This window comes from Mesoplodon densirostris, chromosome 2 (assembly GCF_025265405.1).
Source record: "Mesoplodon densirostris isolate mMesDen1 chromosome 2, mMesDen1 primary haplotype, whole genome shotgun sequence".
In the NCBI taxonomy this organism is placed as follows: Eukaryota; Metazoa; Chordata; class Mammalia; order Artiodactyla; family Ziphiidae; genus Mesoplodon; species Mesoplodon densirostris.
Genome location: NC_082662.1, coordinates 134,936,089 through 135,205,898, shown reverse-complemented (window position 1 = coordinate 135,205,898; position 269,810 = coordinate 134,936,089). Strand labels below are relative to the sequence as shown.

Sequence of the window (269,810 nt, the reverse complement as noted above, 5' to 3'; positions counted from 1 at the left end):
GCTTTGAAGTTTCATTAGGTCCCATGTGTTTATTTTTGTCTTTATTTCCATTTCTCTAGGAGGTGGGTCAAAAAGGATCTTGCTGTAATTTATGTCATAGAGTGTTCTGCCTATGTTTTCCTCTAGGAGTTTGATAGTGTCTGGCCTTACATTTAGGTCTTTAATCCATTTTGAGCTAATTTTTGTGTATGGTGTTAGGGAGTGATCTAATCTCATACTTTTACATGTCCCTGTCCAGTTTTCCCAGCACCACTTATTGAAGAGACTGTCCTTTCTCCACTGTACATTCCTGCCTCCTTTATCAAAGATAAGGTGACCATATGTCCGTGGGTTTATCTCTGGGCTTTCTATCCTGTTCCATTGATCTATCTTTCTGTTTTTGTGCCAGTACCATACTGTCTTGATTACTGTAGCTTTGTAGTATAGTCTGAAGTCAGGGAGCCTGAATCCACCAGCTCCATTTTTCGTTCTCAAGATTGCTTTGGCTATTCGGGGTCTTTTGTGTTTCCATACAAATTGTGAAATTTTTTGTTCTAGTTCTGTGAAAAATGCCATTGGTAGTTTGATAGGGATTGCATTGAATCTGTAGATTGCTTTGGGTAGTAGAGTCATTTTCACAATGTTGATTCTTCCAATCCAAGAACATGGTACATCTCTCCATCTATTTGTATCATCTTTAATTTCTTTCATCAGTGTCTTATAATTTTCTGCATACAGGTCTTTTGTCTCCTTAGGTAGGTTTATTCCTAGATATTTTATTCTTTTTGTTGCAATGGTAAATGGGAGTGTTTCCTTGATTTCACTTTCAGATTTTTCATCATTAGTATATAGGAATGCCAGAGATTTCTGTGCATTAATTTTGTATCCTGCAACTTTACCAAATTCATTGATTAGCTCTAGTAGTTTTCTGGTAGCATCTTTAGGATTCTCTATGTATAGTATCATGTCATCTGCAAACAGTGACAGCTTTACTTCTTCTTTTCCCATTTGGATTCCTTTTATTTCCTTTTCTTCTCTGATTGCTGTGGCTAAAACTTCCAAAACTAGGTTGAATAAGAGTGGTGAGAGTGGGCAACCTTGTCTTGTTCCTGATCTTAGTGGAAATGGTTTCAGTTTTTCACCATTGAGGACGATGCTGGCTGTGGGTTTGTCATATATGGCCTTTATTATGTTGAGGAAAGTTCCCTCTATGCCTACTTTCTGCAGGGTTTTTATCATAAATGGGTGTTGAATTTTGTCAAAAGCTTTCTCTGCATCTATTGAGATGATCATATGGTTTTTCTCCTTCAGTTTGTTAATATGGTGTATCACGTTGATTGATTTGCGTATATTGAAGAATCCTTGCATTCCTGGAATAAACCCCACTTGATCATGGTGTATGATCCTTTTAATGTGCTGTTGAATTCTGTTTGCTAGTATTTTGTTGAGGATTTTTGCATCTATGTTCATCAGTGATATTGGCCTGTAGTTTTCTTTCTTTGTGACATCCTTGTCTGGTTTTGGTATCAAGGTGATGGTGGCCTCGTAGAATGAGTTTGGGAGTGTTCCTCCCTCTGCTATATTTTGGAAGAGTTTGAGAAGGATAGGTGTTAGCTCTTCTCTAAATGCTTGATAGAATTCGCCTGTGAAGCCATCTGGTCCTGGGCTTTTGTTTGTTGGAAGATTTTTAATCACAGTTTCAATTTCAGTGCTTGTGATTGGTCTGTTCATATTTTCTATTTCTTCCTGATTCAGTCTTGGCAGGTTGTGCATTTCTAAGAATTTGTCCATTTCTTCCAGGTTGTCCATTTTATTGGCATAGAGTTGCTTATAGTAATCTCTCATGATCTTTTGTATTTCTGCAGTGTCAGTTGTTACTTCTCCTTTTTCATTTCTAATTCTATTGATTTGAGTCTTCTCCCTTTTTTTCTTGATGAGTCTGGCTAATGGTTTATCAATTTTGTTTATCTTCTCAAAGAACCAGCTTTTAGTTTTATTGATCTTTGCTATCGTTTCCTTCATTTCTTTTTCATTTATTTCTGATCTGATTTTTATGATTTCTTTCCTTCTGCTAACTTTGGGATGTTTTTGTTCTTCTTTCTCTAATTGCTTTAGGTGCAAGGTTAGGTTGTTTATTCGAGATATTTCCTGTTTCTTAAGGTGGGATTGTATTGCCATAAACTTCCCTCTTAGAACTGCTTTTGCTGCATCCCATAGGTGTTGGGTCGTCGTGTCTCCATTGTCATTTGTTTCTAGGTATTTTTTAATTTCCTCTTTGATTTCTTCAGTGACCACTTCGTTATTAAGTAGTGTATTGTTTAGCCTCCATGTGTTTGTATTTTTTACAGCTCTTTTCCTGTAATTGATATCTAGTCTCATAGCATTGTGGTCGGAAAAGATACTTGATACAATTTCAATTTTCTTAAATTTACCAAGGCTTGATTTGTGACCCAAGATATGATCTATCCTGGAGAATGTTCCATGAGCACTTGAGAAAAATGTGTATTCTGTTGTTTTTGGATGGAATGTCCTATAAATATCAATTAAGTCCATCTTGTTTAATGTATCATTTAAAGCTTGTGTTTCCTTATTTGTTTTCATTTTGGATGACCTGTCCATTGGTGAAAGTGGGGTGTTAAAGTCCCCTACTATGATTGTGTTACTGTCGATTTCTCCTTTTATGGCTGTTAGTATTTGCCTTATGTATTGAGGTGCTCCTATGTTGGGTGCATAAATATTTACAATTGTTATATCTTCTTCTTGGATCGATCCCTTGATCATTATGTAGTGTCCTTCTTTGTCTCTTCTAGTAGTCTTTATTTTAAAGTCTATTTTGTCTGATATGAGAATTGCTACTCCAGCTTTCTTTTGGTTTCCATTTGCATGGAATATCTTTTTCCATCCCCTTACTTTCAGTCTGTATGTGTCTCTAGGTCTGAAGTGGGTCTCTTGTAGACAGCATATATATGGGTCTTACTTTTTTATCCATTCAGCCAGTCTGTGTCTTTTGGTGGGAGCATTTAGTCCATTTACATTTAAGGTAATTATTGATATGTATGTTCCTATTCCCATTTTCTTAATTGTTTTTGGTTCGTTATTGTAGGTCTTTTCCTTCTGTTGTGTTTCTTGCCTAGAGAAGTTCCTTTAGCATTTGTTGTAAAGCTCGTTTGGTGGTGCTGAATTCTCTCAGCTTTTGCTTGTCTGTAAACGTTTTAATTTCTCCATCAAATCTGAATGAGATCCTTGCTGGGTAGAGTAATCTTGGTTGCAGGTTTTTCTCCTTCATCACTTTAATTATGTCCTGCCACTCCCTTCTGGCTTGTAGAGTTTCTGCTGAGAGATCAGCTGTTATCCTGATGGGGATTCCCTTGTGTGTTATTTGTTGTTTTTGCCTTGCTGCTTTTAATATGATTTCTTTGCGTTTAATTTTTGACAGTTTGATTAATATGTGTCTTGGTGTATTTCTCCTTGGATTTATTCTGTATGGGACTCTCTGTGCCTCCTGGACTTGATTAACTATTTCCTTTCCCATATTAGGGAAGTTTTCAACTATAATCTCTTCAAATATTTTCTCAGTCCCTTTCTTTTTCTCTTCTTCTTCTGGAACCCCTATAATTCGAATGTTGGTGCGTTTAATGTTGTCCCAGAGGTCTCTGAGACTGTCCTCTGTTCTTTTCATTCTTTTTTCTTTATTTTGCTCTGCAGCAGTTATTTCCACTATTTTGTCTTCCACCTCACTTATCCGTTCTTCTGCCTCAGTTATTCTGCTATTGATCCCATCTAGAGTATTTTTTATTTCATGTATTGTGTTTTTAATCGATGCTTGATTCATCTTTACTTCTTCTAGGTCCTTGTTAACTGTTTCTTGCATTTTGTCTATTCTATTTCCAAGATTTTGGATCATCTTTACCATCATTATTCTGAATTCTTTTTCAGGTAGACTGCCTATTACCTCTTCATTTGTTAGGTCTGGTGGGTTTTTATCTTGCTCCTTCTCCTGCTGTGTGTTTTTCTGTCTTCTCATTTTGCTTATGTTACTGTGTTTGGGGTCTCCTTTTTGCAGGCTGCAGGTTCATAGTTCCCGTTGTTTTTGGTGTCTGTCCCCAGCGGCTAAGGTTGGTTTAGTGGGTTGTGTAAGCTTCCTGGTGGAGGGGACTAGTGCCTGTGTTCTGGTGCATGAGGCTGGATCTTGTCTTTCTGGTGGGCAGGTCCACGTCTGGTGGTGTGTTTTGGGGTGTCTGCGGACTTTTTATGAGTTTAGGCCACCTCTCTGCTAATGGGTGGCGTTGTGTTCCTGTCTTGCTAGTTGTTTGGCATAGGGTGTCCAGCACTGTAGCTTGCTGGTCGTTGAGTGAAGCTGGGTGCTGGTGTTGAGATGGAGATCTCTGGAAGATTTTCGCCGTTTGATATTATGTGGAGCTGGGAGGTCTCTTGTGGACCAGTGTCCTGAAGTTGGCTCTCCCACCTCAGAGGCACAGCACTGACTCCTGGCTCCTCAATTTGGGATGATTTGTTGTCTATTCATGTATTCCACAGATGCAGGGTACATCAAGTTGATTGTGGAGCTTTAATCCGCTGCTTCTGAGGCTGCTGGGAGAGGTTTCCCTTTCTCTTCTTTGTTCTCACAGCTCCTGGGTCTCAGCTTTGGATTTGGCCCCGCCTCTGCGTGTAGGTCGCCGGAGGGCGTCTGTTCTTCGCTCAGACAGGATAGGGTTAAAGGAGCAGCCTCTTCGGGGGCTCTGGCTCACTCAGGCCCGGCGGGAGGGAGGGGCACGGAGTGCGGGGCGAGCCTGCAGCGGCAGAGGTCGGCGTGACGTTGCACCAGCCCGAGGCGCGCCGTGCGTTCTCTCAGGGAAGCCGCCCCTGGATCCCCGGACCCCGGCAGTGGCAGGCTGCACAGGCTCCCGGAAGGGCGGTGTGGACAGTGACCTGCGCTCGCACACAGGCTTCTTGGCGGCGGCAGCAGCAGCCCCAGCGTCCCACGCCCATCTCTGGGCTCTGCGCTTTCAGCCGCGACTCGCGCCCGTCTCTGGAGCTCCTTTATGCGGCGCTCTTAATCCCCTCTCCTCGCGCACCAGGAAACCAAGAGGGAAGAAAAAGTCTCCTGCCTCTTCGGCAGCTCCAGAGTTTTCCCGGACTCCCTCCCGGCTAGCTGTGGCACATTAGCCCCCTTCAGGCTGAGTTCTCGCCGCCAGCCCCAGTCCTCTCGCTGCGCTCTGACCGAAGCCCGAGCCTCAGCTCCAGCGCCGCCCACCCCGGCGGGGGAGCAGACAAGCCTCTCGGGCTGGTGAGTGCCGCTCGGCACCGCTCCTCTGTGCGGGAATCTCTCCGCTTTGCCCTACCCAGGTATGTGGGGAGTTTCTTGCCTTTTGGGAGGTCTGGGGTTTTCTGCCAGCGTTCAGTAGGTGTTCTGTAGGAGTTGTTCCACGTGTAGCTGTATTTCTGGTGTATCCGTGGGGAGGAAGGTGATCTCCGCGTCTTACTCTTGCGCCATCTTACCCGGAAGTCCAAATGAACTCTTGATATGGATCTGGATGGATTTCACCATGATTGTGAACCAGTGACTATTAGGAGCCTTTTATTCCAAACTTCTCTGTTTTGAATGGCAGTGTTTATTGCAGTTACCTTACAGCAGATAACTTGTATCTTTATTTCCCAAGTCTTCAGATTCATATGAACTGTATTTAAGGAATGGCACCCAGGTGCTTCATCCTGATTTGCACGATGAGATGCTGGACTTTGGGTCAGTGCTGAAATGGGATGAGACTTTTAGGAGCCTTGGGAGGGGGTAAGTGTATTTTGCATGTACAATGAATGTAAATAATGTGGCCAGAGGACAAACTATGGGAGATTGAAGATGGCTATGAATTCCTTGCTACTGCTTCCACTGAGAGGCGGAGTCTATTTCCTTCTTCTTGAATCTAGCCTGGTCTTAGAGACTCACTTGACCAATAGAAATTGGCGGAAGTGATGTTCTGGGACCTCCTGAGGCTAGGTCATAAGAAGACCTGCAGCTTCCTCCCAGGCCTCTTAATGACACTTATCTTAGGGCCCTGACTGTCACGTAAGAAGTCTGAAAACGCAGAGGCTGTCATGCTTTGAGGATGCTCAAGCTAGCCGTGTGGACAGGCTGTGCGCAGAGAGAGAGACAAGGGGTGGGGGAGGTTGTGGGAGCTCCCAACTTTGGGGTCATCCCAGCTAAGACCTTCAGACATCATGGAGCACAGATGAGCCATTCCCTCTGTGCCTTGTCCCAATTCCTGACCACAGACTTATGAGCAAGATAAATGATTTTTTCTTATAAGGCATTAAATTCAGGAGTTGTTTTTATTTAACAATAATTAAGACACCCCCCTTTGCTCTTAGGGATCCCACAGCCATTTCCTGTGATCCAGACTTGGTTTGGTCCTACCTCAGTTCATCAGAAATGTTGTTTTATTCTTAAGCCTCATTGGATGGCAGTTACATTCTTGCCGCTTCCCCTCTCAAGGGGACACCTCAGTCCATGTGTAAATCAATGGATGCAAAGCACTTCAGTGGAAGTTAAGCTGACTGAATCTACACTTTAGTACCTATGAAGTTGGCTCAGTTCCAAAAAGATTCTAGTAGTGACAAGGGTTAAAGAGAAGTTCCTGCCCAAATAAAATGTCCTGCTAGAAACAAACATATTTAATGAACACGTAACTGGACTGAAACATTTTGAAAACAATATTCAATGTATAACAAATATAGTTTAGTTCTACAATAAACATTAAAGCCAGGTAACATTTTCTAGACCTCCAGAGAATACACATTCATTCAAAGCCTGAAGATGCTTGAGAGTAAACTCTGCACCTGAAATTTTTCCAGGTGACATCAGGGTTTGGCCTCACGTTCAGGCTACTTCAGAAGAAACATTTAAAGTGTTTTCAGAGGAAGGAACCAGAAAGGGTAATTCTCCCAAGTTTAGAGGAACTGATGCATAGATCCAGTCAAGGGTTACTCCGTTGGCCCTAAATCTATTTGATCTTTGGGGTTGTCTCGGGATGCATCTATGAGGCCTGAAAATCTGTATTTTTAACACTTCTCCCTCCCCAGGTGATTCTCAAGCACATGGAAGTCTGAGATCCACTGATTTAAGAACTGTGATGCCTGAGGTTTTTTCCTATGCGCCCCCCCACCACCGTCTACCACTTAACCTCCCAAATGCCCTTTGAGACATTTCACTCTGTTGCTGTCAAAGAGAGACCCATTTAGAACAAAATCAAATGCAAGGAGAGAATCAGAAATACCTTTATTGGAAACAAAGTGATTAGATTTGTAGTGATAATGAGTAGGTAGATGACCATCCACTAATGGGTTTCAAGAAATAAAGACTAAAAAGCCTTGGATGATCCAAACGATTTTTCTTTCTTTTCTATGCCTCAAGTGCTAGGCATGTGTCTCTAGTTTCTAGTGCATTTGGCATTATTTCAGTGAGCATTTCATTTTCATACCATGACCCCCAATTTGACATCTTGAAATATAGCCCTGTAACTCACATATTATTTCACCCAAAGGTTTTTATGGATGATAACTTCTTCACTTAATATTAATATTGCTGCATTCAGAGCCCCAATCAATCCAATTTGGCAGGTATTTTATTTCAAAACTATCATATAGAGCAATTTCCCCTTCAAGAAATTTTACTCCGTTGCTGTCAAAGAGAGATCCATTTAGAACAAAATCAAAATCAAAATGAAGGAGAGAATCAGAAACAACTTTATTGGGAGCAAAATGATTGTGTTTGTAGTGGGAATGAGAAGGCAATGACAAACCTCCACTAATAGTTTTCAAGAAATACAGACTCAAAAACCTTGAATATACCTTGAATAATATGAATAACCAAATTCATTTTCACCTTTTAAGATTCCCTATAGCCTACCAGTACAGTGTTAAAGAAGGTTTATTATCTATCACCTATCATCTATCTATCTATCTCTATCTATCTATCTATCTTTAATAATGATTCAAAAGAACAAACTTTTACTTTAATTTTTTTAAAAAAAGAACATAAGTGGGACTTCCCTGGTGGTCCAGTGGCTAAGACTCCATGCTCCCAATGCAGGGGGCCCAGGTTCAATCCCTGGTCAGGGAACTAGGTCCCACATGCTGCAACTAAGAGTTCGCATGCGGCAACTAAAGATGCCATGTGCCACAACTAAAAAAAGATCCCTCATGCAGCAAGGAGGATCCCGCATACCGCAACAAAGATCCTGCGTGCCGCACTGCTGAATAAATAAATAAATATTTAAATATTTTAAAAAATAAAAAAGAACATAAGCAAGGAAGTTTCCTTTGCATTCAAAGGCTGACATTAAGATTTATGTAGTAAAATCAGTATTTATATATTAGTAATTAGTATGGCTAATGTTTAAGTTTACTTTTGGCTTATAGAACAATTCAATTAATTAATCAAAATACTACAATGACTCAAAATAAAATTGATCTGAATTATACTTTTAAACATCTTATTATCCTTTAAGAAGTATTTCAAGTCCCACAATCTCCATAAGGCTCTCTCCCCTTGTTCTCAATGACAAAGTAGAGTCAGTTGAAGAATCAAGATCATATGACTTGGAAAAATTAGGTTGATGCTTAAATCTAGGAGAGAAAGCTGAGGAGCTGTAGCAACCCTCCTAAAGATGGCTCACATAATGTAAATAGAAGAAAAATCTGTCAGTTTCTCTAAAGTCATGCTTAAACTATTTTCTAAAACAGTATTACCTCCTGAATCTATGACTATATTTGCAAATCTGATACTCTAAAGTTTGGATGTTTCCTTCCTTCTGCAATTAGAATAGAGCAACAGTAAATGGCAGTGAGGTCTTGGTAAGAGTTACATGGTCCCAAGTGAAGGCTGTCATTCCAAGCATGCTTATTTGATATGTAAAGATGCAAATTTTTCTTTTAAAATCTATTTTTAAAGAAATTTTTTGGAGCATAGTTGATTTACAATGTTGTGCTAGTTTCAGGTGTTTTTAAAGTTGAACTTGTAACTATTACTAACATGATTTAAACTGTTATACCTACACAGCAAGTATGTAGAGAAAGACACCCAAGTAAAACCTGCTAATTTTCACTAAAACATAACTTATTAATCACTTTTGAGTAAGAAACATTTTTTTATTACTCATTCTGCTTCTCTTACTTTTAAGTCAATAGTCCTATTCAGGGTGACTGCAATGATCCAGACTATCTGTAGCCACTCCAAGCATCTCTCTTCCTGTGCTTATTTTTCTTCTGTAGCCCTATGCCTATAGAATATTCTCCATGTGTTGAGTGTCTCAAATATAGCAGAAAGGATTATATATTAAATACTTCTCAGGGATTCCCTAAAAGTCTGCATCAGTTATGTCTTCCTTTGGATACAGAATTTAGCAAAAGATCCTACAACCAACTTTTAAAAAGCTACCTCTTGGAAGAATTAAGCATACAATTAGATTGTTACATACTCTTGGGCTATATTCACAGAAAGTATATATTAGTTGATTTTCTTCAGGGAAGTGTGTTAGTGGGAAAGAAAAATTAAGCATGCTAATAATTAACCATATCAAAGGTCTCATAAAATTATTCACGGGTTTTGGGGAGCTTGGGAAATTAACTAGTCTGCCCCTTGCCAGCAAAATTTAATTCTCTTCTTGATAGTGATAATCTAACCATTGTAATTGATAGTCGAAGTAGACAATGCATTCAATTACACATATAAACAATCTATTTTAAAGGGTTGAGTTAGAATTTGTTCAAACAGTTAGACTGTTCAAACAGTCTTTCCAATATCTTTGTTCAAAATATTTAAAAAACTCTTTGGGTATTTGAAAGCCTCCATGGTATTCTTCCCAATACCTCAGTTATAGTTCCTTGAAAATGGGTTTGATCTTCAGAAATATAAAAATATCATTTGGGACCCAGACTTGTGAATGAGATACAAGTTAAAACTGTAAGTTAAAGCTAAGTAATATCCCTCAACAGTAGTGTGGCAGATTTTTTTCCCCAAAGATGGCTGCCACCTCATATTATATCTCCCATATTCCCTCCATTCTCACCTGGATAGACCTGTGTAACTGTGTCAACCCACAGAGAATGGAGGAAGTGACACTATGTGGCTTCCGAGGCTAGGTCATACAAATGCCACACACTTCTGCCAGTTCTCTTGGGACACTAGTTCTTGAAACCCAGACACTATGGTGCTAGGAAACAAGAAGAATTCATGTGTAAGTGTCCTAGCTGACAGCTCATTATCGACTGAAAAGAAATTGAGGAAAATGTTATTGGGAATTGGGGAAAAAGACCTTTTTTTTATAGTAGTGGAGAGTTGTCCCCAAAGTCACCTGCAGTAATATGGAAAATAGGAAATGCACCCAATGCAATCAATAATCCAGTTAAGGAGATTTGCAGGCCAAGTGTGAAAGTGCCACTTGACCTCTCACTGGCTCTGGATTAGAAGAGAGATAAGAGAAAGAACAGTTAAACTTAGAAGAACCCAGGAATTGCTGGGTGCAAAAATTAAACTTTCTCATTTTCAGCCTCTCCAGATGGTAAATGACACTCAAATTAAGAAATGGCTTCTAGGAAAATCAGTGGTGCTGCAGAAAAATGTGGTCTAAATATGAAGCCAAGGACATGACTGGAAATTTCTTTGTTAAGATCTCAGAAAGACAAGATGGTGTTTTATGGACCTTTTCAAATGGACAAAAATTCCTTCTAAAGATCTTGAGGGTGTTGTCAAGTAGCAGCCCCACAGAGATTTCTAGGTAGAGAAGGGCTTTTCTTAAAAGCCCTTCTACATTTAATGGCAAAGAAAGGACTACTCAGAGGGCAGAACTCTTTTTGAACAGCAGGGTTTGGAGTGGCTATCCTCTGCCTGAACCATCATTGTATGGAGAGTCTATGTTGAGTATAAAACGTATTTCTCTAGTTCTTAGTTCTTCAGAACTCTATTCAAGGAGCTGAATTCAAGGAACTGCTCCCAAGGAGCCTCAACCACACTTAGACTCGAATGACATGACATAATGAGATCTTGGACGGTCAGTGAATACCATAATGGTTAGAGGCTTAGGGCTCTTGGGAGAGGGGTTGAATGTACTTTGTATGTGGGAGGGATGTGAACTCTTATGGCCAGAAGGGAGACTGTGGCAGATAGCATTATCCAAAGATGGCTATCATAATATGCTCTATCCCACACATCTTACAGTGTGACATTGACACTTATGAGTCATGAAGTCTATGTGCTATTCCATTGAACCTAGATAGAACTTTATGACTGTGATGGCCAACAGAGTATGAAGAAAGCTATGCTCTGTGATTTCTGAGACTAGGTCATAAAAATGCCACACTTCTGCCTTGTTCTCTTGGGATGCATGTTCTTGGAGCCCAGCTGCCAGGCTGTGAGGAAGCCAAGGCCCCAGCTCAGTTCCCAGCTAACAGCCAGCATCAACCATTAGGCATGTCAGTGAGTCTTCAGATGATTCCAGCCTCTAGCCCTCAAGTGACCTCCAGCCTTTGAGTCACCCCAGTTGACGCCATGTAGAACAGGGAGAAGATGTCCCTCCCATGCCACAGACAAAGTGCAGATTCATGAGTGAAATAAATGGCTGTCAGTTTTTTAAGCTACTTAGTTTGGAGTGGTTTGTTAGGTGGCCATAGGAAACTGGGACAGGGAGGATGGATAAACAGATTGTGGGCTATCCATACAATGGAACAGTATCCAGCCATAAAAAGGAACGAAGTGCTCATACATGCAACAACACAGGTGAATCTCAAAGCTCTTATGCTGAGCAAAAGAAGCTGGACGTGAAGAGTATATACTGCATGATTCCATTTATTTGAAATTCTAGAACAGGCGAAATTAACAAAAGATGAATTCACTAAATAGTGGTTGCTTTTAGGTGCAACTGACTAAGAAGGAATACAAGGGGACATTCTTAGTAGACGAAAATGGTTTATATCATGATAGAGGTGTAGGGTTCCAAAGGTGTATCCATTGTCAAAATTGTACAGCTAACATTGGTGTATTTCAATGTACGTGAAATTTACCTTAAAAACTAAAAAATTATAAATAAAAATTAAGTGAGAGTGGGAAGTGTGTCTGAAAATATAGATGCATTAAGAACAGCAAAATGTTGATAACTATTAAATCTGGGTGAGCAGTACATAAAAGTTCATTTTTTTCTATTCTGTTGAATTTGTTTATGTTTTAAATTTCCCATAATAAAACATTAAAAAAGAGGAAAAAAAGTTCTGATTTTTCTGAAAAATGAGACTTCACTATAAAAAAATGAAGTTTTTTTTCTTGTATACGGCCACTAGGGAGGCTCTGAAAATAATACCAAAAGAATATGTTTCTAAAATGTTTTGAATAAGCAGTATTATTTATTTAAAATTAATTTTTATTTTATATTGGAGTATAGTTGATTAATAATGTGTTAGTTTCAGGTGATTCAGTTATACATATACATGTATCTATTCTTTTCAAATTATTTTCCCATTTAGGTTATTATAGAATATTGAGCAGAGTTCCCTGTGCTATACAGTTGGTTCTTGTTGGTTATCTATTTTAAATATAGCAGTGTGTGCATGTCAGTCCTAAACTCCCAATCTATCCCTCCCCCCGACACTTCCCTCCCGGTAACCATAAGTTCTCTAAGTCTGTGAGTCTGTTTCTGTTTTGTAAATTAGTTCATTAGTATCATTTGTTTTTTAGATTCTGCATATAAGTGATCTCATATGATATTTGTCTTTCTCTGTCTGACTTACTTCACTTAGCGTGATAATCTCTAGGTCCATCCATGTTGCTGCTGATGGCATTATTTCATTCTTTCTAATGGCTGAGTAATATTCCATTTTATGTATGTACCACATCTTCTTTATCCATTCCTCTGTCAATGGACATTTAGGTTGCTTCCATGTCTTGGCTATTATAAACAGTGCTGCCAGAACATTGGGGTGCATGTATCCTTTTGAACCATGATTTTCTCTGGATATATGCCCAGGAGTGGGATTGCTGGATTATATGGTAGCTCTATTTTTAGTTTTTTAAGGTATCTCCATATTGTTCTCCATAGTGGCTGTACCAATTTACATTACCACCAACAGTGTAGGAGGGTTCCCTTTTCTCCACACCCTCCCTGGCATTTATTGTTTGTAGATTTTTTGATGATGGCCATTCAGACTGGTGTGAGGTGTGATATATCACTGTAGTTTTTTTTTTTTTTTTTTTTTTGCGGTACACGGGCCTCTCACTGCTGTGGCCCCTCCCGTTGTGGCGCACAGGCTCCGGACGCGCAGGCTCAGCGGCCATGGCTCACGGGCTCAGCCGCTCCGCGGCATGTGGGATCCTCCCGGACTGGGGCACGAACCCGTGTCCCCTGCATCGGCAGGCGGACTCTCAACCACTGCGCCACCAGGGAAGCCCCACTGTAGTTTTGATTTGCATTTCTCTTATAATTAGTGATGTTGAGCATCTTTTCATGTGCCTTTTGGCCATCTGTATGCCTTCTTTGGAGAAATGTCTATTTAGGCCTTCTGTCCATTTTTGGATTGGGTTGTTTGTCTTTTTGTTATTGAGCCACATGAGCTGTTTGTAAATTTTGGAGATAAATCCCTTGTCATTCGCATTATTTGCAAATATTTTCTCCCATTCTGTGGGTTGTCTTTTGGTTTTGTTTATGATTTCCTTTGCTGTGCAAAAGCTTTTGAGTTTGATTAAGTCCCGTTTGTTTATTTTTGTTTTTATTTCCAATACTCTAGGAGACAGATCAAAAAAGATATTAGTATGATTTATGTCAAAGAGTGTTCTGCCTATGTTTTCCTCTAAGAGTTTTATAGTGTCCAGTCTTACATTTAGGTCTTTAGTCAATTTTGAGTTTATTTTTGTGTATGGTGTTAAAGAAAGGGCAGTATTATTTAAATGTATAAGTAGCACACGATGTTTTAAGACTACCAAAGACAACGCTCAATGTAACATGTAAATACTTGTTTTAAAAATGTTTTATTACTTTATATGGTTCAACGTGTTACTTTAACCAGCTTATAAAATTTTCATTATTTAGTTAGTATTTACTGTCCTTCCACCTAACATCAGTTATGTCCATCCACCAGAAAACATCAGTTGTAGAAACTAGTTCCAAACAGAATAAAAAACACAAACAAAAGGAAACAAAAAACAAAGAAAAAGAACTAGTTCCTAATAATGATCTAAATGGCAGAGGGACAACAGCCACTTAAGTAAACATAACATTAATTATGGTTGCTCTTTACAATCTAGTGTGAATTTTTAGTTGTCATTTAATTTATTTGAAATCTCTTCTAATTATTTTATAATAATCCTTTTAGTGAACAGTAGGAGTGTTTGTTAGACACTATGCCATCTTCCCATTGGGTTTAGTGTTGCCTAAATGATTTTTTAAATGTTCACGTAACATATACTGCTTATACTATATACTATTGGCATATAACAAACCCCATTTATCCAGACTTCAAATAATTTGAAATTTGATGAACCACAAATTCATTTCTTCACCTCAGAGTTTTCTTTTTTTAATTTAAAAAATTATTTTTATTTTATTTATTTATTTTTGGTTGTGTTGGGTCTTTGCTGCTGCATGCAGGCTTTCTCTAGTTGTGGTGAGCGGGGGCTACTCTTCATTGCAGTGTGTGGTCTTCTCATTGCAGTGGCTTCTCTTGTTGTGCAGCGTGGGCTCTAGGCACATGGGCTTCGGTAGTTGCAGCACACAGGCTCAGCAGTTGTGGCTCACGGGCCTAGTTGCTCTGCGGCATGTGGGATCTTCCTGGACCAGGGCTTGAACCTGTGTCCCCTGCATTGGCAGGCGGATTCTTAACCACTGTGCCACCAGGGAAGCCCACCTCAGAGTTTTCTTCTGGGCTTTGGATCTGCACATGCAACAATCTGTTGGAAATCTTCTCTGGGTTATCCTCACAGGCATCTGAAACAAACTTACCTTCAGAGAGGCTCACCCTGTTAGTAGATAACAACATCCTCTATCCAACTGTCCAAACCAGAAATGGAGTATCTTCGCATACTTCTCCCCCTCTAATCCTCCACATCTAGTCACTCACCAAGGTCTGTTCTGTCTTTTTAAGTATTTTCTCTTTTTTCCCCCTGCTATTATCCTAGTTCAAGCTCCCAACATTTCTTACCTAGATTACTGCAATGACCTATTTATAGGAGGTTGTGCTTCTAGTTTTTCCCTTTGCTCAGACACATCCTCCAAATAGCTGCAAGAATGGTCTTAAGAATATGAAAATCTCATCGTGTTACTATCTAGCTTAACATTCTTCAGGGATTCTCTGTTGCCTATTGATAAATGAAACTCTTAGCAAGGCAAACACAGACCTCTATGGTCTAATCCTTGCCTGTCTCTCCATTTTCTTTCATCCTATCATCCTCACATGTTATGCTCCAGCCGTGATCAATGATGTATGGTACTCATAAAGAAGCACGCTGCCTCTGTCTCCATGCCTGTGTTCAATCTGCTACCTCTTCATCCCAATTCCCTAGAAAATATGTACTTCTCTTTTTAGATTGTACTCACGCGTTAGATCCTTGTTGAAATGCCCCCCTCCCCAGATCCCAAAGAAGAACCAACCATTATAGCATTTGTAAGCCTGGGTACCATTTATAGCCTTATAGCATTGCACTTTAATGATTTTTTGCCTTGTTTGGTTTTCAGGCCCAAGTAAAAGTGGCTTTTTTTGATGTTCTACTTTTATCAAATAATAAGAAAAAATGAATATCATAAAATCTACAGGATAGGTTCAGATTATAAATGGTTAAAGTCCTTTGACAAGTATGAATATTTCTACAAAGAAAATTTTACACACATTCAATCTCTCTCTCTGTCTCACACACTCACACATGTAGTCTGAAATCCTATCACTTGTAAATCTGGGATTCATAATAAATATTCTAGGGTTCTGTTTCTGATTCATTAAAAAATCTCCACTGAAGTTTAACATATTTTTGTTGCTTTCAAGTTCTCTGGATATCTATATGCATGTATGATATGCAATATATGGCAGCTTCCAGTTAACAAAATGTGAAAGTAATTTGGGTGAACATCTGCATTGCATAGTTTAAGAACAAATATAGCAAAATACTGCCTAGTAGTTAAAAATAATCTCAAAATTTTTGTTTTGTTTAAACAAAACTTTTGCTTAAAAAGTCTGTAAATAATTAAAATTGAATCCTCATATGTGATTCAAAAATAAAGAAAATGAGTGGTGTAAAATGTAGGGTCATAAAGTAAGCCCTTATCATGTTCTGACCCTTGATAGACAATTAAGTAGTGGTTTAGATTTCACAGATTAAGAGGATGTTAAGATAGTAGTTCAAAAAGATCTAGAGGATGGAAAAGCTGGAAAATAGAATTTATGGAAGGTATTAGTATTATTTAGAATAAAGATGGTCGATTTAATAATGCTTCTTAAGCATATGAAGTTACTATTCTAAAGCTCATGAGTTTCTTTTCATTAAGCATGAAAAGATGGAAATAAAGAAATAAAAGTACCTAAACAATAAGTAAGTGCTGGATAATCCCAGTCAAGCTGCTTAAAACTCATAACTCTGTGCTGAGTAAGTGTATGGTCAGGCCACTCAAGACGGCTGTTCTCTTGTTCTCTGTAACTCCCCTGCCCGACCAGTGCCTGTCTCACCTGTACCCTTCTCACATGACTCACATGACTGACCTTCCTACATACTTGCCCCTGCCCCAGCTAGTGACTGTTCTTATCAAAGGGGCGGTGAGGGGCATGCCCCTCTACTGGTTTCCTTAGTAACTAATGAGCCCACCTGATGCCAATGTCAATTCCCTTATAATCTCCCCCCCACTCATCTTCCCCCCACCCACTTCACCCCTCCCCCCACCCCGGGAGGAAAGACCGCCACCATGTCCTCCTGCCTGTCCTCAGAAGTGTAAGCTCCCCCATCCATTAAACCACTGATGTCTCTGTTGCTACTCTGGGCTCTTTCTTTGGTCTCAAAGCTGGGCAAGCACAGGCCTTATAGGCCTGTAGGGTGTAGCCCAACAGTAAGTCATATCTCCAAATGAGAAAATAAGCTCAAGTGGTTAAAAACCTTTCCAAGGACTTCTGGTTTCAGCTTTAACATATAGAGCTTGGAAATTGTCACTTATATCCTTAAAATAAGAAAAAGCTGAACAAAGTAAAAATCAACTACATTTCTTGATTTGGAAATTAAATAACATGCTTCTAAATAACACATACAACAAAGGAGATGTCTCAAGAGAAATTTTAAAAATATTTAAACTAAATGAAAATAAAAAATATAACTTATCAAAATTTGTGGAATACAGCAAAAGCAGTGCTTAAAGGAAAATTTACAGCTTTAAATGCATATATTAGAAAGGAAGAAAGTTCTAAAACCAATCATCTAAGTGGACCTTAGGAAACTAGACAAAAAAGACCAATTTAAAATTAAAGCAGGCAGAATAAAAGAAACAATAAAAATTGAGCTGAAACCTATGAAACTGAAAACAAGAAATCAACAGAGAAAATCAACAAAACCAGAAGATGGTCTCATAAAATGTTAATGAAGTTGATACACTTCTAGGCCAGGCTAGTACAGGAACAACAACAAAAAAGAAGACACAAATTACTAATACCAGAAATGAAAGAAGGGACATCCCTATAGATCCCATGCACATTAAATGGATAATAATGGAATATTATTAACAACTCTGTGTCCACAAATGTGATAATTTAGATGAAATGGGCAAATTCCTTGAAAGACACATAAAGTACCAAAACACACAAAAAGATGTGTGTTTCTGTGATGATCTGAATAGAGCTTACTCTGTTAAAAAATCAAAGCAGTAACTTACAACCTTCAAAAAAGAAAGCACCAGGCGCAGATGGTTTCACAGATGAACTTTAACAAACATTTATGAACCTGACATTACCCCAATACAAAAACCAGATAAGGACATTACAAAGAAGGAATCTACAGACCAATATTTGTTATAACATAGATGCAAAAATGCTCAACAAAATATTAGCAAATTGAATACAACAATATATAACAAGAATTATACACCATGCCCAAGTGATATTTGTTCTAGATATGCAAGGCTGGATCAACATTAGAAAATTAACCAATGTAATCCATTACTTAAACAGGCTAAAGAAGAATCATGTGATCAGTATCAATTAATGCAGAAAAAGCATTCGACAAAATTCAAACCTATTTATGATAAAAACTCTCAGCAAACTAGGGGCAAAGGAGAACTTCCTCAGATTGATAAAGAATATCTACAGAGGGGCTTCCCTGGTGGCACAGTGGTTGAGAGTCTGCCTGCCAATGCAGGGGACACGGGTTCGAGCCCTGGTCTGGGAGGATCCCACATGCTGCGGAGCAACTAAGCCCGTGCACCACACCGACTGAGCCTGCGCGTCTGGAGCCTGTGCTCCGCGACGGGAGAGGCCACCACAGTGAGAGGCCCGCGCACCACAATGAAGAGTGGTCCCCGCTCGCCACAACTAGAGAAAGCCCTCGCACAGAAACGAAGCCCCAACACAGCCAAAAATAAATAAATTAATTAAAAAGAAAAATCTTAAAAAAAAAAAAAAAAAAGAATATCTACAGAAACCCTACAGCCTAACATCCTTAATGGTGAGAGACCAGACAATGTCCCCCTAAGATTGAGAACAAGGCAATGGTGTCCTCTGTCACCACTCCTACTCAATATTTTACTGGAAGTCCCAGACAATATGTAAAGAAAAAGAAATAAGATACACACATTGGGAAGAAAGAAAGAAAACTGCCTTTGTTTGCAGATGACATGATGGTCTATGTAGAAAATCCCAAAGAATAAACAACAACAAAAACTTTTGAAACTACTAAGTGAGTATAGAAAGGTCACAGGACACAAGATTAATATACAAGTCAATTGCTTTCCAACATACGAATAATGAAAAACTGGAATTTGAAATTAAAAATACAATGCCGTTTATAATAGCACTAACAAGAAAAGAAGTATTAGGGACTTCCCTGGCAGTTCAGATGTTAAGAAGCCATGCTTCCAGTGCAGGGGGCAGGGGTTTGATCCCTGGTTGGGGAATTAAGATCCTGCATGTCGCATGGTGTGGCAAAAAAAAAAAAAAAAAAAAAAAAAAAAAAAAAAATTAGGTATAAGCCCACCAAAGTATGTACAGGAGCTGTATATGGAAAGTTATAAAGTTCTGATGAAAGAAATCATCTAAAGATGTAAATAAATGAAGAAATATTTTGTCTTCCTGAATTATAAGATTCAATATTATGAAGACGTCAATTTTTCCCAAGTTGATCTTAATATTCACCTCAATTCCAATCAAAATTGCAATGAACTATTTTGTAGATATCAATAAACTAACATTAAAGTTTATATTGAAAGGCAAAATACCTAGAATAACCAACACAGTACTAAAGAAGAACAAAGATAAGAGTACTCACAATACCCAATTATCAAGACTTATTACAAGTCTACACTAAGCAAGACAGCATGGTATTGGTGAAAGAATGGACACACAGATCAATGGAAAAGAACAGAGAGCCCAGAAATAGGCCCATACAAATACAGTCAACTCATCTTTGACAAAGGAGCAATAGGCCCATACAAATACAGTCAACTCATCTTTGACAAAGGAGCAAAGACAATTCAATGGAGAAAGGATAGACTTTTCCACAAATGGTGGTAGAATAATTGGACACCCAAATGCAAAAACAAACAAACAAAAAACACATATCATATACCTCTCAAATTTTTTTTACTCAAAATGCATCATAGATACAAATGTAAAATGCAAAACTATAAAACTTCTAAAAGAAAATCAAGAAGAAAATCAAGGTAACCATGGATTTGGCAAAAAGTTTTTAGATACAAAACTGAAAGCATAATCCATGAGGAAAAAAATAGATAAGTTTAACTTTTTAAAAATTAAATACTTCTTCTCTGTGAAAGACAATGTTAAGAGAATGAAAAGACATGCCACAGACTGGGAGAAAATATTTGCAAAACTTATAATCTGATAAAGGATCTGTATGCAAAATATACAAAGAACCCTTAAAATTCAGCATTAAGAAAACAAACCAACCAATTTAAAAATGGGCAAAGATCTGAACAGATACTTCATCAAAGAAAATGTACAGATGGAAACCATATACCCCATCTGTAGGGAATTGCAAATTAAAACCACAGTGAGATACCACTCCATACCTATTAGAATGACTAAAATCCAAAAAACTACCAATTGCTTGCAATGGAGTAGAGCAACAGGAACTTTCATTCATTGCTGGTGGGAATGCAAAATGCTACAGCCACTTTGGAAGACAGTTTGGCGGTTTCTTACAAAGCCAGACATAGTGTTAACATACAGTCCAGCAATTGTATGCTTAGATATTCACCCAGTTTTAGTTTGAAAATTTATGTCCACACAAAAACCTGCACATAAATGTTTGTAGCAGGCTTATTTAAAGTTGACAAAAACTGGAAGCAACCAAGATGTGTTTCAAAAGGTGAATGTATAAACAATAGTATACAATGAAATAATAGCCAATGATAAAAAAATACGAGCTATCAAGTCATGACAAGACATGGATGGTTTTTTAACGCATATTGCTAAGTGAAAGAGGCCAGTTTGAAGAGGATATATACAATATTATTTCAATTATATGACACTCTAAAAAGAGGCCCCCCCCAAAAATGATTGTAAAAAGATCAGTAATTGCTTGAGCTTGAAGGAGAGGGTTGAATAGTTAAACACAGAAATTGTGTTCATTTAGGGTGGTGAAACTATTCTCTATGGTACCATAATGGTGGATACATGACACTGCATTTATTAAAACCTGTAGAAGTTTCAAATACAAAGAATGAACCTTAATGTATGAAAATATTTAAAAATCATTTAGGAAGTCAAGGAACCCTAAGATGGAATGCAGGATGTAATAAAATGATCCAACTGTATTATGAATATATAAGACAATCTCACTGAAGGGAGTAGGGAAAGGTGCTCACCTAAGTAGCTTTGAAAATGGGAGGAATTTTTAAGAAAGAATAAAGGCAAAAGAAACCGTACTATTCCCTAGTTGATACAGTTGTTACTCATGGGGTATGGTTTAATGCTGTACATGTATACTGGAATTGAACAGATCCAGCAAAGGGATGGCGAATGCTCACTGCTGGAGTGGGATTTTACAGACAAGCAAGGAGAGGAGGCTAGAATGATCCATGTGGTAATGGGTTAAAGTTGAAGACAGTATGAACTCATGTTTAGATTAATATAGATACAGATTGTTAAATACACACATTTGTAGATATATGTATATGCAGGTTAGTATACACATTATATATTTCCTGTCAGCTTAGAGGGCCTGGAGCCAATGATACCCCAGTAGCAACAAGCATACCTAGTGCTCAGATATTGGTTTCTGATACCTTTCCCTAATAGCAGGAAAAGAGACTTCTTGGAGAAATGGCTGATTCTGGGACTGGGGCCAGAAATGTACAAGATGAGCTGAGCTTGGAGCATCTCTACAGTGCCAGAAAGTAAGGAAGTACTAGAAAGAAAGAGAGGACAAGAGGAAAGAAAGAATGAAAGAAAGAAAGGAAAGAAGGAAGGAAGGAAGGAAGGAAGGAAGGGAAGGGAAGCAAATAATGCACCTACAATGAAGGAGGTATGTCAAAAGGACACTGGAGCCAAATGAAGGAGTTCCCAATTGGCAAAGCTAGAACATTTTGAACAACAAAATAAATATAGTAGTATATACCCAAAGTATAAGATATCTATGAGTCTATACTGATATTAAATGATTGAATAAATGGGAGAAGAGAACAAATCTCCTGTGCAGAATTCCAAATAATTTATGTAGATACTCTGCCTTCAAGAAGGTGGAGCACAACTCCTTAAGTGTTGGTGCATAGTGACTTCCTTCCAAAGAGTACAGTATACAAAGGGAAAAAAGAATAACTTTACATTGGAGAATTACGTTGGAGAAATCTGACAAACACTACCTTGGCCAGGTGATCAAAAGTCAGCATCAACAGTGATAACGCATGTGGATAGTATGCACCCTTGATAAGATGCACTGAAAATGGCACTTTACTTCTGTGGTCTTCCTCCTGAAAGCCCATACCCTCAGTTCACTCGCGAGAAAAACATTCGACAAAGCCCAAACTGAGGGACATTCTACACAATACCTCACCAGTACTACCTGAAACTGTCAAGGTCATCGAAAACAAGGGAAGTCTGAGAAACTGACAGGATGAGTAAATGTAGTGTGGTGTCCTGGATCAGGAAAGGACATTAAGTGGAAACTAAGGAAATCTGATTAAATGATGAACTCCAGTTAACTGTAATGTATCAATATGGGTTCATTAATTGTAACAAATGTGCCACACTGATGTAAGATGTTAGTAATAAGGGAAACAGGGTGCAGGGTCTGTGGGAACTCTGTATTATCGTGTTATTCTTTTTCTGTAAATCTAAAACTGTTTTTTTTTTGGTTGTCTCTTTAATTTTTCTTTTTTTAATTTAATTTTTATTTTATATTGGATTATAGTTGATTTACAGTGTTGTGTTAGTTCCCGGTATGCAGCTAAGTGACTCAATTATACATATAGCCATTCTTTTTTCAGATTCTTTTCCCATATAGGTTATTACAGAATATTGAGTAGAGTTCCCTGTGCTATACAGTTGGTCCTTGTTGATTATCTATTTTATATATAGTGTTGTGTATATGTTAACCCCAAATTCCTTATTTATCCTCCCCATAAAACTGTCTTAAAATAAAGTTTATTTAAAATATTTATAAGCTTAGTATTAGCTTAATATTGCTTTCCCATTAACAATTATAACTATGTCAGAAATGGAATTTTTATCAACTAATGAACCAGAGATCACAGATGCCGTGGGGCTTCATAAATCAAATTTCATGGTTAGACAAGAAATTTTTCATTTCAGGTACTAGGAAATATTTCCAAAATGTATTTGTATATTTTTCTTGTTTTGGTAAATTTCACACATTAAATAGCACCTTTCTGGATAATTCTATTCAACCAAAATAATTACCAAAAAAAGAGACAAAAAACAAAAAAAGAAAACACCAGAGAATCCTCCCACCCATACTTCTCAAGATTTCAAACCTCAGTCAGAGGTTCATTAATATCAGTTATGCCCTAGACACTGTTCTAGGCACCGGGAATACAGTTATGAACCAAATGAATAAACAGTTTCTGTGCCCAGGGACTCACATTCTAGTGAGAGGATGTGTTGGCTCTTGACTCCTGTGACTTAATCACTCTACGGCTTTGCACGACACCCAAGACACATTTTAGTCTGTATCTTTTCCCTAAATTTCAGTCCTTCATTTCCAATTCATGGACATTTCCCACAAAATGTCATTTGAAAGTCAACATAGCTGAAACCAACCCTTATAAACCCAGCTTCTTTTCTGGACTCCTTTATTTGGTGGTCCCACTCCTCACTCACCTGATCCTCAAAAATCGCTCTATTTAATTCCATCCTCTCTCAAGCACTATCCCCATCACCACTTTCAATTAGTCATCAAGTCACAGAGACTTTTCCTTAAACAACAGTGTCTTACCAATTTTATTATTATTATTTTTTTGGCCACGCCCTGTGGCTTACAGGATCTTAGTTCCCCGACCGGGGATTGAACCCAGGCCCTAGGCAATGAAAGCACCGAGTCCTAACCACTGGACCGCCAGGGCATTCCCTCACCAATCTCATGTTTTAAAAAATATTTATTTAGTTATTTGGCTGCGCCAGGTCCTAGTTGCGGCACGCGGGATCCTTGTTGCGGCATGCAGGATCCTTAGCTGCTGCATGGGGTTTTTAGTTGTGGCATGCCAGGTCTTAGTTGAGGCATGCGGACTCTTAGTTGCAACATGTGAACTCTTAGTTGTGGGCACGCACGTGGGATCTAGTTCCCTGACCAGGGATCGAACCTGGGCCCCCTGCATTAGGAGCTCCGAGTCTTAACCACTGGACCACCAGGGAAGTCCCACCAACCTCATTGAAAAAAACATGTTTTTTTTTCAACCTCATTTTTAAAAAACATTCTCCACCCACCTAAGCTAAGCTGCTGGTATCACCTCATGTCTAGTTATTTAACATTTGTAAAACATCTGGATTCTAAGAATCGCTTCCTAACTGATCCCCTATTCGACAACAGTTCTTAAAACTCACTCATCTACTCTAAACCTTATCTCAAGTCCAGAAGTCTCTGAACTGGATTCAAGGTGTTTTTTTTGTTTGTCTGGTTGTTTTTAACAATCTGGCTCTCATCTCGTCCCTCATAATGTTTCCTGAGGTCCTTGCCTTAACTGTGCTGTGTTATCTGTTCCAGCTCGATTTCCTCCTCTCCCTCACCCTGTGGTCCTCCAATGTTCTTACTGCCTCAGTTCTGTCTCTAGGTTTGATGCCTAGGTTTTAGGCTTTCCACCCATCACCTCATCTCATCTCTTGGGTCACAGTTTAAACCCGCTTCTCTGGTCAAGCTGGAGAGACAAGTAATTTGAATCGCTCCAGTAGCCCTAAAACCTGTTCCTCAAAATAATCTCTTCAGGGAGTGCTGGCAGGCAGTGTTCCTGAGACCTACCTCATTCCTTGGTTTTGGCTCCTGAACAATCAGGTGTCAGACATGGTCCTTCCTCACATCGTATGGAAGTCTCGTCTTTTTGGCAATGGTGACATCCAGACAGAAGTTGCTAGCTTGGAACCCATGAGCTTACCTATTAGCGTAAGGTAGGTGCTGCAGGAACAAAATAGGCCTGAAATGTAATTGATATAACAGCTCACAAACACAGATGTTTATTTCTTGCTCATGTAACATGGGAAGATGGCTGCTAGGAAGACGATCTCCAAGCAGTGGTTCAAGAACCTAGGCTCCTTTCGTCCTGCTCTCCACCATCCCCTTGGGCACTCATAATCAGCTAATGGATAGGGAAAGAGAAGATGAAGGAGGCATTTGGCCTAGAAATGACATGTATACTTCCCCTCAAATTCCAGGTGGCTAGAACTCAGTCACATAGCCACAAACATTTGCAAGAGAGGCTGAAAATGTCGTGTAGTGTGTGTTGAGGAAGAGGAGAACAAAGAGTTTGTTAAATAGCTTACATTCTCCCTAAGGGAGACAGCCTCAAGTGCCACCCAGTTACTGCAGTCCTTTCAAAGTCCCATATCTCTGGGGATGCGCTCTCCTTCCCATCAAATCCAGGGATCTGGGAATTTAAAGACAAGTTACCTGCCCCCAACTTCCACCAAATATACAGTGTGGAGCTGGAAGTGGATAACTGCAATTAAAATTCTCATTTGAAAAGGAGAACAATGAGAAACATACAGCAGTCATTGATAAATAGCAGTGAAAACACCTACTTCCCTCCTAGTAGAGGAGTTTTGATTTGCTCTGGGCTTCTTCTCTAAGAGAAACTCCCTCATCCATAATTCTCAGTGGTTCCCCGCTTTGACTTCTGGGAAGGTTTTCCTTTTCCCTCTTATGCTATGGTTTCATTGGAAGTAGGCATTGAGAATTATTTCCTTCTTGGGGGTTATACAACTTTCATAGCTTGCTTCATGAGCATGCAAGTTTACCTTTTCTTTGAAATGAGGCATCGCTTTAAAAATTTTGAACTTTGCCACATGGTTGAGTCCTTTTGTTTTCTTGTGCAGATTTAATGGGTCTTTTTAACTCAAGACCCGTTTTAGTCTAATCTTAACATTTGGGGTTCAGAAGCAGCAGACTTTTCAAACCCCTAAGGGACTTTATCTCCGGGTCCTCTCCATTCCCTTCAGTCTCTGCTGGAAGACCATTTATTTATAGCCTGAGTTGACTGCTTTCTTGTAATACCTTTTAACAAAAAAAATCTCAAACACACTGTTACTCTGGCTTTTCTGTCCAATTCCCCTAAACTACAGGTTCAGCAGTCACACAGACCCCCTTCCAAGTAAAACTCATATTGCCACTGCATAATATGAATTACAGTTTTTCAGCCTGCTGTATCTATTTCCTCTCTGCTGGCTGCTTGGCTGCTAAATAAACCAATGAACCATATTGAAGGTTTTCATCCTCACAGAGCACCCACTGTAAGGTCCCAATATTTGTTTCAGTTTCAATTGTTTGCAGTAACAAATGAGCCTAAATGTGTATGGCTCAAATACAATAGAAGTTTTTCTTCTCATTTATGTTAACGTTCCAAGGGAAATATATCTGGTTGTCTCTTTTCTGTGATGTGACTCAGTGACCCAGGATCTTTCCAACTCATGGTTCTGCCATTCCCTCGGCTTTCATTTTCCTCCGCTTCCAGCCAGTGGAAAGGGAAAGAAGGCATGGAGAGCACAAAATTGTTTCTTAAAAAGCCTCCTCGAAATTGGTGCACATCACCTTCTGCTCATATTCCATTGGTTGAGCTCAGTCACACGGCCATACCTAATTTCAAGGGAGGCCAAGAAAAAGTAAGCTGGCCATATGACCAAGAAGAAGAGAAAACATGAATTTCGGTAGAGTGGGTATATTAAAAGTATTAAAAGTACTGTTTGGAAAGTTTCCCCTTAGATATATTTCCTTACGTCAACTGAGAATATGCTCTCATTTTTTTCCTTTTACTAATTGAGTTTGTGAGATCCTTCTAAAATTTGTTCCCATTTTTTGGCATTTACTTATGTAGAAGCCTTTAGTGTGTTATACTATTATTATTTTTTCTAATATATGCATTAATTTTTTTATTGGAGTAATATTGCTTTACAATGTTGTGCTAGTTTCTGCTGTACAATGAAGTGAATCAGCTGTATGCCTACATATATCCCCTCCCTTTGGGCCCCCCTCCTCCCCTCCTCCCCCCACATCTAGCACAGAGCACCAAGCTGAGCTCCCTGTGCTATAGAGCAGGTTCCCACTAGCTATCTATTTTACACATGGTGTGTTTATGTCAAACCTAATCTCCCTGTTCGTTCCACCCTCCCCTTCCTGCCGTGTCCACATGTCCGTTCTCCACCTCTACGTCTCTATTCCTGCCCTACAAATAGGTATATTTCATTATAAAGTACTATTCAAACAAAATACTTCACATATTTTACTGAGACCTTTTATTTTTGAATTGGAAATGACTTTATTTTCAAATGGGAAACATCATGGAATATTTTGATAATCTATGGAAAGAAAAAAATTGACTTAAATATTACTTGGTATATTGAAGATCAAAGGAGTTATAGTCAATTTACAATTAAAACTTAATCTTAAGTATGTAACATGGTATGATGAATAACTAAATCTCTCTGTAACAATAAAAAATGATAATTTATTGATTTGCTTGTTGTAATGCAGATGTGCCTATTTTCTGCTGGAATTTCATTTTATATCAATTGTAATTCTGTGAAAGACAAGCCATGACCCAGACGAATATGACTTTTTTTGCATAAGCAGGTCTATTATTTTTCCTTCTTCAACCTTAAATGTCTTAATAATGGAAGCCCAACATGGGGGAAGGGGGGAATGCAGCAGCACGTACTGGGAAGGGATACAAATTCTGTAAACTTAGTTGGAGATTAAATTATGAGTCCATTTATTTTAAGCAGAAGTGTTTCATGTTTTCTTTGTGTTTAAGTAACGATGACTCTTATAAAAAGAAAAAACCTAAACCAGACCAATTGGGCACTGGTGTTCTATTCTTTAAAAAATTAACTTAAAAGGCTTCTGGTTAGGTTATGGAACTAAGGATTCAAAGGCAATCAGAGGTTAATGTAGCAACTTTAATTTCTGTCAATTTTAGAGCACTAAAAGTTTAAACTCTTTTGAATATGGAAAATAGTACTTGTTAAGTCTGTTCTTATAAATCTTTGTTGCTGGAAATAAAATGGACAAGGGAATGAAATATGAAAAACATCTAAATTCAAGGTCTTTGGGAAACATACAATAACTACTTAATTAAAAAAGATTTAGGGGGCTTCCCTGGTGGCGCAGTGGTTGAGAGTCCGCCTGCCGATGCAGGGGACACAGGTTCGTGTCCCGGTCCGGGAAGATCCCACATGCCGTGGAGCGGCTGGGCCCGTGAGCCATGGTCGCTGAGCCTGCGCGTCCGGAGCCTGTGCTCCGCAACGGGAGGGGCCACAACAGTGGGAGGCCCGTGTACCGAAAAAAAAAAAAAAAAAGAATTAAAACTCAACAAACTAGTCTTGCCAAATAGAAAGTGATTTTGCTAAACAGAATGACAATACTCATATGAATTATGACAAGTTCACATTAAATGAAAGAGCAGGCTAGATAACAGTGTATATGTATGCATACTGCAGCTAAAGATACTATGATCACTTTAAAGCTACTTAGTTTTATTCCTGATTTGAAAACTTTAAAGGAGATTATTTTTAAATGTTTAAATTTGTTTGTAGTCTATTTTCTTTGCATGTCAGATTTGACTTAGAATTAAAGAAAATAATATGACCCAAACATTTTGATAGCAATATTTTATAGCACATTTAAATAAGATTCCTTTCGAACTCAAGATCTGAATAACATCTACATATATCCACTTGATATCTGCTTATGGAACTGACATTATTTTATTTTGTGTAACAGTCACAGTAACACTTATTTGTCAATAAGAATTCAGGCTGATTTTTGTGTATCATCATCAGAGAAGTCAGATGCTTACCCATTCCAAACGAGCACTAAAATGTAAAGAGATTTCTTATAGAAAGGTGAAGAAAAGTAACTTGTAACCCACACAAAAATTTATTCTCTGGAAAATTAAACTGCCATTAAAATCTCCTTGGATTAATAATTTTAACAGTTTTTACATTGTTTACACAGAGGTCAGCAATTTCTTTAAGTAATACAATTATACAAAAGGAAAAACGCACCGAGACAATCGGTGTATAGATAGTAGAAAAGTTGATATGAGAAAAAAATGCAACATACAGCACATTTTCAATTACATGAAAATGGTTAGATATATGCTCATTCTATAAAATGGGTTGTTTCATACACACATCTGTTTATATTTTTAATCAAAAATGCAAATTAATATGTGATAATAATACAACACTGTTGATAACCATACAGACGCTATATTAGTAAGGTCCATTAATGGTATAGAATCACTAGAAAATATTTGGAGACAATTTAAGACCAAAGGAAATGTTAATCAGCAGTGCATTTCTTCAGGTTGTTTATTAATAGAGTATTTTGCTCATAGAGCATTTAAACTTCATCACGCTGTTATATACACTATTAGAAAAATAAGTAAGAAAGCTCTGTAGAAACTATACTATTAAGCTTCTTGCCTCGAAAAGAAAGAAAGAAAGAAAGAGAAAAAAAGAAAGAGGAAGGAAGAAGGAAAGAAGAAAATAAGGGAATACTGAATAAAAGATTCCACTAATTGAGTTTTCCATAAAAATTACATTATTTTGACAAGTAAAACACAACGTAAGAGTACTGAGCAGTGATAACCATCATGAGTTTTAGAAAAAGAATAGATGCCAACATTTATCAAGACCCTTAAAGCCCATATAATAACTGTTTCTCATCAAGACTAATTGAACTGAAAAGTAATATTGATACATTTTCTTATTTCAAAATTCTAGTAAAAATCCAGCCAAAGTTTGGCTATCCCCTCTGTGACAGCTTTAAAGATTCCTCAAAATTGTTGCCACTATATTATTTTCACCACAAAAAGAAAACTCATCTCAATAAAATTATGTAGAAACATTATAAATTAATTTTGTAATGCAAGCTACTACTGGAAATTTTCTCTTAGTAAATTTAAAGTAATATTTATAATTGCAAAATACTGTTGGAAATGTCACCATTATTTCCTAGCTGTGTTTCAAATGACTGTTTAGATATACGTAAATACTAAGAGAGCCAATTTCTATGTAAAAGGTACCCTGGTCTCCCCTCACAAAACAAATGTGACATAATTATAGAATGTTGTAAATATTCTCAATATTTATGCAAACAGACTGCCCCAACAAAAACCCTCCCTGCCCAAAGTCTTCCAATGACACTATCTACTTCAGTTTTCCTTTTTAATTATGAAAGTGCCCAGTTAAGTCAACATTAACAATTTTAAAACCAGGAATTTAGAAAAGGGTTTCTCAAAAAGAATGTTCAAGCTAGAGGAGGAAGAGAGAAGACCAAAAGGATAGAATTTATGATATAATGACCTAAAATCTCATTTCCAAGAAGTTGGCTTCCACTCCATTACGACTGAAATCATATTGAGGTATTAACGGGGTCATCTTATACCAGAGTGCTAAGATATTGATCCTTTACACTTTAGGGGTCTTTTCTTCTACTGGTGCTTATGTATTACTTTCATCAACATTAATGGGGGTTATGAACAGGAATCACTGGTAAGGACCAACCCTGAGGGTATAAAATGTTTGGTTGTTACCAAAAATAATACCATCTGGAGGAGGTGAGCACACTCAGAAATTGACAAATAAAGTGCTGGCAAGAGGTTCACAGCCTTCAACCAGATGTAAAAGCCAAGAGAGACAATAATTCTCAGAGATAAGGGAAAAATCCCTATTTTCTCATTGAATACAATAGCCATATTTAATATTAACTGCTTAGATTTATGGAAATAAGCATTCTAGCAATACCTGAATATATAAACAAATTTCAGATAATTATTTTTTCAGTGTATAATAGAGTAGTATATTTCATCTGTTGGGTGTTCATTTTAATCACAAAAAGTGTCAGGTGAGAGATCACATGTGAAAGGAAGAAACAGAAAGGTGTTAGGTTTTTTCTTTTAAAAATAGTCTCGAATATTTAAAAGACAAACTCAAATATCAAACAGTCATCAGAATAATAAAAAAAGAGTGAAAAAGGACCCTGAAATAATAGGACAATTTGAGATGCAGACTGTCAAAATGACATTGAAATAACGTCAAACATCTTGCAAAACTACTGCCACATCAGTGACTTTGTTCTCATAATTATTTAGAAATTTTTATGTACTAGGGGGTTGAAATTCTACAATAAAATTATGCCATATTTTTGTTAGATTAATAATCAAATTTCCTTCTCTGCTCCCAACCCATATAGCATGATATTAGGGAACTTCACCCTATTCAAGATTAGGTGCACAGCAACAATAGCAACCATCACAAGAGATACAACAAACTTAATGACTAAAGAGGGTTATGCTTTGCTCTCTCTCTAGTCTCTGAGAAAACCTATCCAGTCCTCTCTACTATCCAGCACATGTGATTAAAATGAAAAAAGTCAGGGTATCACTTTTTGTTAGGAATTATGCAGCTGTGATGAACTCAGAAATCCAGTGTGAATGTACATGAATAGGACTGGGGAAAAAAGTCTGGGAGGAAGAAAGAAGGAACATTTTAAGCAAGATACATACTTGTCTATTAGGGAGAGAATAAAGCAAGATTCTTACATTCATTTTTGATAATGGACTAATAATTCAAGTTTATCAAACACTTTCACGTTAAGATTATGTTAGCCAGATTTCAAGCTATAACCGGACCAAACACAATGATACAGCAGCAGTCACAAAACAGCCTAATTCCACACCATATTATTTCAAAGTTCAAATAACCTAATTTTTCAGTGGGTTAATCACAGATATTTGTTGGGAAAAATACTTTCAAAATGTAAAATACACTCATGCAAAATATTACACCAGAGAAGGAGGTATGCCTACATTATAAATGAGGGAAAATAGGAACTCAGATGAACCTATATATGGCATTTATTTTTAGAGAACAAGGAGGACTTGAGGCTGCTGTATTAACTTGTTATTTGAAATAAAAGACCCTAAGAAAGAGCCAAGCAATCAAGGAAATACAGATCAGAGCAGAAGTGATAGAAACATTGCTATTTCTAGTGAAGAATCCAGGAATGAGTTCAGGAATGAGGTTCATCTGATGAGTGTAATGACAATGAAGCCATTCAGGATGATGATAAAAGACGAGAAAGCTTACTATACACAAGAATGAAAAATGCCACCACCTATGGCTGCCACTATACATACTTAAAGGTCAGCCTTATTTCATTTAGAATATTGACAGATGTACTAGGTAAACACCTTCCTCAGACTCTCTCTTTGCCTTGTGTCTATCATTGTAAGGACAGTTTGGAAGGAAATATTTGAAAATAATCCAAAGTAATTTTCAGGAATCATAAAACTAACATAATAGAATTTATTTATTATACCATGAAACACTTTGAAAAAGTTATCTTGAATGTGAATGCACGGGAACTCACAATTAAATATCACTTTTAATTTCTCATTAAATATCTTTCTCTTTAAGGCAGCACGCACACACACACACACACAAATCAACAGCACTAATCCTAGTCTTAATCTTGCTCTTCTTTATTACTATCACACTTCAAGAACTAATCTATGGTTAGACAGCTGCCAATAATTCTATATAATGAGCTCAATATTCTATACCAGTGCATCACAGACAGAATTTCCTGGGGAGCTTAATAAAATGTAGATTCTTGGGCTCCACTCCAGACCAAATGAAATAGAATCTCTGGAGGTAGGGATTTGGAATACAAATTAAGCTCTCAAAATAATTCTTAAACACACCATAGTTTGGGAACCCCTGTTTTAAATTTTGCCCTTGGGGAGAGTGAGTTCCTTGATGGGAGTCTAATCTGTATTTATCCTCTAAGACCCAACCCAGGGGTTATTTTCTCCAGGAAGACTTTTTTGAACTCCATGTTGTACTCCTGTGCTAAAGTTATATCATTCTGTGGCTATCCCCACCTTAGCATGCAAGCTCCATTAGGGCAAAGACTTTGTCTACCCAATTTGTTATCTCTGCATTTGTAGCACTTAGAAAAACACATGGTACATAGTAGGTACTAATGGAGACATAAATAAGTCCATGCATAAGATTCATAAATATTGAGACATATAACAGTATTATTGATTTCCTCCATAGGGAATTTAGTTTATTCAATATTTACAGTGTGCCTACTATGAACAAGGGGCACATAAAGATAACAAGACAGAGCATTAAGTACTATCAAGGGGAGAGACATATGTAATAAAATTAGCTGTAATCCAGTTAAACCCTAAGAAAGGGTAGAGAAGCAACTTAAATTGCAATCAGAGTGCAGAGGAAGACAAAAGTCTTTCCTTTCACCACTGGTGTTGGCAAGATATGTGCTCATGGACACAGGCTATCCACTTCGTAGGGTAGAAAGGGGATCATGTACAATTAAAATATTTTGGATTCCCAACAGTGGACAAGGAGCAGAACAAATTGATTAATACACTTTCAGAATATAAGTAAGTATAGGGTAAACTGGTAGAGTAAATTAATCCCCAAGTCTTTGAAAATATGTCATCTACAAAGTACCATTTGTGTCCCAAGAAGAAAAAAAAACCCTCTAATCTTCTTTTCTTCTTTGCCTTGTATTTCTTTTTCCCAAGTTCTGTTTTTTCCTTCTCTTTTTCTAGTTCTGCCATCCAATTAAAGTGGGTGGGGTTACTGATGAATATAATGTTGTCCTGTTTTTTCTTGCAACTAGTAAAGAGGGATGCAATTGCAATATGTATAATACAGGGTCTAGAGTAATTTATATGTGGGCTCTAATCCCAGTTCTATTATTTACGTACTGGATGACCTTAGGCAAGTCTGTTTAACCTCTATCCTGCAGTTTCTTCATCTATAAAATGTTGATAATATTACTTACCTCATACCACTGTTGTGAGAATCAAAATAATAAATTATTGTGCTAGATCTTACTAAATTATAGCAGTTACCATCATCATTATTAGACATTTTGGTGGATACAGATGATGTTTTAAAGTGAAGTTAAGAAAAATGCTCCATAGTATGTTTAACCTTGTGCTCAGTATTGAGTTTGGTTGGTGATGATGATACTGATGGCCACCTCCAGTGTAGGTCATGGGTGAACTGGGGACAGTAAAAAGGAAAAAAAAGGGAAAACTTCTGAATAATAGCTATCAATGAGAAAAATCTCTATGAGTAGACTACCTAGTCTATGTAGGCAAATGGCAATTTCATGGAAGTGAATTTGTGTTATCGTTATTAACAGCTGGATAGAGACCTTGAAAAATTTGTTGGTGACTACTGTTCTAGTTTCATCTAAAATTTACACTTTCAAATAGCCTATCTCTCAGTTCACTTGAAAAACTATGATATCATTTGATCTCTATCATCTTCATCTTAAAGAACACCCTCAGTTCTATGAACTCTTGCCCCACTGGTTCTACCTTCCTTTTGCAAGCATTGATTATGCTTCTGATTCACTAGGTAAGTGAAAATGATGATGGTATCAAGAAAATGATTTAACATATAGCCCTGGGCTTCTGAACTAGACTAGATGAAAGTGCCCTACCAGGCCCTACACTTAAACATGTATGTATTAATAAGGGTAGTTTAGATATTTTCTCACTGGTTTTTCTTTTTTAAAAATTATGATTCAGTTTATTATTTTTGTCACTAAATACAACATTACTGAGAACTCACTGAATGCACAGTAAGAAAATATGCAAAAAATTTCACACAAAATGCAAATAGTACAGAAGACATAAGATTATGGAAGAAAACTTCTTAAAGGTAAGAGGATATACTAAACAAATTCTTTTTTGATTTAAAATACACTTTGCTTCCTGGGCAGTAATAAACAACTACATGTTGCAGCTCATTTGGGAGACAAATGAAGCTTGTAATTCCATGCTCAGGAGCTCCCATGAATGCCAGTCAGTCGCTGTATTTGGACTATCTCATTTTATTATAAAACTTAGGGGATTTTAAGAGAACAATAAGAAAGTGGGTTGTCTTTCTCAAATTTCTCAGACAACACCTGCTGCCCACCAGTGGGCCCCTATTTGCTTTAATTGCTAAGATACAAGATTTTGCCTTTAAGCTTTCATGCAAATCCAAGCACACAAAAGAGCAGTAGTACCGTCTCGTACATTAGATTCAGTAGAGTGAGTGGGTCTCTTGAGCCCTATTTAATCTTTTTCTAAAATAACAGACAAATTTGGGGGAGTAATTACTCTAAGCTGTGTCAATCCAAAGGATAAAAAGATATATATTTTGCTGTGTGTGGAGGAGAATGGCAGCAAATAGCACCCAAAACCAAATATAACTTCTAGTAAACATACGGAGGAGAAAAATAATCCATAAACTTGATAAATGCTTTTCTATTTAGTTATCTGAGAAAGCCAGGGCACCTTCACCTATACAAATACATATATATATGTATATACACACACACACACATATACATATTGTATATATATGTTGTGTGTATAGGCATGTGTGTATGTGTATACAGATGCACATACATACACTTCATGTGAGGACTTGGCAGCTGGGGTGGAGGTAGGGTCTTTCTTGAAATATTTAAAAATTGTTGATTAAATTTTAGGCCATACCGGATTTGATATACTCAGACCAGATAAACCCCTAAGGATATATCCAAGCACACACACACAATTCTGGGCATAGTCTGAAGAAAGACAGATTTAACGAATAACATTTAGTTAGTGTTCTTTTCCTTGCTGTAGGAGGAAGCACCAAGCTGGTCTCATATGTATTTGATTAGGCTTTGTTACAGCTACAGGTAAGACTGGTAACTCTTTTTATTATTAGGACGATCCCAGTTGTTAGCAATGCAGTTAGTTGTTTCAAAACCAGAAAAGATACTTGCAGCATCAAATGCCTAAAACCAATTTCTCAGTAAAATCTACAGCCCCCTTCCAATCTCTTTCCATAACTGTTGCTAAAAATACTTTCATGAGATATTTTATCATTTGATTCATGTTTTTTTTTTTTTTTTTTTTCTTTTTGCGGTATGCGGGCCTCTCACTGTTGTGGCCTCTCCCGTTGCGGAGCACAGGCTCCGGATGCGCAGGCCCAGCGGCCATGGCTCACGGGCCCAGCCGCTCCGCGGCATATGGGATCCTCCCAGACCGGGGCACGAACCCGTATCCCCTGCATCGGCAGGCGGACTCTCAACCACTGCGCCACCAGGGAGGCCCTGATTCATGTTTTAACTTTATAACTTAACTCATTTATAAAACCCTGGAAAATGCTCATTAATGTAATAATAAAAGAATAGATTTTTCCCTTTAATGCAACTCTCTAACACACATTCTTAAACCCCATGTCACCTGATATAGCATTTGTATTTTATCATATAACTCATGTGTATGAATGCATAGAGCTGCCATTTTTTAAACTAAAAAATATTAGGAGTTCACTGTCCTTTTGGATTTCTTTTAAGGCCTTTCAGTACAGCCAAGCTGAAGTAATAATATCTATGCATGGTTTTGTTATTATGGTAATAACAAGTTCTAGCTTATAATAATACATAGTACTTAGTTGGGACTAGGAACAATGATATACCGCTTTTTAGTAATTGGTAAATAGTATGTTTCTAATTTAACTAGAAATTAGAAAGAGAAAAAAAATATTTTCATATATACAAAACATATTCTATTTAATAAAGTATATGCATAAAATTATATATTGGATAAGAAGCAAAATTAAAAAGAAAACAGCTTATAATATTCCTGGTAATCAGAGTTCCTAAATATAAAACAACAAATGCCTTGCCATTTAAAAAAATTAGCACATTATACAACTTTTACATACTTCAGAGGAAATAAAGATCTTGTGACACTGTTCTGAGGAATCTAATCTTCACATTTATAAAAATTGAAGGCCTAATTTTGCAAATACAACTTTCAAGCTGTATGAGCAAATTTAACTTACATGGAAGGCACAGGATGACATCACGCTGAAGAACGTACCTGTAAATTTCATAAAATCTAGTCACAAGTCACTAGAAACTTCTTAAGGAATCTCAGAACTGTTTTTAACATGATGTTCTGATTCACACTTAGAACTGGAGAGTCTTTAGATCACAAATACAAATTGAAGTAAGAGTGAAGAGAACTGTTTCTTATTTGAATGCTACCTGCTTTATGCAGTGTTGGTTACTAAATACTCAGAGCAGATGATTAAAATTTTCTTTAACTTGAATTGTTTTCGATTTTCAACAGCTTATTCACTGTATTTTTTTAGTTTGTAAAAAATGTATTTTCACATTATTACAATTTTAAAGAGTCAACCATTGAAAGAGATTTTAAAGTGAAGTCCTGCTCTATTAGCTTCCTACATTGGAATACAAGAATACAGGAAGTGCTTTCAACAGAAAGTTACATGGTCTACAGTACAACCTGTCTAGAAGACTTGCAAGGGACCAGTAGAATAACTTGGTCTCTTTGGATCAGGCAAAATCAGAGGCAATTGAAGAAGTGAGCTTTTCTTAAAATAACACATAAAAAACATTCCCTTATGAAAATGAATACTTGCTTGCACTTAGATTTAGTGCTATTGAGAAGAACCGAGGCACAACAAAACTAAGTGCACAAAGGGAAAATATCTGAAATAAAATGATTTTCAATGTGATTGAAACCTTTCACCATTAGATCTGACTGACAACGCTGGAGAACGACTTTCTCATATTAAAGAACATTACGAACACCAGGGATGAGCCAGTCAAAATACATCTTGTGTATAGTATGTAGGGTGACCTAAAAGAGTGCTGCAACTAAAAATTCTGATTTTCAAAATAATTTATAACTTTGATTTTTCATAAAATTATTGGCTCTTTTGCTAAAGTTAAATTAACTTCAAACCAAAAGGATGCTCTTAAAGCTCTGGAGGATTGTCAGTTTAAGAAAGATGAAAGTTTCTCATTTTCTCAAACAAGCTCTACTAGAGACACTTCTTTTCTTCATTTATGTCAGTATTAGATGTTCTTTCCACAGAATTTAAAGCATTTGGGTAGAATGTTAAAGATGATTCTTCAAAGAAAAGATCTTCCCATGGTGACTAGGTAAGAAGAGTAATGTTGTACTCAGAAATGATGCTGCCTTGAACTGCAATTGCTCATTAATCCTAGTCATCACGACTCTAGCAACGCGTGCCATCTACATACTTGCTGTCCTTTCGACTCTTTCATTTCAGTCCAGTGATTGAGTTCCTCTTCTCCAGAGCTGTTCAGACCTAAAGAAATCCAGCCTATCATCTCTTTTCTTTTCATGCTGCGTTTGTTATACACAGACAGTATGAGTGTCACATCAGAGAGTTGAAATAGGGCCACTTGAAAAACAAAAGTTTCCTTGTATACTGGATTTGGCTGCCCTCTGCGGATGGATGTCTTGCATTTGGACATCTCTTGACCCATGGAATTCAGTAGAGTTAATTTAACATATGTATCTATAGAAAAAAACAACATACCACAAATATCATTTGAAACAAACTCAAAACGTCTTTCTTGTAACACTTGCTGAGAAGATTAAGTGTTTATACTTTATAAGGATATGGTGTATACCATGTTTAGTAGAAATCCAATAATTCCATTTTGATTAAATGATAATAAAATGTGACAAGTACAGAGAATGCTATGTAGGCATAAAATCTTTTTGGGGTAATAATATCTTAACCTCACTATTTCTACATTATAGTTAGAATTTAAAGGTATACCTCATAATCCTTCCTCCACCCTCCCACCCCCATCCTTGACCTCCCACTACCCACCCTTCCCATCCCCACCCCCGTTTAGCTTCACTAAGCAGGACATCATAGCATTAATAAACACTTAGCAAGCTCAATTAGCCACAACACTGTAAAGCATTCCACTGTGCTTTCAGAGTGTAAGAATAAACAAACAAATAGAAATGAAGGCAAATGGTAAAGAGGAAAAGAGAAAGACAGGAATGCAAAGATGACATCAAAACAGCTTAGGATGAAATGTCAAAAAAATCTCTGCATGGATGTGGTTTTTAAATATATTTTTAAAACATTTAAGGGCCAAAATGAAGCCAAATGCACTAAGGGCTCAAAGTTTAGCAAATCAAGTAAAACTGTCTCCTGGTTTCATGCAAGAATACATTTAATGTGCTTTTTGGATAGTTAAATACTACAGGATTCCTTTTTGGCACAATTTAATGTGAAATTTTAGGTATGGTATCTTAACTATTTTCATGAATTATAAAAAAAAAATTGATGTGATGTTTAGTGTACCAAGTGAAACATAACAGTTCATTACCTGGTTACTTGGGAGATAAACCCTCTTTTCAAACAACTGTGTTTTCAAGTTCTTTAGACTCATGCAAATTATATTCAGCATGTAGATCCATCATGTGTACTTCATATCAAAATTTCAATTAATTTTAATGAAAATTGCAATATTTCTCATGAAATATCTATTTCTACTTATGAATCAAAATATAATGAATGAAAAAATAAACCTTTAGTTTAAAAAGTTTTGCTAGTTTTATAGATACTCTGAATACCATCATCCATAATCAGAGATAAATTCTAAGTTAGTTTTATTTAAAGTACCACAGATAATAAATGTGCATTTTTTTTGGAAATCAACATGGTGGACAGCTTCACTGCTGGCAAGTTTTAGGGTATTTTGTTTTTGCATGAAAAGACAACATCCAATTAGCCTCTACAGGAACTCACCTCGGATTATATAAACCTGTCCACCTATCAAGTGTTTTAGACAACAGAACAGTCCATCTGACAACAGGGGGTGGAAAGCAGTAAAAGAAATAATGACCAGATGTCAATTGTTGGGTGAAAGAGGGTCAAAGGTTAGAATTAAAGAGGAAACACTGTTCACTGGAGTGGAAGAACACAAAACTTTAGCATTTTAATTCAGGTAGAGGGTTGAAAAAAGGGTATGTTGGGTAAATTTCATGGAATGAGAATTTTTAAGGTCATTGTGTAATCTTAAACAAAAATTACACTGTTTTAAAGGGGGACACCTTTATAATGATATTTTCTTGGTCTAAAGCACATTGAACATAGAATCATGCAAATTATTGGACCATAAAAGACTGAATAAAAGTCATTAAAGGATCATTATTATTATTATTTTTCTAAATTTTTAAGTTTATCCATGCAATATTTAACATTTCAAACACTTTTTTTTTTACTCCCAATGTAATATAAAATTAAGTTATGCAAAATAAAATAGAACTACCAAAATTTTTGTTCTTGAATGTTACCTCTGTTCCCTTGGGATAAAAATTGAATTAGTCAGTCTATAACATAGTTCAAAGTTTAGAACCTAGGTATATATGAAGGGTCACAATCTTATATATAATAGACAAACTGATAAAACTGTCATATTTTACTTTGTAAATACTCTACTTCATATAATTAGTTTTAATGTTGACTTACATTTACCTACTAGTTACTTCCCAGCTAATACCATGAACTGTCCTACTACTGAAGATCTAATTCTAAAATAATGGAAATTGCTACAACCTATTCTTTAACCTGATAGATCTACTCTATGTTGTGGATGCAAAGTTCTCTTAACTTGTTTATTGTCCACCCCTACCTCCACCCACCCCCTGCTTCATTTTAGTTCTGATTAGTGTTTCTCTGTTTCTATCAGAGTGGGTTCAGCAGGGACAGAAAGGCAAATCTGTCATTTCATTCTGCTGCTTTCTAGCATTTCAAGTTAAAGATTTGTCAAAGAGTTAAACTATTAGCTAAAGCAGGAATTGCAAACTGACAGCTTGTGGCTAAATGTAACCCCAAATAATAGACCGTGTTCAAAAATTTTGAACCTGAATGTCTTAAGGCAGGGTGTGCACCCCTGCATTTATCAAAGGCCTCTCCATGCTCCTTCTCTTTCATCTACAAATTCTGCTCATTTAAGTTACTTCCCAGGCCATTTGAGTTTGCATTCCTAGTGTGGATTAATGAAGATAACCAAGTCACACTTCCAAAGCTCTTTACTCTAGTAATTGCTTTTTTCCACCCTCTGAATGTTTCCTTCTGAAAGGAAAAAGGGGACAATAATAATTCCATCCTTTTTATGTGCCTTTATCTGATTTGAGTATCACAGTTACCCTGTGAGAAACACAACCTTAATTTTACATATAAGGAAACAGCCTTAGGGAAGTTAGGTCACTGTCCAACGGTAGAAATAGAAATCTAATTTTGGCCTTCTGACGTTTAATGAAGGGACAGATACATTGCATGATGTATGTAAGAAGTGAGGTTTCCAGTACTACTGAGGGCACACTAAATATATTTTTATGACTTTTCACTTTGATTGAAAAAATAATTTTTAGGATATTTAGAAGTAAAGTTAATTCAAGGGTGGAAAAAAGTTTCCCCTCCAACAATTATTTGATACTTGGAGTGAAATATTGCTTCAAGCAAGTCTGTGAGAAATTGTTAAACAAATTTAAGATTGCCATTATTATTCAAGATTTTCTTTAAAATTTTGAGTTTAGGCCGTTATTAACAGCTTTAATTTTACAGAAATATAAAGAGGCTGCTACTTTCCCAGTTTATTTCTACAGATAACAATAAACAATTTTGGACGTATACTGCGTGACAATTTCTCTGTGCATAACCTATCCCCAGCCTCCTGAGCTGGGAGGGAGATAAGGAGAGAGGAGTGAGAGGCATATAGACAGGGCAGAGGTATCTATACCATCTAGCTTTCTTTTCCTAGCATCGAGCATAAATATCAAACTATTCCTTATTCTGTTTGTCCTGGTAAAAGCAAAGCACATTCCATTTAAGAAAAGATTCTGCTGGCAGTACTGATTTATAATTTTAAAGGAGGAAAAATGTGAAGAAACAGTTTTTTCTTAAATTGTTAAGGGAGAAAAGAAGGAAAAATATAGAAGTATACACATTAGTTCATAGTACTGCATGCAGACAGGAAACACGACATCGATCTTCAGTTAAAAACAACAGCTATAAGCATTCGTCATCATATTTGTGGAGTGTTACTACCTTTAAAAAAAAACCTGTAACTTTTTCTGGCATTAGAAGATAATGGCTATGATAGGGCTAATTCATTCTGCAGATGCTGAAAAAGTTAAAGTCTTGTCACCTTACAATTAATATTTTGAATTTCAGATCTGTCTACTTCCCCAATGGCTGGAAATAGAAAACATGAAACAGATTAGCTGATGATTAAACCATCATTGATTGGTTAAGACTAAATGATAGGACTGAAGCCCCTACACTGCGAGTCTCATAAGTACAGAAAGCACTAGAATTAAGAAAAATATTTTTCACTCACTGGGTGGTCTGTTTGCTGCCAAGTTTTTGAAGTGGCTGCCTTTTATCACTTCTGCTGATAGTCTTCCAGTTGTGGCATTATAAAGCAGGCCAATGAGAATTTCTGGAACTGAGCCATGTTCAAGAGACTGACAGGAGGATGTACTTTCACTACAGGAGACTTCTGACACGCTCATTTGGGAGTTACAGCCCTGCAATCAAAAATGAAATCTTTATAGTATTTTGTAAAAAAAGATATATTAATAGATACATTGGCAATGCCCTGTTTATTGGAATTAGGTAGATAAGTCATGATAAAAACAAGAGTTGTAAGCAAAATTCCCAAAACACTAGATTAGAAATGTTCTTAGCATATTTTAGTTCCTGGATCTCTTTTCATTATACAGCAGTCAAAGGAATGACCGGAGATGAGAAGGTCTCATAAATTCTTGCATGTTTGGATACAAATCAGAGAAGATAAATTTCTTAAACTCAAAGGTGTCAATGAACTCTTTCCTGAATGTAAAAAATTGTTTAAAAGATGTATTGACCTTAAAAGACCGACACAGATTCAGACTCAATTACATTAAATGTAAATGTCTTAACTGACCTTTAAAGACAAAGATCGGCAGACTTTGATTAAATAAACACAAAATCTGCTACTTATAAGTCAATATGTAAAACACTGATATACAGAAATTGAAAAAAAAAAGGGTGGGAAAATATTTACCATGCAAATAATAACCAAAAGAAAATCGGTGTAACTACATTAGTATCAGCCAAGGTTAGCTTTAAGGCAGTAACTATTACTAGAGATAAAGAGGTACACTCAATAATGAAAAAACTGCAAACTTACCAGGAAGATAAAGTAATTCCAAATTTGCATTATTTAATAACATGGGCTCAAAGAAGCAAAAAATTGCCAGAACTAGAAAGAGAAATAGGCAAATCCACAACCAGTGGGGTTGTCCACATACTCCTTTCAGTAACTGACCAAACAAGCAGGCAAATAAATACAGTAATGATGTAGAAGATTCGAATATCACAATAAGTAAAACTGACCTAATGGTAATATGCAGAACACTCCATCCAACAACTATAAAGCATACATTTTCTCAAGCATGCAGTGGATTTTTTACAAAAATATTTATTAACAAAGCAAACGGGGGCTTCCCTGGTGGCGCAGTGGTTGAGAGTCCGCCTGCCGTTGCAGGGGACACGGGTTCGTGCACCGGTCTGGGAAGATCCCACATGCCGCGGAGTGGCTGGGCCCGTGAGCCATGGCCACTGAGCCTGAGGGGCCACAACAGTGGGAGGCCCACGTACCGCGAAAAAAAAAAAAAAGCAAACGGGAACTTCCCTGGTGGCACAGTGGTTAAGAATCTGCCTGCCAATGCAGGGGACATAGGTTTGATCCCTGGTTTGGGAAGATCCCACATGCCACAGAGCAACTAAGCCTGTGAGCCACAACTACTGAAGCCCACGTGCCTAGAGCCCGTGCTCCACAACAAGAGGAGTGCACCGCAATGAAGAGTGGCCCCCACTCGCTGCAACTAGAGAAAGCCTGCGCGCAGCAACAAAGACCCAATGCAGCCAAAAACAAACAAACAAACAAATTAATTAATTAATTTAAAAAAGCAACCGAATTTCAAAAATGAATTTCAAATGATGGAAATCATTCAGAATGTTTTTTGAATCAGCTAGAAATCCAAACAAAGTTCTAGTGAAGAAAATTCCTATAAATTTGGAAACTAAGGATACAAATATAAATAATCAATGGGTAACTAAATGATAATGAAAACAAGTTATTTGAAAAGATTAATAAAAATAGATAAACGTTAGGCCAATTAAGAAAAAAAGAGACAAGGCACAAATGAAAACATATCAGGAATGAAAAAAGACACTACCACATATTCTATAGGCCATGAAAAGATTTTTTAAAAATGAGTAAGAACAGCTTTCTTCCAACAAATTTGAAATTTTGATGAAATGGACATACTCCTAGAATAGTACAACTAAGCAAAATGGACACAAGAAGAAATAGAATATCTGAACAGTCTTAATGAAGAAATTGAATTTGCAATTAAAAACCTTTCCAACACCAACAAAATAAAACTCAAAAACTTTAGCCGGATGGTTACAATAGTGAATTCTAATTAATAATATTAGTCTTATGCAAACTCTTTCAGATAACAGGAAAAGAGGAAACACTCCCCAGTTTCCTGTAAGAAACTAGCAAAACCTTAAAACCAAAACCTGACAAGGACATGATTAAAAAATTACAGGATTTTCTCATTCATAAACTTAGATTCAAAACTCTAAATAAACACTGAGCAAACCAAATCGAGCAACATATAACATCATACTTAATTTTTTGTAATGTTTCCCCTTTGAAATTGGGGATGTGACAATGATGTCAACTATTACCACTTCTAATCAGCATTGCACTGGAGATTCCAGCCAGTGAAGGTCCTAGCCTTATGAAAGGCAATAAAATGAAATAAAAAGTATAATGACTTGGACTGTCCTTATGTGCATACCATATAGTTATGCACATGTGAAATCTAATCAACTCCACAGAGGTATTACAGTTGCCTGCAAAGCTAAAATTTAAGAATCCATATATTGCTATATACCAGGAACAAATCTGAAAATAACATTTATTTCAAAATAACATTTATTACAACATAAAATATAAAATATCTAGGAATAAATGTACAAATGACATGCGAGGACTCTATACAGAAAACTATGACTATTATTGAGAGAAATTTAGAAGTGCTATATATACTATGTTAATGAATTATAAGGTTCAGTTTTGTAATACTGTCTCCAAATTGATGGATTAAATGCAATCATAAAGCTAGAAGGGAGTGGCAGGACATATTTAAAGTGATGAAGGAGAAAAACCTGCAACCAAGATTACTCTACCCAGCAAGGATCTCATTCAGATTTGATGGAGAAATTAAAACCTTTACAGATAAGCAAAAGCTGAGAGAGTTCAGCACCACCAAACCAGCTTTACAACAAATGCTAAAGGAACTTCTCTAGGCAAGAAACACAACAGAAGGAAAATACCTACAATAACGAACCCAAAACAATTAAGGAAATGGGAATAGGAACATACATATCGATAATTACCTTAAATGTAAATGGACTAAACGCTCCCACCAAAAGACACAGATTGGCTGAATGGATACAAAAACAAGACCCATATATATGCTGTCTACAAGAAACCCACTTCAGACCTAGAGGCACATACAGATTGAAAGTAAGGGGATGGAAAAAGATATTCCATGCACATGGAAATCAAAAGAAAGCTGGAGTAGCAATTCTTATATCAGACAAAATAGACTTTAAAATAAAGACTATTAGAAGAGACAAAGAAGGACACTACATAATGATCAAGGGATGGATCCAAGAAGAAAATATAACAATTGTAAGTATTTATGCACCCAACATAGGAGCACCTCAATACATAAGGCAAATACTAACAGCCATAAAAGGGGAAATCGACAGTAACACAATAAAAGTAGGGGACTTTAACACCCCACTTTCACCAATGGACAGATCATCCAAAATGAAAATAAATAAGGAAACACAAGCCTTAAATGATACATTAAACAAGATGGACTTCATTGATATTTATAGGACATTCCATCCAAAAACAACAGAATACACACTTTTTTCAAGTGCTCATGGAACATTCTCCAGAATAGATCATATCTTGGGTCACAAATCAAGCCTTGGTAAATTTAAGAAAATTGAAATTGTATCAAGTATCTTTTCCGACCACAATTCTATGAGACTAGACATCAATTACAGGAAAAGATCTGTAAAAAATACAAACACATGGAGGCTAAACAATACACTACTTAATAACGAAGTGATCACTGAAGAAATCAAAGAGGAAATAAAAAAATACCTAGAAACAAATGACAATGGAGACACGACGACCCAAAACCTATGGGACGCAGCAAAAGCAGTTCTAAGGGGGAAGTTTATAGCAATACAATCCCACCTTAAGAAACAGGAAACATCTCGAGTAAACAAACTGACCCTGCACCTAAAGCAATTAGATAAAGAAGAACAAAAAAACCCCAAAGTTAGCAGAAGGAAAGAAATCATAAAGATCAGATCAGAAATAAATGAAAAAGTAATGAAGGAAATGATAGGAAAGATCAATAAAACTAAAAGCTCGTTCTTTGAGAAGATAAACAAAATTGATAAACCATTAGCCAGACTCATCAAAAAAAAAAAGGGAGAAGACTCAAATCAATAGAATTAGAAATGAAAAAGGAGAAGTAACAACTGACACTGCAGAAATACAAAAGATCATGAGAGATTACTACAAGCAACTCTATGCCAATAAAATGGACAACCTGGAAGAAATGGACAAATTCTTAGAAATGCACAACCTGCCAAGACTGAATCAGGAAGAAATAGAAAATATGAAGAGACCAATCACAAGCACTGAAATTGAAACTGTGATTAAAAATCTTCCAACAAACAAAAGCCCAAGACCAGATGGCTTCACAGGTGAATTCTATCAAACATTTAGAGAAGAACTAACACCTATCCTTCTCAAACTCTTCCAAAATATAGCAGAGGGAGGAGCACTCCCAAACTCATTCTACAGACCACCATCACCTTGATACCAAAACCAGGCAAGGATGTCACAAAGAAAGAAAACTATAGGCCAATATCACTGATGAACATAGATGCAAAAATCCTCAACAAAATACTAGCAAACAGAATCCAACAGCACATTAAAAGGATCATACACCATGATCAAGTGGGGTTTATTCCAGGAATGCAAGGATTCTTCAATATACGCAAATCAATCAACGTGATACACCATATTAACAAACTGAAGGAGAAAAACCATATGATCATCTCAATAGATGCAGAGAAAGCTTTCGACAAAATTCAATACCCATTTACGATAAAAACCCTGCAGAAAGTAGGCATAGAGGGAACTTTCCTCAACATAATAAAGGCCATATATGACAAACCCACAGCCAACATCGTCCTCAGTGGTGAAAAACTGAAACTATTTCCACTAAGATCAGGAACAAGACAAGGCTGCCCACTCTCACCACTCTTATTCAACCTAGTTTTGGAAGTTTTAGCCACAGCAATCAGAGAAGAAAAGGAAATAAAAGGAATCTAAACTGGAAAAGAAGAAGTAAAGCTGTCACTGTTTGCAGATGCTGTGATACTATACATAGAGAATCCTAAAGATGCTACTAGAAAACTACTAGAGCTAATCAATGAATTCAGTAAAGTAGTAGGATACAAAATTAATGCACGGAAATCTCTGGCATTCCTGTACACTAATGATGAAAAATCTGAAAGTGAAATCAAGAAAACACTCCCATTTACCACTGCAACAAAAAGAATAAAATATCTAGGAATAAACCTACCAAAGGAGACAAAAGACCTGTATGCAGAAAATTATAAGACACTGATGAAAGAAATTAAAGATGATACAAATAGATGGAGAGATGTACCATGTTCCTGGATTGGAAGAATCAATATTGTGAAAATGACTCTACTACCCAAAGCAATCTACAGATTCAATGCAATCCCTATCAAACTACCACTGGCATTTTTCACAGAACTAGAACAAAAAATTTCAAAATTTGTTTGGAAAAACAAAAGACCCCGAATAGCCAAAGCAATCTTGAGAATGAAAAATGGAGCTGGAGGAATCAGGCTCCCTGACTTCAGACTAAACTACAAAGCTACAGTAATCAAGACAGTGTGGTACTGGCACAAAAACAGAAAGATAGATCAATGGAACAGGATAGAAAGCCCAGAGATAAACCCACGCACATATGGTCAACTTATCTTTGATAAAGGAGGCAGGAATGTACAGTGGAGAAAGGACAGTCTCTTCAATAAGTGGTGCTGGGAAAACTGGACGGGGACATGTAAAAGTATGAGATTAGATCATTCCCTAACACCATACACAAAAATAAGCTCAAAATGGATTAAAGACCTAAATGTAAGGCCAGAAACTATCAAACTCTTAGAGGAAAACATAGGCAGAACACTCTATGACATAAATCACAGCAAGATCCTTTTGGACCCACCTCCTAGAGAAATGGAAATAAAAACAAAGATAAACAAATGGGACCTAATGAAACTTCAAAGCTTTTGCACAGCAAAGGAAACCATAAAGAAGACCAAAAGACAACCCTCAGAATGGGAGAAAATATTTGCAAATGAAGCAACTGACAAAGGATTAATCTCCAAAATTTATAAGCAGCTCATGCAGCTCAATAGCAAAAAACCAAACAACCCAATCCAAAAATGGGCAGAAGACTTAAACAGGCATTTCTCCAAAGAAGATATACAGACTGCCATCAAACACATGAAAGAATGCTCAACATCATTAATCATTAGAGAAATGCAAATCAAAACTACAATGAGATATCATCTCACATCAGTCAGAATGGCCATCATCAAGAAATCTACAAACAATAAATGCTGGAGAGGGTGTGGAGAAAAGGGAACACTCTTGCACTGCTGGTGGGAATGTGAATTGGTACAGCCACTATGGAGAACAGTATGGAGGTTCCTTAAAAAACTACAAATAGAACTACCATATGACCCAGCAATCCCACTACCAGGCATATACCCTGAGAAAACCATAATTCAAAAAGAGACATGTACCAAAATGTTCATTGCAGCTCTATTCACAATAGCCCGGAGATGGAAACAACCTAAGTGTCCATCATCGGATGAATGGATAAAGAAGATGTGGCACATATATACAATGGAATATTACTCAGCCATAAAAAGAAATGAAACTGAGCTATTTGTAATGAGGTGGGTAGACCTAGAGTCTGTCATACAGAGTGAAGTAAGTCAGAAAGAGAAAGACAAATACCATATGCTAACACATATATATGGAATTTAAGAAAAAAAATGTCATGAAGAACCTAGGGGTAAAACAGGAATAAAGACACAGACCTACTTGAGAATGGACTTGAGGATATGGGGAGGGGAAAGGGTAAGCTGTGACAAAGCGAGAGAGAGGCATGGACATATATACACTACCAAACGTAAGGTAGATAGATAGTGGGAAGCAGCCGCATAGCACAGGGAGATCAGCTCGGTGCTTGGTGACCACCTGGAGGGGTGGGATAGGGAGGGTGGGAGGGAGGGAGACGCAAGAGGGAAAGGATGTGGGAACAGATGTATATGTATGACTGATTCACTTTGTTATAAAGCAGAAACTAATAAAAAAATGCAATCATAATCAAGATCTCAACAGGTTTCTTTGTGGAACTTAACAAGCTAATTCTTAAAATGTATGTGGTATATATATACAATGAAATATCATTTAGTCTTAAAAAAGAAGGAAATCTGCCATATGTGAGAACATGGATGAACCTGGAGGACATTATGCTAAGTGAAACAAGTCAGTCACAGACAAATACTGTGTGGTTCCATTTATATGCGATATCTAAAATAGTCAGTCATAGGAGCAGAGAGTAGAATGGGGGTTGCTAGGGGCTGGAGGAGGGGGAAATGGAGAGTTGCTGTTCAATGGGTATAAAGTTTCAGTTCTGCAAGATGATTAAGTTCCAGAGATCTGCTGTACAACATTATATCTACAGTCAACAACATTGTATACTTAAAATTTGTTAAAGGGTAGATATCATGTTAAATGTTCTTACCAGAATAAAAATAATAAAATAAATTACAAGATAGGGGGCTCTGCTCTACTGAGTATCAAAATTTATAATAAAGGTACATTATTTAAGACAACGTGATAAAACAATATCTAAGAGACTGTTAAATAGAAAGTCCACTAATTAATCCATGCATAATAGACACTTAATTTACAACAAAAGTGGAACATCTCTGAAACACATATACTTCACAATTAGCTCAAATCCCAAATATGTAAAGAATACCTATAAATCAATAAGAAAAAGACAACACAATATAAAAACACTTGACAGATACTTGAATCAGCACTTTCACAAAAGAATGGTCAATAAATATGTGAAATGATGTTCAACTTCATTACTAATCAAGGAAAAGGAAATTAAAACCATGAGCTAACACTACACAACAAATAGCTGAGCTAAAACAATAATGTGGTGAGGACACTTAGAAATGGGAAGTCTCATATTCCAATGGTTATAGTGTAAAGTGATATGTTTTTTTTAAATGTTAAAAATACACATACCTTAATACCTGTCAATTCCATATATATACATCTCGATCAGAAATATGTGCAATGTTTACTAAGAGACATACGAAAGTACGTCCATAGTAGCATTATTTATAATGACCCCAAAGAGTGGAATAGATAAACAATTTGTGGTGACTTCATATAATTCAGCAACTATACTGTACATACAGTATATATACACTATACAGCAATGAAACTAATTATAACTACATTTACAAACATGATTTTGAGTGTAAAATGCTGAACCTAAAAGGATATTTAGCTGTATGGTTCCATTTATGTAAATTTCAACAACAAAAAACCAAAACAAAAACCAAATAAAGACCAGGCAAAACTAAACCATAGTATTTCAGATGCATGAATAGGTGGTAAAACTATAAAGAGAGCAAGAAAGTGATTAATTTAAAAGTCAAAATTGTGGTTAACTCTAGGGGTGGGGAGAGAAGAAATAGTGATTAGGAAGGACATGGGGGCTTCTGAGGGGTACTGGTAATGTTTTATTTCTTGACCTGGATGGTAGTCAGATGGGTTGTACATTTCTGCCTTTTACACTTTTCTACTATGTGCTTGTTTTCACCGGAAAAAAGGTTTAATGAAAGAATTACATGATACAAGGATACAACATATACAAATAAACAATAATAAAAATGTTTAGGACTTTCTTTGAACATTCCTAAAGGGATTCACTCCATGAGTTAAAAAAAAAGACTATAATACTATTTTCTATAACAAGTTTTTAGATTTAAAAATTACAGATTTAGATTTTTAGATTAAAAAAATCTAAAAATGTCTTATACAAGTCTTCAAGTTTGAATCTAGGTTGGCCTATACGAGTAATCAAGGAGAATTAATACATACTTGGTGACTGAATTAGTTCATGGGACTAATATTCAGAGGGATAAAAATCTCATATTTTCAAATCTAACTCTAAACCATAGAGGAGAAAACCAAAAGGAAGATAAATCTTATATTCCTAAATCATGGGTACACAAAACACAGTTTGGTATGTTTTCATGACAGTTGGAGGAGAAAACATAATTTTAGTAAGTTTCAATTAGGATATATCATCACTTATGAAAATAGTGTCAAAAACATGCTCAAGCACATTTGGTGCATTTGCTACATTAGGCTATTATACTAGCAGCATCTGTTAGAATACTGTGAAATACATTTTTCATAGTATAGCATTTTTCATATTAACCTACTGTCAGATAATAAGATGTGAATCTAATATTTTCTTATCAACACAGAGGTCATATTGCCAAGTTTGCGCAACAAAGTGATGTCCTGAGAAAGTCTTGGGAAAGGTCTTTCTTGCTCCTGAGAAAAACAGCTAACTTATCTCCCTGCTTTACTACTGCAAAAACGTTCTTGTCTCTAAGCCCAACAAAAAAAAGCAAGAGTGATAAGATTCTTGGTGATCATATTCTATTTTAGTAAGCCCAGCTGAAATACAGTAGTATTTAACAGAAAAACCAAAAACCAAAAACCAAAAAACTATTGTCTGAAGAGTTCATTCTGCATTTATACCTTAGAAAAAGTGTGCTAATCTCATGGTCTTTCTATTGCTATCAGTGTAACTGCCTATCCAGGATTGGTATAGGTGTGGCAATCCAAGGGGATCACTGATTACAACAAAAGCAGTACAGAATAACTATATAAATAGAGCAAGTGCAGTAAAGACAAATTAAATACAGATACTATATACTCAAGTGGCATCTTTCCTCCAACTATTCCTCAGGGCATGCTGCTCCATTCAGTGTGTATTCAGGAATCTCTACCTACTCTCACTGCAGACCCCATCATTAATTTATAATTGAGGCTTCCCTAGGTGGCAGTAACTGCAGGTGATTAACCCAAAGTCAAACAAATCCCAGTCATAATTGGGTCTACTTAAAGGAATCATCCCATAGGCTCCCTAAAGTAAAAGTATAACTTCCTGCCATCTAACATAATACTTTATTTCTTTTTTAATACTTCTTCTCTTTCCTCCTGAGTCCTCTGCCCTAGGGTGAAGGATTATAAGCAATTTTGTAAAAGTAGAAAAAAAATTATTTAATTTTTCAGAAAAGTGAATAAACTCTATATAATGTTTACCATAAGCAGAATTAGTACTTATGGCAGCCATTACATGTCTTTAATGGTGCTAATAGGTTAAAATCAGGTAGGAACTTGTAAATATGGAGAGAAAAAAGTAAGATTGAAAATACAACAGAACTCCTATTAAGTAAACGTATGGGGCTTTTTATTAAGACTAAACTGACTCCACCTTACTTGTAACCACTTCTACTCAGTACTTTTAAGGTAAAACTGCTGAACTCTACAATGATAATTATTATGAATTTGAATATTTTCTGTTGAATTTATTTTTCACTGTGGCTAGAAGAAATTTTCTGCTTTTTAAGGTAATTTGACCCAAAATGCTTCCATTATACTTTCCTGGAAATGGAGCGATGAGGGCACTGAAGTGTAACCAGAGGGCAGCCACCTGCTGCAAACCAGGTGAGCTGCATCTCCAATAGCGGTGCTCGCTCCTCGGGGGCCCTTCCCTAGCCCCAAGGCACTGAGTGCCTATCAGACAAGGTAAAGAGGAGATAACCAGCGGCAATTTCAGGAAGGAGAAAGCAAGAACAGCATAGCTGCTCCAAATCTTACCCCACTTCCACTTCCACGCCCTCCCCAATCCAGTGTAAAGGAGAGACATTCTGTATTTTGGTAGGGGTAAAAACACACCCATTGACTCTAAGGATAACTTACTGGGATGAGCAGTGGATGGGTGGACAGTTTAAATTTCAGAGTGGTGTTGGAATCAGGATGCTTTTGGTTGCAAGTGACAGACAATGGCTACTGGCGGGGGAAGAAGTGGCCCTCCCAGGAAGGGTCTGCCCCAAAGCAACAGGGTACAGAGGCCATCAAGAGCTCCCAACCAAAAACACAGGAGGGACAGAAACAGAAAGCATCCAAAAGGACAGAGAGCCGGATGGCAGCAGCAAGCCCTCCTGCCATCTATGGGCCCCTGCACTTCCACTAGGATTCAGCCTGCAGAACATCAGTCTGTCTCCCTCCCTCCAGGGAAGCCTGGTGCTGAGAAGCTTCAGGCACTTAACCACCAAACCGCTACCAAATTTAACTGGCTTAAAAGACACAAGGGAATTTACTGGCTTCTGTACTATAACAGTTAATACAAGGGTAGCTTCAGGTGCTCACCGATCCAGGCTTCAACCCATGTCACTAGGAAACAGTTCTCCTCCATTCCTTGGGCTTGTTTCCCAAATTTGGCTTTATCCTCAGGTAGACTCTTCGCTCCAAGTTGCCAAAGTTTTCAGTGGCTCTGAGTGTTGTGGAAAAGAGGAAGACAGCATCCTGATTGCTCTCACCAAAACCCTAGAACTCACACTAGTTAAGGCCCGTGAGATCTAATTCTGGGCTTTGGAATGAAGTCACTTCACCCAAAGTACAGGAGCAAGTTGGTCTCCCAAGCAAAATCTGGATACTGTGGCCACAGAAGACATGGATGCTAGGCAGAAAAAACAGATGTCTACTACAGAGCCTATTCAACTGACTTGTTTGCCCTGCTTTTTTTCCCCTTGGCCTTCAGTAAGGACTATCAGCCCTGCTACTGAGGGGTTGCACCAACTGTGACTACTTCCTTCTGTCTCTTTGCTGGGTCTGGTCTGAAGGCCTTAGCCTTGCAAGAACCAAGGAAAAGGAAAAGATGGTTCAGCGAAAGGGAATGTTACTACACTCAGGGAACACAGTATACCTGATATACAGGTTAGCTAATGAAGAGTGGGAAAAAAAAGTAGAAAATTCTCACTTTCTCTTTCATACAGAAAGATGTTTCATATTAACACTGAAAACTTATTGATAAGATTTAAAATACAGCAAAAATTGTAAAACAAAAACAAAATCTTTTCTATTGCTAATGTTTGAATATTTCATCATGGAGAAATGGTCATAAAAACTCCTGCTCTTATCAAAACTTCTGCTCTTATCAGAAATTTTGCACGTATACACATGCACATATTATTTTTTGCTACATTCAATGTGAACATATTTAAATTGGCACTTCTGCACACATGCTTGTGAGATTGGTTTATAAAAGTTTATAAAATTGGTTTAAAAAGTTTATAAAAATTTCCCCATGCTCTCAAACAACTCCTATACTACACAAACTATTTCAGAGGATGAAAAGGAAAAGTACCCAGCTTCTCTTTTGAGATGTATAATTTTGACACTAACTAGACAAGAAGAACATAAAATTATAAACCAATCTCACTTAGAAACATATGCAGAAACCTCAAGTTAAACAATGTTAAACTGAATTCAGAAAAAAATGCACATATATATGTGTATGTGTGTGTGCATGTATATATATACACATTTCATCAGATAGATGTTATTCCAGGAAAGTTATTTGTTCATTGAAGTTGGGTAAAACTTGCCTTTGAAACTCAACTATCTTTTTTTCTTTCTCTTTCTATTATGAGAATCTTTTTGACTACTGATTGAATTTCTTAATGGTAGTAAGTCATTTCATGTTTTCTATTATTCCTAAATCAGTTTTTAGAAATTTGTATTTCCAAAAATATTGCTCATTTCATCTAGGTTTCCAAACTTGTTTTTCTAGAGTTATTCTCTTTATGATTCTGAAATGTCCACTGAATTGATGATTATGTCCTCCCTTTCATTTAATGTAATGTTTTTCTTTCCTGATCTATCTCCAGAGGCTTACTTATCAGCAATTAAAAAAAACCCAGCTTTTGATTTTTAGACCTCTTTACTTTTTTTCTTTCATTAATTTCTCCTTGTTTTCCTTTTGTAACTTCCTGAGTTGAAGAATATTTAGCTCATCGATTTGCACTCTTATCTTCTTACAAATATATTTAAGGCTATACATTTCCCTATAATATTGTTTTATCTGTACACCATAAATTTAATAGTGCTCTCATTTTGTCTGATTCTAAATATTTCTAATTTCCATTATGCTTGCTTCTCTGACCCTGAGTTAATTCAGAGTTTTTTGTTTGTTTGCGTATCTAGATATATAGATTTGAGGGGTGAGAGGAGGAGGAGGACTGCCTCTTTTACCTTACCTCCTACTATTCTACTCCTCAGTCTTGGACTTCTAGCTAAATGGGCCTCCTTGCTCTTTCCTGAAGACAACACATGTACTCTGGGCTCTGGGAACTGGCTGTTCCATCTGCTTGCAATGTTCTTTCTCCAGATATGCAAATGACTAAGCCTTCCTCTCTTCCAAGTCTTTGCCCACATGTTACATTGTCTCCAATGACCTCTTATTTAAATTACAATTCCTTTCCAACTAGCATTCTTGATCCTGTTCACTCTGTTTCTCTTACCCATAATACTTATAACCTTCTCACATACTATATATTTACTATATTTATTACCTTTACTGTATCTCAAGTCTCCCCTCCCCCCTAATGAATTAAATTCCATGCAGGTCAAAATTTATTTCTGCTTTTCATTAATGTACACCAAATAACTAGAACGATGTCCAGCATGTAGTATGTGTGTGTGCCACAGATACTTTTGAATGAATTTTTAATTTCAATCCAATGTGGTCAAAGAACAAAGTTGATATTGACTCCTTGATATTTGTGGAGACTTCCTTTGTGGCCTGGCATATATATGGTTGACATTTGTAACTGTTCTACATAGGCTTACGTTTATTAAGTAGAGGTCCCACATACGTACATTAAATTAAACTTAACTGTTACTCAAATCTTTCATATCTTTGCTAGTATTTTTCTGCTTGATCTATCTCTGTTATTTAGATAGTCTACATACTTAATAATCTCTCGGCTCACCATCACTTTTCCCATCTTATTTCTTCCTTTTGAATTCAGTGCTCTTCATACACAAGTATATGCTTTAGTAATTATCCCAGCAATGAGCTAAGAGTGCTAAACTCTCCTGGTCTTTGACTGAAAATACCTGGAGTTTACCCCCTTTCTTAGCGATAATTTAGGTGGCTATAATATTCTAAGTCCACAGTTTATTTGCCTTGTCACCTTACAGATATTATACTAATGCTGTTTGGTATTTAGGGCTGTTGAGAAGCTTTCTGGTAGACAGTTGTTGTTCCCTTTCCTTATCTTTTCTCTGTAGTTACTTTTATCATTTTGTCTTTGGTGTTTCATCCTACCACTGTACTCTTTATAGGTGTGGATTTATTTTTGATAATCCTGCTTATGAGCACCTGCACTTTTTCAGTCTGATGATCTATGTACTTCAAATGTTGCCTCTCACTTTTTCTAGTTTCTCACTCTGGAGTTTTTATAAGAAAATATACTTAACATTCTCATTCTACCCTTCATTCTCCTTACCCTGTTACTCATATTTTTCATTGATTCTATTTTTAATGACTCTATTTTTTCATTCCAGAAGTTCCATATGGTCATTATTTAAATCTGCCTCTTTTCTCGTATTGTCTTGTTCTTTCCTTGTGGCTTCTGTTACTTCTTTTAGCTCTTTATTCATTTTAAGCATATTTATTTTATAACCTCTTTCACAGTGTTCTATTAGTTCATGTCCTAGAGATGCCAACCTATCTATCTTTTGGGTCTGCTGTCATTCATGATGGATCATTTCTTTCTGCTTATACTCTTTTTTAATGTGAGTTCATCTTCAAGGGGGATTGTTTTTTCTGTGGGAATTATGTATTACCTAGGTTTGGCTACTTGAACAAAATAGGATGTTATGTAAGGAAAGAACTAAGAAGTAATGGGGACAGTAGACTGGTAGAAAATCAACAGCATCTATTACATCTTCATATCTAATATTTATATTCTCATTTGTTTAATAATTTTTAGAAATACTCTTATTCATCTCACAATCCTGATTTAATTTATTTGTGACCAGACTTCAGGCTACTTGCAAAAAAGTAATCAATAGACCAAATACTGTTTTATCTCACTGAAGGAAACAGAATTGAATAGAAACAAAACAGTTTTGGAAGTCAGCAGTGTAAGAGTTTATTGGATGTCTATTCTGCACAAAGCACTGCTCTAGGGGAGAGATGAATTGATTTTAAGGCAGACTATGATGTCTTGAAAGGTTTATGCGAGAATACAGGTAGATGTGATAAACTCTGGGATATCAGAAACTTTATTCCTGAGAAGAGATTTTGAAGTAGGCCCCAAAAGGATTTTAAAAGGCACAGGGAAGGATGGGCATTTTAGACAGTGTGATGAGCTAAGGCCCACAAGTTGATAGCACGTTTGGTAAATAAATTGATCTAGTGTAGCTGATGCATGTGGGGAGAGGGGTGGAAAATGTAGCTCTAGGAAGTAAGGTTGAAGCCAAATTTTACTCACCTAACTAGGTGAACATTTCCATCATAAACTTACTATACTGCACTGTAACTGTTGCTCTGTCTTTCCTACTAGACTGTAAGTCTGTTGAGGGTAGAACCTTTGTTTTATTCATCTCTTATGTCCCCAAATTAGTACAGTACCTCTTGCTCAGCAAGCACTTAATAAAGATTGTTTAAGGCAAAGAATAAGTTGTGAAAAACATGAAATGCGGGGGTGAGAAAAACTGGACCTGCTCTGCAAGCAGTGGAGAGGAAGAGAGGCACAGTGAACGGGGAGCAACATCTCAGGTCAGAAAAAAATGTAAGGCCAAACATGCACATGACTGAGTGCTTAGGGAGAAGTCACAATTTACTTTGCTGGGCTAGTGACAGATAGGTCTTTCCTTGAAAATCACTTGTAGTCTGTCTTTGTGTATATTTTACCTCTTGAGCAAAAAATTGCAATTTTTTACCCTGGAGGGAAAGCACAGACTTTAAAAATATCTGATTTATTATGATTATAATATAATTTATTTAGAAATAAATATAATTTATTATAATTATTACTGGAGATGTAGAAACACGTTAGAGTGGGCGTAATCATGTAAGATTTTTGTAACTGACAGCTTTAGCACATGTTAAAACCTAGGGCTTTTGTTTCAAAATTAATGTAGCTGACTTCTCTGTCTTCTTACTTATCTATCATATTTCTGAAAACCACAAAAGCTTTCTTTCTCTAAGGTATCTGAGTCATGGAAACATATATTGTATTGCTAATGTAGTACAGACTCTGCACCCCAGAAATGCCCTCGCATACATACCCAGGGGAGGTGTGAGCTTTTTAAAATTGGACACTAACCTAACAGAGTGCTAGAATCACAGTTATTCCTATGCAAGTCAGTGTATTCCAAATGTGTTAAAGCTTCCCTTTAAATAATTTGTTTTCAATGAGATGATCTGAATCTGTGTTTTTACTAGAAATATAATTTTTTTTTTTACTATTGGAAACTGAAATAGAATGATAATTGTAAAACAACAGCCCAAAATTATTACAAAATGCCTCCTAAGTTTTGGGTTATATTCTGTTATCCAAAGGCTACTGGCTTTCTAACTGTGGTTAATGGAATCTATTCAATTTCATTTAAAAAATATATTTTTAACTATTTAAAAACTAAAATAATAGCTATGGATGCACATAAATGAGTATTAAGATAGGTGATACAGTGTACTTGTAAGGAAAGCAAACCTTGGAGTCAGACTACCAGGGTCTGTCAGTTATGGAATATGACTTTAGGCAAGGTACTTAGCATCTCCATGCTTTAGTTTCTTTACCTAAAAAACACGGAATAACCGTCAACTTTCTTAGTAGTTACACCAATTGTTAACATATTAGAGAACACCAGTGCATTTCTGTATTGGAGATTTAATTTTGTATTTTGGACTAAAGATTCACCTGCCATTTCTGTTTATTGAGAAGTATTTGAAGATTGCAGAGCAAGCTGTTTTTAAAAAGTTATCATTTGTAACTCCTTATCTGTGTGAATCAGACTTATCTTTTTGTTGTGTAATATTTAAAAAAGAAATAATATGGATTTAATTTCAGAGCTGAAGCAAGGCTAAAACATATTATCAGCAATTGTATAATTGTAAGTATCTGTGCTTTGAAGTAAGACAGTGGGTTTGCATGTAAACTCGACATTTTGCCATCTGTATGACCTTGGACATGTTTTAAAATTTCCTTGATACTCAATTTCCTTATTTATAAAAGGAAGACAGAAATAGTACTATCTCAAAAATTTTATTCAAGAAACAGCTCCATTATTTTTGGTGTTTGATGTTATAAATAAATATTATAAGGTAAGATTTCTGTTAGTAAAATCACTTTATATATTTGGGTTACCAATAATATTTCATTTGAAATAAAGGATGTGAATGCTTGAAAAACCTGAAAAACATGTACCACACTGTCTTTATATCTTTCTGTTTCTGAATGGTCCTTTCAAATGACCAAATTTTAAACATTATAAGACTGTGCTGCCCCCTGCTGACCCAGTTTCTCCAATATGTAATATTTTGAATCTTCTGAGAAGTCAAAACGTATACTTTAGTATTTTAGTTAGGTAACCCTACAGTAGGCTGGAAGGCTATAATAATGCAGATGGTAAAATAGTGACTGTAGCAGTAAATAATATATGAAATTTGTCAATTACTTAAGTACAAACAATCTGATAGTGGGAACAAATAACAGAATAATATACTCCCAATTTGCATAATATTTAGCAAATTTAGATATCGCATTCCAAGTAACCTCTACAATTGCTATTGTTTAAAGTGCTGCTGACACCTTGTGGAAAATTAGCAAAATTGGTACATTTTGGCTTAAATTAAATCTTCAGTAATTATTTCCCTGATTCTTTCACTGAATTAACAATTTGAATTAGCAATTTGATCTTTATTTGCCCATGTTAGAATAGAACTTATATTCTGGATAGTTGCAATGCACATAAATTATACTTTCTATGCTAGAAATCTTAGGCATCTTCTCTCTTTTAAATCTCACATATCCAATCAGACACATCTTGGTGGTTTTTCTTCCAGAAATCATCTCAAAATTGGTTCATCCTTACTATAAAAACTTCTCTAAGAGAGTGTTATCACCTAGTAATGCAAAGAATACTTGACAAAAAATCAAAAGAGCTGAGAGCAATGCTACCAGAGTCTCACTCTTCTCCATTATAAAATACAGATTCTTGTTCATGGCCTGTCCAGTTATAAGGTTATATGAGTTAACATCTGATAAGTGTTTTGAAAATAGACCACTACAAGAAAACTTTATGTCTACAGTGCAATAGCATCTTAGTTAGCTTTCCCCCATTCTGACGCTTCCTGTACACCATGATCCATGCACTCTGTCATGGGTACATGGAGTGAGAAACAGAGGATGTGAAGGATGGGGAGAGAGAAGGCAAAGGAGAAGTCTCCTATGTTCAATTAGGTCATCCTTCTGGTCCACTCAGTCTGTTACTTACTTTTGATTCTTTGAACTTTTGGCCTTGTAGCTCTCTTCTGATAATGTTATTAAATTTTACTTAATTGGATGACCATTTTGAGTCCACGTACTGCACTCTGTGTCACCAATCTCCATGCCAGGGGAAAGACATGAGACACTGGTAAACTAGATGTCCATAAAATTAGCTTTGACAGTGACATACTTCTACTCAAAAGTACTTAAGAGGAGAATGGTGAAGTAAGGACCTCTGACAATCTGTTCCTCCATAAAAGCAATAAGAATACTGGCAAAAATTGTTAAAATCAATGTTTTCAGAACTGTAAATTAACCAAACATTTGCAATGATCCAAAAAGTATTTATTCAAGAAAAGTGGCTGAAAACCAAGCTTTGGGGCATTTTAAATTTACCCTATTCCCATCTCCCTCTCCCCAGTTCAATGATAGCCTTGAAAACCAACAGCCTCACAACTATGGTAGCTGTGAAAACAAGCAGTCTAGCTGACACTGGAAGGGTAAGAAAAGGTTTGGAGCTTCTCCAAAGTCTGATTCCCAGACAACTATCATTTCTTGAGTTGTCTTTCAAGTCCCTGAAAAGCTCCATTCTCAGGCTTTATTTTGATTTGACCTTACTTAGAGCCTGATATAGGTGTACAGTACAGCTGTATCCTTAGGATGTTTGTTGGAAACAATCAGTGGCAATTGTTTAACATCACAGCCTCACAAGAAGGCAGTATCAACTAGGGCTAACAAGAGGTTGACAGAAAAGCTTATAAGGAAAATCTTTGGAATGAGAGGTTCATAGGGGGATTCAATAAATTCCAACACATTCCTAGGAATCTAAAATCCATGCACATGTGTAAGACTATGCATATGCCTAAGAAAGACCTAAGAAGGTCATAAACTCTCATGTCTAGCTGACCTTGAGGCTTTGTGCATGCATGGAGTGAAAGCTAAGACACAGTTGTAAACTTAACACTGGAGCACTGAAAGCATGCCCCAAGAGCAAACAAAAAAAAAAAAAAAAAAAAAAAAAAAACAAACAACAGCAACAGCAGCAGCAACAACTTCCAAAGTTGAAACATTATATTATTTCTAAATGTCCAGTTTTCAAAAAAAATTACAAGCCATGCAAAGAAAAGAGGAAAATATGGCTCAAACACAGGAGAAAAAGCAGTCAATAGAAACTGTCCTGAGGAATCCCAGATATTGGAATTAACAGATAAGATTTTAAATCAGCTCTTTTAAATATGTTCAAAGAACTAAAGAAAACTATGTCTAAAGAATTAAAGAAAAGTATGAGAACAAATGTCTCACCAAATAAAGAATATCCATAATGAGATATAAAATATTAAAGAAAAACACAGAAATTCTGGAGTTGAAAAACATAATAACTGAAATAAGAAATTCAACAGAGGGGTCAACAGCAGATTTGAATTAGCAGATTTGAAGATAAGTCAACTGAGATTATCCAGTTTTTATCCAGTCTGAGTGGAAGGAAAAAGAAAATAATCAAGAAAAGGAAGAGAGCCTCAAAGACCTGTCAGACACCATCAAGTATTCCAGCATATGCATAATGGGAGTTCCAGGAGGAGAGAAGACAGAAAGGTACAGAAAACATTTGAAGAAATAATGACTGAAGACTTCCCAAATGTGTTGAAAAACATTAATATACACATCCAAGAAGCTCAACAAGTTCCAAGTAGGATAAACTAAAAGATATTCACACCAACACACATAGAGTCAAACTGTAGAAAGTGAAGTAGAGAGAACCTTGAAAGCAGTAAAAAAAAAAGAAAACAATTCATCTCATACAAGGTATCCTCAATGAGATTAATAGCTGACTTCTTATCAGAAATCATGGAGGCCAGGAGAAAGTGTAATGACATATTCAAAGTGCTGAACTGAAAATCCAGTAAAACTACCCTTCAAAAATGATGGAGAGGGCTTCCCTGGTGGCGCAGTGGTTGAGAGTCCGCCTGCCGATGCAGGGGACGTGGGTTCGTGCCCCGGTCCGGGAGGATCCCACGTGCCGCGGAGCGGCTGGGCCCGTGAGCCATGGCCGCTGGGCCTGCGCGTCCGGAGCCTGTGCTCCACAACGGGAGAGGCCACAACAGTGAGAGGCCCGCGTACTGCCAAAAAAAAAAAAAAAAAAATGATGGAGAAATCAAGAAATTTCTAGATAAACAAAAATGGAGAGAATTCACTACTAATACACCTGACTAAAAGAAATATTAACAGGAATCCATTAGGCTGAAATGAAGGGACACTAGACAATAACTTGAACCACATAAAGAAACAAAGAGCATCAGTAAAGGTAACTACATAGGTAAATATAGAAGTCAGTATAAATGTTATTTTAGTTTGTAACTTGTGATAGGCTGATATAATGCTTCCCCTGGCCCTAAAAGGTCCACATCCTAATCTCCAGAAGCTATGAATATTTTGCCTTATATGGCAAAAGAGACTGTAGATGTGATTAAGTTAAGGATCTTGAGATGGGTTATTATCCTGGATTATCTGAATGTACCCAACGTAATCACAAGGGCCCTTATAATAGGGAGGCAGAAGAGCAAGAGGCAAAGAGAGAGAGAGCTATATGAAGATGCTATGCTGCTGGCTTTGAAAATGAAGGAAGGGGCCATGAGCCAAGAATGCAGATGGCCTCTAGAAGTTGAAAAAAGGAAAAAAATAAAAAACAAAAAGGATCCTTCTCTGGTGCTTCCAGAAAGAACACAGCCCTGCTGATACATTTTGGACTTCTGACCTCCAGAACTGTAAGATAATATATTTGTGTTGTATTAAGTTTGTGGTAATTTGTTACAGCAGCAACAGGAATATAATATATAACTCTTTTATTCACTATCTAATTTAAAAGACATGGAATAACTATAAAATTTGTTGATGAACTTATAATGTATAAAGATGTAATTTGTATGACAATAATAACATAAAGGAGAGGGGAACGGTACAGAGCAAAGTTTCTGTATACTACTGAAATTAAGTTGGCATTAATTTGAATTAGATAATTTTATATTAAGATGCGAATTGTAATCCCCAGGGAAACCACTAAGAATATAACTTAAAAAATAGAGTGAAAGAAACAACAAGGCAATTAAAATGGTATACTAGAAAATAACACAAAATATATGCTGTCTACAAGAATAATAAGTTAGAGTCAAAGATATAAATAGACTGAAAGTAAAATGACTGAAAAAAGATATACCATGCAAACAGAAACCAAAAAAGAGCTGGAGTGGCTATATCAACATCAGACAAAATAGCTATTAAGACAAAATTGATACCAGAGACAAATAACACTTCATAATTATAAAAAAGTCAATCTATCAAGAAGATATAACAATAAAAGTATATATGCATCCAATAACAGAACTCTAAAATATAAAGCAAAAAGTAACAGAATTAAAAAGAGAAATAGACAATTCAACTGTAATAGTTGGAGCCTTCAATACTTCATTTTCAATACTGGGTAGAACAGCTAGATAGACCAATAAGGAAATAAAAGGCATGAACATTATAAACTAACTATATCTAAAAGATATCTACAGGATATTCTACCCAACAATAGCAGAACACACATTCATTTCAAGTGCACATGGAACATTTCTCTATGAATAGACCAGGACAGACCATATATTAGGTTAAAAACAAGTCTCAATAAATTCAGAAAGACTGAAAATCATACAAATTATGTTCTCCAATGACAACAGCATTAAATTAGAAACCACTGACAGAAAGATTTTTTTGGAAGTTCATAATGTGCAAATTAAACAACACTTTCATAAATACCCAATGGGCCAAAGATAAATCTATGAAGGAAATTAGAAAAAAAGTTTGAGATGAATAAGAAGAGAAACATACCATATCAAATCACATGGGATGCAGTGAAAACTAGCTTAGAGGGAAATTGCAGCAGACAATGTCTATATTAAAAAAAAAAAGAAGAAATATTTCAAATCAATAACCTAACTTTCTACCTTAAGAAACTAGAAAAGAAGAGCAAACTAAACCTGAAGCAAAGAAAAGAAAAATGATAAAGACTGGAGTAGAAAGACTACAAAAAACAACAGAGTAAAGCAAAAAACTGAAAACTGATCCTTTAAAAAGATCAATGAAACTGACCAACTTTTAGCTGGAGTGACCAAGAAAAAAGAGCACTCAAATTACTGAAGAAGGTATGAAAGAGGGGTCATCATTACTGAACTTCCAGAAGATTATAAGGAAATATTACCTACAATTCAACGAGTTAGATAATCTAAATGAAATGGAAAAATTCCTAGAAATACATAAACTATTGAAATTGACTCAAGAAGAAACAGAAAATCTGAACATCTATAACAAGTAAAGACAATTAGTAATAAAACAAAAAAACCCCAAAACTTCCCACAAAGGAAAGCCCAGGCCAGAATGGCTTCACTGGTAAATTCTACCTGTTGTGGATTGAATGTGCCCTCCAAAAGATATGTGTAAGTCCTAACACTTGTTACCCATCAATGTAAAGTTATTTGGAATCAGGGTCTTTGCAGATTGATTAAGATGTACGTTAAGATGAGGTAAAAGAGGGCTTCCCTGGTGGCGCAGTGGTTGAGAGTCCGCCTGCCGATGCAGGGGACACGGGTTCGGCCCCGGTCCGGGAAGATCCCACATGCCGCGGAGCGGCTGGGCCCATGAGCCATGGCCGCTGAGCCTGCGCGTATGGAGCCTGGGCTCCGCAACGGGAGAGGCCACATCAGTGAGAGGCCCACGTACAGCAAAAAAAAAAAAAAAAAAAAAAAAAAAAAGATGACGTAAAAGAGAAGCATGGAACAAATTCTCCTTCAGAGCCCTCAGAAGGAACCAACCCTGCTAACATCTTGATTTCAAACTTCTTAGCCCCCAGATCTGTGAAAGAATAATTCTGATGTTTTAAGCCACACAGTTTGTTACAGCAGGCTTAAGAAACAAATACACTGCCAAATGTTTAAAAAACATTCCACATAATAGAAGAGGAGGGGGACTTCCCTGGCAGTCCAGTGGTTAAGACTTCACCTCCAATGCAGGGGATGCAGGTTCAATCCCTGGTCAGGGAACTAAGATCCCACATGCCTCCCGGCCAAAGAACCAAGACATAAAACAGAAGCAATATTGTAACAAATTCAATAAAGACTTTAAAAATGGTCTACATTAAAGAAAAACTTAAAAAGAAAAATAGAAGAGGAGGGAACACTTCCCAGTTCATTCCTTGAGGCCAGTAATACCAAAGCCAGGCATAGACATCACAAGAAAAGAAACTACAGGTATATTTCTCTTATGAATATCACAAACATCCTCAGTTCACTAAAATACTATCAAACCAAATCTGCAACATATAAAAAGGATTATACATCATGACTAAGTGGAATTTATCCTAGGACTGTAACAATATTTAACATATGAAAATCAGCCAGTGCAATACATCATAATAACAGAATAAAGGCCAAAAACCACATGGTCATCTCAACAGATACAGAAAAAACATGTGGCAAAATCCAACATCCTTTCATGATAAAAACAGTAAACAAAACTATGAATAGAAGGGAACTTTCTCAACTTGATAAAGCACATATATGAAAAACCTATAGACAATATCATGCTTAGGTGTCAAAGACTGAAAGCTTTCCCCTAAGAACAGGAATAAGACAAGGATGTTTGCTTTCAACATTTCAATTCAACATTGTACTAGAGGATCTAGTCAGGGCAATTAGTAAGAAAAACAAATAAAAGGCTGTTAAAAATTATTCTGACACTTGTTAATATAGTAAGGAAAACTTTATTCAGGACTACTGCAATAGGTGTCAAGATTATCACAGCTGGGGAGAGAGATAAGGCTCACCTCCAAATATAGCAAAGACAACTATGGATTTGTAGCCAATGAGCAGAGTGAGGGGGGTCAGTGAATGGAAAATTTCTGAGACGTCAAGGGTAGGGAAATTCTTCTTAAACTGACTTAACAGTACTACTGCTTAAGGCAGGCCAAAGACTTATATATCAAAAGTGGGGGGATGAAGAATTTGATCAGATATCAAAGTGGGGGGATTCTCCCTAAACTGACTTAGCAGGATTCTTTGCTAAGACTGGACTGGGCTGAGCTGGTTAAAGACAAGACCACGATCAAGGCAGAGTCCTAGTCAAAAAGAGGGCTCAGGGGAGCCTGATTAAAATTTGGTCAAGGAGAGAGTCTCTGTTAAAGCATTCAGATTGGGGGAAAAAAGAGAAATAAAATTATTTCTATTCACAGATGACATGGTCTTGAATACAGTAAATCCTAACATACATGTTACAAAAACACACACACACAAACACACACAAAAAACATTAGAACTAATGAGTGTGTCTAAGCAAGGCTGCAGAATGTGTGATCAACATACACAAATCAAGTGTAGTTTGACATAGAGAACAGATTGTGGTTGCCAAGGAGGAAGGTAGGAGGTGAGGGGGGGAATGGATTGGGGGGTTGGGGTTAGCAGATGCAAACTATTATATATAGGATGGATAAACAACAAGGACCTATTGTATAGCACAGGGAACTATATTCAATATTCTGTGAGAAACCATAATGGAAAAGAATATAAAAAAGAAGGTATATATATATATATATATATATATATATATATATATATATATATATATATATATATATATATATATATATATATAACTGAATCACTTTGCTGTACAGCAGAAATTAACAGAACACTGTAAATCAACTATACTTCAATAAAAAAAATCAACTGTATTTTTATACACTAGCAATGAACAATCTGAAAACAAAATTAAGAAATAATTCCATTCACAAAACCATCAACAAGAATAGAATACTTAGGAATAAATTTAAGAAAAGAAGTGTAAGACTTGTATACCAAAAGCAGTAAAATATTCTTTTGAAAGAAATTTAGAAGAACAATTTCTTAGACTTCCGGGTAAGATGGCGCAAGAGTAAGACGCGGAGATCACCTTCCTCCCCACGGATACACCAGAAATACAGCTACACGTGGAACAACTCCTACAGAACACCTACTGAACGCTGGCAAAAGACCCCAGACCTCCCAAAAGGCAAGAAACCCCCCACATACCTGGGTAGGGCAAAGCGGAGAGATTCCCGCACAGAGGATCGGTGCCGAGCAGCACTCACCAGCCCGAGAGGCTTGTCTGCTCGCCCGCCGGGGCGCGCAGCGCTGGAAGCTGAGGCTCGGGCTTCGGTCAGAGCGCAGGGAGAGGACTGGGGCTGGCGGCGAGAACTCAGCCTGAAGGGGGCTAATGTGCCACAGCTAGCCGGGAGGGAGTCTGGGAAAACTCTGGAGCTACCAAAGAGGCAAGAGACTTTTTCTTCCCTCTTGGTTTTCTGGTGCGCGAGGAGAGGGGATTAAGAGCGCTGCTTAAAGGGGCTCCACAGACGGGCGCGAGTCGCAACTGAAAGCGCGGAGCCCAGTGACGGGCGTGGGACGCTGGGGATGCTGCTGCCGCCGCCAAGAAGCCTGTGTGCGAGCGCAGGTCACTGCCCACACCGCCCTTCCGGGAGCCTGTGCAGCCCGCCACTGCCGGGGTCCCGGGATCCAGGGTTGGCTTCCCTGGGAGAACGCACGGCGCACCTCGGGCTGGTGCAACGTCACGCCGACCTTTGCCGCTGCAGGCTCGCCCCTCACTCCGTGCCCCTCCCTCCCGCCCGGCCTGAGTGAGCCAGAGTCCCCGAAGAGGCTGCTCCTTTAACCCTGTCCTGTCTGAGCGAAGAACAGACGCCCTCCGGCGACCTACACGCAGAGGCGGGGCCAAATCCAAAGCTGAGACCCAGGAGCTGTGAGAACAAAGAAGAGAAAGGGAAACCTCTCCCAGCAGCCTCAGAAGCAGCGGATTAAAGCTCCACAATCAACTTGATGTACCCTGCATCTGTGGAATATATGAATAGACAACACATCATCCCAAATTGAGGAGCCCGGAGTCAGTGCTGTGCCTCTGAGGTGGGAGAGCCAACTTCAGGACACTGGTCCACAAGAGACCTCCCAGCTCCACATAATATCAAACGGCAAAAATCTTCCAGAGATCTCCATCTCAACACCAGCACCCAGCTTCACTCAACGACCAGCAAGCTACAGTGCTGGACACCCTAAGCCAAACAACTAGCAAGACAGGAACACAACGCCACCCATTAGCAGAGAGGTGGCCTAAACTCATAAAAAGTCCGCAGACACCCCAAAACACACCACCAGACGTGGACCTGCCCACCAGAAAGACAAGATCCAGCCTCATCCACCAGAACACAGGCACTAGTCCCCTCCACCAGGAAGCTTACACAACCCACTAAACCAACCTTAGCCACTGGGGACAGACACCAAAAACAACGGGAACTACGAACCTGCAGCCTGCAAAAAGGAGACCCCAAACACAGTAACATAAGCAAAATGAGAAGACAGAAAAACACACAGCAGGAGAAGGAGCAAGATAAAAACCCACCAGACCTAACAAATGAAGAGGTAATAGGCAGTCTACCTGAAAAAGAATTCAGAATAATGATGGTAAAGATGATCCAAGATTCTATTTCCCAGATCCAAAATCTTGGAAATAGAATAGACAAAATGCAAGAAACAGTTAACAAGGACCTAGAAGAACTAAAGATGAATCAAGCATCGATTAAAAACACAATACATGAAATAAAAAATACTCTAGATGGGATCAATAGCAGAATAACTGAGGCAGAAGAACGGATAAGTGAGGTGGAAGATAAAATAGTGGAAATAACTGCTGCACAGCAAAATAAAGAAAAAAGAATGAAAAGAACAGAGGACAGTCTCAGAGACCTCTGGGACAACATTAAACGCACCAACATTCGAATTATAGGGGTTCCAGAAGAAGAAGAGAAAAAGAAAGGGACTGAGAAAATATTTGAAGAGATTATAGTTGAAAACTTCCCTAATATGGGAAAGGAAATAGTTAATCAAGTCCAGGAGGCACAGAGAGTCCCATACAGAATAAATCCAAGGAGAAATACGCCAAGACACATATTAATCAAACTGTCAAAAATTAAACACAAAGAAATCATATTAAAAGCAGCAAGGCAAAAACAACAAATAACACACAAGGGAATCCCCATCAGGATAACAGCTGATCTCTCAGCAGAAACTCTACAAGCCAGAAGGGAGTGGCAGGACATAATTAAAGTGATGAAGGAGAAAAACCTGCAACCAAGATTACTCTACCCAGCAAGGATCTCATTCAGATTTGATGGAGAAATTAAAACGTTTACAGACAAGCAAAAGCTGAGAGAGTTCAGCACCACCAAACCAGCTTTACAACAAATGCTAAAGGAACTTCTCTAGGCAAGAAACACAACAGAAGGAAAAGACCTACAATAACAAACCCAAAACAACTAAGAAAATGGGAATAGGAACATACCTATCGATAATTACCTTAAATGTAAATGGACTAAATGCTCCCACCAAAAGACACAGATTGGCTGAATGGATACAAAAACAAGACCCATATATATGCTGTCTACAAGAGACCCACTTCAGACCTAGAGACACATACAGACTGAAAGTAAGGGGATGGAAAAAGATATTCCATGCAAATGGAAACCAAAAGAAAGCTGGAGTAGCAATTCTCATATCAGACAAAATAGACTTTAAAATAAAGACTACTAGAAGAGACAAAGAAGGACACTACATAATGATCAAGGGATCAATCCAAGAAGAAGATATAACAATTGTAAATATTTATGCACCCAACATAGGAGCACCTCAATACATAAGGCAAATACTAACAGCCATAAAAGGAGAAATCGACAGTAACACACTCATAGTAGGGGACTTTAACACCCCACTTTCACCAATGGACAGATCATTCAAAATGAAAATAAATAAGGAAACACAAGCTTTAAATGATACATTAAACAAGATGGACTTAATTGATATTTATAGGACATTCCATCCAAAAACAACAGAATACACATTTTTCTCAAGTGCTCATGGAACATTCTCCAGGATAGATCATATCTTGGGTCACAAATCAAGCCTTGGTAAATTTAAGAAAATTGAAATTGTATCAAGTATCTTTTCCGACCACAATGCTATGAGACTAGATATCAATTACAAGAAAAGAGCTGTAAAAAATACAAACACATGGAGGCTAAACAATACACTACTTAATAACGAAGTGGTCACTGAAGAAATCAAAGAGGAAATTAAAAAATACCTAGAAACTAATGACAATGGAGACACGACGACCCAAAACCTATGGGATGCAGCAAAAGCAGTTCTAAGAGGGAAGTGTATAGCAATACAATCCCACCTTAAGAAACAGGAAACATCTCGAATAAACAACCTAACCTTGCACCTAAAGCAATTAGAGAAAGAAGAACAAAAACATCCCAAAGTTAGCAGAAGGAAAGAAATCATAAAAATCAGATCAGAAATGAAGGAAACGATAGCAAAGATCAATAAAACTAAAAGCTGGTTCTTTGAGAAGATAAACAAAATTGATAAACCATTAGCCAGACTCATCAAGAAAAAAAAGGGAGAAGATTCAAATCAATAGAATTAGAAATGAAAAAGGAGAAGTAACAACTGACACTGCAGAAATACAAAAGATCATGAAAGATTACTATAAGCAACTCTATGCCAATAAAATGGACAACCTGGAAGAAATGGACAAATTCTTAGAAATGCACAACCTGCCAAGACTGAATCAGGAAGAAATAGAAAATATGAACAGACCAATCACAAGCACTGAAATTGAAACTGTGATAAAAAATCTTCCAACAAACAAAAGCCCAGGACCAGATGGCTTCACAGGCGAATTCTATCAAGCATTTAGAGAAGAGCTAACACCTATCCTTCTGAAACTCTTCCAAAATATAGCAGAGGGAGGAACACTCCCAAACTCATTCTACGAGGCCACCATCACCTTGATACCAAAACCAGACAAGGATGTCACAAAGAAAGAAAACTACAGGCCAATATCACTGATGAACATAGATGCAAAAATCCTCAACAAAATACTAGCAAACAGAATCCAACAGCACATTAAAAGGATCATACACCATGATCAAGTGGGGTTTATTCCAGGAATGCAAGGATTCTTCAATATACGCAAATCAATCAACGTGATACACCATATTAACAAGTTGAAGGAGAAAAACCATATGATCATCTCAATAGATGCAGAGAAAGCTTTCGACAAAATTCAACACCCATTTATGATAAAAACCCTGCAGAAAGTAGGCACAGAGGGAACTTTCCTCAACATAATAAAGGCCATATATGACAAACCCACAGCCAGCATCGTCCTCAATGGTGAAAAACTGAAACCATTTCCACTAAGATCAGGAACAAGACAAGGTTGCCCACTCTCACCACTCTTATTCAACCTAGTTTTGGAAGTTTTAGCCACAGCAATCAGAGAAGAAAAGGAAATAAAAGGAATCCAAATTGGAAAAGAAGAAGTAAAGCTGTCACTGTTTGCAGATGACATGATACTATACATAGAGAATCCTAAAGATGCTACCAGAAAACTACTAGAGCTAATCAATGAATTTGGTAAAGTTGCAGGATACAAAATTAATGCACAGAAATCTCTGGCATTCCTATATACTAATGATGAAAAATCTGAAAGTGAAATCAAGGAAAGACTCCCATTTACCACTGCAACAAAAAGAATAATATATCTAGGAATAAACCTACCTAAGGAGACAAAAGACCTGTATGCAGAAAATTATAAGACACTGATGAAAGAAATTAAAGATGATACAAATAGATGGAGAGATGTACCATGTTCTTGGATTGGAAGAATCAACATTGTGAAAATGACTCTACTACCCAAAGCAATCTACAGATTCAATGCAATCCCTATCAAACTACCACTGGCATTTTTCACAGAACTAGAACAAAAAATTTCACAATTTGTATGGAAACACAAAAGACCCCGAATAGCCAAAGCAATCTTGAGAACGAAAAATGGAGCTGGAGGAATCAGGCTCCCTGACTTCAGACTATACTACAAAGCTACAGTAATCAAGACAGTATGGTACTGGCACAAAAACAGAAAGATAGATCAATGGAACAGGATAGAGAGCCCAGAGTTAAACCCACGGACATATGGTCACCTTATCTTTGATAAAGGAGGCAGGAATGTACAGTGGAGAAAGGACAGTCTCTTCAATAAGTGGTGCTGGGAAAACTGGATAGGGACATGTAAAAGTATGAGATTAGATCACTCCCTAACACCGTACACAAAAATAAGCTCAAAATGGATTAAAGACCTAAATGTAAGGCCAGACACTATCAAACTCTTAGAGGAAAACATAGGCAGAAGACTCTATGACATAAATCACAGCAAGATCCTTTTTGACCCACCTCCTAGAGAAATGGAAATAAAGACAAAAATAAACACATGGGACCTAATGAAACTTAAAAGCTTTTGCACAGCAAAGGAAACCATAAACAAGACCAAAAGACAACCCTCAGAATGGGAGAAAATATTTGCAAATGAAGCAACTGACAAAGGATTAATCTCCAAAATTTATAAGCAGCTCATGCAGCTCAATAACAAAAAAACAAACAACCCAATCCAAAAATGGGCAGAAGACCTAAATAGACATTTCTCCACAGAAGATATACAGACTGCCAACAAACACATGAAAGGATGCTCAACATCTTTACTCATTAGAGAAATGCAAATCAAAACTACAATGAGATATCATCTCACATCAGTCAGAATGGCCATCATCAAAAAATCTAGAAACAATAAATGCTGGAGAGGGTGTGGAAAAAAGGGAACAGTCTTGCACTGCTGGTGGGAATGTGAATTGGTACAGCCGCTATGGAGAACGGTATGGAGGTTCCTTAAAAAACTACAAATAGAACTACCATATGACCCAGCAATCCCACTACTGGGCATATACCCTGAGAAAACCATAATTCAAAAAGAGACATGTACCAAAATGTTCATAGCAGCCCTATTTACAATAGCCCAGAGATGGAAACAACCTAAGTGTCCATCATCGGATGAATGGATAAAGAAGATGTGGCACATATATACAATGGAATATTACTCAGCCATAAAAAGAAGTGAAATTGAGCTATTTGTAATGAGGTGGATAGACCTAGAGTCTGTCATACAGAGTGAAGTAAGTCAGAAAGAGAAAGACAAATACCATATGCTAACACATATATATGGAATTTAAGAAAAAAAATGTCATGAAGAACATAGGGGTATGACAGGAATAAAGACACAGACCTACTTGAGAATGGACTTGAGGATATGGGGAGGGGGAAGGGTAAGCTGTGACAAAGTTAAAGAGTGGCATGGACATATATACACTACCAAACGTAAGGTAGATAGCTAGTGGGAAGCAGCCGCATAGCACAGGGAGATCAGCTCGGTGCTTTGTGACCGCCTGGAGGGGTGGGATAGGGAGGGTGGGAGGGAGACGCAAAAGGGAGGGGATATGGAAACATATGTATATGTATAACTGATTCAATTTGAAAAAAATAAAATAAAAAAAAAAAAAGAAATTTAAAGAAGACCTAAATAAATGGAAAGACATCTCATATTAATGGATTGGAAGACTTAACACTGTTAATATGCTAATACCTCCCAAAGCAATCAACAGATTCTATGCAATCCCTATCGAAATTCCAAAGGTATTTTTTTCAGAAATGGAGAAGCTGATTCTAAAATTCATGTGTAAATATGACCAACAAGGGGTTAATATCCAACATATACAGACAGCTCATACAACTCAGTATCAAAAAACCAAAACAACTCCATAAAAAAATGGGCAGAAGACTTGAAAAGACATTTTTCCAAAGACATACAAATGGCTAACAGGCACATGAAAAGATGCTCAACATTGATATTAGAAAAAGGCAAATCAAAACTACAATGAGGTATCACCTCACACCTGTCAGAATGGCTATCATCAAATGTCTACAAATAACAAATGTTGGTGAGGATGTGGAGGAAAAGGGAACCCTGTAGCACTGTTGGTGGTATGTAAATTGGTACAGCCACTACAGAAAGCAGTATGGAGGTTCCTCAAAAAGTTAAAAATAGAACTACCGTATGATGATCCAGCACCTCCACTCCTGGGTGTGTATATATATATGGAAAAAACAAAAACACTAATTTGTAAAGATAACATGCACCCCAATGTTCATAGCAGAACTCTTTAAAATAGCCAAGACATGGAAGCAACCCAAGTGCTCATCAACAGATGACTGGATTAAGAAGATGTGGTATAAAAACACACACACACACACACAATGGAATATTAGCCATAAAAAAGAATGAAATCTTGTCATTTGCGGCAATGTGGATGGACCTAGAGAATATTGTGCTTAGTGAAATAAGCCAGACAGAGAAAGACAAATATTGTATGATATCACTTATATGTGGAACCTAAAAAAATGAATGTATATGCAAAACAGATCCACAGATACAGAAAACAAACTTGTGGTTGCCAAAGGGGAGAGAGAAGTGGGGAGAGATAAACTAGGGGTACAAGATCAACAGATACAAACTACTATGTATAAAATAGATAAGCAACAAAAATATACTGTATAGCACAGGGAATTATAGCCATTATCTCGTAATATCCTATAAAGAAGTATAATCTGCAAAAATACTGAATCACTATGCTTTACACCTGAAACTAAGATAATATTTAAATCAACTATACTTCAATAAAAAAGAAAATGTACCAGGACTCAGGATTCTGAACTCACTATTCTTAGTCCAATAGTCATTTACTACTAATAAACCTAAATCCCCATTCTGATTTTCAAGAATCTCTATAATTTAGCTTCATCTTAAAATTCAATGTTATACTTTTTTTCCTGCACAGTTTGTAACATCAATGAGGCCGCAAAATATCTGCTGAGGGCACTGGTGGGATGGTGATGGGGATGCTGGTGGGAGCATATCAACAGCTTATCAAGAAAGTGAACACAGGAGCTGGAGGTTGTGTCTTACACAATTCCCTCTCAAACATGGGGCTCACACCCTCTTCCTTGAGAGTTCACATTATTATCTGAGGTCCTTTCAGTGGGGGCTGATACAAAATTATGGAGTAAGCCCTCAAACCTGCCCATAACACTGAAAAAAATTTACTTTTATAAAATTTGAGGCATATATTTTCAAAATCCCTGAAGCATTTTTGTGCAACACAGTTCTGTCCGAAGCTCCCGCCATCTGACTGCACCATCCTCTTCCCTCTCAGCCATGTTTTCAACTACTCATCCTCTAGTAAGTCCTGCTCATTTATTGAAGATTCCCACTGGGCTCCCAGACTTACCCTTTCCCCTAACGTCTTTCTGACTTAAGGGGAATCAAATTTCTACACAAAGGACCCTTCTAACACCCATGGGCACTAAGGTATTTGATTTTCTCACCTCTAATGATTTCTTCCTCCCAATCTCATTATTTCTGGATCTCAGCATCATCAGAGGTTCTGTTAGCTCTTCACCAAAGTTACTAAGTAAAAATCCCAGCTGCTAAGCACATCCTCTTAGTCAACTAATTTGCTCATTCAACTACTACTCTCACAATACCACTACTTTGACTGGACCTCCATTCCCTTGATGCTAGAATTTTGTTCATCAGCCCGTTCCTGTCTGCACTTCCTCCTCCATCAAGATTCACCATTTCAATCATTCTCTTGCCTTAAACTTCCTTGCTTCTCTCTCTATTCAACATACTTAATAGGCTGGCAAAATACTAACCATGGATGAATTTAGTAACTCCTTCATTGTACTGGGGAAGTTATCACACAATGCAGTGGATTAGAACCTTGCCTGGGTCATTGTCTGGTTATACTTACAGTCTTGTTATACTTCCCTAGTAAATGTATTTTTCCTTTTTCTCAATGATTATAAATCATTCATTCTCCTAAAATAACTTGACACCATTTTTTTTCTCCGTACTTATCCTTGCTTCCTGCTACACACACACACACACAACCACACACACCCACACCCACACCCACACACACCCACACACCATGTGGAATCTTCAATTTCCTGCCAAAATATCTACAAACTTTCTTACATCTGGATCCTCTCCTCCCTTCTTATCATTGTTATGAGGAGGAATCTCTTCTATTTCAGACCAATTTCTCCACATGTTGTCTAGATTCTATTTCCTTAAACCTTCTTAAAAATAGTGTATGTCTCTTTTTCTCTCATACCCTAAATATCTCTCTTCACTGGATTCTTCTCATCCATATTTAAATATGCCCAAGTCTCACTCCTATTTTTAAAAAACTCTATTTGGATCCCAAACCCTCCTCCAGATACCCTATTCTCTCTTTACCCCTTTTTCTTCTATGTTTTCCTCATTCAGTGTCAAACCTGGTTAAAGAGTTTGCCTACATTACCCATATCCTCAGCTCTCACTCATCCCTGAACTCATGTTCCTATCACTCCACCAAAACTACTTTCATTAAGGTCACTAGTGAGACCTGCATGTTAAATCTAATAGGTAACATTCAATACAGCCACCTACCCTTTCTTGTTTAAAACTCAATCCTTTGCTTCTGTGATACCTCCCTCTCTTTGTTTTTGTTTTCTTTTCCTATCTTTTTCTCTAGTTGTGACAGAGACTGCTAATTGTCCACAAGAATCTATTCTTCACTTCCTTTTGGGCACGCGGTGTCACATTTTTTCAGCTTCTTTTGGAGTTATGTATGGACATGTGACTGACCTCTTGAAAATGGAATATAAGCAGAAGAGATGAATGCTACTCCTAAGCCCAGGCCTTAAGACATTGGGCATGCCTCTTCTCTATCCTCTTTTCCCCTTTCTCATCACTTGGAATCTGGATGCAACTCAGACCAAGCTTTGAACAATCACAACGATGACACTGTTCTAGAGTAGGAGTTGGTAAAGAACAGTTTGTGGGCCAAATCTGGCCTGAAATCTGTTTTTCTATATCCTACAAGCTAAAAATGGACTTTATACTTTTTAAGGATTGCAAATAAATAAATAAATAAATAAATAAAAGAAGAGGAAGAAGAAGAGTATGTGACAGAGACCATACATGGCTGGCAAAGCCTAAAATACTGACAATCTGGCCCTTCATAGAAAAAGTCTGCTGACCTCCTGTTCTAGGGGATATGTGACAGAGCAACACAATGAAAGAAACATGGACCCCTGAGGGACCACGTAGAGCAGAGGTTTCCCCTTTATGGGATCTGATTTGCAGGCATTCATCTGAGTCCACCTATATTGCCCCTATGGAACTTGAGGGCAGGGGAACTGATGCAAACATGTTGATGAGACAATGCTGCTTACAATGGCAAGCACTGTAAAGTCCTTTACTGCCAGCATCCACTAAACTGTGGCATCCTAACTTGTCAACTAGAAGGAGGTTAAATTCTCAGCCTCTTCACAGTTAACAGTAACCTTGTTTTAAACATTTTTCTTTTAAACAATATACAGTTTAAAAAAATCCATATGAGATTCTTTATCTTTCACTAGAGTAGTCAATTACATGTAATGTTATTACTGACACATCTATCATGTTCCTTTGTGCTTTCTATTTTTACTAACTGTTCTGCTCGTTCCTTTCTATATTTTTTTGATTTTTAAAAATCAACTTTACTGAACGATCATTTCAGATATGAGATTAATGTAGCAATTTTAAGTGTACAGTTTAATAAAATTTGATAAATGTATACATTTTTGTGTAACCACTTCCCAACCAATATGCAGAACACTTAAATAATCAGAAAGTGTTCTACTGTGACTTTTCTCAATCAATTCTCCCATCCCAGACAACCGCTGATCTTATTTCTACCACTATAGACTAGTTTCCTTTTTAAAAACTTTATATAAATGTAATCATATGGTACATATCTGTCTTCTTTTGCTCAGTATGTTTTTGAGATCCAACCATACGGCCCTATCAGTGCTCATTAATTTCTATTATTTATTTGTATTTCATGGCATGACTAGTCAATATTTTATGTATTCATCTGTTGATGGGCATCTGGGATGTTTCTAATTCTTGGCTAATATTGATAAAGCTTCTATGAAAAACCAGGTACAAATCTTTGTTTAAATGTTTTCATTTCTCTTGGATAAATACCTAGGAATTGCTGGGATATATGTTAAGTGGAAGCTTAATAAGAAACAAAGTGATTGTATTATTTTACATTCCCGCCACCAGTGTATGAAAGTTCCAGGTCCTACATAGCCTTAGCAACGGTTAGTAGTGTTAGTCTTTTCAATTTTAGATATTCTAGTGATTGTGCAATAGTATCTCTTTGGCTTTAATTTGCATTTTCGAAGACAGTTAATGATACTAAGAACTTCTTTCATATGCTTATTGGTCAACTGCATTATTTTCTTTAGAAAGTGTCTGTTCAAATCTGATGCCTGTGAATTATCATGCTGTTTATCTTTTTATTATTTTAAGAGTTAAAAAAATATATAGTCTTGATACAAGTCTTATTGTATTAGGAATATTCTCTTCTACTCTATGAATTGCCTTTTTGTCTTTCATTAACAGTGTCTTTGAAGAGCAGAAGTTTTAAAAATATTTGATAAAGCACAATTGTTTATGATAGTGCTTTCTCTGACTCAAGAAATCTTTGCTTACTCCAAGGTGCTGAAGATTTTCTACTGTTCTCTTCTGGAAGTTTTATAGGTTTTAGATTTTACATTTAGGACTATGATCCATTTCAACTTAATTTTTACATATGGTGGAAGTTCATTTAGTTTCTGACACATATCCAGGTGTTACAAAGCCACTGGCTGAAAAATAATCATTATCCATTGCATTACTTTGACAACTTAGTTGAACATCAATTGTATAAGTCTATTTATGGACTTTCTATTGATCTATCTGGGTATTTAGCCAAGAGAAATAAAAACATTTCAACAAAGATTTGTACCTGAATTTTCATAGAAGTTTTATTAATATTAACCAAGAATTAGTCTATCCTTATACTAATATCATACCATCCTAATTACTGGGCCTCTGGTAGTAAATCTTGAGATCAGGAGTATAAATATTCCATCTTTTTTTTTCTTGCAAAATTGTTTTGTCCATTTTATGTCCTGCACATTTTTTTTTTTTTTTTTTTTTTTTTTTTGCGGTACGCAGGCCTCTCACTGTTGTGGCCTCTCCTGTTGCGGAGCACAGGCTCCGGACACGCAGGCTCAGCGGCCATGGCTCACAGGCCCAGCTGCTCCGCGGCATGTGGGATCTTCCCAGACCGGGGCACGAACCTGCGTCCCCTGCATTGGCAGGCGCACTCCCAACCACTGCGCCACCGAGGAAGCCCCTGTCCTGCACATTTTAAAATAAATTTGTCACTTCTATTTTCAGCCATGATGGAGTAACAGGAACTAGATTTACTCTTGTTTTAAACAAGTAAAATAACAGACAAAATGAATGTAAAAATAGTTTTTATATAATGGGCAACAGGCAGTGCAGGACAGTCTAGTTTACTGCTTGGAGAGAGCTTCTAAGCTGCAATGTAGGTAGGGAGAAATCAGAGACTGGGGTCTCCATGAGTTGGGGACACAGTATGGAAAATTTGGGGAGGCCAAAGTAACTAAGATTTAACAGGGCAAATTTTAGAAAGTAGAGAGCAGCACAAAGAGATCGTCAAAGATCCAGAAGTCTTCAAAAGATACACCTTGAATCTTCCTCTGAGGTTTTTTTTTTTTTTTTTTTTTTTTTTTTTTTTTTTTTTTGCAGTACACGGGCCTCTCACTGTTGTGGCCTCTCCCCGTTGCGGAGCACAGGCTCCGGACGCGCAGGCTCAATGGCCATGGCTCACGGGCCCAGCCGCCCCGCGGCATGTGGGATCTTCCCGGACCGGGGCACGAACCTGTGTCCCCTGCATCGGCAGGCGGACTCTCAACCACTGCGCCACCAGGGAAGCCCTTCCTCTGAGTTTTGATTAGTGTGCATGCATGTGAGGAAACTACTTATAGCCAAGGAGAGAAGCAATGAAAAGAACCAGGCAGAAAAATTCTCAGAACTCACATAAGCCTGGGAATAATTCACACTCTGAACAGCCAAATGGAGAAAACTCATAACATATGGGGCATCAAGTTGAGTAATTAGAAGGATAATGCCTGAGTTGTGGGGTTAAGCTAGCCCTAGACTAAAGAATCTCTGGCTTTGTAAAACAAAACTTAAAAGGATCAAACTGTTTTCAAGTAACCTGACTGCATCCAAGAACAAAGCTCAAAAATATTAAAGGCAAAGAAATTCAGCATGCAACAATGGAAAATCCACAATGTCTGGCATTTAATAAAAAATTTACCAGCATGTAAAAAAGAAGGAAAATATAATCCATAATAAGAGAAAACAACCAAGTGACAGACCTAGAAATTACATAGTTGATGGAATTTCTAAAAAAGGACATTAAAATGGTTATTATAAATATACTCCCAGCGTTCAAGACAATAGAAGAATGCATGAGCATGTTAAGGAGAGATAAAGAAGATATAAAAGAGACCCTAATTTAACTCCTAGAAATGGAAAAATACAACTGAGATGAAAAATACACTAAACTGAATTACCAACACAGACAACACTGCAGAAGAAAAGATTAATGAACCTGAAGACATAGCAATAGAAGCTAGCCAAAAGCAAACCAGAGAGAAAAAATAAAAATAAAAAAGAACAGAGTATCAATCAGCAAGCTGTGGGATAACTTCAAATGGTCTAATACATGTGTACATGGGCCAAAATTAATATTTGAAGAAATAATGGCAAAAAATCCAAATTAAAATTAAATTAATACTAAAAACCTATAGCTCCAAGGAGTTTAACAAATACTGAGCAAAAGAATAATGAATAAAGTTATACCAAGTAATATAACAATTAGGTTGCTTAAATAAAAAGAGACAATCTTTAAAGTAGCCAGAGGAAAAAATAACATTATATACAGAGGAACAAAGATACGAATTAAGGAGACTTTTTGTCAAAAACAATGTAAGCCAGAAAATAATGGTGCAACATTTCTAAAGACTGAAAGGAAAAAAATAACTATCAACTTAAATGTCTACACCCAGCAAAATATCTTTCCAAAACAAAGGCAAAACAGACTTTTTTGAGATGCACAGAAAGTGAAACAGTTTGTCACCAGCAAACCAGCACTATAAGAAATTTAAAAGATGTCTTCAGGCAGAAAGAAAATGATACCATATGGAAATCTGGATCTACACAAAGGAATATAAAGAGCACCAGAAATGGTAAATATGTAGGTAAACATAAAAGACTTTTTTTCCCATGTTTTAAATCTCTTTAAAATGTAAATGAATTTTTAAAGCAAACCATAATAACAATGTACTGTGGGATTCATAACACAGAAGCATAATGTATGACAACAGTAACAGAGACTAAAAGAAGAAAAATAAAATTATATTATTATATGGTTATCAGCCTGTATATGAAGTGAAAAATATTACTGCTGGTACAGTATAAGTTAAATATGTACACCATAGTGCCTAAATCAGCCACTAAAACAACACAGTAACAACATCAACAACAAAATAAAGAGATACAGGTAATTAAGCCAATAAAGGAGATAGAATGAAATAACAAAATATTCAGTTATTCCAAAAGAAGAAAGAACAAATGAGGAAAGGGGAACACAGAACCAATAGGAAACAAATAGCAAGATGACAGACTTAAACAGAGCCAAATAAGTGATCATAATATTTATTTATTTATTATCTGGTTTGACAAATGACTTCAAGGCAGAAGTGGCTTTAGGGTTATGCTTATCTTTTTGGGTTCCAGTCTCTTCCCTATATTTGAACCTGGTAATTCCTCAAAATCTTATTACCTCTTAAGTGCTTAAGATATTTTTCCATATTTCATCCAGCTTTATTCAGTTACATTTAGCGAAAGGGTTAATCTAGTTATCCTAGCCCACCATTACCAGTCATGATTACCCTTCTAATTTACAATCTAACAATACTTTTAAATATCTCATGAAATATAAATGTGCAAAAGAGCCTGATGTTTAAATTTTCAGGATTTGTAAATTCAAAATAAATTAAAGCCTAGAATAGAAATTAATCTTACTTGCAACATACCCATAGCAGAACTGCAAAATTTTCAAGCATCCTAAAAGTACCTTTAAAAAGTGTTTGCTAAGTTTTCAAGAAAAGACATGTCTGTTGGATAAAAGTTAGACAATATTATTTATAAAATTAATCATGATATTAATAATGAGATAATCCTAGGACTGGATGTAATTGGTATGGTCTTCAAAAAGATTGAATGATTAAAAGAGACAAAGAAGATCCTTATATAATGATAAAGGGGTCAATCCATCAAAAAGATGTAGCAATTATAAATATCTATACACCCAACATCAGAGCACCTAAATATATACAGCAAAAACAAACACAGCTATAAGAAGAAATAAACAGCAATACAATAATAGCTGGATAATAGCTGGGGATTTTCATACCCCACTCTCAACAATGGATAAATCATCTAGTCAGAGAATCAGCAAGGAAACGGCAGATGTGAACAACATTACAGACCATATGGATCTAAGAGACACATAGAGACCATTCTATCTAACAACTGCAGAATATATAATCTTCTCAAGTGCACATGGAACATTTTCTAGGATGGACCATAGGTTAGGCTCCAAAACAAGTCTTATCAAATTCAAGAAGATTGAAGTCATACCAAGTATCTTTTCTAACCACAATGGTATGAAAGTAGAAATCAATAACAGAAGGAAAACTAAATTCACAACTACACAGAAATTAAACAACATTCTCTTGAACAATCAATGGATCAAAGAAGAAATTAAAGGTGAAATAAAGAAGTTTCTTGAGACAAATGAAAATGGAAATACAACATACCAGAACTTATGGGATGTAGCAAAATCAGTTCTAAAAGCACAGTTCATAGCAATAAACATCTACATTAAGAAGCAAGAAAAATCATATATAAACAACCTAATGCTATGTCTTAAGGAGCTAGAAAAAGTAGCACTGAGCCCAAAGTTAGCATAAGGGAGGAAATAATAAAGATTAAGGCATAAATAAATGAAATAGAGAACAGAAAAATAATAGAAAAGATCAACCAAACTAGGAGTTGGTTCTGTGAAAAGAAAAAACGAAGTTGACAAACCCTTAGCTACACTAACCAAGTGAAAAAAAAAGAGGACACACTGGGCACCTAGAAGAAATGGAAAACATACAACTTACCAAGACTGAATCAGGAAGAAATAGAAAGTTTGAACAGACCAATTACTAGTTAGGGGATTGAATCAGTAATCAAAAATCTCCCCATGAAGAAAACCCAGAACCAGATAGCTTCACTGGTGAATTTTACCAAACATTTAAAGAAGAATTAACACCAATACTTCTCAAATTCTTCCAAAAAATTTAAAAGGAAAGACTATTTCCAAACTCATTTTACGAGGTCAGCATCATCCTGATACCAAAGTTAGATGAGGACACTACTAGAAAAGGAAACTACAGGGCAATATCCTTGATGAATACAGATGCGAAAATTCTCAACAAAATACTCACAAATCAAATTCAGCAGCACGTTAAAAGAATCATTCACCATGATCAAGTGGAATTTACCCTGGGATGCAAGGGTGGTTTAACATATGCAAATCAGTCAATGTGCTACATCATATTAACAGAATGAAAGTCAACAATCATATGATCATCTCAATATACGCAGGAAAAGCATCTGACAAAATCAAACATCAATTCATGGTAAAGACTCTCAACAAATTAGGCAAAGGAGGAACATATCTCAACATAATAAAGTCCATAGAAGACAAATCCATGGCTAATATCATACTCAACAGTGGAAGTTGAAAGCTTTTCCTTTAAGATCAGGAACCAGACAAGGTAGGCATTCTCACCACTCCTATTCAACATACTAATGAAAGTCCTAGCTAGAGCAATCAGGGAACAAAAAGAAATAAAAAGCATCAGAATTGGAACAGAAGAAATAAAACTGTCTCTATTACAGATGATATAACTTTATAGAGAAAATCCTAAAGACTCCATCAAAAAACATTTGGAACTAATCAAGGCATTTGGTAAAGTTGCAGGATACAACATTAACATCTAAAAATCAGTAGCATTTCTATACATGAAAAACAAATACTCTGAAAAAGAAATAAAGAAATTGATCCCATTTATATAGCATCAAAAATAAATTTGAACAAGGAGGTGAAAGATCTCTACTCTGAAAACTGCAAGACACTGACCAAAGAAATCAAAGACAATACGAATAAATAAAAAGGTATCCTATGTTCATGGACTGAAAGAATTAATATTGTTAAAATATCAATACTACCAAAAGCCATCTATAGAATCAATGCAATCCCTATCAAGATTCCAATGGAATTTTTTTACAGAAATAGACAAAACATTCCTAAAATTGCTATGGAACTACGAAAGACCCTGAATATTGAAAGAAATCCCGAGAAAGAAGAAGAAAATAGGAGGTATCACAACTTCTTGATTTCAAAATATACTATATAGCTATAATAACTGAAACTGTAAGGTACTGGCATAAAAATAGACAAACAGATCAATGGAACAGAATTGAGAGCCCAGAAATAAACTCAAGTATATACTAATATTTGAAAAGGGAGCTATGAATAGTCAATGAGGAAAAGATAGTCTTTTCAATAAAGAGTGTCATGAAAACTGGTTATTCACATGCAAACGAATGATATTTGACCCCTGTCTTACACTACTCACAAAAATTAACTCAAAATGTATTACCAACTTAAATGTAAAATGTGAAACTGTAAAACTCCTTGATGAAAACATAGGGGAAAAGTTCCTCGACATCAGTCTTGGCAATGATTTTTTGGGGTCTGACAGCAAAGCAAAGGCAACAAAAGCAAAAATCAACAAGTGGGACTATATCAAACTAAATAGCTTCTCCAGAGCAACAAAATGAAATGACAATTATAAAATGGGAGAAAATATTTGCAAACCACATATCTGATAATGGATTAATATGCAAAACATATAAAAAACTCACACAACTCAACAGCAAAAACCCAAACAATCCAATTTAAAAATGGGCAGAGGGCCTGAATAGACCACTTCCCAAAGAAGATATACAAATGGCCAACAAGCACATGAAAAAGTGCTCAACATCACTAATCATTGAGGAAATGCAAATCAAAACTACAATGAGATATCACCTCACACCTTTTAGAATAGATATTTAAAAAAAGACAAGAGACAACAAACACTGGCAAGGATATGGGGGAAAAGGGAAACCTACTGCATTGCTGGTGGGAATGTAAACTGGTGCAGCCACTGTGGACAATGGTATGGAGGTTCCTCAAACAATTAAAAATAGAACTATCATGTGATCCACCAATTCTACTTCTGAAATCACTATTTGAAGATATATTTGCACACCCATGTTCACTGCAGCATTATTCACAATGCCAAGATATGGAAACAATCTAAGTGTCCATCAACAGATGAACAGATAAAGAAAATTTGATACACACACACAGCTTTAAAAATGAAGAAAATTCGAACAAAAATGAAAACAGACTCATTGATTCAAAGAACAAATCAATGGTTGACAGAAGGGAGGGAGGTGTGGGGTGAAACAGGTGAGGGGAATTAAGAGATATAAACATCCAGCTATAAAATAGAGAAGCCACAGGGATGTAATATACAGTATAAGAAATATGGTCAATAATATTATAGTAACTTTGTATGGGGACAGATGGTTATTAGGCTTATCGTGATCATTTCATAATGTATGCAAATGTCAAATCACCTAACATAATATTTTATTAACTATATTTCAATTTTTTATAAAAGGGAAAAAATGAAGCAAAAGTCAGATAGACAAGCACTGTACACTCTCACTTTTATGTGGAACCTAAAAACATAAAACTCGTAGAAACAAGAGAGTAGAATGGTGGCTGCCAGGGGCCGAGAGGTGGGGGAAATGGGGAGATGTTGGCCAGAGGGTACAAAGTTTCAGTTATAAAATGAGTAAGTTCCAGGAATCTAATGTATAGCACGGTGACTATAATTAATAATACTGTATTGTGCACTTGAAAATTGCTATGGGAGTAAAGCTTTAATGTTCTCACCATAACAACAACAAAATGGTAAGTAAGTGAGGTAAAGGATGTACTAACTAACCTTATTGTGGTAAGCATTTCATACTATACATGTGTATTAAATCATTAAAATTTAAAACACCTTAAAGTTACACAATGTTATATGGAAATTATATCTCAATAAAGCTGGGGGGGGGAATCTCAGGAACAGTTAAGAGGTATAGTCAGACCTATAACAAACAGTAGGGAAGATTCAGGCCAGATACATGAGAATCCAAGAGACACCAGGGACTTGTCAGTACCACAGACAGTTCCATGCTGAAACAGTTTCCCTTAGGCTTTAATCCCAGGAGGCCAAAATTTATATCTAGTTGCAATATTCTTAAGTTTATACCTGATGGCCATTTTATAGACACCTAGACAAGATAAATATCTCAATTATTTGTGACATAGAGTATAGCCATATGTTCTGTCTTAGTGGCCGATGTAAGTTAGTTGCTATGATCAGCACAAGCATAATCATTATCATCGTCATTATTCCTGACCTCACTGAGGGCCTGGCAAAGTGTCATTAACTTAAAAAAAAAAAACCTATTAAGTCCAAGCGGGCTGAGGAGGGTATCCTCAGATGAGTGGGCCACCAGCCCACGCAGGATGAGGAGCATGTCCATGCTGGGGTGGGGCAGAAGATATGAAGTGGTCACTTAGCGTGGGGAGAAAGAATCCAGATGGGCAGCCTGATGCTGGCTATCAGATCCTGAGCAGGATGAGGAGGTGTGGCCTAGCCTGGGGTGTAGAGGCCCCAGCAGGGTCAGAAAGATATCCTGCTGAGGGCACTGAGGTGTGAAACAGAATGGGCTGTCAGACACTTAGCAGGGTGAGGGCACCCATTAATAGGATGGGTCAGTATGGGCTGTCAGATCCCACATAGGGTAGGGAGGCTGTTTCCACAGAAGGGTGATGCAACGCAGGGTGCCACAGCCAAGCCTAGGCAGGCTGAGAGATCCTCTAGGCAGTGGTGGCGGTGGGGACGCAGACTGGTAGGGATGTCAGAGGACAAGCACGATAAGGACTTCCATGCAGGAGGAGCAAAGAGACACAGGAATCTGGAGCCTGAGTCTGGGGAGGAGGGTATGGGTATGGAGGATGTGATGGTTGCAGTGGAATACTGGTTACATATAAAAAGATTGATCAAATTAAGTTAATACATTAAGGATAGTAGGAGGCTTCTCACTATCGAAGATGGTACTTACAAATTAGAATGAACCCTGTGGTGAAGTGGAACTGGTCATCTCAGTGTGAATGCATAGCTTTCAATACAGACATAGAAATAAATATAAATATGTATGTATACACATACATATTAATAGAATACTACTACTTAAAAACAGAATAAATATTTCATGTCTTGTATCTATGAAAAAGCCATGAAAGATATTTTGGATAGTTTATATGGTACTAGTGTAAAATTAAAGCTTCCAAAATTTACATTTTCTTTCATATTTTATAAGTCCTACTTCTATATTAATGAGACTATCCATATCAAAAGGGAAAATATTTTTAAAAATTACCACATAGAATGTTAACAGGGACCAAATGAATCGTGAAGATAATGAACTGTGGGTTCCTACCAAAAGAAAACGAAACTAAGCTACTCTTATGCAAAAAATAGGTAAAAGGTGAAAGTAGTAGTGTGATGGTAGTAGTAATGTAGTGATGATGATGATGATATTGGCATAACTAATATTTACTGAGGGCTTACTAAGTCCCAGGTACTGTGTAACTACTTTACACAAATCTTCATGACACTCTCACTAATGCATTAGAACAATGATGATTTCAGTTTAAATTTATAAACACCTTGAACTTCAAATTTCCTTTCTTAAACTTTAAAATGGTAATAACAATTCTCTTATGCCACAAAACAGACTATTTGAAGATTAGCTCTGATTCAAAATTTGAACGTTATGAATAATTTAGTGACAAATAGCAAAATATGATTTATATGTTCATTAAAATATGAACATAGAAGGATATTTCTGAGAGTCTTAATGGAACTTCATTCGTAATGAATTCCCTAGCTATCAGAGTTATTTCACATGACTACTGTTGCTTTTGTACATATCCTCATAGAGCATTCAAAGCAGTTCCCAGGAAATGAAATGTTAACAGAAATAGCAATGCCTTTTATTTCACTTTATCACGATGTGAACTATTTTGGAATAAAATTTGTAACGCTATTCTCATTCCCTACCTATGTAATTTTACAGTCTGAATTTTAGGATAGTCCAAGTGGCACTACACTATAAAGATGGCCTTGAGGACAGTTACTGGGCCCTTGGCATATTTTCCCAAATTCATGTTCCTAAAAGACCACTGAAACCCAGGAAATGCTGAATTTATCAATTTCTGAAAAATTTAGTTCTAATATCTTCAGTGTCTCAATAAACTTTGTTTAAATAAACTGAATCCAAAGAAAATCTAATCTATAATATTCTAGGTTTTATATACAGTGAATATTTTTGGTGACACAATTTTTCTTATTGGCCATAAGGACTTTAATTCCCTTCAAAATGTTTTTCATCTTTTTCTGTTCTCAAAATATGTCAAGCTTCTAATGAGTCAAGGAGATAAATAATTTTAATATTTTATAATATATCTGAAATACAAAGTTTTTAAAGAAACCAAGGCAATGAAACTTAACAGTTACTAGTATGCATAACCATTTCTTCCTATTCAGCCTATTTCAAAATAATTTATAAAAATCTAATTCTCTTTTCAAGTATTTAAAATAAAACTCTTTGTGTTAAAGGTGATTTTTAATAGTTGGTTACAATTTGAGCAGATTGTTTTGGAAAAATGTAGTATTAACAAGTCTTACAGTAGAGTTTTCTGAATGATATGGTTAGTTTCACATTAAATCTTATAGTCAGGTGCAACAGGTGTTTCAGAACTTGGCAATGACTTGTTTTAGTCCTCTGGCCATCCAGGAAATGACAGTGAAGAATAAGATGTGGAGATAAGATAGGTTCTATAGGGCAACGATAATCAATGCTGCTCAGGCATATGGGTCTCCTGTAGAGCCTTTTAAAGATGCAGATACTCTGGCCCCACTCCTTTAAGTGTTTGATTCAACAGGTCTACATGGGGGCCTATTCATCTTTCGTTTAAAAACTCCCCAAGTCATACTAGTGTAATCAGGATTGAGAAGCACAGTTTTTAGGATTTGGTACATAGCCAATTAAGCATATCAGAAAGACACTGTGTGAAACACAGAACTCAAGATTCCTGAAGCGACATGCAGAAAAGTATGCCTAATTCTGAGGTATTATCAAATTTTCTGAAATAGGATTTCATTGACGGTATGTCCAATCACTAAAGTTTTGGTGAATTTTATTTTCAAGGAATTGAAATAAACATTATATTGGACATGAGTCAGTTATCTCCCTAGCATCTATTCACCACTTCCTTCCAGTAGTGAACGAACTCTTTTTCATTTCTTATCTAATGTGGTTTGGGAAGTGACCCACTGCTCAGCTCTAGGGCTAAAGCTAATCAGTGCAGCCCACCCCTGTAGCCATAGTGATTGGTTCTGAATGGGCATGTAACCTAGTGAGACACAAAAAGTTTCAACAGGGCCACTACATGAAACCTGATTATAAAGTTGACACATGGAAGACAGGGTGGTAGGGGAGTATAAAGAGAAAGAAACCAGGACCTTAGTGATATTTGAATCACTGGATCAAGCCATGCCTGAAAGCAGACCTACTATCTGAACCTTCCCTTATTGTTCAAGCCATTTTGAGTTGGTTTGCATTCTCTTGAAACTGACAGAATCTTAACTGATGTATTTACTCGGTGTAATCACTGGCTCTTCATGGGTAATTTCAGTTAAATAAATGAAGGTGTGGGATTTTCCAAAGAGGAAACTTTTCTTCATATTTTTACTATCATTTCATTGACATTTCTTTATAATTCTACTCCCCTTAATTATTTTTGAATGCCCAAAGAACATACACTGCTAAATATTTTAAAATGAAACCAAAGGCAATAAAAGATGAAGAGATCTAATGAAATACAGAAAACAAATAAAAATATATCCTCTGAAGTTACCCCAAAGTATAAACCTTATATATTTTATTATTAACATTTTCTATACCAGTGGCCTTGAAATTTTAATGTATTTAATGACCACTTGGGGAATTTGTTTAAAATAAAGATTGCTAGGCTGCTTCCTAGTGATTCTGATTTTGTGGATCTGGTGTTGAGCCCCCAAATTGATGTAAATGACTGAGAGAGCTCACTGTGAGAAACTGCTTTTAAACTACATGAGAGAAGAGGGTTAGGTATTAGATTCGTTTCAGAACAAACATTTTAGATTTTAATTTTGCATTTTAAATATTCATTGTTTGGAGTGGCATTTATAATATGTATGTAAAAATATGAAACAAACCCAAAGGTAAAAAAGTCTTGAGTTCTTATTAAAAGAACAATTAGGGGGAAGGGAAGAAATACTTTATATAAGGTATAAACTTGCTTGCTTTAACAGTATAAGACAGCTGTTCACCAGTGCATAAACTTAAAACTGTACCCAGCACATGGAAGCACTATTCAAGTTGAAGAAAGTAAATGAATGTTCCTTTTCTTTTCTTTCTTTCTTTCTTTTTTTTTTTTTTTTTTTTTTTTGCAGTATGCGGGCCTCTCACTGCTGCGGCCTCTCCCGTTGAGGAGAACAGGATCCGGACGCGCAGGCCCAACGGCCATGGCCCACGGGCCCAGCCGCTCCGCGGCACGTGGGATTCTCCCGGACCAGGGCACGAACCCGCGTCCTCTGCATCGGCAGGCGGACCCCCAACCACCGTGCCACCAGGGAAGCCCTGTTCCTTTTCTTTAACCTCTTTTACTGGTGTAATTTTCAGAAATTATATATTAAAAATTATTTTAACTAGGATCAAACCCTAGTTACAACTGACAGTGTCCTTGTACAGCATGGACTACCTAGATACAAATTTTAAAACCTGAAAATTTAAAATCTAAAATCTCAGACCTCTTATTCCAACATTAACAATAAGCCTTTACTGTGAACTGTGTCAGTCTGGGTTCAGTGAAGGAAACAGAAATCACTTCAGGTATTTTAAGAAGAAGAAGATTTAATTCAGGAAATCAGGTGCATAAAGAATTGTTGGGAGAGCTGGAGCAGCAGGGTCCAGGCTGGTTCTGCAGGAATGACTCCTAGAACACGGAAAATCTGACTCACCAAGGAATATATTGTACTTACCAAGAAGGTGGGGAGATACAGTATGAGTTAAAAAACATAACTATTTTAGCTTCATCAAGGGATCAGGAAGTCATCACTGCCATTGCAATTACTTCTTAGCATCCATGAAGCTGAAAACTAGCTATTAGAATGTTGCTAGAAGTAGACAAACACCTTCCCTTGAACTTGCCTGCCTGGGGCAGCAGGAAGATGGCCTCTGTCTCACGTTCACCTTGCAAGTCTTGCATGAATGCATTTAATTGGGGGAAGCACCCTGATTAGCATTCAGAACTCTAGGGAATCTGGGAAGTGTATTCCTCTGAAGCACAGGAAAGAAACTAGAAAAGGTTGGGAATATTTACAGATTGCCAAGCAATCAAATGTAACACAGTGACACTGGAATAGTCAAAGTCACTAAAGTACATTTTTCTCATCTGTAAAATGGGGATAAATAATGATACCCATAATAGAGTTATGATGAAGATTTAAGGAGCTAATACATACAAAACACTTAATACAGTGAAAATTACTTTCCTTTGCAATTTTGAAGGCTTAAGCTTCTAGCATCTAGCATTGTAGCTGAGAAGTCTGACGCCATTCTGATCTTCATTCATTTTTATGTGACCTGGGCCCATTTAGGATCTTCTCTTTACCCGTGGTGTTCTGAAATTTCACAATGATGCGCCTAGTCTGGACTTTTTCATTTATTGTTCAGGTTCTTTATTTGGAAACTCAAGTCCTTCAGCTTTGGCAAATTTTCTTGTATTCTAATACAACTTCCTCTCCGCTGTTTTTTTTTTGTTTGTTTGTTTGTTTTTTATGATTCACTATTTAGTCATATGTTAAATCCTCTTAGATTGTCTAAGTCTCTATTTTTTGTCTTTATATCTACTTTTTCTACTCTATTTTTCTTTTCTATTTCTGGAGATTTCTTTTCATTTCTATCTTCTGAATAATGGATCAGCAAAATTTTTCTGTAAAGAGCCTGAGAGTAAATAATTTTGGCTTCATGAGCCGTATGATCTCAGTCACAACTACTCACTCTGCTGCTGTAGTGCAAAAGCAGCCATACACAGTATGTAAGCAAATGGGCATAGCTGTATTGCAAGAAAACTTTATTTACAAAAACAGCTGGTGAGCTGTATTTGACCCATGGGCCATAGTTTGCCAATCCTTCCATCCTTGTACTGACCCATCCAGAACATGCTTTATTTTGGCAATCATATTTGTAATTCACAAAAGCCCTTTCTTCTACGATTGTTCCTTTTTCAGAGTATTCGTCCTCTTTTTAAAAAGTGTATATGTATATCTTAAAATATCTTATCAAATCTTTCTGAAAATTCTAATTTGAATTAGTTTTTAATTTTCTTCTCATCTCTACATTATGTACTCTTCCCTGAGGGTAATTTTTTTAGAAATGTTTATTTTTGGTTTTCTCTTTCCTGGTAGAGTTTTTCCCTTGGTGTCTCCTGAGCTATGACTGCCTGTTCATATTTAAGAATGCATCACTAAAGAGCTGATCAAAAACTCTATACTTTTAAACATAATTTGTTCACTGACCATCATAAATGTGTGGGGGACCCACACATATCAGCATGAGGTGGTCTTAGCTTGGACCACTGAGTTTTCCCTGAGAAGTAATGATATGATATGTATTGCCCAGCTCTAGGCACAAGCCTGCCACTATTTTTCATGCCAGATGGAGATACAACAGCGCATTTTATAGACTTTGAGAGATTCGCATTTTTAATTCCCAGACTCACACTATCCTCTACTGTACCTAGAAGTATGTATGGTTTTGTGGGTCAGATTAGTTCTCTCCTGCTTCTATGTTCACTTTTCACTAGGTTCCTCCATCCACACTGTCTTCCAGACTAATCTCTCACATCTGCTAATGCCCTCATTCCATTTCTCTTTGACCTTGTGGGTACAAGTGTGAATGTGTATGTGTGTGTGTATTTAATTCTTTAACCAAGATACTATCTGTTTAGTGGATCACAGAAAGAAAAGGGAATAAACGTATGTGGTTAATCCACTACATTTAACTGTAAGAATAAACAAACCATTCCTTACATTTTCTTCTGGTAGTGTCAGTTTATGCAAACATGTTTAATATATACTAGGACTTGTCATATATTCAATTTTTTCAAGTTCAATAATACGTTTATAAATTAAGAACCTGGATTCAGAAACTGTGATAACTGGACAAGGCTAAGCATTTAGGAAAGACTTTGCTATGCAAATTTATTACCTAAATAAGATTTAAAAGAATGTCTTAGACTTCCCTGGTGGCACAGTGGTTAAGAACCCGCCTGGCCAATGCAGGAGACATGGGTTCCAGCCCTGGTCCGGGGAAGATCGCACATGCCACGGAGTAACTAAGCCCATGCACCACAACTACTAAGCCTGCACTCTAGAGCCCGCAAGCCACAACTACTGAAGCCCACGCACCCAGAGCCCATGCTCCGCAACAAGAGAAGCCACCGCAGTGAGAAGCCCACGCACCGCAAAGCATAGCCCCTGCTCGCCGCAACTAGAGAAAGCCCGCACATAGCAACAAAGACCCAACACAGCCAGAAATTAATTAATTAATTAATTTTAAAAAGCAGAGAGAATGTGAGAATGTCCCAAGAGAGCAAATTTTTACACTATAAAAGCAAAACTTTATGTACAAGCTACTGACATGCAAATTATAAATAACATTAGTTAATTCTTTGTATGGACTATTGTTCACAATTATTCACTGCCCCTCACTGTTGATATCACATGACTTGCTTTAGACCAGAGGTCAGCAAACTACAGGTTTAAAACGAATGCTGCCTGTGGCCTCTTGTTTTTATGCAGCCGGCATGCTAAGAGTGGTTTTATATTTTAAAAAATGGTTCTAGGGGGAGTGACCAAGATGGCAGAGCAGAAAGATCTTGAGCTCACCTCCTCCCACGGGCACAGAAAAATTACAACTATTTAAAAAGCAACTATCAATGAGAACAACCAAAAGACTAGCAGAAAAGATTCTCCATAACTAAAGATATAATAAAGGAACCACAATGATACAGGTAAGAGGAGTGGAGACATGTGGTATCATCAAGACCCATACCCCTGGGTAAGTGACCTACAAACAGGAGGACAATTAAAACTGCAGAGGTTCTCCCCAAGAAGCAAGGGGTCTGAGACCCACATCTGGCCCCCAGCCCAGGGGTTCTGCACTGGGAAGACAAGCCCCCAGGATATTTGGTTTTGAAGGCCAGTGGGGCTTTACTTTTGAGAGACCTAGAGGGCCGTGGGGATTAGAGACTCCACTCTTAAAGGGCGCACACAAAATCTCACACACTCTGAGACCCTGGGCAGAAGTAGTAATATGAAAGGAGCCTGGGTCAGACCCACCTGCTGGTTTTGGCAAGCCTCGTGGAGAGGTAGGATGCCTTTGGGACTCACTCTGGGGACAGAGACCCTGGCTGCAGCCATTTTTGGGAGCCTGTTCTACCACGTGGACACCGGTGCTGGCAAGCGCCATTCTGGAATCCCCCCTCTAGCCTGTAAGTGCTGAGACCCGACCCTGTCCACCAGCTGGTCAGCACCAGTCCTGAGTCTTCCCAGGCCAAGCAGCTAGCTGGGTGGGGACACAACCCTACCTATCAGCAGGCCAGTTGCCATAGGACACCATGAGCCTCCAGCCACCCAGGGACCTAGAATCGCCCACGAGGGGCTGGGCAGCATTCCCAGGACTCCCTAGGCCTCAGCCCCACCCATCAGTGGGCCAACACCATGGCCCTTCAGCCAGCCATGTCAAGATGCAGTCCACCCACTAGCAGGCTGGCAATACCCTGGGATGCCCTGGGCCCCAACCCTGACCACCAGCTGGCCAACACGAGCTCTGGGACACTTTGGGCCCCTTAGCCAGCTGTCCTGGGATCTGGACCTAACCACCAGTAGGTACCAGTAGGTACCAGTAGGTACCACCAGCTCTAGAAAACCCTGTATCCTGAAGCCAGTCATGTGAGGAATGGCCCTGCCCACTACCAGACTAACACTAGCTCTAGGATCCCTAATTCAAAAAGATATATACATCCCTATGTTCACTGCAGCATTATTTACAATAGCAAAGATATGGAAGCAACCTAAGTGCCCATCAATAGATGAATGGATAAAGAAGATGTGGTACATATACAATGGAATATTATCCAGCCATAAAAAGGATGAAATCTTGCCATTTGCAAAACATGGATAGACCTAAAGGTATTATGCTTAGTGAAATAAATTAGACAAAGAAAGACAAATACTGTATGATTTCACTTATATGTGAAACCTAAAAAAACAAAACAAACGAACAAACGTAACTAAACAGAAACATAGTCATAGATACAGAGAACAAACAGGTAGTTGCCAGAGGGAAGTGAAGTGAAGGGAGAAGAGATATCAGTGAGGAAGATTAAGAAGTACAAACCTTCAGTTACAAAAGAAATGAGTTAGGGGTATAAAATGTACAGTGTGGGGAATATAGTTAATAATTATGTATTATTTTTGTATGGTGACAGACGGTAACTAGACTTACCCTGGTTATCATTTTGAAATGTACAGAAATATTGAATCACTATGTTGTATACCAGGAACTAACATAGTATTGTAGGTCAGTTATACTTTAAAAACAAACAAACAAGCAAACTCATAGAAAAAGAGATCAGATTTGTGGTTATCAGAGGTGGGGGTTAGAGGGAGGGGGAATTGGATGAAGGCAGTCGAAAGGTACAAACTTCCAGTTATAAGATAAATAAGTACTAGGGTGTAATGTACAACATGATAAATATAATGAACACTGCTGTATGTTATGTATGAAAGTTGTTAAGAGAGTAAACCCTAAGAGTTCTCATCACAAGAAAAAATAATTTTTTTCTATTACTTTTATTTTGTATCTATATAAGATGATGGATGTTCAATAAACCTACTACGATAATCATTTCACAATGTATGTAAGTCAAATCATTATGCTGTACACCTTAAACTTATATAGTACTGTATGTCCATTGTATTTCAATAAAACTGGAAGAAAATAAACAAATAAAATAAGTTAAGTAAGGGTTAAAGAATAAAACGAACATGTGACAGAGACCATATGTGGCCTGTGAAGCCTAAAAATAGTTAACTTTCTGGCACTTTATAGAAAAAGTTTGCCAACCTCTGCTTTAGACCCTTGAAATGTCAGTGGAAGTAGCATGTGTCAATTTTGGGCAGAAGCTTTAAGAAGCTTTAAAAGATAAGGTTTTAGTTTAGTTTGCCATGTCCTCTATCTGACAACCAGCAAAGTTTCAGAAAGATCCTCCCCTATCAGTTTGGATCCCAGAATGAAGATGACAAGGAATAGAGCCATAACTGACCCATAATATGGACATGCAGCACAAGTGAGAAAGAAACCTTTGTTGTTTATAAGGAATTAAAAGTTTTAGGGTTTGTTATCTCAGAATAATCTAGCCTAAACTGCCTTATACATTTTGCTAATGTAATACGCGTTTCTCTATATGCCTGAAAGTAATAAAACTGTATTTATTTAGATAATATTTATAATTCAGCTTTCTTAATAATTACTCAAAATATATTTCTAAAAAGCTGTATCTTAAAAACATTCAAGGATTGAATTATATTTAGTTCCTAAAAAATTATTTTACCAGCTACTTGTATTGTTGGACTAAGCATTCTTTGTATTGTTAGATCAGAGCACTTTTGGTACAGGTGAACTTATTTGCAAAGCAGAAATAGAGACACAGATGTAGACAGCAAACTTATGGATACCAAGGGGGGAAGGGAGGGTGGGATCAGTTGGGAGATTGGGATTGACAATATATACACTACTGTGTATAAAATAGATAACTAGTAAGGACACACTGTATAGCACAGGGAACTCTACTCAGTGCTCTGTGGTGACCTAAATGGGAAGGAAATCTAAAAAAAAAAGGGGGATATATATATGTATACGTATGGCTGATTCACTTTACTGTACAGCAGAAACTAACAACACAACACTGTAAAGCAACTATACTTCAATAAAAATTAATTTTAAAAAAGCACTTTTGTCCCCTCTTTTCCAGACTGCAATGTTCCTTCTGATTTTGAAACTTGAAAAAGACAATGTAAATTTTCACTTAAGAACTAGCACTTAATTCAGATTAAATTTACTCACACATGAATAAGACCCAATAAACAACATTAGTTAACATTTGTCTAATGCTATTTAATTTATAACATTTAGAGTTCCTGCTCTGTGCCAGATGATGTTCTTTACATGGATTAACTTTTTTTTTTATCATTCCTTTTTACAAATGAAAAAAATGAGACACACAGAGGTTGAGTATTTACCCAAGAACACATAGCTAGGAAGAAGTGGGGAACCAAGACGTGGAACCAGGGACCTCAGAACCTCTATGCTCCCAACCTCTATGCTATACCAACCCTCCTAAATGCAAATATAAACTTGATCTTGAAAATCTAACAATTTCAGTATTAAAATTATAAATTTCCACTATCAAGTAATTTTAAACCTTTTATGACAAACTACAAGTGAGTTAGTATAAAGAATACAGTTTCAGAAATTTAATTTAGCTTAAGGGACAATGACAGCTTTCATTTCAAAGAAGAATATACCCACCCCCCCGGGTAAGCTGACTAATATGAAAAATGTACTTATAGGCGGGCTTCCCTGGTGGCGCAGTGGTTGAGAGTCCGCCTGCCGATGCAGGGGACACGGGTTCGTGCCCCGGTCCGGGAAGTTCCCACATGCTGTGGAGCGGCTGGGGCCGTGAGCCATGGCCGCTGAGACTGCGCGTCCGGAGCCTGTGCTCCGCAACGGGAGAGGCCACAACAGCGAGAGGCCCACGTACGGCAAAAAAAAAAAAAAAAAAAAAAAAAAATGTACTTATAATACACGATATTTTCTATCAACTAAATGCTATCGTATTCCTTTAAAAATTAGCCAAATTAAAGTTCAGTTTACTTTATTATTGTAGAATACGGAAATATTAAGAGATATATAACTCTGACTATATAAATTATATACTTTGATTATGTAACATGAGATAATTAAAAATCTATGTGTACCAGACTTAAGTCTTCACTTCCAATTAGCTCTACTAGCTTTTTTCTGCTTCAAAAGAATGTAATTAGTACTACTCTATCAGTTGCCCCAAAGTGACAGACTATAAAATCAACACTGTAAGTAGGTAAGATATAGCCTACATAAACAATTCTAGGTCTAAGAGGAAAAGGGAAGACAAAAGTCATTATTTTTTGTAAGACCAGAAGTTATCTTTAAACTATAAAACAATAAATAATGGCAGAATGATTAAAATATATTAAGAATACGTATTTTGAGACTTCCCTGGTGGTCCAGTGGTAAAGAATCTGCCCACCAATGCAGGGGACGCAGGTTCGATCCCTGGTGGGGGAACTAAGATCCCACATGTCGCGGGGCAACTAAGCCCGTGCACCACAACAACTGAGCTCGCGCACCTCAACGAGAGACCCCGCATGCCACAAACTATGGAGCCCACAGGCCCTGGAGCCTGAGTGCCACAACTACAGAGCCCACGCGCTCTGGAGCCTGCATGCCACAACTAGAGAGAGAAAACCCACAGGCCACAACTAGAAAGAAGCCTGCGTGCCGCAACAAAAACATTCTGCATGTTGCAACTAAGACCCGATGCAGCCAAGGAAAAAACAAAAGAATACGTATTTTATTTCAGGTTAACAACTAATATTTCTAGTCTATGAAGGTTTTCACATACCTCATCTCATTTAATCATCACAACTTTGGGAAGTACTTAGGTCACGTATCCCAATAGTATCCCAATTGCTAACACGTGTACTATGGAGACTTAAGTCTTTTTTACAACAACAGCTTTGCATGCTCAACATCTAAAAATGTGTATTTCACTCAAATAGGAGTTCCCAGTAATGAATGAGCACACAGGGTACTTGCAGAGCCATGCTCATTTTCAGGGATAGAAATCATTTAAATATACCTGCTTCATATAAATAGCATCAGGAATTTATATATAAGCTTAAATGTACTATCATTTTTGACCAGAGTTGTTCCTTGCCTTGAATAGAATAAAAGAAAATGTAACTGTCAAATAGATATTTTTTCTGGCTCATTACATGTCCCTACAGAGTCCATAAAACAAATGTGATGATGAGACAGAAAACCCACTAATAAAAGGTTTCCTTCAAGTTTAATTTTTTAAAATAAAGTTCCTCTGTCCTAGACCTGAATGCAGTATGTCTTAAGCTCATATTCCACCATAAGAACATAAATGCATCAAATGTAAAAACTGCTTCTTTTTTAAATTAAATTTCAAATTTTCCAGAAAGAAAAATGTTTTTGTAATTAGTATTTATCAGTTCTCTTTAAATTCTCACTGTATGCCTAAATAGGCATCACCCTGGAAAAGCAGCATTAAACCCCATCAACCTCAAAATAAATGTCACAGCAGATAAAACCACAACTCTTTAGGAAGAAACATCCTCAATACTCCTAATACAGATGAAAAAACTTTAATCAATACCATTACTACTGGTTGTTTTATGAAATGTATTCTGATAAAATAGATTTTCATATCTACGATTTTTCAAAATTAGTATCTAGTACTTTAATGTTGTTTTTCCAATGAAGAACCTACTATTTTAAATTATCTGTCAAGACTTTAAATGTGAAAATCCTAGAATTAAGGATTTTGGTTTCAAAATACAGTTGCCCATTGGAAACTACCCTGCTATTTAATATTAACATGATGAGGAGAATGACTAGGAAAAAATAAAATGTTGCTTCTGTTTGGTATTTCTTTTATTTCTAAAGGGAAGGCCTCAAGGACAAGCTCACTCAATGGTATTGTTCATTAATTATCATCCATTTACAAAAAGCCTAAGATAATGAACAAGAGGCACAGTGGATACAACTATTTTATTACTGTGAAACAATCCAGAAGAAAGGGAATTGCTTGCGGTAATATAATAAAGTGCTTCTTTAAGGTAAAATATATATATTTCACAGTTGTTGGTAATGATGATGAAGGCATGTGTTCAGGATGTCCACCTTATAGACGCTCCAAAAGAATTTTTAAAAATAGTGGTCAAGGGCTTCCCTGGTGGCGCAGTGGTTAAGAATCCGCTTGCCAATGCAGGGCACACAGGTTCGAGCCCTGGTCCAGGAAGATCCCACATGCCACAGAGCAACTAAGCCTGTGCGCCACAACTACTGAGCCTGCGCTCTAGAGCCCGCGAGCCACAACTACTGAAGCCCACACACCTAGAGCCCACGAGCCACAACTACTGAAGCCTGCACACCTAGAGTCCATGCTCTGCAACGAGAAGCAACTGCAATGAGAGGGCTGCACACCACAATGAAGAGGAGCCCTTGCTCGCTGCAACTAGAGAAAGCCCACGTGCAGCAATGAAGACCCAACGCAGCCAATAAATTAAAAAAAAAAATTGTGGTCGATATTTAGAATTTGAATGTTATATCTCTCTCCATGGTGTTTCTTTAGAAAACACTATTTTATCCCCTCTTGCTCCATTTAATGCATTTTAATGTTCTTAATTATAGAATATGTTGCTCACCTGGACGCAAATTTACCTATCATAATATTTACTCCACTCTAAAATGATCAAATAGTACTCTCTTTCCAAAAAACATGTAATTTCTCTCATTAGTATTACAAACAATTGATATCAGTATCTTGGAAAAATTAATTGCATAAAATAAAATAGAGCAGGAAAGGAAAATATTACCTGGAATATTTATTACACTTAAGCTTATACTTTACTTTTCTGGCTTTTTTTGAAAAAATAATACAAAAAAAATGAAGTATGAGTTGGTCCTTGGTAGTTTATAGTTTAGCACTTGGATGGTTCAACTAAATGAACCCCAGTTAAGATATTTGATGTTTTTCGTTCCCCAGACTAGATATAAAAAACAAATGATTTGGGTTTTTTGTTGTTTGTTTGTTTTTTGCAGTACGTGGGCCTCTCACTGTTGTGGCCTCTCCCGTTGTGGAGCACAGGCTCCGGACGCGCAGGCTCAGCGGCCATGGCTCACGGGCCCAGCCGCTCCGCGGTATGTGGGATCCTCCCGGACCGGGGCACGAACCCGTGTCCCCTGCATCGGCAGGCAGACTCTCAACCACTGCGCCACCAGGGAAGCCCAAAACAAATGATTTTAGTCACTGAAGTTTTAGTTTCTTCCACTCAATTCTTCTGCATGTTCAAAATTTCTTGAGACTTAACATTTAAACTTGACTTATTTTTTTTAATATTTTTTTTATTAGTTTCTGCTTTATAACAAAGTGAATCAGTCATACATATACATCTGTTCCCACATCCCTTCCCTCATGCATCTCCCTCCCTCCCACCCTCCCCATCCCACCCCTCCAGGCGGTCACAAAGCACCGAGCTGATCTCCCTGTGCTCTGCGGCTGCTTCCCACTAGCTATCTACCTTACGTTTGGTAGTGTATATATGTTCATGCCTCTCTTTTGCTTTGTCACAGCTTACCCTTCTCCCTCCCCATATCCTCAAGTCCATTCTCAAGTAGGTCTGTGTCTTTATTCCCGTTTTACCCCTAGGTGCTTCATGACATTTTAAGCTTGACTTATTTTTAAACTAAGTTTAAACTTAACATTTAAACTAAGACTCTGATTTAAACAAAAAGCTTCCTTCTATGCTGTAACTTAGCTTCTCCCTTTCACTGATTTATCTGATTAACAATTCTTCATGTGAGACTAGTTATTCCCCTCTACCAGTAATATATGTTCACTTACTTTCTCTTTGAATAACTGCCTCTAAATAGGCCTATAACTATTTAGTTTTATACTAAAGTGAGCCATGACTCACATTACTGTTATTGTCTAGGAAACTGAATTGCATACATGCAGCTTTCTCTTTGATGTAGTCATTTTTAACTGTGATCATTAATTTATCATGAAGTATTTATTTTAAATTGCTTTATGATGAAGAAGTGTAACCTACATTTAGAAAATGTAGATTTTTATTGACAATGGTAGTATGTGGTTTGTAGCAAATATGAAAATAGATAAAGATTAGTTTTTTAAAAAACTTTTATTTTATACTGGAGTATAGATGTTTAACAGTGTTGTCTTAGTTTTAGGTGTAAGTTTTTTTTTTCAAATTTATTTATTTATTTATTTATTTTTGGCTGTGCTGGGTCTTTGTTGCTGCACGTGGGCTTTCTCTAGTTGCGGTGAGTGGGGGCTACTCTTTGTTGCAGTGCGCGAGCTTCTCATTGCAGTGGCATCTCTTGTTGTGGAGCATGGGCTCTAGGCATGCGGGCTTCAGTAGTTGTGGCACACATGCTCAGTAGTTGTGGCTCGCAGGCTCTAGAGCGCAGGCTCAGTAGTTGTGACGCAAGGGCTTAGGTGCTCCGTGGCATGTGGGATCTTCCCAGACTAGGGCTTGAACCCATGTCCCCTACATTGGCAGGCAGATTCCCAACCACTGTGCCACCAGGGAAGCCCAGGTGTAAGTTTAAAAAGCTATTTGCAAGGGGACTTCTATGGTGGTCCAGTGGTTAAGACTCCACGCTCCCAATACAGGGGGCCCAGGTCCAATACTTGGTCAGGGAACTAGATCCCACATGCTGCAACTAAGAGTTTGCATGCCACAACTAAAGACCCCGCTTCTGCAACTAAAGATCCCACATGCTGCAACTATAAGATCCTGCATGCCACCACTAAAGATACTGCATGCCGCAAATAAGATCCTGCATGCCACAGTGAAGATCCCACACATGGCAACAAAGATCCTGTGTGCCGCAACTAAGACCCGGCCCAGCCAAATAAATAAAAAATAAAAAGCTATTTGCGAGAGGAGTCAAGATGGCACAATACGAGGATGCAGAATTCATCTCTCCTCACAAGTACATCAAGAATACATCTACAAATGGAACAGTTCTCACAGAGCACCTGCTGAACATTAGTGGAAGAATTCGGATACCTAAAAGGACAAGAAAAATCTCACAACTGGGTAGAATGAAAGAAAGAAAAAAAGAAACGAGGAATCAATAAAGGGACCACCAACCCTGGCAGGAAGCTGAAGGTGAGGAGAGGTTCCTGCAATCAGAAACCACCCCCCCACAGTGCGAAATCAGCTGGGAGAGAAAGCAACCTTTGGGGGATCGAAGGAGAATACAGCACACAGTCTGTGGAAGGCAGGATGAAGAATCTATCTTGACGCCAAGACCAAGCTCCACCCAACTGCCTGCAGGCTCCAGTGCTGGACACCTCACGCCAAACAACTAGCAAGACAGGAACACAGCCCCACCGTCAGCAGACAGGCTGCCTAAAATCATACTAAGCTCACAGACACCCCAAAACACGCCACCAGACGTGGCCCTGCCCATCAGAGGGAAAAGACTCAGTGCCACACACCAGAGCAGAGGCACCAGTCCCTCACCAGGAAGTCTACACAAGCCCCTGGACCAATCTCACCAACCAAGTGGCACACAACAGAAGCAAGAGGAACTACAACCCTGGAGCCTGTGGAAAGGAGACTGTAAACACACTAAGTTAGACAAAATGAGATGACAGAGAAATATGCTGCAGACAAAGAAGAAAGGTGAAAACCCACAAGACCAAATAAATGAAGAGGAAATAGGCAATCTACCAGAAAAAGAATTCAGAGTAATGATAGCTAAGATGATCCAAGATCTCTGAAACAGAATGGAGGCATGGATCGAGAAGACACAAGAAATGCTTAACAAGGACCTAGAAGAACTGAAGAACAAACAGTCAGTAATGAACAACACAATAACTAAAATGAAAAATACACTAGAAGGAATCAGTAGCAGAATAACTGAGGCAGAAGAACGGATTAAGTGAGATGGAAGACAGAATGGTGGAAAGCACTGCCACGAAACAGAATAAAGAAAAAAGATGGAAAAGAAATGAGGATAGTCTCAGAGACCTCTGGTCCAACATTAAATGCACCAACATTTGAATTATAGGGGTCCCAGAAGAAGAAGAGAAAGACACAGGGTCGGAGAAAATATTTCAAGAGATTACATCTGAAAACTTCCCTAACATGGGGAAGGAAATAGTCAACCAAGTCCAGGAAGCACAGAGGGTCTCATATGGGATAAATCCAAGGAGAAACATGCTGAAACACATATAAGTCAAACTAACAAATATTAAATACATAGAAAAAATGTTAAAAGCAGCAAAGGAAGAACAACAAATATCATACAAAGGAATCCCCATGAGGTTATCAGCTGATTTTTCAGCCGAAATGCTGCAGACCAGAAGGGAGTGGCAGGACATACTTAAAGTGATGAAAAGAAAAAACTTACAACCAAGATTACTCTACCCATCAAGGATCTCATTCAGATTTGATGGAGAAAGCAAAAGCTTTACAGACAAGCAAAAGCTAACAGAATTCAGCACCACCAAACCAACTTTACAACAAGTGCTAAAGGAACTTCTCTAGGCAGGAAACACAAGAGAAGAAAAAGACCTACAAAAACAAACCAAAACAATTAAGACAATGGTAATAGGCACATATATATCAATAATGACCTTAAATGTAAATGGATTAAATGCTTGAACCAAAAGACACAGACTAGCTGAATGGATACAAAAACAAGACCCGTATATATGCTGTCTACAAGAGAACCACTTCAGACCTAAGGACACATACAGACTGAAAGTGAGGGGATGGAAAAAGATATGCCATGCAAATGGAAATCAAAAGAAAGCTGGAGTAGCAATACTCATATCAGACAAAATAGACTTTAAAATAAAAACTATTACAAGAGACAAGGAAAGACACTACATACTGAGCAAGGGATCAATCCAAGAAGAAGATATAACAATTATAAATATTTATGCATCCAACACAGGAGCACCTCAACACATAGGCAAACGCTAACAAGCAAAAAAGGGGAAAGCAACAGTGACACGATAATGGATACACCAATGGATAGACCATCCAGACAGAAAATAAAAAAGGAAACACAAGCCTTTAATGACACATTAGAAAAGACAGACTTAATTAATATTTATAGGACATTCCAACTGAAAGCAGCAGAATACACTTTCTTCTCAAGTGCACACAGAACATTCTCCAGGACAGATCACATCTTGGGCCAGAAAACAATCCTTGGTAAATTTAAGAAAACTGAAATTGCATCAAGAATATTTTCCAAGCAAAATGCTATGAGATCAGAAATCAATTACAGGAAAAAAATGTAAAAAACACAAACACATGGAAGATAAACAATACATTACTAAATAACCAAGCGGTCACTGAAGAAATCAGTGAAGGAAGAAATCACTGAAGAAATCAAAGAGGATCAAAAAATACCTAGAGACAAATGACAATGAAAACACAATGATCCAAAACCTATGGGATGCAGCAAAAGCCGTTCTAAGAGGGAAGTTTATAGCTATACAAGCCTACCTCAAGAAACAAGAAAAATCTCAAATGAACAATCTAACCTTACACCTAAAGGAACTAGAGAAAGAAGAACAAACAAAACCCAAAGTTAGCAGAAGGAAAGAAATCATAAAGATCAGAGCAGAAATAAATGAAATAGAAACAAAGAAAACAATAGCAAAGATCAATAAACTAAAAGCTGGTTCTTTGAGAAGATAAACAAAATTGATAAACCATTAGCCAGACTCATCAAGAAAAAAAGAGAGAGGACTCAAATCAATAAAGTTAGAAATGAAAAAAGACAAGTTACAACTGACACTGCAGAACACAAATGATCATAAGAGACTACTACAAGCAGCTATATGCCAATAAAATGGACAACCTGGAAGAAATGGACAACTCCTTAGAAAAGTGCAACCTTCCAAGACTGAACCAAGAAGAAACAGAAAATATCAACAGACCAAGCACAAGCAATTAAATTGAAACTGTGATTAAAAATCTTCCAACAAACAAAAGTCCAGGACCAGATGGCTTCAGAGGCGAATTCTAGCAAACATTTAGAGCAGAGCTAACACCTATCCTTCTCAAAATCTTCCAAAAAATTGATGAGGGTGGAACACACTCAAACTCATTCTACAAGGCTACCACCACCCTGATACCAAAACCAGACAAAGATATCACAAAAAAAGAAAATTACACAAAAAGACACATGCACCCCTATGTTCACTGCAACGCTATTTACAATAGCCAGGTCACGGAAGCAACCTAAATGCCCATCGACAGATGAATGGATTAAGAAGATGTGGTATATATATACAATGGAATATTACTGAGCCATGAAGAGGAACAAAATTGGGTCATTTGTAAAGATGTGGATGGACCTAGACAGTGTCATACAGAGTGAAGTAAGTCAGAAAGAGAAAAACAAATATTGTATATTAACGCATATATGTGGAAACTAGAAAAATGGTACAAATGAACTGGTTTGCAAGGCAGAAATAAAGACACAGATGTAGAGAACAAACAATATGGACATCAAGGGGGGAGAGTGGGGGTGGTGGTGAGATTAATTGGGAGATTGGGATTGACATATATACACTAATATGTATAAAATAGATAACTAATAAGAACCTGCTGTATAAAAATAAAATTCAAAAAAAAAAGAAAATTACAGGCCAGTATCACTGACGAATGTAGACGCAAAAATGCTCAACAAAATACTAGCAAACAGAATCCAACAACACATTAAAAGGATCATACACCACGATCAAGTGGGATTTACTCCAGGGATGCAATGATTCTTCAATATATGCAAATCAATCAATGTGATACACCATATTAATAAATTAAAGAATAGAAACCATTTGATCATCTCAATAGATGCAGAAAAAGCTTTTGACAAAATTCAACACCGATTTATGATAAAAGCGCTCCAGAAAGTAGGCATAGAGGGAACTTACCACAATATAATAAAGGCCATATATGACAAACCCACAGCAAACATTATTCTCAATAGTGAAAAACTGAAAGTATTTCCTCTAAGATCAGGAACAAGACAAGGGTGTCCACTCTTGCCACTGTTATTCAACATAGCTTTGGAAGTCCTAGCCCCGGCAATCAGAGAAGAAAAAGAAATAAAAGGAATCCAAATTGGAAAAGAAGAAGTAAAACTGTCACTGTTTGCAGATGACATGATACTACACATAGAAAAACTTAAAGACACCACCAGAAAACTACTAGAGCTAATCAATGAATTTGGTAAAGTTGCAGGATACAAAATAATACAGAGAAATCTCTTGCATTCTTTTTTTTTTTTTTTGCGGTATGCGGGCCTCTCACTGTTGTGGCCTCCCCCGTTGCGGAGCACAGGCTCCGGACGCGCAGGCTCAGCGGCCATGGCTCACGGGCCCAGCCGCTCCGCGGCATATGGGATCCTCCCAGACCGGGGCACGAACCCGTATCCCCTGCATCGGCAGGCGGACTCTCAACCACTTGCGCCACCAGGGAGGCCCTCTTGCATTCTTATATACTAACAATGAAAGGGCAGAAAGAAAAATTAAGGAAACAATCCCATTTACCATTGCAACAAAAAAGAATAAAATACCTAGGAATAAACCTACCTGAGGAGGCAAAAGACCTGTACTCAGAAAACTATAAAACACCGATGAAAGAAATCAAAGATGACATAAACAGATGGAGAGGTATACAATATTTTTGGATTGGAAGAATCAATGTTGTGAAAATGACTATACTACCCAAAGCAATCTACAGATTCAATGCAATCCCTATCAAATTACCAATGGCATTTTTCACAGAACTAGAACAAAAAATCGTACAATTTGTAAGAAAACACAAAATACCCCAAATAGCCAAAGCAATCTGGAGAAAGAAAAATGGAGCTGGAAGAATCAGGCTCCCTGACTTCAGATTATACTACAAAGCTACAGTAATCAAGACAGTATGGTACTGGCACAAAAACAGAAATATAGATCAACAGAACAGGATAGAAAGCCCAGAGATAAACCCACGCACCTATGGTCACCTAATCTATGACAAAGGGGCAAAAATATACAATGGAGAAAAAGCCTCTTCAATAAGTGGAGCTGGGAAAACTGGACAGCTACATGTAAAAGAATGAAATTAGAACACTCCCTAACACCATACACAAAAAGAAACTCAAAATGGATTAAAGATCTAAATGTAAGACTGAACACTATAAAATTCTTAGAGGAAAACATAGGCAGAACACTCTTTGACATAAATCACAGCAACATCTTTTTTGACCCACCTACTAGAGTAATGAAAATAAAAACAAAAATAAACGAATGGGACTAAATTAAACTTAAAAGCCTTTGCACAGCAGAGGAAACCATAAACAAGACAAAAAGCCCTCAGAACGGGAGAAAATATTTGCAAACGAAGCAACTGACAAAAGATTAATCTCCAAAATATACAAACAACTCATACAGATCAATATCAAAAAACAAACAAACAACCCAATCAAAAAGAGTGGAAGAACTACATAGACATTTCTCCAAAAAAGATACACAGATGGCCAACAAACACATGAAAAGATGCTCAACGTCACTAACTATTAGAGAAATGCAAATCAAAACTACAATGAGGTATCACTTCACACCAGTCAGAATGGCCATCATCACAAAATCTACAAACAATAAATGATGGAGAGGGTGTGGAGAAAGGGAACCCTCTTACACTGTTGGTGGGAATGTAAATTGATACAGCCACTATGGAGAACAGTATGGAGGTTCCTTAAAAAACTAAAAATAGAACTAGCATATGACCCAACAATCCCACTACTGGGCATATACCCAGAGAGAACGATAATTCAAAAAGATACATGCACCCCAGTGTTTACTGCAGCATTATTTACAATAGCCAGAACGTGGAAGCAACCTAAATGTCTACTGACAGAGGAATGGATAAAGAAGATGTGGTACATCTATACAATGGAATATTACCCAGCCATAAAAAAGAACAAAATTGTGTCATTTGCTGAGACACAGACAGACCTAGAGACTGTCATACAGAGTGAAATAAGTCAGAAAGAGAAAAACAAATATCATCTATTAATGCATATATGTGGAATCTAGAAAAATCGTAAAGATGATCTTATTTGCAAAGCAGAAATAGAGACACAGACGTAGAGAACAAACGTATGGATACCAAGAGGGAAAGGGGGTGGGTGAGATGAATTGGGAGACTGGGACTGACATGTATACACTGAATAAAATAGGTAACTAATGAGAACCTACTGTATAGCACAGGGAGCTCTACGTAGTGCTCTGTGGTGACCTAAATTGGAAGGAAATCCAAAAAAGAGGCGATATATGTATATGTATGGCTGATTCACTTTGCTGTACAGCAGAAACTGACACAGCAGTGTAAAGCAACTATATTCCACTTTAAAAATAAAGAAATAAAAGCCACTTGCTAATAATAGAGACTAAAGTATGATTCTTAGAGGAGCACATATTTCAATTATGTCTGAGCAATAATTTACCTCTCTTAAAAATAAAAGTAATAGTACAAATATCAAACTAAGTTAATTCGATCCATTAATATAAAGACAGGCTGTTTTTGAGATACAGGGATTTTAGAAATTAAAGGTGGAAAATACAAGAGTCTAAAATAAGCCCATCATTGCTGTAAGTCATGAGGAAGGGTGATCATTCTTAGGAAACTGTGGCATTGTACTCTTGAATGAGAAATTATATAAGTATGTATGCCCCTAATTAGTCAATTATGAGTTAAAAATAAAGCAAATCCTGATGTGTTCCTATTTAATTACCCTGAGATGCATGCTTATTGAATACCAGGTTGTAAAATATTCCTAATAGAGCTGTTTTAAGCATGGTGATACCTATCAGGGAATAATGTTATATGGAACTTAGTAAGATTTTAAAAATGATTAGGTTTATCTGAACATGTTGATGAATCAATTTCCCCTATGTTCTAGGTTCTATGAACAATTTCAAATAAGTAAAACAACAGTATCTATTCTCAAAGTGTTGAAAATCTAGAAGGAAGACATAAAATAAGTTCGAGAATAAGAAAACACATGACTAGCTGCAAAAATCAGCACCGGAGGCAATAACTCAGAAATATTATGTACTGTATTCACCTAATCACCCATCCATCCATTCAACATTTGTACAGCAATAACCAGTACTAGATATTTGGTATACAAAGATAGATAAGATCAACTAATTTAAAGTATATTCGAAATAACCTAATACATTTTCATAAAGATTTTATTTAAATTAGACTTTAAATGACATCGGAGATTTAAATAGACTCAAATTATGATTGGGATGAACATTTTGGTATAATATAAATGAAGGCAAATCCCTGATGATATTGGCCATCTCTTTTACTTTAACATTCATTCTATTATTCTTGGTACTTCTTCACTAACACAAACTTCCATCATGCTCCTCCTTTTCAGAATCTTTTCACTATGCCTTCTGGCCCTCCTGATCTATGATAGACTTGTCCAGAGCTTTAGTTTCTTCCCTGAACCCTCAACACCTTGCTTTACTTGAATTCCAATTCTTTCCTGAGGATATATCACCCTCTGTAGACTTTTCATCCTAGTTATTCTCTCATACCCAAAGTGTCTCAGAGTCAAAAAGCGAAGTTCTCTGCTGCTTTGTCAAACACTGCTTCCCTAAAATTGTGGAAAAGAATAACTAACTTCCGTTAAGGCTCATGTTATCCTGTCTTCACAGATACTCTCTCCTACACATTTCCTCTTCACTCCCCGAACATTTTTTCTTCATTTCTTGAGAACAATGATCTTTGATTCTATCTTTTCTCACATTTCAATCGCTGCCACCATCTTTTGTGACTTCAATGTCCATGTGGATAACCTATCCAAGAACCTGGCCTCTCTTGACCAACTTATCCATCTCCAGTGTCTTTACCTTTTATTCCATCTCAGTTGCCCACTCCCACCATCATACTCTGAACCCTTCTCATCACATCACATTAATTGAAAACATTCTCCTCTCTAACCACAGCCCCTTATCTTTCCATAATTCCTGCTCAGCTACTACCCTCACATCTGTTCCTTGATGTCCTTGGAACTTTCAGTCCACTAACCTTTCTACTTTCCCCTGCCTATTAGTCCCCTTCTAGCTTCACTTCTCTCTTTATTCCACTTTGATTTCATGGTCTACAATGAAAATAAATGGCTTGAAAATACTCGTAACATTTTTGCCTCTCTGTTCATCCCAGACCTCAATTAATAGCTATCTTCAATTAGCTCTCCTATATCTTAATACTCCATATTTTACCATTTGCATTAGCATTTAAGCATGCCCAAATCTCCCCTAACCTCAGAAACATCTTTCCTGAACCCCCTCTCTCTCTATTTTCACAGGCAAACTTGGTGGAAGAGTTGTCTACATGATTGCCACTCTAGTTTGGATTCTGACCCCTCTACTCCACCAAAACAGGTCTCTCTAAGGCTACCCATTACTTGCATATCCTAAATTCAATGGACAGTTTTCAGCACTCAGATTATTGGTTCCATCTGGAGCATTTGACAAAGTTGAGTACTCCTTCCTTCAAAACCTCATTCTTGGATTTTGTGATGTTTTACTATCTCTTTCTTCCTACTCTACCCCACCTTTCTCCAATCTTTACATCTAGGAGTTCCTGAGGATTTTCTCTTCTCACCCAAGACAATCCCACCCACTCCCATGTCCATTTCTTATAACTTTTATGTGTTCACACAGAAATGAAATATGGAGCCAGATTTAATGAACTATAGACATCTAGGCACATATTAAGTACCCTCTATCACTAAAACTTAAGTTTCAACACATTTTCTGTAGGTCAAAAGTCCAAATGAGCTCAGGTGGATGTTCCATTTAGGGTCCCACATGACTAATAAAAGTTTCAGCTGGGCTGGGATATTATCTGGAGGCTCTGATGAAGAAATCTACTTCCAAGCTCATTCAAGTTGTTAGCCAAATTCAGTGCTTTGCAGTTGTAGGACTGAATTCCCAATTTTCTAGCTAGACAGACTACTTTGCATAGATTATACTAATTAAGTACTGTCTGTACAGGAAGGGTTCTATGTTTATGAGAGAAAGAATAAAGTTTCATTATTAATAAATCAAATAAATTGAATAAGAAATAAAACTTGAGGGAGGAAAAGGCGAGAGGCTATTCCAGATAACTATAATAGAGAGATTACTATATGGTACCAAAAATGCAAGTGAAGAAAGTAATTGGGGTTAAACACTAGGAAAGAATGCCATACGAACAAGTTGAGTGTATGATAAAAGTTCAAATTATGAGAGGGGGGCTCCCCTGGTGGCACAGTGGTTGAGAGTCCGCTTGCCAATGCAGGGGACACGGGTTCGTGCCCCGGTCCGGGAAGATCCCACATGCTGCGGAGCGGCTAGGCCTGTGAGCCATGGCCACTAAGCCTGCGTGTCCAGAGCCTGTGCTCTGCAACGGGAGAGGCCACAACAGTGAGAGGCCCGCGTAACACACACACACAAAATATATATATATATATATATATGAGAGGGATATACCATGGTAGGAAGGGTAACTGACAACATTCTAACTATTGAGTATAACTTAAGAACTGACTAAAGCAAGTAAATACTAAACCATATAGCTATTTCAGCATTTACCAGTCAGGGTTCTTATTTGAAAGCATTGGAAGCTAACTGTCTAAGTGGAACAGCAATTTATTAAAGGGACTGGTATGACTAGAGAACCAGGTTTATGGCTAAGCTTCTCAAGAAAAAACCGAAAACCATACTGCAGAACTGACCTTGTGAGGAAATCTGCTACTGCTTCTACTGGACACTTCTATGCCAAGGTCTTTTCTTTCCTGTAATTATTATTTATTATTGTTCAGCACCAATACAATTTCTGTACCAGCAAATCTATTTTAGAATTACTAATGACTCGATATCAGATTCCTTCAACCTGATGAGAACATAATTTGAGTGCAGCATCTGCTTCTCTGTTCAGTCTGTGCTGAGGTTTCCTAGAGATGAATATGAGTGGAGCATCTAGGTAACATGGCTCATGCCCTAGCTACCAGTGAAACTAGGGAAGTGAATTATACAGCTTAACTTAGGGAGGTGGACTTAGTTGGGACTTCCTCAGACATTAGAAGGTTGCTGAAAAAAGTATGAAGGAGTGAGAAAACATAATAAATGCCCACAACAAAATGTCATATGCTAAGCATACAAAACTCACCTAAAATCCATTAACTTTTCTCCCAATATATATTAGTAGAATCAGAGAATATAGTGCTGGGTAGAACCTTAGAGATCATTTGTTTAATTCTCTCATTTTACAAACAAGAAACCTGATGCCCAAATTGATTAGATAATTTATCCAAACTGACACAACTAGTTAGTAGAAAGAACTCATGCTTTTCAACCCTTCATATATTTTCCACTGTTCACTGATCAAACTATACGCTTATCTTAATGTTAAACTTAAATTTTACCCTCAAGGAAACTCAGGGCTTAGTTCTCAGAAAGTCAGTTTGGTGATACTGGTCATTTTTCTCTCAATGTATTGATTTGATCAGTTTCTGAAAAACTATCTATAAAACTAAATTCTATTTGCAGAATTCTAATTTTCTATTATTACCCATGAAAATGAACTGTAATTAAGCTTTGAATATGTTTTAACCATAGTCTGTAAATTTTTTAACTGGATTAAAACTTTCCCTTGCCAAAAGGCTAATATTCTTGCAAGAAGAAGAAGTAATTAGTCAAAAGCTATAAGAATAAATGTTTAATTATGAAAGTACCTCTCACTCATATATTATTACATCTTACAAAATTAGAGCTAAAATCACCTAAGTAATCCACAATCACATGATTTCTCTATACAGTTAATATCAACACCTAAGCAAAGAGAACATTAACACTAGAGCACAGACAGAACACATACATTCTTTTAGTATTTTATTCTTACAAGACAGCTGATAGACAGAATTATGAGTCTTAACCTCACAACTGTCATACACTAGTTGTTTTTGGCACAGAAGCCAAAAACAAGCAATGAGATTTTGAGCAGGTGGAGAAAGAAAGAAGGCCAAGATAGAGCAACAATTCAACACAGGCACTAACTCTGAGAAGCATAGCAATGCAGAGAAAAAATTCTCTAAGAGCAGAAGATAAATAGTTTTGTTCAGATTCAAATGTTATGTCTTAGAAGCTATCTATTTAGCACTTTTTTCTTTTTCTGAACACTCCACAGAAATTTATTGTACTGGTTGTCAGACATACAGAAATACAGAATCAAACATACGCCAACACATGGTCCATCAACAGATGAATGGATAAAGAAGATGTGGCACATATATACAATGGAATATTACTCAGCCATAAAAAGAAACGAAATTGAGTTATTTGTAGTGAGGTGGATGACCTAGAGTTTGTCATACAGAGTGAAGTAAGTCAGAAAGAGAAAAACAAATACCGTATGCTAACACATATATATGGAATCTAAAAAAAAAAAAAATGGTTCTGAAGAATCTAGGGGCAAGACAGGAATAAAGACGCAGACGCAGAGAATGGACTTGAGGACACAGGGAGGGGGAAGGGTAAGCTGGGACAAAGTGAGAGAGTGGCATGGACATATATACACTGCCAAATGTAAAACAGATAGCTAGTGGGAAGCAGCCACATAGCACAGCAAGATCAGCTAGGTGCTTTGTGACCACCTAGAGGGGTGGGATAGGGAGGGTGGGAGGGAGACGCAAGAGGGAGGGGATAAGGGGGTATATGTATGTATAAGTATAGCTGATTCACTTTGTTATAAAGCAGAAACTAACAAACCATTGTAAAGCAATTATACTCCAATAAAGATGTTAAAAAAAATGAAAAAAAAAAACCCCATAAGCCAACACATGTGATGTAGGTGTGGATAGAAATCATTTAGTTTGACCAGAGGAAGAAAACATATTATTTTTTATGGCTTCATTTTCTTTGTGAAAAGAAGATAATTAATACAGAATTGGGAACAGATAACTCAAAGCAAATAAAGGAACACAAGATACATACCTCTTGATGATACTGTCATTCTCTTCTAATATAAATCAGGTATTTCTATATACAAGAATGCATTTTCCACAGATTAACTAGTGATCACTCAAACCAAATAATGAGTAAGTTTAAAAATCATAGCAAGAATTATAGAATATTCAATTTTATTAAAAGTTATCTTCTTCCTTCTGAAATGGTGCTTGCACTTTTTTTTGCCTCTCCTCTGATAAACTGCTGATATCATTTAAAAAAGACATTTCCCCCAAACAGTAATTCTAAAATGTAAAATTAAAACAAGTTATCAATTTACCCAATAAAGGATAAATATTATATTAAAAACCCATAGGGGTATACTATATTTATTATCACCTTTTGGTTTTTAAAGATGCTGAAATCATCTAGCTAAAATGGTATGGTTCTATTGGGAATGAAGGTCCTATAAGATCAAATGCTGCCTGGTATAAATTCAGTGAGACTCTAACCTTGCACTTATGCTTAATATATTTAAAGGCTTAAAAACAACTCTAAAATATTATACCTTTATTTTAATATATGTCTATTCCAAATCTGTATATTTATGTGTAAAAATGCTTCTTATTCAATTATGAGAGGAATAAATATAATTCAAAATTTATGTTTCCAGCATCTCACAGATTTTCTCATAATCTAAATAACTATGTGGCATAGTGTATCTCTCTGGTTTAAATAAACAGTGCAACTCTCCTGCGATTTGCAATGCCTTGCAGGACTTTAGTTAAAAATATGGAGAGAGAGATCACAGACAGACAGTAAGGGAGAGACACTTGTGTGTGATCAGTACCTGGAGGAAAAAAGAGAAAAGGGAGAATAGCTCATAGTACTAAATGGAAGTATTCTCTCAGAAACACTGCAAAATCTTTGTTTAAAAAAAAAAAAAGTGGAAAGTATAACGAGGGCAGAGTTTTTTTTGAAACTTTAAAAATAATTTCATAGCAGATCTGGAAGGATAATCAGTTATGACCTAGGCAGCGGCATAAATTCTATAAAAGCAAATAATTTCTGCAGTATATCAAATAAGATATGGGCTAGATAGCTGTTAAAGTATCACCTAGTTTTAACCTGGAAAGAAAACAATAAATTCTATAAGGAGTTCAGATGATGTCATAAGCAATCATGTAGTAAATGTTTAACAAAGGAATAAATATGAAAGACATCAGGCCAGACTCTGTGAAGATAAAATAAAATACATAAGTTATACCTACCTATTTAGGACTTAGAAATTTTGTAGTTATGATTACTATGTAAAAAATAGGCTGAGAAAGTTGTTGGGTTGATCATAGATTTTACAAATTGTGTATATTATATACCATGACATAAACTGTATTTGGGTTATTTGATCAGATACTCACAGAATGATTGTAAGAAGGTTCCAATATCACAGGTAATGACATTTTCCCTTGAAGATTCAATTTTGTTAAATAAAAAATCTTTTCCCCCACAATCTTTTCCTTTTTCATGCGATGTATACCATACAGTCTAAACCGAACTGCATAATTTCCAATCATCTCAGATTCAACATGATTAAATTTGAATGTTTCTGTGAAGACAGGGCATGGTCCTCTTTGGATGCTGGTTTTTGCTCTCTGTTTCTTTATAGGTAGAAGAACAAGGTGTACTTGCCACGAGTTGCCACCTGTCCTGTTATATGTTGGGATATCTGTGACAGCTGTCACTGTTACCAGAAGCTTCTGTTCTTGTGAGTCATAGTCAAAAGTCACATCCAGTGTGCCATATTTAGCTTCTGGCTCAGGATCAAAAGGTTTAGGAAGCTGTGAAGATGATCCTTGAGCTGACATATCCTAAGAAAAGCAAATTTAAATGTTTTCAATTTTTAACTCTATTATTTCATCTAGCATGTAAATAAGTATCTGATATTTCTTTAGAAGAATGACTGTTTTTATTTGCTATCATAACGAAAGTAATAATAATTAACAGCCAACTACAATCAAAAGCTACTCTATGGGGACAAAGTAATGTAAGTGGTAAGTTAAACTCAAAAATTTATTATAATAAAGACATAGAATTTAATATCCACCATCACAATTTAGAGAAAGTTGGATATACGTTTTTATCATGAGAAACAAAAATATACACTTCCATGTATATTTCTGCTCCTTTTGTAAAAAAAATTACTAAAATTGTAACATTATAAACAAAACAATTGACAGCTCAATATTAGGCTGGAGAGAAAGAGAACATAAATGAAAGTATAATGCTACTGAAAATTTTGGTACCATTTTCAGATTTGTTTCAAATGCCCCCATCTGTAATAGAATGTTAACACATTTAGGCTTGAAAATCAATGGAAATGTGAAATACGAAAGTATAAATACAAAGGCCTCAAAATACTTGCAGCCAAATATTTATTTTCCATAACACACACACACTATTTCAATTTTTAACCAGAATTTAAAACTACGTATGATTTTCTGATACTAATTACTGTTGAAAATGGCAGAATACAATTCCAAAAGTTCAAGAAAGTATGAAACTATATATTTTAATTGTAAGGTTAAAAGAAACTGCATCTCTTTTGCCTGGAATTGTCTAAAGTTCCTGCTAGTCTAACTATCTGGAATGTAACAGGAGTTTCAGCTAGTGACTAATAGTGCCAAATTCAGGTCTCTGACTTTTCAGCTATACCACTTCACCCCTTCAAATATTTTAATAAATTTTAAGTGTTTTTCATTTTAAAATGTGGGCCAATTTTATAATTTTCTGAATTTTTCTGAACTTTTATTTAATGTGTACTGTAGTAGGCACTACTACGGACTCTTGGTCTTCCCTTTCGCATGTCTCAAAAAAACTACCTGGGTTTTAGCCAGAAACACATTGTCTGGCAAGAGACTTTACTTTGCAGTCTTCCTTACAACTGATATAGCCATGAAACTCTGCTCTAGCCAAAGGGAGAGAAACAGAGTTCTGTATGAAACATCCAGATCAGGTTTGTAGAAAAAATTACATGCTCTTCACTCTCTATCTCTCACTCTTTCCACAAACAGATACACAGATAGGATGTGTGGGTCAGCTTGGACCATGTGGATTAGGCCAACACCCTAGGGGACAGAAGAGTGACTAAAAAGCAGGAACTGGGCCCCTGGATGATGTTGTAGAGCAAAGTCACCTACTCGCCCAGGAGTATTGTTAAATGAAAGACAAACAATCTTCTGTGGTTTTGTATCTGTATTTGCCATTGTACTTGTCTTCTTGTTATAGCAGCTTAACATGTGCCTAACTATTGCACCTACTATGTGCCAGGACATATTTTGGGTGGGGGATGCAGCAGAGAAACAAAAAGACACAAGTCTTTGACCTCATAGATCTTACATGTCTACCTACGATGACTCAATTTTGTATGGTGTATGGAAGAAAAGATGACAAGTGAAGAAGAATACTTTAGGAGTAGGAACAAACTCTCATAGAATAATTCAGTTTTTTATGCAATATGATTAGATCAGGGTAAAAATATTCTTACTCTGTTAAACTGACAGGTTAGAACAAAATGTTTTAATGCGTGCCACTTCATAATTGCTAATTAAATGATTAATTACATTATTTTTCAATTAAATATTTTCCAAAACAGTGTCATGACAGTTAAGATTTTCAAGGCAATAAAGATTTTTATATGGGCTCAGATAACTATTTCTGAGTTTTGTTTCTCTTGGTGCCCCCCCTTTTTTTTTCCTGGGCATTTTTTTTTTTTTCCTGGGCATTCCTTGTGAAACTGAGGGTTAAAAGGGTGGGACTTTTACAGATAAAAGCTACTATTTGTACTCTACAAACAGGTAATTAGAAAATAATCCCTCTTTTCAAGGTTCTGAGTCAAAGTTTTCAATAATCTTTAGCCAGCAACAGGTCATCAATACAGTTAATGAACTCCTTGCTGGGGAATCCTTCTGAACTCTCCTCATTCCTCTCCCAGTTCAACTGTGTAGGAAGATAGGCTCTAAAATAGCTGGATCCTGGATTAAACCAATAGGAAGGTAAGAATTTTCTATTTGATAAATAATATCTATTAAAGGAATGGTAGGAAGCAAAGTAAACTTGAAAAAACACAAGAATGAGTTTTACACTAACACAGGCTATCAGCACCTAAATATTTATGTGACATGCATTTGCTGCAGTTTGAACATATTCAGTTTCGCTGTAGAAGACACAAAAGCAAGCAGGATGGAGACTCAATAAGAAGTGTTAACACAGCAAGCTTCTGAAATATGGGCAAAACTCACAGGTTCTGTTAACTACAGATAATAAGTAAGGAAGTAACTTGAGAGACACAGGCAGAATTCAGAAGATGTGGTAAATATATATAATAACTAAGGTAATGACTTGTAAGATATGTCAAAGACAGATTAAACAGAAAATGAAATAGAACAAATGACTATTACCTATGGAAAGGGATAGAAAGGCCAAGCTATGATCATGTCACCTCTGGGCTGACAGCTCTGTCACCCACGTGTTCTATTTAAGAAATGCACATAAAATCTATGTCTATTTAGTAGACTAACTGCAAGTTTCACTTGTGGCCAGGAGTACTTGCCCCTGCATCTCTCCCATAAAACAAGTATGTGTTTTTGGCCCCTGGCACCCTTGTTCAAATCTCAACTTTTGTCCTTGTTACCGTGCCGTAATTAGGGAATGCTGATGGAGCAGAAAGAGTAAGACTGAACATAAGGACATTATATAAACCAGGATTCACACGGTGTTTGTTGTCTTGCCACCCGTACCTAAGGGCATCCTATCCTAAGTGTGTTCTCCTACCTTATCTTGCTTCTCTTCCTTCTTGTTTTACTTTTGAAATAGCTTAAAACACACATACACACATGCATGCACACACACACACAAGTGTAACCTGAGTATCTTAATTTGGTCTGTGAGTCCTCTGGGATAGCTTGCCTGGTGGTGTACTTGGAGGGTACCAATACTTCAAAGTAATTTTGCACACAATGATTCAGGTCAAGAGGGGCAATAGAGCATAGTTGTTAAGACCACTGTTTTTGCAGTCAGGCAGACCTGGCTTTGAATTACAGTTCTACTGTTTAAGAGCTACTTATACCTGGGCAACTTGCTTAATTCTCTGAGTCTTAATGTTTTCAATTTCTAAAGTGGAAATAACAACTTTCTGAAGATGAGGTTGTTAGAGTTAAATGAGCTATGTAAAGCTTATAGAAAAGTTCTTGGCACAATTGGTGATAGCTATTATTGTTGTTGTTAGTTCCACAATCCAGGTTTCACTGTTTATGTGTTGGCTATCTATATAGTTTGCAAATCTATAAAATAGTTATCTCAAATTTGCTCAGGTACAAAACATGGAGAAATATTCTTTGTGGAAAATGATGAAATACTGCTATGTTAAATTTATAATACCAATGCAGAATTTCCTTCTAAGTTAGATAAGTTAGATACTATATAATAATATTAGAAATAGTAGAAGAGTAGTAACAGATAAAAAGTGTTCCTAGAAATTATATAAGAAAATCTTTAAGGAAATTCTTTTCAGAGCTGTACTTTCATTATTTAATTTTGGCAGTAGATAAAAATTCACCTAGTAAGAACACTGACACACTGCAGTATCATGAAATGTTGTCTGGGACAAAAGTTGTAAAAACTTGCCATCTAGAAAAAAAGGAAACCTAAAAGTAAATACTGCCTAATGAAAACCTCTAGATTACCTTTATAGTTTTTATCATCATTGAAAGATTAAAACAAATCCTTTTTAGAACATGGAAAGACTTCAAAAGTATAACACACCTATTTTTGTTGTTGTTTTCACATTTTTTGCTCCAAAAAAAGGAAATAACTTAAAACACAACCAACCAACCACTCTGAATGAATGATGTCATGAATTCAAATTTCATTAGTAAAGCTGAGCATCACTTATCCCTTCCATATTCCATGGTATGGAAATGCAGACATTATTCTGAAAGGCTTGTAAAACATTAAAGGGCCACCTCCCAATAGTAAAAATATCCAAATAAAATAATTTAAAAAATAAACACAAACATAAATAGGAACCTTAAGATAAAAGAAATGGGTAATTCCAGAATGTTTTATGTAAAATGTTAAAAAAAATTTTTTTAAACCCCTACTGAGGTTGAAACCTGAGGCAAGATACTTCTCAATATCTTGCATATTGCTCTCATTTTAATCTACCTGTCCTCTTTTGAAAGGGAGTTGAAGGATGGTTGGGACAGCCCTGAAAAATCTGCTGGATAAAAATAGAAACTGGTACCATAAGCCATAAAGGACAAGATAGTGATAAAACCTTCTGACCAAGAGGATAAGCACAGGATTATTATCTTCCAAATAACATTCATTTAAAAATTCTATGTGCTTTTACTTACTTCAGGGCTCAGGACTGCAGTGCTGTCACTTGGAACATCTTCTTCATATCCTTTATTATGAAAACTTTCTATTTCATGACCTGTGCTTCCTTCACTTGGACACTTGTTATATGAGCATCTTGGACTGTTGCTGCAGTGGGAAAATTCACATTTACTGTCCCCAATTTCTGAGGGTGTACATGAGAGATGGGGAGAACCACTGTCATCCTGATATGGTGGTGGCTGCAATTCATCCAGTGGGGGTGTTCTTCTCATTCTCTGAATGCAGTTTCCTGATAATGATTAAGAATCTGGTCACTGTTTCCAATTAGCCTCGACATGCAGTACAGTCCACAATAATTGTAATAACTTTAAAAAACTGGATTAAAATTTTGTGGCAAAGTAACTACTAGATTTACTAATGAGTTGTCTTCTTCCCTAGTTCAGATGCAGAAATAAAATAATCTGGTTTCCCATTCCTCTCCTCCTGCATAATAAGATCAGGAAAAATAAAAGTTATATAACAAGAGAGACCCTGTTTTATACTATAAAAATGGGAGAGCAAAAAATACTAGTGAAATTGATGATTTATTTAGGTCTTTCTTTCAAAACAATCCTAGAGCATACAAACTTCATTTATTCCCTTATGATCTGTGACCTCTCTAGCCACAATAGTAAAAGTATGGTAAGTAAAACAAATATAAACCTCATTTATTGTCTTCAATTACTGAGATGAATTTAAACTAGCATTCACCTTAGCAGAGTCGGAAACTATTTTTCCACATCTATCCTAGATCCAGAATCCTGGAATGGGTGCATTCTGAATGAAGGCCTAATTCCCCCATCCCCAGCAAAGCCTGAAGTCTGCATTCCACCCCGTCTCCATTATAAAGAGGCCACACCCTGCTCCACCACAACCTGAATCTGTATTCCTTCTAAAGTATGGCTCCACCTTGTCCACAGCACGCATCTCCACCTCCAGCAGTTAATTTGAAACTACATTTTCTTTCTCTCTTAAATTATGCTTTTAACTTTTACCGTAATGATTTATCTAAATAACTGAGAATAAACATGTCTGTGAACAGGATAGAGGTGGGGACAGGAGGCTATGTATGGAAATAGAGTTCAGTATACAACTTAGGAAAGCTAAGTCTGTGTAGATAAATCCTGGACACAATAACAGATATTAAATTTAAACACTGCTCATTTTTTCCTTTGATGGACTGTGACTCTCCTTTCTCAAAAGGGACTCTGAAAAAAGGTAGTTTGTATTGTAATTCTTATAATGGAGTTCAGTTCAAATGTTCAATAGGTCTTCTGTTTTTCCTTAGAAAAACTTTACATAAGAACTATAAAACTCGGGGCTTCCCTGGTGGCGCAGTGGTTGAGAGTCCGCCTGCCGATGCAGGGGACGCGGGTTCGTGCCCCAGTCTGGGAAGATCCCACATGCCGCGGAGTGGCTGGGCCCGTGAGCCATGGCCGTTGAGCCTGTGCGTCCAGAGCCTGTGCTCCGCAGCGGGAGAGGCCACACTGGTGAGAGGCCCTCATACCGCAAAAAAAAAAAAAAAAAAAAAAGAACTATAAAACTCATTGAAAAATTACCACAATGTCTGGTTCAAATGAAAAATATTGAACTTAGCACAGATTTACATATTTGCTCAGAAGCCCTAATTTTGTAAAAAGAAATTAAATGTCTCACCTACTGAGTCTAACATACCCACTTTAGAAAACATAAGCACAAAGTAGAAAAGTTAACGACTTAATATAGCTAAATTTGAGAAGATAGATTAAATAGATGGATTGCAAATAGTAGCTAATAAAACACAATAAACCAGATTTCAGAACAGGGCTTCCAGGAAAACTTTTGTTTTCCTGACAAAAGCAGGCAGACTCAACTGGCATGCCCCTTTTGTCCACTGGCCTTTCCCCCTCCTCCTGCTTGGAGGTGCTGCACTCATCTTGTAACCATGAAGTAACAAGCATGAGAATGAAAACTAAGAATAACGACGAAGCATCTGAAAAATCACTAAGTAGCTATCTCCAAACTTCTTGATGCCTGAGACAAATAAATCCCTCTTTGTTAACAAAAACAGGGACTTCCCTGGCAGTCCAGTGGTTAAGACTCTGCACTTCCACTGCAGGGGGCATGGATTTGATCCCTGGTCTGGGAACTAAGATCCCACATGCCTCGCAGCATGGCCAAAAAACAAAAAACACAACAAAACCTGATATTTGAATTTTGTTGTTTCTAAATATATTCTCTACTGATAGGTTTTAAATCACTAAAACGACATCTTCTCTCCCTTTAAAATGTACATTTAATCAGCCATTGACTTATAAGTTAAATTGTAATATCTAAATATTTACTGTACCATGAAGACAATCAAAAAATTCCCAATGTAGTAGTTCTAAGAATCAGCATGCCATCTTTTCCTTTACCTTAATTTTTTCAAAAAGAGAGATGTTCTATCCCAGAAGTCTCTCAGCATATTACCCCACAGATCTCACTGGACAGAACTGGGTCACATGTCTATTTCTAAACCCATCTGTGGTAGGGGGAATGTGATTACCATAAATGGTTTAGATTAATCAGAAGCCATCAAATTGAAGCTGGGGATGGGATCCATTTCACTGTTCATATCTATATGGAAAAGAGTAGATGCCACTCACCAAGAAAAAAAAAGAGAGAAGACTCAAATTAGAAATGAAAGAAGAGAAATTACAATTGATACCACATATAAAAAGGATCATAAGAGATTAGTATGAAAAATTATATACCAACAAATTGAACAACCTGGAAGAAATGGATAAATTCCAAGAAACATACAATCTACCAAGACTGAATCATGAAGAAATAGAAAATCTGAGCAAACCAATTACTAGTAAGGATATTGAATCAGTAATCAACTTCCCAACAAACAAAAGTCCAAGATCAGATGGCTTCACTGGAGAATTCTTAAACACTTAAAGAAGAATTAATACCAGTCCTTCTCAAACTCTTATAAAACACAGGTGAGGAGGGAACACTGGCAAACTCATTTTACGAGGCCAGCATTACCCAAAGCCAGACAAGGACACTACAAAAAAAGAAAATTACAGGCCAATATTCCTGATGAACACAGACGCAAAAGTCCTCAACAAAATATTAACAAACTGAATTCAAGAATATATTAGGAGGATCATACATCATAATCAAGTAGGAGTTATTCCAGGGGATGGTTCAACATATGGAAACCAATCAATGTAATAAAAAACATTAACAAAATGAAATATAAAAATAATATGATCATTTCAATAGATACAGAAAAAGCATTTGGCAAAATTCAACATCCATTCATGATAAAAACCCTCAACACACTGGGTACAGAGGGAACACACATCAACATAATAAAATCCATATATGAAAAGCCCACAGCTAACATCATACTCAACAGTGAAAACATGAAAGCTTTTCCTCCAAGACTGGGAACAAGACAAGGATGCTGACTCTCACTGCTTTTATTCAACATGGTCCTGGAAGTCCTAGCTAGAGCAATTAGGCAAGAAAAAAAAAAAGACATCCAAATTGGAAAGGAAGAAGTAAAACTGTCTCTATTTGCAGATGACATAATCTTATATATAGAAAACCATCAGGAGTCCACCAAAAAACTGTTAGAGCTAATAAATATAATCAGTAAAGTTGGTGGATACAAAATCAATATAAAAAATCAGTTGTGTTTTTATCAACTAACAATGAATTATCATAAAAAGAAATTAAGGGAGAAAAATCCCATTTACAAGTGCATTAAAAAGAAACTAACAAAAAAAGGAACTAACAACAAAAAAAGAAATACTTGTGGAAGGTGGCTAAGAAGGATATTTACAGGCTTAAGTGCATATACCAGGGAGGGCAGGGGAGAGAGGAAGGCTGAAAACAATGATCTAAGTACCTATTTCAAGATGTTAAAAATGTAAAAAACATACAAGTGAAACTCAAACAAAGTAGGAGGAATGAAATTAGGAGCAGAAATCAAAAAGAGAAAACACGCATACAATAGAAAGCATCAGCAAACCAAAATAAAATTCACTGTGAACACTAATAAAATTAATAAGCTGCTAGAAGAGACTAGTCAGGAACAAAAGAGAGATGGCATAAATTATTAATATCAAGAGTAAAAATGAGGACATCATTTCAAATCTTTTAGACATTAAAAAGATAGCAAGCTTTCCCTTTGTTCTTCCCTTTTTGGAAAGTTATCAGTACTAAAGCTCTTCAGTGGGGCAGAGGCAGGCAGTGGTCTGCCTTGGCGGTGGCACAAGAAGCCGCAGTGGCCCGGAGCTGTATGTCAGAGCACAAGTGGGGTGAGGAGGGCCTTCATTCAGGGAAAGGCCAGAAGTGAGGCGTCAGAGCTCAAGGAGGGCAAAGAGGGCATCCATACATGGGGCAGCACCATGCAGCATGATGGAACCCAATCTGGATGAGAAAGGCCCAGCAAAGGGAACCAGAGCCTCAGCAGGATAAGAAGGTTCCCCATGGACAGGAAGCCTAGTCTGGGGCAACAGAGCCCAAACAGAGTGAGGAGTGTGTCTACACTGAGGGAAGGGGAGCCAGAGCCTGAGTAGGATCAGAGCCATGGAGGGGGGACTGGTGTGGGCTGTCAAGCCCAGGAAGGCTGAGGAGGGCATCCACACAAACAGGTGGCCTGACACAGGCAAACCAGAACCTAAGCTGGACGGGGAGGGTATCCACGTGTGAGGATAGCCTAGAGTGAGCTGTCTGAGTCCATGTGGGAAAAGGAAGGCAACTATGTGGGGAAAAGGGCAAGTCCTGGAGTATGGGGTCAGAACCCAAGCAGGAAGTCAGAGCTTAGGTAGGATGATGAGGACATTCAATGTCGGGCAAGCTGGCCTGGGCTGTCAGAGTCCATGTTCTGAGGGTTACAAGGACATTCCGGAGTGGAAAAGGCTGTATGTGATACTGGAACCTAAATGGGGTGAAAGGGGGATGTGTGCAGAGTGATGGGGAGTGGTGTGGTGGTGATTAAACAATATATATATTATGGTTAATGGGAGCCAGTTCTTTCAGTGTTTGAAAAGGTAGTTACAAATATGGAAAGGGAAAACACTAGAATAAACTCTGTGGTGTTGAATTAGAATGAAAAGATATCAGTGTGAACTCAGGTTGTTAGTAATAGGTAGAACTATAGTGTAAATATGCATATAATGTGTGTATACACACACACACACACAATCCTGAGTATACTAGCTCTATCCACTGAGAGGGCTTAAGAACAACACTTTGATAGCAATGAGCATACCTATTGCCCAGATCTTGGCTTTTCAATCAGTTCTTCACTAAAAGGAACCACGACTCCATGAAGAAATGGCTAATTCCAGGGCTGAGAAAAGGAAAATACAAGACAAGCCTAGACAAGCTTCTTGTGTTGAGAGTTAAGGACACACTCAAAGAATGATGGGGTCGTGTCAAAAGGACAAAGAAACCAGCTTGAAGGGGTTCACACTGACCAAATCCCACTAACAATTTGAGCTTCAAAATAAATAATTATAGTAACTGATTATAAGACATTGAGAAAAAGAGGAAACCATGAATCCATCTAGATATAAATAAATATAAGAGTAAACTGAAAGAATTTTGAGAAATACGTCATTTATGTAGTTAGAAATACATTCTGACAAAGGACTTAATTATCAAGAGTAACTTAGTACAGAAGCCTGGTACACACCTCCTTAATGACGAGATCAAACTGAACATTCTGAGTAACGGGATAAATCAAAATTGTGCATTACCTGGTAAGACACAATGAGAGGAATATGGTACCATTTCCAGCTAGAGATGCATAACCTGAATCTAATTGTGAGGAATATCAGACAAGCTCAGATATTCTAAAAAACAAGTGTAATCTCCAAAAGGGAATGACCGAAGAACTGTTCTAGACCGAGGGAGACTAACAAGACATGGTAACTAAATGCAAGGCATGATTTTGAACTAGATCCATTTATAATGCACATTATTTGGACAACTGTTGACCTTGAGTGGGTTCCGAGAATTAAATGTTAAAAGTATATCAGTATTAATGTCTTTTTTTTTTTTTTTTCGGTACGCGGGCCTCTCACTGTTGTGGCCCCTCCCGTTGCAGAGCACAGGCTCCGGACGCGCAGGCCCAGCGGCCATGGCTCACGGGCCCAGCCGCTCCGCGGTATGTGGGATCCTCCCAGTCCGGGGCACGAACCCTCATCCCCTGCATCGGCAGGCGGACTCCCAACCACTGCGCCACCAGGGAAGCCCTAATGTCTTACTTTTGATGGTTGGATTACAGTTATGTAAGAGAATATTCTTACTTGTAAAAAATATACACTAATGTATTTGGGGGTAAAGAAGCATCAGATCAGCAAGCCATTTACCCTCAAATGACTCAAGGTGGTAAAAAGGACTATAAAGTTGTTCTATAAATGCAACATGGACTTAACATTAGAAAATTAATCTATCAAATTCACTGCATTTAAAGAATAAAGGTTAGGGCTTCCCTGGTGGTGCAGTGGTTGGGAGTCCGCCTGCCGATGCAGGGGACGCGGGTTCGTGCCCCGGTCCGGGAGGATCCCACGTGCCGCGGAGCGGCTGGGCCCGTGAGCCATGGCCGCTGAGTCTGCGCATCCGGAGCCTGTGCTCCGCAACGGGAGAGGCCACAACAGTGAGAGGCCCACGTACTGCAAAAAAAAAAAAAAAAAAAAGAATAAAGGTTAAAAGTAATGTGATAATTGTAACAGATTTTGGTTTTTTTATTTATCCAGCTTTAATAATTATTAAAAATTGTACCACTGTATTTCATTTACACCTTCCATTTTCCACACACATCCTTTCTGGATTATTTTAAAGATTTTAAAAAGCATTTGATGAAATTAATTATCCATTCATGATAAAAAAATCTCTGTGCAAACAAGGAATAGAAGGCAATTTCTTTTAACTCATAAAGAGTATCTTTGAAAGTCCTATAGCAAACAACAAATTTACTGGTGAAATGTTGAAAACTTTACCTCTGAGATCAGGAATGAGACAAGGATGCCTTTTATCACCACCTCTATTCAACAATGTACTGGAGGTCCTAGCCAATGTAATAAGGTGAGAAAAAAGAAGATGTAAAGGGATTGGAAAGAAAGAAATAAAACTGTCACTACTCTTAGATGATGACTGTGATATAGAAATCTCAAAATAATTTAGAGATAAGCTATTAGAGTTAGTAAGCATATTTAGTAAGGACACTGGATACAAGATTAGTATTTAAAAAATCAATTGAATCTCTACATACACACAATGAACAATTAAAAAGAAATTTAAAACCAATTTCACATGTAATAGCATCAGATAATATCAAATATCTAAGAGTAAATTTCAGAAATCCCCTTGCTGCTCTTTTTCCAGCTCTTGGGTTTACAATTAGAATGTGTACTCTGAGCAACTGGCGAATCCACACTTTGGCTTTCCAAGCAGCATCTATATGTTACAGGAAGGGCCAATTGGAAACACTGCAGTTTCCTTTCTCGAGCAACAAGACATCCCAAGGGAAAAGCAGAGATTAGTGTCAGTCAGAGACTTGAGAATTGCAGGTGTGGTGACTGCCTTCACTAGTTTGGCCTCTACAAAAATTAATAGGCTTGAAAATTAATGGCAGATTATCATAAAGTTAATTAGAAGATGACTTAACTGGAGCTGCCACTCCAGATGGAGCCTCCTTACTGAGCAAATTAACACAGCCTTGGTATTTGATATGTAGCTTTAATTTAGCAAATGCTTTTCCCTTCATAATAATCCAGAGAGAACAAAAGCAACAGGTTATTTACATGTGGTAAGGACAGATACATCTACTGCCCTGCTTCAGGGAAACATAATAAAATATTCTTGCTCTATGCCGTGATCTGCTTTTGCAGAGACTTTGGCTGTCTTCACATTCCACGCTCCATCTCCTTGATCCTGCTCTAGAAGACAGCAATCTATTAGGATCTGTAAGAGTAGAAGAGTTGACAGATGAAGTTTCTTGGTAAATATACATGTGTAACAGAAGTGAGAACTAAATCTTAAGAAAACACAGAGCTTGCCTCCTCAATAAAGTTCTTGAGGATCCAGGGTATGCTAGAATATTCCTCCCAAAGTCAAAGAGAATTTGCTACCCCTTGTCTGCCTCCCACTAAGAAGGAGACAAAAAGTTTGGTTGGCCGCTTTAAACTTTGAGAGCAGCATGTTCCATAATTGAGTGTATAGCTCTGATCCATTTATAAGGTAAAATAAAAAGCTATTAGCTTTCAGTAGCACCCAGAGCAAGATAAGTCTCTCCAGATGATCCAGGTACAGTAGTGTAAGCTCTACATGTGACCTTTAAGACTCAGCAAACCAAATGGTCTTCAAATGTCTGCAGTAGGTCATGATGCTTAAAAGTATCATTGAGAAGTTCTGATGGTAGAATTGCATTGGAGGCCTTTAGATTTTTTAAATTATGATGTTTTCGTACCTCCAAACACAATTTATTAGAAGACAGAGTTCAGATTATTTTTGTACCATGCCTTGAAACCCTAATCTTTCTTACTTTATCTCCCTGGTATCTTGAAATAATTCCTGATTCAAACCATATTTCGCATGTAGCTACTGACTTTCTAACAGTAAAATCTTACTCGGCACATCTACTTTCTGAGTCGAAAATCAATTCATTGCCTCTCATTTCTTGACTCTTAGGTCTTGAAAAAAGATCATACTCACTTCCGCAAGTGAAATGAAAAGTGGTTTGTTTTTGAGAAACAGCTCCTGACCAAATATTAGTGTCAAACAGAGACTAACTGGAAGATCAAGGGACACCAGGTAGCAATGTCATCCAACCAGTCCAGTATGAAGTAGATCGCATGTGATCACCTAGCTATTGAGTTACGAATGTCAAGCTGTACTCCACCATCAAGGGGAATTGGCAGAGCTTGCATGAGGACTAAGTAGGCTCTGAAGGCACAGGGAGGTATGATAGTTACTCCTGCCGTATCTTGCTTCACCTGCATGCACAGTCTCAAAGTATGCTATGACTACTTAACTGAGGGTTAAAAAATTATGTCTAATGATATGCCCCAAACCAGCAGAAGTGGAATTTTCTGGTATTATATAGGATTATAATCTTTATAATCTTTCAGAGATGGCCCTGAAAGATAAGAAAAAGGAAACTCTTCTCAGTGGATAGAATTTGTAGCAGTTCATTTGGTTTTCAACTTTGCTTAGAATAAGAGTTGGCCTCAATTAGTGGGTCCAGCCGGATGTAAGAACTTAGGAGAAGAAAGACTGGCAGACCTAGAATGGCTCTTGTGCCTGAAAATATTTACATTTCCAATATAGTTTAAAACACAAATACGCAGCAGATAACATGATTTCTAAAATTTAACCTCACACATTCTAATTCTTTCCCAGATTGAAGAAGTTTCTAAGTTGTATAACAACTGCATTACTTTACATTTTTGCTCTCCTCCTTAGATTGGAATCCCTAGTTTTATCCAATAGGATTTAAAATATAAACATTTCAGGGCTTCCCTGGTGGCGCAGTGGTTGAGAGTCTGCCTGCCGATGCAGGGGACACGGGTTCGTGCCCCGGTCTGGGAAGATCCCACATGCTGCGGAGCGGCTGGGCCCGTGAGCCATGGCTGCTGAGCCTGTGCGTACGGAGCCTGTGCTCCGCAACAGGAGAGGCCACAACAGTGAGAGGCCCGCGTATCGCAAAAAAATAAAAAATAAACATTTCACATTAACTCTCTCCTAGCCTTCTCAGTTGTATTCATCACCTACCCCCCAAATGTATCCACCCTCCCCCCAAATACACACATCATGCATGTAGATTAGCCTAAGTGTTCTTACTAAATATTTCTACAACACACTTTGCTTCTATTGTGTACACTGTATTGTAGTTATCTGTTCAGATATTATGAACTGTGAGCTCCCTGAGGGAGCAGGTACTGTCTCTTTTACCTTTGTACCTGCAGTGCCTAGCAACACAAAGCTTGAAACACAGTATATTACCTTAAACATTTTTGTTGATTAATGGGCAAAATAATTGTTTCAGAGGGATCTCAATGTGACCCAAACATAACTGGCAAGGCAGTGAGACTTCTGGGTTTACAGACCATGAACTCAAACTGTATTTTCTGTTTTAACATTAAGGAAATAAAAGAATTGCCGATGTTACAAGATGTCACTAACTAATGCCCAACATTTTAGAACTCTTCAAATTAAAGCAAGTCACATTATTTCTGTGAACAAGAACTGGAGTCTAAGCAGGCCAAAACAGTCATCTGAGCTGAGGAGGCAGCTGAAGTGTGAAGTTTGAAGTGAAGGATTTGAGGCAGCTGAAGTGGCTGGAAATTGTGGGGCAGGTCACTGAAAAGGAGAAAGCTGTGCAGAGAATGGGGCCTCCAAAGTCTGTGTGGAGGACCCCAATGAGTCTGTGACCAAGAGTTAGCTGTACATGTGCAAAGACAGACCACCCAAGGCTTACCAGGTAGCAGTAACAGAGATATTAGAAGCCAATCAGTGCTAGGGGGAATTCAGAGTGCCTTCCCATAATGGTTAGTTAGAGGATTACAATTAAGTTCTCCATTTAAAAAATCTTCTTTATTGTGGTATAATTTGTAGACAAAAAAATCCAGCCATTTTGATGTACCGTTCAACGAGTTTTGACAAATGCATATAGTTCTGTAACCACCACCACAAAGGAGATATAGAATGTTTCCATTCCCCTTAAGTTTTCTCATGTCCCTTTGTTCTCCACAAGTTTTGCCACAGGCCAACCACTGATCTGCTTTCCTTCACTATAGTTATGCCCTTTACAGGATACCATATAAATGGACTCACACAGTACATAGTCCTTTGTATCTGGCATCTTTTACTTCCTGTAAATGCTTCTGAGGTTTAACTACGTTTTTGCCTCTATCAGAAGTTTGTTACTTTTTGTTAATCTGTATTCCACTGTAGGGATACAATTTATCTTTTCAAACTGTTTTCCAATTGGCTCTACCATTTTGCATTCAAACTGCAATGCATAAGAGTTCCATTTATTCCACATCCTCACCAATATTTGGTACTGATAGTCTTTTAAATTTTAAGCATTTCACTGGCTGTGTAGTGATATCTCATTGTGGTTTTAGTTTGTGTTTCCCTAAATGACTAATGATTTGAGCATCTTTTCATGCATTTATTGCAAACGAGAAATTCATTACCAAGAGAGAAAAACTACTGAATCTCTGAATATAGTTGTGAATTTCTATTTCTCCTTTGCAATACATTTAAAATATTTTGTCCAAGTCTGTGGCTTGCCTCTTCATTTTCTTAATAGTGTCTTTTGAAGAGCAAAAGTTTTTAAGTTTTAATGTAGTCACAGTGATTCCAATTTTCTTCTATGATTCATGCCTTTTGATTCCTATCAATGAAATCTTTGCATAACGCAAAGTCACAAAGATTATCCATGTCTTCTCTAGTAATTAAATAAGTTTTAACAGTTACATTTATGACCTATCTAGAATTAATTTTTGTGTATGGTGTGAAGCAAGGATTTGTGTTTATTATTTTTTCCATATGGATATCCAGTTGTTCCTGAACGACTTACTGAAAGACTTTTTTCCTCATTGAATTACCTAGGCACCTTGTTGAAAATAATTGTCATACGTGTGTGAGTCTGCATTCTAGTCTCTTCTGTTTCACTTAATTATATGTCTATCCTTGTGCCAATACCACACTTCCTTGATTACTGTGGCTTTACACTAAATCCTGAGATCAGGTAGTGTAAGCCCTTTAACTTTGCTCTTCTTTTCCACAACAGTTTTTGACTATTCTATGCCCCTTTAATTTCCATAAATATTTTAGTCTGTCATATGCTACAAATAAAAAAAGGCCTGGTGGAATCTTAATAGAGATCATATTTAATCTACAGATCAATTTGGGGAGAATAAACATCTTCACAATATTGAATCTTCCAATCAATTAACATGCTATACCACTACATTTTTTTTTTTTTTTTTTCGGTATGTGGGCCTCTCACTGTTGTGGCCTCCCCCGTTGCGGAGCACAGGCTCCGGACGCGCAGGCTCCGGACGCGCAGGCTCAGTGGCCATGGCTCACGGGCCCAGCTGCTCCGCGGCATATGGGATCCTCCCAGACCGGGGCACGAACCCGTATCCCCTGCATCGGCAGGCAGACTCTCAACCACTTGCGCCACCAGGGAGGCCCCTATACCACTACATTTAATTCTTGTTTACAGTCTCTTAACAATGTTTTGTAGTTTTCAGTGTCTTGCTTATTACTCTTATTCCTAAGGATTCGGTTTTATGATACTACTATAAATGATATTGTTTTAAAAATCATATTTCCCAATTGTTTTTGTTAATATATAGAAATACATTTGATATTTGTATATTGACCTGGTATCCTAAAAATTCCTTGTAAATTTCTTAGAAATTTCTACATAATCATATCATCTGCAAGTAAAGATAGTTTGATGACTTCTTCCTTTCCAAGCTCTATGACTTTTTTTCCCCTTGCCTTATTGTTCTAGCTAGACTCTCAATTAAAAACACTAAATAGAAGTAGTGAGAGTGGAAATTCTTGTCATATACTGGATTTTACTAAAAAAAAAAAAAGCATTCAATATTTCACCACTAAATATTATTAGCCTTGTGGGATTTTAAAATTTTGTTATTTTTTAGAGCCTGTAATCAGAGATTGAAAAAGTTTGATGGAAGGTTTTTATCATGAATGGAAGTTGAATATAGTCAAAAACATTTGTCCATCAAGTGTATTTTGCTACTTCTGAGTGGAGTGTTCTATCAATGTCAACAAAAAAAAACCTGGTTGATTTTGTGGCTGAAGTCTTCTGCATCCTTATTGATTTTCAGTCTACTTCTCTTATTCATTACCAAGAGAGAAGTACTGAATCTCTGAATATAATTGTGAATTTCTGTTTCTCCTTTGCTTCAAGTTTATTGAAGCTGTTATTTAGGATTATTATGTCTTCTTGATGAATTGACTCAAATTCTTGTGGAAATGTCCCTCTTTACCCCTGATAATAATACTTATTCTAAAGTCTTCTTTGATATTAACACAGCCTTCTCAGCTTCCTCTGAATTCATGTTTGCATGGTAGGCATATCATTTTTTTCTATCCTTTAACTTTTAAATTATCTACGCCTTTATATTTAAATTAGGTTTCTCATACACAACATATGTGTGGATATTGCTTTAAAAAATCTCATCTGACAATATTTGCCTTTTAATTGGCATATTTAAATCATTTAGATTTAGCATAATTATCAAAATCAGGAACTGACAAGCTTTCTCCAACAGACCACACAAAATAAATATTTTAGACTTTGTAGGCCACATATAGTGTCTTCCACACATTCTCTGTGTGTGTTTATGAGTTTTATAATACTTTAAAACCGGAAAAATCTGGTATATACATACAAGAGAATATTATTCAGCCATAAAAAGGGATGATGTACAGCAGAAACTAACACAACATTGTAAAGCAACTATACTCCAGTAAAAATTAATTTAAAAAAACCTGATAATACCAAATGCTGGTGAGGATGTGGAGCAACAAGAACTCTCATTCATTGCTGGTGGGACTGCAAAATGGCTACAATCATTTTAGATGACAATTTCTTACAAAGCTGAACACAGTCTTACCTTACAATCCAGCAACTGCGCTCCTAGATAGTTACCAAATTGAGTTGAAAATGTATGTCTGCGCAAAAATCTGTGCATGAATGTTTATATCAGCTTTATTCATAATCACCCAAAACTGGAAGTCATCAATATGTCTTCGATAAGTGAATGGATAAACAAACTATGGTACATCTATACAATGTAATATTATTTAGTTATAAAAAGAAAGGAGCTATCAAGCCATGAAAAGACATGGAGGAACCTTAAATGCATATTGGTAAGTGAAAGAAGCCAGTCTGAAAAGGCTACATACTGTTGATTTCAACTTTATGACATTTTGGAACAGACAAAACTATAGAGACAATAAAAATATCATTGGTTGCCAAGGATTCCAAGGGAGGGAGGTATGACATGAATAGCTTGAACACAGATTTTTCAGGGTGGTGACACTATTCTGTATGAAACTAATGGTGGATACATGTTATTATGCATTTTTCAAAACCCCTATAACTGTACAACACAAAGAACAAAACAATGTAATTATTGACTATAATTAATAATAATGTTTCAATATTGGCTCATTTATTTTAACAAATGTACCACACTAATACAAGATACTAATAATAGGCCAAACTTTGGGTGGGAATAAAGGGTTAAGGGGTGGGAGCGGGGTAGGTATATGGAATTCTATGTGCTATCAGCTCAATTATTCTATAATCTAAAAATATTTTTTTAAAAGGGATGAAATTCTGATATTTGCTACAACATGAAAGAATCTTGAAGACATTATGTTAAGTGAAATAAACCAGACAAAAAAAAATGACAAATATTGTATGTTTCCACTTTTATGAGTTACTTACAGTTGTCAACTCGTAGAGACAGAAAAGATAATGGTGATTGGCAGGATCCTGGGGGATGGGCAATGGAGAGTTACAGTTTAATGGGTACAGAGTTTCAGTTTGGGAAGATGAAAAGGTATGGATGGTGGTGATGGTGATGTGAATTTACTTAGTGTCACTGAACTGTACACTTAAAATGTTTAAAATGGTCAATTTTGTTACATATATTTTTCATAATTAAGAAAAAAGTAAAAGTCATTTTTAGCTTACAGGCCATACAAAAACAGGCTGCATGCCAAATTTGGTTCATGGGGAATAGTCTGTCAATACCTCATCTATATAGTTAAGTACAAATCTACCCTCCTGTAATTTCTTTTTTATTTGCCCTAACTATTCTTTGTTCATTTTTCTTCTTTCTCTGACTTCTTTTAGACTGAGTACTTTTATAATTCAATTCTCTCTCCACTATTAGCTTATTAGCCTTAAGTTTTATTTTCCAGTGGTTCTTCTAGGATTTATATAATATATATCTTTAACTTATCACAATCTATCTACAAATAATTTCATATATAACATAAAAATCTTACAACAGAATACTTCTCCTCTCACTTTTTGCGCTATTTTCACATATTTTTAATTCTACATACATACTTTGGTTTTACCTAGTAATCAATATTAATGAAGACCCTAAGTTACCATTAAAGATTCAATTAAACTACATATAAAATACAAATCAGAAAGATTTCCATTAAAAAAATTAAAGAATTCTCATGCTTAAGGAAGAATTCCCAGCTATTTTTGAGGAATATAGATAGCATGGGACACATACTATTTATATTACATTACATCAGATTACATAGTATTTATATTTATGTTACATCAGAGATGCAACAAATCTATTAGAGTAGAGCTGACTTTATTTTCAAGTGCAAAGTTTAGATATTCAGTACTTTCTCAAGTGTCCAGCATATTATATGCTCCTAAAATTTTATATGTTCATGTCAATCAGCACATAAAATACACTTATCAGTAAATGAAAGTAAAAAATTAATACAACTGTATTATAAAATCCTATCTGGCAGTCCCTCCCATCAGGAAACTTCCACAAGCCTCTTAGATAGCCTCATCCACCAGAGGGCAGACAGGAGAAGCAAGAAGAACTACAATCCTGCAGCCTGTGGAACAAAAACCACATTCATAGAAAGACAGACAAGATGAAAAGGCAGAGCGCTATGTCCCAGATGAAGCAACAAGATAAAACCCCAGAAAAACAACTAAATGAAGTGGAGATACGCAACTTTCCAGAAAAAGAATTCAAAATAATGATAGTGAAGATGATCCAGAACCTTGGAAAAACAATGGAGGCAAAGATTGAGAAGATGTAAGAAATGTTCAACGAAGACCTAGAAGAATTAAAGAACAAACAAACAGAGATGAACAATACAATAACTGAAATAAAAAATATACTAGGGGCCTCCCTGGTGGCGCAGTGGTTAAGAGTCCGCCTGCCGATGCAGGGGATACGGGTTCGTGCCCCGGTCTGGGAGGATCCCATATGCCGCGGAGCGGCTGGGCCCGTGAGCCATGGCCGCTGGGCCTGCGCATCTGGAGCCTGTGCTCCGCAATGGGAGAGGCCACAACAGTGAGAGGCCCACATACCGCAAAAAAATCAAAAAAAAATATATATATATATATATATATACTAGAAGGAATCAATAGCAGAATAACTGAGGCAGAAGAACGGATAAGTGACCTGGAAGACAGAATGGTGGAATTCACTGCTGCAGAACAGAACAAAGAAAAAAGAATGAAAACAAATGAAGACAGCCTAAGAGACCTCTGGGACAACATTAAACGTAACAACATTCGCATTATAGAAGTCCCAGAAGGAGAAGCAAGAGAGATAAAGGACCCGAGAAAATATCTGAAGAGATTATAGTCGAAAACTTCCCTAACATGGGAAAGGAAATGGCCACCCAAGCCCAGGAAGCACAGAGAGTGCCATACAGGATAAACCCAAGGAGAAACACACTGCGACACATAGTAATCAAATTGGCAAAAATTAAAGACAAAGAAAAATTATGGAAAGCAGCAAGGGAAAAATGACAAATAACATACAAGGGAACTCCGATAAGGTTACTGGCTGATTTCTCAGCAGAAACTCTACAGGCCAGAAAGGAGTGGCATGATATACTTAAAGTGATGAAAGGGAAGAAACTACAACCAAGATTACTCTACCCAGCAAGGATCTCATTCAGATTCGATGGAGAAATCAAAAGCTTTACAGACAAGCAAAAGCTAAGAGAATTCAGCACCACCAAAGCAGCTCTACAACAAATGTTAAAGGAACTTCTCTAAGTGGGAAACACAAGAGAACAAAAGGACGTACAAAAACAAACCCAAAACAATTAAGAAAATGGTAATAGGAACATACATATAATTACCTTAAACGTGAATGGATTAAATGCTCCAACCAAGAGACACAGGCTTGCTGAATGGATACAAAAACCAGACCCATATATATATGCTGTCTACAAGAGACCCACTTCAGACCTAGGGACACATACAGACTGAAAGTGAAGGGATGGAAAAAGATATTCCATGCAAATGGAAATCAAAAGAAAGCTGGAGTAGCAATACTCATATCATATAAAATAGACTTTAAAATAAAGAATGTTACAAGAGACAAGGAAGGACACTACAGAATGATCAAGGGATCAATCCAAGAAGAAGATATAACAATTATAAATGTATACGCACCCAACATAGGAGCACCTCAATACATAAGGCAACTGCTAACATCTCTAAAAGAGGAAATTGACAGTAACACAATAATAGTGGAGGACTTTTAACAGCTCATTTACACCAATGGACAGATCATTCAAACAGAAAATTAATAAGGAAACACAAGCTTCAAATGACACAATAGACCAGATAGATTTAATTGATATTTATAGGACATTCTATCCAAAAACAGCAGATTACCATTTCTTCTCAAGTGCACACAGAACATTTTCCAGGATAGATCACATCTTTGGTCACAAATCAAGTCACAGTAAATTTAAGAAAATTGAAATCATATCAAGCATCTTTTCTGACCTCAATGCTATGAGATTAGAGATCAACTGCAGTGGAAAAAAACGTAAAAAACACAAACACATGGAGGCTAAGCAATACGTTACTAAATAACCAAGAGGTCACTGAAGAAATCGAAGAGGGGGCTTCCCTGGTGGCGCAGTGGTTAAGAGTCCGCCTGCTGATGCAGGGGATGTGGGTTCGTGCCCCGGTCAGGGAGGATCCCACATGCTGCGGAGCGGCTGGGCCCGTGAGCCATGGCCACTGAGCCTGCACATCCGGAGCCTGTGCTCTGCAACGGGAGAGGCCACAACAGTGAGAGGCCCGCATACCGCAAAAAAAAAAAAAAAAAAAAAATCAAAGAGGAAATCAAAAAATACCTAGAGACAAATGACAATGGAAACACGATGATCTAAAACCTATGGGGCACAGCAAAACAGTTCTAAGAGGGATGTCTATAGCTATACAAGCCTACCTCAAGAAACAAGAAAAATCTCAAATAAACAATCTAACATTACACGTAAAGGAACTAGAGAATGAAGAACAAACAAAACCCAAAGTTAGTAGAAGGAAAGAAATCATAAAGATCAGAGCACAAATAAATGAAATAGAAAGAAGAAAACAACAGCAAAGATCAATAAAACTAAAAGCTGGTTCTTTGTGAAGATAAACAAAATTGATAAACCATTAGCCAGACTCATTGAGAAAAAGAGGGAGAGGACTCAAATCAATAAAATTAGAAATGAAAAAGGAGAAGTTACAACAGACACTGCAGAAATACAAAGCATCCTAAGAGACTACAGCAACTCTATGCCAATAAAATCGACAACCTGGAAGAAATGGACAAATTCTTAGAAAGGTATAACCTTCTAAGACTGAACCAGGAAGAAATAGAAAATATGAATAGACCAATCACAAATAATGAAATGGAAACTGTGATTAGCAAACAGAATCCAACAACACATTAAAAGGATCATACACCATGATCAAGTGGGATTTATCCCAGCGATGCAAGGATTCTTCAATATACGTAAATCAATCAATGTGATACACCATATTAACAAATTGAAGAATAAAAGCCATATGATCATCTCAACAGATGCAGAAAAAGCTTTTGATAAAATTCAACACCAATTTATGATTAAAAAAAAAAAACCTCCCGAAGCAGACATAGAGGGAACTTACATCAACATAATAAAGGCCATATACGACAAACCCACAGCAAACATCATTCTCAATGGTGAAAAACTGAAAGCATTTCCTCTAAGATCAGGAACAAGACAAGGATGTCCACTCTCACCACTATTATTCAACATAGTTTTGGAAGTCCTAGCCGTGGCAATCAGATAAGAAAAAGAAATAAAAGGAATCCAAATTGGAAAAGAAGAAGTAAAACTGTCACTGTTTGCAGATGCCATGATACTATACATAGAGAATCCTAAAGATGCCACTAGAAGACTACTAGAGCTAATCAATGAATTTGGTAAAGTTGCAGGATACAAAATTAATGCACAGAAATCTCCAAAATATATAAACAGCTCATGCAGCTCAATATTAAAGAAACAAACAACCCAATCCAAAAATGGGCTGAAGACCTAAATAGACATTCCTCCAAAGAAGACATACAGATGGCCAAGAAGCACATGAAAAGCTGCTCAACATCACTAATTATTAGAGAAATGCAAATCAAAACTACAATGAGGTATCACCTCACACCAGTTAGAATGGGCATCAGCAGAAAATCTACAAACAACAGATGCTGGAGAAGGTGTGGAGAAAAGGGATCCCTCTTGCACTGTTGGTGGGAATGTAAATTGATACAGCCACTATGGAAAACAGTATGGAGGTTCCTTAAAAAACTAAAAATAGAATTACCATATGACCCAGCAATCCCACTACTAGGTATATACCCAGAGAAAACCACAATTCAAAAAGACACATGCACCTCAATGTTCACTGAAGCACTATTTACAATAGCCGGGTCAGGGAAGCAACCTAAATGCCTATTGACAGACAAATGGATAAAGAAGATGTAGTACATATACACAATGGAATATTATTCAGCCATAAAAACGAAACTGGGTCATTTGTAGAGATGTGGATGCATGTAGAGACTGTCATACAGAGTGAAGTAAGTCAGAAAGAGAAAAACAAATATCGTATATTAATGCATATATGTGGAACGTAGAAAATGGTACAGATGAACCAGATTGCAGAGCAGAAATTGAGACACAGATGTAGAGAACAAACATATAGACACCAAGGGGGGAAAGCGGCGGGGCGGTAGGGGTGGTGTGATGAATTGAGAGATTGGGATTGACATGTATACACTGATGTGTATAAAATGGATGACTAATAAGAAAATAAATAAATAAATAAATAAACACACATTAAAAAAAATCCTATCTGCCACATTTCCCATTGTGTTTTATTTTATTCATATAAAAGAAGATAACAGATTTTTCACATGTGTTTTATTTTAAATCAATCAATAATCTGAAATAACTTTTAGCTCTGTTTGCCTTATTTAATGTATCAAATCAGAAAATAAAAATTTTAAGTACCATATATGCAAATAATACTATAACACATACCAAAGATTCAATTTTAAAATCGAGCTTAAGTCTTGTTGAGTTTATATACTACATATTTTGCTATGAATAATTTGGTGAGAAATTGTTGTATTTGTTTTATGAAACGGAAAAAAAACCCCAATATTCTTAGAAAGACAAAAAAGGAGTTCAGTTCTGGCCTGTAAAATATGCACAAATTTATACTGGGTGATTTTAACAGTGTAGTTTGGGGTGGGGTTGGGGGTGGTGGTGGTTATATACTAATAAGGCAAGAATGAGAACAACTAATTAGCTTTTCCTTCTGACATAAACCGGGGATGTGATCTCAATTCTTTGAGAATGAAACAATAAGGCAGATTTCATTACCATTTTGTGTAAAAAGACTTCAGGCATTCCAAGGATTTTTATTTTTTCATTTTTTACAATACCAAGTAACCAGACACTTCAAAAATAGATGGTTGAAATAGTAGCAATTTAGGATTATGAAGCAGTTAAGTGCTTCACAATGTTGATGTAATATGGCAATTATAGACCTTTGTAATTCAGCTAAAAGGTTTTGTTTTCTTTTTATTCATATTGAAACTATACAATAAGAATACCTCTATTTTCGTAGAAAAGGGCTCATTAAAAAAAATTCCATTAATGTTTTGACCATTGTTATGAACTCACCATTTGAAATTTATTATTTTGTAACTAAAAATAAAATGAAGCACTAAGGGGAAAAAAGGTTGTATAATGTTAGAATTTTGATTAGCAATCACAGCTGCACTAGAATTAGTTTCTATAGCAACAGAAAGAAATAATGTGTTGAACTGCAATGCAATACAAGATTATTCTTTACAGATTGCAATTCAAAAGGAAATCTTTAAAGAATTTTGTCTTAAAAGAGTTATTAATCTTTTATCCACCATAATTCTCTAACAGAAAATACTTAATTATTCTAGTCTACTTTTCCAGAATCCTATCTTAACTCATTCAAATGTAATATGTTCCAAAGAAGACTGAAAATTTAATATACCTGAACAATAAGAATTTTGGCTACTGTCTTATTTGCATTTTAAAATAAAAATGCATGGACTCATTCTTGCACATTGTGTAGACAGAATGTATGTTTCCCATGTACATTAGAATCTATAAGAAAAAGCCTAAAGAGTGCTGTTTTAAATAAACTATGTTGTAGGGATAAGAATTAAGAATGATAAGCAAATTCCACATTTGTATCAATATGAAACTAAGCCTACCTTTTATCAATGTGCACTCTCATGATCAAATTATGACTAAGAAACTATACTACCGTGAGTATTCAGAGTGTACATTTCCCTTACTTTAGTAAGAAAAAAAACAATCATCACATTCAAATGCTGCCCATACTATTTCCAACACTGAAAAATATTACTTCACTGCATCTTTTCCAGTCCTAGCTATTTTTGGAAACTAATTAAAAGCATATGCCTGAACCTTTTATGTATTTTGCCCTTATAATGAGACCTATTACTGTGGCTTACTCTATCCATCTGAGTTCCAAAGTATCTTTGGAGTTACCATGGATACCCGTGACAAGCATTCTCCCATAACTGCTTTACGTGTCTCATCAAACACAAGAAAACTGACATGGCAGGAATGAAGCCATCTAGATACCATGAATTTCTAATTGTTTGTACCATTATTCATGGTGTTTTAAAAAAAAGAAAAAAAATTTTAAGTAAACAAGCCAGCTGACCAGCAAATTATTTTAAAAATCTGAGTCGACAACAAATCACTGGTCAAAAAAAAAAAAAAAGGTATTATAAAAGAAAATGTACAAATATTAAAATAAACTAGTACAACAGTCCATCAGTAATTCACAGGGTCCAAAGTGAAACTTAGAGTTAGGTTTTGAGATCATTAGTATTGAACACTTCTAATTATAGTAAAGAAAATATCTCACAGGGACGTTCATATTATATAGCCCACAATAAAAATTTTCAGAAGAACTCATTTATGAGAACATATACAATGCCAAACTTAACTGCTGCCTTGGACCAAAAACACCATTGCAAAATAGAATAGAATCTGTATTATCAGGAAAAATTACCAGAAAAAATTATTTGGAGAATTTCAGAAATCATCTCATTCTATCTACATTTTTTTCTTCCTTACTGTAGCAATCTAATTTTCTTAATAAGTTAAAAGTTTTCACTACATAAAACATTTTTTAAAAAAAATCAGGAATTTAAGATCAAACTCTACTTCTAACAAGAAATAATTTCAGTATCTCCTTTTGTGACCTACATTAAAAAAAATAATATAAATACGTAAGGGGTGGTGAGGTAGACTTCCTATAGAGTTATATAATTTTACTTTTAAAGACAAATGTACATACACAGTTTCCTTCTCTTCACATGACATAACAATTTGCAAGAATTACTTTATTAAATGTGGACAGATATGTCCTTCAGTGAACGTTTAATTATTCTAAATTTTATGATTAAGAAACATCAACCTAGTAATACATATCATTCCATCTATAAGGACTTGTGATCTAGAGATCATAAAGATTAAGTAAACACAAACATTGATTTACTTAAGGAAAGCTCTTGAATTTATAAGCAGCACATATAATACACAAATTCAGTCTTATACAGTGAATTCTACACACAAGTTCCAAGTCAAACCTCATATTGCTTCAGTTTCTCCATCTGTAGAGGGGGAAAGCATCTTTTGTAGTTACTGAAAGACTATGAAAGTTTCTAAGTAGAAACCATAAGAACGGTTAAGGGAAATGGGATTACTTGGTTTAAATCAGAATTGGCTGAGGGAAAAATAATACATCTCTGAAATTCTTATAAGGACTCACAGGAAATATTTAATATCTGTTTTCTTTACCACTAATGACTGCAGCAAAAGTTTGTGGAAAAAATTATACTCAAACTATCCTTGTTGAATTTAGCTGAATACCAGAGAAAATGTATCCACCTGAATCAGCTTCTCTCATGATTGCCACAGGAGACCCAAAGCCATGTTCCGTTAAGAGTGGTTTGGAGAAATAACATGCAAACCCATACTGAAAAGCACCCACCTGATTTCAGCGGGCCTCTTCTGTGCTCACATATAACAAAGTGTAAAACACTTAAAACAGAGCAATTCCAAGTTTACCTATCTTTCTCTTTCAGAAAAAGGTAAATGTATTTATTTTGGTACCTATTTTGTGCTAGGCACTATGCAAGGTACTGAAACTCCATTGGCCCCTAGAAGAAAACCTAATTTGCTTTTATGCCAGAGATAAGAAGAAAAGATAAAGAACATTGAACAGGGAGGGAGGAAATCTGGGTTTGAAACTATAGTCTGCTACTAAGAAGCTAAGTAAGCATATAAACTCTGGGCCTGTGTGCATAAAATGAAGAAAATGAGTTTATAATTTAAAAGATCTTTACAATTAAAAAAAACGATCCTTGCAATTTTAACTATTATGAATCCATAACATTTAACAGTTCCATTTTGGAACTGGAATAAAATAAGAGATTAATTAAAGTGAAAATTACTAAAGATGCGATGAATTATAAGAGAGAACTAGACCAGACTTCTACTTTCTTGAAGTCTATTTGCTCAAAACTACTTTTTGCTTTTGATATTTGAGATGTAGACCTCCCTGCATTACTCCATAGCTCTCAAGATCCTATCTGGATTCGTGATTCTACAAATAAATGGATGGTGATTGCACAATGCAGAAGGAGATGGAAAGCATGTCAAGAAAGGTTACAGGTAAAGATTAAAAGAGGAAAAGAATAAAAAACACTTTGCCCTCCTGAGAAGAAGATGTTTATACCAAGTAATATAAGTGACTGTTACATTTTGCAGACATTTTACATTAATATTATGCTAGATCTCAGAAGTAATATCCTCTTTTCTGAGGATATTTCTATAGACACAGATGCCATCAAATAAAAATCACATCAGGATAAAGGCAAAAAAGAGAAGAAAAAGCAGCATAGAGGGACTTCCCTGGTGGCCCAGTGGTAAAGAATCCACCTTACAATGCAGGGGATGCGGGTTTGATCCCTGGCCAGGGAACTAACATCCCACATGTCACAGGGCAACTAAGCCCGCACGCCACAACTACTGAGCTCACGTGCCTCAACTTGAGCCCACGTGTTGCAAACTACAGAGCCCACGCTCTCTGGAACCCATGCACCACAACTACAGAGCCCACGCACCCTGGCGCCCACATGCCACAACTAGAGAGAGAAAACCCGCACACCACAACTAGAGAGAAGCCCGCATGCTACAACGAAGAGCCCGCGCTGCAAAGAAAGATTCAGCATGGCTCAATGAAGATCCCTCATACCGCAACTAAGTGCAGACACAGCCAAAAATAAATAAAATAAATCTTAAAAAAAAAAGCAGCATAGAAAAAGTGGAGTGAATAGAGCAAAATAACATGGCGGAAATAAATTCAAACATGTGAATAACTGTAATAGTTTTGCAATAAATATATAGGAAATATATAATACTATATATAATATATGTAACATAATAGTTTTTGAGCCCCTCCTCCAAAAGGTATAAAAATAAAAAGATAAAGATAGTTAATACAACATAATGATAGATGGGATGATTTACCAGAACATATAAATTTATAAACATAAGTCCCTGAAAATATAACTTTAAAATAATTAAGGAAAAACTGACAGAATTCCAAGAGAAAAAATGGATAAATTCACAGTAATAGTGAAAGATATAACACATCTCTCTCAATGATTGAAAGGTAAAACAGATACACATTAGATAAATGAAAAATCAAAACCACAGTGAGATAAGATATTACCTCACATCTGTCAGAATGGCTATCATGGAAAAGACCACAAATTACAATTGTTGGTGAGGATGTGGAGAAAAGGGAACCCCAGTACATTGTTGGTGGGAATGTCAACTGGTGCAGCCATGATGGAAAACACTATAGATATTCCTCAAAAAACTAAAAAGAGAACTACCATTTGATGCAGCAATTCTACTCCTGGGTATATATCCAAAGAAAATGAAAACACTAATTCAAAAAGATACATGCAGCCCAATGTTCATAGCAGCATTATTTACAATAGCCAAGATATGGAAGCAACCTAAGCCATCCATCAACAGATGATTGGCTTAAGAAGATGTTTTATATATATATTTTTTGTTTTATATGTATACAATATATATATTTTTTATTTTATATAACAAAATATTACTCAGCCATAAAAAACAACCATTTGGGGCTTCCCTGGTGGTGCAGTGATTGAGAGTCCACCTGCCGATGCAGGGGACATGGGTTCGTGACCCGGTCCAGGAAGATCCCACATGCCGCGGAGTGGCTAGGCCTGTGAGCCATGGCCGCTGAGCCTGTGCTCTGCAACAGGAGAGGCCACAACAGTGAGAGGCCCGCGTTCCACAAAAAAAACAAACAAAAAAAAAACAAAAAAAAACCCATTTGCAACAAGGTGGATGGACCTAGAGAATATTATGCTAATGAAATAAGTCAGACAGAGAAAGACAAATACTGTATGTTATCACTTACATGTGGAATCTAAAAAATAAAATAAACAAACGTATATAACAAAACGGAAACAGACTCACAAATATAGGGTACAAATTATTGGTTACCAGTGGGGAGTGGGAAGGGGGTAAGGTCAAGTTAGGAGTACAGGATTAAGAGATACAAACTACTATGTATAAAATAGATAAGCAACAAAGATATATTGTACACCACAGGGAAAAATAGCCATTGTTTTGTAATAATGTTAAATGGAGTAAAATCTATAAAAATACTGAATCATTACGTTGTACAGCTGAAACTAACATAATATTGTAAATGAACTATACTTCAATTTTAAAAAAAGGTAAAGCAGAAAAATATTTAGGAAGGATACAGCATTTTGAACACAGTAAGTCTGACTAAAGGACACTCATAGAAACTTGCAGCCAAGAATTAAAGAATACATATTCCTTTGATGGAGATATTGAACATTGACAACCTTTCCCCTCCTCCAAAAAAAAATACATTAACCATAAAAAGCAAGTCTTAACAAATTGCAAGAGTCAATATCACATAGATTCTGTTATCTGATCACAACATAATTACTTAGAACTCACAAACAAGAGATTTTTTAAAAGTTCAATATATTTGGAAATCCTCTTTTTTAAAAAAATTAATTTTTGTTGGAGTATAGTTGCTTTACAATGTTGTGTTAGTTTCTACTGTACAGCAAAATGAATCAGCCACATACATATACATATATACCCTCCCTTTTGGACTTCCTTCCCATTCAGGTCACCACAGTGCATTAAGCAGAGTTCCCTGTGCTATACAGTATGTTCTCATTAACTACCTATTTTATACATAGTATCAATAGTGTGTATGTGTCAATCCCAATCTCCCAATTCCTCCCACCTGTCACTTTCCCCCTTGGTATCCATACAAAATCTGCTGTAAGTTTTAATATTTCTTTAAACTTCAAAATAACTTATGAACTAAAACAGAAATCATGACAGAGATTAAGGAAATCATAGAAACAAATGTAAATGAATATATTATATACTAAAATGTGTGATACAGTTAAAGTAGTAAAGAGATGTATATCCTTAATTGCAATATGTTAGAAAACAAAAAAGAGAAGGATAATAAAGTTTTCAGCTCAAGAAGTTAAAGAAAGGATTAAGTCCAAAGAAAATAGGGAAAAAAAGGAAATAATATAAAACACAGCATAAATAAAAATTTAAAATATATTCAACAGAGAAGATTGCTAAAAACCCAAACCAAGTTCCTTGAAAAAACTAAGGAAAAAAATAACCCTTTGGGCCATATAAAGAATACTATTAATAACTTTATAAGCATAATTTGAAAATTTGAAAAATAAAACAGAATTCCTGGGAAAATATAATTTACCAAAACTGATTGAAGAAAAAAGAACCCAATTATGCCTACAACATTTAGGTATTGAATCAATAAAAAATCAACCCACAAAAAAATTATAAGGTACAAGTGATTTTACAGATTGATTCTACCAAACATTTAAAGAACAGATACTCAATTTTATATGATGTTCTAAGGAAATGGGAAAGAGGAAATAATCTAAAATCCATTTCGTGATTTTAGTAAAACCTTGATTCTAGAACTCAATGAAGGGCAATATGAGAAGGGAAAAGTTTATAGTAAGTTCCTTTAGGAACATAGCTATAAAAATCCTAAGGGAAACAAAACAACAATAAACCAAATATATTATGACAATTTGATTCTATCTCAAGAATGCAAGGTTGTTTTATCATAGGAATACCTTTTAAATATAATATATAACATAAACAGATTAAAAGTTAAAAACGATGTAATCTTGTAAAATCAGAAAATGTAACTGATAAAGTTAAACATCAATTTATGACTAAAAAATTAGTCTTAGAAAACTAGGAACAGAAGGGTTATCCTTAAGTTATACTTAACTCAATAAATAATATCTTCTATATACCTACAGCAAATATAACAAAAGGAAAACATTAGAAGAAACCCCTTTAAAACAGGATCGAGAAGCATTTGTTAGCATTCAACACTGTACAGGAGTTCCTAGCCAGAGCTAAAGGCAAATTATTACAAATTATTAGAAACAATGAACAAAGATGCTGGATAAAATATCTTTTCTAATAATTGCCTATACAGTCTTGTTCCTCTTCTAGGCAAACAACTGTATTTCCCAGAAATGCCTATCTTATTTCTTCCTTTCAAATTTTTACAAATTTCATTTCTTTTTCTATCCTATCTGTTCTTTCTAGGAACTCCACCACAATGTTGAATGCCATCTACTAGACTGCCAAAAATGCAGAAGTCTGGCAAGTACAAGTGTTGCTGAACATATAAAAGATCAGCAACAAGGCTTACACACTGTGAATGGAGGGTAAATTTTTAAAATATGTCAAAAATGCATGGGAATGATAAATACCAAACTATAGACTATAAAGGTATATATACAGAAGTCTTCAAATCTATCCAAGGTTTCATCTCTTTAAAAACAATTCTTGGAGTATAATAAAATGTTAGAATCTAAAAAAACTAGAGAATGTGGGCATCATTATGAAATTATCTGTACTTACTTGTATGCTTAAAATATTTAATTTAAAAATAAATTATTAGGAGACCAACTTCTGGCTGACAATATAAGGAGCTCTACTCATCTGCTTTCCAGTGAAACTGGTGAAAACTATTAAAAAATTTTTTTAATTTTAATCTCTGGAAACAAACAGCAAATGAAGAAACATCTATTCAAGAACATCTATGAAAACTCGCAAAGAAAGACAAGAGTCTGTAGTATTTGATCCAAGACTGCACCCCTCCCTCACCCCTCCCAGTTTAGTGAGGCAGAGACTACTCCAGATAGCTGCAGCCAAGAACAAAGCTTCCATCTCCCCTCAGCCCCAGATGGAGGGCTCTTGCCAGGGAGGAGCAAAATATCAGCATTTTCATCCTGTTTCCAGTGTTGCTGAGGCTAAGTCCCAAGCAAGTGCAACTGAGAGATGGGGCTCCCTTCTTCTGCCCAGCCCCCAACCATGGAATGCAGGGTTCTAACCCTGGCCATGGCATGCTGAGAATACTGCAGCTCTCATCACCTTTGTCCAGGCTGGGGACGCAGAGTTCCACACCAGGAGAGAGAAGTCAAAAAGAACTTCAGGCTGCTGCCTCCCCATAGTGAGCACTCAGCTCCTAGAGCAGAAGTGTCAGTCAGAGAGAAGCTTGCCATTGTCCCCACCCCCATTCTCCATTTCCCAAGTCCTGGCTCAGAGTACAGCCAGAGGTTGAAACAGGTCATAAAATCTACCTAGCTCCTAATCTAATCTCAAAAGACCTGACTTCTTTGCAACAAAGAGTGAAGAACTTTAAGCCTAAAGGTGCTCTCAAAATACATGTATATGTATAACTGATTCACTTTGTTATAAAGCAGAAACTAACACACCATTGTGAAGCAATTATACGCCAATAAAGTTGTAAAAAAAATAAAGTTATTAAATAAACTTAAAAAAAATAGTGGAGGTTGTGGTAAAAGACAATGAGGAGGTTTAGATTCAATAAGAATGCAGGCTGAACTGTAGGCCAGCTATTTTGCAGGCTAGAGCAGGGGACTGAGACAACTGAGAGAAGCCTTCCTAAGGTCAGAAAAAAAAAAATCAAACACTGACCTCAGAAACTGTTCCTTCAAAGGAGGCAGACATTGACTGGATTGGTTTACAGAGCAATTTATGACTCAGGGCATTTTTGAGCAGGCAGATCCTTTTTTTTTTTTTTTTTTTTTTTGGCGGTATGTGGGCGTCTCACTGCTGTGGCCTCTCCCGTTGCGGAGCACAGGCTCCTGACGCACAGGCTCAGCAGCCATGGCTCACGGGCCTAGCTGCTCCGTGGCATGTGGGATCCTCCCGGACTGGGGCACGAACCCGTGTCCCCTGCATCGGCAGGACGACTCTCAACCACTGCGCCACCAGGGAAGCCTCGACTCAGGGCATTTTTAAAAGTACCAGAGCAATCAGCTGGAAATTAATGGAGTGTAACAGCAGGGTGTGGCCAGGGAAAGAGAGAAAGAGAGCCTTACTGAAACCACTGTTAACCCGGGGTGACTGTGGGCCTTCCCCAAAGCTGTAGTTTAACATCAGAGCTGAACACTGTGGTAGAGAAACAGACTTCACTAAAACAACCCAGGCAGTCACTAAACAAGAAAATAAGCAAACAGCAATAACAAGCTCCCAGTGTGGGGGCTGTTCCATCAGTACATAGAGTTGTTATAATATATTATATAAAATGCTCCATTTTCAACAACAAAAAGTTATGAGGCATTCAAAGAAACAGGAAAGTATGAATCACACACTAGAAAAAAAAATGGCAACTGAAACTGTCTGTGAGAAACACCATTTATCACAAAGATGTTAAAGTAGCCATGAATAAGTCACAGAATTGACTGTGACATGATTAAAGAAATAAAGGAAGGTATGATCAGAATGTTGCATCTAAGAGAGAATATCATTAAAGAGGAGAAATTATAAAAAACAACCAAATGGAAATTATGGAGCTGAAAATTACAGTAACTGAAATAAACATTGCACTGGAAGGGTTCATCAGTAGATATGAACTGGCAGAAGAAAGAATAAGTGAACGTGAGCTATATCCATACAGATTTTACAAGCCCAGGAACCAGGAGAAAAAAGAACGTAGAAAAATGAAGAGAGTTTTAAAGAAAAGTGGATCACCATTAAGCACACCAACTGCAAGAAATGTGAATATCAGGGGAGCAAAAAAAAAGCAGAAAAATAGTCGAAGATTTAATGTCAAAAAACTCCCCACATTTACTGAAAAACAATAACTTACACATTCAGGAAGTACAACAAACTCCGAACAGGATAAAGGCAGAGAAACACAGACATATCATAGTAAAAATGCTGAAAGTCAAAAACAAGGAGAAAATCTTGCAAGCTAGCTCAAGAAAAATGACTCCTCACGTATAAAGGAATCCAATAAAATTAACAGCTGACTTCTCAGCAAAAACACTGGAAGGCAATGGGATAAAATATTCAAAACGATCAAAAAAAAAAAAGAAAAGAAACTGTAAACCAGGAATTCTATATCCAGCAAAGTTAGCTTTTAAAAATGAAGGCAAAATAAAGACTTTTCCAGATAAACAGAAACTGATATGCTGCTGACAGATTCACCTTATAAAAAAATACTAAAGGAAGTTCTTCAGGCTGAAAGCCAGTGACCCCAGGTGGTAATTCCAATCCATAAGGAAATATATGATGGTAAAGGTAATTAATTATAAAAGACAATAGAAATGTGTATTTTCTCCTTACTCTCTTAACTTATTTAAAAAGCAATTGTATGAAATAATATGTATATAGTATATTGTTGGGCCTATAATATATAGAAATGTAATATGTATGTAGTATATTTGCTAGTAACAGCACAAAGCGGGTAGGTGGAAGTAAAACTATATTGGGCTAAGGAAATGACTACAATGGTAAAGTAATAATTTGTAACAATGCATTCTTCAAGTTGTAAAATTAATGGTATAATATGTATAATAATAATGCAACAGAAAAGGGGAAAAGGAACAGAGTTAAGAGTAATGTTTCTATATATCACTGGAGTTAAGCTAACAAATTTGAAGCTGATTTGGGTAAGTTAAGAGGTATATGGTAAACCCTTAGGCAAACAAACAAACAAAACAACCTCAAATAATACAATGAAAAAGTAATTAAAGAAATTAAAATGCTACATTATAAACATCCCCATCAGGCAAAAGAAAGTATTAAAGGAGGAGCAGAGAAACAAAAAAGACTTGAGGTACGAAGAAAAACAAAATAAAATGGCAGATATAATTCTAATCGTATCAAATAATATTAAGTGTGAATGGATTAAACAATCCCATCAAAAGGTACAGATTATCAGTCTGGATTTAGAAAAACATGATCAACTATATGCTGTCTACAGAAGATACATGTTAGATTAAAAGATATAAACAAAATGAAATTAAAGAGTTAGAAAAAGATATATTTTGCAAAACAAACCACAAGAAAGCAGGACTGGCTATCCTGACAGCAGAAAAATAGTCTTTAAAACAAAACAAAAAAATTGTTAACTAGAGATAAAGAAGGACATTTTATAATAATAAAATGGTCAATCCAGCAGAAATATATAACAAAATTATAAACATAGAAGCACCTAGTAATGACAGAGCACCAAAATAAATGAAGTAAAAACTGATGGAACCAAGTAATTTTACTTCTAGGTATATACCCAGAAGAATTGAAAGCAAGGACTCAAACAGGTATTGGTACACCAATGTTCACCAGCAGCATTATTCACAGTAGCCAAAAAGTAGAAGCAATCCAGGTGTCCACTGATGAATGAACTGATAAACAAAAGTGGTACACACACACACACACACACACACATATATACAGTGGAATACTATTCAGTCATAAAAAGGAATGAAGTTCTGATACATAATACAACATGGGAGAATCTCAAAGACACTATGCTAAGTGAAATAAGCCAGACACAAAAATAGTAATATATATATATTTTTTTTTCGGTATGCGGGCCTCTCACTGTTGTGGCCTCTCCCGTTGTGGAGCACAGGCTCCGGACGCGCAGGCTCAGCGGCCATGGCTCACGGGCCTAGCCGCTCCGTGGCATGTGGGATCTTCCCGGACCGGGGCACGAACCCGTTTCCCCTGCATCGGCAGGCGGACTCTCAACCACCGCGCCACCAGGGAAGCCCCCAAAATAGTAATATTTTATGGTTCTACTTCTATGGGATAAATTTTCTGCTATGTATATTTTACCATAATAACAATTAATTTAAAAATATTTCACTAGAGTGAGAGAGTTAAAATCCAGCTAGACTAGAAATAATAGCTGGTAAAGATATGAATACGTTGTTAACTAGCTTTTAAAGAGAATTTATAAGGAAAGGAAAGAGGGTGTTAGCATAGAATAACTCAAAAGATTAGAAAGATATTATCTTAAGTTGATTTGTAAAAAATACTTTAAGAAAAAACATAGAAGAAGAAAATTAGAAGGATGGACACCATTTATGTAGGAAGACCTAGGAATGTTTAAGAACAGAAGGAAGTGAATCATGGAAAGAATTAAGTTGTATAATAAAAAAGTATAAGTGATTGCTGATAAATGATTCTGGCTGAGGTCATATGCAGAAAGTAGCAAAAGCATAGGAAAATTTGACCTCTAGTAGAGATGATAGAAAAAATAAAAAGATTTTGAAGTGGAAAGAAGGGGCACTGAAAAACTTCACATTGGTAATTAAAATTAGTGTTAAAAAGAAACCCAATCAAAATAGCATGTGGATTGTTCTAAAGTTCATCTGGAAGAATTAATGTATAAGAATAACCAGAAAAAAATTTGACGAAGAATAATATAATGTTACAGAATATCATAGACACAGTAATAGAGGAAGTAATTGAACAGAATAAAGTTCAGAAATAGACACAAGTCCAAAAAGAAATTTAGTGTATGTCAAATCAGTAGTTAAAATATTATATTGTTCAGTAAATAACGTAATAATAAATGGCTAGTAATTTGGAAAAGAAAAAACTAGATCTCCACTTCAGTCATTGTATCAAAAGAAATCCCAGCTGGATCAAAGATTTACAGGTAAAAGGTGATACCATAAAAATACTAGAAGAAAACATACAAAAATTTTCCAAACCTCAAAATATGAAAGGTCTTTCTAAACCTAACATAGAATCCAGAAGCCAAAAGTAAAAAGACTAAAAAATCTTAACATAACATTAAAATTCTGGGTTAGAAAATCAGTATCAGCAATATTAAAAAAACCAACTACAAAAATATTTATTAACAGACAACTAGGGCTAATTTTCTTAATATCCATAGGTTCTTATCAATAATATTAATGCAAAAGAAAAATGGGTCAAATTTACCAACACTAACTCACAAATATATTAATATATAATACAAGCACATAAACTTCAGAAGTGAAAACATTTAATATCAAACTCTGGAACTAGCAATTCTTTTCACAATTTAAGAGCGATTATAGCTTTAGAGGAAATTTATATTTAGAAATGTAAAATAAAATATAGGTGTCAAAGATATGGACCATATTTAGAATTGACTGTTTTTTCCCAATTTCCATGGAAGTGAAACATACAGGATTTTAAGAGGCTAGAATGTCAAATTTCATTTGTAAACTACAATGTTTAGTTATACCCATTGCAATTCCAGAATTCAAAATGCACATGCTTGTGGTAAAGTGCTATAACTAGCAACAAAAAGCTTCCTGACTTTTTATTTTAAAGCACACACACACACACACACACACAACATTGTAAATCACCTATACTCCAATTTAAAAAAAAAAACCCTTCAAAGAGTCAAAAAACAAAATAACCCCACACATGTAGGAAATGGCATGCCTAAGCAATCAACTCATAATCTGTGAAACGTAATCCTTATTCACTTGCACATTACTGCGTTTTTGTTTTCTACTGTCAAAAGTTCAACAAATTAGAAAAAAAAATTACTGACCTAGTACACTTATCAGATAACACATTTTATATTTATAAAATACAAAACAAGTTATTATATTGGCAGTCAACCATTTGCAGAGATCATCCCTGTATAGTTTTACACTGTAAAAATCAAATATCCAAATATGCACTTGGTTATTAGTTCTATTTTTAACCTGCCACTCATATACTGTCATGTACTTAAAATTCAGAACATGTTTACATTATCCATCCAGCAGGCTAATGCAACCACACACCAGACAGTCATGCATAATTCAAATCAATATCCTCAGGCTTGCAAATCTAAGTCAAAGCTGCCTTTAAAAAAGCTAGGGTGTGACTTTAACATGAATAAAGTATATCTAATTTTTCTTTTTATGTGACAAATTGATACTTTCTGCAATGGAATGCCAAAAATGCAAAGCCACTGTATAATAGATCTTTACACTATTGAATAAAGACATAATTGAAAAAATAAATAAGGCACTAGAGTAGTCTTAGAAAATTAATTCTAAATAGTGAAAGAGATAAAGCTGAACATGAGTCAAATAGCAAAGCTCACAATATAACAATAGATTATATGACGTTTTGCCAACAACCAGAACATACATAAAATTACAAAATCAAGGATCTAAGTTATACTGTGAATTGGGAGTTCTTTTTACAGGTAAATTCAGATTATGGTTTTAATATCAGTAAAGTTGATTTCATTTAAATTTCTTAAATAAAAACTACTAAATTTCTATAACTAGTAATATGTCTAGAAATGGCCTAAGTCTAGAAAGGCTTGATTCTATTGAATTTAAATTGAGGTTTATCCGCTAAGTATGTCAAGAGATAGCTCTGAATATCTACAATACCAGACTCTAGTCTCTGTCACCTCACAGTGGATATTTGCTTTTTAAAAAATAAAATACGAAAGATAACTGGGTCTTAATCTATAAAGGTCTATTTTTGAGGCTACTAAAAACATAACTATATCTAACAATAACTTGAAATGTGACACATAATTGATGCGCTTCTGGACTAAAATTCTCATAAACAAGAATAAATGTATATATTTTGATAGTTTTTCCTCCTCGAAGCTTCAAATTTGACTCGTCATTTAAAGAAACCCTCCAGATATGAATGACAACCTTGCTTGGGCAACTCAACTTAATTATAAAAATTTCCTATTAGTGCTATTCAGTATTACAGACATACCAAACACAATATCCTCTACCATGACAGTCCATTAATATCAAGGTACAGTAATATGAAGGATGAAATTAATGGGATGGTGAGAAAGGATTCAATGGTATCTGAGATAATGAAAAAAAAGATTAAATGGCAGGCCTTTGGGAAATACAGTAAAGGCATGGAAGTCCTTTCAATGAAGACAGAGAATCTAGTTCACTTACACAGAATATATCTTTTCAGTTTTCTTGCAGAGATGGAAAATTTAAACAAAAGTTCAGATGACAGAGTGGATAAATCAAAGATATCCTCATTGATTAAGACCTGAATTTAATTAGGAGCTTATAGATAGCACTATTAGCCACACCAGTCCAAGAACTATTCTGTAAGAAAGTAGCAGGAAAAAAGTTTTAGAGTAATTCAACAACCAATTAACACTAGAGAAACTGATGCACAGAAATTCAAAATTACAATAGCAATAGCAAGTAGAAAACTGCCCTAAAAAGATGGAAGTTCGCTATCACCTAGCCAGAACAATGGCATGGACCATGGACCAAATTTTTTTTTCCTTCCTTTAGAGGATATTTCCCTTTAAATTTCTGTATTTCTTGCCCACAATTACAACCATGTAATATTTTTAAAGCTCTCCAAAGATAAATTATTAGCTCAGAGTTTTCTTCCTTTATTTACAAACCTACTTTGGACAATATTTGTCATATAGCCCCAAAGAGCAGAGTATTTTCATATTAATTTGGACACAGAGGCTACTAGTCAACAAAAAAGAACTAAAAGAATGATTACAGACTATAAACTGCATACATAAATAATTTATTTTTCACAACTCACTTTACCTATTATACTGGAAATTATGAGGGCAACAAAATGAAATTTTAACAGTTCTACTTAGGAACACAGGACCTCAGAATGTGAGAACCGGAATGAACCTTAGGCCATATGGCTCAACCCTATCATTTCCGCAAAAGGAAGCAGAGAGAGCCTGTGACATGCCCAAAGTAACAGTTTATAGGAAGGGTAGGGTGAGAAGCCACATCTACCACTTAAGGGCTGCTGAGTACAGACCTGTACAGCCATACATGGTGGCTCGAACCATTTATCTTAAGTAGGTTTAAGCAAAAAAAAAAAAAAAAAATGAAGTTGCATATGAAGTTTTAACAGTAATATAGATATGGCAAAGGCCAAAGCTAGACTAGAGCTAAGATGCAGATACAGCTCATATATGGAATTAGATGACACGCTTATCCCCCAACTTCCCACCTCCCACTTCACATCCCCACATTTCTCCACTCTCCACTCCCTGTTGAGCTACCTGCACCCACTGATTTATATTCAGGGACGAGAAGCCTCCCGGAAAACATCTTAAGCTAAGACTACATGCCAGTGTGTCTGGGCTATTAGAGGGTGAAGTGAATGAGACAATCCACATTTCTGAGAGGAGCAATGGAAAGGAGATACCTGTCACAGAAAATCACTCTAAGCTTTAGAGCTTGGAGTTAGAGAAAAGAGGAGACCCCCATGCAAGGCGATGAACCCATCATGCCAAACTACTGTGGACAGGTATTCACACTCTGGGAAGAAAAAATGCTGTGTATGAACTGAAAGAAGAGCCTCTTTAGACCCTGTTAACACTTTGGAGCTCACAACTTGGCCAGGATTCCACAAACTAAGCATAATGCAAAAAGATAATTCTTTTTCTCGCTTGCAAAAGAATGCTGAGCTGTCATGTCTCAGGGATTACTGAGTGTCATGGTGGTAGAGGCCAACTAGTACAGTTAAAAGCAGTGATGAGAATGTGTTTTGGGTGGCAGAAGAAAGAAGATCAGTTTAGAGCAACAGAGGTAAAAAGGGAGTAGCAACCTGGCCTAAATGGCACCCCTTGAGAACGCCCTAAAATAGTTGAAGGAACGGGAAATGCAAGAGATTAGAGTGTCTGCATGCATAGGTAAAGCTGGTATTACTAAGATTTGACCATTAATGCTAATGTGATCCTATTCATGTCTACATGACAGAGAAACTTGGCAATATTTGAGATGGATACACACATACACACACACACTTTCTCTCATTCAGGTTAGCAGGAATGAGTTTATCAACACTTAAATATTAAATTCATTGCCAAATTACTAAATATTATATACTCTATAACTCTAATATTGGATTTCATTAATTACAGAAAAACATAAAAAGCTGGGTTTTCATTATATACTATATATATTTGTATTTATTATATATGTTTTAAATATATGAAAGCTGAGTCCAACTGATTTTAAATATGTAAGCAGTGTTTTAAACATTCTCAATTCAGTAGACTATAGCATGAAGTAGCACATTTTTTTCTCTGATCTCTATCTTTCAGTGGTATGATACTGAATTTCCCCATACTGACCTTAATTTGGTCTTAGGGCAAAGTTCATACATTCCCAGTCACTTTCTGCTTGTAAGAAATCTCAAGCTAGTAGAATTTAAAAACTCCATTCCCAGGTCTAACTCAAATCTAATCTAATCTCTATAACTAAGTTTTCTAATTTGTAAAATAGTTAATAACAGTTAATAGTTAACAGCTCATAGATCTGTTAAAAGATTGAATGAATTAACACAAGTAAAGCGCTTAAAACAGCACCTTTCACACAGTAAGCACTATACAAGTATTAGCTTTTATTACTCCCTCCCACAGATGCTAAGCTTTTGTTCACAGAACTCTGAGTGGGGGACATAGGATAGTCTACAAGGATACACTTTCAATCCTCCTTCTACTCCAGCACTTTGGTACCTTAATTCTGGGACATGTTCTTCCCCTTATTCTCCCAACTCTAATTACTATGATGTGTTGAAGAGGGAAAATGGCAGAAATTACTAGGACTGCCTTACCGGCTGCCTATAGGTGGTAGGGAACCCCAAACCTCACTGGAGTTCTGACCAGCTGTGGCAGCTTTTGCTGATGTGGTGGTTTCTTCCTAGGTGATGCACATAATTCACTTTGGTGATGTTCAGCCTCACCTCAGCTTCCCCAGAATAGGGCAGCCATGTCTTCCCTCCCCTGTGGTCAGCAGCCCATGCCCCTAGTCCCCTTATTAGGTAGGGCAACTTCTAGCTTGTTGGTTGCCTGATCAGTCCCATGACTATGCTCTCTTTGACTTTCCATGTTCCTTCTCATGAAACTTTGAAGACATCTCCTTGCCTTCCAAGAATTTTAAGTGCCCACTGAGAGGTGGAATGGGAAAAGAGCTGTTAATATACCATCTTCAAACTTTCAAACTCCAACTCTCTCCTCTTTTCCTTTCTCAGTCTTCTATTTGATATGGAATGGGAGTGGAGATGTGGGAGTTGGAATATTTGGGGGTGATAGAATCAGTCTGGGCTTACCTCGTAATAAATACTCAGGGAAGTTTCTGACTCAGACTGTCAGTTGGCTCTAGATTTAGGACAGGGTGTGCGGAATGTAGTAGTATCATGTCCTCAATCCATCTTTGGGCCCTGACTTACCAATTACAGAATAACAGATGTCTCAATAAAAGTCCCATTAAACATTCTGATCTAGGGATAAACTATCATCCCCAAACATCACTGTAATTTGTTGCAGTACAGGTCCTGATATACAAACTAAAAAGATTAAATGCCTATGTGAGAGCAGACAGGGACAGAAAGTATACATATTCTATATATTCTGAAGGATGATCCTCTTTACCCCTAAACAGTCAAAAGGAATCTACATATACAAAGGAGTATTCTGTTGCCAAGGTATAGAGAAGTAGGAGTATAGCTGTCAAATATGAATGATTTATCATTCCATTCTGTGGGCAAATCAAGATGAATGCAAAATGAGAAAGAGCATAAAGCACATTAAAGCATCACACTCAAAAGTCCAAATATGCAAATAATTAGCAAAATTAATGTTTCATGGTATGAGGGAAAAAGAGATTTTAATTGGGAAAATCAGGTTCATGATTTTGTTTCAGTTAAATTAAAAAATTATTGATTTATTAAATTTGTACCCTGTGAGCACTATGTGACAAACTGGAATTCACACTGTAGTGAAGTGAAATAAATTACTGTATGTAACAAAAGAACAACCCAAAGTAATATAATCAAGAGCTACAGAAATTCTGAGAATAAAAGATCAATGTGTGGGAGTGTTAGTATGAAAGCTTCATGGCAGGAGCTGGCCTTAACTTTTGCTTTGAAATATAAAGCTAACTAGGTAGAAAGAGACTATGATATTCCAAATTTGGGTACAATATCAACAAAGGTACAAAGTCAGGAAAAAGCATGACGACCACAGGGAACAATAACCAACCGAAGGAGGTGTTTAGCAACAGGAGAACAAGGAAAGCCTGATTTAGATATTTATATACTACCTCATGCTCAAATTTGTCTTCAATCTTTTGATTTCAACTATCAATACTACTAGCTAATGCCTTTCAGAAAAAAAACCTTCTAGGTACAGAAACCTATGTTCAAATAAAATCTAACTTATTTAAACAAATAAGAGATGAGGAGCTAGATCTCCATCTCCCCATTTTCATTTCCCACCCCTCATTTGATCTCACTCTTAGAGCAAACTACTCCTAAGGATCCACAGGACCCATCCAAGGGGCACAAGTTTAAAATTATTGTGGAATATTTTGGGGGTCTCAACTAGCTTTAGTTGGTCCAATTCTCATCTGATTTCACACCCTTTAGATTCCTTTATACATGGTTTCACTGCAAGCTCTTGAGAGACATCAGCTCCATTAGGCTAAATGTTGGAAATATTTAAGTCAGTACAACTTTTGTAACACTGTCATCGAATGTACTTTAAAGAACATAAACTTATAAAAATAAGGCTTTGGGTCTAATTTATATCAATATTTTAAGTGATTTTAAAATAGGCAAACTTTGCGTCTACCTGTATAATTAAAGAACTTTCACCAAAATCCTGGTTAGTTATAGGCAAAAGAGCAAAATTACTTTTCAAATATAGCATCAAAAATCTTAATTACAGGGCCTCCCTGGTGGCGCAGTGGTTAAGAGTCCGCCTGCCGATGCAGGGGATACGGGTTCGTGCCCCGGTCTGGGAGGATCCCATATGCCGCGGAGCGGCTGGGCCCGTGAGCCATGGCCGCTGGGCCTGCGCATCCGGAGCCTGTGCTCCGCAACGGGAGAGGCCACAACAGTGAGAGGCCCGCATACAGCAAAAAGAAAAAAAAAAAAAAAAAATCTTAATTACATGGTGTTTCTAAATGTTCTCTAAGAAGAGAGACATCCTTGTTTAGAGGTAGTTTCTAAAAGGTTTGTTAGAGGTGAAGTGAAAATGGTAACTGAGAATTAATTTAAAATTAATTTAAATTTTAACTATCTAACCAGTAACCATAACTGGAATTAACTTTTTGGATGGGAGATAATTCTGTTTTTAAGAGTAACATTCTGATAGGGAAAAAATGGGATACTTTTGCTTTCTTGACTAATAAAACATCAGTGAAAAGCCAGCTGTTCCCATTTCTGTAGATAGTTCCAAGTTTATGAACTCAGTTTTTTCAATAAATTATACTCACAAAAGCTAACTGTGTTACACCGATAATAATAATCAAAGACGGATTCGAATTAAGTTTGTCCACACTGTATTCATTTCCTGACTCATATGACTAAGTTAGAATATGATGAGAAACAAACCAATTCACTCCACGGAACTCCAGAAAGGCTCAGGTACTATACAAGGTGGTAGGGGAGGTGTTTGCCAAAAACAAAAGAAGGCAGATAAAAGCTTCATGATAAGGAATTAGCATCCTGACCTCAAACTGCATCCTCCATACTAAGCATCCACGTATCCAATTAAGGGACATCGACATAGGCACAGGAAGAAGAGGGAGAGTCATCATACTGAAAACAGAGAATAAGTGAAAATCTGTATGATGATTGGCAAGACACTTAGCTGCCTGTTATTACTCAGTTCCTAGAGAGCTGGCAGTCAAGCATCTACCACATGCCTACCAAAAGAAGGGTGATGGAGGATTCTTCTGAAAAACTGAATGGCCGGGACTTCCCTGGTGGCGCAGCGGTTAACAATCAGCCTGCCAATGCAGGGGACACGGGTTCAAGTCCTGGTCCGGGAAGATCCCACATGCTGCGGAGCAACTAAGCCCGTGCACCGTAACTCCTGAGCCCATGAGCCACAACTACTGAGCCTGTATGCCACAACTACTGAGCCTGTGCTCTAGAGCCCGTGCTCCACAAGGGAAGCCACCACAATAAGAAGCCTGCACACCGCAACGAAGAGTAGCCCCCTCTCGCTGCAACTAGAGAAAGGCTGTGAGCAGCAACGAAGACCCAATGCAGCCAAAACTAAATAAATAAATTAATTCTAAAAAATAAAAATTAGTATTAAAAAATCTGAATGGCCTCAGAAACTATAGTTATAATTAAGTTGTGCTCAAGGTACATCATTATAAAATTGTACAATATAAGAGAAAGAGAATATGCTAAAATTTCCAGAGAAAATAAGTCATCGAAAAATGACTGAGAATCAAAATGGAATAGGCTTCTTACAGCAACATTGTAAATGCAAAGACAATAGAGCAATGTCTTCAAAATCCTAAGGGAAAATGATTTCTAAACTAGCATTAAATATCTGGCCAAACCAACCATCACTTAGGAAGTTAAAATAAAGATAAGTGCAACATTTCAAAAAGCTCACATTCAAAACAACATTTCTCTGGAAGCTACTGGAAGATATATTGTACACCAAAATGAGAAAGTAAACCAGAAGACTGCTTATTTTTTATGTACTTATCTACATGAATTAGTTTTATAAAAACTAAAAGGTGTTCTGATAGTAAGACCAGGGTTAGAATAATGGCTAATGGCTTTAGGTTTTAATGAGTTTGATACCAGAAGTTGAACATTTAAGCACTCATTCTATAGACATAATCCACAAAATTGCCTAATGAATGCTAGAAATTGTTACATTTAGCTACTTGACAAGATTCCTATTATTGCTGAAGTAAACCATAAAAATTTCTTGCCTGAACAGTTAACTTACCTTCCTACCTCTAATTTCTCAGATCTCTAATCCATTCTTCATAGACTTTGCAGTGTTATCTTCCTAGAACAAATGTCAGGTCATGTAATGCTCCTATTTAAAAATCTTATAATGGCTCTTCATCACTAAAAAGAAAGTTTAAGTTGCTTAGCCCAGCAGCAAAGACATAAATGACCTATACCAACAACTCTTCAGTCTCATATTTTACTACTACCAGCAACACATGACCACTTGTCGCTGTTCAGACTCAGGAGAAAGAAGTTCATTTCTCTTAAAAAGCTATTTTTCTATATATGCATAGCACAGCAGGCATTCAAAAAAATACCGTGGCATAAATCAGTAATTCACTGTAGTAAAAGAGCAAAGAAGAATTAAGTAAATAATGGATTACATGTATGGATACCAAATTTCCATGTTTTGGTATAATTTGGCCTTCTTTGATCTGGACTATGTCTTTATGTGTTAATAAATGAAGGGAGAAAATCTGCAGCCATGTAGCAGATTCTGTATAAAATTATAATACTGGAAGTTATAAAAAAATGTAGAGAATACAGCAGAATGACCTTGGCATTTAATGTCATGCCTAAAACTTAAAGGTAACACATTATGGATTGAGATTTTTAAAAAGGAAAACTTATAAACTTTTAATAGACAGGTGGAACTTTTTATTAATTAATATACCTCTTTGGGCCTCCCTGGTGGCGCAAGTGGTTGAGAGTCCGCCTGCCGATGCAGGGGATACGGGTTCGTGCCCCGGTCTGGGAGGATCCCATATGCCGCGGAGCGGCTGGGCCCGTGAGCCATGGCCGCTGAGCCTGCGCGTCCGGAGCCTGTGCTCCGCAACGGGGGAGGCCACAACAGTGAGAGGCCCGCATACCGAAAAAAAAAAAAAAAAAAAAAAAAAAAATACCTCTTTAATTCCTTGTGAGCAATCTGTTGAATGGACCCCTAACCATTCACAATGCTTCCTGCCTGGCAACTCTTTATTATTTATTAAATTGCCTACGAATGCCATTGTTTCTGTGCTTAGGAAGCTTTTAATACCTAAAATTGGTTCTAAACAGTTTACCATGGGGGGAAAAAAACGCAAGAGCCTGAATATACTAAAAGTTCTGTAATTAAGAGTTCAAATAAACTGCTCTTAAAGAGTAACTTAACAGATAAGAGCTTGAAAAGAATTCAGTAAGTCATTGTTAGTACTTTGAGTATTCCTGATAGATTTCAATTCAGAATACAAACCAAGAAATTTGACTGTATATATAATATATATGTGTGTGTGAAAAAAGGTCCAAAAGTTACCATATATAACAGGCAACAAGAAAGTTCAATAATCTGCTAAAAACAACTAAAATATACTTAGTAGTCTCAACCATATTAAGTATAAAGGAAACAAAGTAACAGATATAAGGCTGATTAGTCTTCAAAGAAACTTGATATTAATATTGTATAGAAAGTAATCTGACCCACAGACATAGAAAACAAACTTATCGTTACCAAAGGGGAAAGGGAGGGAGGGATAAATTAGGAGTTTGGGATTAACATATACATACTACAATATATAAAATAGATAACCAACAAGGACCTCCTGTAGCACAGGAAACTGTACTCAATATTTTGTAATAACCTATAAGGGAAAAGAATTGGAAAAAGAATATATATATATATATATATATATATATATGTATGTATAAATACTGAATAACTTTGCTGTATACCTGAAACTAACATAACATTGTAAGTCAACCATACTTCAATTTAAAAAAAAAATTTTTATATAAAAAAAATTTAAAAAGTAGTCTGAAAGATATTTCCCCGATATGTAGGAGACTGGTTGACTATGCTACGTACTTATTCAGGTGTACTCTGTAGGTGTAAAAAGAAGGAAGATGATCTCTATATGACCTAGTGATTTCCTAGATATACTAAGTAACAAGAAGAAGATGCAAAAGAAAAAAATTTATATATTTGTATACTACCTTTTACATAACAATGGGGAAATAATAAAACACACACTCTTATTCCTGCAAGAACAAAAATAAAACCATAGGAAGGATATACTAGAAACTAATAAAAGTGGTTACATACTTGGGCCCACCAGTTGCTAGGTGTACGATGTTAACGTAATTTTACAGCTTCCTCATCTGTAAAATGGGGATGATGTTACTATTTAACATACAAAGATGTTGTGAAGATTAAATGCATTAAACACAAAGATCTTAGCATACTTACTGGCAACCACATGAAGACTTGCAGGTGACTTCATAACAGCATTATTTGCAATAGTCAAAAACTGAAAATGCACTAAATGTTCAGCAACCAATGAGTGGATAGAGAATATGTGGTATATCTATACAATGAAACAGGACTCAGTAATAAAAAGGAACAAACTACCGACACATCTACATCAACAGATAAAACTCAAAAACATTATGCTAAGTGAAAGAAGCCAGACACAAGAGACTACACATTGTATGCTTTCATTTATATGTAACGTCCAGAATAGGCAAACTTACAGAAAGTAGATTAGCAATTGCCTGAGACTAAGGATGAGAATAGTGATTAACTGTAAGAGTGCATGAGAGATCTTTTTGGAGAATAAAAATGTTCCAGAAATAATTTAAGGTGATAGTTGTACCATTCGGTATAAAGTTACTTTAAAAATCACTGAATTACACACTTGAAATGAGTAAATTTTATATGTACAATAATCTCAATAAAGCTGATTTTAAAAAATACTTACTAAACAATGTATTCAACAAATGGGTAATTACTATTAAAATAAATCAAGTAATATTTTTGTACTATGTAATTTATATTACCAAATAAGACACAAAAAATATATTTCCCAAGGACAAATAGACCATACAATAAAATTTGTAAAATATGTGAGGATTAATTAGAAGATGATAATTTTCTAAAAATTCAGAAATTCTAAAGTCACTGGAAAATGTTCTACCTATAATAGAAACAAAGAAAAATATTCCCGTAAAGACTTACAAAATCTAGTTTCTGTTTTGGGTTTTTTGTGGTTTTTTTTGCGGTATGCGGGCCTCTCACTGTTGTGGTCTCTCCCGTTGGGGAGCACAGGCTCCAGATGCGCAGGCTCAGCAGCCATGGCTCACGGGATCAGCCGCTCCGCGGCATGTGGGATCTTCCTGGACCGGGGCACGAACCCGCATCCCCTGCATCGGCAGGCGGACTCTCAACCACTGTGCCACCAAGGAAGCCCTAGTTTCTGTTTTAATATAATGATTTTACTTATTTATTATTAATATTTCATTTGACTTCATATACACAGAGTCTACTAGTTATTACTGATAAATGCACCTCCAAAATGTTATCTCCAAGTGCTATTCTATTTAAAAGTTTTCCTTCTTTTAACAGCTTCATTGAGGTATAACTGATACACAAAAACTGCACATATTCAACATACATAATTTGATGAGTTTGGACATGTGCATACACCCATGAAACCATCACCGTAATCAAGGTAATAAACATATCCATCACCTCCAAATGTTTCTTTGTGCCCTCCATTTTTAAAAAATATGTGGGGTTTGTGTGTGTGTGTGTGTGAGACTGGTGAGAACACAATAGGAGATCTTAAATTTTTATTACAACGGTAGATTTCATCCAAATGCTATCCTAAACCAGAGTTCAGAAAGATGAGTTTTGTTTCATTTGGTAAAAACCCTTCTTGTTTATTCATGTAACTACATTTACATCAGAGACACGAAATGGTTAGAGGAAGGTTTTTTCCAAGCCTTCATCTCATAGGAAGGAATATTCCTTCACAGATGCTGGTAGCATTATTCTGTTTTTAAAGTTTATTTTATCTGAATGCAAAAAAACCCACACATACAAAAACACACAGAATATGTCCTCCCTTAAAGTATGCTAAGCTTACAACATTTAAAATGTATTAATTGGAAATGTAAGATTCTGAAATAAATAAACTTCAAATTAAACGCATTCAAAGCATCTCATATGTACAGAAATCTTATTAATTTGGGAAAAGCATTTACTTTATATTTAGCATTATTTTGAATAAACAGATCTTCATCTGACGAGGTTTTGTCAAATACATTAGGAAAACATTTTGTGGATTAATTCACACTGATGAAATTACTTCCACAATTTTCACTGTATTAGAAACTTTCAACTGAATGTGTGCAGCACTGAATGCTTCTATTATTTTAAAATCTAAATACATGTGAAAATTTTATACATATATATATTCAATAAGAATATATAGTATTATTAAAGAGAATCAGGACTTCCCTGGTAGCACAGTGGTTAAGAATCCACCTGCCAATGCAGGGGTTTCAGCCCTGTTCCGGGAACATCCCATATGCTGTGGAGCAATTAAGCCTGTGAGCCACAACTACTGAGCCTGCCCTCTAGAGCCTGTGAGCCACAACTACTGAGTCCGTGTGCCGCAACTACTGAAGCCCGTGCGCCTAGAGCCCGTGCTCCGCAACAAGAGAAGCCACTGCGATGAGAAGCCCGTGCACTGCAACGAAGAGTAGCCCCCATTCGCCACGACTAGAGAAAGCCCACGTGCAGCAACAAAGACCCAACGCAGCCAAAAATAAATAAATTTATAAACAAAATAAAAATCAAAAAATAAAAGAGTATCACTTTCTGAAAATTCCAAGGAAGGGGAAAACTTTTAAGACACTTTTATCCTTAGAATAAAAATGTCTGAGCAGGAAGATATCTTTAATATCAACACTATTAGATCCAAAAAGAATAAATCTATCACATTTGCTGGAGGAAGCATCCTGACAAGTTCTGAAACTGAAACAAAAGATTCTTATGGCCTTGATTCACTAAACGATTGTCTCAAGCAGTAGAAGTTTTCCACAAAAGGATAGATGCCAGCAATGGCTTAAATGGGGGAAAAATTGAGGTGAAATTTCTAAAGGATCTCAAAGTTTAACAAAACTCAACACAGAGCCTCAGATAGTAAAACACAAGGGTCTCTACATACATTTCTGTATTAGTTAGCAACAGAAACCAACTACAACTACCGTAGGCTAAAGATATAAATGTATACAAAAAAGGATATATGTCACATGATCCAAGAAATGACTGAAAAACTAAGCCTTTAAAAAGGGGCATGGGGCTCCCCTGGGGGCGCAGTGGTTGAGAGTCTGCCTGCCGATGCAGGGGGCATGGGTTCGTGCCCTGATCTGGGAAGATCCCACATGCCACGGAGCGGCTGGACCCGTGAGCCATGGCTGCTGAGCCTGCGTGTCTGGAGCCTGTGCTCTGCAACGGGAGAGACCACAACAGTGAGAGGCCCGAGCACCGCAAAAAAAAAAAAAAGGTGGGGGGCATGAACCAGGATCCCTCTAGGGACCCAAAAGTGGAAGTTGACGCACCTTCTCTTTAGAACACTGAATCAATCAACCACAGCCACAGGAGTAAGGTCATGAAATATAGATGTAACTGCTGGGGCTCCACCCCTAGAAATTAGAGATAGTCCTCAGAGAAGGGGGAACCGTTTTAAACCGTTTTAAACCATTTTAAACTGAGATGCCAATACAAAGGAGTATAATATTTTACATGATTTTTTTTTAAAAAAAGAAGCATACTCCATTTGTCCACATTACTGAAATTTACTGTGTCAATATTATCCTAATCAAAAATCTGGAATAGTCTGCGAGGCAGATTTGATTATAGTGTAGTATATAATAAATAGGCATCATTAAAATAGTCCCTTGTTTTAAATACATCTACACAGTTATGATTCCCAAATTCATATTTCTAGTCCAGATCTTTCCTTGCAGTATTCAGATGCATACAGTGAACTATCAAATTGATATTTTAAGTGGATATCTCAAATTGTCTTAACATGTCCACAAAATCCTTATTTTTATCCTTATTTTATGAGTTTTTCTCATACCATCCTCACTGATCAACCGAAAACCCAGGAATCTATCCTAGATTTCTCACTTTCTGTCACCCCCCATATTGAATTGAAAGTTTGTCGATCTTCATAACAAAATACGTCTCAAATGTCTCTACTTCTATCCCCACTGCTACTACTGCAGGTGATAACTATGATATGCCCTTTGGATTACAGTAACATCTTCCTACAAACCTAACTTTCACTTAAAAAAAAAAATTAAACATCCCTCTCTGTATGGTTAAGCTAACTGAATACACAACTAAGTTCCTTTGTTTTACTGTAATTTTGGTTTTTAGGGTGTGTTTTTAAATTTTTTTTTTTTTTTTTTTTTTTGTCAAGCTGGGACCCCGGCCCCAGGAGGGAGCCACGGAACTGGACGGCTCCTCATTCTTTTTTTTTTTTTTTTTTCAATCAATCAATTAATTAATTAATTTTATTTATTTATTTTTTTTGCGGTACACGGGCCTCTCACTATTGTGGCCTCTCCCGTTGCAGAGCAAAGGTTCCGGACGCGCAGGCTCAGCGGCCATGGCTCACGGGCCCAGCCGCTCCATGGCATGTGGGACCTTCCCGGACCGGGGCACGAACCCATGTCCCCTGCATCGGCAGGCAGACTCTCAACCACTGCGCCACCAGGGAAGCCCATGTGTTTTTAAATTTAATTCTGTTTTATAATTATGTAAAACAAGGCTTTCCAGAGAAGTCTAGTTTCTATCCCTGTCCCCTCTACCCCATTCCCTCTTTCCGTCCCTCCCTTCCTCGCAGATAACTATTTGTAAAAGTTCTTGTTTTCCCTTCCATTATTTTTAAATATAAACAAATACAAACATATTCTCCCTTTCTCACATTAAGAGTAGTATAGTATACACATTTTTCTGGACCTTGCTTTTTTTCCCCACTTAATATATGCTGGAGATCTCTCATTAGCAGTGTAAATATTAAGCATTCATATATTGCCTACACACATATACTACCCCTAGGAAATAATTTTTTGGTAAATTATTGCGCTTTACCTATTTCACTAGTAATCAAACCATGATCAGCGATCAGCTCAGGGCTGACATTCACCATACAGTACCAGTATAGCTTCAGTTTCCTCATCTGGAAATTTCCTTTAGGCTGGTTGTTGTCTAGCAAGTAGCCACCACAAGTTCCATCTCCTGGACACCATAGGGACTCTAGAGGGTTAACCTAAGGCCTCCTATCTGGCTACCTCAGGAGCCCTGGGTAAAGGATGCCTTAGCACCCAGCCAGTAGTGGTCCAGGCCCTATCCTGACATGTTCCCACAGACACTACAGGAGGAGACACTATTGGCACTAGCCCTCCAGCAAATGAATGCTCAATGTCCATCTGGTCTACCCAAGTTATAGCTACCTGCTGCCTGTCTACATCCCCTCATGCAGCTCCTTATGGTAACTACAGCCACTATAGGACTGGCTCTGAAAGATCTAAGGATGGCAGAGGAGTAGGTGGTAATGGAAGTCACTGCAGGCATCATCTTGGTATTGCACTGCAAACATTCCTGTAATGGGACAGAGATCACGGTAGGCTGGCAATATCAAGCTGGGGAGATGCCCAGGACAGGGAACTCCTTCCTAATATTCTTCTGAGTTTCACGGACTCATTGAATGCCTAGCCAACACTGGCATAATAATATTAATTTCAATACTAAAAATGAGAGTTAACCTTTACCTATCAGTTGTCCAGTGACTGGCACTGTTATAAACAAATATTAGCTTGTTTTGGTATTATATTTATTATCATCATATCCATTTACCAGATAAGAAAATATTAGCACAGAGAGGAAGATGGCAGAGTCAGGATGCAAACCTGGGCAGCTCAAAAACAGAGCGCCCAAGTTCACCTCTTTCTTTTTCTTTCTTTTTATTTCTCTCTCATCTATCTCGATGAATTAAATTCAACCTTATTAAATATAGCATTCCAATAAATTATTTTTGTGCATTTAGTGTTTCTAGAGATAGTGAATATATAAAAAATATCTGTCAGTATTATGAAGACTAGAAAACATTTTCATATAATTTTTTAGCTCAGCAGAAGCTGATATAGGATTCTGTATCATAAATAACATTACTATTACGAGAAAGTTTCTAGTTATTAACACAAATCAACTAATGACTACAAATTTAATGGGAAAATAACTGGAAGAGTTTGAGATAGTTCCCAATGTCAAATAATGGCTCAGAAAAGCATATCATTTAGCTGGTAATAGCAGCAAACAGAAGATCATAGCAACAATTTCTAAAAACAATTAAATGAGTATGAAATTACTAGAATAACTTGATAGTTTTTCCTATAACTTATATCCTTTGGTAATTAGTTTTATAATAGGAAAACTTTAATTTAGGTAGAGAATAAAATGACTGTATTCAATTTTTATTTCCTCTTGATTAATATATTAGTTTATATTATCATACCAGTTGTTAAATATTTTTAATATCACCATTTCTGAGTCACTATAATGCCCTTACAAATGTACTGCACCTTGAATTGTTTTTGGCACTATACAAAACATGAACATGCACAAATCACATCCAGATGCCTTATTAAAAACATAAGCACAGAATGAAAAAAGCTCCTCTGAGCAGTGCAATTCAAGTCAGTATCTTGAAGGAACAGAGAATGTCAAAGAACACGGTAGAAGTCAAATTTTAGGAATTATTAAGAACAACCTTATTCATAAGGGAAAAGAAACAGACTAAATGTCAGTAACTGGAAATTACTAAATAAATATGGTACATCCATGTAATAATATATTATACAATTTGTATATCTGATGTCATAGAAGTATACATATTGGCAAGGAAAACTATATTTCTGAGTGGAACAAAAGCAGATTACTACACACTGTGTAAAGTAGAAGCCATTTTGATTTAAAAATATACATGCAAAGAGAAATATCTATAAAAGGATACATGAAAATGAAAGCAATGGTTTTGTGATGGTGGGAATATGAGTAATTGTTCTATTCGTTCATCTGTAATTTCTGATTTTTTCAATAATGAACATGTATTACTTACACAATAAAAACAGCAATATTAAGAACTTATTTAGGTATAAAAGTTACGTAAAAAGACAGAGGTATTTCAGTGGAGAGGTTCAGGGCATCAGATCTGAGGACAGATGGCTGTATTTGAATCCTGGCTCCCTCACACAGTTGCTGTACAACCTCAGACAAGTTACTCGGCCTCACTGTGCTTAGTGTCCTCATCTGCAAGATACGGACGCTGACAGCATTTGTCTCTTAGGATTATTGTAAAAATTAAGAGAGTTAATTTATGTAAAGTGTTTAGAATAGTGTTTACTAAAGTGTAATCATTCAACATATTATAACTAATGTAATTTATGGAACTGTAATTAATCTTTTGTCAATGTAGTAAAAATACAGATTTTTAGACTTCAAAAATATTTTAATCTATCATCTTGAAAAAGCTGTTCATTATGAAATTTTAAAAGATTTAGTTTATAAATATTTTCCTCATAGATAATTGATGCTTAATTAAATTTATACTTAAAGAAGCATTTCCAAAGTTACCAATGACCAAAATCCCATAGTATGTTTTTCTCTTAACTACTGAGACAAGGCACAATGACTAAAAGATGGTTTAAATTGTAAAAAGAAAAGAACTTTCTTCGTAACTGTCTAGGCCTTAAATAACTACCATACTAATTCTCAAAATCCATTTAAATTACCTTAGTTTCAGTTGACGGTATTTCTGAACACCTCAGAGACTTAAATATAACCATATGTTCTAAGAAAATTGTTATCCTTATGAGTAGGTAACAAGCAAAAGGAAAGAGATACGCCAAAGCATCAAAACACCTCTCAGCTTCTCAATGTAATTTTGAATTCACGCATCAGAGATTTCAATGTAATTTATTTTCTCAAAGGCAGCAAGTCTCCAAAGGAGAGCCCCACATCAAGACTGCTTAGATGAGAGATTTTTCAGAATTTTAAAATTAAAATAGAACCTCAATTTCATTTCACCAAAAACTGATAATTAAGTTGATATTTTCCTCTTTGAAACAGCTCAGTAATTATTCAACATGAATGGAGCAGGAGTATGCCATGATGTATGATTTGTATCGTTACATCTCTGATTCAACTTTCACAGTCTATCCCCACTGCCCAATAAAAGTTTGCATTCACTCAGGTCTCTTTTCTCTTTCCTTCTGAAATTCAAACCATGATTAATATCTGCCCAAACATGGCACAGGTAAGACATAGCCTTCTGACATTATCATATAAACAATTTGGTTCATGCCTTCGTGATCGTAACTGTCTTCCTTGTTCTTCCCTTAACTTCGTATTCTATATTTTGTTATAGCAGAAACTGGAAAGAAAGGATATTTGAATGATCTCTCTCCACAATGAGGTTTAGTTTCAAGACAAACTCTTTTTAAAAAAAAGTGCTAAAATTTCAGAAGTGTTGTGAACAAGTTTAGAGGACATGTAAATAAATTTAGTGCAAATGCCTAGTTAAGTCTGTACCACACTCAACGTGCAGAATGAGAAACCTTGAAGAGCAAACTGGGAAAACAGTATAGGGAAATTAATCAATTTCTAATTATTGTCTTCATGATAAAGTTTTTAATAAGAAACCAACACAACACTGATATATTCTTCAGTTCCAGTATTCATTTATAACTATTTACATTATTTCTCAGTGATGGATTTTTAACTAAGCAGTACAGAGTCAGAATCACTTCTGAAAAAATGAGAGAAGGATATATGAGGAGTTAACATCATAAATAGACAATTATGATTTCATGTTTTAATGCTCTGATTAGGTTTTCCTTTCCCCCTTTTTCCTGTTTAACTTCTTTTGTTTTAGATAGACAAGTGATAATTTAGAAACTTCTAACTGTAATGAATCTTCCACTGGTCCACTAACTGTAAATTCATTTAGATTAACTCTTTGAGATATAAACCCGCCCTACGAAAATTACTTAATGGCTTTAATCAGATTACATTAGGCACGAGGGGATAGAAGGAAAGGTGTATTTAAAAACAGAAGACTCGGGACTTCCCTAGTGGTGCAGTAGTTAAGAATCCGCCTGCCAATGCAGGGGACACGGTTGGATCCCTGGCCCGGGAAGATCCCACATGCCGCGGAACAACTGAGCCTGTGTGCCACAACTACTGAAGGCCGCGTGCCTGGAGCCCGTGCTCCGCAACAGGAGAGGCCACCATAAGGAGAACCCTGCGCACCGCAACGAAGAGTTGCCCCCGCTCGCCACAACTACAGAAAGCCCGTGTGCAGCAACGAAGACCCAACGCAACCAAAAATAAATAAATAAATAAAATTGATTCTTTAAAAAAACAAAAACAAGAACAGAAGACTCAGTCCCTGGTCTAAAGAAATTCAGAGTCTAATGAGGAAAATTTTTGATCTTATCCAGCTGTTCCATTAACTGATATTTCCTGACTTCCTTTTACTCACTGTCTACTTTATTCCTCTTCCCACAAGGAAAAAGGTACATTAATGTAAGCTTAAAAACACGCGAAAGTATACTTTCTTTGAACAGTTTATATGTAAAGTATGAAAACAAGGACCAGAAGCATATATACCAACGTTATAATGGTTGCCTCTGAGAAAGGGTGAAGGGATCAAGATAAGGGAACATTTAGCTTTCAGGTTAAATTTTTTTAAATTATAGTTGATTTACAATATTGTGTCAGTTCCACATGTACAGCAAAGTGATTCAGTTATATATACATTTATTTTTTTTCAGATTCTTTTCCATTATAGGTTATCAAAAGAGATTGAACATAGCTCCCTCTTTTATACAGTAAATCCTTATTGCTTATCTATTTTATGAATAGTGGTTTGTATCTGTTAATCCCAAACTGCTAATTTATCCCTCCCCACCATGCTCCCTTTCCCCTTTGGTAACCATGAGTTAGTTTTCTATGTCTGTGAGTCTCTTTCTGTTTTGTATATAGATTCATTTGTATTATTTTTTAGATTCTGCTATATAAATGATACCGTATTTGTCTTTGTCTGACTTACTTCACTCAGTATGATATTCTCTAGATTCATCCATGTTGCTAAAAATGGCAACATTTCATTCTTTATTATGGCTAAGTAATACTCCATTTGATAGACAGACAGACAGATAGATACCACATCTTCGTAAGCCAATCGTCTATTGATAGGTTCTTTTTTTTTTTAACATCTTTATTGGAGTATAATTGCTTTACAATGGTGTGTTAGTTTCTGCTTTATAACAAAGTGAATCAGTTATACATATACATATGTTCCCATATCTCTTCCCTCTTGCATCTCCCTCCCTCCCACCCTCCCTATCCCACCCCTCTAGGTGGTCACAAAGCACCAAGCTGATCTCCCTGTTCTATGCGGCTGCTTCCTGCTAGCTATACTGATAGGTTCTTGGGTTGTTTCCATGTCTTGGCTATTGTAAACAGTGCTGCTATGAACATTGGGGTGCACAGATCTTTTCAAATTAGAGTTTTTGTCTTTTCCAGATATATGCCCAGAAATGGGATTGCTGGATCATATGGTAGCTTTTAGTTTTTTAAGAAACCTCCATTGGGATTGACATATATACACTAGTACATATAAAACAGACAACTAATTTTTAAAAAACCAATTTAAAAAAAAACCCTCCACACTGTTTTCCATAGTGGCTGTACCAATTTACATTCCCACCAAAGGTATAGGAGGGTCCCCCCCTTTTTTTATTGGAGTATAGTTGCTTTACAAACCCCTCCTTTTTTTTTTGGCTGTGCTGCACAGGCTTGTGGAATCTTAATTCCCCAACCAGGGATTAAACCCAGGCCCTCGGCAGTGAAAGTGTGGTGTCCTGGACCACCACTGGACCACCAGGGAATTCCCCATTTGTAGACTTTTTGATGCTAGCCATTCTGACAGGTGTGAAGTGATACCTCATTGTGGTTTTGATTTGCATTTCTCTAATAATTAACAATGCTGAGCATCTTTTCATGTGCCTGTGGGCCATCTGTATGTCTTCTGCTCATTTTTTGATTAGACTGTTTTTCTGATATTGAGTTGTATGAGCCACTTATATATTTTGGAAATTAAGCCCTTGTTGGTTGTATTACTTGAAGATATTTTCTTCCATTCCATAGATTTGTCTTTTTGTATTGTTGATCATTTCCTTTGCTATGCAAAAGCTTTTAAGTTTGATTAGGTCCCATTTATTTATTTTTGCTTTTATTTCTGTTGCTTGCAAGATTGATCTAAGAAAATATTGCTACAAATTATGTCAGAGAATGCTTTCCCTATGTTCTCTTCTAGGAGTTTTATGGTGTCATGTATTATATATAGGTCTTTAAACAATTTTGAGTTTATTTTTGTATATGGTGTGAGGGAGTGGTCTAATTTTATTGATTTACATGTAGCTGTCCAGCTTTCCCAACACCACTTGCTGAAGAGACTGTCTTTTCTCCATTGTATATTCTTGTCTCCTTTGTTGTAGATTAACTGACCACAGGTGTGTGGGTTTATTTCTGGGCTCTCTATTCTGTTCCACTGATCTATAATATATGTCTGTTTGGGGGCCACTATCACACTGTTTTGATTACTGTAGCTTTGATTACTGTACTTTGTAGTCTTGTCTGAAGTCTGAGAAGGCTATGCCTCCAGCTTTGTTCTTTTCCCTCAGGATCGCTTTGGCAATTCTGGGTCTTTTGTGATTCCATATAAATTTTAGGATTATTTGTTCCAGTTCTGTGAAAAATGTTATGGGTAATTTGATAGGGATCGCATTAAATCTGTAGATTGCTTTGGGTAGTATGGTCATTTTAACAATATTAATTCTTCCAATCCAAAAGCATTGGATATCTTTCCATTCCTTTGAATCCTCTTCAGTTTCCTTTATCAATGTTTTATAGTTTTCAGCATATAGGTCTCTCACCTCCTTGGTTAAGTTTACTCCTAGGTATTTTTTCTGACATGATTTTAAACTAGATTGGTTTTTTACTTTCTTTTTGATATTTAATTGTTAAAGAAACGCAACAGATTTCTGTATGTTAATCTTGTATCCTGCTACCTTGCAGAATCCATTTATTAGTTCTAATAGTTTTTGTATGAAGTCTTTAGGACTCTCTATATAGAGTATCATATCATCTGCATATAGTGACAGTTTTACCTCCTCCCTTCCAATTTGGATACCTTTTACTTCTTTTTTTTTGTCTGATCCCTGTGGCTAGGATTTCCAATACTATGTTGAATAGAAGTGGTGAGAGTGGGCATCCTTGACTTGTTCCAGAATTCAGCAGGAAGGCTTGCAGCTTTTCACCACTGAGTATTATGTTGGCTGTTGGGTTTGCTGTAAATGGCTTTAGTAAGTTGAGATATGTTCCCTCTATACCCACTTTGGTGAAAGTTTTTGTCATGCATGGATGTTGAATTTTATCAATTGCTTTGTCTGCATCTATGGAGATGATCATATGGTTTTTGTCTTTTCTTTTGTTAATGTGGTGTATCACACTGATTTCTTTGCATATGTTGAATCATCCTTGCAAATCTGGAATGAATTCACCCTGATCATAGTGTATGATCCTTTTTATGTACTGTTGGATTTGGTTTGTTAACATTTTGTTGAGGATTTTTCATCTATATTCATCAAAGATACTGGCCTGTAATTTTCTCTTTTTTGTAGTGTCTTTGTCTAGTTTTAATATCAAGGTGATGGTGGCTTCACAGAATGAATTTGGGAGTTTTCCCTCCTCTTCAATCTTTTGGAATAGTTTGAGAAGGATAGGTATAAGTTCTCCTTTTTATGTTTGGTAGATTTCCCCATTGAAGCCATCTGGTCCTGGATTTTTGTTTGCAGGACTTTTTTTTTTTTTTTTTTTGCGGTATGCGGGCCTCTCACTGTTGTGGCCTCTCCTGTTGCAGAGCACAGGCTCTGGACGCACAGGCTCAACGGCCATGGCTCACGGGCCCAGCCGCTCCGTGGCATGTGGGATCTTCCCAGACCGGGGAACGAACCTGTGTCCTCTGCATCGGCAGGCGGACTCTCAACCACTGCGCCACCAGGGAAACCCTGCAGGAAGTTTTTTTTATTACAGATTCTACGTCACTTCTAGTGATTGGTTTGTTAAAATTATGTTTCTTCTTGACTCAGACTTGGCAGGCTGTATGTTTCTAGAAATTTGTCCATTTCTTCTAAGTTGTTCAATTAGTTGGCATATAACTGTTCATAGTATTTTCTTATTTTTTTTTGTATTTCTGCAGTATCATTGGTTATTTTTCCTCTTTCATTCCTTATTTTGTTTTTTTGAGTTCTCTCTCTTTTCTTTTTAGTGAGCCTGACTAGAGGTTTGTCAATTTTATCTTTTCAAAGAAACAGCTCTTGGTTTTATTGATCTCTTCTATTGTTTTTTAATTTCTATTTTATTTATTTCCTCTCTGATCTTTATTTCCTTCCTTTGCTGACATTGGGTTTTGTTGTTCTTGTTTTTCTAATTCTTTTAGGTGGTAGGTTAGGTTGTTTGGGATTTTTCTTGCTTCTTGAGGAACTTCCCTCTTAGAACTGCAATTGCTGCATCCCAATATGTGCTGTCATTATTGTTTGTCTCGAGGTATTTTCTGACAGCCATGCCCCGCTATGTGCGTACTGACATTGGGTTCAGTCCAGACCACATCCCAGGCCCTTCAGGGCTGTCTCCATGCACCTAGATGGAGTCCTCTCCCACAGCTAACCACACGAGTTTCAGTGCCTAGCTACTGCATGTACTAGCAGCCTCCCTCCCCACAGTGCATGTTTCCAGCTTGGAAGTGTGATGAGGTGGCAGCCAATAGTACTCGTCCCTCTCCACCCTAACAGGTTAAATTTTTAAAAGCAAAATGTATCCATGTATTACTACATAAAGTTTTTAAAAATATAGCCATAAAAAATTTCTGAAAAAAGTATGCTAAAGTACTAATGGTGGTTGATTCTGGGTGGTATGAACATGAGTGAAGGACATTAACTTCTTAGTATTTACCGTTTAAGTTCCTACCAGTCCATCACAAGGGAAGGTGTAGCATTTTATTGGTTGATTAGATTATTATTCTTATTAGAGATGCCCATATTAACAACAGTTGCTTTCTCACAGTTCCTAGAACTATACCTAAGTATCATAGTGATAGTGTTACCTTTATTACTGTTGAGACTGTTACAAAGACTTACAATATTAGATGGAGCTTCCTAAATCTCCTATCACATACTCTAAAGCAAAGGTCTACAGTCAAGATTTCTGCCAAACATTAAAAAATAATAATAAAACCAAGGTGCAGGCACAGGTAGTGTGCCACCTGCATAGACCCTTATGCTCTTTGCTGTGGTATGCTTAATACAATCACATCTGCAGGTGACAGGAGACTAGTTCTAGATTTCTGTACCCAAGATAATTGGAATACTTCCCATAGGAACCAACTCCCAAAATCCTTCCCCGTATCTACGTGATTTCCCACAATAGTCCATCATGAAGTTTTATAGTATGTCAAAAACCCAGCTCTGTCTTTTTTGGAATAAGCCTAGCAGGTAAAGTAATAAGTCACCAATATTTCCTTAAGGGCTGCTCAAGTTTTCTGCTAAATACAGCAGGCATAATATGCTTCATATCTGAGTTTGAGACCAAAACCCCAGATATTTCCCAGTTGTATGGTTCTTGATTTTCCTAGGTGTCCAAAGTCTTTATGAAATTCTCTTAGAACAATGAGATAGCAATCTTGGGCATGTTAATGTACCTCTCTAAGCTGCTGCTTTTTCAAAATTAATTAATTAAACAGATAAGTAAGTAATAAAATCAAGATATTTCTGTGAAGATAAAATTAAGTTCTATACAAAGACTTCAGCAGAGCCTGAAACACAATAAACATATATATTACTGTAGCCACATTAATAAACATCCCTCTGGCTGGAGGGCTCCTTTACCATAGGGCCTTCCCACCATGCTATCCTCCAGATTTCCACTATACTCTAAAAGTGAGGGTTTCTTCCCTGAGCTCCAAAGTTGACAGCCATGTTGGGCCTAGTCTTCAGAAATAGCTTTGAGTTTTCCATTTCCTTAAAGAGATTACCTCACAAAGTACAAACACACTTGCCTCCCTCATTAGGGACAGTTTCCTAGGAGATGTACCTTGTTGGTAAGCTTAAACTTACGGCAAATACAGATGTTCTAGTCAGTTTAAACCACCCATTATTGCCCTCAGGTAATAAGATTATTGTTAGTCCATTTGTGACTCTATGTAATGCTCCCTAAATGTATCTGAGACTGAGTTCCTATAGGCTTTGCTAACAGAAACCTGTAAAGTGTCAGGTCCTATTAACTGTCAGATTGCCATTAGCATTATTCCTCCACTTCCCAGACATGCCTCAACCCCTAGCAATGGACACAGGCCATGTTTGATTTATAGTGTATCTCTCTTATTTACTTGCTTGGTTACTGAATAGTTCTTTTTAAGAGCACTGACCTCTGTTCTCTGGTTACAAACACTTAGAGCCTCAGTTTTGCTGCTAATAAACTGTATGATCTTAGTAAAGTTGCACGTCTCTAGGTGTCAGTTTTGTAATCAGTCAATTAAGGATATCTTTAATGTCTATGATTTAATTTCTATCATTCCACTACTAGACAAGTAGCTCAGACAAAAAAAATTATGAAAGATATATATAGATTTACCATGGAAAACACAGCAATCCCACCAGCTTATTTTAAGACTGGAAGTGTATAAAAATAGGTTTTTAGGACCACTGTGTATGGCTGTGTAGGCTGTGCACTGCAATAAGTACCTGGCTGACGGGGGTGCTTAAGTACAGTGTGCGTTGGGTCCACCAAAGCTTACACCTGGAGGAAGGAATGTCTTTTTCTTCTTACATAGGTGGTATCTGCTAACTGAACTATATTCTCATGATGAACTGTTTGCTCAAAGGTGGTACTGCTTTCTAATTCATCCACCCAGCAGGCTATGCCTTTACCTAAATTGCACAAAGACATCTCATTTTACAGGTCACAGGTGGCCTGCAAAAGTAGCACTATAAGCGAATTCTACACTACTAGTAACAATTGATCTCATCATATAAAAAGATCTCCAAAACACAAAGATGCAGGAAAAGTCTTCAAGATCAATTTCTCCCCAAATTGGTCATACTTAAGAGTGCAGACACACACACACACACACACACACACACACACACACTAAAGAATTCTTCAGAGGAGAAATGTTCACGAACAAAAACCTGAAGTCAAAGAAAAGGCTTATCAAAAATCTAAATAAACCATGTAATATAAATAACTTTTACTATTTTAAGACTAAAAATTTTTGTGTAAAAGCCATCTGGAAAACACAGACACAATTTTTTTATACTTACCCTCTTCACACAGAAATTGTGAAAATCAATAGAACAATATAAAGCAGTTAAAATACACTTAAAGAAAATATAAACAAAGAATTTATTACTCTTAAGTATTAAATTATTTTTAAAGTAACATTTAAATAAAAGGAATAAAGAAATGTGTTTTAATGACCCTAATTTTAAGAAAACATCAAAATCAATAGCATGGAGCTTGTGAAGCAGCCATAGAAAGAGAGTGGCAAGTGTGTGTGTGTGTATATATATGGGTTACATGTACTCTAAGACATAAGTGATGCTGGAAATTATTTTTAATAGCATTTAAAATTAACTCACCAAAAAAAATAACATCATATGATTTTTAATAATATAGCTATGCCACCATATGTAAATATAGCTTGGTAATCTCTATGGTGAACTGAGAATGAAAAGCTATAAATAACAGAGACATTCTAAAAATTTTACACTGTTTGTTTATATAAAATCTAATAGGCTTCTCCTATCTAATATAAAAATGGGAAGTACTAAATAGCATGAATGGAATTTCAAAGGTTGTTCTATCTTACCAACTTAAACAAGATATCACAACCTACTATTTAACTCTTAGGCCTTTTTAAAATAAGAGGATTATCAGAAAATCTGCTTAATTTTAAGAAGAACAAAGTAAAATAAATTAAAATTGTGAACAAAGAAATTTGATAAATTATTTTAATGTTTATTTTTCCTAGAAAAATTTCTTATAGATATTATCCCCTTTTGTATTCCAAAAAATGGAAGATTAACATGGCCACCTAGAGGAGAAAATATGATCAACAAATAGAGGCCATAATATTTTCTTACTTTTTCTACAATATCTGTATTTCAGATTTATAATATATAAACTGCTCTAAAGGACCCAACTGAAGGGGTTAATTATGAATGAAAGAGACTTAGGGAGGACACTAAGGCATCAGTGATGACCAAACAGAAGCTAAAGCATCATTCATTTTTGCAGTGGACTTGACAAGTATAGCCTTTATAAACTTACTGTGTGACCTTAGGTTAAAAATTACTTATTTGATCTAAAATCTCCTCTCACTTCTGTAAAATGGAAATAATCTTTATCTACCACAATGTGTTGCAGTGAAGCCTAAGTATAACAATGTGTACAGAAACTAACAGAGTCAGGCACACAGTAGGAGCTCAATGAATGGTAGTTCTCCCTACTTGATCAGAAAGTTCTCTTACACTGGTCCTCCTAATCCCTATCCAGGCCCTCTCTGACCCTCTCTATTCTTGTAGATATTTCCAATACTGGCTGTTCCAAAGCTTCTCTACTGAAATTATTCAGAGTTTGAGGAATGGGGTAATAGTTCTTTACCAGCCCTAATGAGATAGCAATATGTCATGTAAAAAATGTACATTTAGGGCTTCCCTGGTGGCGCAGTGGTTGAGAGTCTGCCTGCCGATGCAGGGGACACAAGTTCGTGCCCCGGTCCGGGAAGATCCCACATGCCGCGGAGCGGCTGGGCCCGTGAGCCATGGCCGCTGAGCCTGCACGTCCAGAGCCTGTGCTCCACAACGGGAGAGGCCACAACAGTGAGAGGCCCGCGTACCGCAAAAAAAAAAAAAATGTACATTTAAAAATATTTTTCCTTCTACCTTGTAATTCCCTTTAGTCACCTCAACCCACATTAGTCAAGTGTGACCTTCATAAACCTGCAGAATAGTATGCAGAATAAAGGGTCAGAGCAGTAAAGAGAAGCATAACCTACTCTACCGATCCCTTTCCTTGTACCTCAGGAGAATGAACCAAATCCTATAAAAGAACTATACTCAGTAGCCCTCTTAGGTGACCGGACGGACATGAAGTGAGCAGTACTTCTCCTGAGTCAACTATGCAGAGGCACAACCACCTGGCAGAGACTCAAATGTGTATTAGAAGCAAATTCCCATCCTTCCCAAATATACACCAGAGGAGGGTTACTATTGTTGGGTTGGAGGGGGAAGGTGAACCCCTTCAACTGCCTCTCTTTCTTGACTCTGAAAGTTGATAGAGAACAAGTGGTATGAAAGTGCAGGCAGCAAATGTACACTCTCTTCCACTTATTCTCTCCTAACCACCTTCAATCTCATGTATGATTCTACACTACTAAAATGTACACTGAAAGTAACTGATCATCTTCTACTGGACAAAGGGGCTTGTCTGAATTCTCATCCTCCCCAGTCTCTCTGTGGTGTAGCATTCAAAACTCCCCTTCCGTGTCTGATGAAATGCAACATTCTCCTAATTCCCCACTTTATGGTTGTTAATTTCTCTTCTCTGTTTAAGTGACATCCTTAATTCTCTGTTAATGAAAGGAAATGACTCTCTTACATTTTCTCTCCATACATTCTCCCTCAACAATTTAATCCCTTCCCTTGGTTCCTATTCTCTAACTATATACAATCTGAAAAAACCTTCTCCCAAACCCCATTCATGATTTCAAGATCCACAGCCATTTCCAGTTGCCTAAATATTCTGCCTTACCATATACACAAAACCACTTTTATCTTCCACCCCAACACACCATCCAAGAAAAAACCATCCCTCTCTGGATTTCTTATTTATATTAATGACCTCATCATTTTCCTAGTCATACTTGCTGGAAACTAGTGTCATCTTTGACACTTCCTTCCTTCTTTCTTTTTTTTTTTTTTTTTTTTGCGGTACGCGGGCCTCTCACTGTTGTGGCCTCTCCCGTTGCGGAGCACAGACTCCGGACGCGCAGGCTCAGTGGCCATGGCTCCCGGGCCCAGCCGCTCCGCGGCATGTGGGATCCTCCCGGACCGGGGCACGAACCCGTGTCCCCTGCATCAGCAGGCGGACTCTCAACCACTGTGCCACCAGGGAAGCCCCCTTCCTTCTTTCTAATGTTCCAAATACATTTAGTTCCTAAATCCAGTAAATTGCACCTCTGTAATGTCTCTCCTGTCCTCCTATATTCCTCTTGCCACTACTTTAATTCAGATTTTTACCATTTCCCTCATAGATGACTCCAAAGACCTCCTTAATTGGTGTCTTTTCCTATAACCTTCCTGTTGCTACATTACTCTTTCTAAAGCACATCCCTGGTCATGGTTCCTTGGTGAAAAACTTTTAGTAAGTTTTCACTGGTTAACAAATTAAATCCAAACTTCTACTCAGTGAGGCACTCCAGGCTTTAGACCTCATCTCTTTCCTTTTTATTTTACATATATATGTGTGTGTGTGTATATATATATGTGTGTATATACTGATATACAGTATATATACTGATATACTGATACATATACATATATATACTTATGTACACACATACACACACACACACATATACATACATACACCTATGTTAGACCCAAGAGGACTTTTCTCTTGTCCTGAAATAGTCCCTACATTTTACCACTGCATACTCTGGTGTTTATGAACTTCCCTCTATCTAAAATACCTCTGCTTATTCTTTTCAACTTTATACCCATTCTTCAAAGCTGAACCCAAATGCCATTTTCATGGATGTTGTCTCACATCTTCCCCAATGGATGGTAATTCACTCCCTTCCTTAAAACCTTTTAGCATTTTATATGTACTTCTGCATCTTTGCTTGTGGGCATGTTCAGAACTTACTATCACTTGAAATTGCTTTTCTCTAAAATCTGGAGCTCTGAAATCTCCCTCTCTAATCAAGTTTTCCTATTCTTCCCCAACTCCACTGATTGCTGTGAGTGTATTTTGCACTCACAGCAATCTTTGATTTTTCAATTAGCAATAATCTATGATACAAAAAACTATCCTCCTAGTCTACTGTTATCTTACATTACCACTTGATCATCTCCCCATCCTAAATCCCAACGACAGTATTTTAACAACAAGGATATCCATCTCTACCTGGATATTCCACAGACACCTCAAATTCAGCATGACTGAAACTAAATTATCTCCCTCCCACAAACTTACTTCTCTACTGCTTTCTAAACTAATTAAACAATCTTAATTCCTTACTCATTGCATATGTTCAGTCACTCACCAGGATATACTGAGACCATCCCTCAATCTACAAATTCTTTGTCCCTCAATTAACATTGCTAATGAGGATCTCATCACTGTTTATCTAACCAGTCCTTTTGCATCCAGTAGTTCCTACCTCCAATTCATCTTCTATTACAATAGTTAAATAACCTTTCTTAAACACACTGACCTAAAAGTGCCACACTATCCAGCTTAAAAACCTTCCAGGGTTCTACATTCTCTATAAGACAACATCCAAACTCCTAAGCATGGCATTCAGCACAGATCCTAGGTTAAAGACACTGAAACACACTGTCTTCTGCTTTCCTGCAATCACTTACATGGTGGTTGAACAGTTCTCCCTCAAGTCTAGTTCACCTATCCTGTGAAGACTGCATCATACATCAGACTTCCCCTTTCGCCACCTCCCAAACCAAGTCTCAGTCCTCCTCCTCTGTATTTCTACATTACGTTGTTCATGTAACTAGCAGACCTCTTAACACACTACATTACACATGTACTCACTGGTCATCCTCCTCCAGTCTGTGGGCTCTTTAAAACAAGCTTGTTTTTATTCATCTTTACATCCACAGGATCTAGTATGGCACATATAAAACTTTCAACAAATGTTTATGAAATAAATAATTTCAGAATGCCTAAAATCAATCTACCCTGGGTGCTTTATCAAATGATTTAGGGTAGAAATGGTAGAAAAGTACAAGTGGGTCCTAAACATATAGGTGAAATGAAATGAGAGGGTGATTCCAGAGGTGAGGGCAGGAACAGAAGAGCCACTGAGATTATGCTTCTCTCTTCACCCCTTTTCCCACAGATTGTTGAGCCATGAGAGAATAATAGGACTACAAGGAAGAAGCAATCAAGCCAGCAGAGAGGCAGAAGAAGGAGTGAGCAGGGAAAAATAAAACCCTAAACTGAAGCTGCAGAAAGGGAAGTGTCTAGGGTCACAGACTACACACTCAGGGCTTGCTTGCAGCCACTCACTATCATCACCATCAATGTTTCACCACCCATAACTAAGACTACCATTTACTGATCACTTACCTATCACGCACCAGACACTATGCTAAAAACACCACATATACCATTTAATGTCCATGACAACCCTATCAGCAAGGTATTATTCACACTTAGAGACAATGAAACAAACCTAGAAACTATCAAGTACACTGCCCATTAAGTACACTGCCCAAGGTTTCGCCGCTAATATGGTAAGTCACAGGGCCAGAATGTGAACAAGGATCAGGCTTCAAGACCCATTCTCTTTCTGCTCTACTATTCATGAGCCAGGGTTTACATAAGTTGGGGACTGGCTTTACTGCTTTTGCATTATTTAGTTATCTTTGTAAGCACATGTCTTATTTTCTCTAGTACTAAGAAAGGTATTTTTGAGGGTAGAATCCATGTCTAATATTTTTTATTTCTTTCCTAGCATCTCATAATGAGCCTTCATATTTGATTAATTTCTTACTGTACCTATATACTAGCAGAAATAAAAGGGAGGTATATCAATCTTTAGTTAGCATGAAGTCAAATACCAAAATTTAACTCCTTTGACAACTGTATATGCCAGAGTAAGTCATCAATAGTAATGGGCCCCAAAACACAAACCATAGCTACAATATTAAGGTTAGTTTGTGTTTGATATAATAATAAAAATGCTATTTAAAATATATTGCCCTTTTCTTCATATCTGGGCATAAATATAATAATTACTAGGAGTAGTCACACATTGTATCAAGCACACAAACAACTTACTTAGATGTGGAAATAAAAATGCTTTAGGTAATGGTAAAACCTTTTTTATTTCTCTTTTAGAAAGATATAGAAACACTTGAGAGTGGACCTGTATCTTCTACATAGGTTGAGTTCTAATGTCAACGTCAGCACATGAGGCAAAAATCAACAGGGGACAAAAAAATCCTTGAAAATTCCTTAAATTTCCCTTAAAGTCTCATACAATACAGTACTGGCTCTCAATAAATCTATCTCAGACAGTTTTTCCTCCTACATGGAAGAGATCACCACTCCTTCTGCTTCATGCCACATGAAGTATCTGGCTCATGTTAGGGCCCATACTGAATGAAAAAGCATTCATTTACACACTAGAATCATATTCAACACTGTGATATTCTTAGACCATATCAGTTCCTGTAACAGGTATTTAGGAACTGATTCCATCTGAGACAACAGCAGATTCACACTTCCCATCTCATGATTGCTAGGCATATGTTCATTATGAAAAGAGAGCTAGAATTACCACTGTATTTAAATTATTTGGTGTTTTGCTTTTGGGTGTTTTGGTTTTAGTTTTGGTTTTTGGCTTGAGCCCAAAGACTTGAATTTGAATAAATTATATTCCCAGAAATGTGACCCTACTATATATGCTATCTCTTATTTATTGTACAACCACAGACACCTAGAGCTTTAGAAACAAATAATCAAATACTGTAGTGTAAAAAAAAAAAAAAACTTAACCTATCTTACCTTCATCTATTGATGCTTCACTACTGTATCCATCATACTCTGCAGAGAGAGGGCTATATTTCTGTCTTGTTTCCCAAGTATAGCTCTTTTGTCTAGAATCTGCCAATGGTAGTCTGGAATTGTGTGTTCTGGATAAGGCCTCATGATATTTACCCAGTGCTTCATCTTCACTTTCAGAGGATGAACCATGCTCATCTTTGTCAATGTAGGAATTATCTGTTTGGAACGACAAGGAGAGCAGATCAAAATATAACGCAATAAAATGTAGCAAATTTGCTATAGTTACATACATGTTACATGCTTATATATGTATCACATATATTCATACACACACAAATATATATATAAACATATATATACACATACACACAATCTGAATTTTCAGCTTTAGAAAAATATTTTTTCATTTAAGAAGACCAAGCTTTAGATTTTTATGTTTTAATAGAAAAAACTGACTTGTATATTTGAATTATATAAATAATATTAGTCATAGGGATTTTCCAACCACGATACAGGTAAACAGAGTAATAAGGCTCTCCATCTTACACAATTATTTTTAAAGCATCAGTAGCACACAAAGGAAGTTATAAGTATTGCCAATACATATGGACCTGATTCAAATAATTCATGCTACAAGAGACGTTTTTGGTTATCATCTTAGTCAGAATTTCGTAACTGATGACGTTCAGTGTTAGAAGCAGAACAAAGAAATGGACAGAGATACACTATTGATGGAATTGTAAGTGGTACAACTTTTCTAGAGAGCAATCTGGCTATACATATCAAACTTTCTAATCTGTATAGTCTTTGACCTATTTCTAGGAATTTACCAATTCCATTTTTAAGAATTCAGCCTAAGAAAATAATTAACAAGTGAGCAATGATATGTATTTGAGACAATTTACTGCACTGTGTTTAACAGCAAAGGAAAAAAATAAAATAAAATATGAGCTAAATGTCCATCGCTGAGCCTTGGTTAAGTAAATTATGATACATCTATGCAATGATATACTATACAGTCATTAAAAATGAGGAGGTGAACTTACAAGTATTCACAGGGAAAGAATAACTACCACATCATGTTAACAGAAAAGAGAAGCTTTTCTCATGTTAAGAGAAAAGAGAAGAGATTCACATACGTATGGTTACATGCAACATATACACACATACATGCAGTATAAGTTTATACGTACATACAAAAACGTCTGGAAGCATATGCACCAAGCTTAACACATTATCTGTGAAAGGCAGACTTACTATGAAAATTCTACTTAAATATACCCAAATTTCAAATAAATTTTTCAGAAGGTAAATTAATTTTATATTATTTCAAAAAGCACTAGTTATTACCATTTTTTAAGGTAAAAATTTTGAAACTGCATCATGTTGAGATTCATTTAGACCATGATGCAACCTTCTCAGAATTATAAAACAACTCTAGAAGGATAAAGAGACCATAGCAGTCAGAATTTATTAGTTCAGTCTAGATATTTCTCTCATTATACTCAGCTAAGATCATCTGCACTAGAGGAATCAATGTTTGAAATTCAGGTGGGGAGACACAGAATGAGTAATTTTAAAATATGGGATAGAAATTCAATGTTTAGAGTTAGAAGTAAGGGAGCTTGGGAGCTTGGACGTCACTAGTCTAAGTCCTGCTTTTTAATTCAGCAAAATAAAACCATCAAAGGGTAAAACTATGACTGATGTTATATTCTGCACTGTCCAATTTAGTAGTCACCAACCACATGCAGCTATTTAAACTAAGTAGAAATAATAAAATTTAAAATCTAGTTCTCCAGTGCTACTAACCACATTTCAAGTGCTCAATAGCTACATGCAGACAGTGTTTACTGTATGAAGCAATATAGGTATGTAGAACTTTTCCATCATTGCAGAAAGTTCTATTGGACAGAGATGGCATCTGCTGAGATGGCAGATCTAGTCTAGAACCTAGGCATTCTGACTCCCAGGGTTTAACACTTGTGGGATACCATGGTGGTGGTCTTAAAGCAGCAGGAGAGCTCTGAGGAGGGTAACTAGAAATTCACCTATTACAAAATATTACTTAAAGTAGCCCTGCATTCAGGAACAGAGAAGGAAACTCTTCTTCCTCTTATTATACCTTGTAAGCTCTGTCAGAACCTAGGACACAGGTACTAGCAACATTATAGTTCAGCTAATGAACGGACAATCCATATGGGTCAAATGATTTTCAAAACGATTTTAGAACATAACATGTTTCAGCTTAGTACTGACTATAATCTAGAATACTTCAGAAATATTTGATTTCTTTTAGGTAGCAGCATGTTTCTTAATGAAAACAAATCAAAACAAAATTTAAAATTCTGTATTGCTACTGCAGTATTTATTACTAGCATCCATTCTACTGTTATATTATGAATAAAATAATATGTAAACTACTCTACTTAATTTTATTTCTCTTTTAATTTTTGCTACTTCAAGTAATAAGGCTACCAAAACTAAACCAAGGCTACCAAAAAAACACTGAATCTGACATTCAAAAAACTGCTACAAGAATAGACTTCAAAATGGAGGTATTTCCAAAAATTGGCATTCCTTTTTAATTAGCTCATCTATCCTGGATCAGCCTCTATTATATCATTTAAAAAACATTCATATAATTGATAAATAGCAGACCCTATTATGCACAAAGTCATGTAGCAGAACTGAAACAGTCTTCTTCATTTCTACTGCTACTCAGTATTTTGGTTATTTTGAGAATGTAAATATACACAAAAATTCTATATGTATCTTTTATAAATAAAAGCTAGTGTACTTCTGGCCTTGTGATCAGATCAGCAATTAATGAAAATGACTAAAGTATAACCAGGTGTACTAACTAGTGATATGAAGCAATTCTGCAACCCAAACCAAGTAACTGTCAGCTAATTGTTTTAAAAATTGTCACAAATATTGTGGATGAAAACTATAACTGCTTAGTTGGAATCTTAATTCTACATAGAGAACTCATGAATAATAATAGATTGCTCATGTATACACATTGGAAACATATAAGTCATATAAAATTCTTAATGTATGGCTAAATGAATAGATACATATCCTGAAGCATGTTATTCAATAAGATAAAAATCTATTGCTCTCAAGGAAAAACATAAAACATTTGGTTCAATCTTACTAGGAAAGATGTGAAGAGCAACACGGTATAAAGGGCTTAAGGGTTGGTTACAAAAATATAAAATTTTTAAATCTAACTATAGCACACCAAATAAATTCCAATTAAAGTATGCACACTACTTAAGAAAACCACAGAATTTCTGATTGTAAAATAAATGGGCATTAAGTAAAATTAAGGCCCTTAAAATTGGCCAAATAATGCAGGGACCAGGGGCAGTAACTAAATTAGAGATATATATAACATGAATGCTTTTGAAATGACTGTGAGAAAAAACTGTATGACTTTAAAAATGTCTCCCAGTAAGAGGATTCAAGAAAGTCTTAAATTAGATATACAGACATGTATAGAAAAATTTAGAAATTTGGATGATGTTTTCCTAACGTAAAAAATCAAGAGAAAATTTTATCACTCAAACTCACATTAGGAGACCTCACCTTTTTCTGGTATTATCTCAGAGTATTTTTCATCTTTACTCTTTGCTGTTTCTTTTTTGGCAGAAATGGCTTCGTTTTTCTTTGTTTTTATGTCTCCTTTCACTTTGTAGTATTTTGTTGATTTGTTCTTTGATTTTTCCATAACACTTACCTTTAGAATTAGTTGATGCTGCTGGATGTATGCCTTCTTTCTTAATGGATTTCTGTATCATACGTCTATTGCTTTCCAAAATACCTTTTGGAGAACATTCATTTCCTGAACACTTATTCCCTTTGGATCCTTTACTTTTAATATGTTTTTCAGCCTTCTTTAAATAATTTTCTTGCATTTCTTGAAATCTTACCTCCTTTAGGTCATGCTTACCATTATTGGAAATTCCTAATCCATATTTCCTACATCTGTCAGTACTTTCAAGTTCTTGACACACAGATCCAGCCCTTGCATACTGCTTGCTAATTGATATCCTACCATCACTCATCTGGCCTTTCAAAGAAGAATCACCAGCAGTATTGGTTTCTTGATATTTTGATAGCGTCTGTTGCCTATTATTAATATGTTTAAATACTCCTTCTTCATTCATTCCTTGATCTTGCTTTTGTGAAACTGAAGTATTATAGCTATTTATTCGATTTGCTTGGTGCTGTAAATCGAATTGTGTTTTCTGACAATTAGTGTTTTTGGAGACTTCTGGTAACGTGGTATTTTCTCCTTTAGAAGTATCTACAGCTTCTGTTGCTGCAGGGCTTTCCTCTTCTGGGCGAAAGCCACTTATCATACTTGCTACCTGTTCAGCAACCGAGTCAGTGAAAGCATAGCTGACTTCCCCCACAGCAGTGGTCAAATCTTCCACAGCATTACTGATTGTGTCCACCAGAGAGGACACTGAAGGCAGATTCTGCTGAAAATTTTTGAAAAATGCCATTTTCTAATTCCTTGTTCCTAAAAGGTGCAATAATGGAATTTCCTCTTCTCAAAAAATCAACCACTTTCAAGTCTGAATTTAACATTTACTTAAATGGTGCTATTCATTAGCTCAATATCAGTATTTCACATTGTATCTTTTAATTTTTCTGTAAATGCTTATGCAATGGAAGAAATATGTTGAAGTAAAGACGCTTCAAAAAAAAATCAAACCACTTGGTTTAAACGTAATGATTTTTTCCCACTCCACAGCTATCATAACAGCAGCAAGACAATATTTTCCCCTCAAATACTATTGAGTTTTTATTCTATACCTGCAAGAAGAAGTATAAAAAGGATTTTTATTATGTACTTTTTAGTTTATTTATTAATAGTCTATGTATGGGAACTACCCTATCTTATTAACAAAGTACCAATATCATTTCTAAATAAAAAATATATTAAGGGTTTCCCCTATATATTCCCCTGAATATATATTTGTTTACATATCTAAACAATTTTGCATAGAGGTTAGAATAGGGAAGAGCAGAGGATGAACATTTGCAGAGTTGCTATTACATGTAAGGCATTGTGATTTACAAATTTTATCTTACTTGATCTTACAATAACTCTAGGAGGTAAATATTATTATTCTTATTTAATAAGTGAATAAGAAACAGCCTCAGAAAAATTAATAAGGTCCCCGAGACCTTTCCAATGGATCCTCAAGGTCAAAACTATTTTTACAATAAGAGTAAGAGGATATGTAACTTTTCACTTTCATTCACTCACAAATGAACACTTGGATTTTCCAGAGGCCATATGACAGACTGAATGCAGAAGCAGATGTGAGAATCCAGTTGCTTCCTTCTTCTGTGCCAGTCATTAAAGAGATTTGCAATGTAAAACAATGTCACTCTTCTCACCAAACTGTTTTTTTTTTGGTTTTAGAAAATATATAGTTTTTAAAATTAATACATTTATATTAACATGTAATAGGCTTATTGTTGGGTTTTCTAAAATAAATCAATAAAAAATATTTTAAAATTTTCTTAGCCTTTAACTTCTAATTTGGTACATACCAATAGGTACAACTCACATAAACAAAAGCTCTTTGGGGTCCTCAATAATTTTTAAGAGTGTAAAGGGATAGACCAAAGAAAAACCAAAAATGCTAAAACACAGAATTACTGGAGGCTGCTAAAAGAGGTATCTTTAAACTAGTTCATTCTACACAAATGATGAAAAAACAGGACTGAAGTGACATATGAGAAACATTAAACTTGATCGAACCAAAACCACATAAAGTACTATAGTTTCCTAATGCAAAGGCTGCATGATGTAATTCAATAATAAGATTTTCATAAACAATGAGGCTATCACTTTTTAAGTTATCAGAAATAAGAAAAAAGCACCTCTTCAACATATATTCATGGACAAGAAAAGCAAGGTTTCTCTTCTATTGTTCCTTAAAATTCTTCTCAATTAATGTCTTACTTTTACAATTTTCAACTTGCTCCTGCTATCATTTACATAAGCCAGTCTTTGGAAATAGCAAATAAAGAACTCTTGTAATTATTTTAAAATATAAAATGTTTTCGTAAGAGAAAGAACAGTTTCACAGCCCTCATCTTTCCTGCTATCTAGTAACACTAAGTCATATAATATGCCTGTAGTTCCAAGGGAGGGAGAGGAACATTAATTTTCATAATCAGACTTTATACACGAAGTTACCAGGGAAAACCACCTTCTCCAAACAATAAAATTATCCATCACTGAGAACTCAACAGCACGTAAAGATAAAGGGTGAATACTTTCAAAAGCCTTCTAGGGACATGGGAAAAATGCTCTCTAGGGAACTATTTGGACAATGGATCAAAGCATAAAATGTAATAAGATACGTCCTTCTTCTTAAAGCATATCTGTTCATATAGCAGGCTAAAAAGCATACCTTATATTTGAAAAATAAAAATGTCATTCAATGATAGTATACAATTCATCTTTATGCACTATGATAGCAATTCATGGGCAATAAAAAGATAACTGAACATAATTTACTTAATACATCTTTTACTCTCAGAATAGTGGCTCAAGGCTAGTTTACTACATGTCAAAGTCAAGCTTTTTATTGTGTGTATATATATATATATATATGTATATATATATATATATATATATTTTAAAGAAAGTAATAAATAGTACAGACAGAAAGACCAAACAAGGGAAAGCAGTGATATGATACTTACAAATTTTATCTTGTGAATTCTTCTTTGTACTGTATCCTGAACCAAGATCTGGAAACCCGCCAACATTTTCAAAACAGAACTTCTTATTAATATAGAGAAAAAGGAGCAGCATCAAGATAATAAACACCCCAACAGCTGACAAAAATCCAACTGCCTCTGGAGATACTAGAGGGGAAAAAAAGTCACAGCTGTAAGCATTTATTCTTCTTCAAGTTACAAACAAGAAGGAAACCCCTATACATGTGTTAGATTACTGCCTTATTTGAATATTTAAAAATTTTCATAGTTCACAACAGTTCAGTTTATAAGAAAAACAAATTGCACAGTTTAATGAGTTGTTCAATTTATTCAAGGGTATTAAAATCTTCTAAAACTTTCCCTATAAATTATGTGGGAACAATCTTAAAAGACGACTCTATAAAAGACGCAGTTATCATATGTTTAAGTCCACTGAAAAGTATTACAAAAATTTTAAAACAAGAATTAGAAAAACTTACTTCCCAAGCACAGGTCTATCACTTAATCGAATTTATGAGAACGTATATTATTCTTCTTATCTCTAATAGTTTCAATGGCCTTTTTTTATTAAACAAACTCTGGACTTCCTGACATTGAAAGCTGCAGCCTCTCTTTTCAATATTACACTCCAATCAAATGATTCCACTCACTGCCTCAGAATCAGCTATATGCGTTACCACATGCCTTGTTTTTGTTTGCCCTCTTCCCCTTGCCTGGAGTGACCAAGTGTCCTCTCTACCAAATCCCACTCATTCATTCAACCAACAAATATTTTTGGAGCAGCAGCCATATACCAGGTATTATCACATATGCATTTCCTGTCTTCCCTGAACAGTCTAGTGAAGGCAGTTACAACATGGTGCAATAAAGGTTATGATTGGGGAAGAACAAGGACTATGAGAACTATAGAAATACTTAACCCAGTGTTGAAGGATCAAGTAAGCTTTTCTGAAAGTAACAGCTGCTGTGATTATATTTTAAGAATTAGCCAAGTTAACACTATTCCAGGCAGAAGAGACAGCATGTGCATATAGAGACAGGAGATCACGATATATTCCAGAAACTCCATGAAACTTTGTTATGATGAACTACCAGGTTATCAAGAGAATCTGATCTCAAGAGAATACATGAAATCATCCAGGGAGATTTGGTGGAGTGAGAACAGACAAAACCTTCTCCAATTTCTCCAATCCTCAGCAATCTCTTTTCTTTCAACTTTTGCATTATCTCTCTACACCAGTCATTTGGAGTTAAACAGGAACTAAATTTTTCTATCACCAGTGCCTTCCATATAATACTCAACTATTAGTGGAGAATGAATCTTGAGCCTCAAATATCCCCTACTCTTTCTTCCTCCACTGCTCAAGCAGCATCTAAAATGTCATCTCCTTCAAGATTTTTCTTTCAATCAGAAGAGCCATGACAATTAGCATCTAATTCATTTGTTAAAAATGAAGTCACCCACCAGTCAATGATGAGTGCTTTAACCTCCTAGTTTTTCATTATTTGTGAAATCCAGGCATCCAGGTGTAGAATTGATATGACATCACAGCCTATTCAAAGCTGGCTCAGTAATATTGTCACAGAGGATGGAGCAGAGAATGATATTGTAAGGGAGGGGCGATGAGGGTGAGGGAGAAGGTGGCAGGAATGGTAGGAGTGCTACCTGAATATAAGGCTGGTGTTGAGGACCAGATCCTGCTACCAAAACCAAGAAGTTATGCCCAGACATTAGCCACGTATAATTGCTTTACGATGTTGCATTAGTTTCTGCTATATAACAAAGTGAATCAGCTATATGTACACATATATCCCCATATCCCCTTCCTCTTGCATCTCCCTCTCACTCTCCCTATCCCACCCCTCTAGGTGGTCACAAAGCACCGACCTGATCTCCCTGTGCTATGCGGCTGCTTCCCACTAGCTATCTATTTACATTTGGTAGCATATATATGTCAGTGCTACTCTCTCACTTCTTCCCAGCTTACCCTTCCCCCTCCCCACGTCCTCAAGTCCATTCTCTAAATCTGCATCTTTATTCCTGTTCTGCCACTAGGTTCTTCAGAACCATTTTTTTTTTTTAGATTCCATATATATGTGTTAGCCTACAGTATTTGTTTTTCTCTTTCTGACTTACTTCACTCTGCATGACAGACTCTAGGTCCATCCACCTCACTACAAATAACTCAATTTCGTTTCCTTTTATGGCTGATTAATATTCCATTGTATATACGTGTCACATCTTCTTTATCCATTCATCTGTCAGTGGACACTTAGGTTGCTTCCATGTCCTGGCTATTGTAAATAGTGCTGCAATGAACATTGTGGTACACGTCTCTTTTTGAATTACGGTTTTATCAGGGTTATATGCCCAGCAGTGGGATTGCTGGGTCATATGGTAGTTCTATTTTTAGTTTTTAAGGAACCTCCATACTGTTCTCCATAGTGGCTGTATCAATTTACATTCCCACCAACAGTGCAAGAGGGTTCCCTTTTCTCCATACCCTCTCCAGCATTTATTATTTGTAGATTTTTTGATGCTGGCCATTATGACCAGTGTGAGGTGATACTTCATTGTAGTTTTGATTTGCATTTCTCTAATATCAGTGACGTTGAGCATCCTTTCATGTGTTTGTTGGCAATCTGTATATCTTCTTTGGAGAAATGTCTTTCTAGGTCTTCTGTCCATTTTTGGATTGGTTTGTTCGTTTTTTTGATATTGAGCTGCATGTATATTTGGGAGATTAATCCTTTGTCAGTTGCTTCAGTGGAAAATATTTTCTCCCATTCTGAGGGTTGTCTTTTCGTCTTGTTTATGGTTTCCTTTGCTGTGCAAAATCTTTTAAGTTTCATTAGGTCCCATTTGTTTATTTTTATCTCCATTTCTCTTGGAGGTGGGTCAAAAAGGATTTGGCTGTGATTTATGTCACAGAGTGTTCTACCTATGTTTTCCTCTAAGAGTTTTATAGCGTCTGAACTTACATTTAGATCTTTAATCCACTTTGAGTTTATTTTTGTGTATGGTGTTAGGTAGTGTTCTAATTTCATTCTTTTACATGTAGCTGTCCAGTTTTCCCAGCACCACTTATTGAAGAGGCCGTCTTTTCTCCACTGTATAGTCTTGCCTACTTTATCAGAGATAAGGTAACCATATGTGCGTGGGTTTATCTCTGGGCTTTCTATCCTGTTGATCTGTATTTCTGTTTTTGTGCCAGCACCATACTGTCTTGATTACTGTAGCTTTGTAGTATAGTCTAAGTCAGGGAGCCTGATTCCTCCAGCTCCGTTTTTCTTTCTCAAGATTGCTTTGGCTATTGGGGGTCTTTTGTGTTTCCGTACAAATTGTGAACTTTTTGTTCTAGTTCTGTGAAAAATGCCAGTGGTAGTTTGATAGGGATTGCACTGAATCTGTAGATTGCTTTGGGTAGTACAGTCATTTTCACAATATTGATTCTTCCAATCCAAAAACATGGTATATCTCTCCATCTGTTTGTATCATCTCTAATTTCTTTCATCAGTGTCTTATAGTTTTCAGCAGACAGGTCCTGTGTCTCCTTAGGTAGGTTTACTTCTAGGTATTTTATTCTTTCTGTTGCAGTGGTAAATGGGAATGTTTCCTTAATTTCTCTTTCAGATTTTTCATCATTAGTGTATAGGAATGAAAGAGATTTCTGTGCATTAATTTTGTATCCTTCTACTTTACCAAATTCATTGATTGGCTGTAGTAGTTTTCTGGTAGCATCTTTAGGATTCTCTGTATAGTGGCATGTTATCTGCAAACAGTGACAGCTTTGCTTGTTCTTTTCCAATTTGGATCCCTTTTATTTCTTTTTCTTCTCTGATTGCTGTGGCTAAAACTTCCAAAGCTGTTGAATACGAGTGGCAAGAGTGGACATCCTTGCCTTGTTCCTGATCTTAGAGGAAATGCTTTCAGTTTTTCACCATTGAGAATGATATTTGCTGTTGGTTTGTCATATGTGGCCTTTATTATGTTGAGGTAGGTTCCCTCTCTACCTACTTTCTGGAGAGTTTTTATCATAAATCGCTGTTGAATTTTGTCGAAAGCCTTTTCTGCATCTATTGAGATGATCATATGTTTTTTATCCTTCAGTTTGTTAATATGGTGTATCACATTGATTGATTTGTGTATATTGAAGAATCCTTACATTCAGGGATAAACCCTACTTGATTATGGTGTATGATTCTTTTAATGTACTGTTGGAATCTGTTTGCTAGTACTTTGTTGAAGATTTTTGCATCTATGTTCATCAATGATATTGGCCTGTGGTTTTCTTTTTTTGTGACATCTTTGTCTGGTTTTGTTATCAGAGTGATGGTGGCCTCGACGAATGAGTTTGGGAGTGTTCCTACCTATTTGGAAGAGTTTGAGAAGGATAGGTGTTAGCTCTTCTCTGTTTGATAGAATTCACCTGTGAAGCCATCTGGCCCTGGGCTTTTGTTGGAAGATTTTTAATCACGGATTTAATTTTAGTGCTTGTGATTGGTCTGTTTATATTTTCTACTTCTTCCTGGTTCAGTCTCAGAAGGTTGTGCTTTTCTAAGTTTTTGTCTATTTCTTCCAGGTTGTCCATTTTATTGGCATATAGTTACTTGTAGTAATCTCTCATGATCCTTTGTACTTCTGCAGTGTCAATTGTTACTTCTCCTTTTTCATTTCTAATTCTGTTGATTTGAGTCTTCTCCCTTTTTCTCTTGATGAGTCTGGCTAATGGTTTATCAATTTTGTTTATCTTCTCAAAGAACCAGCTTTTAGTTTTATTGATCTTTACTATCATTTCATTTCTTTTCATTTTTTTCTGATCTGATCTTTATGATTTCTTTCCTTCTGCTAACTTTGGGGTATTTTTATTCTTCTTCCTCTAACTACTTTAGGTGTAAGGTTAGGTTGTTTATTTGAGATTTTTCTTGTTTCTTGATGTAGGAGTGTATTGCTATGAACTTCCCTCTTAGAACTGCTTTTGCTGCATCCCATAGGTTTTGGGCTGCTGTGTTTTCATTGTCATTTGTTTCTAGGTATTTTTTGATTTCCTCTTTGATTTCTTCAGTGATCTCTTGGTTACTTAGCAGCATATTGTTTAGCCTCCATGTGTTTGTATTTTTTACAGATATTTTCCTGTAATTGATATCTAGTCTCACAGTGTTGTGGTCAGAAAAGATGCTTGATATGATTTCAATTTTCTTAAATTTACCAAGGCTTGATTTGTCACCCAAGATATGATCTATCCTGGAAAATGTTCCATGAGCACTTGAGAAGCAAGTATATTGTGTTGTTATTGGATGGAATGTCCTATAAATATCAATTAAGTCCATCTTGTCTAATGTGTCATTTAAAGCTTGTGTTTCCTTATTTAATTTCATTTTGGATGATCTGGCCATTGGTAAAAGTGGGGTGTTAAAGTTTTGGATTATCTGGCCATTGGTGAAAGTGGGGTGTTAAAGTCCCCTACTACGACTGTGTTACTGTCGATTTCCCCTTTTATGGCTGTTAGCATTTGCCTAATTGATGTGCTCCTATGTTGGGTGCATTAATATTTACAATTGTTATATCTTCTTCTGGGATTGATCCCTTGATCATTATGTAGTGTCCCTCTTTGTGTTTGTAATAGTCTATTTTAAAGTCTATTTTATCTGATATGAGAATTGCTACTCCAGCTTTCTTTTGATTGCCATTTGCATGGAACATCTTTTTCCATCCCTTCACTTTCAGTCTGTATGTGTCCCTAGGTCTGAAGTGGGTCTCTTGTAGACAGCATATATATGGGTCTTGTTTTTATATCCATTCGGCCAGTCTATATCTTTTGGTTGGAGCATTTAATCCATTTACATTTAAGGTAATTATTGGTATGTATATTCCTATTACCATTTTCTTAATTGTTTTGGGTTTGTTATTGTAGGTCTTTTCCTTCTCTTGTGTCTCTTGCCTACAGAAATTCCTTTAGCATTTGTTGTAATGCTGGTTTGGTGGTGCTGAACTCTCTTAGCTTTTGCTTGTCTGTAAAGATTTTAATTTCTCCATTGAATCTGAATGAGATCCTTGCTGGCTAGAGTAATCTTGGTTGTAGGTTTTTCTCTTTCATCACTTTAAATATGTCCTGCCGCTCCCTTCTGGCTTGCAGAGTTTCTGCTGAAAGATCAGCTGTTAACCTTATGGGGATTCCCTTGTATGTTATTTGTTGATTTTCCCTTGCTGCTTTTAATATTTTTTCTTTGTATTTAATTTTTGACAGGTTGATTAATATGTGTTTTTGCGTTTTTCTCCTTGGATTTATCCTGTATGGGGTTCTCTGCGCTTCCTGGATTTGATTGACTAGTTCCTCTCCCATGTTAGGGAAGTTTTCAACTATAATCTCTTCAAAAATTTTCTCAGACCCTTTCTTTTTCTCTTCTTCTTCTGGCACCCCTATAATTCGAATGTTGGTGAGTTTAATGTTGTCCCAGAGGTCTCTAAGACTGTCCTCAATTCTTTTCATTTTTTTTTCTATATTCTGCTCTGCAGTAGTTATTTCCACTATTTTATCTTCCAGGTCACTTATCCATTCTTCTGCCTCAGTTATTCTGCTATTGATTCCTTCTAGAGAATTTTTAACTTCACTTATTGTGCTGTTCACCATTGGTTGTTTCTCTTTAGTTCTTCTAGGTCCTTGTTAAACGTTTCTCTTATTTCCTCCATTCTATTTCCAAGATTTTGGATCATCTTTACTATCATTACTCTGAATTCTTTTTCAGGTAGACTGCCTATTTCCTCTTCATTTGTTTGGTCTGGTGGGTTTTTACCTTGCTCCTTCATCTGCTGCATATTTCTCTGCCTTCTCATTTCGTTTAACTTGCTGTGTTTGGGGTCTCCTTTGCACATGCTGCAGTTTCGTAGTTCCCGTTGTTTTTGGTGTCTGCCCTCAGTGGGTGAGGTTAGTTCAGTTGCTTGTGTAGGTTTCCTGGTGGCCTGTGTTCTGGTGGGTCAGGCTGGATCTTGTCTTTGGCGTGGGCAGGGCCGCATCCGGTGGTGTGTTTTGGGATACATGTGAACTTAGTATGATCTTAGGCAGCCTCTCTGCTAATGGGTGGGGTTGTGTTCCTGTCTTGCTAGTTGTTTGGCATAGGGTGTCCAGCACTGGAGCTTGCTAGCTGTTGGGTGTAGCTGGGTCTTAGCACTGAGACAGAGATCTCTGGGAGATCTCTCACTAATTGATATTATGTGGGGCTGGGAGGTCTCTGATGGTCCAATGTCCTGAACTTGGCTCTCCCACCTCAGAGGCTCAGGCCTGACACCAGGTGGGAGGACCAAGACCCTGTCGGCTACATGGAATTATCAAGATAGTGGTCATTGGCAAGTGAAACCACAAGAGAAGAGGCCCGTGTTATGCCTGGTCCTGCTGAGCAATTTTCAGACCTCAGCTCATTCTGGCAACAGGGCAACTGGGTCAGTGACATGAAGGAGGACGGGGTAAATGAGGTGGGCGGTGCTCAGCCGGTGCGCAGCCTGAGGGGCTCGGTCAAAGCCCTTGGGGAAGGCCGACAGCAGCCAGGACTCCAGCCTCCTGTGGCTGCAGCCTCTTTGGGGTCTCCCTCCCAATGTCAAGTCGCTCTCACTCCTGCTTTGGCAGCTGTGCCTTTACCCTGAGCTTCTTGACGAGGCGAGTGCTCCCTGAGGCGATGCGTGAAAAGCACAGGCCACGCTCAGAGTCTGTGTCTTTACTGCTCATACTGCTTCTCCTGTTTTCCTTCTCTCCTTCCCTTCTTGTCTCTTCCTATGCCTTGTCTTAAACCTTATTTCTGTATTCCTCCTTCATTTCTCTCCTCCCCTCCCACTTTTAAATTTAACCAAGGGAGAAACGTCAACTATAAACAAGTATAATATAGCAAGCATATAATAAAAGTATAGAATATAAAGTACTACTGGAACACAAGAAGGAATACTATCTGGCAAAGTTTATAACACTTCAGAAAGGAGATGACACTTGGGTAGGGTATGAAAGATTACTAGAAACTCTATTAAAGTGTAAAGGGCAGATGAAAAAGCATGATCAAAAACGAGAAACAGGACCTCCCTGGTGGCGCAAGTGGTTAAGAGTCCGCCTGCCAATGCAGGGGATACGGGTTCGTGCCCCGGTCTGGGAGAATCCCATATGCCGCGGAGCGGCTGGGCCCGTGAGCCATGGCCGCTGGGCCTGCGCATCCGGAGCCTGTGCTCCGCAACGGGAGAGGCCACAACAGTGAGAGGCCCACATACCGCAAAAAGAAAAAAAAAAAAAAAAAAAAAAAACGAGAAACAGTGTGCATGGCATTCTATCAGCATTAATGGGCAACATTCTTGGCTGTCTTATTTACCTTTGTATTCTCCAAGCACCTAGCACCACCATCTGACATTATACAAATATTTGTAAATGCACGAATGAATGTGTGTTCAGGAAAGACCAAGAATATACCAGAATGGCTATGACTGGAAATGAAAGCAAGGTCCAAACTGTCAAAGAACATTGAATACCATCCTACGTATTTTGTACTTGTAGAACGATATTGCTTAAAACAATAGAAAACCTGGAAAATAGCAGGGAGTGAATGGCAGCAAAATATGAGGACTAAGCAGTAGCAGTGGTGGCAGAGAAGAGGGGTGACTTTGTTCAGGGAAAATTGATAATAACCCAGTCAATTAATGTAGAAAATGAGGATAAAGAGAAGTTGAAAATAATTCTAAAGTTTCTGGCTTGAGTGAATGGGTGAATTAGTAACAGCATTTACCAAAATGAAAAAATACGAGAGGAAAGGCATGTGGTTTAGGGCATGGGAACTAAGAGAGCAGTAGGAGAGAAGCAGGTACCAAGTTTAGGTTTTGACATGTTACATTAGCAATGTCAGTGGACTACTTCAGTGTGGATGCCTAGTAAACAGAGGGAAACATGAGGATAATGCTCTGATGAAGGTCAGGTTCGTTATAAAAGAGTTGGGAGTTTTCCTCTTTGCTCATCCAGTTGCATGTCAAAGACATCACTGACTAAATTACAAACCGAACTGGCAGATGATAGGTACTAGGCTTTAATGGTAAGTCTCTTACTTTACAAGTTTTTAGATAAATATATACTGTGAAATTTGAACAAACTACAAAAGGAATCTTTTCTCACTAAGAAAAGGTGAAAGAAGCCTTATACTTACAAGGCAAATATACTACTACAAGGTAAATATACTATACAACTCCCTTTTTATCCATTGCTTGACTAAATGCCCATTATCTACATTTCATCGAAAACATTTTGTATTTAAAATATTAAAACAGTAATGTAATTGTAGAAAAGAAATAATTTTCTAATAAATATTAAAAAGCTTCAGACTTCTATTTTTCATCCTTATCTCAGGATTGAAATAATATTTATGATTTCAAATGAGATAATACCAGAAGTTGATCAGTAACAGTTCTAGGTATAAAAACATTTGATAAACCCCACGTGTCCATAAAACTACAATAGAAAAATACACTGAAATTACCCTAAAGATATGAATGCTATATACCATCAAAAATGTTAAATAAAATTACAAACTCAGATCTCACAAATATAAAATATATTTTCATTCAGTATAAGATGGAATTTACTCCAAACTCTTATTTATACTGTGAATCTGCTTATAAAGCCATTCGACCTAAGATTATAATTAATTTATCTATAGATAAATCTACTCTTTTCAAACATTCTAGATCATCCACTGCAAGCAAGTAAATGTTATTTAAAAATGTATATTACCTCTTAAGGAGAACCTCCAAAATCTCTAACAGCACACAGTTAAACTGTTTAGCTTAATATTACAGATTTGAAGAAATAAATTTGCTGAATCAAATTTAGAGTTAGTTAGTAAGTCAAAATTCACTGATGTATTGTTTTCTCATATCCAAATTTTTAAAACTTTAACGTGGTAAACAATAAAACCAAGACCAACAAATAACAAAATTAACAATACCAAACATTTAAAGAGTGCTTAATATTTGCTAAGGGCTGTTTTAGAAAGTGCATTATGAGCATTATCTAACTGAATCTTCACTACAACCTAACTTTTCAGATATGGGTACTGAGGCTCAATAAGAATAAGTAGAATTTTCCAGATCTTAAAATTATTATTCAGTGACAAAATCTTGATATGAATACAGGCACGCTGATTCCTGCTCCCAAAATGTTAAATGCTAATCCTTACTGCTTCCTCTTTGCCAGGCACTATTATAATCTCTTTCATTTAAAAATGTAATGCTCAAAACAATTCTGTGATAGGTAAATACTATACATTATCTTAGTCTTTAGATGAGTAAACTGAGGCCCAGAGAGTAATAAATTTGTCCAAAGTCACCAATCTAGGAAATGGTAGAACCTGGATTTAAACCCTGACATTTTGACTCCAGAGTCCATGGTCTTAAACACCAAGTAACACTACTGCTTTCTTATACGTCAACATGCAGTATAAAAAACAAGGGAAAGCCATGCAACCAAATAATATAGCTTAGTACATATATTATGAGAAAACATTTCATGGTTTAGCTTTTTATATACATTGAAATACAGCAACTGATTTCAGCTCTCTCAAAATAAATATATAAATCATAAAACTGGAATCATAATATTCTCTATTGAAGATACTTTTCAAAATATTCTAAAATTAACTTTAGAACTCGGCTTAGAAGCAAAAATAAATACTATATACTTATTATTATATGCCATGTTTGAAAAGCTAATAAAATAAATAAAAATTTAAAAACAAAAAAGTATTCTATAGAACAATAAGCTTGATATGTATTAGTAATGCTCAATAAAAATATAAGGAAAGTGTCTGTGAACTATATGATTCTCTATATGAAGTTATCTAAAGACTACATTGAAAAGTCAAGAAGCATACAAGATATAATATTTCACCAGAAAATAAAGTTTAGCTTGTCCAAGATTAATAATTATTTATGCTATGTAGATGGAAATGGCTTTAGTAGTTATCTGTACTATATACTTAGAAATGAATATATATATTTATAAAAGATAAACTAAAAAATACCACTTTTGTCAAAATTCAAGCTTCAGTAATAATAGTAAAATTCATTTTAATTTCTATAGATAAAATGGTCATGGAAACAAAACAATTACAATCTTATAAAATAAAAGCAATATCAAATCTATTTTGACTTTGAAAGTATTGTAGAATTTACTTAAATTCTACCTTCTGTTGTCACAAAAGAACATTTTCTATGTAAAGTTAATGAGAAAAACACAAAGATATACAGAAATATAATTATAAGGAAGGTATTTATTTATTAAGCCAACACATTTTCAATATAAACTTATTTATATAATAATATTCTTCTCTAAATAAAATTTGTGTCAAAACAAATTAACTATAAATTACAAAATAAATATTACAAAACTATTTTATCCATTATATTTTAAATGCAAAATTAAACAAGGAGTACCTATGATTCTTGTAATTCTTTAAAAAAGAAGGATAAAAAGAAACAACTTACAATTTGCATTATAAGGTCTGTATTGCTGATTTGTTCTACTGGGCAGGAAACACTAGTCCTCTAAAGTCATGGAGACTTTAATAATTCATTTAATAGATGCAATTCTATCTCTTGAACAAAATGGGAACTACAAAAGAAGTCAACTTTCATTTTAAAAGAAATACTTGCTTCCTATTTAATAAGGCCTAAATATTTTTCACATATTTTCATCAGAAAATATTCACAATTTATTTTGCTCTGGTTTGGACATAAAATAGAGAATTTATCAGAGATTCCAAGAAACAATGTGGGAATATAAAAGATTAATTTGATACGTTTTGTTTAAATTTCCTTTTGTAACATCTCAGTTACTTCCACAAATGAAAACTTACGTGAAATTTTTATTTTATAATATAAATGATGCAAAACTGGAAGAATGACATATAAATCAAAGAAAGGAATAATACATATCTATCAATATAATACTATATTTTATTAAAAAACAATCAGTAAAAAAAATATTTACTCATAAGTGATATAATTCACTGCTAAGTAATTTAAAGGGACAACAGGGGTTGGGGGGAGGCACAGATGGCAGTGACGTGGGCCACTGACTAAGATCTTAGAAACAAAACTCCCCCCTGGGAGACAGTTACCTGACAAGGTTGATAAAATAGATGCTACCCAACTTATTTCAAACATCAAACCATCAATAAATTAAACCTATGTTTCCTATAAGTAACATGTAGTAAATTGAAATTTCATTCAAATATCGTAACAGCAGCAGAAAATACTAAATCTTAAAAACTCAAACATTTATTAAGTATGAAACACCAAATATATATTTAAACGTTACACTTAAAACTTAGACTTGATAATAATATACTTACTACACTTATGATAATATATTTAAAGCAAATACTTATTAATTAATAATTAATAAAGCTCTGTCTCTGGGAGAGATTTGTCTTCAAGGGCAGTCTTGATTGAGGCTTAAGAATTATAATTCCAATGAAGTTTAGACTAAGAAAAACTTTTTTCCTGGTGAATCACCCAATAGCAAAGCATAGTCATTCTTTTAAACAACAAATTAGGGTTCCCTGCTTCAAATTTTTTGTCTATTCAATGTATATGAATTTCTCCAAAATTATCTGAATGTCAAATGGTATGGGCAAAAGATGAGGCCACTTCTTCCTCTACTTTACTTTTCCAATGATTATTTGCCCATCCCTTTCAGTAAGATCCTCATTAGTAAGATTTTGAAAATTCAACACCAACTGCAGGAGAATCTTCTAGTTAAAGCCAATTTGTGATGTCAAACAGTTTCAGATATGCTTATTTCAGACTTTAATTCTGAACCATTAAATTCTGATAAATACAAACAAGTTTCTTTCAAACCTAAGACCTTCCTCCTACATTTTAATATTATGTCAACTAGTTCTCTTCTTTAAAAATTTTTTTGGCTTTATATATCTTTTCCAACTTTACTGAGGCATAGCTGACAACTGAAAACTGTATCTATTTAAGGTACAATTATGAAATAATCACCACGATCAAGCTAATTAATATATTCATCACCTCACAGTTATCATTTTTGTGGGTGTAGTGAGAGCACTTATAAATTATTCTCTTAGCAAATGTCAGGTAAACAATACAGCATCATTAATTTTAGTCACATTCTTGTACATTAGATCTCCAGAACTGATTCCTCTTGTATAAATGAAATTTTGTACCCCCTTCCACCAACATCTTCCCATTTCCTCCTCTCCCCAGCCCTGGCAACCACCATTCTACTCTATGAGTTTAACTGTTTTAGACTGCACATTTAAGTGAGGTCATGCAGTATATGTCCTTCTACATCTGGCTTATTTTACTTAGCATAATAATGTCCTCCAGGTTCATCCGTATTGTCACAAATGGCAGGATTTTTTTCTTTGTTAAGGGTGAAAAATATCTCATTGTACATATATACATTTTATTTATCCATTCATCCATTGATGGACATTGAGGTTGTTTCTGTATCTTGGCTGTTGAAAATAATGGCTGAAATGAACATGGAAGTGCAGATGCCTCTTAAGAGATTTTGGTTTCACTTGCTTTGTATATATACCCAGAAATGGTGGATCATATGGTAGTTGTATTTTTACTTTTTGAGGAACTTTCACTCTTCCATAATGTCGGTACCAATTTACATTCCCACCAACAGTGTGCAAGGGTTCCATTTTCTCCACATCCTCTTCAATACTTGCTATCTTTTGTCTTTCTGATAAAGGTCATTCTAGTATGTGTGAACTGATATCTCGTTGTTTCCATTTGCATTAATGAAGTTGAGCATCTTTACATATATACCTGTTGGTCATTTGTATGTTTTCTTTTGAACATTTATGAAGCAGGTTATTTGCTTTGTTTTCTGTTTGTCCTTGCTTGTTATTTCTTTCTTTTTTTTGCTATTGAGTTTATAAGTACATTATATATTTCATTTTTTAATTGAACTATAGTTGATCTACAGTATTATATTAGTTATTAACTCTTTATCAGATGCATGGTTTGCAAATATTTTCTCCCACTCCATAGGAAGCCTTTTCTCTTTGTTGATGGTTTTCTTGCCATGCAAAAGTTTTTAAACGTGATGCAATCCCACTGGTCTACTTTTGTTTTCACTGCTTGTGCTTTTGGTGTCATATCCAAAAAATCCTTTCCCAGACCAATGTCAAGAAGCTTTTTCCCTATGTTTTCTTCTAGTAGTTTGTTTCAAGTCCTACATTTAAGTGTTTAATCCATTTTAAGTTGACTTTTGCATATGGTGTGAGATAAGAACCTAATCTCATTCTTCTGCATATGGATATCCAGTTTTCCTAACACCATTATTGAAGAGATTATCCTTCACCTTTGTGTGATCTCAGCACCCTCGTGGAAAAATTGTAGATGCATGAATTTATTTCTGGGTTCTCTGTTCTTTTCACTGGTCTATATGTCTTATTTTATGCTAGTACCATAGTTTTTTGATTACTGTAGCTTTGTAATGTATTTTGAAATCAGGAAGTGTGATGTTTCCAGCTTTGTTCTTCTAACTCAAAATTGCTTTAGCTATTTGAGGTTTTTTTGTGATTCCATACAAATTTTAGGACTGTTTTTTCTATTTCTGTAAAGAATGCCATTGGGATCATGATAAGGATTGCACTGAACCTATAGTTCACTTTGGGTAACGTGGGCATTTTAACATTAATTTTTCTAATTCATGAACACAAGACATCTTTCCATTTATCTGTGTCTTCTTCAATTTCCATCATCAACGTTCTATTTTCAGTGTACAAGTGTTTCATCTCTTTGGCTTTTATTCCTAAGTTTTTAATTATTTTTGTTGCTATTGTGAATACAATTGTCTTTAGGGTTTTCTATGTATATGATCATGATAATGTCATCTACAAACATAATTTTACTTCTTCCTTTCAAATTTGAATGCCTTTTATTTCTTTTTCTTATCTAACTGCTATGGCTGGGGCTTCCACTACTATTTGAAAAGAAGTGGTGGATTGGGAATTCTTCCCTTGTACCCTACACCAGACCTTAGAAGGAAAGTTTTCATTTTCTTCCCCCCACTTATCATAGTAAGTGGGCTTTTCATATATGGCCTTTATCACATTGCAATAAGTATCTTCTATACTAATTTTGTTGAGAGTTTTAATTATGAATGGATATTGAGTTTGTTAAATGCTTTTTCTGCACTTATTGAGATCATCACATGGTTCTTTCCTTCCATTTTGTTAATGTGTTATAGTAAATTGATTGATTTGTGTATGTTAAATCACCCCTGCATGCCAGGGATAAATCTCAATTGGTAGTGTTCCAGTGCATGTGAAAGAACTGTGAGCCAGGATCTGAAGCATGAAGACAGTGGCACCAGGCTGGGGAGGGGTGAAGGGAGGATATGGTAGCTCCAGCCTGGGAGTGGGGAGGAGCAAAAAGGTGGCTCTAGCCCCCATACAGGTGTTGCAGCAACTCTAATCCTGCGCAGTGGGGTGAAGGAGACACAGTGGTGGTTACTCCAAGGAGACTCAGTGGGGTGGATTCCAGGCAGCTCCATTAGCTGAGGTCAGTTTTGACAAAGATTGTGGAGGTCCTCAGTGGGTGAAAGCTACAGATGTCCACAGCAGTGGTGAGGGCCACTAGGCTCCTCAATGGCAGTGGCAACAGCTGGAAGAGTCTTGCTGCTTGTCTTTCCCCCCAAGGGCAGGTCATGCCAACGGTATCTTTCTTGGTGTCAAGCTGTAGTGGACTTGGAGATGGAGTGATTCAGGTAAAATGCTTCTTATACTTTTCTATGAAACTATTCTCAGTTTTTATGTTCCACTGGATAGCTCCAGTTGCTTCACTGTACTCCAGAGCTGTCCTAGAGCTATTTTCATTGGTACTTAGTTGATTATTCATTGTTTTTGTGGGGGGACAAGTGTTGGGACAGCCTAATCTGTTATCTTGCTGACATCACTCTACTTCTCTTCCTGAAGTGATTAAAACATTCTTTGCTCACCCTAAAAGAAAATCTTTCTTTAGCACTAAACTTGATCCATTTTGGGAAGACACAATCTTTGCTGAAAATAAGGCATATGGATTTACTGTGTCTGAATATGTATGTGTGCAATCAAAAGTGCATCTACCTTAACAGCATATCATGTTTTCTTCTTACCACTAAACAGGTCCAGCACACTTTATTTAGTGGTGATAAAAGCTCAACATCATACTGCATTCCTACTTCAATACAGCAATTTGAAATTTAAAAACTATTTACCTGAATTCCCAACACATATTGAATAAAAATGTGGAGCTCCATTTGCAGAGTTATGCCTTTCTACTTTTTTGTTGATATAACATACCAGATATAATGAAAGCTAAAATATTTGACATTTTAAAGAAAAATTACTCTGAGAGCTTTGCAAACAGCTCTAATACATCCCCTCTGATTTCAGCTGCAGTTAGCATTACTGAACAAGCAAGGTAGTGTTGGAGCATAAACAAATAGGAAGCAGTTTGAGTCTTGGTACTTAGAGGCTGTGAATACGATTTTTAAATATTAAAATAGGGACTAATTAAAAATGTTTCAAAAATAAAGAGTGGTTCTGTAAGTTAACCAAATCACCTGTAACAAAATCAGCATTAATCACACAGCTGAAGAAAGAATATGTCTATCAAAAAGAGAAGAGATAAGCAATGGAATGATGAAACTAAGAGGAATAAAATCTGGTGGTGTACCATGGACACATCTTTCAGTAATGTCTATTTTAGTTAGAGATTTAGGGAGATATTATATAATTTAGCTAGTAAGTAAACTTTTTTATATTTTAAATGAACAAAAAACAAAACTAAATAATAAAATTTGCAGAAATTTAAAAAAAAAATTCAAAATGATGAAACTTTAATGCTTTTAGTGGGTATCTTTATGTACCCATAGGGGGCAAATGTTCTTTTTTCTGTCAGTGTAAATGCCTGAGAAGTACTAAATTGTATCTTAATTTATTCAATAAATACTAAGAAATAGAAATGAAAGCCTGAATAAGACAAATGTGGTCCCTGAACCCAGAGGCTTAATAAAGTACTACAGGGGCACCTAACCTTGGCTTGGGAGATAGAGACTTCCCAAAGGAACTGACTCCTAAACTGAAATATGAAGATTCTAGAGTAAGAAAGAAGAAACAAAGCAAAAAGAAAAAATACTATTTATAGTATTTTTAAAAAAAGCCCACAGGAAAGAGATAATGACATATTAAGAGAATAGAATAAAAAGTGTAAAGTACCAAGAGATAAAGCTGGATAGTAAGCAAGGGCAAAATCATGAAAGACCTTGTAAAGATTGTTGAGGAGTTTGAACTTTATCCTGAAAGCAACAGGGGCTCTATAAAGTATTTTAAGCATGAAAGTGATAAGTTCACTCTGTTGCAGAAATAAAGATGGGAGTGGACTAGTAAAAGACATTTTGTAATTTCAGTAATCCAAGCGAAAAATGGTGATACCTGACGTGTTAGGTGCCTCAACTGAACAGGCTAGAAGAAAGAGGTACTTCTTGGAGCCTACCTTCTAGGCGGTCTCAAATATATAAACTGGTAAATGTGTAAACACATATATAAGGGCCTATATTAATTTTTAAATACTTTTCCTATACTTGCTCCATTAATGCTTCTATTTCCAATGACAGAGAACGTCCAATCCATGGCATTATATCACACTCATCTAACAAAATATAAATTACTTATAGATTTTGTGAATGCATATAAAAGCTGGCAATCCATTCACATGCTTTGACAAGTGATCTTTCTTCTATGAATATCAACTGATATTCAAGTAAATGAAATACAGTCTGTGGGTTAAATGCCAAATGCTATTATTTTTTAAAGACAACCATGGCAGATACATGAGAAATTATTAGTACAAGTTATCAAAATACCAAGTTTCAATTATCTAGAAAGACATGTGACACCCAGGAACAATCTTCATGTCTCAGTGAAATATGTCAGGATAACTTGTTAATTTCTTTGTGAAAGAATGACTAGTTATGTAGACAAGGAAAACACATACGATGTCTAGCTTTCTTGAGAAAAACTCACCATTTTCTCTAAAATGAAATTTCAATTTAATCTACAAACTTACAGACAGGATCTAGATTCTAGATGAAGGTCTGAAACTCCAACAAGTAAGTCACTAGGCTTCATGGCAGGCCATACCACTTAGGCTATCTCTCAGGCGAGCACTGATATTAGAGCCAGTCTTGCCTTGTGCCAACCTCTCTAGTTGATCATAATTGCCCTAATTGGTGACTAGGTCTAATGTCAAAGAGGCCATATAAGTCACTCCCTCCCTAACTGAATATTCTCTTTTTCTGGCCCAGCAAACTAAAGTCAGGGAATAGCAAATAGCTGTGGCCATGACTGAGGGTTGAGATATGGATATGGATAGAGAGAGAAAGAATGAATCTACACAAAAGGATGTAAGATTACATCTAAAACTCAATGATTCATAATCAGCCTAAAAAGAATCACTCTATAAAACTGTAACTTAATACCTTTACCAATAACCTGAATGAAGGAACTGAGAATATGGTCATTAATTCTGTAGAAGATGCTAGGAACATTAGGTTGGGCATGGTGGCTAATTCATTAAAAGAAAGATACATGAGGAACCTCAATATATTAAAGAAATAAGACATCAAAACAAAATAAAGTTCAATACAGATAATGGCAAGTTACTATCCCACCAGGGGCCAAACGCTGATAAAGGTTAATGAAAATGTTGGCTTAAAATGTGCTAGGAAAAAATGTAAAATAACGGTATAATACAAGTAAGATAGAAATCAGGAGTGTAAAGTTTCTAACAAGTGAAAACTAAGTCTTCTGTTATGCTATCAGATTCTTATTAAAGCAGTATGGTCTCCAATTTCAAAATACACCCGAGAACAATAAAAAGGTTCACAGAGAAATAATTAAATTCACTAAATATCTATTAAAAGTCCTTATGCCAAAGGTGAAATTACTTTGCACTGTGGAAGAAATGACAAAAGGTGTTGAAGTTTTTAGTATATACAGATCAGTTAGACCACATAATACAGAACTCTAAGATTAGAAAATATAGAAAATGATGTGTAATGATACTCAAAAACTTGATTAGAGAAATAACTATTTAACTGTGAGGATTAAGAACTAAAACAGGCTATCAAGAAAGGCTGGAGGAATACAAAATTTAGAGCATTGAGATTAGCTATTTGTTTGAGAGAAAGGCTAAGAACATCCTGTTTTAAACAAGTCCCAAATGGCTAAAGTTAGTGTGATGAAGATATTTAGAAAGTTCATATTCATAAAGGAATTTTGAGACCTTTCAAAAACAGGGATATAAATTAGTGTTGATAGATGATAATTATAATACTGAATATAATTGTATAAAAATGCTAAGGTAGATCCAGAAACTCAGAAAAGTTGTAAAAGAAGAGTAAAGGATGGATTTGGAGAGTATTTTACAGGAAGGAATAAGTCAAAACAGCAGAAGAAAATAAACAGAAAAAGCATTTGTTAGAAACAACCTAAATGTCCATCAATAGATGAATGGGGGACTTCCCTGGTGCTGCAGTGGTTAAGAATCTGCCTGCTAATGCACGGGACACGGGTTTGAGCCCTGGTCCGGGAAGATCCCACATGCCGCCGAGCAACTAAGCCTGTGCGCCACAACAATGGAGCCTGTGCTCTAGAGTCTGCGAGCCACAACTACTGAAGCCCGTGCACCTAGAGCCCATGCTCCGCAACAAGAGAAGCCAGCACAATGAGAAGCCCACACACCGCAACGAAGAGTAGCCCCTGCTCGCCACAACTAGAGAAAGCCCGTGCACAGCAACGATGACCTAACACAGCCAAAAATAATAGATAAATAAAAATAAATAAATCTTTAAAAATTATTTTTAAAAGAGCACTTGTAAATGAAACTAAGAAAAAAGTATTAACAAAGAAAAGTGATATTTGTAAAGATCAGGCAATGTTTAATAAATGTTAGAAGGCAAAGTCTTTGCTGGTGCAAATAAAGACCTAAAGGTCAGGTCAAAGTCTATTACAATTCTGACCATTAGATTAAAGAGAGGGAATCAACTCCTCCTGTCTCACATTCTCTGCTCTTTTATTAAGTCTCCCACCTTCAGTCTTGGCGAGTGTGGCAGCCAAACCTCTTTAAATTGCTTGAAAACTACTTCCTATGTTTTTACTCCTCTCAACACATAAAAACATACATATTCTTCCACTTAGCCTTTAGTTTCAAAGCAGTGAAAAATTCCTAAAGGAAAAAAAATTTCTGAGAACTAGATTTCAATTAACTTTGATACTTATTAGAATATTCGTTTGGACAAATCACCATCTTTTAGTTAAATGGATGACTTAAGTCAATTATTAATGAGGTTTACTACATCATTCCCCTAGATCTTTTAGAGTGAAAAGATCAAAAGATCAAGACGATGGGGGTAATTCCTTTGCATGTTTTATATGCAAATAGCCTTTTACACTTAAAAGAGGGGTATCAGAGCTCCTACAAATCACAGAAATAGAAACAGCTTTTACTAATTGTCAAGATAAATTGCCAACTACTCCCTATAAATCAGGAAGGATAATTTCTAAGACAGAGTTGCTTATTCATAATAAGTGTTATGTTTCCAATAAGCCCCAGCCCTTTTTTTCACTCCAGTTTTTCCCACATACTTGGTTGAACCACCCTTTGTCTCCCTTCTCTCTTCACTTGACCTTGCCAATTCAAATCTCTTACCTTTCACGACCCTGCTCAGATGTGGACTTCTCCAGAAAATCCAATAGGACTTTAAGGATGAGTAAGAGGCTCTAAATGTATGCTCCCATGGTGCCTGAACATGCCTCTTTCATAGGACTTATCACAATGGATCGTAACTGTCAGTTTATTTGTCTACCTCCGCCAAAATATAGCTCCATAAAGACAGGGACTTTAAAATACATCACTGTTTCCCTTCTTAATGCCTAGCACAGGACCTAGAATATGGTAGGTATTCATTAAGCATTTGTTTTAGGAATGAGGAGTAACTGTTTCATAAAAAATTTATAATCTACACTCAAAAAAATTCACATTTTACTTACAAATTCTAACACCACTAAGGCATATCATGTAATGGATTAAAGGGAGCAAGTTAAGAAGCACTTGCCAGCAACTGATTGGCCAGAAAGCAGCATTCCATAATAGCATTATCTTTGACGAGTTCATCACTGTCTAATGTCTTGTCTTCACTTTTAGAAGTCCAAGACTTGTCTTTATTAGGGCCTAGAAGACCTATATGAGGAATAAAAATAAATTTTGGCATAGAAATGATCAATCCATTTTTCAGATTCTGCTGCACAGTAGCCACATTCAAATGGGAGAGGATATACGAACCACTTTTAAAATTTACACTGGAGAAAACTTTTACAATAACAGGACAACCATCATCCTGGTATTAGGGTAGCTGAAACAGTAATTAAAACGTTGCCTGATGGGCACAGAATAAAAACCTGTCTGGTGATGCTCTATCAAGACATCAAGAATTATTTTAAAAGTTTAATAATTAAAATGAGGTGATACTGACATAGGGATTGACAATAGACCAATAGTACAGGATAGATAGGCCAGAAATAGACATATGAATATGTGGCTTCTGATGTATTACTTAGATGGCTGCAGACCAGTGGAGAGAGAACATCTTCTCAATATACTGTGCTGGGAAAACCAGGAATGGGGGAAATGAATTTACATACAAGCCAATTCCACATGGATTACAGATCCAAATGTGAAAAGCTTTGCATTCTTTTTTTAAATTACAAAGACTTGTCTTCACAATTAGAAGACAAGTCTTACCAGGGTAAAGAAGGATTTCTTATTAACAAGACACAGCAAGAACAAACTACAAAGAAGAAAATGACTACATTAAAAATTAGAATTTCTAGTCATCAGTAGATACCATAAAATGAATAAGCACACCAAAGAATGGGATAATACATTTGTAACACATATAAGGGGGAAAAAGCTCATACCTAAAATATATAAAGAATGCCTATAAATTAATTTTATATATACATAAAATCAGGAAAGGTGCATGGGAACTTCTAAAGAATAGCAGCATTCTACTTCTTTCCTGGGTAGTAGTTACATAGGTGTTGGCTTTAAAACACTATTTTTTAATGTTTATAATGCTTCAAATTTAAAAAGAACTAATATTATGGATAGTCCTTAGGGGCAGTTTACCTAGGTTATGGTGACACCTGATAAATCTTTCCAGCTCTGCAAGAGCTCTTATCTGGACTACCTACTTCCAATCCTGTCCCTCTTAGTCTATCCTCACCACAGGATCCAGAATGAGCCCTTCAAAATGTAAATCGGAACTAGCTATCCTCTGCTCAAAACGTCCCCATGGTTCCCCATCTCCTACCTGATCTGGCTCTCTATTACTCCTCTGATCTCATCTCCTACCGCTTCCCGACTAGCTCATTCTACTCCAGCTACACAGGCCACTATGATGTTCCTCAAATATTAGCCAGGTTGTTTTTGCCTGGTTGTTCCCTCTGCTTAGATGGCATTTTCCCAAATTGTCACACAGCTAATTCTTTCACCTCCTTCAAGTCTTTGCTTCAATGTTACCTTCTTAATGAGAACTATTTTGTCCATCCTACTTAAAAATGCAACCCATTACCAAACTTTCCTCTCCTTTTCCCTAGTCTACTTTCCATATCTATTTTCAAAAGTACCAAATAATTTATTAATTTTGTTAATTGTTTATTATTGCTCTTGCCCTACTAGAATGCAAGTTCCAAAAAGGCAAGTAACCGGCTGACCTTCAGATATGTGAAAATAAATGCTTATTTTTATAAGAGATTTAGAATAGATTGTTCTGTAGCATTACTGCAGTGATAGCTTGATCTCCATGTTCATGAACATAAATGTAAAAAATGATTATCAAAAACCAAATCCAGAAAGACTTGGAGAAATATATCAAGACAAAGTTAGATTTATCCCCAAATGCAAACATGATGTAACATTAGAAAATCAACTGATATTATTCATCCCACTAACAAAGTAAAAAAGAAAACACAAGATCATTTCAATAGAGGTAAAAAATTCATTAAGAAAATTCAACATCCGTCTATAACATAAAAAAGAAAAAACTCAGTAAATTGAGAATGGAGGGAAACTTTCTTAGCTTGACAAAGAGAATCTACCAAAAATGAATAGAAAACAAAATTAAAGGTAAGACATTAGAACACAAAAGCACTCACTTTAAAATGAGGAAGACAGCAAAGCTGCCAACTTATCACTGCAAATTTTCATAATTGAAATGAAGGTCTTAGGTTATCTCAGATTCAAAACAATGTTCGATTTCTAGTCCCAATGAAAACAAGAGTCACTGATCTTAAATTTCTGATATCTCATCTCCTGTATTTTCACAAATATCTTGAAAATAAAACTTCATTACTTGGAGGCTAGTGGAAACATAATTCAGTCTTAACTGCTGTATTTTTAATCGCAAGAGGATGAAAATTATGAAGCATTCCATTGAAGAAGTTTTGAAAAGGCGTAAAATAGCCAGAAAGAAAGCAGTAGGAAGAAATAATAGATAAAAGCATCAATAACTAAAATTAGATAAAAACAGTAAAAGAATCTAAGAAGTTTTTCTTAGATTTGGTGGGGGTGGAGGAGAACTAAAATAAAATACACAAACCTTTAGCAAGTCTAATCAATAATTACAATAAAACTAACACTAATTTAAGTCTTACTATACCATATTTTACAGGTAATATGTCATTCATATTCCATAACCCTTGAAGAAAAGGAAACTGAAACTTGATAAACTGAATAATTTCAAATTCACAGAGCTGTAAGTGGTGGAGTCAAGATTCAAACAAAGATTTTTTTTAACTCAGATCTCATCATCTGAACCAATACATCATTTACAAATACAGAATACTATATACAAGAACAGGGACATAACCATAGGTAGAGATGATATTTAAATTTTTAAAGGCAAATACTTTGTACACTTCAGCACAGATACATTTCCAAACATCTACAAAATTAGCATAAAATAAAAATGTGTAAGTATAAAAGAATTACCTTAAATAAAAGTACTAGGCCCAAAAAGATTTATAAGCAAGTTTTCAAATATGTTCTAGGACACAAGATAAAAAGCTTTAAGTTCATTTTTCAAAGCTAGCATCATTCGGACATCAAAATCTGACAAAAAGAATATTTTGTATGAAACAAATTATAAATTAGGGGGTGAAAACTCAAATACATTCAGAGTTAAGTAAGCAAAATAAATGTGTAAACCTAGTTGGATAAAAGATTACGATTAGCAAGAATTACAAAGAAAAAAAGAGAAGACTCAAATTACCAGCATCAGGAATGAAACAGAATATCACTATTTATCCTGCAGATATCAAAAGAATAATAAAGGCATACCACAAACAACCTTACACATATAAATTTGACAGTTTGGTGTAATGGACCAATTCCTCAAGCTATATGAACTATCCAATATAAAATAGATAATTTAAATAGGCCTAAAATTATGAAAAAATTTGATTCATGATTTAAAAACTACTGAAAAAGAAATCTTCAGGCCCAGAAAAAGTTTGAATGGAAAACTCTAACAAACATTTAAAGAATTTACACAAATTCTATGCAATATTTTCCATAAAACACAAGAGGAAGAAATAATCCCCAATTCATTTTATGATAGTATTATTGCCCTGATACCAAAACTAGACAAAGTCAGTAAAAAAAAGAAACTTACGGGCCAATAAATCTCATGAATACAGGCAAAAAAAAAATCTTTGACAAATTTTAAGCAAAAACAACTCAGTGATACATAAAAAGAATTACACACTATTACCAAAGCTGGTTCAAGTTATAAAGCAGAAATTAACAAACCACTGTAAAGCAATTATTCTCCAATAAAGATGTTTAAAAAAAAGCTGGTTCAATATTCGAAAATCAATGTAATTCACTATATTAATGGACTACAGAATAAAAATCACAAGATCATAATGATTTACGAATCAAACAAAATTCAATACCATTCATGATTTAAAAACTCAAAACAGAAAAAAAACTAGAAATAGAAGGGATCATCCTAAACTTAATTAAAAAACAAAACAACAACTACAAAAAAAACCCTACAGTTAACATCTTACTTAATGGAGAAAGCCTGAATAATTTCCTCTAAGTCTGGGGAGAAGGCAAGGAGGTCAACTCTCACCCATCCCATTAAACATAGTACTGAAAGTTCCAGCCACTGCAATAAAGAAAGAAAAGGAAATAAAAGCCATACAGATTAGAAAGGAGAAATAAAACTGTTCTTACGTGCAGATGACATGATTATGTAATAGAAAAACCCAAAGAATCTACAATAACAACAAAAGCCCCTCCTACAACTAATACGCAAGTTCAGCAAAATCACAGGATACAAGATCAACACTGAAAAATAATATTTCCACTTATTAGCAATGAACCTGTGGAAACCAAAATTTTAAACACAAAACCAGACTCCCTCTTGCGAGAGCACCAGAATCACAACTAACTGCTGAACAATCGACAGGAAGACACTGGAATTCACCAAAAAAGATACCCCACATGCAAAGACAAAGGAGAAGCCACAATGAGATGGTAGCAGGGGTGAAATCACAAACAAAATCAAATCCCATAACTGCTGGTTGGGTGACTGACAAATTGCAGAACACTTATACAAACAAGGGTTCCCAACCTGGAGGTCCGGCAAAAGGAGGAGGAATTCCTAGAGAATCAGACTTTGAAGGATAGCGGGATTTGACTGCAAGAATTTGACAGGACTGGGGGAAACAGAGACTCCACTCTTGGACGGCACACACCAAGTAGTGTGCGTGTCGGGACACAGGGGAAGGAGCAGTGACCCATAGGAGACAGAACCAGACCTACCTGCTAGTGTTGGAGGGTCTCCTGCTGAGGTGGGGAAAGGCTGTGTCTCACCGTGAGCACAAGGACACAGGCAGCAGAAGTTCTGGGAAGAACTCCTTGGCATGAGCCCTCCCAGAGTCCATCATTAGCTCCACCAAAGAGCCTGGGTAGGCTCCAGTGTTGGGTTGCCTCAGGCCAAACAACCAACAGGGAGGGAACTCAGCCCCACACATCAGCAGACAAGCAGATTAAGGTTTTACTGAGCTCTGCCCACCAGAGCAACAGCCAGCTCTACCCACCACCAGTCCCCCCCATCAAGAAACTTGCACAGGCCTCTTAGATAGCCAAATCCACCACAGGGCAGAGAGCAGAAGCAAGAAGAACTACAATCCTGCAGCCTGTGGAATGAAAACCACATTCACAGAAAGATAGACAAAATGAAAAGGAAGAGGGCTATGTACCAGATGAAGGAACAAGATAAAACCCCAGAAAAACAACTAAATGAAGTGGAGATAGGCAATCTTCCAGAAAAAGAATTCAGAATAATAATAGTGAAGATGATCCAGGACCTTGGAAAAAAGAATGGAGGCAAATATCGAGAAGATGCAAGAAATGTTTAACAAAGACCTAGAAGAATTAAAGAACAAACAAACAGAGATGAACAATACAATAACTGAAATTAAAACTACACTAGAAGGACAATAGCAGAAAAACTGAGGCAGAAGAATGGATAAGTGACCTGGAAGACAGAATGGTGGACTTCACCGCTGCGGAACAGAATAAAGAAAAAAGAATGAAAAGAAATGAAGACAGCCTAAGAGACCTCTGGGACAACATTAAACGCAATAATATTCGCATTATAGGAGTCCCAGAAGGAGAAGAGAGAGAGAAAGGACCAGAGAAAATATTTGAAGAGATTATAGACGAAAACTTCCTTAACATGGGAAAGGAAATAGCCACCCAAGCCCAGGAAGTGCAGAGAGTCCCATACATGATAAACCCAAGGAGAAACATGCCAAGACACATAGTAATCAAATTGGCAAAAATTAAAGACAAAGAAAATTATTGAAAGCAGCAAGGGAAAAATGACAAATAACACACAAGGGAACTCCCATAAGATTAACAACTGATTTCTCAGCAGAAACTCTAGAAGTCAGAAGGGAGTAGCATGACATATTTAAAGTGATGAAAGGGAAGAACCTACAACCAAGATTACTCTACCTGGCAAGGACCTCATTCAGATTCGATGGAGAAATCAAAAGCTTTACAGACAAGCAAAAGCTAAGAGAATTCAGCACTACCAAACCAGCTGTACAACAAATGCTAAAGGAACTTCTCTAACTGGGAAACACAAGAGAACAAAAGGACCTACAAAAACAAACACAAAACAATTAAGAAAATGGTCATAGGAACATGCATATCGATAATTTCCTTAAACATGAATGAATTAAACACTTCCACCAAAAGACACAGGCTCACTGAATGGATACAAAAACCAGACCCATATATATGCTGTCTACAAGAGACCCACTTCAGACCTAGGGACACATACAGACTGAAAGCGAGGGGATGGAAAAAGATATTCCATGCAAATGGAAATCAAAAGAAAGCTGGAGTAGCACTACTCATATCAGATAAAATAGACTTTAAAATAAAGAGTGTTACAAGAGACAAGGAAGGACACTACATAATGATCAAGGGATCAACCCAAGAAGAAGATAGAACAATTATAAATGTATACGCACCCAGCACAGGAGCACCTCAATACATAAGGCAACTGCTAACAGCTCTAAAAGAGGAAATCGACAGTAACACTGTAATAGTGGGGGACTTTAACACCTCACACCAATGGACAGATCATCCAAACAGAAAATTAATAAGGAAACATAAGCTTTAAATGACACAACACACCAGATAGATTTAATTGATATTTACAGGACATTCCATCCCCCAAACAGCAGATTACACTTTCTTCTCCAGTGTGCATGGAATATTCTCCAGGATAGAGCACATCTTGGGTCACAAATCAAGCCTCAGTAAATTTAAGAAAATTGAAATCATATCAAGCATCTTTTCTGACAACAGCGTCATGAGATTAGAAATCAATTACAGGGAAAAAAAGGTAAAAAACACAAACACATGGAGGCTAAACAATATGTTACTAAATAACAAAGAGATTACTGAACAAATCAAAGAGGAAATCAAAAAAATATCTAGAGACAAATGACAATGAAAACATGACAATCCAAAATGTATGGGATGCAGCAAAAGCAGTTCTAAGAGGGAAGCTTATAGCAATACAGTCCTACCTCAAGAAATAACAAACATCTCAAATAAACAATCTAAACTTACACCTAAACTAGTTAGAGACAGAAGAATAAAAAAAAAACCAAAGTTAGCAGAAGGAAAGAAATCATAAAGATCAGAGCAGAAATAAATGAAAAGAAATGAAGGAAATGATAGCAAAGATCAATAAAACTAAAAGCTGATTCTTTGAGAAGATAAGCAAAACTGATAAACCTTTAGCCACGCTCATCAAGAAAAAAAGGGAGGAGACTCAAATCAATAGAATTAGAAATGAAAAAGGAGAAGTTACAACAGACACTGCAGAAATACAAAGCATCCTAATAGACTACTACAAGCAACTCTATGCCAATAAAATGGACAACCTGGAAGAAATGGACAAATTCTTAGAAAGGTATAACCTTCCAAGACTGAACCAGGAAGAAACAGAAAATATGAACAGACCAATCACAAGTAATGAAATTGAAATTGTGATTAAAAATCTTCCAAGAAATAAAAGTCCAGGACCAGATGGCTTCACAGGTGAATTCTATCAAACACTTAGAGAAGAGCTAACACCTATCCTTCTCAAACTCTTCCAAAATACAGCAGAGGGAGGAACACTCCCAAACTCATTCTATGAGGCCACCATCACCCTGATACCAAAACCAGACAAAGATACTACAAAAAAAGAAAATTACAGACCAATTTCACTGATGAATATAGATGCAAAAATCCTCAACAAAATACTAGGAAACAGAATCCAACAACACATTAAAAGGATCATCCACCACGATCAAGTGGGATTTATCTCAGGGATGCAATGATTCTTCAATATACGCAAATCAATCAATGTGATACACCATATTAACAAACTGAAGAATAAAAACTATATGATCAGCTCAATAGAGGCAGAAAAAGCTTTCGATGAAATTCAACACCCATTTATGATAAAAACTCTCCAGAAAATGGGCATAGAGGGAACCTACCTTAACATAATAAAGGCCATATACGACAAACTCACAGCAAACATCATTCTCAATGGTGAAAAACTGCAAGTATTTCCTGTAAGATCAGGAATGAGACAAGGATGTCCACTCTCACCACTATTATTTAACATAGTTTTGGAAGTCCTAGCCACAGCAATCAGAGAAGAAAAAGAAATAAAAGGAATCCACATCGGAAAAGAAGCAGTAAAACTGTCACTGTTTGCAGATACCATAATACTATACATAGAGAAACCTAAAGATGTTAACAGAAAACTACTAGAGCTAATCAATGAATTTAGTAAAGTTGCAGGATACAAAATTAATGCACAGAAATCTTTGCATTTCTATACACTAATGATGAAAAATCTGAAAGAGAAACTAAGGAAACACTCTCATTTACCACTGCAACAAAAAGAATAAAATACCTAGGAATAAACCTACCTAGGGAGACAAAAGACCTGTATGCAGAAAACTATAAGATACTGATGAAAGAAATTAAAGACGATACACACAGATGGAGAGATATACCAGGTTCTTGGATTGGAAGAATCAATATTGTGAAAATGAGTATACTACCCAAAGCAATCTACAGATTCAATGCAATCCCTATGAAATTACCAATGGCATTTTTTTACAGAACTAAAACAAAAAATCTTAAAATTTGTATGGAGACACAAAAGACGCCAAAGAGCCAAAGCGGTCTTAAGGGAGAAATATGGAGTTGGAGGAATCAGGCTCCCGGATTTCAAACTATACTACAAAGCTACAGTAATCAAGACAAAATGGTACTGGCACAAAAACAGAAATAGAGATCAATGGAAAAGGATAGAAAGCCCAGAGATAAACCCACGCACCTATGGTCAACTAATCTATGACAAAGGAGGCAATGAAATACAATGGAGAAAAGACAGTCTCTTCAATAAGTGGTGCTGGGAGAACTGGACAGCTATATGTAAAAGAATGAAATCAGAACACTCCCTAACACCATACACAAAAATAAACTCAAAATGGATTAGAGAACTAAATGTAAGACCAGACACTATATAACTCTTACAGGAAAACATAGGAAGAACACTCTTTGACATAAATCACAGCAAGATCTTTTTTGATCCACGTCCTAGAGTAATGGAAATAAAAACAAAAATAAACAAATGGGGCCTAATGAAACTTAAAAGCTTTTGTAAAGCAAAGGAAACTATAAACAAGACGAAAAGACAACCCTCAGAATGGGAGAAAATATTTGCAAACGAATCAAGGGACAAAGGATTAATCTCCTAAATATATAAACAGCTCATGCAGCTCAATATTAAAAAAACAACCCAATCCAAAAATGGGTAGAAGACCTAAATAGACGTTTCTCCAAAGAAGACATAGAGATGGCCAAGAAGCACATGAAAAGCTGCTCAACATCACTAATTATTAGAGAAATGCAAATCAAAACTACAGTGAGTTATCACCTCACACCAGTTAGAATGGGCATCATCAGAAAATCTACAAATAACAAATGCTGGAGAGGGTGTGGAGAAAAGGGAACCCTTTGCACTGTTGGTGGGAATGTAAGCTGCTACAGACACTATGGAGAACAGTATGGAGGTTCCTTAAAAAACTAAAAATAGAACTACCATATGAGCCAGCAATCCCACTACTGGGCATATACCCAGAGAAAACCATAATTTAAAAAGACACATGCACCCCAGTGTTCATTGCGCACTATTTACAATAGCCAGTTCATGGAATCAACCTAAATGCCCATCGACAGACGAATGGGTAAAGAAGTTGTGGTACATATATACAATGGATTATTACTCAGCTATGAAAAGGAATGAAACTGGGTCATTTGCAGAGATGTGGATGAATCTAGAGACTGTCATACAGAGTGAAGTAAGTCAGAAAGAGAAAAACAAATATCGTATATTAACACCTATATGTGGAACCTAGAAAAATGGTACAGATGAACCAGTTTGCAGGGCAGAAATTGAGACACACATGTAGAGAACAAACATATGGACACCACGGGGGGAAAGCAGTGGGGTGGGGGTGGTGGTGGGATGAATTGGGAGATTGGGATTGACATGTATACACTGATGTGTATAAAATGGATAACTAATAAGAACCTGCTGTATAAAAAAATAAAATTCAAAAAATAAATAAAGCACAATACCACTTATAATCATTCCAAAAGACATGAAATACTTATAAAGGTAAGTCTAACAAAACATATACAGGACTTGCATTTTGAAAACTATGAATTACTGATGAGAGAAATTTTAAGAGATCTAAATAAATGGAGAGACAGAATGTTAATAAATTGGAAGACTCAACATATTAAAAATGTCAATTATTCCCCAACTGATACACAAATTCCCAACAAAATTCCAGCAAGATTTTAAATTCAGCCTGATCTAACTTTATGTTCATTCTACCATTAGGCCACACCCTTAATAGCCATTCTATCTATATAAATTGTAAAAATCATGCAGTTCTTTTGGATTATGGAACACCTCCTCATGGATCACACTTTGTACCTCTCCTTTAGGGCAGCTAAGTCTCCAGTCCACTCATAGATCTAGAAGTAAAGAGGGATAGTGAAGGAGGGCTTTAAGGAGAATCAGGAGTGTCTCACACAGCAACCACTTCAGGGGAGGCCATTACAGTTTCCTTGGGCAAAGCAGGGCTAACTCCAAACTCATCAGGATTTTCCCATATGTCCCCATTCCAATTTTCGGGATCCCATTCCCTCCCAATCAACACCCTCATTTCAACAGCAGACATCCTGTGAAGCTGGGAATCCAATTTGCATTGTAATTTAGCCATTCCAAGGAAGAGACTTTGGATTTCGTTTTAAGCCATCTCAGCCCTTGACTACAGGAGATAAGGATCTCTTTCAGGGAAGACATAGAAACTTTCAGGTGATTTATGCGGTACTTGAGCTGGGAATTCAAATCCCTAAGTTCATCCTTTTCTTTCCTGCCACTGTCATGAAACTTGTTATTTTGAACAATGTTCTAAGGTATCAAAACATATGGCCACCCAAAGTCTGGCCTCTTAAAAGTAATTGATTAGGAGTATCCACTGGTGATATTTTGCATATCACTACTGACACATCACGCTATGGACTATCAGTACTCTCTTTACTACTTAAAACAGAATCCGTATCTTTAAATCAAATCAGATCAAGGAACCAACTGGAGAAATCCCAAAACAAATTCAGAAAATGCATTAAGATACTGTTCCTCTAAAAGTATTCTCAGTAACAAAATCCGTATTAGGGTTCTCCAGAGAAATAGAACCAGAATAGGAGGTATATATACATATCTATATCTATATCTATATCTATATCTATATATAGATATATATATAGAGAGAGAGAGAGAGAGAGAGAGAGATTTATTTTGAGAAACTGGGCCACATGATTGTAGGGGCTGGCAAATATGAAACCTTCAGGCCAGCTGGCTGAAGACCCAAGGAAGAGTTGATGTTGTAGTCTTGAGTCAGAAGGCAGTCTGTAGGTAGAATTCCTTCCTTTTCAGCTGGATCTCAGTCTTTTCTTTCAAGGTCTTCAACTGGTTAGACAAAGCCCATCTGTATTATGTAGGGTAATATGCTTTGTTCAAAAAATTACTAATTTAAAAATGTCAGTCATATCTAAAATATACATCACAGAAACATTTAGACTGGTGTTTGACCAAACAACTAGGCACTACAGACTAGCCAAGTTGACACATAAAATTAACTGTCACAACACCCATACAAAAACCTGTATATAAATTTTTAAAATAGTTTTATGTGTAATACCCCCAAAATGGAAAGCACACAATTAGCCTTCAACAAGTCAATGTTTAAACAGACTGTGGTACACCTACACCATGACATACTCTCAGCAATAAAAAGGAGCAAATTACTGATACATGCAACAACTTGGGTGGAATTCAAGGGCATTATGCTAAGTGAAAAAAATGCAGTCTCAAAAGGTCACATACTATAGGATTCTAATTATATAACATATTAAAATAACAAAATCATAGAGTTAAAAAACAGAGTAGTGATTGCTAGACATTAATGATATTCATTCAAGTCATTATGAAGGTGTATTTGTCAATATAAGAGGTTTTTTGTTAAGAATTCATGGTAAGGTATAGAGAGAAAATGTTTAAAAATATGTATAATGAGATTTCACTAAACCAGATATTAAAATAATTACCAATATTAACAAAATGACAGAACAGTGAGACAACATAAAAAGTTCTGGAGACTCTAGTATACATAGTGAGCCAGGATATGATAAAGAAGGTACTTCAAATCAGTGAAGAAAAAATAAGTTTGCTGGTTATTCAATAAGTAGTGTTGTCATCTCTGGGTATAGATACAGGGATTTCACGTGATATTTAAACTTTTTCTAAATCTCTATTTCTAAAATGTTTGGTAGTGAATAAACAGTTCTTTTATAATCAGAAAAATACTTATCAACTATTTGAAAAAGAACTTAAGTTTAGATGAATTTTGATTTTAGATAAAATTTACAAAAATAAAACAAAAAACCATAAGTAAAACTGATTAATACTTTTTTCCTACATACAAATATAAAAATTCTATGTATCAAAAGACACCACAATCAAAATTCAAAGTTAAACAATAAAGAGGACAGCAAATATTAACATGGCAAAAACAGAGAGAAAAGTTATCACCCAACACATCCTTAATGTTTTTAAGTAAAGATAAACCTACAAGAGTAATTCAAATGGACTTTCACTAAAGAATTGTAAATCATCATTAAACTTGAAAAATATCCCAAGACTCTTTGTATATTCCAAAAGTCACTGATAAATGTAATCCATTTGATCCATGCAAGGGTAACAAAGGCAAATTAAGAGAATTAGAACTAAATTCTCTTTGAGGTCTGGTAAAGCCATTCCTATCTTACCAAGAAATTTTTTTTTTTTTTTTTTTTTTTTTTGGCTGTGCTGCACATGGGCTTTCTCTAGTTGCGGAGAGCAGGGGCTACTCTTCGTGTCAATGCGCAGGCTTCTCATTGAAGCAGCTTCTCTTGTTGCGGAGCACAGGCTCTAGGCGCACGGGCTTCAGTAGTTGTGGCTCGCGGCTCTAGAGTACTGGCTCAGTAGTTGTGGCACACGGGCTTAGCTGCTCCACGGCATGTGGGATCTTCCCGGACCAGGGCTCGAACCCGTGTCCCCTGCATTGGCAGGTGGATTCTTAACCACTGCGTCCCCAGGGAAGTCCCAACCAAGGAATTATTTGCCTCTAATTTCTCCGTAGAAGTGAAAAATCTGTAAATCTTTTATGCCTAAGTTTCCACCTAGTCTGAAGACTGAGGTACATATGACACTGTTGAATATTTTGGTCATTGTGTCATTTCAAATCACACTGCTCTAGCTGCAGCATTTTCTTTCATAAAGTTAAAAATAAACTATCAAGTAATGCCGGTTATTATTCTTAAATCAAATAGATGCCTAGATGATTGTATAGTCCATACGGGATAAACTAATACAGCAGTCTTGGTAGCTATAAAAGTTAAGTGAAGGTTACTCAAAGAACTGCATAACAGGCTATATAATAAGGGAAATTCTGAAACTTTGAGTTAAGAACTTATACATTTTTCATTAAAGACAAAAGGAAAAAAATTAACATGAATAATGTCCAAACTCACGGTAATCAGAGAAATGGAGGGTAAAACAATATACCAATTTGACAAAGTTTTTTTTAACCAAGAAATCAGAAAATAATCTTGTATGTGATTATTATTAATGTAAACTACTACGAATTTTATAAAATACCTTAAAAATAAGGATATTCTTTTAGGGCTTCCCTGGTGGTACAGTGGTTGAGAGTCTGCCTGCCGATGCAGGGGACACGGGTTCGTGCCCCTGGTCCGGGAGGATCCCACATGCCGCGGAGCAGCTGGGCCCGTGAGCCATGGCCACTGAGCCTGCGCGTCCAGAGCCTGTGCTCCTCAACAGGAGAGGCCACAACAGTGAGAGGCCCGTGTACAGCAAAAAAGAAAAAAAAAAAAAGGATATTCTTTTACCCTGATAATCTATTTCCAGGAATTCTGTGTCAATGTAAAAATTCCTTTTTTCTAAGGAAGTAATCAGAGCTACTGAAACATTATAAATATTTGTATTCACTGAAATTATTCTATTTGTAATAATAGAACATTGTACATTTAAAAATCCAGAAATAGCAGATTAGTTAATAAATAACAGTATTCCCATACAATGGAATGCCATATCATCATTAAAAATCAGATAAACAGTCAGAAAATAAAATGAAAAATGGTCGCTAATGTGGGAGAATACTCATAATGTTACATTAGGTTAGTAAAAATTCTGGATGCAAAACAATCTACAGAAGTGAAACCTATTTTACTTAAATTATGTATATATATATAAAAAGTTACATGATAATACTCTAAAATACTAATAGTTGTCATTGTGGAGGGGAGAATTATGTGTTATATATTTTCTAAACAATTCTCTGCATTTTCTAAATTACTGATAATGAACAAACATTATTAGACAACCAGAAAAAAACCCACTGTATTTCATTTAAAAATATATATAACGGATACTTTTATTCTTAAAAAGGGAATACAGGGGACTTCCCTGGTGGTCCAGTGGGTAAGTCTCCACACTCCCAATGCAGGGGGCCTGTGTTCAAACCCTGGTTGGGGAACTAGATCCCGCATACATGTCACAGCTAACAGTTTGCATGCCGCAACTAAAGATCCTGTATGCCACAACGAAGATCCCACGTGCTGCAACTATGACCCAGCAGAGCCAAAATAAATAAATCAATAATAAAAAATAATAATTTTTTAAATAAAAGGGAATACAGAACAATTTCCAAAATAAGGAAGACAACGGTTCCATAATGAAATATATGTAGGAAAAACTGGATTAGGACTTCTAGAGCCCTCAAAATGCTAATTCTCCAACCTTAGCCACCTCCATGCCAGCCCCTGGAGTGACTCCACAGAATCTCTAAGAATCTGGAGCAGCACTTAAAAATTGCCAATCTCTTCTATCGTTCTCACGTTCTGGATATATTTTATAAAACGTAAATAGAGAGAGAAGGAGGGAGGAAGAATGAATTATGTTACAATAGTAGTGAACTTGCACAAGGCGTTAATTTCTAAGTACATATTGGGACCAGGAAGAGGGAACAAGAACTAAATAAGATAGCAGATGGAAAGATTTGCAAACTTGATGTGCTTATTAAAATTGGTTTTACATGCAAAATTTATACTGAATAAATTTTAAAATATGTAAATTGCACACATATGCTTTTATATGTGATGACAAATCATACTGATGTAGTTGAATTTTAAAGGTACTATAAACTGAAATGAAAATACACATATACCTTAGTGTTTAAATAAAAAATGTACCTTGGACATTAAAAGCACCAAAGATTTCAGTGTTAAATTTACTCAGCATAAAACAAACTGCTGAGCATTATGCTATTTACCAAACAGATTTTCACATTAGCCATTAGATGGCACCATATATCTACTAGTTAACATAACTGTATACTAAACTCTAATTTTTCCCCCATGTGTTTAAAAAGTATTACAAAATATATCTAACTTTTAAGTAAATATGATACATGTTATCTTTTATCATTGTTAAATTTTAAGTTTTCAAGTGAAGAAAAATAATATAAGCAATTACCTTGGTATCACCCTTTCTGGAACATTACAATTTAAAATAAGTGATTCAGGATATGGGGATGTATGTATACATATAACTGATTCACTTTGTTATACAGCAGAAACTAACACAACATTGTAAAGCAATTATACTCCAATAAAGATGTTAAAAAAATAAAAATAAAAAAATTAGAAATGTGACATGCTATATTCTCTTTTCATTATGTAATAAAACTGGAAAATAAACAAATTTTAAAATTAAAAAAATAATAAAACAAATAAAATAAGTAATTCCATTCAGAAATCAAGCTGGAATGTTCTAAAACAATTGTTCAAAAGTTAAATGTCAGGTAGCTAGAGAATGTCTTCCCTTAAGATAAATAGAAGATAAAACTAATTTTCTACCTTAATTAGTTTTTACTTCTTTTCATTCATAAATCTACACTGTCCAATTTCTAATTCTTCTCAATAATCAAATTTCTATCTACTGTTCTTAACTAAACTTCATCATACCTTATTCTCTAATCCAGGACTCTCTCAATGCATATCAATTTAAAGTGTAGCTTCCATACAACCCAGCAATCCCACTACTGGGCATATACTCTGAGAAAACCATAATTCAAAAAGAGTTATGTACCACAGTGTTCATTGCAGCACTATTTACAATAGCCAGGACATGGAAGCAACCTAAGTGTCCATCGACAGATGAATGGATAAAGAAGATGTGGCAAATATATACAATGAAATATTACTCGGCCATAAAAAGAAAGGAAATTGAGTTATTTATAGTGAGGTGGATGGACCGACAGTCTGTCATACAGAGTGAAGTAAGTCAGAAAGAGAAAAACAAATACTGTATGCTAACACATATATATGGAATCTAAAAAAAAGAAATGGTTCTGAAGAACCTAGGGACAGGACAGGAATAAAGATACAGACGTAGAGAATGGACTTTAGTAGGACACAGGCAGGGGGAAGGGTAAGTTGGGACAGAGTGAGAGAGTGGCACTGACATATATACACTAACAAATGTAAAACAGATAGCTAGTAGGAAGCAGCTGCATAGCACAGGGAGATCAGCTTGGTGCTTTGTGATCACCTAGAGGGGTGGGATAGGGAGGGTGGGATGGACACACAAGAGGGAGAGGACATGGGGATATATGTATATGTATAGCTGATTCACTTCGTTATACAGCAGAAACGAACACACCGTTGTAAAGCAATTATACTCCAAGAAAGATGTTAAATATATATATCATTCAATAATCCATATTTGTGTAGAAACATGAAGGGTATGGAAGTGTGGTTATAGAGCAGGCTTTTTCGATAAATACCTAACTAATTTGTAAGATGATAAGCATGTGCTCAACTTCAGCCTACTCCTGGTTGCCTGGTTACTAGGGGTAAGATAGGGAAGATAATCCATTCTTGCTACTATCATGGAAGGCATTTTTAAAAAATACTTAACAAAGCTTGAATTGGCTTTTCAACTTCTTTTTCTTTACTTTGGTCATCTGGGCATAAAGTGGAATTTGATTTAATTTTGTACAAGATCAATAGAAGATGGCTCTCAAATGTCTGTGAAATTCTTATTGATTGTTCTGAAAATCAAATATCACCCTGTTTAAAGTCATCATATCAGAAGTGAAATATCTGTTCCTATAGTAATTTAAAATCTCATTTAGTGTGACAGAACTTAGACATATACTTGTTGAATTTTCTTTCAATTAAGCCATTATATAATTGAATCTCACCAGAACTACTGGATTATGTTACAGTTGAATAAATTGAAAGAGCTTATTTAAAAAATAATAAAATAAAATAAAGTGTAGCTTCCAGGACTCCCCTGGTGGCGCAGTGGTTAAGAATCCACCTGCCAACACAGGGGACACAGGTTCAATCCCTGGTCCGGGAAGATCCCACCTGCTGCAGAGCAACTAAGCCCGAGGGCCAGAACTACTGGGCCTGTGCTCTGGAGCCCATGAGCCACAACTACTGAGCCTGCATGCCACAAATACTGAAGCCCGCACGCCTAGAGCCCATGCTCCGCAACAAGAGAAGCCACCACAATGAGTAGCTCGTGCACTGCAACAAAGAGGAGCCCCCGCTCACCACAACTAGAGAAAGCCTGAGTGCAGCAACAAAGACCCAACACAGCCAAAAAAAAAAAAGTGTAGTTTCCTAGTCTCTATCCTGATATCCTCTGCTCCACATGTATGTATCAACTATTTAGATACAAAAAATGGCCCTATTCTGATCATCACTTTTTTTTAATTCCAATTAAGATAGAGTAACAGGGATAAGATTTATCCTACTACCTTAAAACAAGAGACAAAATATATGAAATAATGGCACTAAGACACTGGACACAGGCAAGAAAGGGCAGTGATCATTGAGGGAAAAAAAAAAAAGAGAGATTATTATTTTCCAAGCTTATCCTAGAGAAAGTTTCCAGGCTGCAGCAAAAAGAAAGGGAACGCAAGCAGAGCCCAGTGGTCTCCCTGAGCTGAGATGAACGTGGGGATAAAAGGAAGCTAAGGAGACTAGAGTCTGCCTGGTTGAGTAGCAGAGAACAGAAAGCTGTGCAGAGAGAGAAGTCCAGAAAGCCACACGGAGGCACCCATGAGTATACAGCTGAGTATTGCTCAAGACATTCATGTGAGAAAACCACCAGAGTCTGGGAAAAGAATCCTGAAAAAGAATTAAAGAGAAGAGTGATCAAATATCACACAGCACAGAAACAGTGTCTAATCTCAAGTCCAAAATGAAAAATATCGAACCTTATGGGGCACTGATTATAATACTACAATATCTTGCTCAAAAGTGAGGAAAAATTAACTCTAGAGTAAACCAGGGTATGATCCCACCAAACAATATTAAAAGCAAGACCAAAAGGAACAAACTGTTTCCAAGTAACAACCTATTACAGAACAAAGGTCAAAAAATAAACAAAATAGCCAACACAACAAGGAAAACTTCAAAATGTCTGGAATCCAATAAAAAATAGTTAGGCATGCAAAGAAGGGGGGTGAAAATTAGAAAAAATAAAACAATCAAAACTGACTCAGAGGGCCTCCCTGGTGGCGCAGTGGTTGAGAGTCCGCCTGCCGATGCAGGGGATACGGGTTCGTGCCCCGGTCTGGGAGGATCCCATATGCCGCGGAGCGGCTGGGCCCATGAGCCATGGCCGCTGGGCCTGCGCGTCCGGAGCCTGTGCTCCGCAACGGGAGAGGCCACGGCAGTGAGAGGCCCGCATACCGCAAAAAGAAAAAAAAAAAAAAAAAAAAAAAAAACTGACTCAGAAAGGTGACAGAATTAGTAGACAAGGATACATGGTTACAGGTAATTTCGCCGTAAGCATCTTTGCTGTATACATCTTTGCTACATATCAGCCATAAATATTTTCACCACGTAACTAATTAGTCATAAGGTAATTTTGCCATAAATGATAAAATAACAACAAAAAAGGACGTTTAAAAGGACATAATGAAACATAAAAATTAAATTAAAAAGACTATATAGCAAAATATAAAAATGTTGAATATATTTAAAACATGTATAAAAAAAATTCATAGCAATACTATATGAATAACTGATTTTATTTTATGAGTTGTAACAAGCACTGTTTCCAAGTCTTTCATTCACACCATTTTATACATTTTTTTCCTTCTTAATACACCTCCATGTTTGGCACTGCACTTGTACTTTTTCAATAACATTTCTTTCTTCATTAAAAGAGATATCAGTTTCCAAATACTAGGATGCAAACCTGTAAACTGAGCTTTGAATTTCCTGTGAAAGCCTTCTACACCAGGGCTCCCCAACCTGGGCCACACAGTAGGAGGTGAGCGGGGGGCGAGCAAGCAAAGCTTCATCTGCCGCTCCCCATTGCTCCCCATCACTCACGTTACCGCCTGAACCATCCCCCCACCCCTTGTCCGTGGAAAAACTGTCTTCCACGAAACTGGTCCCTGGTGCCAAAAAGGTTGGGGACCACTGTTCTACACTGTTGTTTGTTCTTGGTATGCTGTCACATGTCTGTTGATAGACACTGCAAACTGCTACGGGAAATGTGAGTTCAGCTCTGAACCTTCAAATCGCTAAAGGACTTGAGAAATAATACATCATTTTCTAGTATAGTATGCAATCTGGCTTTACACTCTCTTATTTCACACTTCTAGTAAGTTTTATCACCATATTTTCTATCAACTCAATATACGTAGGTGTTATCATGCACTGTTTTAAGACCACACGCCTACTGGTCACTGTATAGACCATTATGAGGGCTAAGATTTGCGTACTATAAAAATGGGTGCACTGTGTCAATGGAGAAATGAAACCAAACTGTCAACGAGTTATTTTATCTTTTACGGTAAAACTGCCTTACACCCAATTAGTTAGGTGAAAATGCTTGCAGCAAAGATGGTTAAAGCAAAAATACCAGACACAGATACTAACAGTTATTATGCTGTATCCCATGGGTTCAAAAAGCTAAAGACTGAATGTGTTAAGAAGCATGGATATACATTTTTAAAAACCTAAATTGACCTCTACAGATGAAAACTATACTATCGGAGGTAAAAAGATTAACAGCAGATTAAATATAACAAAATAAAACATTAGTCAACTTGAAGACATACCAATAGAAAGCATCTGAATAAAACAGAAAGAAAAAAGATGGAGAAAATAAACAGAAAAGCAGTAAACCGTGAGACAACTTCAGGTGCACAAATACATACGTATATAATTAGAGTCCATAAAAAAGAGGCCAGAGAAGGGAGAACTAAGAAAACATTTGAAAAAAATGAAGTTCATAATTTTTACAAATTTAATGAAAATGACAAACTAAAGAAGCTGATTGAACCCAAGTATAAGAAACATGAAGAAAACTACAAAAAGGAGTATGATACTCAAATTGCTTAAAAATAGTTATTAAGATGAAATCTTAAAAGTAGCCAGAAAAAAGTTACAGATTATGTATAAAGGAAAATAGATACGGTTAACAACCAATTACTCATCTGAAACAAACACAAGCTAGAAAAAGTGGAGCGCCATCATTAGCGTACTGAAGGAAGGGAAAAAAGTTGTTAGCCTAGAATTTTTTACCAGTGAAAATATCTTTGAAAAACAAAGGTAAAATAACAACAAATTGTTTTTAAACTGTGAAACATTCAAAAGCCAAAAGAATTAATCACTAGCAAACCTGCTTGAGAAATGTTAAAGTCCTTCAGGCAGAAAGAAAATGATACCAGATGGAAACCTAGATCTATTGAAAAAGAATACAGAGCACTGGAAATGGTAAATACATGGGTAAATACAGTTTTTATCTTATGAATTTTTTAAAAAGATAATTGAGAGTGATCTCATGGAAAATGGTGGAGCAGAAAGCTACAAGGCTTGGTCCCTGCACTGGAACAAGTATTAAACTGGAAAAAAGTATCAGAACCAACTATTTCTCTAGGAGTTCTGATCACAAGAAAAAAAATTTTTTTTTCTATTACTTTACTTTTCTACCTATATGAGATGACGGATGTTCACTAAACTTATTCTGATAATCATTTCATGATGTATGTAAGTCAAATCATTATGCTGTACATCTTAAACTTATACAGTGCTATATGTCAATTACATCTCAATAAAACTGGAAGAAAAATGTTTCTTTTTATTTTTTTTTTTTTTTTTTTTTTTTTTTTTTTTTTTTTTTGCTGTACGCGGGCCTCTCACTGCTGTGGCCTCTCCCGTTGCGGAGCACAGGCTCCGGACACACAGGCTCCGCGGCCATGGCTCGCGGGCCCAGCCGCTCCGCGGCATGTGGGATCTTCCGGGATCGGGGCACGAACCCGTGTCCCCTGCATCGGCAGGCGGACTCTCAACCACTGCGCCACCATGGAAGCCCCAAATGTTTCTTTTTAAATCAACTATTTCTGAATTCTGCAACCTTACTGGACACTGACAGCAACCAGAGACATACTTGATGAAAGAAGAGGTTGCTGAAATTCGGTAGCAGAGCAGTGGTGTGCGAACCAGTTATTATCCTTCATCCTCGGCCCTGCCTTGGCAGTGGGGAGAGCAGCTGGCTGGTGCTGGGGCTGGCAGTAAGCACTATGTCCTATGAAAATTTGAGGTTGCACATTTTGGTCATTCTAGCAATTCCCTGAAGGACCAGCTCAGATGTTTGCCTTTGTTTTGGCCTTCTCAAGCTACAGTGACTTCCCTGGCAGGAACTACTGAAAGATTTATAGACACATATGACTTTGTTTTGCTAGTATTTTGCATTCAGACATTTAAGGAAACCTCTATAAGGTCACTGGCTGACCACAGATATAATGTAAAAGAAAATTCTGTGACCATACACAAGAAGGGACACAGACTTTTCAAAAAGTCTAGAAAAGGCACTAAATAGATAACTGTAGCTCCCCACAGGCAAAAATCAGCAATCCCTGATGAGCAAGAGAAACTGATTTTCATACCACATTACAGTATTCAAAATATCCAGTTTCCAACAAAAAATTAGAAAGCAAAGAAACAGGAAAGTATTGCCCATTCACATGAGAAAAATATTTTGACACAAACTATCTCTAAGAAACCCAAACATTAAAATTACTAGTAAAAAAATGATAAATCAACTTATTAAATATGCTCAATGAGCTAAAAGAAACAATAAGCAAAGAACTAAAGAGGACAATGTACTAACAAAAAAAGGAATGTCAATAGATAGACACTATTCAAAAGAAACAAATTAAAAAATCTGATGATGAAGATGATTGGGAGATAAGACAAATGGAAATATTCAGTTTGAGAAGCAGTAAAAAAAAAAAAGAAGAAAAATGAATAGAGTCCAGGGGGGCTGGGGGGATACCATCAAGCATACCAACATAATATGCATCACAGGAGTCCCAGAAGGAGAAGAGAGAGTGACAGAAAAATATTTGAAGAAATAATGCCCCAAACATCCCAAATTTGTTGAAATAAATAAACTAAACATCCAGGAAGGTCAGGAAATTCCAAGCACTATAAATGCAAAGTGATTCACACTCAGACATGTTACAGTTAAACTGTTGAAAGACAAAGACAAAGAGAGAATCTTGAAAACAGCAAGAGAGATACAGCTCATCACACACAAAAAGTTCCCAATAACAGCTGATTTTTTATCAGAAACCATGGAGGGCAGAAGGCAGTAGGATAACATATTTAAAGTACAAAAGGAAAAAGAAAAAAAAAAAACCTGTGAACCAAGAGTTCTAAATCCAGCAAAAGTATCCTTTAAGAAAGAATGAGAAAGTAAGACATTTCCAGATAAACAAAAGTTGATGTACTTTGTTATTAGTAGAACTGCCCTACAATAAATACTAAGGTAGTCCTCCAGGCTGAAATGAAAAAAAAAAACATGACAATAACTAGAAGCCATATGAATAAATAAAGAACACAGATAAATGTAACTACACAGATAAATGTAAAAGCCAGTATTACTGCATTTTTGGTTTTTAACTCCTTTCCTTCATCACTATTTTAAAAGAAAATGCATAAAACAATAATTATAAATATAGGTTAATGGGTACACAATGCACGACAACATACTGTGTGCCAATAACAACTAAAAGGGGGAAGAAGAGAGACATATAAAAGCAGAATGTTTTAATGCTACTGAAAGTAAGTTGTTATTAATCATACTAAGTTATTATAAATTTATGATGTTAATTGTAATTTCCAATGTAATAACAAAGAAAATATCTAAAAATACATGAAAAGGAAGAAAGGGAATCAAAATGGTACATTATAAAAAGATAAACCACATGCAAAAAAAGTAGGAATGGAGGAATTGAAGAGATAAAAACATTTAAGACATAGAGAAAACAAACACCAAAATGGTAGCAGTCCTTTTGTATCAATAATTACATCAAACATAAATGAATTACAATTAAAAGGCAGAGACTGGCAGGATAGGTTAAAAAAAAAGATCCACCTAGGGCTTCCCTGGTGGCGCAGTGGTTGAGAGTCCGCCTGCCGATGCAGGGGACATGGGTTCGTGCCCGGTCCGGGAAGATCCCACATTGCTGCGGAGCGGCTAGGCCCGTGAGCCATGGCCACTGAGCCTGTGCATCCGGAGCCTGTACTCCACAACAGGAGAGGCCACAACAGTGAGAGGCCCGTGTACCGCAAAAAAAAAAAAAAAAAAAAAAAAAAGGATCCATCTATATGCTGAAACTATATACAAGAGACTTACTTTAAATACAAACACACAAAGGTAAAAAGTTGTAAAAGATATTTCATGCAATAGTTACCAGAAGAGAACTGAGGTGGCTACACTATTATTAGTCAAGACAGACTTTAAGACAGAAAAGGGTCACAAAACCAAAGAATATTATATTAAAATAAAAGATTTAATAGAACAAAAATATGTAAGAATTGGAAACATATACACACCTAACAACAGGGTCCCTAAATATATGAAGACAAAATTGAAATAACTGAAGGGAGAAATAGACAGTCTACAACAAGAGTTGGAGACTTCAATATACCATTTTCAATACAGAACGTCTAGGGAGAAGATCAGTAAGGACATAAGGGACTTGAACAACACTATAAACCAATTAGACCTATCTTATCAAACCTATATAGAATATTCTACCCAACATGGGAGAATACACACTCTTTTCAAGTGCATATATAATAGTCCCCCATGACAGGCCATAAATCAAGTCTTACTAAGTTTAAAAAGACTGAAATCATACAATCGATCTATTCTTGACCACAGTGAAATGAAACTAGAAATCAGAAACAGAAGGAAAACTGGAAAATACACAAATAAGTGAAAATTAACACACTTTTAAACAAAAAATTGTTTAAGAAGAAATCAAAAGGGAAATTAGAAAACACCCTGAGATGAATAAAAACAGAAACACAACATATCAAAACTTATGGGATGTAGCAAAAGCAGTGCTAAGAGGAAAAGTTCTAACACATACATTAAAAAGATCTCAAATCAATAACCTAAATTTCCATCTTAATACACTGGGGAAAGAAGAGCATATTAAACAGAAAGCTATCAGAAGAAATGAAATGATAAAGATTACAGTGGAGATAAACAAAATAGAGAATGAAAAACAACAGAGAAAAATGAATGAAACCAAAAGGTGGTTGCTTGCAAACATCAATGAAATTGACATACCTTTAACTAGATTGACGAAGAAAAGGAGAGAAGGCTCAAATTACTAAAATCAGAGTGGGGACATTACTACCAACATTACAGAAACAGAAAGAATTATAAGAAAATATTAGAAACAACTGTACATCAACTTGCATAATGTAGATGAAATGAAAAAATTCCTAGAAACACACAAACTACCTAACTTAAAAAAGAAACAGAAAATCTGAATAAATCTATGAGAGTGAATAAGTAACTCAGAAGCCTCCTAACAAAGAAAAACCAAGGACCACGTGGCTTCTCTGGCGGATTCTAGCAAACATTTAAAGAAGAATTAATACCAAACTTTCTCACACTTACCCAAAAAACAGAAAAGGAGGGGGACTTCCGTCGTAGCCCAGTGGTTAAGAATCCGCCTGCCAATGCAGGGGACATGGGTTTGAACCCTGGTCCAGGGAGATCCCACATGCCGCGGAGCAACTAAACCTGTGCACCACAACTACTGAGCCTGTGCTCTAGAGCCTGTGAGCCACAACTATTGAGCCCATGTGCCACAACTACTGAAGCCCATGGGCTCTTAAGGCCCGTGCTCCACAACAAAGAGAAGCCACTGCAATGAGAAGCCCAAGCACCACAACAAAGAGTAGCCCCCACTCACCACAACTAGAGAAAGCCCATGCACAGCAACTAAGACCCAATGCAGCCAAAAATAAATTAATTAATTTTTAAGAAAAGAAAAGGAGGGAACACTTCCTAACTCATTATATGAGGCCAGCATTAACCTGATACCAAAGTGACACAAACCTACTACAATAAAAGAAAGCCACAGGCAGACAGTCCTTAAAAATATACATGCAAAAATCCTCAACAATATACTAGCAAACTAAGTTCAGCAGCATATTAAAAGCATTCTGCACTATAACCAAGTTGGATTTATTCCAGGAATGCAAGAGTTGTTCAACATCCATCAATGTAATACGCATCATTTATAGAATGAAGGAGGGCAAAAAAATAATCATCTCTCTGTTGATGCAGAAAAAGCATTTGATATAATACAACATGCTTTCATAATAAAAAAAAGTCTCAATAAACCAGGAATAGAAAGGATCTTTCTCAAAATGGCAAAAGCAATATATGAATAACACACAGCTAGCATCATAGTCAATGGTAAAAGACTGAGAGCTTACTCTCTAAGATCAGGAACAAGACAAAGATGCCTGCTTTTGCCACTTCAATTCATTATCATACTGGAACATCTAGCCAGAACAATTAGGTAAGAAAAAAGAAATAAAAGGCATCCAAATTGGAAAGGAAGAAGAAAACTTATCTCTGTTCAGAGATAATATAATCTTACATGAATAAAACCCTAAAAAACACACACACACCAAAAAATAAATAAATATTCAAAAAAATAAATAAATTCAGCAAAGCTGAAGGGTACAAATTAACGCAAAAAATCATCTGTATTTCTATACATTAGCAATCAATAACCTGAAAAGGAAGTTAAAATAATTCCATTTAGAAAAGCATCAAAAATAATAAAACACTTAGGAATAAATTTAACCAAAAAACCACAGGATTTATACACTGAAAACCACAAAATTTTGGTGAATGAAATTTTAAAAGATGGAAATAAATGGAAAGACATCCATTGTTCATGGATTGAAACTTAATATTGAGGTAACAATACTACATAAAGCAATCTAGAGAATCAATGAAATCTCTATCAAAAGCCCAACTGGGAGGGGGTGGGAGATCAAGATGGTAGAGTAGAAAGATCCTGAACTCATCTCCCCCCATGAGCACATCAAAATTACAACTACTTACAGAACAACTATCTATGAGAATGACCTGAATACAAGCAGAAAAGATTTTCCACAACTGAAGATATAAACAAGGAGCTACAACAAGACAGGGAGGAGGGATAGAGACACAGTCCAGTCAGAACCCACACACCAGGGTTGACAACCCCAAAACAGAAAGGATATCACAACTGCAGAGGTCCTCCCTGAGCAGCAAGTGGTCTAAGCCAGCCCCAGAGTCCTGCACCAAGAAAATGAGCCCCCAGAATATCTGGTTTTGAAAACCAGCACGACTCACATTCAGGATAGCTGGGAGGCTATAGAAAACAGAGACTACTCTTAAAGGGCACAGAAGCAGTAGTTTGAAAGGCACCTGCATCAGACCCACTTGCTAATCTTTGAAAGCAGTCATGCATTGCCAGGACACACAGCCAGCCTCAAGGGGAGCCTGCTCTACCCATTAGCAGGCCCAAAACAGTTGCACACTGCCAGGCTGCAGAGCCACTCACACAGGGAGCCTGCCCAACCTACCAGAGGGCCAACAATACTCAGTCCAGCTTCAAAAGAAGGGTGCATGCTGCCCACATAGAGGACACCACTGGAGAATCCAGCTCTGATGGCCAGAGGGGAGCACATTGCTAGGCCCCATAGGACACTCCCACATAATTCCACTTCTCCAAAACTGGGACATGTAAAAAACCTACTAAATACAAAAAAATAAACACAGAGGATTAGGCAAAATTAGGAGACAGTGGAATATGTTCCAAATGAAAAAATAAGAAAAAACCTCAAAAAAAGAAGAACTGAAATAGAGATAAGCAATTTCCCTGATAAAGAGTTCAAGGTAATGATTATAAAGATACTTGTCGACCTTGAGAGAAGAACTGATGAACAGAGAAAATTTCAACAAAAAATTAGAAAATATAAAAAAGAACCAATCAGTGCTGAAGAACATAATAACTGAAATGAAAAATATACTAGAAGGAATCAACAGTAGATTAGATGATACAGAAGAATGGATCAGGAATCTGGAAGACAGAGTACTGGAAATCAAGCTGAACAGAAAAAAGACATTTAAAGAAATGAAAGATAGCTTAAGAGAACTTAGAGACAACATCAAGTGTATTAACATTCACATTATAAGGTCCCAGAAGGAGGTGGGAGGAACAGAGAACACACCTGAGAAAAAAATAGCTAAAAACTCCCCTAGACTGGAGAATGAAACACATCAGGTCCAGGAAGCACAGAGAGTTGCAAACAGCATGAATACAAATAGGTCCACACTAAGACACATTATAATTAAAATGTCAAAAATTAAAAATAAAGAAAGAATCTTAAAAGCAGTAAGAGAAAAGCAACTAGTTATATGCAAGGGGAACTTATATAAGAATATCAGCTAACTTTCAGCAGAAACTTTACAGGCCAGAGGGAGTGCCATGATATATTCAAAGTGCTGAAAGGAAGAAAACCTACAACCAAGAAAACTCTACCTGGCATTGTTATCATTCAGAATTGAAGAAGAGATGAAGAGTTTTACAGACAACAAAAAAGTTAAAAGAGTTCATCACCACCAAACCAGCCTTACAAGAAATTCTAAAGTGACTTCTCTAAGCAGGAAAAAAAAAAATCCACAACTACAAATAAACAAATGATGGAAGGAAAAATCTCACTGGTAAAAGCAAACATACAGTAAAGGTAGTTGATCAATCACATACAAACCTAGTAAGAAAGGTTAAAAGACAAAAGTAGTAAAATAATCTATACATACAATAAGTATACAAGGGATACACCAGATAAAAGATGTAAAATATGACATCAAAAACATAAAACGTGGGGTGGGAGAGTTAAAATGTAGGGCTGTTAGAATGCATTTGAACTTAAGAGATAATCAACTGAAAACAGACACCTATAGATAAATAGAATGTTATATATGAGCCTCATGGCAACCACAAACCTAAAACCAATGGCAGATAAACAAAAAATAAAGAGAAAGAAATCCAAACATATCACTAAAGACAGTCATACAATTACAAAAGAAGAGAGCAAGAGAAGAAGAATGGAATAAAGAAAAGGCATAAAAACAATGAGAAAGCAATTAACAAAAGGGCAGGGCTTCCCTGGTGGAGCAGTGGTTAAGAATCCGCCTGCCAATGCAGGGGACACGGGTTTGAGCCCTGGCCCAGGAAGATCCCACATGCCGTGAAGCAACTAAGCCTGTGCACCACAACTACTGAGCCTGCGCTCTAGAGCCCACGAGTCACAACTACTGAAGCCCACGTGCCACAACTACTGAAGCCCATGCGCCTAGAGCCCGTGGTCCGCAACAAGAGAAGGCACTGCAATAAGAAGCCCGCGCACCGCAACGAAGAGTAGCCCCCGCTTGCCGCAAGTAGAGAAAGCCCACGCACATCAATGAAGACCCAACACAGCCAAAAATAAATAAATTAAATAAATTTTTTTAAAAGGGCAATAAGTACATACCTATCAATAATTATGCTAGTTGTAAATGGACTAAATGCTCCAATCAAAAGACACAGAGTGGCTAAATGGATAGAAAAACAAGACCCATATATATGCTGTCTACAGGAGACTCAGTTCAGATCTAAAAACACACATAGATAAAAGTGAGGGGATGGAAAAACACATTCTATGCAAATGGAAATAAAAAGAAAGATGGGGTAGCAATACTTAAATACTTACAGTCTTTAAAACAAAGACTGTAACAAAAAAAAACAAGAAAGGCCTTACATAATGATAAAGGAATCAATCCAAATATAACGCTTGTAAATATATATGCTCCCAACATAAGAGTACTTAAATAGAGGAAATATTAACAAATATAAAGGGAGAAACTGACAGTAACACAATAATAGTAGGGGACTTTAACATCCCAGTTAAATCAATGGACAGATCATCTGAACAGAAAATCAATAAAAATCCACTGGCCTTAAATGACACCTTAAACCAGAAAGATATATAGAACATTCCATCCAAAAGCAATAGGATACATATTCTTTTCAATGTGTGAATATGGAACACACTCCAAGATAGATCACATGCTAGGCCACAAAACAGGTCTCAATAAATCTAAGATGACTGATACAGTATCAACTATCTTTTCTGACTTCAACACTATGAAACTAGAAATCAACTACAAGGAAAACATTGGAAAAAAACACACACACCAGGAATATAAACAATATGCTACTAAACAACCAGTGTGTCACTGAATAAATCAAAGAAGAAATTTAAAAAACATCTGGAGGGGCTTCCCTGGTGGCACAGTGATTGACAGTCCGCCTGCCGATGCAGGGGACACGGGTTCGTGCCCCGGTCTGGGAAGATCCCACATGCCGCGGAGAGGCTGGGCCCGTGAGCCATGGCTGCTGAGCCTGAGCGTCCGGAGCCTGCGCTCCACAATGGGAGAGGCCACAACAGTGAGAGGCCCGCGTACCGCAAACAAACAAACAAACAAAAAACATCTGGAGACAAAGGAAAATGGAAACACAACATTCCAAAATCTGCAAAAGCAGTTCTACAAGGGAAATTTATAGTGAAACAGGCCTACCTCAGGAACCAAGAAAAATCTCAAATAACGTAAACTTACACCTAAAGGAACTAGAAAAAGAACAAATAAACCTGAAGTTAATCTAAGGAAGGAAATATTAAAGATCAAAGCATAAATAAATGAAATTGAGACTAAAAAAATAGAAAAGATCAATGAAACTAAGAGCTGGTTTTTTGAAAGATAAACGAAATTGATAAACCTTTAACCAGACTCATCAAAAAAAAAAGAGAGAGAGCCCAAATCAATAAAATCAGAAACAAAAGAGAAGTTACAACGGACAGCAAAGAAATACAAAGAATCATAAGAGATTACTAAAAACAATTATACATCAACCAATCGGACAACCTAAAAGAAATGAATTCCTAGAAATGTATAACCTTACAAGACTGAATCAGGAAGGAATAGATAATATGAACAGGCCAATTACCAGTAATGAAATTGGATCCGTAATCAAAACTTACTCAAGAAACAAAAGTCCAGGAGCAGAAAAATTCACAGGTGACTTTTACCAAACATTTAAAGAAGTGTTAACACCTATTCTTCTGAAACTACTACAAAAAATGTAGAGAAAGGAATGCTTCCAAACTCATTCTATAAGGCCAGCATCATTGTGACACCAAAATGAAACAAAGACACAACAAAAAAAGAAAATTATAGGCCAGTATCTGTCGGAAGCCATCCTGGAGCCACTGCACCATGACAAAGTCATGAGCAATGGAAGGCAAAACTGCAAGGCAGCGCTGTGCCAGGAAGGTGGACTACAGCTCTGTTGTTATGTTTTTTGTGTGTTTTTTTTTTTGCGGTACGCAGGCCTCTCAGTGTTGTGGCCTCTCCCGTTGCAGAGCACAGGTTCTGGACGCGCAGGCTCAGCGGCCATGGCTCACGGGCCCAGCTGCTCCGCGGCATGTGGGATCTTCCCGGACCAGGGCACGAACCCGTGTCCCCTGCATCGGCAGGCGGACTCTCAACCACTGCGCCACCAGGGAAGCCCCTGTTGTTATGTTTTATGATAATAAATTTACATATGGGGCAATTTTGGGGGGATGTTGCTCCATGTGAAAGAATAATTCCTCTAGGACTCCCCCTCCTGAAACTACCACAGAATGGGAAGTACCCACTAAAGCCCCGGGGAAATGGGTAAAGAATTAAGAGCCTGGAACTAAGGGGATGTTTTTATGAAAAACACCCTCTAGTATGGAGTTATGGCCATGGGCCGGAGTTCCTGATGACATAGGAAATTTATGGTTCTATTATAAAGGAAGATTAATTATAGAAAAGCAAATGACTAGAGCAGAATTGGTTGCTAGGATAGGGAGAAAACACTGTCTCAGTTGAAGGAAACAACGAGAAAGGGCATGCAGGGTATATTGTAAATATTTTCATGGAACCATTGTAAAAGGTTGCCCATGCAAGAAGAGAAATAGGAACAAGTAGCTCCAACTTTTACAATTAAAATAATCATATAACTGCTTGGCTTGGTTACTAAGAAATAACCTGTGATTAATGGGAACTTGGGGAAATATTTTAATAGGACATCTAGAAACTAGGGGATTTTTTTTTAAAAAAAACCTTTATAGAATATTTTGAGGTTTGATTGTGCTAAGATTGTTTGGCCACGTACCCGGTAATATAATCAACTACAACATATAAACCTGTGATTGAAAACAATAAAGAAGAATGAGAAAGAGAAACATGCAATGCTGATACTTTAAGAAGTGTAACAGAGTTATTTCCTTCGCCGACGCTATCCATCCCTCGGGTATCCCTGGACTCGCTGGAGCTGGACTCCGGCAAGTATCACTGATGAACACAGATGCAACAACCCTCAACAAAATATTAGCAAACCAACACTCAACGATAAGTTTAAAGGATCACACACCATGATCAAGTAGCATTTATCCCAGGGATGCAAGAATGATTCATTTTCTGTAAATCAATCAGTGTGATACACACATTGACAAAATGAAGAATAAAAACCACATGATCATCTCAATAGATGCAGAAAAAGGTTGTGACAAAATTAAACATCCATTCGTGATAAAAACTCAAGAAAGTGGGTATAGAGGCCATATATGACAAACCTACAGCCAACATCATACGCAACAGTGGAAAACTGAAAGCATTTCTTCTAAGATCAGGAATAAGATAAGGATGCCCACTCTCACCACTTTTATTCAACATAGTAGTAGAAGTCTTCGCCATGGCAATCAGACAAATAGATATAAAAGGAATCCAAAGTGGAAAAAAAGAAGTAAAACTGTCACTGTTTGCAGACGGCATGATACTATATATAGAAAATCCTAAAGATACCACCAAAAAACTATTAGAACTAATAAATGAATTCAGTAGAATTGCAGGATACAAAATTAATATGCAGAAATCTGTTGCATTTCTATACACTAACAACTATCAGAAAGAGGAATTAAGAATACAATCTCATTTATAACTGCATCAAAAAGAATAAAATACCTAGGAATAAATCAAACCAAGAAGGTAAAAACATCTACTCAGAAAACTATATGACACTGACAAATGAAACCGAAGAAGACACAAACAAATGGAAAGATATACCATGCTTAGGGATCAGAAGAATATTATTAAAACATCCATACTACACAAGGCAATCTACTGTGGTTCCAGAAAAGACAAATCAATAAAAGAAAATTTAAAAATCTAAATACAGAAACTGACCCTTGTATATATAATTTAGTTTATAATAACAGAGGTATATCACATTAGCAAGGATGAATTATTCAACAACTGGTATTTGTATAACTGGTTAGTTAATCAGAGATAAATGATAAGCTGGATCCTTCCTTCGCACTAAAATAACCTGCAAGTTAATTAAAGACTTAAATGTTTAAAGATGCCCACATTTTACAATAATTAGAGATTCACTGAGTTGAAAACTGAATTCTTTAGGGAAATCATCTCCAAACATAAGCCATAGTCACCACCTGTATCACTCTCACTCTGTGGACATATTTCTTAAAAGTCTGTTTGTGGTAATCTAACTTTGGGGGTTGAAAGGTGGAAAAGAGGGACTTCCCTGGTGGCACAGTGGTTAAGAATCCGTCTGTCAATGCAGGGGACACGGGTTCGAGTCCTGGTCCAGGAAGATCCCACATGCCACGGAGCAACTAAGCCTGTGCACCACAACGACTGAGCCTGCGCTCTGAAGCCCACAAGCCACAACTACTGAGCCTGCGTGCCACAACTACTGAAGCCCAAGCGCCTAGAACCCGTCCTCTGCAACAAGAGAAGCCACCGCAATGAGAAGCCCACGCACTGCAACGAAGGGTAGCTCCCGCTCGCCACAACTAGAGAAAGCACAAGTGGAGCAACAAAGACCCAACGCAGCCAAAATAAATTAATTAATTTTTTAAAAAAGGTGGAAAAGATGAAGCATATTTCAGCTGATGTATGGAAACTTTCCTCTGTAGATATTTTCCCTCCTCTTGAAAATGGTCATAAGGCAGCATAAATAACCAGAAAATTAAATTTATTGCTCAAAGAACCCAGACAGATATATCTCTTTGTATATGAAGTTCATATAAATAAAAATGTATTTAAGCCAATGTTAATTAGTATACATGCCACTCTTTTGTCTGGGCCTTAGAATGAAATAGATCCATAAGAACAACAACAAAAATCTCCCTTCTCAAAAAAAAAAAAAAAAATCTCCCTTCTCCCCTACCCTGCTTCTGATGGGAAAAAAACCTTAGGAGAAATCAAAACTAAATTGATAATGGGGTCATTCTGTAAAATGGCAGTAGTGGTTGGTATGTATGACATCAATTGTCAGGGTGACATCAAGAATCCATCCCTAATCCTCTTCTCTGAAGGGTTAAAAAAAAAAAAGGATGGGTAGTATACCCTGGACATCTCCACTTCAAATCAGTGAGACATCTATCCTGAGTCCAAGTATGCCTAGAACTCTTCCCTTGGACCAAGGGCTGGGCAGTTAAAAACATTCTGGTTCTTCTGTTCTAGTGCCTATAAATAACTTCCTTTCCTTTTTCAGGGTCAGTTATTAAAGAGTGTATATAACACAGCTGAATAATGCATATTGGCTTAGGAAAAATGGAAAGAGCCTTTAACTTTATGAAGTTGGTCCACAGATGTCATTCTGCAAAACACCTTAGTTTTATACTCACAAAACTCCAACTAACACAGGCTTTAGAAAAAGAAATAAGAGGATAAGACAGTAGTAAGTGGTACTTTCAGACAGAAGTATTTCAGAGAAAGACAGGACCTGGTGAGGTATAGGACTGGCTCTCACAGTGTTCATCATGAGTGTGCTCTCCATTTTTATGACAATGACTCCAGATTCTTGTACTCCTGTGACCTTCACAATACATTCTTTCCCCTTAAGTCCTGAACTTCAACCTCCCCCTTCAACTGCTGAGGGGCTGCTTTACTCACTTAATGCTGATATTAACTTATAGCAGCCGCAATTTGGAATATAAAACTAAAAATAGCAAGCATGTGTCAATGCAGTAGGCTCTTTTCCCTCTGGGTGCACACAAACCTCTCATTAAGAAGTTCAAGGAAGCTGAGAATGAATGAAAGCTCCATGATTTCCACCTTCTATTAAATTGTAAGTGAAAGTGCCATTTTAATTATAGTAGCAAAAGCCCTATTCTTTGTTACCATCAAGGCTGTATAAATTCACAACCTAACTGAAAATTCTTGAGCCAGGAAAAAAAAAAAAAAAAACCTTAAACCTTAAAATGTACTCCAACACAATAGCTACAAAAATCTATTTGTCCCCTCAACTCAAGAATATCTCTTAGGGCTTCTCTGGTGGCGCAGTGGTTGAGAGTCCGCCTGCCGATGCAGGGGACACGGGCTCGTGCCCCGGTCCGGGAAGATCCCACATGCCGCGGAGCGGCTGGGCCCGTGAGCCATGGCCGCTGGGCCTGCGCGTCCAGAGCCTGTGCTCCGTAACGGGAGAGGCCACAACAGTGAGAGGCCCGCGTACCGCAAAAAAAAAAAAAAAGAATATCTCTTATTAGCACTACCTAGAAGTCACTGAGCTATACTGAAAGGGAAAGACAGCTATCCTAAGTGCCAGAAAAAATGAAAATAGTATAAATAGGGAGAACTATATTATGACTCTAGATATTTTTAAAAGATAAATTCAAACTAAATTACATGCTGGGAAAAGGAGCACATTATTTATAACATACTGTTTAGTCACAATAAAGAAACAGAGGAATAAAAAACATAATTACGATTTTACGTAATTTTTAGTATTTGAGTGTTGATTTAACAATATATGAAGAATGATTTTACTGGATTTGCATAGAAATTGAACATAGAGATCTGCTTATATGCCAACATCCAAGATTAGTGGTCAGAATTTTCCATACTAGGAGCCACTTCCTTATTCAGAGATCAGCAAAGTGTTTCCTATATACATATTCCATCATTTAAATGAATTCCTGAAACATTTTGGAAGACTCATGTTAGCGAACTCACTAGTAGCTCTCATACGCTCAAAATGCTGAATGTCAAACCACTAAAAGAATGAGCAGAAGAAACTATCAGAACATACCTTCCAGACTCATACACACAGAATACATGTGTCCCATTGCTAAGAGCCTGCAAGTTCCAAGAGCTGTCACTACCCCCTTAAGTAAGGTAATAATATGCCTATGCCAACTCACTGGCTACAAATGCTTTCATGTGCTTTGTTTTATCCAGTCCTCATAAAAGTCTTGTGAGTTAAGTTCAGAAAACATTAATTGTATCACCATTTAATATATAAGGAAATTGAGACTCAAAAAATTTAGTGACTTATTCAATTGTCCAGCCTGGATAAAGCAAATTGGAAAATTTAAGCCATGTCTCCTGAATCCAAAACGTGGATTCTTTCTACTAAACACTAGCTCTTCTAAATACTAGAAAGAAGAAAAAGTACTTTATTGTTCTTTTACTCTGGATCATTAAAACTACAAAAGGTCTGAAGTGTGGTCACTAACCAAAAAATTCCTACCCTACTCCAGCCCCCCAAAAGTCATAATACAGTTCTATAACTTTGCAAATTCTACATTCAAAATTATTATCTACATTTTCAGATACTTATCCAATGTTTCCCCAAAAAGAGATAGCTAAAAACACCAGTAAAAGAGGGAAATGGAAATGCTCAGACTGCACTGAAGGGGAGAGAGGAGGAAAGAGAACAAATTTGTCCACCAGCTGAAAAGGAGGATCTGAGGGCACAGGCAGGAAAGGATGGAAACCTAATTGGATTACCATTTATCCACAAAGCAGTAGCATCCAACTCAAAGGAAAAAGCATAGAACATACAGAAACGCTCCTTTAATTGTCAGAAGCTGGGGAAGGCAGCACCACGCCCAGCTTCCCCTCCTAGCTCTATTTACTATAATCACTCTAGCTATTGTCTACAAATTCTCTTTCTCTCTTATACCTTGTACTCTCTTCACACGTGTATCAGGACAAGAAACTATCAGAATTGAATGGATAGAAGATATTCTCTAATCCAGCCCCATAACTTGTAACCCTACCGTTACCAAACACAACCTTGTCAACACTCATATAAGGCTTTTCTGTCAGGTGGGTGATAACTACTCCCCCTAAGATGTTAACTGATGAGGTTTACATTATTATTCAGGATCATATTTGGAAGAAATCATAAAGGTCGGTCATCTTGACTAGTGATGAGCAGCACACAAACAACCACACAGGTGACCACTTAGCTTCAAGGCAGTCTTGGATTCAAACAGGTTAAAAGATTAGAAAGCTGGGCTTCCCTGGTGGCGCAGTGGCTGGGAGTCTGCCTGCCGATACAGGGGACGCGGGTTCGTGCCCCGGTCCGGAGGATCCCACATGCCGCGGAGCGGCTGGGCCCGTGAGCCATGGCCACTGAGCCTGCGCGGGCGCAGCAGTGAGAGGCCCGCGGACCGCAAAAGAAAAAAAAAAAAAAAAAAAGATTAGAAAGCTGATCTCTGTTACTATTTCTCAACTGTGACCAGTCGTTTACATTTTACTGGCTTACCTAAGTGATTTTCTTCTAGTCAAGGAAAAATATAGCAGATAATAAATCTGAACATCTATATACATTTTCCCCGTGGAAAATAAAGCCATTTTCATTTTTAAAGAAAAAAATTCACCACTGATATCTCCTATTCTCTAGCCACTAATACAAGAATTCTTTTCTACAATTTCCTAAATAGGCTGTCATTTGTATTAGGATATTATATGTTGATTTGTGAATGCTAATTAAACTCAACTCAGTAATGCTATAAAGATAGATTTAATATATAGAAAATACTATATTCAAGACCATAGAGAGAGTCCTTTAACATAAAACTAAATATCACTTTCCAGGCTAATATGACTTGGACATATTAACACACATATTCACCTGTGTAAGGCATAGCATTCTTAATTATGAGTTCATAAAAGACATAAACGATCTAAAGTAATAAACATCAAAGGAACATAATTTCAGGTGATGCAAACTTTTGCATAGAAAGAGTGGCCAATAAGACTAAAATTAGTTTAAAAAAAAGACTAAAATTACACTAAGTAAGCAGTTTATTTTTTTGAGATAAAATACAAATCTCACAAAAGCAATCATTTTAAAGTATATAATTCATTGGTTTCTAGTATATTCACAGAGTTGTGTAATCATCACCACTATCTAATTCCAGAACATTTTCATCACTCCTCAAGAAAACCCCATACCCATTAGCAATACCTCCCCAATCCTCCCTCCTCCCAGCCCTGGCAAGCACTGATCTACTTTCTGTATATTTTTCTATGTATTTATCTATTCTGGACATTTTATATGAATGGAATCATACGTGGCTTTTTGTGTCTGGCTTCTTTTCACTTAACATAATGTTTTCAAGATGTGTCCATGTTGTGGCTTGCATCAATATTTTATTCCTTGTTATGTGTGAATAATATTCCACTGTATGGATATACCAATTTTGTTTAATCCATTCATCAGTTGATGCATATTTGGGTTGTTTCTACTGTTTTGGCTATTATGAAAAATGCTGCTATGAACATTCATGTACAAGTTTTATATGAACATATATTTTCAATTCCCTTGAATATACACCTAGGAGTGGAATTGTCAGGTCATCTAATAACTACAGTTGTCCCTCAGTATCCATGGGGGATTGGTTTCAGGACCTGCTGTGAATGCCAAAATCCAATGATGCTGAAGTCCACAGTGAGCCACTGTAACCACGATTCTGCATCTATGGATTCAGACAACCATCAATCATGTATTAAGTTTGCCATCTGAAGTTGGTTGAATCCACAGATTCAGAAGCCACAGATGTGGGGTGTCGACTGTACATTTATTGAAAAAATCTGCATATAAGTGAACCTGTGCAGTCAAACCCATGTTGTTCAAAAATCAACCATATATTTTTAACTTTTTGAAGAATTTCAAACTGTTTTCTAAAGTGGTTGCACCATTTGACATTCTCACCAGCAATACATGAAGATTTCAATTTCTCCACATCCTGACCAACACTTGCTACTGTCCATTTTTAAGATCATCCTTAGTCAAGCATTTGGAAGAGGACAACAGAGAATCCTTATAGAGTTCTATTTTGTTTATTTTTCCCTAGAAGCTGCCAAAGAAATAAAAAGTATAACTGAAAAGGAGTAAATAAAACTTTCATTATTTGCAGGTGATATAACTGTCTACATAGAAAACCCAAAATATCTACAGAAATATTAAAACAGTTTAGCAATAAGACTGGATATAAAATCAATATACAAAAATTTATTGCATTTCTATTATCAGATTTCTTTTACCACAGCAACAAAAAAATATGAGATTTCTAAACATAAATCTAACAAAAATTATGTAAGATCTTTATAGAGAAATTTTTAAAACTTTATTGAAAGTCATTAAACAAATGCAAAGATATACCATGTTCAAGACAAGAAGTTTAACTCCATATTTATGTAAAAATTCAATGTAATTCTCATTAAAATTTCAAAAGGGCTTTTTGAGAAACTGGACAAACTGATTCTGAAATTTATACAAAATTATCAAAGGCCCAGCAATAACCATGACACCACTGAAAAAGAAAAAGAATCTGCCCTAATAGATAAGAATCACAAAGCTCTAATAATTAGTGAAGTAAAGGAATAGATAAGTGTTTATTAATGGAACAGTGGGAAATATTTGGAATACTTAGTAAATTGTGCTAGAACTCTATAAAGAAAAAATGAAATTAGGTTCCTACCTCAACCATGTAAAAAAATTAATTTCATCTGTTTTAATGACTTAAATATGACTTTAAGGTTTAAAAGGTAAGACTTTAAACTTTTAAAAGTAATATATTATTTCCCCCCCAAAGTCTCAAAGAGTGCTAAAGAGAGAAAAGGAGAAAGAATGAAAAAAAGAATATTTAGAAGTCAGACTAAATTAATATTAAAATTTTTGCTCAAAGACCATAGACATTTGTGAGTATCTGCAAAAAATGGAAGCTGCCTAGCTCCATGCCTCCCAATTTTTCCTCCCCAAACTATACAAAACCAGAAGTAAAAAGTAAATCTATATAAAAACCATGTCCTCAGAATAACGTGAATACAGAGAATACTGAAACCTCAAAATAACTGTTAGTAAAAAGACAAAACTTAACAAATCATAGGGCACAATCTCTCACATCCCTACCCCCCTTCCAACCTCACTGAAAGGCTTTGTCATGAGCAAAGAAAAAGAAAAACTGCTGAGAAGACAGAAGGGAGAAGAAAACAAGTGGGCCAAAGGCTGACCTAAAACTACCGTCAGAAAAATAAGCCCACCCTAAATCTGAAAATATAAAAAATAAATAAATAATTGAGTAGATTAGAGCACAGGGAAGGAACCTCAAAGTATCAATACATGGGAGCTGACAAGGCAAGCATGATTTAAACCGGTGGTCTGGTGGTCTTTGTAACTCCATTTCTGGAGCAGAAAAAGGCAAGAAGGGAGAAGGCCCTTTGGCAACTGGGTGGAGATGAGGAAAAGCAGCAAAATGGGATAGAGTCCAGCAAAGACAAAAGAATCACAAAATCAGAGGATTCAGAACCCCTTCTCCGCCAAAACAAAATACAACAAACGACCCTTATTCTATCTGTCCATTTCAATCTCCTCTTCTACTTAGCCTGAAATTCTCTCACTGAAGTCACACCTTTAAAGTACACAACTACATCTAGAGGGAATTTACCCAGATGATTACCCTTAACATAAACAGAACATGTAAGACTTGGAAAAAGTAGGCATATTAGAGTGGATTCATTGGTAAGTGGGAGCATGTAACTCACTGTACTTCTTGGGCTCAGTGGTTCATTAACATTTCCCAGTCTGTTTTGAGGTTAGATGTAGCCATGACTGAATTATTGACAAGGGATATGAATCTGAGGGAATGTGCACTGCTTCCAGGCCTAGTCCATAATCATCTCCTAGGCATAATCCTCCTTTCCCTTCCCTCTCCCACAACCCCTGCTTGATGCAGATGAATGCAGCAACCTCCAAAACTACACAATGAAGGTGCCAGAGCCGCAAGACAGAAGACTGGATCCCTGAATCACTGCTCAAGAGTGTGATGTAGCAATCTGCTACACCTGATTTAGACAAGTGAGAAATAAACCTTTATCCTATTCAAGTCATTATTTGTTCGGGTTTGCTTCACATAGCAGCTAACAATACCTTAAATAATACAATATGCTGACTAATTACTTCCTAAGGAAGCAGAAAAACACTAACTAATGACATAAGATAGAGAAGAGATATATGTCAACATGGAGGGAAGAGTAGTGGCAGAAGTAAAATGTTAATGACAGAGAAATCAGCAAGGATTCTGAACTCTGGTTAATGAGGAGTTGAAGTGGGTACCTGAAAAGTGTACAATAAAAAGAGAGGGGTGGGCTTCCCTGGTGGCGCAGCGGTTGAGAGTCCACCTGCCAATGCAGGGGACGCGGGTTCGTGCCCCGGTCCGGGAAGATCCCACATGCCGCGCAGCGGCTAGGCCCATGAGCCATGGCTGTTAAGCCTGTGCGTCCGGAGCCTGTGCTCCGCAACGGGAGAGGCCACAACAGTGAGAGGCCCGCGTACCACCAAAAGAAAGAAAAAAAAAAAAAGAAAATATAATTTTATTGTGTAATAAGCCTTTACTGCAAACATTATTGATCATAAAAATGTAAATTCTGAAAACTAAAACTGAAATACAACTATACAGAGGAAATAGGATATGGACAACTGCATGAAGAGGATGAAATAATATTATTTTCATAGTGATTAAAATTATTGAATTTATTATTTACTTTTACTGATTGGTTTTACTCAATAAATGTACTCACATTCACTTAACATGTATTAACTAGTTTAATCCTCACAACAACACACAAGGAAGACAATACTGTTATCCCATTTCATAGATGAGGACAGTGAGATACATAAGGTTACCCAACTAAGGTCAAACAGTTAATAAGTGGCATGAAAACAGTATTAGAACCCATGAGTCTTGATTCTAGAACCATATACCTAACCAATATGATAATCCAACAGAACTAACTCTTTACCTACAAGAGCAGGAAAACAACAGATGCCTAAATATTTTCAAAAGCAAGAAATAGAGACACTTTATTCAGAATATGAAGGTAAGCAGGAAAAAAGACAGCTAAAAGGGTTAAGAGCCTTTGCCTCTGAGAGTAGGTTGGGTGGAAAGGATGGAAGGGCTAAGAGAATGCTCTTATTAACAATGTAAGGGAAGAGTAAGACGCGGAGATCACCTTCCTCCCCACGGATACTCCAGAAATACAGCTACACGTGGAACAACTCCTACAGAACACCTACTGAACGCTGGCAGAAGACCCCAGACCTCCCAAAAGGCTCGCCTTGCACTCCGTGCCCCTCCCTCCCACCCGGCCTGAGTGAGCCAGAGTCCCCGAAGAGGCTGCTCCTTTAACCCTGTCCTGTCTGAGCGAAGAACAGACGCCCTCCGGCGACCTACACGCAGAGGCGGGGCCAAATCCAAAGCTGAGACCCAGGAGCTGTGAGAACAAAGAAGAGAAAGGGAAACCTCTCCCAGCAGCCTCAGAAGCAGCGGATTAAAGCTCCACAATCAACTTGATGTACCCTGCATCTGTGGAATATATGAATAGACAACACATCATCCCAAATTGAGGAGCCCGGAGTCAGTGCTGTGCCTCTGAGGTGGGAGAGCCAACTTCAGGACACTGGTCCACAAGAGACCTCCCAGCTCCACATAATATCAAACGGCAAAAATCTTCCAGAGATCTCCATCTCAACACCAGCACCCAGCTTCACTCAACGACCAGCAAGCTACAGTGCTGGACACCCTAAGCCAAACAACTAGCAAGACAGGAACACAACGCCACCCATTAGCAGAGAGGTGGCCTAAACTCATAAAAAGTCCGCAGACACCCCAAAACACACCACCAGACGTGGACCTGCCCACCAGAAAGACAAGATCCAGCCTTATCCACCAGAACACAGGCACTAGTCCCCTCCACCAGGAAGCCTACACAACCCACTAAACCAACCTTAGCCACTGGGGACAGACACCAAAAACAATGGGAACTACGAACCTGCAGCCTGCAAAAAGGAGACCCCAAACACAGTAACATAAGCAAAATGAGAAGACAGAAAAACACACAGCAGGAGAAGGAGCAAGATAAAAACCCACCAGACCTAACAAATGAAGAGGTAATAGGCAGTCTACCTGAAAAAGAATTCAGAATAATGATGGTAAAGATGATCCAAGATTCTATTTCCCAGATCCAAAATCTTGGAAATAGAATAGACAAAATGCAAGAAACAGTTAACAAGGACCTAGAAGAACTAAAGATGAATCAAGCATCGATTAAAAACACAATACATGAAATAAAAAATACTCTAGATGGGATCAATAGCAGAATAACTGAGGCAGAAGAACGGATAAGTGAGGTGGAAGATAAAATAGTGGAAATAACTGCTGCACAGCAAAATAAAGAAAAAAGAATGAAAAGAACAGAGGACAGTCTCAGAGACCTCTGGGACAACATTAAACGCACCAACATTCGAATTATAGGGGTTCCAGAAGAAGAAGAGAAAAAGAAAGGGACTGAGAAAATATTTGAAGAGATTATAGTTGAAAACTTCCCTAATATGGGAAAGGAAATAGTTAATCAAGTCCAGGAGGCACAGAGAGTCCCATACAGAATAAATCCAAGGAGAAATACGCCAAGACACATATTAATCAAACTGTCAAAAATTAAACACAAAGAAATCATATTAAAAGCAGCAAGGCAAAAACAACAAATAACACACAAGGGAATCCCCATCAGGATAACAGCTGATCTCTCAGCAGAAACTCTACAAGCCAGAAGGGAGTGGCAGGACATAATTAAAGTGATGAAGGAGAAAAACCTGCAACCAAGATTACTCTACCCAGCAAGGATCTCATTCAGATTTGATGGAGAAATTAAAACGTTTACAGACAAGCAAAAGCTGAGAGAGTTCAGCACCACCAAACCAGCTTTACAACAAATGCTAAAGGAACTTCTCTAGGCAAGAAACACAACAGAAGGAAAAGACCTACAATAACGAACCCAAAACAATTAAGAAAATGGGAATAGGAACATACCTATCGATAATTACCTTAAATGTAAATGGACTAAATGCTCCCACCAAAAGACACAGATTGGCTGAATGGATACAAAAACAAGACCCATATATATGCTGTCTACAAGAGACCCACTTCAGACCTAGAGACACATACAGACTGAAAGTAAGGGGATGGAAAAAGATATTCCATGCAAATGGAAACCAAAAGAAAGCTGGAGTAGCAATTCTCATATCAGACAAAATAGACTTTAAAATAAAGACTACTAGAAGAGACAGAGAAGGACACTACATAATGATCAAGGGATCAATCCAAGAAGAAGATATAACAATTGTAAATATTTATGCACCCAACATAGGAGCACCTCAATACATAAGGCAAATACTAACAGCCATAAAAGGAGAAATCGACAGTAACACACTCATAGTAGGGGACTTTAACACCCCACTTTCACCAATGGACAGATCATCCAAAATGAAAACAAATAAGGAAACGCAAGCTTTAAATGATACATTAAACAAGATGGACTTAATTGATATTTATAGGACATTCCATCCAAAAACAACAGAATACACATTTTTCTCAAGTGCTCATGGAACATTCTCCAGGATAGATCATATCTTGGGTCACAAATCAAGCCTTGGTAAATTTAAGAAAATTGAAATTGTATCAAGTATCTTTTCCGACCACAATGCTATGAGACTAGATATCAATTACAGGAAAAGAGCTGTAAAAAATACAAACACATGGAGGCTAAACAATACACTACTTAATAACGAAGTGGTCACTGAAGAAATCAAAGAGGAAATTAAAAAATACCTAGAAACTAATGACAATGGAGACACGACGACCCAAAACCTATGGGATGCAGCAATAGCAGTTCTAAGAGGGAAGTTTATAGCAATACAATCCCACCTTAAGAAACAGGAAACATCTCGAATAAACAACCTAACCTTGCACCTAAAGCAATTAGAGAAAGAAGAACAAAAACATCCCAAAGTTAGCAGAAGGAAAGAAATCATAAAAATCAGATCAGAAATAAATGAAAAAGAAATGAAGGAAACGATAGCAAAGATCAATAAAACTAAAAGCTGGTTCTTTGAGAAGATAAACAAAATTGATAAACCATTAGCCAGACTCATCAAGAAAAAAAGGGAGAAGATTCAAATCAATAGAATTAGAAATGAAAAAGGAGAAGTAACAACTGACACTGCAGAAATACAAAAGATCATGAGAGATTACTATAAGCAACTCTATGCCAATAAAATGGACAACCTGGAAGAAATGGACAAATTCTTAGAAATGCACAACCTGCCAAGACTGAATCAGGAAGAAATAGAAAATATGAACAGACCAATCACAAGCACTGAAATTGAAACTGTGATAAAAAATCTTCCAACAAACAAAAGCCCAGGACCAGATGGCTTCACAGGCGAATTCTATCAAGCATTTAGAGAAGAGCTAACACCTATCCTTCTGAAACTCTTCCAAAATATAGCAGAGGGAGGAACACTCCCAAACTCATTCTACGAGGCCACCATCACCTTGATACCAAAACCAGACAAGGATGTCACAAAGAAAGAAAACTACAGGCCAATATCACTGACGAACATAGATGCAAAAATCCTCAACAAAATACTAGCAAACAGAATCCAACAGCACATTAAAAGGATCATACACCATGATCAAGTGGGGTTTATTCCAGGAATGCAAGGATTCCTCAATATACGCAAATCAATCAACGTGATACACCATATTAACAAGTTGAAGGAGAAAAACCATATGATCATCTCAATAGATGCAGAGAAAGCTTTCGACAAAATTCAACACCCATTTATGATAAAAACCCTGCAGAAAGTAGGCATAGAGGGAACTTTCCTCAACATAATAAAGGCCATATATGACAAACCCACAGCCAGCATCGTCCTCAATGGTGAAAAACTGAAACCATTTCCACTAAGATCAGGAACAAGACAAGGTTGCCCACTCTCACCACTCTTATTCAACCTAGTTTTGGAAGTTTTAGCCACAGCAATCAGAGAAGAAAAGGAAATAAAAGGAATCCAAATTGGAAAAGAAGAAGTAAAGCTGTCACTGTTTGCAGATGACATGATACTATACAGAGAGAATCCTAAAGATGCTACCAGAAAACTACTAGAGTTAATCAATGAATTTGGTAAAGTTGCAGGATACAAAATTAATGCACAGAAATCTCTGGCATTCCTATATACTAATGATGAAAAATCTGAAAGTGAAATCAAGGAAACACTCCCATTTACCATTGCAACAAAAAGAATAAAATATCTAGGAATAAACCTACCTAAGGAGACAAAAGACCTGTATGCAGAAAATTATAAGACACTGATGAAAGAAATTAAAGATGATACAAATAGATGGAGAGATGTACCATGTTCTTGGATTGGAAGAATCAACATTGTGAAAATGACTCTACTACCCAAAGCAATCTACAGATTCAATGCAATCCCTATCAAACTACCACTGGCATTTTTCACAGAACTAGAACAAAAAATTTCACAATTTGTATGGAAACACAAAAGACCCCGAATAGCCAAAGCAATCTTGAGAACGAAAAATGGAGCTGGAGGATTCAGGCTCCCTGACTTCAGACTATACTACAAAGCTACAGTAATCAAGACAGTATGGTACTGGCACAAAAACAGAAAGATAGATCAATGGAACAGGATAGAGAGCCCAGAGTTAAACCTATGGACATATGGTCACTTTATCTTTGATAAAGGAGGCAGGAATGTACAGTGGAGAAAGGACAGTCTCTTCAATAAGTGGTGCTGGGAAAACTGGATAGGGACATGTAAAAGTATGAGATTAGATCACTCCCTAACACCATACACAAAAATAAGCTCAAAATGGATTAAAGACCTAAATGTAAGGCCAGACACTATCAAACTCTTAGAGGAAAACATAGGCAGAACACTCTATGACATAAATCACAGCAAGATCCTTTTTGACCCACCTCCTAGAGAAATGGAAATAAAGACAAAAATAAACACATGGGACCTAATGAAACTTAAAAGCTTTTGCACAGCAAAGGAAACCATAAACAAGACCAAAAGACAACCCTCAGAATGGGAGAAAATATTTGCAAATGAAGCAACTGACAAAGGATTAATCTCCAAAATTTATAAGCAGCTCATGCAGCTCAATAACAAAAAAACAAACAACCCAATCCAAAAATGGGCAGAAGACCTAAATAGACATTTCTCCACAGAAGATATACAGACTGCCAACAAACACATGAAAGGATGCTCAACATCTTTACTCATTAGAGAAATGCAAATCAAAACTACAATGAGATATCATCTCACACCAGTCAGAATGGCCATCATCAAAAAATCTAGAAACAATAAATGCTGGAGAGGGTGTGGAAAAAAGGGAACACTCTTGCACTGCTGGTGGGAATGTGAATTGGTACAGCCGCTATGGAGAACGGTATGGAGGTTCCTTAAAAAACTAAAAATAGAACTACCATATGACCCAGCAATCCCACTACTGGGCATATACCCTGAGAAAACCATAATTCAAAAAGAGACATGTACCAAAATGTTCATAGCAGCCCTATTTACAATAGCCCGGAGATGGAAACAACCTAAGTGTCCATCATCGGATGAATGGATAAAGAAGATGTGGCACATATATACAATGGAATATTACTCAGCCATAAAAAGAAATGAAATTGAGCTATTTGTAATGAGGTGGATAGACCTAGAGTCTGTCATACAGAGTGAAGTAAGTCAGAAAGAGAAAGACAAATACTGTATGCTGACACATATATATGGAATTTAAGAAAAAAAAATGTCATGAAGAACATAGGGGTAAGACAGGAATAAAGACACAGACCTACTAGAGAATGGACTTGAGGATATGGGGAGGGGGAAGGGTAAGCTGTGACAAAGTGAAAGAGCGGCATGGACATATATACACTACCAAACGTAAGGTAGATAGCTAGTGGGAAGCAGCCGCATAGCACAGGGAGATCAGCTCGGTGCTTTGTGACCGCCTGGAGGGGTGGGATAGGGAGGGTGGGAGGGAGACGCAAAAGGGAGGGGATATGGAAACATATGTATATGTATAACTGATTAAATTTGAAAAAAAAAAAAAAAAAAAAAGAACCTAAAAGGATTAGGTTCGGAGAGCTTCCAGGTTGGTGAACACTTGGAGATGTGGGGAGAGTGACATGCCCGGAGAGAACATGGAGGCTCCTCGACCCATACCTTGCTCTATACATCCTTCCATCTAGCTGTTCCTGAGTTATATCCTTTTATAGTAAACCAATAATCTAGTAAGTAAAATGTTTCTCTGAGTCCCATGAGCCATTCTAGCCAATTAATCAAACTCAAGGAGGAGGTTATTAGAACCTTCAATCTATAGCCTGTCTGTCAGAAGCACAGGTGACAATTTGGACTTCGGATTGGTATCTAAAGTCGGGGGCGGGGAGGACAGCCTTACAGGACTGATCCCTTAACCTGTGAGATCTGGCACTATGTCCAAGGAGACAGTGTCAGAATTGATTTGAATTGTAGGGCACCCAGCTGATGTTGGAGAATCGTTTATTGGTGGGGGAAAACCCTCACACACTGGAATTAGTGTCAGAATTATACTGGGATACGGCAGGGCACTAGTAGGATAGAGGTGAGACAGCACTGGCAAAAACACTTCCCTTATCCCATAAAAGCTTTGTGCATCCCCTGTCTCCTTTTGCACAAACTTCAAACCCATCTAGGACGAGTCTCAGGGAATGCAATGGGGATCACAGTGGGAGCCACATGATGCAAGTGGCTGCTCTTCCACCCAGCAGGCTCCATAGCTTCGTTAACTGTCCCCTCCATTGACATTCTAGCAGAACTCTGCGATTGCTTGCTCTCTCTCTGAAAGAACAGTATTTCCTCTTTGGAAGCAAAGGGATAGAGGGAGGATGGGCTATCCTCAGAGGGAGGAAACACAGTCCTTTTCAAGTCAGCTACATCTCTCTTTGTGCCCTCTGATCTACCCCCAGTGCTTAGCACTGTTTAAAAAAAAGAAAAAAAAAAAAAGAAAACAATGTAAGAAGCATTACTTTGATTTAAAATCAGAGCTTTAACTTTTAAAGAAAAGAGATAATTAAGACAAATGTTACATACATCATAATTTTGCTTGAGTTCAGACTTGCTGCAGCTTCCCTTTTAAAAGTGGATCTAACACAAACCAACACCACAAGTTCCTTCGTAACAGAACACTTTAAGGTGAAATTCAACTATACCACTTCTATCCGCTTAGTATACAAACTATGGCTTGTTACCTTGTCGACTCTCTAATTGTCAAAATCCCAACCCCTAGAAGAACCACTAAATTAAAACTGACTGAGAACATTTATTCCTGCATGATGCTTTTAGTTGAGAAAATCAAATAATTATCCTTGGCAGAATGCAAGACAACCATTAAGTGTGTATTTTAAAATTAATTCCAAAGATAATAAATTCATTAAGATAATAAACTATTCATGTTCAACAACTACAACATAAACATCTTTATAATGTTTACATGCAAATCTATATTCTCATTAATCCTGTATTTGGTCTTCTCTTTTCTACCTAAACTCACTTCCTGGGTGATCTCAACTAGCCTCACTGCTTTAAATACCACGTACCCCCAAATTTATCTCCTACTCTGACCTTTCTCCTGATTTCCAGATATCCAACTAACTGCTTTCCTGATATCTGTGATAAATAGGCACCTCAGAGCTAACTGCCCAAGACCGAGTTCCTGATTTCTGTGCATCATCACCCCTGCCCCAGCAGCTCCTCCCTCAGCCTTTCCCATTTCACTTAATAGCACCACCGTTCAGAAGTGATGCCAAAACCTCTTAGTCTTCCTCCCTTACCCTTCTGCCCCCCACCCATATTAATCTTTCAAGTTTTGTCAATTCTACCTGTAAAACACGTCCTAAATCTAAGCATTTCTCAACTTCTCCACAACTAACATCATAACCCAAGCCCCATCATTTCTTACCTAGACTATTTCAATAGCTTCCTAACTGGTCTCCTTACTTCCACGTTTAACCCCCTACAGATCATGTATTACCAACAAATCACATCACTCCCCTGCTTAAAACCCTCTTTTAGCACCCTATTGTGTTTCAAACTAAGCACAAACCCCTTACTATGGCCTATAAGTCCATACAGGATCTGGATACCATCCATCTCTCCTATCTTATTTTGTGAGGCTTTCCACACTCACTTACTCACTCACTACTTTTCCAGCCATACTTCTTTCGACATCTTGGACGTGCCAAGCCTTGTTTCCACCTCAGAACACTTGCATTCCCTGTTCTCTAACTATGACCTTCCCTGACCTTCACACTCCAGCTCCTTCTCATCATGTAGATATCAGCTTAAATGTTATCTCCTCAAAGAGTCCTGTCCACACACACATACAAACACACACTTTCTCTCTCTCTCACTCACTCACCATTGTGTTTGTTCTTTGGTCTTAATAGCATTTATGGTTAGCTAGAAAAATCCTATTTGTTTATTGTCTGTTTCCCATCAGCCCCAAGAATATAAGCTACAGGAGAGCGGGTAAGTTGTTTTATTCACCACAATATCTCCAGTACCTAGAACAGGACCTGGTACTTAACCACTTGCTGAACAAATTAAATATACAAGAATACATAGACACACAAGAGGAAGGTAACACAAGAAATTCAATCCCCTACCTGCATAACCAGCAGGCATTCTACAGGCTTTTGGTTTCCATCAACTACACAAGGAGAAAGCTGACATGTGGACCTCTAAAACTGGACCCCTGCCTGCCACTGCTACCTCTTTCATGGCACTGCAACCCATAAACCCACATCATCTCTTCCACCAAAGAGTAAAATGCTACTGGAGGACAGAAGACATAATAAAATAGCCATAGAAGCCAACTCAAAAAGGAAAAAGAAAAAAAGAAAGGATGAAAAGCCAGCCCTTGTCTGCCACTCTAGGACCTTAGACTCAGGGGTTGGTGAGACAGAGACAGAGAGGTTACAGTGCCACACAACCGGTAGGACCATATTACTAATATGGCCTTTCCCTTCAGATTTTAGACTGTTTTATTCACCCTAAGTCAAGAAAGGGATGAGAATACCCAGGGGGGCTTGGGTCTCCTCTACACATGGAGAAAAAATAGGGACAATGCCAAGCAACTTATAGTAAAACTATAGTACAGATGCAGTTTTTCTTTAGTGTCCTCTATTTAGATTGCCCTTGGCATCTATGACCTACCCATCCTGGACAGCGTCCTAGACTGTCCCACTTCTGCTTTCCACCCATCTACCCAACCCCTTCTCCACAATGTCCTGGCTATCATGCCTTCAGGTCCATAATTTCCCACTTTCCACAATTAAAGTGAAATATCTGATAAACTATGGTAATATGTTTAGATTCAAATGCTAGAGGACCAAGGAATAACTCTCCATCTTCTCTACCTACATAATACATTTTGAAATGAATTTCTAAAGATCAGATATACTGTAATTATAGCAAATGTCAGATGAGAGACCATGGGACACTGATAGGAAAAACATTTCAGATGAAGCAGGTTCTTCCAGTGTCCTTTAAATCATACCATGCAAACATTTATATACTTTATAGACAGAGGTTAAAGAGATACTCAACCTCTCTTATAGGAGAAATGAAAATCTGAATGATGCAGAACTACAATTTTTTACTTACCAGATTAACAAAAAAATCCACAAGTTTAAGATACACTCTGTTGACAGAGCTGTGAATTCATATATTTCTGGTGGGAATGCAAAATGGTACAATGCGTAAGGACAAGAATTTTGCAATTTCTATACAATCATGTAAGAATTACTCTTTGACTCAGCAATCGCATTTTAAGATAAATTTACTTAAAAACAGACCACTAATAACAAATGTACAACAGTATTCATTGTGACGTTATGCCAACAGCAAAAATATTAAAACAAAGCAATTTCCATTGGTAGGAAATTAGTTAAATAAATGATGGTACGTTCACAGAATAGAGCACAATGCAGCCAGGAAGAGGACTAAGAGAGATCTCTACCTACTAATTTGAATTCAACTCTGATGTAAAGTTTGGTTTTTTTACAAAAGCAAGATATAAAACAATATACATATATTTCACCTTTTGTAGAAAAAAAAGTTATACATTTCTTATATTTACCATATATATGTATCACATATTTTTCTATATTATTTATTAGACAATTAAATCCAGAATGTGGGACATTCTAAAATCTACTAAGTTGGTCTCTTAAAAAGTATGCATAGGGCTTCCCTGGTGGCGCAGCAGTTGGGAGTCCGCCTACCAATGCAGGGGACGGGGGTTCGTGCCCCGGTCTGGGAGGATCCCACATGCCGCAGAGCTGCTGGGCCCGTGAGCCATGGCGGCTGAGCCTGCGTGTCCGGAGCCTGTGCTCTGCAACGGGAGAGGCCACAGCAGTGAGAGGCCTGCGTACCGCAAAAAAACAAACAAACAAACAAAAAAACTGCATAGCTGCA

General features: G+C 36.6%; 1 protein-coding gene across 1 annotated transcript; it reads right to left on the bottom strand.

Annotated features, from left to right (window-relative positions):
* Positions 1–37,960: 37,960 nt before the first annotated feature.
* SYT14 (synaptotagmin 14) lies at positions 37,961–194,035 on the bottom strand. The gene is given in 7 exon segments (XM_060088395.1): positions 37,961–38,274; positions 42,125–42,314; positions 117,370–117,819; positions 122,365–122,636; positions 189,519–189,734; positions 193,113–193,228; positions 193,230–194,035. Coding segments are annotated over 7 exon segments (2,364 nt in total).
* Between the last annotated feature and the right edge of the window lie 75,775 nt (positions 194,036–269,810).